We start from the raw sequence: 288,358 nt of genomic DNA, 5'->3' as shown, positions 1-288,358 counted from the left end.
CTTGAACACCTGAACTCTAGTCCTATTTCTTCACTAACCAGCAACATGACTTTAGATTAGTCATTAAAAGGGAAATATTGCTCTACATCACTCCTGAGCTTTCCCTCAGTTCTTGAGTACTATGATGTTAGACAGTTTTGATTCAAAGTATGAGGCTCTGCAAACCACATCTTAAAAAAAAAAAATGTTATTGAGTCCTTTTGTGTGCGCATGCCCTGCGTTGTTGGATGGCGATGGTGATGATCACGACTGTGGACAGGGATATCCTATTTTGCCAGTTCCTTATTTAGTGCTTATTGAAAAGCTGTAGAAATCTTGTCATGGGACCAAGCAAACATACTTCTTTTTTCTGTGCTTAGCATTCTTTGTTCTATTTCCCTTTGTTTTTGAATTTTGTATTGTTTCGGTTCAGCTTCCTAATGGCCCTTTGTCAGCAAAATAAATCTTCCAAGTTGTAATAATGCACACATTGATAGGAGAGTAGAATCATAACAAACTGCATGAGATGACAAGTGAAGAGCAAATCATTTCATCCTAGAGGAGAGCTGCCCTTGAACCTGCTGAATGACACTGGCATCCTTCAGCAAAATGTGCAGTGCTTTCTACAACTCTTCTTTTCATAGCTGGTGGTTCGACTGGCAACACAAAATACTAAGTCTTTGTTTGATCTTCCTGTTCTTCTGAACTCCGGTCAAACTATCCCGAGTTTGGCGAACTATCTTGTAAGTTCCTAGCATGTTTAAAAGTAAACTTTCCAGCTTGTCTAAATGGATCATGAAAACAGGATATTTCAATAGATGTTCATTTGCTTTCTTACTCGTTGCCAGAAAATACATGGCTGTTGCAAGAAGTATTTATTTACAGGAAGCTTGATTTATATTATCTCACCCCTCCGCTATTAAATTAAATGGGTGTAACTCATTGTTGGATTCCAGGGCCTTCCCCTGCGGCCCTGGGGGATTGGTGAGCGAGCAGCGAGAAAGAGCAGCAGGAAATAAGGGTTTGGAAGCGCTCTCCTCATCACAAATATGTGTCTTCAATATTTAGTTGTTGTGGCAGGAAAACGGCAACAAATACATGAACTGTAAACCATCTGGCTTGAAATATGTTCAAATATGAATGTTCATCTTGAAACATGAAATCTATGGAATTCTGGCATCCACTTTGACTTCTGAGAGATGAACAGCTTGGGTATGCAAAGAAGGGATTTCTGGACTAGCCTCTCAAACTCGAAATTCTCCGGAACTCAGAATGAGACGCTTCACTGCCTCGCGAGGGAAACTTCCCTCGCACTTTCCCACTTGAAGAAACTGCACGGGCTGCTTGAACATCCCGCACCTGTGTCTTGTACAGAACTGTCTTGACATGTGAAGAAGCAGAGAAACGAACGTGATTCTGTCCTGATTATGTAACGCTGCGTTCCCGTGCTCGCTGGACACATTATAGAACATGGAAAGCATGATCATTCCAGCTTCCACCAGACCCCTACACCAAAAAGTTAAAACTAGCCAAACAGGAGACTTAGTTGGGGGGAAGACATGGTGGGTTGGTCACTCTGGTCCTTGATGAGGTGACAGAGCCAGTGCCCTGCAGAAGGAACTCGCAGAATGACCTTGAGCCGGCTCTTAGGTGACTTGCTAAATATAAAGTCATGTGTTGCAAGTACATGTGAGCGTGGGGAAGATGGAGGCAGGAGAATGGGAAGGGAATGGGGCACGGAAGCCCTTTAGGCCAAGCAGTCCAGCCGGGAGTGAGCACAGGAAGGGGGTGGAGGCAGGAGTATGTTTTGCACACCCTTTCGTGTTTTGTGAGCTTATTCGAGTGACCCTTCCAGAGACACTGCCACTCAAAATATTTTCCTCCTTCTCTTCTCCACACTATTTAACTTTTGACAAAGCCCACCTCAATCCACTTCTGCAGAGAATTCTCCCCAGAGTAAATCCCTCAGCTAGACGGCTCTGGGCTTCAGGCGCCCCCAGGAGTACACCTGCCCTCCAGGAGTCTCTGTAGCTGTTGCCCAGGTACTTGCCGCCTCCCTTCTGCTTTGTAAGCGTCTAACACCCACTGTGCCCAGCACGGGTGATGCCTGCAGTGGTCTCAGCGAAAATTCACTTGAAAATATAAAAATTGGATAAATAAGAGAATTATACCACAGGTGGGGAAAAAAGCATGAACTGGATAATGTAAACTAGGTTTATGATACAAGCCATTTCTATTTTATTCATTTTTTAAAATATATTTTATTGATTTTTTACAGAGAGGAAGGGAGAGGGATAGATAGTCAGAAACATCAATGAGAGAGAAACATCGATCAGTTGCCTCCTGCACAACCCCTACTGGGGATGTGCCCGCAACCAAGGTACAGGCTCTTGACCAGAATCAAACCTGGGACCTTTCAGTCTGCAGGCTGACGCTCTATCCACTGAGCCAAACTGGTTAGGCTATTTTATTCATTTTTAAAAATACTTTTAATTGATTTTTGAGAGAGAGAAAGGGAAAGATATATATACAGAGGAACATCGATGAGAGAGAAACATTGATGAGAGAGAAACATCAATTGGCTGCCTCCTGCATGCCCCTTACTAAGGATCAAGCCTGAAATCTGGGCGTGTGCCCTGGCCAGGAATGGAACTGGTGACCTCCAGTTTCCTGGGTTGACACTCAACTACTGATCCACACAGGCCGGGCCTGATACAAGCCATTTTTAAATGATATTGCTAGAGCACAATGTTTCCTGAAATAAAAATATGATATACGTAATTCAGCAAAGGTAGGGTACTGGTGACATGCTTAATTAAATTTTACTGGCAAATCAGATATATTTTAATGCATGGACTTCCTTACCTTTTGTCTTTTATTCTGATTTTCTTTTTAAAAATAGAATTTATCCGACATGACTTATCTAATATAAATGCATAGTTATCACAACAAATGCTCCTCAAGATAACCAGGAAGAATTTGAGATTATATGTTTGTATTTTTTTCTTTTTTTATTCATCTCTTTTCAATGTAATACTTAGATATATATAAATGTTTTTAGGAAAATGAAAAAACAACATTTAATGCTTAGAAGAGGGAAATTTGGCAACATTATTTTTATACTCTAGGAACTCTGCTATATCCTTAGGGAACTTAGATCTTAGTATGCAGCAGCCAGTGCTGCGAGATGATCAATCTTGCCCTTGAGGATCAAACTGTTTCTTTGTTGGGGCAACTGTTTAATGAAGAAACTAAAAAGAACTAAAAATATAATAGAGCAAATCCAATCCAGGACTATGTTGTAGACCAAACTTTTTGATTCGAGGGCCACAATGGGTTCTTAAACTGGACCGGAGGGCCGGAACAAAAGCATGGATGGAGTGTTTGTGTGAACTAATATAAATTCAAAGTAAACATCATTACATAAAAGGCTACGGTCTTTTTTTTTTTTAGTTTTATTCATTTCAAACGGGCCGCGGCTGTTGTAGACAATGCAGAGTTTGTGTTCGTATCTACAAGCAACTAGCCTTTCTTTGTAAACATCTTTGTTCTGTTTCCCTCCCACTTTTTCCTTATAGAAAGTTTGTTATTGGTGACCTTTACAAGGGAAAAGCCCACATCATCTTTTGTGTGTTTTCTGGAAGAGCTAACTGCGTATATCCATTTAATTACAAAGACTCCCTACCTTGGAAACAAACAATGCAAATTTCACTTCATTTGTTCTGAGAAATAAAATGTATTTGCAATGAAAATAATCAGGTGAGACTAGATCAAATTCTGAGCATTTATATCACTTTAGTAGATTTCGCACATCTACCTCTCTTTTTAGGTGCAATCGTATTAGCTTGGCCTAATTCAAATAGTCTTGATTTAAACTCTGATCTGTACAGACTCCTTCATTGAAGTACAAACTGAGGCAGACATTTGAGGCACGGTCGGCACTCCTGAGCGATACCAGGGGAACTAAGAATAACGAGAGGGATCACAATGTCTCATTTAGCAAAAACAGAGCTTCTGGGAAGGAGCCCAGAGGCTGAACTGAGTTGACCTTGGGGGTGTGATATGATATAATACCTTGAGTCTCATAAAGTCTGTTTCCAATGTTGTAAACCAACCAGTGGAGTTATCGAATTATTTCTAAATGTGAAAATAAAAATGTTGAGAAGAAAAGGTATGTCCATCAGTTGCTTAAAACCATTGAGCTCTGAATGAATCTGAATGTAATTTGAAGTTTACAATTTTTATGAATGAACTAAATAACATTGGAAAGGTCTACAAAAATAAAACCCAGGAAGAAAAATGCTGAATTAAGTCATGACTTATGCTTTCATAATACAATAATGATGCATTCTTATGCATTATAAGTGAACAATAGCTCTATTTTAATACAATGTACCTTTACATATTCAAAAGAGGAATGAACACATTTTAGAAATAAGAATGAAGCATGCAAACATATGTTCTTAAAACTAATCCTTCCAATTTTTTTCACCACAAGAAATATCCTCAGAAATTAACAACAACAAAAATGACCACACATTATTATTCATCAATGTATACCTCTCATTTGTAACACTGTGTGAAAAGTACAGAAGGCTAGAAAATTCTAACTCTTCCTCACACTCACTGAATCTAAAATAGACACGATAGTATAAAATTCTAGGTGTATTCTATCTGAATTAATTTTATAACCCAACTGAATAAGGCCTCTAAGATATGTAAATCCTAAACACTTGAGAAATAACAAGTCATTTCATCATGGAAGATTATTGGTTTAAGGAAATGACTATGAAAGCTTCACATCTTTATAATACTCACTGTTAAAGAAGCAACTGAAGATATTTCACTAAATGCACTCTAACCTCAGGTTAATGCTGCCAAAATATCTCTACTTTTATATATTTCTAGAGGGGGAATTCCTTTAGAAAGATGTATTTTTCTAAAGGGAAGAAAATTTGCTAACTTTTTATTGGCAACTCTAAGACTTCAGCTAAAGAGGCATCATCTCATGTGTGAGCGTGTTGATGAGGGTCTGGGGGTATGTGTGTCTGTTAGGAGAACTGGAGATGACGGAGAAACAAGAAGGGCTTCATGGGAGGTAGATATAATCAGCCCCATTAAACAAATGTGGAAACTGCGGCTCAAAAGAGGTAGTAACACAGTCAGGGCTAGTTGACAAATAGAAAGCTCACCTATTCATCAAAATGTTTAACTTGCGATACCAAAGTTCAGGATGGTTAGAACTATGGGGGGTTTTGAATGGAATCTGTTCTAATTGAGTATGGTGAGATGGTAGACATGGAGACATCTGCCTTGAAATAAGAGCATGTTACCTATATGTGGGGAGCCAATATAGGATTAAGCCTCAGGCTGACCTGTTGGCAAAGTCACAAACAAGTCCCAGCTTCGAGGGCACAGTCCTCTTAGCATAATTAGGCTTGACCTTATGATGCTCCCTAGATCTTACCTGGGAAGCTAATGGGCCAAGGGAAGTGCAACAAGAACAAAAACAAGTGAAACTCACAAGAACAGTGTAACTTCGGTAACCACTACCTTGTTTACCTCTGACTATAAAAATAAAGGCTCAGCTTGTCTCAGGATCTTTCTCTGTGGCCTTAGCCAGGCACAGGAAGATCCACGGAGACTAAAGAGAGCAAGAGAGTTCTGAACGCTCTCTCAGTGTAAAACATTCTTCACGGACTCCGTCCACACCTTTGGGAACCCCTGGACCCCTGGGGCTGGCCCCTGGCACCTGTAGTTCCCAAAAGGAGGGGGCACCTGGGGAAGCACCAGTCAGTCAGGAGGCAGAAGAAGACAGAAGAGCCTTTATTGTGGTGTTTGCGGAAAAGAATGAGCAAGGCTGGGTGGGCAAGCTGAAGAAGCTTAGGACTAAATAGTTTGGAGAATTTCAATAGACTCTGGGCTGGAGGGATGGTTCTTAGTTCTCTGGTACGTGGCCCTGGGGTGAAATAGGGCAGAGAGAATGTTGAATTGGTGTGTGAGAGCTTGATGAAGGAGGTGATTGGGGCCATGAGCTCTGGATTGGTTTGTTTGCCTATCAAAGATGTGTTCCCAGGCAAGTCATTTGCTATCACAGGAATTAGCTTATCCTGGGAAGGACAGGCTCTGCCCAGTGTTAGCAAGGCTCCCAAGATGTTAAAGACATTTTTTAATATAGAAAATAAAAAACATGATTCATAAACTAGAATAACTTGATTTTTATATAATTCATTGGCATTATGTGGCAATAGCAAACTTAATCACATATAACCCATATTTATTTGAAATTAATCAACTAAATTAATTGCTATTAAATATGTCCAATTTATAGGAGTGAAATTAATATTTGTATATTAAGTATGTTTGATGCACAAATCCACATATTAATACTTCCTAAAGTGCAGCATAAGGTAGTGTTTAAAAATGAAGATGCTCAGGTCAGAGAGAACTGAATTCAAGTCCCAACTGCTTCTACTACAAGATTTCATTGGGTCTGTTTCCATATTTGTATAATGGGCTCTATGATACCTATTTCATATACTTAATGTATGATTTAATTGGACAATTCTCAAAAAGCTCTTAACCTACTACCTGTATTATTTATTTAAAGTTTAGGATTATTATTACTGGTCAAATTATTATTACTCCTACCAGGTTTTTTCAATTTTTTATTTTTTTAGGACAACTAAAAAGATTCACCATATGAAGACACAGAAAGCTTAGGCAATCATTCAAATGATTCAAATATCCTCCTGTTTTCATCTTCAATGTCTGAAATTTTTAAATAAAATACTTAGGCCAGGACTAGCCAGAAAATTGCTTCTATTGAGACAACTTCACTTACCAGAGTTGTCATAGTCATTGCATTTAACAACTTTGACATATGAAATCAGAGCATGGCCAGGTTCATACACAGCTACTCCTGGGATCAGGGTATTCTCATTTACCTCATGGGTGCACCAAGTGGGATTAGGAAAATTGGATTTATTTCATTAAGCCCACAGAAATCATCTATTTCATTCTTTCTAGTCACACTTTCAGGTTTATGAGAGTTCTCCTGTATGTGATTTTTTAAAACGATCTTTTCCTTTTTCTTCACAATCTTCCAAAAGAGTGCTCTATTCATATTTATTTACACACCATTCTCTATCTTTTAAAAGAGCTTACTTTTTAAGGGGAGGATAGGAAATAAAGAAGAGAAAATAAACGAAGTAGAGGAAGCTCCTGTGGAGTGTTTTGCTGCATCTAACCTTCGGCAGTTAGGTTATTTCTCAGATTTACATAAAGACTTATTATCATCTTGACTGCAATCATGTAGAAAATGAGTGGGGTATAAAGCACATGAGGATAATTTAATAAAATGAGCTTTCTTTGCGTAGGAGATCTTTGAAGAAAGGAATCATTAGACAGAGACTTGCCTTATATTCATCCAGGTCATGAGGCGTGTCAGCTCGGTGATGTGCCTTTGGCATGAAGTCCTTAATTAGGAATTCCTTGAGAGCTGCTCCCAGTAGGTGCTTCCTAAGACAAAAAGACAAAATAATTCAGCAGAGGAGCCTTGACTAAGGAGGTAACTCAGGTGAATGAAAGGAATAATTTGCCAACAGCAAAAAAGAGCGAAGCTGCGTGATGGAGTGCTGGGTTTTGAATGAGAGTCTCTCTGTCATGTTAGTCGTAAGTGTCATTTCTGCTGTTCAACTTCAAACGTATATATTGAGTCGTCTTTGATTTTTAGAATAACGTGTATAGGGATGCTGAATGGCTTCAAGTATTACTCTGGTTAAAAGAATAAAACTTGTTAGAAAACATTTAGTAGATATATTTAATGTAGCCTTGCAGAATCATGTAAAGTTGTTTTCCGATTGAGTTTATTTTTAATTATTTTTAAAGTCAAGTAGCTTGTCTTTGCATAATGTATGAGTGCTTCTCTAAATCAGATGAAGTCTTTGAATTAGACTCTGAAATTGGAATTTTTCTGGAGGACTCTCTGAGTTGTCTTTAAACAGTTCCTCCTTCTCCTTGATAGCGTTGATTTAAAACGTTACAGAGCAATGCTGATTAGGAAGGCTTTGTACTTTCATAAAATTCCTTAAAGAATACACATACATGTTTAAGATATTTTTTATTAAGGTAATGATTTCTTACCAATATAATTACTGTTAAAAACTAACCTATAAAATAATTATATGGATTCATTCTGATTAATATTATTTCACTTGAACTGAACCCCAAGAAGAACCCCAAGTGATTATGAAAAGGAAAAAAAAGATTGAGGATCGTATCGGTTTGCTCTCTTTTCCTCCTACTCCAGCTCTCTTGGTTGGGAGTTAATTCATATCTGTTTTTCGACACATTCCGCTGGTATGAAGAGGAAGAGTCTTTCTTTTACACACGAGTTATTCTGGGGGTGAGTAGAGTTGGTGACTACACATTATCATTTTAGAAAACAAAATGCATCCCGTTTTCCCAGCTTCCTTGTTTTCACTGCTTCTTTCTCTCATATCTTTACATATGGACAGTCGACACTGGCGTGGGCAAGAGCATCTGCAGTCTGCCTGAATTTTAACTGCATGCTAATTCTATTACCCGTCAGTCGGAACCTTATTTCATTCATAAGAGGAGCAAGTACTGTAAGTACTAAAGTATTTGAAATAATTTTAGTGGTTATGACTAACAGAAGTGCCCTTGGACACAGAGATGTGGTTTATTGTGAAAGTCCCAATTATCTTGTTTAGATTCAGGTTTGTTTCTTTGTAAGAGAACACAATGGCCAAAACTGAAAATCAGAAACTGGTCCATCTGACTTGACTTTTGTTTGTGCCATTGACTCCCTGCATGACATTGGGCCAGCGCTCGACCTCTCCCTGATACGTTTGCTCCATCTGAAAAGTAGGGCTAATAAAATTGAGCTCATTCATTGACACAGAAGTATTATAACAGCTTGAACTATTACCATTCCTGACTGAAAGGAGACAAATATGCAACTGAGCCAAATATCACTACAGAAACATCTGAGTTCTCAACACCAGAAAGCACAATCACAGCACACAGATTTTACTGTGAATACTTTAACCCCTACCGGACATAATGGAACATTTCCCAATTATATTGATTTCACTGTGCTGGGTACTTAACTGAGGCTCATGCTAAACAGAGCAACACACTGCACAGAAAGATGACCTTAAAAAACCTGTAATAGACAGAAATTTTTATATATGCATACTCATCATAAATTTATGAGTATTTAGATGTAGGTGATAGTAGTGCCTTTCTTTGTGTAATAAGGGGTAATTTATAAACTACCCAACCACATCAATGACAATGGTGGGTATCATCTTCATTTTCTAAATAAGCTGAGCATGAATATGAGCAGGTTTATTGTAGAGTTTTGACTTATCGCCAGGGTACTACTAACACAGTCATTTTTATTGAGTTGAAATTTTAGGAAGCCAATAATAACCATTTGGCTTTGCCTGTTTGACTAATGAATGTCCACTGTGTTTGTGTCACATTGCCCCCACCTTCAGTATTTAGAAGCAGAGTGTGGTCCTCTCTTTATTTCTCATGACACTGTCATCACTATGGTATTTCCCAAAGCAAGACTTTGATTTCTGTTATCCTAGTGCTGCCGAGGAACGTGGAGAAGGCAATTAGACAAAAACCTCAAATTCCACAAACTGGTCGCCTATGGGATAGCCGTTAATGCAAGTAAGTGCTTATTATTAATTGACTGATGGATTTTACAATGTCTAATGTTTAACTTTAGAGCTTTGTTTATTTCCTCTCACCACAGGCTCGCCCTGAGGTAAAAGGAATCTTTGCCTTCCATCTAGACAAATGGGTTTTTTAATTTCTAATTTACACTCATGCAATTTTCTCTACCAAGCCTTCTGTTTCTCCGGAGAAAGTTTATGAAACTTCATTTTTATTTGTGAATAATTGAGCTTGGTGTTAATACAATGATAAATGCCTATTTGACTATTGAATACTTTGTGATTCAATATAATTCACATCAGAAATAAAATTGGCCTATATTCAAAATTTTACTCACAGCCATAAGAAGGTGCCTATCAAATGGTATCAGGGGCAGTAAAAAGAAAACAGAAAAGCAAGATCCTGTGAACAGGTTCTGAATAGTGCTGAGCTAGTGAATATAAAAGGATCTTGAAAAGATGTGAAGCTTTATAGGCATATAAAGTGTTATTGTTATTTCTTGAATTGGAAAACAAGAGAAAGGCACTAGAAATTAATATCCAAGGCCAAGGTTAAACTCTGGGGAGAAAGACAAGTGTGTGTGTGTTGGGGGGAAGAGGTAGTAACCAACAAGCTTGTGGTTTTGTTGGACAAAAATTACGTTGAAATAAAAAGCTATCTGAGCGATAAAGACTTATGATTCAGGACTGTTTCCCTCGAACTAATTTAACTATAAAATGTTTTCCTCATTTGCTTTTATCCTCTCATGCATAAATAATAGCAGAGTAAAAAGAACACTCAAAACAAATGTGGATTTAATTAAGCAACAAGACATGACAGACGGTGCCCGAGTGCCAATTAGCACAACTTGGGGTGTGTGGCAAGATATGTGGGGAGTTTTCCCCATCGATGTCTTCAACACCAGATTAAACCAACCCAGGCAATGTTTGCAAAAGGTCTTTGTAGTTTGTTAAGAAGTAAGAGTAAAAGGACATCACGTTCTAGAGGAAACCAGCTAAGGGGTAGAGGGCAAAGGGCAAGGCTAATTCACTTTTGTGTTCCAAGGCCTAAGGACTATACATAGGTGCCAATGACCATTGATGAATGACTGAATGCATGAAGGAGCGAAGACTCAGGGAAGGTTTCAGCTCAGAAATAGTCTTTCCCAGGCCTTGAAAATGATCCAAAATTAGAACAAGGGCCCCTGAGAGTACTGAGTTCCCTGTCCTGGCTGGTGTCCAAGTGGATTCAGGATTGCTCCTTAGAAGGCTCTTGGGAGAAGGAATTCAAGAGATTTCTAAGTTTTAATAAAATCTTAAGTTCTTTAATTCCTGCATTAAAAGAGGAGCTAAGACACAGTAACATGGCAGGAAGGATGTTATCACTATGCAGTCACTGAAAGGCAGAATCAAACTCCAAGAGAAAGTTACAAAGATACTATAAGCAGAAAGAACAACAACCAACAAAACAAACAACAAGAAAACAACCCACAGCATCAAAACACATCAGAAAAGAAGGCAGAGAGCAAGGGAAAATGTGTTATGAAATAGTTTTAAACCTTTGAGCACGTAAATTTCTTTATATGTAATCATATATCAACAGCACAAATGCATAAGCAGTGTGTATCAAATGTCTCCCAAGTGCAATATATTCCAGTGGGCGCCATAGCCTTCTCAAACTGGGGTGGTCAGTACTGTTTTCAGAATGGAGTATGACTCAGTGGGGGCAGCAGTCAGCTAGAATCAAGTTATCCTATACCCCTGTAGCAGGAGATCGGTTGTGTGGTCTCAGAGAAGGCCCCTCCTTCCCTCTGTGGAATTAACAGAACACTGATACAATCTCCCCATCCCTAGAAATGTGCAGCCGAGCTAGCTGTCAGGAGTGGACCGGTTGGAAACCTACTGACTACAAGGTCATTCACTTATGGTAGTTGCAGAGAGAATGAAATCCAAGGTTAGCGTGGTGGGCAGGCTCCCTCGTCAAGCCCTGCCTTCTAGTCCAGTCTCATCTCTCCCCACACTCCCTTGCTTGTCCTCCTCGGTGTACCCAGCTACTGGCAGTTCCTACGTGTCTGTGCTTTGCTCTTGCTTTCCCGTGTCTGAAATGCTCTTCCTCTCCTTCCTCACTGGGTGAGATGTCACTTCATCCAGGACCCCTTGCCTGGTCTGCCTCCCCCTGACCCACCAGGGCTGGGCTGTCCACCCCCCTCCCCTGGTTGGTGGCCATAGTCACACCTCTTCCAGCAAGAGAACTTTCTCAGACTCTGATTTACCCCAGGGCCTGAGACTGTGCCATATGCATCCTTGCTCATAATAGAATCTCAACAAATTTGGCCACATCTGAGGATGAGTAGGCGTCGACCAGCAGGCAGAAGAGATGGACGGAACTAGTGGGAAGGTACAAGACATGACAGGAGTCCTTGGGAGAACTCAGAGCAGTTTAGGGCGCAGAAAACAGAGTGTGGGCAGGGAAAAAATTCAAATGATGCCAACTGTCCAAGATAACAAACCTTTGATGCCCAAAGATTTAAGGAAAAAACTATTTCAGAACACATTTTCCCTTGTTCTTGGCTTTCTTTTCTGATGTGTTTTGACGCTGTGGGGGTTTTCTGGTTGTTGTTGTTCCTTCTGTTTATAGAATCTTTGTAACTTTCTCTTAAGAGTCCCATCCTGGTGCCACAAGAAAAATAAGGTGCTATTCTTCCTCCTTTCCCTCACAAACCCCTGGAGAGAACCAGCCCCCTGGCACTTGAACCCCCACTGCTCCGCCACTCCTCTTCTGCCACCGCCATGGCAACCAGCGGGCTGCAGGGGTTTCCGATCGTAGCAAAGGCAGGAGGGTGGGGAGAGGTGGCTCGGCTTCTCCCAAACCCTGGCAAAGCAATGCTCACATTTCACAGTAACTCAGAAAGGCAGCTGGCAACAGCGCTTTTAGAGAAAACAAGAAAAAAAACGCAGCCTGGTTTCACGGATGTGCGGCTGCTTTTCACATTGTGTCCTTGTGCTGTGCCCGCCTGGGAGCCGCGGGAAGCGTCCTGGGCCGTGCTTATTCTACTGGCATCGCCCATTAGGCTGCTCTTCAAACAGCCCACCGGCTTCAGCGAGGTGTGTAACCTGGGCAGAGGCACGTCCGGGCCGACGCCTGCGTGCCAGCCTCTGATTTCTCATCCGCTCCCCTAGAAGTTGAGCTGCAGACTTTAATTGGTCACATCATTAAAGGCTGTAATTAGAGCCCGAGCCCGGTGGAAGCAGGCCGGGAGGAGGAGGGGGAGGCTAACAATGGTCTCTGTAATCAAGGGCATCACCGAAAACGCAGCAACAGGAACTCTTCTCCTTCTGGCTTCCTGCCTGCCTGCTTGCCTGCCTGTGATAAGACTGCCGGTGTTCTTCCGCCACCAATAGATCATTTCCCGGGACCCCTCAACCCCTGGTATACAAATCGTAGTTTCACAGCCTGTTCGTCCTTATTAATGCAGATCTTTCTGGACTCTCTGGTCCACGGGTCGACCTCAGAGGCCCTTCCAATTGGCTAGCAGTCCTTGCAGCATGAGCTTCCTGCAAGGGGACTGTAAACAGCGACCCAAGCAGTTCCCTCCAGCAAATTCTGCAACTTGCATCTGCTAGTTTCCAGGGGATGACAATTACCCAAGTGCAGCGCCCGATCAATTGCTAAAATTAGGTTGCAAAGCTCAGTAAACATATCAAGGACAGGTTGAGAGGCTTGAGCTCAGAATGAAGCAGGAGGGTGAGCTCGGAAGGAGGCAGGTACTGAGAAGAAAGATTTGGAGGCCTCAAGGTAGAGAAGGCCCTAACTCTCAGGACCCGCATCCCCAAAGAATTGGTACTAATCCAGGTCTGCTTCAGGCACTGGGAGCTCCAAGGAGACTCTCCCCCCCCAGCCCTGCCAAACATTAAATTTAATTTACAAATGAGTGGAATGCGCAGGGTGCCACAGTCAATATATGTTTCTGCAGAAATCAGACCACAGAGTCGAAAGTTTGGGGCCAGGTTCTCCCTGTTGGAGTGCAGCCAGGATTTGTCCCCGGGTCTTTATTTCTAATGGCTGCTTCATTAGGAGGTGACCAACTCAAAGATAACAGGAACTGACCGCCCCCCTTCCCAGATTCTCCCTCCACCGTGTTTCCTTTGATCTCCTGAAAAATTAAAGAAAGAAAGAAAGAAGCAAAAGGAACCTTCTCAGGGCAACTGGCTCTAATTGTAGCCTTTATGATATTTTTGCTTCACTCTTCAATAAAAGCTCCTTATCTGAACTCAAAAGTTCACACACCAATTAAATGTGCATTTGTAGTATGTCCAAGATCGCTGCTCTCTTTTAACTGTAAAAGTGCTTTGGTGAGAAAATAAAATTGTGGGAAGACCCCATAACAGCAGCTTTTAGCCTGGCTTTTGGGTGGGAAATGTTTATCTTGCGCTCTTCCAAGGGCTCAGCACAAAGTCCTGAGGAGCAGGAGGAGCCCACCTGTGCAGCTGGTGGCACTGGATTTGCCACAAGAACTTAAAATGCCTCTTTAAGCCAGTGTTGACTTTGAAAACATCTTAAAGCATGAGTGTCATGTTTGCATTATTTTATATTGGACTACAGATCCCTTTTAGATGATAAATGCTCCTGGTTAACGGCAGGCAGAGACAGAAAAGGCAGGCAGCTAGAAGGGAGCTCCCATAGCGTGTAGCTCAGCCCCATTCACCCATTCCACAGATGAGAAAACAGAAGCTGAGAAAGTCAAGTAACGAAGAGGTATCCTCTTTATTATTCTTTCTCCTACATAATGTCAAATCTAATAACGTGGTAGGATTCTGATGACTCCGGAGAAAGAAAAGTAAAGTCGCGTCACTCCTTGGCCACATACTTGAAGCCACTGTCCCTGTAAACTTAGGTGACTTGGTTATTCCTATTAAAATAACTAAAATGTATAAAGTGAAGAATCTGAAATATAATGTCTGAAAATGAACAAAATCAGCGTCTCTCCTGGTATCTATCAGGTCCCCATAGCCCTGGATTTGGTAACTGGGATATTCTCAATTCCAAGTCATGATCATAATAACATTAGGATCAGATTAAAGAGGAAATAACATGTTTAGACAAAGTAGACACAGGCAGTTTTCTCTCTGAGAATTACTGAGATACACAAAATAAGAGATTCTACATTTTATCTTCTACCTGTAAAAAAAAAAATGAAGAAAACCCAAGATGGAGGCAGCTAGAGCAAAGGAACATGAATTGTAAAGTACATGCAAAAAACTGGAAAGAATAGTTTTCAACCAATTCCCTCAGGAGCTACCTCTGGAAAAGCACCTTGGCTTCTCTTATTCTACCTCGTTCGTTTCTTCAGCTCTGTTATGGGAGATCTGGCAATAGCAATACACAAATAGTTCAGTATTTTTGCTCCCTCAGTAAGTATACTTAAATTTAGTTTTCACAGCATCAAATTCTCATGTGGAAATCCATCTAATAGAAAATAGATTGTGATCAACAACTCATTACACATAAGGCTGTTACAAAATGTAGACTATAAGACACGGAATTTATCCTGTACTCCCTTTCCAACGGTCACATGTAGATAAGGTAATGGGAAAGATATCACTTAATTTTATTTGAAGCTCAGGATCTATTTCTGCAAAATGGGAGCAGCTCCACTCTCTGCCTGGTGTGTTTTATTTAGTCCATGGAGGGAGAATAAAAGCGAGCTAAGAGCAGAGAAGTGAGGGCAGAAGGGTGGAGTGTGAAAGCAGCGTTTATACCCACCCACAATGACGGCTCCAAAGGTTGTGCTCACTCATAAGTCTTAGGAGCTATTTGATTCTAGATTAAAGAGACCAGTAAATATTTGAAGAGTTTAGCTAAGCTCAGGGGAGGTATTTGCTTTCAGTAAAAAGTAAGGTAAAACAATTATTGATTCATGAAAAAAGCCCATGATATAACTTAAAGATTAAAAAAAAAATGGGGCCCTGGAGTCAGGAAAACAGGGTTTAATCCCAGCTTTCATTAATAACTACAAGTTCCTTGATGTTTTGAATATTGGTCTGTAAAATGGGAATAAAACTAATACCTAAAGATTAAGAGATAATATGTTGAAAGCATTTATAACAGCGTTTAGAATATAAAAAGCATTCAATATACATTATCTATGGGAAACATTACTTGTTTTTTCAAACATGCAAGTAATGATCAGAAAATAGCTATTAGGAATACCGGACATGGTTCGTGTTTAACTTAGCAAGTAGTTCCTATTTTATACATGACTCATAGGAAGAGACTGCTGATATATAAGGTTTCTATCTTTGAAGATGCTGAGACTAAACAAGGCAGCCCCTTCATAGACACGGCTGGACATGTTGACGAATGGAACATAAGGAGTAAATACAGTCTCTTAGGTGCTAACCTCACAGAACCCATAAGGAGACAGACGATCAATATCACAAACTCGGAAACACTATCATGGGTTTTGCCTTCATCCGTGGGCCCCAACCAAAACAAAGGCTACCAAAAAATGTGCAAGTAATACACATCAGCACAGAAAACACTATTCCAACAATGTTGCATCTACAGGTAAACTCCCTGACCCTTTTCTCTCTACAATTTCACTGTCACTCAGGAAATCATTATTACATACATACTGGTGCTAAACAATGTGCCAGGTATTGAGGTTTCAAGCTGAACAAGTCTTTTTTTTTTTTAGGTTAACTGCTTTTATTTTTTTGAATTTTATTTTCAATTACAGCTTACATTTACTTTTATTTTGTATTAGTTTCACGTGTTCAGCGTAGTGGTTAGACAATGGTATACTTTACAAAGTGTCTCCCCCCTCAATATTTCCGTTACCCGCCTGGCATCATGCATAGTTATTCCAATATTATTGACTGCATTCCCTATGCTGTACGTTACATCCTTCACCCTTTTCACCCAGCCCCCCACCCCCCCACCCCCAACCCCCCACCCTCCGACCCCCACCAGCCCTCTGGCAACCATCAGTCTGTTCTCTGTGTCTATGAGTCTGTTTCAATTTTGTTTGGTTATTTTGAAGATGAACAAGTCTTGAAGCATCAATGTCCATCGGGAAGTGTGGATATAAATAAAAACTCATAACAATAATGTCTGGGAAATGTTATAGTCAGGGTATCAGTAGTGCCTGTGGAATTGAAGAATGCTTGCTTAAAAACAACTTTTGATCGAGTCTTAAAGCATGAGTAGAACTTTGCAAGGCAGAAAGGGAATGGCTCTGATAGAAGGAACTCGGGTGACAGAGAGGCTAAGTAGAAGATGATGTTTCTAAATATATTTCCTACAAGGACAAGAGAGACTAAAATGACGCCAATAGTCTCAAAAGTTGTTGCTGTTCCTTTTTCCCTAACTCCCCCACACCTCAACCCACAACCTGCAGCCATGGAGGGTCCCAGAATCCACCCACAACTTGTAGAGATTGAATAACAGTAGTAGCCTCCTCTAGTTTTCACCACAGGTACAGAAAGAAAAAGAAAAAAGAATGTATGTCAACTGGGTAATTATCTATGCCTGGAAATGAATTCTCATTTCACACTTGAATCTGATTCCAACAGTGGGTGTCAACTGGCCACCCAGCAGGGGTTCCATTTTCAGGAAAAGCATAAGGATGTACTTGTCTGTCTGTTGTGGCTGATGGCTGGCTTCCCCACAGAGTTCACAAGACAGAAAAAAAAGAGTAGCAGCACTGGGCACAGACTCCTCAGGCTGAGTGATGCCGTGTTCCTGGGTTCGTTGTCTTGATTTAGAATTTAGACACCATCAATTCCCAGAATTAGGAAGCTGAGTTTTCTTCTTAAGACACTATAGCAGTTGTTCTCAACCTTCCTAATGCCGCGACCCTTTAATACAGTTCCTCATGTTGTGGTGACCCCCAACCATAAAATTATTTTCGTTGCTACTTCATAACTAATTTTGCCACTGTTATGAATCGTAATGTAAATATCTGATATGCAGGATGTATTTTCATTGTTACAAATTGAACATAATTAAAGCATAGTGATTAATCACAAAAACAATATGTAATTATATATGTGTTTTCCGATGGTCTTCAGCGACCCCTGTGAAAGGGTTGTTCAACCCCCAAAGGGGGCGCGACCCACAGGTTGAGAACCGCTGCTCTATAGAGAGGGAGGAGGCTCCCAGTCAAGATGGCAGTGTAGGTAAATACGGTTCTTAGAACCTCCCACACCACATCAAACTTATAACTAAACTACAGAACAACCATCATTCAGTACCATCTGGAATCTAGCTGAACAGAAGTCCTATAACCAAGGATAAAAAGAAGCCACGTCAAGACTGCTAAGAAGGGCTGAGATGCAGGAGGAGCTGGTCCCACAACCAGGTGTGGTGGTTAAATCCTGGAAGAATATCTCAGCTGCAGTGGTCCCCCCGAAGAGCAAGGGGTCCCAGTCCCACAATAACCCCCACCCCCACCCCAGCCCAGAGTTCCACTGCTGGGAAGAGAAGTCCCCATAACTTCTGGTTGTTAAAACCAGCAAGGATGGTGGCTGATGGAGATGGAGGCTGCTGGTGTCCCAGGCATTCTCTTAAAGGGCTGGATGCATGACTTAATCACTCCCTCTGAGCTCCAGCACTGGGGCAGCAGCTCAAAGGGTGTCAGGGACATATGGAGAGAAGCGGAATTATCTGGCTTTGGGAAAAGTGTTGGAGGGGCAGCTTTTCCTCAGACAGAAGTGCTGGTAGAGCCGTTGTCCCTTTTCTGGGTCCTTGCTCCACAGAGCGGGCAGGTATGCACAGTATCTAAATCCCCACCAACCTAACATTGTTAGCCCCACCGCAATGATTCCGAGAACCAGTGCCACCCAACTTACAGGCATACCCAAGCTGTTTCCAGTGGCATTTATTTTGTTTGTTTGTTTGTTTTAAATATAAATGGCCTCTCTTGCCTCAAGCTTCAGATTTTCCTGGAATCTCTCAAATAAGCAGCATCTGGACTCAGCATGTCCCATACCTCTTGCTAAGTGGACCCAGGCCCCGCACTGGTAGCAACAGGCCTGGGTTTACAGCTCAGCCTCTCCCAGGCATCTCCAAACCCAGCACAAGTAGCAGCCATCTGCAGATCGCTCTGTAGCTCATGCCAGGTGGCCCCAGACAGGGCACAGGCAGTGGCTGACTTTGACCTGCACTTTCTGGGAGGCCTCAGAGCCAGTGCACCCAGTGGACAGCTTCAAATCAGTATTCTAGAATAATGCTTTCTGATTTCTTGGGAAAGAAGTTTTATTCAAAATTATGTTGTGATAACAATACCTCTTCCACTTCCAAAATGATCACGTGTTTATAATTAAATTATGGTGAATTGAGATTTATGTTTCTTTCTTAATCAGTATGAATGTGGAAAATCATACAATATATTTTAGAAAGTATTCAATTCACTCCATTTAAGACACTGGGTAAGACACATGTGTAGCTCACTCTGCCTTGGGATTATAAACACCACAGCAGAAAAGCTTGACCATGTAGACCTTGTGTTTCTAAGTAACGACAGAGGAGGAGACCACATGGCTCAAGGCCCATGTTGCCTCCTTGTCTGCAGCCATCCACATCGTGGCACATGCTTGCAACCTGGAGCACTACCACCAGGGTCAGTCAGTGGAGGCGGGGGGACTTCTGGCTGCACTTTCCAAACTGGGCGACACTTGCAATGAGAGCTACCTGAACCCCATCCGGACCTTCCGCACGGTGAGTTCTCGCACGCTGCCTACTTCTTCATCTGAAAAACGTGTCCTGCTCCCATCCCTTCTAAAATCAAGAACACTGTATTCTAAAAGCTTTTCATAAAAGAGCTCGAGAGAAGTTACTGCCAGATGTTAACATTAATTTCACTTTTTTAAAAAAAGTTATTTTCTTTCTGCCATAAATGTTTGCTAAGAGGTTATGAGTAAGGAGAAAAACTGATGCCACTTAATTTGTTTATAGCAAAGCGTAATAATAAATATGCCTAAACAGGAAATGCAGTAACCTGTTAAATCGCTAACCTTTAAAGTTTTAGATATTTTGTCACCGATGTTAGACTCATAAAGAATGTGAAGTGCCATATAAATCCAGGGATTATAAATTAGGTGTCTTCATTTTCAGTTCGCAAAGTGTGTTCTGGATCAGTTCTCCTGTATCATTTATTTTGGCACACGTGTGACTAGCTGGTTTGCCAAATCAGGTGCTAGGCAAAGTAGCTACTTTCATCATGAGGCCTGCGTGGCTAGTGAAATCATTCATGCTAAGTATATATGTCAGGGGTGGGCAAACTTTTTGACTTGAGGGCCACAATGGGTTCTTAAACTGGACCGGAGGGCCGGAACAAAAGCATGGATGGAGTGTTTGTGTGAACTAATATAAATTCAAAGTAAACATCATTACATAAAAGGGTACGGTCTTTTTTTTTTTTTTTTTCAGTTTTATTCATTTCAAACGGGCCAGATCCGGCCCACGGGCCATAGTTTGCCCAGGCTGATCTATGTGCACAGAGAGGCAGCACATGTGGGAAACAAAAAGAACACCAAACCTGTAGCCCCGGAAATCCACCTGGAGAGATTAAGACATTCCTCTCGCTTATTCTACCCCCTGCCTTTCTCCCTAGATCAGCGGTTCTCAACCTGTGGGTCACGACCCCTTTGGGAGTCGAACGACCCTTTCACAGGGGTCACTGAAGACCATCGGAAGAACACATATACAATTACATATTGTTCTTGTGATTAATCACTATGTTTTAATTATGTTCAATTTGTAAAATGAAAATACATCCTGCATATCAGATATTTACATTACGATTCATAACAGTAGCAAAATTAGTTATGAAGTAGCAACGAAAATAATTTTATGGTTGGGGGTCACCACAACATGAGGAACTGTATTAAAGGGTCGTGGCATTAGGAAGGCTGAGAACCACTGCCCTAGATGATCTAACCCTTTCGCCATGCACTACCATCTTGGAATACGCATCCAGAACATTCATCCAGTTTGAAAAAAATCTGTATTGCCCAAGAAGAGCCGCAAGACAATACAGTCCAGACATGGAAATCTCTCTCTTACCATCTGGGCCATTTGGCCCAGGCAGCCTTATTTGAAGAAGCAAAATTCAAAGTCTCTTTTTGGGGAAATTCTTCCATGTCATGTCCTCTAATTATCCCAAAGATAATTTCCAATATGAGTCTATCAGTCAAGTAGAGCTACATTTTTTAGCTGACAACAGTTAAAAGGACAAGTTTCAAAGTCATAAATCAAAACTAGTGATGCCCTCGGCCTGCGGGATGCCTTGGGGTACTCATTTGGGCCTAGGCGCTTATCTGGGCACCTACTGGGGTTAACTGTTTTCTCCACTAAGGCTCTGCAGAGTTCATTGCCACACAAGCCCAAGAATAAATCTCAACATTTTAAAGAGACCATTTAGTAAATAACATTTATTATAAATACTCTTAAAGCAATTTAGCAGCATGATTAAGCTACTTCCAATATAGTTATTTCAAAAAATATTACTAATAATCTACCATGGATGTACTGATTAAGTCCAGAAAACGCTCTAAGTTGGGGTATTTGGAGAAAGATGAGTATCAGTAACACAAAGTATATTTTACAGAGTATTTCTAAATTGATGCAGGGGGATCATTTTAGAGGATACATTGCAACTCAAACCAGTCTGTAAGGATGATGCAAGAAGAGGGACATAGGGATTTGCTTTAATAAGCAGAGGAAAGGTTTGCAATTAGCACATGATGTGGTGTAAATGGTTTTCTAAAATATGCGAATACACTTGGAAAACATCTTTTAAATGTTTTAGACTCACCCTTCCAATTTCATTTCCACCGTTTGCTCTATGAAGAAAAAAATAAACATCAGAGAAGTCCCCGTCCAAATTACCTAGCAACTCAAGGCAACCCAAATTAATGAGATTTTCCTGACAAAGGATACAGTGGGAGTTTATTAAGCTCACAGTCATCTCAACGACAGTAACACCATGTATGAATACTAATGACTTGACAAGAATATGGGAAACTCACAATAAAAAACAAAATGCTTTGTGATTTATAATCTAAAAGGCTATTGAACCACCCCCGGAACTCACAGGTCAGAAATTCTGCCTTTTGGTAGAGTATGCCGGATAAGAATAGCCGGATCTTTATTGATCACCTTGGATTTGCAGAGTCTTACGCCAAGCCTCCTGAGGTGGCATGAAAGAAATGCAAGTCATGGTCCTTCCAATTAAAAAGCAAACGCAAGGCATCGCTAACTACCAGAGGAGCAGGGGCTGCAGCTGCCTGACTCGGAGGCCTCCAAGGGACCTCGCAGAAAAGGCACCTCTTCATGTTAGGATGCAATTAAGCAAAGTGAGCCACATTTTTTACTTTAAAAATGAAAAACTTGAAACTCAGATTTATCTTGCAGTATTTGATCTTAAAATGTATTTTCAGATATTGCCCTAATTTCAGTTCAACCTAGTATCTTTGACCTGAAAATTGATTTATACAGATGAAAAGTGAAGTTAATGAAATGCATTTGATGAAATTTTCACAAAGCGAATGCCTGCCATCAGGTGGGGAGTGGCCAGGGAGAAGAAACTCCCTTCTTGAGTTGTATGGGGACCATCTTGAAGCTAATGCAGGGCGGGGTAAGAGTAGGTTGACAGTGTAAGTGTGTGAAGCAAGAGTTTATTCTTGTGTTACTATTTATTGTATTATTTTCCATATGAACAACTGTAAACCTACTTTTGCCCCACTCTGTATATGTGTCTGGTTAGAACGTTTGAGTTGCTCCTTGCTTGGACTTTCAAATATTGGCCCTCAAATGGAAAATCAGAAATAAGACATTGCTGTCCTGGCGCCTGCTTCTCTGCAGAACACCACCTCCGAGTTGCTAATGACGATCACAGGCATTTCTGGCCTGATGATCTCTCTGGCTTTCATCCTGATCATGACCTCTTCCACCGAGTTCATCAGACAGACCTCCTACGAGTTGTTCTGGTACACACACCACCTCTTCATCATCTTCTTCATCAGCCTGGCTATCCACGGGGCAGGGTAAGTCCGTGCTGTGCTCCATGTGTACGCTTCTATCTCTTAGAAAGTCCTTTGGGTGGAGGAACATGGCATGCAGGGGACTAAAGGACACAGATCACATGGAGAAGCACACTTTGTGTGGCACACTCACCGCGGCACCTTTTTCAGTAAAACTGAAAATCAGCGACATAGGCATTGAGGTGTTACATTTATTTTTCCTCGGTAACTCTGTTGGGAGTCTTGACATGCTCAAAAAATGCAGGAATTGTAATGAAGGTTGATGACAGTAGAGGCATGCTTCATCCAAAACCTATTCCCACAATCCAATGCGTGTGGCATTAGTCGGGATATGTATTTTTTGACACCCATATTTCACTTCTGCCTCCTCCCACGCCCCACACTGCATGTCCCTTCCATCTCAGCCTCCACTCCAGAGAGGGGGTCATACTTCTGCTGCTGTTGCTCCAATGCCTAAGAGCTCCCCCACTATCCATAGCCTGTCTGACACACGGACACAGTGGAAGGAAGAATTGCCCCTGGGGCATATAGTACCCGCCCAACTGCCGGCCCCTCTGCTGATCCTTAGGAACCTAGTCAACCAGCATTCGCATTGCTGTTGGCTGACTAAGGCATTCTAGTCTCTTCTAACTTTAAAATATCTGTAACCGGCTCCTCTGAGTGTGTGATCAATTCCTCTCCCTGACTATTCATCTTGAAGGGGGTGGGGGGTAGTCCCAAAGGTTTTCACCCCAAAGACTGTCCGTCCCTCATCAGATTCTTCTCCCAGTGCCGGTGTTAACCCTGCAGTGGATCTGAGAGACTTTTCATAACCCATGTGAGTCTAGAAGTCTCTTCACAAAAGTTATTCATGCACTGCCCCCATCCCACAGTCCCCATCCCACAGTCCCCATCCCACTGCCCCCCTCCCACTGCCCCCCTCCCACTGCCCCCATCCCACAGTTCCCATCCCAATGTCCCCCATCCCACCACCCCAGCGTTCACACCCTGGTGCATTGTCCAAGGACAAGAGGATTTCAATGGGCAGTGCTCCATTGAGATATTTTTTAATATCCAAATACCATTTCATAAGATGGCATTTTTAGTCATTTTAACTGAGTTGAAAGGCTTATTTTGGGATAAGGGCCTCATCTAATCTTCTCAGCTTGAAGTATTTTACAGCTACTGTTTACAGCAAAAAGTAATTTGCAAATTTCCAGTAAAGGAGGATTATTGGGATGTGTTAAAGCCCACTAATCTTCCTATTATGGGATGGCATAGATGAAGACATAACAAATTTTTAAAAATTTTAAAGACACGGCATTGGTGGACTGTCTTGAAGTTTCTTTAGATAATATAGGGAATGTTGCCTAGAGCCTGAGAATGAAGGTGTTAATATTACAGGTTCTTTTCCTCCGGCTCCCAGGTATTATCTCCCCTTCTTGTATCTGGGGAGATTCAGAGATAGTTTTGCTTGTCTAAGTCAAAGGGGTGTTATCAAGCTTGGATGACTTCCATTAGCAGATGGGGACAAAGGCCAAGAGGCGAGCTCTCCGGCCATTTCCAAGGGCATTGCTGCTCCCTCCCCCCATCCCTCTGATGCAAGGAGGCGCGTGGTGCTCCACAGGCCACCCAGGACACGAGCCTTGGTGATGCTCACCTTTCGCTGCCTGTGAGAAACATGTTTCTCACAAATAAACCGATGTACTTTATTCATGAGCACTTAGGAGCTGAGCAACTGCCAGATTTCCCAACCTCAGTGTCTTATGCTTCGCAGCCTGGGCACCCATGGGTACATCGAGGCACTTGTGCCAAAGCTCCTAGTCAAAGGTCAGTCAGCACTGCCTTTGTGGCAAATACAATACAGAAGGACTACAGGCCTCCATCCAGCCCTCTGTGCTAAGGCCGGTTTCTGTTCTCGCTCTCAAGTTTGACAATCTAGTCCTGAAGACGCACTTCACACTGGCCTACTTTGACCCTGTCAAGCACTAAGGGAAAAATATCATTATTCAAGGCACTTCCTCTGACTTCTTCACCTGAAAACGTCTAGGTGCTCAGAAACAAACCAAGAAGGGTAGAAGTTAAATAAACCGACAAAAGGCTCACACAGTACAAAGTTAGCCAATTAGCCCGAATCAGCAATCAGGATGAGATGGAACCTAATTAAATTCAACAGTCTACAAAAGGATGTGTTCAAACAATTTCCCTTCATTATAAATTCTCTAAAGCAGACACTTTCCACTTAACACAGGATCCCACAGAGGGCCACTTCTTTTCTGGGGTCTTCAAAGTTACTCAGAGCTTCTTAGGCTCCCATTTTTAAAGGTGCTGAGGGAAAGGAATGGATGATAACCCACTGCGAGACAGTGGAAGTGTGATTCTAGAGCCCACTGTGGAATATATAGGTGGCATCACAAGACTACACAAAATCAATATAACATGTTGGGGTTTTGTTTTGTTGTTTTGTTTTGTTTTTAATGGCAAGTCGGATTGTTCGAGGCCAAACTCCTGAGAGCCTCTTGCGACACAACGTCACCTTCTGTAGAGACCACTACGCTGAATGGCAGGCGGCTGCCCCGTGCCCCGTGCCTCAATTTTCTGGCAAGGAGCCTTCGGTAAGAATGAACCCAGGAGCTTTTAAAAAATAGCTGTCTCCATAGTTAAAAGAACTAGAGCTCTTTTATGCTTGAGAAAAGAACAGCCCATGTCACCACTAGACAAAGCCAAGTCTTCATTAAGTGTGCTAATGGAGAAATCGAGTTATGGATAATTTTAAAAAGAGGTTTACTGCCAAAAGCACTCTGTCGGATTTGATATGTGTTCTACTTACATTGAAATGGGGATGTCTCATTTGTGGGGATTCATAGCACCACAGCACAGTAAGGCCTCTGGGGGGATTAGAAAGACTTCTAATTCCGGTGTGCTTCCGTGGTTGAGCATCAGACCATGTACCAAGGGGTCGCTGATTCGATTCCTGGTTGGGGCACATGCCCAGGTTGTGGGCTCGATCCCCAGCAGGGGGCATGCAGGAGGCAGCCAACCAATAATTCTCTCTCATCATTGATGTTTCTATCTCTCTCTCCCTTTCCCTTCCTTACTCACTAAAAAAAAAAAATCAATAAAAACCTATTTAAAAAAAAGAAAACCACCTTTTGTTCTCAGCGAGCTCAGCTCCCTGTCCTTCTACTCCACTCTGAGAATAAATAGCATCACTTCTCAAACGAACATGATGCAACAACCAAATGAGAACATGTCCTCTTTCTAAGCTTGCCTCCCTTCTTTCTATTGCTTATGGGATAGAAAAAAATGGTGGTATTCATGCATTTACTTTCTGTTCTAATTAAGCTCCCACAACTGAAATAATGACCATAGGAGCCAAAGAGACTTTAATTAGAGTGGATGGTAGTGCCTGCAAGATTTCAGAAGTAATGTTTCCTGGTGTGCTGTAATCATTTTCTGTTGATGGCATAGGAACATAGAAATAATAATCCTATTTGGTCTTCTCGGGTATCTTAAAACAACACAAACCTTGGGATGGCTGGGTGATGTGAAAAAAAAAAAAAATGAAGCCCGGAGATTAAAACTTGAAGAAAATAAGTTTAAAAAAGAAAGTCATAAAAAATGGACTCGTAGTATTTAACACAATATAAATCGTGGGATTTAGGGAATTAAATCATCAACTTTGGAAGAATAAAACAATCAACTTTTTCTAAAATCCTCAAATACATTAAAGTAAGCACTGGATTTTAAGGTGAAAACTGCTGGGAAGAATGTTTCAAACAGAGCGAACTGGAATAGATGTGCCCATAAGACTGTGGTTCCTTTAATGGCCAATATAGATTGTCTCTGTCTTAAACTCAACTATCGGTAGCCAGTACCCAGCCTGCATATTAATGGGGAACATGAATGCCTCTCTAAAATTTCCAGCTCCAGCGTCTCCATAAAAAAATCAATATCTCCCCACACCTCATGAATACGGACCAGAGGCTGCTGCCGGCAGCAGCAGATGCCCGCATTAATTATCATTAAAAGGGAGAACTTACCCATCTCTCTCACTCGCCCCTGCTACACCTCCTTGCACACCCAAACTCATGTTGTCACTCTTTCCTATTATTTTTAATGGATCCTAATTCAAAGCGTGTGTGGGCTGTGCAATTACCGCTTGGCTGGGTGCGCAATATTCTCTCTGATGTCTTTGAGACGCTGAATCCAGAAGGCATCCCAAGGACAAGGAGGGACTCCTGCACTTCACGGCACCACATGCACCCTGTCTTTGTAGGACTTGCTCTTTGCCTCCCTTAACTCAGTGCATTTTCATGGTGCTTTTATCAATGGACTATTTCAATTCACCCTCAGCGGTGCACTATTCCCCACGTTACATCACCTCCTAGAAACTGAACTGACCAAAGGAACCAATTATACCTGGCAGTCCCTTCTCCCTGACTTGTCTCACTGCCCCTTTTATCTTGAAACTCAGACACCAGATTACACTCAGGCATAAAAGACTCTGGATTCTAGAATCGTTCATGCGATCCACTCTCAAAAGATACCTGGTCTCCCTTAGCCAAAGAAGCACCTTGTTGCACTGAACTATGGCATCAATCAGTAATAATAAATACCAATAATAAAGGCTGAAGCTTTTTAAATTACTAGGGGATGACAGCAATGCTACAGGGAAAGTTTTAACTGCTGCAGAGTCAATTCAGCAAACTTTCTCCAAGTGGCTGTTACACGTTTGGACTTGCACTCGATGCAGGATTCAGAGACGTGGTTCCTGCCCTGGAAATCTTATTGTTCATAAGCTCACACATAAAATAAACTCAGAGCCAGCATGTTCTCATTTTCTGGTAGGAATGAAAAACCAGAAGTGAAAGTGGAGGAAACAGGTTTCGTTGCTGCAGCTTTTAAATCAAAGTGGTTTTTATTTCTATCATAAAATACTCGCTGTACAGTGACTGTATTTTTGGAGAAGAAAAAATAAAGCTAAGAATCCACAAAATATGTTAGCATTTAAGAAACTTCGATAGTAAACAGTCGGGCCTCTTTACTTACTAGATGGAGAAATGGATGCCCAAGGAGCTTTAATGTCTTACCTACGGTCACAAAGGCATTGCCAACAAAGCCACATCAAGAAACCAGAGTTCCTAACTCCGTGGCCATGAACTTTCACCGCTATACCCTCCAGCATCCATTCTGAATCTCTGGCCTCCTACCACCCCTCACCTTGTCAGCTCTCCGTTGCTACCTATGAGTAAATGTCCCCAACATGATATTTATCTCTGTGAATAAAGCTAAAACATATAAGATCTTGGAGATTACCCAAAGTAATCACTTCTTCCAGCCCATTTTATGAAACAGAAAACTTGACCATAAAAAGGCTCAAGACTTGCCTGAAGGCATAGGGTTATGCGTGGTAACTACAACACCAGAAGCTGGGTCTTCTGATCTACCCCTCCACCTGCCCTTGTTGCTCTGTGCCTTGGCTCCCTTGGCCTCCCTCACCTTGTCTGCATTGGTCATTGCTATCAGGATAATCCTCTGAGATATCCTCTCCCTCACGCCCCAACTTCCAGCCGCTCCAGGACTAACTATCACAGCGGAACTAAATCGGGCTTTCTCCCCCTGAAGCAATTTGTTTACTAGAGTAGAGATAGAGCCGAGGATGAATAGCTTACATCCTCCTTCCTGAGGAGCCAGACGAAGAAAACTAATCCATTCCATCTTATCAACATGGAAAAATCAGAGACCGTGCCTGATTGGACACCCCCGAAACCAAGTCTGTGATGTCTAAAACTTTCCAGAATGTACATGGAAGATTATTCATAAACATCCATAGAGACCATGTGAATGTCTTTGCAGATCTCTAAATTTATCTAGAAAGAACTGTATTCTTGCTATTATTTCTGTATATATCCAGACCAATTCTCAAAGCATTTTTTGGTTCATTTGAGCATAAGCGACCGAAGGACTTGTTCCCTAGGTCCCTTTCCCATCTTTTCCTTTACTCTGCCCATCACCACGGCCTCGCTGACAGCGTAGGGGGACAAAGGGTCGTTCTCTCTGCTATTCTGAACACGTTGCTGAGTGCTATTGAGGCAGACAAGAATAGGTGGGTCAAATGGCTTTGTGTTGCCTGCATAAATCAAGCCTCTTTCAGGTAAATGAGAGGCTCGCAGGAAAAGCAGCGAAGGCTGATGTAGGTGAGAAGAGGGGCCATGCAAACACACCCAGAAATAAGTAAAAGAGAATTCACAACAACAAGAAAGATAACAGGAATAAAAATAATGCTGAAGTGCTTGTGACCTGTCAACAGTAAAGATGGAGCAGGACAGCAGGTAAGGGCCTAGGGAGTGGTGAAGACAGGGAGTCCATCGGTGACAGCTTCCTGGACATAGATAGTAAGAAGGTTGTGCTGGGTTTAGTGAACCAGGAAGGGAATTTAGGGAAATGGTAAAATGGGTGGAGTTACAGTCCTGGGTCTCTGTGATCTAGATCTGTCTCCCAGGCAACTCATACCCGTTCTGGTTCTTAATTCTACACCTGCAAAATTACACTAGACCTCCAAGAACCCTTAACATCCTGAAATGCAATGAATAAGTTTCTAATGTTTTATAAAACAAGTGTCAGTGCCTATGTCAGTGTTGGACAGGAAGAAGTGTGATGACATGGTCAATGCTGGAGGGGGCATTGGGGTCCTAGAAAGAGCACAGCCCAGGGGGCCAGGCACATTGGGGTTCACGTCTTACTGTGCATCTTATGGCCTCTGTGCCCCTGGACCATTTGATCTTGCTGAGCCTTCATTTCCACTTTACTTCTGTAAAATAGAGGCCGTACCATATTCCTAGGAGCTTGTTCGGTATAAGACCTAGGAGAAGCCTTCAAAATTTTAAAGTTCCTATTTGTTTCCTTTTAGGGAAAGAAAACACCTTATGTTGTCCCCAACCCCTGAGACAGGGATAGCCTGCTGGTCAAATGAGCACCAACCATGCAGTTTATACTCAGAAAAGGCCAACAGGGGATGGGCTTTAGTGAAAACAGGAATGCTCACTGTTACAGTGCTCACTGTTCCAGAGACCGTCACCATGGGAACTGTAACAGTGAGTTGAGGCTTTTGTTCTGGCTCTGTAAACATGGATTGAAAATACTAAGAAACTAACTTCCTGTTTTATTCCAGATCACATTGGCGGTGCGTGCATGTGTGGATGTATATGTGTGTGAGGGGTGGGGTACTTCTTCAGGCAGACCCCCAAGTTGTGATGCATTTTGGCCCCCTAAATTACTATTTGAAATGTTTTTATTTAATTTCCCATGTCCTATGTTGGCTCAGTAATGTAGCTTTATAAGCTTTTGACTTTGGCTGAGTTTGAGAGCATTTATGACCCTATCATATGGAACATAAACATCAATCTGCTTTCTTATTTCTTTGCAAATTCAATTATTTCTAATTACATAAAGGCATCATTGATCAAGTGAGCATAAAAACCAATACAGAAGAGTTTAATCTCTTAAATAAGCTTGTAGACTTCAAGGAATAATTGAATGTTCTAGTATTTAATACAAGGAGACATCTTTGTTGTTGACAACTGGCCCAAAGTTAAAGGAAACTGTCTAAACCCCATAATGTAACATATCGATTTGGTTCAAATTGAAGGTATTTGGATTCAATTTTCATTTCCTTTTCCTCTCTCTCTCTCTCTCTCTGCAGGCTTGGAAATGGGTTTTAGGCCCTGTGGTCCTGTATGCATGTGAAAGACTAATTAGGTTCTGGCGATTTCACCAAGAAGTTGTCATTACAAAGGTATGCATGTAGCTTTATGTCAGAATAAAAGCCTGCGTGTAGATGGAAATTTTTTATTAGCCCAAGTTTTTAATTTGCCATCTTTATTGCAGAACTGTCTGTAATTTAGAGGCTCATCTTCTGTGCTAATAATTGCTTGCCTCCTGCACATCCTTTTGTGTGACTAATTTAACCGAAGGCAGGGACCAGGGCTCCCGACTAGTGCACTGAATTCTGATAAAGGCTGTGGGGCAGCACACGAATTGGCTGTATTTCTCTCTATTTCAGTTTCTCTCCAGAGGGACTGAGCCTGCTTTATACTGGTCATGGCACCTTGAAGTATAATCACTTCCTTCACCACGTTGAGCCACAGATTCTGCAAACACACAAATGATACGCATGTGTGTTCAAGCCCATTCTCATTCCTACAATTACTGAACAGAAGATGGGGGAACAGTCGCTCTCAGGTTCAGAGAGGGGGGTGCTGAGGGCCTCAAAGTGGAGAGGAAGGACATAGGATGAGCTCTACCCTGGAGAATGAGTGGCACTTGCTCGGTGGTAGCATTTTCCAATCTTGCCAACCCTACCCATGGCTCACCAATGTCTACCTCGTGCAGGAGGAAGATATGAGCAGACAGACCAGGAATACATGGTCTAGGAGTCTGAAAAAGTACCAAATACTCTGCCCCCAGTTTTTTAAACGTCTAAGAGGAAAGTATCTGCTAACCAAGCCCATACCACTTTGCTAATACAGTATTACCAGAATACTATATCCCTTTAACTGTCTTCATGAGAGCAGAAGCCTAGAAATTGCTCCATATTTCTGTTTTAAGCTGTTGCTACATTGCTATTTTCAAGCTAAGCACCAAAGCCTACGAGGCTGTATCAAACGCTAGACAGTAAACGTCTAGAAATCTACTAAAGCTGTTACTGGGGAGACAGTTTCGCGGCAGAATCAGAACTGATATCAGTAGGGAGAAGTGAAACAGAACTAGTGATTAAAATGCGGCGAAATTCTCGTGTGTGTGGAAAAATATCGTCACAGAATCTGGACATGAGATTTTGTTCCCTTGTAACTCTTGCCGCAATAAAAGACCTGGGACCTGAAGAGATTTTTCAGAAAACCGATGGGAATCTAAAAAAGGGAAATCAGTTCCTTGCCTCTGATAAGCAGCAGGTTATAAATTTCTTAGAAACATGATAAGAGCTTTGCATGATGCTTCCTCTACTAAAACTCAGCGCAGGAAGGAGATAGATGACACGTGACTCAAACAAAAGGAACCCTTTCAGAGTGAGTTTGAAGAGGGTTTCCCACTCACAAGGAAGACAGACCAGGGATCATTCACAAAGGATTGAGAAGCGATTCAGATCCTTTAAAATAGAACCTACGTTTTTAAAACGTGGAGATAATTCTGTGACTACTTTCATGACTTGAAGCATAATGACGTGCAATACGTGATGTGCTCATGTATATTCTCTTGGGTCCGGTTAACTGTGCTCAGAAAGCGTGGCCATCTCAGACATAAAGTCACGTGCTGGACAGCACGTTGCACCTGGGTGCAGCTACCCAAGTTTCAGACATCACTGGGATGTGACTGAACTCCAATCTCACTGCACTTGCCAACCAAGACGTAAACATGATGACAGAGATGCTGGGAGGCTCATTACAAATGCTATAGGTAAACTATACTTCAGAAAAGCCGGTTTAAAAATGTAAAAACCCTTGGTGTGATGAAGGCTCTTCTTATGACTTGGTTTGAGTAGAAAGACCAACTCCCTTGTTCTACTCTAGGTGGTAAGCCATCCGTCTGGGGTCCTGGAACTTCACATGAAAAAGCGTCACTTCCACATGGCACCCGGGCAGTACGTCTTGATACAGTGCCCGTCCATATCCTGGCTGGAGTGGCACCCCTTCACCCTCACCTCCGCGCCCCAGGAGGACTTCTTCAGTGTGCACATCCGGGCAGCGGGAGACTGGACTGCAGCTCTGTGTCGGGCCTTTGGAGCTGAGGGCCAGGCCCCGAAGGAGCCCTGGAGCCTGCCAAGGTTGGCTCCCATTCCCTTTCTGTGTGTCAGGGGGAATATTTTTTAAATTAAGGTATTTTAGTGCATCAACATGCTACCAAATTTAGCAATATCTGTATTGCTAAATCTAATATCTAGATGGTAAGTTCGAGTCCATTTCTTAAATTTGAGAATCTATATGAAAACTACACTCATTAAGTTCTGGGGGAGTCAAGCGTATGGATTTCCAACTGCACAGCGGCTGGTGCCTCTAACCCTGCATTGATCAAGAGTCAACTGTAATTTAGAAGATTTCCGATAGAAGCAAGTATATTTCTTTAAAAAAGAGAAATGTTCAACAAAGGCAGGTGATGATTCAGGAAGAAGGAGAATTTTGCTTTCCCAGATCCAAACCATCACGTGGTGGATTATCCGCAGCCTGTGGTGAGTAAGACAGCCCTGTGAACTTTTTGCTGTTAGGCTGAGGTCTTTATATTTGTGAAGTTTGGGCTTCCTAAGAAGCATGCTTCATAGTCAGAACTGATCTGCCGGCTCCAGACACTGGAGAATAAGCTAACAATCCCAGATCGAGGCTCATAAAATGACACCATGATCTGACAGTCCAGTCTTTCCTCCAGGACCTCAGGAGGTCTAATGCAAGCAAATGATTTCATTTTGCTACAAGGAAGGACCACAAACTGGGTGGCTTAAAATAGAAATATCATTCTCTCACAGTTCTAGAGACTACAGTCCAAAATCTAGGTGTCTGCAGGGCCATCCTCCCTCTGAAACCTGGAGAGGAGAATCCTTCCTTGTGTCATGTCTTCCTAGCCTCTGGTGGGTTGACCAGCACTCCTTGTTTCCTTGGCTGCCCGCTGCAGCATTCCAGTCTCTGCCTCTGTTGTCACAGTGTTCTTCCCTCCTGTGACTGCATCTACGTGTTCCTATAACCTCTACTTATACACACACCAGTCATTGGAATAACGGCCCACCCGACTGTCTGGCCTCGTCTTCACCTGATTAATTGCAGCTACAGCAACCCTGTTTCCAAATAAGGTCACCTATCACCTGGGGTAGATGATGCAATCCAGAACATGACAGACTTCCCATGTAAATTACCACTCTGGCTCCTTCTAGAAAACAACGGCTTAATATTGATTCCCACTCTTACTGCAGGATTACCAGATAAGCACACAGAGCCTGTGTGTAGGGCCCCAGATAAACAGGGACACACACACACACACACACACAATGTTGAGAAAAACATTTTTTTAAAAATTGATATATCAAGAGATTCTCTCTCCTGCCATCCTCGGAGGGTGGTGAACACTGTAAAGACACCCCCAGAATGGAACTTCCTGGGGGCGGGATGTTGTCTGTTCTCTTCTGAATGGCCAGCACCTAGAACAGTTTCTGCCATATGGTGGGTGCAGAGTAAATATCTGATAAATGAATAAATGAGCTCCTGGACCCCCAATGGGTGCTTTAGCTCATTTAACTTAACAAGTATTTATAGGTGGCACAGCAGGCACTAGAATGAATTTGAAGCACAGAATCTAATCAGTGTATTGTCCCCTTCCCCCCTTCCCGTGGGGCACTGAGCTGTACCTGCACAGCACTGGACTTGGCTTGGTTTAACGAGTAGGAAGAGCCATAAGCTTTCCTTCCTAACATTAGCACTAAAGAGTAGTGCGATGCCACACCAGACCAGAGCTCCAAGTCAGATGGTAACACCTGACTCTTCCATGAAGACCTTTTGTTTTATCATGGAAAAGAAGCCATGTAATAGGATGCTAAGATTCAGAATGCAAAATAAATGCTTCATAGGGATAAAAGCAGGCACACACACACATACACACACCCCACCGGTCCCAGAGCAAGATCAGTACCTTCATCCTATTTGCTAGCCTGGTCTCTGCTCTGGGCATACAGATATTCAGTCTATTAACCAACCTTTCCCTTCACAGACGAGCTAGCATTTCAGCCAATCCCCCAACAATGGCTCCGAAGGTGTTTCTCAGAGGTCCATATGCTTTCTATCTGGGGAGGGCCTGACAATACCCTCCACACACACGTACCCCGAGGGCCCCAGGTTCCTGGGCTCCACCTCCTGCTCCCTGGGGGCATCAGCCCTTCTTGTTTCCCTCACACAACAAGCACACTCTCCCCACCTGGCCGCTGCCTCTCCTCCCACCTGGGATGCTCTTGCTCAGATCTGTGCTCCCTATTTCCCTCAAGCCTCTGCTCAAATGGCTCCTACTGAGCCCTTTCTTTCTTTCCCTCCTTGAGCCCAGCTGATGCTTGGTGTCACTTTGCTTGTGACCACCACCAGACACACTAAACATCTGCTTGTTTTTTGGGGGGGTGGTTGGTGTTTTTGTTTGTTTGTGGTTTTTATTAATCCTCCCCCAAGGATATTTTTCCATTGATTTTTAGAGAGAGTGGAAGAGAGAGGAAAGACAGAGAGAAATATCGATGTGAGAGAAACACATTGGCTGGTTGCCTCCTGCACAAGTCCTGACCAGGGTCCAGTCTGGGGAGGAGCCTGTAACCGAGGTACGTGACCTTGACCAGAATAGAACCCGGGATTCTTTTGTCTGCAGGCCGGCGTTCTATCCACTGAGCAAAACCAGCTAGGACGACATCTGCTTGTTTACATCTCCCTCCCCACACTAGAATGGACGTTCCATGAGTAAAGGCACCATATCTGTTTGGCTCACTTTGGTGCCCCCAGAGCTAGAAAAGGCCCTCACTCTTAGTTGCATCAATAAATATGTAGGGAATAAATAAAAACGTGTCATCATAAACAGTGCAGCTCCCTTTTATTTGTTCAATTCATTTGAACAAACATGTATGTGCCAGCACAAGTACTAGCAGTAAAACCAAAAAACCTAGAATTTGTTTATATCTTAACCCAGGAAGAATCAGCATTTTATTGGAGCTCCTTAAATGACTTTATCTCTCAAAGGTGTTTTGAATGAAATTAAACACGTTGGGGAGAGAACTGTAGGTTTTCACTGCTTTTGGATCCAGAAAGGATTTAAATCCAGCCCCAGGGAAACTGGCCAAGGAACCCAGAGCAGAAGCAAACCGAAGCAAAGAGCAGGGCCAAGAGCCTTTCTCTGAGCCCAGGAGAAAGGGGGAGCGCGTGAGCTCCTTTAGAAGACTTTCTCAGAGTTGATTCTGGAGTTTTCTGCAGTTTGACCTGCCTCCTGGAGCCAGGGCTCCAGCCTCAGACAGCCTGGGTTCAAAGCCAAACTGTATGTGTGGCCCTGAACTACCGCGCCTCAATCTCCCCGTCTTAAAATGAAGACGATAATAGCAGCACCTGAGGCTTTGTTTAGGATTAAATGTGACAGTCCCATAAAGACCTTAGCATGATGCATAAAAAAAAAAAGTTAGCTCCGAGTGGAAGGTGCAGGAGGGTGGGTGGGTGGGAGGTAATCAACCAAAGACCCTGAATGCATATATGCATAACCCATGGACACAGACAATAGGGTGGTGAAGGCCTGGGGCAGGGAGTGGGGGGTTGGCTGGAGGGGGTTAATGGGGAAATAAAGGGACATATGTAATACTTTCAACAATAAAGATTTTGTTTAAAGTTAGCTATTATTATTAGCAAAATAAGGAAGGTCACTTACCACAGAGATGACAGCAAAGGGGTGATTAGATAAGGAGAAGCATACGGATGAATAAACGTCTCGAGTTCAGAGAGACAAGACTAGCCCAGCCAGCGTGGCTCAGCGATTGAGCATCCACCTATGAACCAGGAGGTCAAGGTTCAATTCAGGGTCAGGGCACATGCCCAGATTGCAGGCTCAATCCCCAGTGTGGGCGTGCAGGAGGCAGCCAATCAATGATTCTCTCTCATCATTGATGTTAATCTCTCTCTTTCCCTCTCCCTGCCTCTCTGAAATCAATAAAAAGATACAGTTTTAAAAATAAATTGGGGGGAAAAAAAGAGGCGAGACTAGAGGTTGATGAGGTGAGTGGGGGGAGCTGCTAGCCATAAGCAACGGGGAACAGCCTATGTGGATGCTGGAAGGGCAAACTGCCTTTGAGGCTGCGTTGTTAGAAATTCTCTGAATCCCAATCAAAGAGGAAGCAGCTGAGCGAACTTGATAAACAGGAATTTGGGCAAAGGAAGCCATCTCTGGATCGTGAGAGGTCTTGAGAAATGAGGACATTTTGGTCCAAAAAGAATAATTAAAGTGTCATGATAGCTACCGTCAAGAATGTAAAGGCCTGAGGTGCAGGAAAGAGAAAAGACCTGATATGTGTGTGTCTCAAGAAGACAGGAGGAGCGCGTTGTCAGAAGATACTAGAGTGAGACGTGGAAAAAAACTCTCTCCTTAGAGCTGCCCCTGAATGGAGCCAGGTGCCCTGCAATTTACTCTCAGAAAATGTCAGCTGTCAGGGAGGTGGCAGGAGGGACGCCTATATTAGCAGGGAAGAGGGGCTGACTATTTCTTTTCCTGTCTCTTCTGACTTAGGTTCTCAATTCTAATTATGCAGAAATTTGTGTATTATCTATTTCTATGGATTATATGACACAATTCTTCTTTGGATTTAATTGTTATCTTTTCAAATCAGTGTCATATAAATCCCCAATATGACTAATTATAAAAGCAATTACCAATAGGACATGTTAATCCATGGATAGTTTCACCTTTTCTCTCTCAATTCCCCTTCTCTAATTATTTATGAAATAATCTGCAGTGGGCTGAGATACTAACCCTTTCCGGTTAGCGACCTTTTATTTTTATTCTTCCATTTCCATATATCCATATGTAATAAAGCCTTATTAATTAAGATTAACTTGGGGAGACTTCATTTGAATTATTAGGAGGTCTGGCAGGTGGAATATTTTTAAATAAACTCAATTGAACTTTCACGGCACATCCTAAGCCCAGTGGGCCAAACTGGGGTGCCTTCAACAGACACCCTTAGGGAGTGGTTATGAATAGCTTAGAACCCTTTTAATTAGCATATCTTTGTTCATATGTAAATGTGTGCTTTTGGAATAGTTGACTTTTTTTTTAATACATTCTGCTGACTGAAATCTTTTAAACATTCCCTTTACAATTTATTCAACAAACTGCTAGTGAACAACTGCATGCAGGTGTGAGGCACTGCGGTGCAGCAACAAGCAAAGGCTGACCCAAAACAATCATGCACGCACCCCCCCCAAAACAGGTGTAAAATTGCAACTGTGATGAGGGCTGCAGAGGAGGGTACATGTGCTGTGAATTATATAAAGGGGCTTCAACTAGTCTAAGGGGTCCATGAACCTTCCCCAGGGTAGTGATGATTGTGATGGGACTTAATGAAAGGGCAGCTATTAACCCAGGAAGGGGAGAACTTGGGGCAGGGTATTCCAAGTGATGACTTGGGTTATCATGTGCAAAGGGCCTGTGGCACAGTGGAGTACTGTTTGTTTTAGGAAATGACAGAACAGCCAGCGTGGAGAACTGGTTGTGAGAACTGGAGTGGAAGCCAGGGGCCAGTCCAGCCAGGACCATGTTAAAGACAATTATATTTATGCAGTGCATATGCTTTCTCCTTATCAAGACCAGTTTGCTAAGCAAGGACACACCTGTGCCACCCTGGCCTAATGGTTACAGAGGTTGAGTGTGCACAGGCTAAAACAACCTGTGTTAGAAATTGCACGTAACTGACAAATGATCTCAAAATGTCTTGTTGATTTCAAACAAATAGCTTCCATTACGCTGAAATTATATAAATAGATGGTACAAAGGTGTGAGACCGAATAAATAAAAACGGGGGAGAGAAATATATTAACGAAAGAACAGATAAACCATGGAAACCACCTGGAGGCCCTGCTTTGTTGCTCTGGTGGCAGCGAGGAGAATAGAAGGAAAGAAAGGCCCTGCCACCCGGCTTCATGATGCTTGGAGCCCAAACAAGCTTCTAAGACCTGGAAGAAGAGCCTGAGCTCCAACCGGGGAGTCTGGGCATTGCCCCTCCCTGAAGGGCACCTGGGCCGACTGTCTGGTCCCCCTACCCCCCACCCCCTCCCATGTGGCAGCCCCTATGCTCGCGCTGAGTCCCAGCTCCAGCAGGGCCTGCAGCACAAAGCCAGCTCCCCGCTCACACTGGCAAGCATGGCCCCTGGGGGCACAGGACCAGCTCCCCGCTCACACTGGCAAGCACGGCCCCTGGGGGCACAGGGCCAGCTCCCCGCTCACACTGGCAAGCACGGCCCCTGGGGGCACAGGGCCAGCTCCCCGCTCACACTGGCAAGCACGGCCCCTGGGGGCACAGCGCCAGCTCCCCGCTCACACTGGCAAGCACGGCCCCTGGGGGCACAGGGCCAGCTGCCCGCTCACACTGGCAAGCACGGCCCCTGGGGGCACAGGGCCACCTGCCCGCTCACACTGGCAAGCACGGCCCCTGGGAGCGCTGGGCGGGGAGGCCGGGCCCCTGAGCGCCGGGCTCTGACCCCGCGGGCGCTCTGCTTGCAGGCTGGCCGTGGACGGGCCCTTCGGGGCCGCGCTGACCGACGTGTTCCGCTACCCGGTGAGCGTGTGCGTGGCGGCGGGGATCGGGGTCACCCCCTTCGCCGCTGTCCTGAAGTCCCTGTGGTACAGATGCTGTGAGCCGCAACCCCCGCTGCCGCTGAGCAAGGTAGGGAAGCAAGCCCGTGCCCACCTTCCGCGGAGTCCAAGGCTCCACGCCCCGGTATCTATCATCTGCCGACTCTCGGGGAGGATTTTAATGAACTCGGAGGGATAAACTCGAGGATCCTTCGCTGTACTTATGTTCTTAAAAACCTCCATTTAGTATTGCATTGATGAGAAGGGTTTGTCTAATCTTGTTAAAGATGACAAGACATAAATTTTATTGCTTCATTGCCATTGCAGGCCATGTAATTGCTCATGTCAGTGAAATGCGGCCCGGCTGCAGATGGCTGTGTGACTGGGGCGCAGGGAGCGGCATTAACAGGCTGCCTTCTCTGGTCTCCTCAGCTTGATACTCCGGTTGCAGGGGTACCATTCAGTATCTTCCTCCCATGGAGTCCGGGTCTTAATAAGAAGCAAAAATGCTGTCATGGGGTGCATTGGCTTGCTTACTTGGAGTTGTCATCCATCCCCAAACCTCCCTTTGGCTGTTTCTTGTGTGTCCTCTGACTAGATGCTCATGATTGCCTTCCTCTCTCTGTGCTATCGGGAGACTCTGTCCCCTGTGTTAAGCCTCCCGGGACCAGCCGCAGACCCGAGAGCCCCGAAGAAAGGGATCCTTGCTAAGACAGAGTGGTGTCAGCTAGGAGGAGCCAGGAGGTCAGGCGAGCCTGGTTCTGGTCCTGGTCCTGATTCTGCTACCTCTTGTCTGGTTGACACTTGGGCTGCAGTGTCCTCATCTATCAAAGCCGGATGCTTGGTGAGATCAGCATGTCTCAGTGAGTGTCCTATGGAGCATTAGTCATATGCTGTGGTCCACTAAAGAACTTAAGAAATGCCTAGTATAGATGGCACCCTAGCAGTCACAGCATCCGCTAGCCTATTGAACACGCTCTGTAGAAAAGAACCTCATTCAGTTTGCTTCCCCCGCCCTCCCCAAGCGGATTCAGCCATGGGAGCTTTCTTCACCTGACATGAGTTAGGGACTATCACTCATTCCTAAGGCAACGCCAGGCCAGGACAGCGCTACAGCTGGGGCTTCCAATTAAGAAGTAAGAGCAAAATTAGCTATCATTTCAGGAACTTCCACATTTTCCCATTTGATCATTATAATCTTCCCAACAACCTTAATAAAGTAGATAATAAAAGACCTGTTTCCCAGATAAGGAACCTGAAGCATAGCAAGACAAAGGGACTTTCCTGAAAATACATGGATACGAAGGGGCAGGTTCAGGATGCAAACAGTCCATCTGGCTCTTTCCATGACATAACCAGCACATGGTAGACAAGCCTCCTGCCATCGCAGTGCGGGCAGACCGTGGGGTTCCTGGTCAGAGACTCCAGCTCAGCCTGGTTCCACTCTCACCGTAAGCATCACCTTGAGTGAGTCAGTGCATCTCTTTAAGCTGGATTTCCTGCTCCATTTATGGAGAAATAAGAGTCCATGCCCAACAAGAACATAAGCACAGAGAGCTGGTAAATATTAGAATGGGATTTTGAATCCAGGTCCTTCTTGTGCTGAAGCCCATCTTCTTTCCTCTATACAATCTATAATAATAAAAACGTAATATGCTAATTAGACCGGACGTCCTTCTGGACAACCTACCGGGCAAAGCCAAGGCAGTGGGAGCCGAGGCAGAGGGGACAGAGGCCTCCTGGCGGCTGCGGCAGGTGGGGGGGCCAAGGCAGAGGTGGCAGAGGCTCCTTGCATGAATTTCGTGCATCGGGCCTCTAGCAAATCTAATAAAGTGTCTTAGTCTGTTTGGGCTGCTAGCACAAAACACCATCACTGCGTGACTGTAACCAGCAGGCCCTTAGTTCTCTAGTTCTAGATGCTGGGAAGTCCAGGGTCAATGCACTGGCTCACCTGGTGTCTGACAAGAGCCTGCAGGCTTCTTGGTCTATAGACAGACGTCTCCTAGCTAGAATTGTCCTTATCCATGGCAGAAGGACACGGGAAGCTCTTTGGGGTCTTTTCTTTTAATCAACAGGAGTCACCTTTATTGGTTTGCAGTTTGTAACTCAATGAGGAGGAAAAAAGATACAGAGGTCTAGATTTATTATAAGGGCACTAATCCCATTCATGAGGGCTCCACCTATATGACCTAATTATCTCCTAAAGACACACCCTACTCTAAACACCATCATGTTTAGGATTGGTTCCAACATATAAATCCTGAATGGACACAAACATTCAGTCTATGGTACAAAGCAAGCAAAACAGCTACTGTTTTAAAATATATATTTATTGATTTCAGAGAGGAAAGGAGAGGGAAAGCGAGATAGAAACATCAATGATGAGAGAGAATCACTGATCCACTGCCTTTTGCACAGCCCTTGGCCAGAATCGAACCTGGGACCGACCCTTCAGTCCACAGGCCAACACTCTATCCACTGAGCCAAACCAGCCAGTCATAGCTGTTGTTTTATATATTTGGGTCCCACAGCAATGCTTTGTTAGGGTTGATGATCATTTTCAGTCCTCCTAATCTTTTTCTTTCCTCTTGCTGTCTACCAGGTGAAACACCCTTCGAGACGTGTCTCCTTGCTGCATGGTTTTCATTCCACTAAAACTTACATTTCATGTGACCTGATGATGATAGATTGTCTCACTTTCATTCACTTATTCACTCAATGAATATTTATTTATTTACCACCTAGTACAGCCGTGGGCAAACTATGGCCCGCAGGCCGTATCCGGCCCGTTTGAAACGAATAAAACAAACAAACAAAAGACCGTACCCTTTTATGTAATGATGTTTACTTTGAATTTATATTAGTTCACACAAACACTCCATCCATGCTTTTGTTCCGGCCCTCCGGTCCAGTTTAAGAACCCATTGTGGCCCTCGAGTCAAAAACTTTGCCCACCCCTGACCTAGTATATGCCAGGCCCTCTCATACTGATATGAAAAGCCCAGAATTCTCCTCACACCAGACTTACAATACCTCACCCTTCTCTTAACATCTACCTCTTTACCTCCTGCATGTTCAGGCAATATCTTATTTCCCATAGCTTCTTTAGTTATCACACACACACACACACACACACACACACACACACACACACACTACAAATTTTGAATAAATGAATGAGTGAATAAATGTCCATGTGCCCAAAAGAATAAACAAATGGCTTTTGTGCAATTCTCTATAAGAGTCTAGGTTACTAAGGTTAATTCATTTTTGTATTTAACCAGAAAGACTGTTTGTTCAGTAATTCTATAATAAAAATAATGCATCCAATTATTTTACTACAAATAGAATGGAATAAATCTTATAAAAACCCACAAAATCGTAAAGTCCATATAGGAACCCTCAAAATCTTAATACTGCCCCCTCTCTCAACATTCCATTGTTATTCCTGGGTGCTGTATGGGGTGTCTCAAGGCTGTTTCAATGGGAGGGTTAGGCAGTTAACACACAACTATAAAATGGGGACAATGGCCTTTATTCCAAACACAGCAATTGAAAATAAAAAGACAATCTTTTATATAACATAAAAACTGGGGGTAATATTGGGTCAAAACTCAACCGAAACTAAAGGTAGAAATAATAGTGTATGGGAGCTAAACACACAGAATCACAAACAACTTGAGGGTCTTAGCCTCCTAGCTTTGCACATGACAACAAAAGTCAGCATCTGTCCTTGGAGTGGAAGTGATTTGTCCAAAGTCACCCCGCTGACTAGCCACTGAGTCAGGGTGGGAGCACTACGTCATGAAAGTGAGATTCCATGCTATTGACAGTTTAGGCAGAAAATTACACTGAAGATCCACTTCCTTCAAATCTTCATGCATGAGAAACAGTTTAAGAAGTTTCTCTGTTTGTTTGTTTTTTCGTTTATCTTTATTGTTGGAAGTATTACAGATGTCCCCTTTTTTTCTCCATTGACCCCCTCCACCCAGCACCCAGGTCCTGCCCTCTCCCTAGGCCTTCCCCACTCTATTGTCTATTATAAGAAGTTTCTCTGTTTTAAAGCATGTTCATGTTTGTATGAGTGCGGCTATAAACATTAGGCTTATGTGACTAATGTTTGTCAGAGCCACCCACATGCTTTGAGATATAAATACTGCTTCTTCCAACTAACCTGTCAGCATCTATAGAATTTTTTAAAGTGCAGCAGAGCAGAGCAGTATATGCTTATCTAACAGCATCTTAACAATTATACATCTAGTTTCCAGACTGTTCTCTTCTGTAACAGGAAAGAGGAAAAATAGCATCTGGGTTCAGAGCTGGAATTTTAAGCCTGAATGGTGAACTAGAGTGGATTGTTCCTCCCCTGGTAAAACACCAGTTGGCACAAAGGCATACATGTTTTTGTAAAAAGCCTCATGTTGCAAGTCTAAAATTTTAAACAAATTGCACCAAACTTTTCTCTGTTGTTCCCACTGCAAACCATTTTTCTTCACCCTTTTCCTCTTCCACGTTATTCTAGTACACATCTAAGTAAGATGCAGAATAGCCAACAGCACACCTGCTGCTTCTTTCCAATCATGTGTAGCACTTCCTATTGGAAGTTAAAAATTTCTTCCTAACAGTCTCTTATTTTTTAAAAATATATTTTATTGATTTTTTTACAGAGAAGAAGGAAGAGGGATAGAGAGTTAGAAACATCGATCAGCTGCCTCCTACATGCCCCCCCCCCCCCCCATCTCACACACACACACACACTGGGAATGTGCCTACAACTAAGGTACATGCCCTTGACCGGAATCGAACCTGGGACCTTTCAGTCTGCAAGCTGAAGCTCTATCCACTGAGCCAAACCGGTTAGGGCTAGTCTCTTATTTTTTAAAGATAGTCAGGGAAGGTGGAGAGAAAGGGGGAGAGGTGGTTTGGAGGAGACTTCCCAAGAAAGCAGAACAATAAGTATAATAATGATGGTTTGCGGTGAAGAAAATGCAGAAACAGTGCACTCTATGAAAGGAATACTTTGAACCCAGGAGGAAAAGCCAACCTTCACTTAGCAGAAGGCAGACGAGATGATTGGTTGAGGAGTCTCTGATGCAACATGGTGGAAGCTGGGTGCTGAGGCGTATAAATGCCCCATCGCCATGGATGCCCTCCGGCTCCTGCCTAACGGATAAGATTAATTCTACATCACACTCAATTTGTGAAAAGAGCTTGAAAAAAATTAGGACAGTTTGCTTGTGCAAACTGTCAAAATGATGAATGAAACAGGTGTGTGCACGTGGGGAGGGCGTGGGAAGATTGCTGACATAAATATATTGGCTTCCACATTGTAGTTCGCCCCGATGTCACAGCTGTGTAGGCAGAATTGAGAGGAACCAGATGAGTGGGTTCATTTTCTTAACTGCATACGTAATCTTCACTCTATAATAGAATAGGTTATAGAAAAACAGAGGTAATCTAATTTCTTCATAAATGGTCTTTCTTCATCAGCTCTAGAATATACAACTGTGCTAATGGGTATTTATAGTGTGTCCCATGCAAAATGGCCTTTGGGTTCTTAACCTAATATAATAAACAGATAATTCAAATAAAAAGACAGCCTGGGCCAGTGGGAACAAGACGAAGAGGCCAAGAATGGCAAAAATCCATACTCTACTTAAATATATTAATGGAACTAAGGCAGGCCTGCTCTCTTTTCTAATGAATGAAAAATGCATTTAATTGAATCCGTTTAGTTTGAGAAATCATTTACTTTCACTTTCCCTCACGGAGCTGTGGCTACTCCTGGAATTGATCATGTCTCCTGGACACGTGGAGGGTTGTAATATCTGAACGGGGAGCATGAGGCCCTGTTTGCCCCTCCAGAGACACGCATTCTTCTCGTCTTTCACCAGATGGGATCCAGAGACTTCAGTCATCCATCAGACCTCACCGTTGCCTTATGGGGAGGTGACCAGTATTAATATTTCTAATATCTTGGTTTATTAACCATATAAAACTACAGTGGCCTTGTAAAAGATTCAAATAAAATACTCAAATAGTCAAGAATCTTCCTTCATTAGTCTTCCTCCCCAAACTAACCAGAACCAACACCTTGCTCTCCAGCGGGTGCACCATTAAGTGCATCTTATTCCGTTCCTTTTCCATTCATCTGCATGAACATACTCATCGATGCACATATGCAGGGTGTGGTTTTATTTTTGCAGGGTAGGGAGTGAGAGAGAGAGTCAGAGGTGTGTTTTTTGTTTTCATTCTAACATGGCTTGGAGCACATTCAGTGTCATTACCTGCTGATTGACTTTATTTTATTTAACGCCTTCACTGTATTCTGCAGTAAGGGTATCTCACAATTTTGTCACCATTCTATTATTAATGACATTTTGGTTGTCTAACAGTTATTATTAACTCTAAGTGGGACAGAACAAGGCATAAACAAGGTCATTCCTTGGTCACAGGGCAAACCAGCAGGATAGTCATGAAATAGTTAACATTAAGGATAATGGCTAAAAAAAAAAGTCTTAAGGACTAAACATGATTGTTACACTGTGTTCTCAGTCTTATCATTGTCAACTAGAAAAACAATTTGTAAATATATTTCTTTAAAACTGGACGCAGAAACCACATTAAGGAAGCTTCTCAATAAGACGAAATAGTTACTTCAAACTTTGCTATTGTGCTCATCCAGGATGACCTTGGCACCAACAACAACAACAAGGAAATTAAGACCAGGACAATCACCGCTCCCATTTGTTAAGTACCGTATTGTGCTTTCTACGTATCAGTCACGGTCTTCATCTTTTCAGAGAGAAAAGTTTTCTCTTTGGAAAATGGTCATGATTCCCTCAATGAAAAGTCTCCACCACCCTGTTGGCTTGATGCTTCTGTCAGTTCTGTCATTTCAGACAGTGTGACTTGGTTAGCTCAGGCTGCTGTACCCAAAATGCCATAGACTGGCTGACATAAACAACAAACGTGTATCTCTCACAGTGTTGGAAGTTGGAAGTCCAAGATCACGGCAGCAGTATGACTGGGCTCTAGTGAGAAATCTCTTCCTTGCTTGCAGATGGCCACCTTTCCATGTACCCTCACATGTCCTTCTTAGAAGGACACTAATCCCATTATTGGGGGCTCCACCCTCATGTCCTCATCTACATGTAACCACTTCTCAAAGGCTCACCTCCAGATACCATCCCATTGGGTTTCGACATGTGAATTTGAGAGGGACACCAACATTCAGTCCCTCACAATGGGGAGCAAAGAGTGCTGCCCAGGAGAAGGCAAAGCCACATTGCAACTCCATGGTGGGTGGAGGTATTGACCAAGGTCAAGGGCAACTCTGGCACCTATGCAACTCCTCCGTGTGGTTTCCGCACACATGGAGGACGGGAATGATTCCTGTTTGGAAGGAAAGCTAAGATGGCAAGATGGGGCATTTTTCAAGTAAGAATGATTGGGACTGGATTTGAAATTGACAGGTTTAAAAAAATGTTTTGGTTTGTTATTCCTATATGAATGTCTTTTAAGCATGTCCCTTAAAGAGTGGAATAACAGAAAATGAGTGAGTGAAGTTTGTTCCATACCAGCTGTCAACATTAATGTTCTTAGATAAAGCAACCTTCAGAGGGCAGGAGGAGGGGGAGGTGCGTAGGTGAGAACGGCATTGAATTCAGTAGTTTTCCTATTTCCATGGGTAGCAAAGCAAGATAAAGGGAGAGTTAAGGTTTGCAAAGAATAATTTAGACTGGGCATTGCACCAAGTGGAAAGAAAGAAGAATACTCTCAAAGCCGTATTCATCACCCACAGAGTATAGAGCCAGCCTCCTGCCTCCATCCTCTCATCTTTGCCCCCACCCCGACCCTACACCCACAGCTCCGTCTATTCTCAACACAGCAGCCAGGATGATCCTGCCCTCCTGGACCTTCCTCAGATCAGGCACCTGCCATGCTCTCCCATCTCACTCCAGCCATCCCGTCCTCCTGGCTCTGCCCTGACAGGTCCCACCCAGGGTCCCTTCATGCCTTGTTCCCTCCATCGGTGAGTCCCTCCCCTAACTATTCCACTCCCTTGCCTCTTCTACATCTTTCCTCAAGTGTCCCCTTCCCTTGGCCATTTGACTTCATATCGCAGCCCTTTCCAGCCTGTTTATGTTTCTCCATTGCATTTACCACTGGCTGACATATTCTATAGTTTATGTCTTAATGCATGGTCTTACTTCTCCCTCTAAAAATGCAAACTCCATGAGGACAGCAAATTTTTGTGTCTTTGGTTTGCCCTTATAGTTCCAGAGCCAACACAGTATTGCCATAGAGTAAGCATTGAATACATGTTTGTCGAGTCAACCAGTGAGTGGATGAACGCAATCACTGTCCTTGTGGGGGTTCTTGGGGCATCCGCCTAAAGGAACCATTGGCTCAGTTTCAAGCTGAGAAGAGACAGGCACTCCTTTTGGGGGTTAGCACGCGTAGAGATTACCATTCGTCCTGGAATTAATATTCAAAATGCCCTTCCAAGTGGCAGCTGTCCAACAAATATATAAGCCCTAATTCTTAAGAGGAGAGGTCTTATCATCACTAGCTTCTGCTCTTCCTGACTGTTAATATTTAAACTCCCTCCCAAACCTGGAGAAAAAGGCAAGATGGTTGGTTAGCCTTGAAATATATTCTGTGATTTTCTTTCCTCGCGAATTTTACCTGTTAATTAACTCTCATCTATAACTTCCATTATAGGATGGTGAGCTTGCAGGCTGGTTGGTGAGGGGGAAGGGAGAACTCTCACAATTGGAGGAGATATTTCCTGGTGGAGCTCGAGCCCAGCCCCCTGGTAGACTGTTAAGCAGTAGAGATGTGTCTGGTTGGGGAGGGGTTGCAGGAAACAGAGGTGGGCAACAGGAGGTAGGAGTGTGAGAAAAATCAGGAGAATTAATAGATCTATCTCCTGTGGTTTCTCCTAGAGACAATTATCTAAAGCTCAAAGCACAAAAACGAAGCCTGTATTTTTAACAAACGCAAACTACTTCTTGTCACATGCCATTTGCTAATCACAGAGAGGTGTTATTTTTTTTTTAATGTTCCTAGGTATAATTTTATTACAGCAGTTGGCACACAACCATAGCCACCACCCACCCACCAGCCTCCTTGGACAATGGCATGTCTGGCTGAGGGGAAACTCCTGGCCTACAATTTCCATAATCTGCGCCCTCCGGAGGCCATGCTGGTGGAGTGGATTAGTGCACAAGCCTTTGGGGTCTCCGGAGAAGAGAGTTCAAATCCCCAGCTTAGGTCATAAGTACAGATGAAGGGCTGGGCTGACAGTTTATCCGCCTTTGGGAGCAGTGAAAGGCACAGCTAGTTATGATTATTAACCTCGTTCAAAAGCAGCACAGCCAGGAATGTGGTGAATTGATTTTCATCCAGCGAAACTGGCAACAGCCAACAGGCTCCTGACTCTCAATTCACTCTGGGCTTTTTGAAACGCTCTGTGAATTTTTTCAAAAGAAATCACAGTGTGACTGTTCACTGGCAGAGGGAAGCATGTTATTTTGCAGAAGTGCCCATTTGGGCTCAAATAATTTAATGGAGATAAAGTAGTCTGCGATTATCAGCACATTGTGGAAAGAGGGACAAATCCGTTCTCGCCTCTTCTCTCGGCAGGTGTATTTCTATTGGATTTGCCGGGATTCCAGAGCTTTTGAGTGGTTTGCTGATCTCTTACTCTCGCTGGAAACACGCATGAGCGAGCAAGGGAAAACTCACCTTCTGAGTTATCACATATTTCTCACAGGCTGGGATGAAAACCAGGTATTGATAAGACCGAGAATAAGCAATATTATCTGTCATAGAGCAAAGAGAAGAGGAACAATGTCAATAATGAGCTATATAGATTTCTGGTAGCAGAAAACTTTAAGAATTATGTTTTCGTGTTTAAAAAGTAAAGAAGAATAAAATAAAACCAAACTAGAAAGAGCTATTCAAATCGTAGCAATGAAACAACCCACAGTTAATATTCTGAGGAATGGAAAAGAAGATAGGAAAAGAGGGTGGTCAGTGGAAGACAACCCCAACTTTGAAAATCCAAGAAAAATTATGTCACTGAAAGTGGCATTTGTCATTTTAGTGACATCAAGTGAATATTATTGGCTGTATTGTCGAGTTGAGCTCCTAATTGGTTCTGGTTCTATGCTTTTGAAGTTAAGCAGAAAAAAAATTCCCTGGTGTTTATATTCAACATTTTATATTGTAAAGTATGTGAGCTTCTGCAGAAAATAATCATTACGAGTACACGACTTATCTAGAGGGGTTTGTTTCTTAAGGCGTACTTAGCAATTGTGTGCATGCATGTGAAATCACCAAAGATCAAGATCATCTTCTGCCGTGACAGGCGTTCTGCAGTGTATTGTGCTAGAAATAGTAAGGTTGAATTTACCAAAAATAATGTCTAGCCAAATATTGCACTACAGGAGTATAGCAGTGTTACAGATATTGAATCATAATTATTAGATTTTAAATCATTGTTTAACTCCTCAAGCATGGCAGATACAGTGATGTGATGACTAGGTTATGAAGTGAATGTTCTCATGGGCACTTCTGTAGCAGCTTCTATGGATACTTCGCTTCGGAAAGTATATGTGAGCCCAGGCGACCTGTGTTAATCACTCAGTTCATGCGTGAATGCACTCTTGTCAGCTAGTGAGCTCTCGCTCTCTTTCTCTCTCTCCCCCCCCCCCCCCATTTGGTGAAGTATAGACATAGCCTTTGTCTTTTGCTCCCTAGTACCCTGCTTTGCTCTTCTGCTTCTAACATGAATTGCTCTAAGTGTCCACCTAGGAGGCCCCAGCATGCGGGAGACGGGGCTCTGTTTGATTGTGTGACAATGCAACTTTGTCCCATCCCACTCTGCCCCTTCCAAAAGTGTGCCATAACATATACTTTTTTTCTGAGTACAAGTAAATTAAAATAATGTTCTTAAATTTTTGCCATGACATGTTGGAAATATTTGAGATGCTCAAATTCCAGGAATAAAATAATTGCTGCAATCTGTTGGTAAGAACCCAAGAGGCTGTTTTAGAAATAGCCAATTGTTAAACTGAATTCAACAACCTCAAAGTGGCAGAATGACAAGCACAGAAGGGACAGATGGAAAAGGTGTTACGAAGGGCAGATAACAGGGTTTGGAGATTAATTGAGCATTGGGTGGAGAAATATGGAACAAATACAGTTCCAAAAGCTCAAACATCAGTGATTGGCAGCTCAATGATACCACTACAAGTAGGAAAAGGCCCTTTTTTTTCTATTAAATGATGCCCAAACTTAAAGTACTAGTCAGTTCTTTAAGTCCCTTCCTGACCTGATGGCAACCCACCTGTTCTCTCCCACGCTCATCATTTTCCTCTGGTGCTGGGGCCACCAAGCCATGTGTGGTCTCCTGTCATGCTGTCAACTTCTTGTCTTCCCGTATTTGTCCCCTTTCCCTGACATGTCCCCTCTCCCTGACATGCCCCTCCCTGCTGCCCACTGCGCAGAATCATTCTTCAAAGCCCAGTCCCCTGTAAAGCCTTCCCCAGTTCTCTTGGTCAAAAGGGCTTCCCTGAGCAATTTGTTGGCTTCACCAGAGCGCTTGTTTCCGTCTCTAGGACAGAGGACTGTGGCCTGACTCCTAGTTATGCACCCCTAGTGAGCTGCTCCCCTTGAATGACCAGTTCCTCCTAAAACAGAGACCTTCCCTCTTTGTTCTTTGTACCTCGCACTCAGCACACACTGCCCGCTCATGGGATCACTCGCCTACTGAAGTCGTGAATCATTTGGGAAGATTCGTTTTTAGCTGTTTTGATCATTTTCAAGGAACAAAGAATTCTTCACTAACATATGTTAGGGGAGCTCGAGATGCAGAGGAGGGCTCAGGAAGAAAGTCTGGATTCATCTTTGTAGATGATGCTAATCGGGGCCTTGGAAATGGAAGCTCTTTGGGGTGTAATGGCCCCCAAGAGGTGCAGGGAGCTGAGACTAGAGGCAGCTGCTTTTTGAGACAGGACAATATGATAGGAAAACAAAACTTATTTTTTTCTCCCTTGAATCAAAAGAAAAGCCAGAGAGAAGTAGAAGAAATGGGATCCTACAATGCAAACCGAATCAGGAGGAAGCAGTGTTTGGCCACTCAAGGAGAATCAGGCCTGAGTTGGCCTGATTTTATCAAAAGTAAATGGGCTCTGCCGTCTTCTTTGCCCACAGCAGAAACCAGCTCACTATATGGCGCCCATCAATCCTGTTAAGCAAGAGGGCTGTGCGGATGTCAAACTGCCACGCTAACCTGGAGGCTGATATGACTTTGACTTTGGCTCCAGTTCTGATAACAGGGCTTCTGCCCATTTCCAAGGCTCAACCCTCGCCCACCACCTCAGCTCTTATTCCTGGACTCGTCTTGACCTTCATGCTTCACTCTCTGTCATGATAAACCTGCCCTCCTCACCATTTTTCTCTCTCCTGGAGCCCTATTGCCAAACCCACTTCGAATAGCTACCAGAGGTCAGGATGTGCCTGGTGGCAACTTCCTGCAGCCTAGATTCCACCATGGTCAGCCATTGACCGGCCTGTTAGGGCACCACCAATATGTTCTGCTCAGCCTCCCTCTTCCTACCCCTGGCTGATTTCCAGACTGATAAGAAGCCCAGCCAGGGAAGTCAGGTGCACAGCAGGAACCTAGGGCAAGAGTTGGGCCTAGCAGGGTTGTTAGCCGAACTGGTCAGGAACAGGAAACGTTAAGATGTGAGCAACCAAAGGGAAGAAACACATGAGTTTAAGAGCTGTGGACGGGTCTAAAGGATGAGCACGGGCAGCACAAATCCCAGAAGGTAAAAAGCAAGGAAGCTACCAGAATTCAACACCAAAGAAAGCGTCACTAGGCACTGCTATGCCCAGGCTTTCCCCATGGACCAGCCGTTACCTGAAGCCTGGGTGCAATCATAGTATTTGAAGGCAAACAGCTGGGCACACAGCTCCAGCGGCGCCCCTTGCTCTGTTTGGCCACCATGTCCAGTCTGCCAGACTCACGCCCTCCCGGCACTTGAACCCAGACAGTGCACGTCACACCCTCTCAGCCCAGTGGGCAGATCTGATTGTACGGTCCTTTTCCTGGAAGTTTCCTGTCACTTTCATCTGCCAGTGCCCCTCTCAGATCCCCAAGGTTTAGCATTAAGTAAATGGAGACAGAGGTACTGATTAATTTCTTTTTAAAGTTTGGCAGGAAAAAAGTAGCTCAACGTTTGCTTTCCCTTAACCAAATTTCCTCTATTATTCTCATTTTTTAGAGAAAAATCTTCCTTCCTGACTCATGTTACTGTACATCTACTATGTGGGAGGGGCCTTGTACCAATAAATCTACAAATGAGCACAATTACTTTATCTTTTATTTAGAAGCAGAGTCCTATTTTTTTTTCCTAAATGTCATCTGATACCACAATTTTTATTGTAGGTTATTCACATTGCTTTACACTGGGATGAAAATACTGACGTGATTACAGGACTAAAGCAGAAAACCTTCTACGGAAGACCTAACTGGAACAACGAGTTCAGGCAGATAGCCTACAATCACCCCAGGTAAGGCCCTCTCCCTCTGCCTGCTGGGAGCCTCCCTGGAGAAGTACAAGTTGCTGCTGAAATGGACAGCTCTGGGGCACGCTGGCTCATCTGCAGCTGGCTCATCTGCAGCAGTGGGCATCTTGTTTAGAGATAAAACATTGGCCTTAGAAAAGGTGGTCATGGGATATTTCAGGAACCACCATGTCGGTTTGACTGGCTTATAGCACCTGATGATTAGCGATTATGTTGATCCCTTTCACACTTCAACTCAATGACAGTATTTCTGAAACTACCTATGTCCTCTTTGGTGTACGTAGTTGATCTCTAATACCCAACGGGAGAATTCACTGACATCCAACTGTAAACTCCACCCAGCACGTCCAACAAAGCAGACAAGATGTTATAAGACCAAGCAGGGATTTCTCATGGTGGGTAAAGACCCAGGATATGGAGCCCAATGCCTGGGTGCAAATCCTGGCTCTGCTATTGCCACGGGTTCACTTGGACAGGTTACTCATTCTGCCACTGACTCAGTCCCCTTCTCTGTGAACTTCAGGCAATAATAGTGCTTACCTCATAGGCTTCCATGAGGATGAAATGCATGAATATGTACAAAGAGCCTACAATAGACTTTGAATTCAGAAAATGTTGGCTGTCCCCTACACCTGCAGCCCAGCCTCCTCTGAGCCCTGAAGGTCGCCACCTTTCATCTCACGCCCATCAGGTACTTCTCCAAAGGCACAGACTGGACCATTTTATCTGCAGTTTCCTTAAAAAGAGTATGTAGGTTAGAAAAGAAAAAATTATAAGTAGAAAACTAACAAAAAGTTACAAGCTCATATGTTACAGCCACAACCAGGTTTTTTGTTGTTGCTATTTTCTCCTTTTGGAAAAATATATATATAGATTCATCCTATACTGAGTTTTCAATGATCATGGAATGAATGTTCCCACTTGGCAGGCTGATGAGGAAGACACATCTTGGTTGTAAGTTCTTATAGAGAGGACCCTTCTTTATTGTGATTGCCCCTTAGTGACATCTCATATTATATTTGTTTATTTTTGTTGCACATGAAGTTTGCAGCCCAGTGGGAAAGGCCTTTCAAGCCAAATTATTTCATTATCTCCCTTCCTTCAGAAGGTGTAAACCAGAAACAACAGCATCAAGAGACAAAGAGTAAAAGTGAGTTTGCACAAACTCTGCCCCAAACAATTGTTGCGTGGTGCTGAGAAGTGAGCGTGCCTGGTTTTGCAGGGAGTGAGGACTGGAGAACAGTGTGAAGGTGGGAAACAACATTGCCCTGGTGAAGAGTGTGTACAATCCTTTTCGGAAGCCATCATCAAAAGTTTAGTACATGAATGTCTTTACAGCCCCGCTGAATTTTTTCAGCACTCATAGTTTTCGGTGTGAACTCTCTTCTTGATGGATGACTTCACTCTTCCAGAGTAGAACAGACCACAAGGTTTAGATGTCACTGAATCAAATCTCTACAGCTCACTTCCTCGCCCAAATTTTAAAAACAGCGTATTTGTGATAGCCTTAGACTTTAGAACACCCCAACTTGTTATATAGCTTCAACTATCTATGTCATTAATATTAGACACATGTTGTCAGAGAACAATAATCATTATATCCCTGAGTGCCAGCTCCATGGGAAGACAAGTCCCCAATAAAGAGCTTAGCACCACCCTTCCAAAAGACTTTTCAAATGACCTCCTTAAAATAATTTTGTTTTCAGCTGTGCAATAGAAGATTTATGTTTAATGAAGCTTTTAATGAAGAAATCTCGGAAAGAGAATGCCAATAAAATCTAATTTTTAAACAAGAAAATTTAATATGGAGAAGTATTTCAATATCCTGGCCTTTGTCCAGATATAAATGAAATACACAATCCAATTATGGTTCTACACAAAGGACAAAGTAACATTAATTTTCTTCAAGATGGTTATTAAAGAGATAAACAGCATGTTTTCCCCTGATTATGTCAAGGATATGTTTGTTCCCAAGACTACTTGGCTAGTCTTACAAGACAGGTCTGTCTTGTCATTAGCTCATATCTTTTGGCAAAGATGGGTCAGAAAGAATTGGTGGGTTTGTTAGTGGACTCAAAAAAGGTTCTTTGTTCTTGAGGGCCTTTGAAGTGGGCTCCCAACCATTTCTATTCATCAGCATGAAGCTGGGGATTCTTAGGGCTTACTGTCTTAAAAACATTTACCTGTTTGCTCAAAGCTAGAGATTGCTCTTGTTCTAAAAAGAAGGAGTTAAAAGAATAAAGGGAAGAAGGGCAAAAATATTTTTATAGAACATGAAAAACAGCACCAAAGCTTGAAGAGAAGCAGATCAAAGAGAACAGCGCAAGCTATAGAGGAACCAGAAAATTGCAAAACTAATAGTAATAGAAAAGCAAATTGATGGGCATCGAAATGAATAGAAATAAGGAAAGGGGGGGGGGAATTAAAAAGATCAAAGTCTGAAAGTTGAAAATGGGAAAGTGTATTCTATTGTTTTCATTTGCAATTAATTTTCATAATTATATCAGCTGTATATTCAACAACATAATACGTTCTAAAGGATCAACCAACAGTAAGTGGTTGTATAAAAACTGAGTCTTTGATTGACATGATTGACATGCATGTGACAACTGGTATACTGCTTGTTAGACAAGCACAGAAAAGTGCTCTAAAAACAATGAAAATTATGCTCTCAGTTAGAATTCAGTAAGTTAATTAAACACATGCATTGATGGCTACCTTATGAATCTATAAAAATGTGTACCTTAAAAATATGGAAGTTGTATTTCATTTTTTGTAAGCATTTTCAATATGTTCCCAAGCTTTAGACAAATAGAAAATCAGAAAATCATTACCAGGAAGGTCTACAGAATGAAAATAAATATATTTTTGTCACACCCAGCTACTTTTTTGATAAACACATATTGTGCATATACTCAACCTTTTGGATATATGGATCAATTGTTTTTAATTAATTGAATAAAGTGATTTTCCATAGGACTTCAATCTTTAATCTTATACTTCACATAATATTTATGGTTTGCCATTTGCAACTTATCTACTAATAACTTCACCATGCCTTACAGGCACGAAACTTTATATAATTAATTACCATAAAAACGTCATAACTTCAATAGAAGTGCTTCTTTCATCTGGAAGTAAACAGTAAAGAATAAAAGAGGAGTACAAGCATTTGTTAGAAAAGTTCAACCCAACCCAGTGATGAGGAAAGGTGATTGGGAGCTTCTAATCCAAATTGCAAGAATGTATCTTAGACCACCCATTGCTTTCAGAAATGTAAAAATACCTTTGTGCTAAAGTGAGTAAATGTGTCCGTCTGGAACCACAATTGCTTCTGTGCACACCCTCCACGTCCCATTGGTACGTGTATATGTGCAAAGTGTTTTTAAATGATATTTTAAAGAAATGTAACACTCTGATTATGGCATGCAAGGCCCTCTAAGAGGAATACTAAACATTCATTATAGACCTAGAATGTTCAGAATGTTCAAACAAATAGACTTCAAAGGAAATCCCACACATGACAAGTTATAGCTTCATGAGAAAAACTAATGCCATCCTAAACTTATGACTGGACTATTGTTTGCATATGTAGATAGAATCTTCGCACCAGAGGATACCAGCCCTTCATTTATAATCAAGTGAAGATTCCATGAAAATTACTGGCATTACTCCATTTGTGGAAGGTGGGATTAGGGGAGTGGGTGAGCCAAGGTAGATTTATCATCGCTCTGCAAAGTTTCTTTGGGGATATTTCCTTTCAAATCATGAGATAAGGCAAAAAGATTAGGATATATATATATATATTCTTATCAAAGAGGGGGAGGCGACAGGATTGGCAGAAAAATGGGTCTACCATTTCCAAGGATCCAATGCTACAAGTCAACTATTTTCATTGACATCCTCAAGGACAGCAACTGTTTCTGTGCCCCTCAGAGCCAAGCACAGTGGCCAACTGTTACTGGATGAGCAAAAGGGGCAGTAGGAAGGGTGAAGAAGCCGGGACAAGAGTCCTCACTCTAGCCAGAGAAGGTGGGGTTGGTGGGAAGAGGGTGGGAGTGCCACAGCAGTGAGGAAACTGCCAGAGCCGCCTGTGGGTTCTTACCAACAACCGAGGAATTAGGGTGCAGAGAGAAGTAACAGGGCAGGCTGCTACCCATCCATCGGGAGATGGCTTAAAATAAGAAACTGGCCAACACGATGATCATCTGTGGTTACGAGAAAGAAGGTATCTTACAAAAGAGAATTATGCGGTGACTCATTTGGAGGCATTTGTAATGAAAAACATCCTCTGGGAAAGATTCCCCCAAAGTCGTGCCCATTGTCTGATACTCAGTTTGTAGCTCTCATTGTCTTCCTTCTCAGCCTTCATAAATTCACAGGAAGCTTCTGTATATCGATTTTATTTGCAGAAAGCACTCAGGGTATAAAGTAATTTGATTTTTTTTAAAATGGGGTTTAGGGTCTGCCCCTACAGGGTTATAACTTACCAAGCATAAAAGCCAACACATAAAAACAAACATACAATTTAAAGAGACAAGGGCTCAAGGCAGCAGGAGCTGAGAATCCAGGAAGATGGTGGAGTGACTCCCGGGCACACCCATCTCCCATATATCTGCTGGCCGGAAATCGCCCAGTGGGTGACATTTCCAGTGCCTTTCATGCATGGCATTGCTGAATCGGTTTTTGAAAACTGCATCTACCCCACAGAGAAAAGATGATAGTTATTTAGCAAATAAGAGAGGAGAAAGAGGATTTTCTTTATAGTGTATCCGAGTTAAATACAATGCTGTAATGTTAACCGTCTTCGCAGCTTGTGTAAAATTTGTCCTTTTCTCATCAAAGTCAGCAGCTCCGGCTGATCAATGCCACAACGTCCCCAGTCCAGCTCCTGCGTGTGCAAGCTCGGCAGGCTGTACACAGACAACGCCTCGTGTGTTTATATTTCTTTTACAGAGAATCTGCTCTTTTTCCTTCTAAGCAATCATGGGTGATTAAATTTTATAGAAGAATTTTTTTCTTGACCAACCCCATTAGGGTTCTGTTGCACTTGTCCATTGCCTCGTAAAGGAGGGGGGGAAATACAGCCACATCCGTGTCTTAACCGCTGTGGGCGGATGCTGGGCTCTGTGAGTCGCAGTTTGCATTTGTGACAAGAAATCTCCATCTTGGAAATCACAAATGCTGAGGCGGGTAAAGGAATGCCCCGGGTGGGGACAGGAATGCACAGTTTGCGGAAGGACTGGTCTTTCTGCCTTAATGGAAGGTAGACAATAAATGGCTTTTGTGAGACTTAGCTGTGCCGAGGAATAGCCACAACTTCAAAAGAGACCGGGTGGCTGTGAACTGCGGGGACAACAGCGGTCCACCTGGCCGCCAGCAATCAGAATCCTTTGAAATGGAGTCTTCCAGGCAGAGCATCAAAGGGCGGTCTCAGCTTCTGCGCGCGTGGCCGCGGCTGCAAATGAAAGGGCGATCTGAGCCTGGTGGGAATGGGAGGGTGGCGATCTCTTTGGTGACACCTACGCTAATGGAAAAATATCACCACCCACCACAGCATCTTTGAACCTAGATGCAAGGCTACCTCTGGGCATCAGACACAGAGCCACGCTGTGACTGCTCACTGGCCCATCTGTCATTCAAAAGGTTTCAGTCCAGAACTCAAAAATCCTGGTGACAGAGTGTTGGCCCGGGAAGTCCCTAATCATCTCCGGGTTAACGGCGCACTTCGTGTCTTCTGTGCGGCTTTGGAGAGCAGGCGGACACTGTGTGGGCCACAGCCTGAGCTGTTTGTGAGCGCTCACTACGTACCAAGCATGGGGCAGAAAGCTGTACCGTGTGTCTAACCCTCACAGGGGTCCTAGGAGCTCGGGGCGATAGTTCTCCCATTTTATAGGGAAGGAAATAGAGCTTTGAGGAGGCACTTAATGAGCCCAAAGTTGATCAGCAATAAAATGGTGGGACCAAGAGCACGCCTAATTACTGCCTTCTATTACACTTGCTTCAAGAAGTCACAAACTCATATTTTTTCAGTAAGAAATAGTTCCTGAAAAAAGTACTTTCTCGAATGTAGCCGTGGGACTGATGCCTTTAAAAATGAGACTTATACAGTTTAAACATACCGTCATTTACAAATGAATCCACTTAGTATGTTTCTTTGAAGATAGAGTTTGAAATGTAATTGAACCATCAATTTCTGCCATGGATATTATGGTGCTGGAACACATCATTTAATGCGGATGTGATACAGGGCAGAGAACCCTGTTAATACATGAGCTAAGTAGAATGAGGCTATAGAAGTGCTTCCTAACAAAAACTAAGTATGAAAAGCAAGAGGTGGTGTGGTGGGCAGAGCCCGGCATAGGAAGAATTCCTCTAAGGCAGTGCTTCTCAAAGTCTGGCCCACACACCATGTGCCTCGGGGTCACCTGGGGGCCTTGCTAAAAATGTGCTCCTTCACCTCAAGACTGGGAACCTACTTTTTAACAAGCGGCCTAGATAATTTTATGCACCACAAAGTAGAACTGTTGATGTAGACTAAAGTAACTAATTAAAATATGTCAGAGGTTGGAAAAATGCTGTAAGGAATAGCACAACGCAAGACAAGAGGAAACATGGTCTCTCTAAGTCCACAGCCCTCCCATCTTCCAGACATAACCCAAGTTCTTTCACTGATGGTGTTGTTTATACGTCAGCGAGGTTGGCAGTAGCGACGACTAGGGATTTGAGCATCCCTGGGACCGTCACTATATGCAAAAATAGCTCTTCAGCACAGTTTTCTGAAATGCCGCGATTACACATGACAACTTTTGGGTGGCCACATTTTCAGCAATGTCTTTCTCCTTTCTGACCCTTCTCTTTGGCCTTCTTTGAAAACTAAAGTAATTCCAGCAGGAGAAATAAACTAGGTTGTTATGACTTAGTATAAATTGTATTATCTATCTATATATAAAAAAAAAAGAGGTTTGAACAGCATCTGAGTAATAACGAATACTTTTTAGATCTCTTTGAATGAATTATCATACTTAACTTTCCATAAAACATACAATGTAGCCATTACTATCTTTGTTTTGGAGCCTGGGGTCCAGCGTCTTGCCCGAGACCACACAGGTGGTAACCGTTAACTCATTCATTCAATTAAGAAGCATTTATTAATTGTCTACCATATGCCAGGCACTATTCTGGGTGGTGGGATTGCAGTAAAGATGAGAAACACAGACCGGGTTTCTGCTCTGAAGGAGCTTACATGCTACCATCCAAAAAGATGTCAATCAAAGTTACTCCGCCAAAAATCCAGGCCCTATCACCTCTGTACTGAAAATCCCTCCCCAGTCATCATGACCTTACCAGCCTCAATCTTCTTTGCTTCACCTACCTGTGTGACTTAGGGCATAACAGAACCCTGAGGACCTTTGGGAGACCACGGCGATGAAATAGGAAAAGAGAATCTGAGAAAAAAGGAAGTGCGTGGAGAAAAATCAATAAGTAAAGTCGCAACCACAACCACACCCCAGCTTTTGTAATTCTGTCTCGGCTTCTGGCCGGCCTTGACCTGTGTGACCTTTATTTCCTCTCTCACCCCTCCTGCAGCAGCAGCATTGGCGTGTTCTTCTGTGGGCCCAAGGCTCTCTCAAAGACCCTTCAAAGGATGTGCCGCCTATATTCATCAGCAGACCCCAGAGGGGTCCATTTTTATTACAACAAAGAAAGCTTCTAGACTTGGGAGATAAAAAGCGACTGCAGTCAAGCCAGTGTGGCTCACTGATTGAGTGTCAACCAATGAACCAGGAGATCACGGTTTGATTTCCAGTCAGGGCACATGCCCGGGTTGTGTCCTCGATCCCCAGTGGGGGTGTGTGTAGGAGGCAACCAATCAATGATTCTTCTCATCATTGATGTTTCTATTTCTTCTTCCCTCTCACTTCCTCTCTGAACTATATATATATATATATATATATATATATATATATATATATAGATATAGATATAGATATAGATATAGATATAGATATAGATATATAGATATATATATAGCTACAATCATATAGGTCATGGGTTGGGAAACCTTTCCTGTTAAGTGCCAAATATAATTATGATTTTAAGCTCTGTGGGTTATGGTCTCAGTCATAACTATTCAACTCTGCCACTGCAATGTACCAAAGTAGCCATAAACAATACGCCAATGAGTGGATGTGGGTGGGTACCATTAAAACTTCATCTATGGACACTGACATATAATTTTATATCATTTTCGTATATCACGAAATATTCTTTTTTCGTTTTCAATGACTTAAAAATGTAAGAGACATTCTTAGCCTTGGACTATCCAAAGCAGATTGTGGGCCAGTGGGTAGTTTGCTGGCCACTGATACAGAGAATCTTTCCCAAACGTGTTTTCATGCTTAATGGGCCGTCCATCGTGGAGACCAGCATGACAGTTTGGGTCACAGTCTTTGGTGGAACCATTCAAATTTCCATCACTCTGATGGCAGAGACATCTGCCTTAGTCCAGACCTGGTCTTTTCTGCTTAAACTTAAGCTCCTCTGTGCTTTTTTTTTCATCCCTATAGAGCTGAGAAATCATCAATGAGGGTTATCTTTTACAAAAAGCCATTATACATTTGAAAACAACAATAAAATCATCCCTTCCCCAAACCTTCTCTAGTCCAAACAATACTGGATTCTTAACCTTGCAGCCTAGTATATATATGGTAGCCCTTCAATCATTCTTGTTGCTCTTCTTTAAATTCATTTCCATTTCTTCACATCCTTCTAAAAGGAGCTGACTCAGATGGGCATAATATTCTGATAAGAGCATGACCAGGATTGAGCAGAGTGATTTTTTAGATCTGGTGTCCCATATGCTTTTCAGTACAACTAAACTCTGTTTGTCTCTCCTTTTCTCTTTCTTCTTTTCCTCCTTTCTTATTTCTTTCTCACCTTCTTTTGACAAATACTTTTTATCACTATAACACAGTGGTTCTCAACCTTCCTAATGCCGCGACACTTTAATACTGTTCCTCATGTTGTGGTGACCCCCAACCATAAAATTATTTTTGTTGCTACTTCATAACTATAATTTTGCTACTGTTATGAATCGTAATGTAAATATCTGATATGCAGGATGTATTTTCATTGTTACAAATTGAACATAATTAAAGCATAGTGATTAATCACAAAAACAATATGTAATTATATGTGTTTTCCAATGGTCTTAGGCGACCCCTGTGAAAGGGTCGTTCGACCCCCAAAGGGGTTGCGACCCACAGGTTGAGAACCGCTGCATAACATTTTGATCTATGATCACTTTGACACTTATATTCCAACTCACCTTCCATCTCACAAACATATTGGAATTTTGTTTTAAATTCTATACTCCCATTGAGCTATTCTTTCCTTATCATGCAATTGTTTTCCCCCAAAAGTGTTCCCAATGTGTTCTTCATATCTTATAGCTTTCTCTACTGATACTGGCTAATTTTTTAGAATTTTTCTTTCTAATATTTCAAGATTGTTTTGAAGTTTACAATCAGAGACTAATACTAGTATTTAGCTTAGTAATGTCTACAGATTTAATTAGTGATATCTAAAAACCTTTCTTTAGATTTTTAATCATGTTATTAAACTCATATAATTCCACCACTAATTCTTGCAACTGCCTTGACTATGAGCTTCTAATTTGGAACAGGTTAGTAATAGCTAGCCATTGAGAACACCACCCCATATTTTCTTAGCTTATGAAAAGCATGCCATATACAGTAGAAAAAAAAACATTTATTGAAATTAAAATAGGTAGTATTTTATAAATGGTTCTTATGCTTAATGATATCATTCTGTCATAAAAAAAGAATTAAATTGGTCTGATTTGTTTTTATAAAGTCAGACAGCCAGTTAAGCTCTTTTAGAGATTTCTAAATTATAAAATGATTATTTCTTTTACTTTATCCTAAGATATTGACATTAATTCTATGATTTTTAAATATGCTTTAGGAGAAAAGTTGGGTATATTCCCTGATGTCTCAAAATTATTACTAGTAACTCTACATTGAAATTTCTCAGTCTCTTTAAATATTGCTCAAAGATATCATTCAAACTCAACTAATTTCAAAATACCCAAGTCTTTCTGTATATTTATTTTCCCATTTAAGTTTGATTCAGCCTTTACAACTAGAACTTTCAGCAGTCAAATGTATATACTAAATCTTTACTATTGCAGGAAAATTTAATCTATTAAAATATTTTCTCTTAATTATATTCAATTTTATTTTTCTTTCCCTTTATTCTTGAAAATAAAATGTACTCTATATTCAACTAATTTTGTGTAATATATTAGAGTATACTTGTCCTTAAACAAAGAATTCAAGCTCTATACATTTCTCTCAATTTTGTTCTAAAATTGTTCTAAAAAATAAAGTCTCTTTTTAAAAAGAAACAAATTTTGCTGCTTTTTAAAATATCTCTATTTTTTAGTTGCAAACTTTAGGCTACTTCCCTACTTACTATGTAGAGTCTGATCTATCCAGATAGAAAAATATAACAAAAATCATAAGAATATCTGCAGCCTTCTAAGTTACTTTCTCTCAGTTCTCCCTCTCAAACCAAAGAGAAGAAAAGCTGTGTTAAGAATTACCAAATAGCCCTAACCAGTTTGGCTCAGTGGCTAGGGCATTGGCCTGCGGACTGAAAGGTCCCAGGTTCGATTCCGGCCAAGGGCATGTACCTTGGTTGAGGGCACATCCCCAGTAGGGAGTGTGCAGGAGGCAGCTGGTTGATGTTTCTCTCTCATCGATGTTTCTAACTCTCTATCCCTCTCCCTTCCTCTCTGTAAAAAATCAATAAAATATATTTTAAAAAAATTTTTAAAAAAAGAATTATCAAATACCTTCAAATTATTATAAAAATTCCTAATTGATCTTAAAGATAACAGCTGAATAATACTCTAGTCTCAATTTACTGACTCGTTTAAGAAGTCCCCTAGCTAAGGACAGGACTCCCACCATTACATTTTTCTGTGACAGTCTCATGCCACACCTTCCAAATCCCTAACCAACTTACCTCAAACTTCAGATCTCGTTTTTTAAATGTTTAGAAGTGTAAGAACAGCATCAGACCATATAAGGTCTTAATAAATAATCCCAATAATATATATGAATTTTTTAAAAAGAAAATTATAAAACTCTATCAACCATATCTCCCCCACACTAACATGAACAGAGGTGCTATTCCTTCGCTTCTCCTGTACCCCACCCTGAGACTGTGAGATGGAGACCTGCCAATCATTCCTGCCTAACACTAAACAAATGTCTACATAGTTAGAGAGAGTTTGGCGGTGGATGGAGTGGTGGTGGGGGATTGGGGGGTGTGATTACAGAGAGAAGATTGCTGAAGAAAAGGATTCATAAATTTGTGTCTGAAGTCCTGGGCAAATTCCCAAGAGGCCACTGTGTGAAACCAACCAAAATCAACACAGCCAGTGATTAGAGAATTGAACTCTGATGAGGAATACCTCCACATTTCAGATTGGCCTCTGGGTATGTACAAGTGGGGTGTATCAGAATATCATTGCAAAGGCTTTGAAGACTAAATTGATATTGGAACCACAAACCACAAAAGTGGGCCAGGAAGTGTGTTCTGAACCTAAACCTGTCAACTGCCAACGAAAATAGAAGATCTAAATAAAGAACCATAATGTCATAACATTATATTCAAAATGTATAGGATACAGTCCAAATTTTTTTTTGTCATGCAAAGAACTAGGAACATCTCAACTCAAATAAAAAAAGAAAATCAACAAATGCCAATATCAAGATGGCACGAATGTTGGAATTCTCTAACAAGGATTTTAAAGCAGCTATCCTAAAAATGTTTCAACAGACAACTGCGATCACTCGTGAAACAAATGGAAAAATAGTCTCAGCAAAGAAATAGAAGATATAAAAAGAACAATTGCAAGTTTTAGAACTTAAAATTATAAGAAATGGGAGAAAAACTCACTAGATGGGTGTGTGGTAGGTATAATCCTGGCCTAAAGATCTCCACATCCTAATCCCTGAAACTTTTGAATATGTGGGATTATTTGGCAAAGAGAACTTAAGGTTCCAGATGAAATTGTGGTTGTTTTGACATGATTCTCTTTGAGATGGAACGATCATCCTAAATTTTTCTGGGTGGGCCCAATGTTTTCACAGAGATGTAACAAGTAGGAGATGGAGGTAGAAGAGTCCGTCAAAGTCAGAGAAGACAAGATGACAATAGGGGTTGGAATGGTATGATGAATAACTTGAAGATGAAAGGGGCCATGAGACAAGGAATGTGGGCAACCTCCAAAGTGGAAAGGGCAAGGAAATGGATTCTGCCCTAAACTCTTCAAAAGGGAACCCAGTCCTGCCAACACCTGAGTTTTAGTCCAGTGATATTCATCTTGGAGTTTGACTTAAAAATACATATGACAAAATTTGTGTTGTTTCAAGCTGCAAAATTTTTAGTAATTTGTTAGAGCAGTAATGAATAACTAATACAGATACCATATCAATTCTCTTCAAAAGAATCCATAGATTCAAAATCAATTCAGCCCAGCTGGCGTGGCTCAGTGGTTGAACATCAACATATGAACCAGGAGGTCAGGGTTTGATTCCCAGTCAGGGCACATGCCCGGGTTGTGGGCTCTATCCCCAGTGTGGGGCATGCAGGAGGCAACCAATCAATGATTCTCATCATTGAAGTTCCTCTCTCTCTCTCCCTCTCCTTTCCACTCTGAAGTCAATACAAATATATATATATATATATATATATATATATATATATATATATTTTAAATCATTTCAATCAGATTCTGAAAAGGTTTTTTATGAAACTTGACAGGCTATTTTTAAAAGTGTATTTAGAAGAATGTAGAGATAAAAAATAACCAAGGCAAAATAAAAGAACAAGAACTGTCATACTTTTTCCATAAACATATGGCCTCTGTCATGACTATTGCTTTGATTTTGTTTATTATTCAATTATTTAGAAACATAAAAAGTCATTCTTAGCTCAAGGGGTGTATTAAAACAGACTACCGATAGATTTGGCCCATGAGCCATAGTTTGCCAATCTCAGAATTGAAACATGAATAAGCCTCACAATCACACTAAGAAAAAAAAAGTTATAGATGAATACATGTAGTGTGGAACTACTCAAATAAGACTATAAAATATGCAAAATACTATTTATTCATACACACACATATAATCACATGCATACAAGTATACAGAAATGTTCAGAGATTAAATTACAAGCCCCAAATTCAGAACACTGGTTATTTCTGATAAGAGGAATGAGAGTAAGGACACAGGTGCTCTCAGTGATATTTATTTCTTAAACTGAATTTTTAAATTTGTATTACAGATGCTGCAATTTTGTATGCACCTGATATAGTTCACAATATGAAACCATTCTTGGTAGATTTTTGCTCTGAGAGGCAAGGGACGGTTCCTCAAGTTAGCATGGGACAAAGAGATCTTCCTCAGTGGGTGGTGCTTTCCAAGTTCATCCTAGCAGAGGGCTCTCCATACCCACCCCATACATTTTGGACACCTGGTTTTCTGGAACCAGGAAGAGCAGGTCCAATTTGTCATTGTGTCTGTGACTAGGAAGCCTGGCTTGTCTCCCAATGACTAGAGGTTTTTCAGAAGTTATGGCCACTCCTGCCATCCCTCAACGCACCATCACCTGTCTCAGTCACTTTGGGGTTCAGGCTTTTAGGACTATGCACCAAGACCCTGCAGTCCACCATGATGTCCTTTCCTAGTGCTCGGTACCTTTGGCCACACCCCTACTCCACTGAGTTCTAGGAATCTCCTCTCCCCTTTAACTCATGTATTGCTTCAAACTTTGGGGTATGGTAGGAATCCAGTATAGACAGAAAACCGGAGAAGGGGTCTGGCATAGACATTCTGAACTACAGCAGGTTGAGGGCCGGGATGGGGCTAGGGCACACAGCAGCTGGGCACGCGGGACAAAGGAGAGGACCTGGTCAGGCAAGAGTGGACATTAGGACTTCCAAGAAGGACAGGCACATCCCAGGAAGGAAAGCGGACCCGGGAAATCCGGGGTGGGCAGCATGTTGGATTGAGAGTGGCCAGTGTCATCAACAGGAAGCTTCAAGAATCAGGGTATCAGGGTACAAGCTGCAGGCCTGGGTGTCAGAGGCAGAGATCCCCGGACTCATTTGAGGATAGCCGGGCAGTGAGAACCAAGACAGAGGGCACAGGGGCCCAGGGACATCACGGGACTCTTGGGTCTGGGAAGCCTGCATATTACATCCCACGGGGTGAAAGGATCGCGCTATTTCAGGGCCGTCCATCTGCTGTCTGAATTGGTGCAGGAGCCAGGGCAGAGCTAACTGAGCCTGTGATGAATGGGCAGGCCTGGCCCAGGCCCTGCGATCTGGGGAAGGTCCCAGGGAGGGAAAGAGGATCCGCCTCTGTTTATGCGTGTCTATTCCCGTGTCTATTCCCGACTCTCCCTCCTGTCCCTACCTGGGCGTTAATTATTTGCACTCACATCCGCAGCACATTTTTCAGATTCACTGCTGGTACAAAGAAAGCGACACAAAATGAAGTTGTGTTATTGTCTTTTTTAAACGGTGCATCTTTGTTGGAAAACTGCTGAAGTTTTTGAACTGTCTCCCCATCGGGCATGATGAATGTGGTACATGCGGTGTGTGTGTGGGGGGGGAAGGGGGGTGCGGCAGAGGGAGCGGAATCCATGTCTGCGGCAGGCTACCTGCAGGCATCTATCTTTGCTCCCCCCCCCCCTACCCCACTCCCACCCCGTGCATGCTCTGAGCCTGAGGGTAAGCTGCCACTTTATTTTTTTTCTTTTGTAACAAATTAAGCTTCATTGTGTGTGTGTGTGTGTGTGTGTGTGTAGAATCTGGAAGGGACTGGGCAGTCTGCGGCCTCCCACACCAGCTGCCACGGCAGGAAGGAGAGGGGTGACAGCTTCCAGCAGACCCGGAATGACTGTTCTAACGGGCTGCGGCCGAGGTAACGAGCAGGAAGAAACTGGCTGCCAGGAAAGGCAGGCTCCGCTCCCCCTGGCCTCCTGCGACACGATGTAGCATTTAGCTTCTGGCTTCCTGCAGCGTCTCTTCCCTGCTCTGATTTATTCCCACCTTTGCAAGTCGCGGGGGTCTTTGCAGGAGAGGCCTTGGGCGCTGTTATCGTTCACTGAGGAGCAAGGCTGCGATCCCCACGAGGAGCATCTCCCACGAGTGGGCGTGAGGAATCAAAGGAAAGGAAGAAAGAGGGAGCGAGCGCAGGCGTGTGGGTGTGACGCTGGGAGGGGATGATATTTACCTGGATTGAAAACTCTTCTGTGATGAGCATCGTTTAGATGAGAACGGGCCGCAGAACTCGGGCTCCTGGCCGGGCCGGGGGAGCTGCGGGGCACGCAGCGCGGAGAAGGGCGGAGCGGCCGCGGGGACTATGTTCCTGTGTTTGTACACGAGGGCAGGATGCTCCGCCGGAGGGGATGGAAAGTATCTTCGCTGGTTTGCTCGGTCAGCCTCTTTAGCTGAAAACGCCTGGAGGTATGGAACAGTAACAGTGGCGAATGAAAGAGCCACGCGGGCTTGTGTGGAAGTCACATATCCAGCTGCAGCCGGGAAAGACTCGCCAAACCCTGGCAGCCTCAGCACAGTGCCTGCTGGGGCCCGAACTGCGATTCTGCTTTCCTGCTCCTTGAACACGAGTTATGCCCGCAGCTGCCCTGTTGGGTGAATGCTGCATAAGACAGCGGGGCTGTCTGCAAGGAGCTTATAGTTCAGTTGGGCAACAAAACACACACACACACACACATCATTAAATATGCAAGGCAGGACATTCACATGAGTTGCTGAAATGAATTAGATGCTAAGGACAATATTGGAAGAATTTAGCCACTCTCCAAAATTTAAATTTATAATTATATGTATATATTTTATGTACATGATAAAAAATGTTTACTTTTTTCCCCCAACACAGTTAGGAAGTTTCCTTATTTCTACGATTTTCTCCATGTCAAAGCTACACTGTGGACCACAAAACTGAACGGAAGCATTTGTCTTCACATCCCGCCCACTGTGGATGCGCCCCAAGTGGTTCCGCTGTGGATTCCAGGTGTCATGGACTCCTCCGTGCATGGTGTGGACTGTTAGTGCCGGACGCTGAGTACAGTGTAGAGGAGGTCTGAGAAAACAGTCAGGTCCGAGCTGGACTCTGCGCTAGGACAATGCCCAAGGTTTCACCTCTTCTCACATCTGATTCATGGGAAGTTCAACAACAGCAGGGCTCTTGTCTTGTCATCAACATTGTATCCTCCCACCCAGGGGGCTGGGCAGATAGAACAGATACTAGCAGACCTGCTCAGTCAATATCTGTTGAACGAATTTGTGAATGAGCGAATCTGTACAGCAAATCTGTGACGCCTGTTATTATCATCACCCCATCTTACTGATGGGGCCCTTAGACCCGCGGACTGAACTAGATGCACATGGTCACACAACAAATACAGAGTCACCTGTATTCTAAACTAATGAGGTCTAACTTCCAAGACCAGGTTCTTCCCACATTAAATTGTTTCTGAAAGGCAGAGGAGGCGGCCCACGCCTGCCCTCAAAGGGCTTAGCAACCAACAGGGAAATGGTGCTGAGCATGAAGAGACAAGCGCTAACAGCCCAAGGGGGGCTGCGATTAAAAGCAAAGAGAATGGGCGCAGTGAGCACTGGAGCATCTGACCCTCCCGAGCCCTCCTTACGCTCACCCCATCCAGCACCCCGTCTCCTGTCTCTGGCTGTGGCCCCTGCCCCTCTCACTCCCGCATCCACATCACCAAGGGGAAGGAAAGGAACAACTAACACACTTGGTTTTGTCTAACCATGTTTTTCCAGCTCAGCGTAACCTAAGCAAAAGAATATAAACAAATACGCAGGCAGGTGTCTATAGGGGAGGCCAGGGAAAAGATGAATGTCAGTAGGCAGCGTCATAGACAAAGAGGTCAAAACCGAAGGAAGGACCACTGTACGTTTTCAGCAGAACCGCTGGTGTCCAGCAGCTGCCACATGTGCCAGATGTTGACCTCCACCAGCAAAATGGATCTGCTCTATGCGACATACTGTTTAATATTAAAATAAACCATTTAAATCAGATTTCTTAACGCAACCATCTCATCTCTATCAACAGCGACACCAAATCCAAAATCTGAGTGAAATCTCATGAGAATTCTACAAAAATGCCTAGATTTCTTTTTCTTTGGAAAAAGAACAACAGTCAACAGACCCTTGGTCTGAAAACCCAGAAGAAAGTGGGATTGCTCTCCTTGAATAGTGGTTACTCTGATGAAAGTGGTTTTGGATCCATTTTGAACGTAGGACCTGAAACAGCATCCACTGACTCTCATAAAACCATCACTGGAAACGGTGTCCAGGAACCCAGGATGATATAATTCTCCAACTGAAACTTCTGTACATACAGCGTTGTGGTTAATTCTGGGACCTACCCCTTATCCCCTTTGGGAAGTCTGCCTTTCTGGGCCTCCGATCCTTCATGCACAGAGTCAAGGCAGTCATTCTCAGCTCTTCGAGGTCCTGGCAGACAACATCGTTTCATCATCACTGGAAAGAAAGACATTAAATAATTAAGCGATTATAACCTACAACGTTACTTCACATGAAAGTTCATGGCTCTGGAAATCGCATCTCTGTCTGCCAATTGTCATGCTACCAGGGCGCATCATTGTTCCCAATATACAGTCCGCTATAGAGCGTCAGAAAGTCGAAGACAAGGAGAGTCCTGGCGGCCAACTACATCAAATACTTTGTTTTCGGTTGAAGAGGTCCAGACTGGCTTAACTCAGTTAAGGTATATAACTAGAATGAAAATTCACATTTTTAAAATCTTACTTCAATGTTATTTTCATCACACCAAATAAAAATATCTAAATAATGAGAACATAAATAGATCTCTATTTGGAATCCAACTGCTAAGAGATACCCCGTCACTTGCCCTAACCAAACTTCTCTAAGAGGAGGGATGCTACTAAAGGCAGAGAAATCGGGTTTGTTAGTAGATTGGGTAACTGACTCACAAAGAGACAGTGGTGGCCATGATCCGTGTCCTGAATGGCCTTTCAAAACACCTATAGTGACCTTTATGAAATAGGCTGCTGGTATTGAGGAGGATAAATGATGAACAATTACAGGGACTCCATTTGAATCATGTCTGGGTCAAATTTCAATTGCAAGGCAAGAAACCTCAGTACAACCTCCCAAAGTAAGGTAGATTCTATAAAGAATTTTAAGGATGAACAGATTTCCAGAGCCTGAATATGTAGACAAGATAACGGCATAAAGAAGACATTCACAGATTACCAAGAACCAAGATATTTTTTGGTAAGTGGAGTCTATATAGGAAAATGTAGTTTGAGGTAACATAGCACCAGATAGTTAAGGATAGTTTTCAAGTTTCAGAAGATTTTAAATCAGGGAATGGGGAGGAAGATAGATACAAACACAGTGTTTGAGATATCCAAGATTCAAATAAAGCAATCAGGGAGGAAGTGGAGAATACATCTGAAGAACTTGAGGATAATGAAATAAGGATGCCCTCATCTAAGAACAAATGGAGGGGAGAAGTGATGAAGGCCCAGTCCAGCATGCATGACCGCTTCAAATACACATTAAAGACTTACAGCCCCGTGGCCAGATGGGAACACTTGGCAATCGTGAGGACTGTGATATAATTAACATGGAATGGACCAGAGAGGCTTGCTGCCAAGCCAAAACTCTGCATAGGAAGGATATGGTGCAGGCGCACAGGAGGGGATGGAAAGAAATTGAGGAACTCTATGGGGAAAAGAAAATCCAATAGAATCACTGGGGGGTAGAAATGCCATAGACCAGTTCTCCCTACCAGTGGGGGATACGTGCCAAAACCTCCAGTGGAGGCCCGACACCAGGGATTGTACCCAACCCTATGTCTACTGTGTTTTTTCCCTGCATACACATACCTATGATACAGTGTAATCTATGAATTAGGCACAGCACAAGATTAACAACAACAACAATAAAATAGAACCATTTTAACAATATACTGTAATGAAAGTTAGGTAAATGTGGTCTCTCTCTGTCAAAATATCTGATAACTGACAAAGGGTGGGTAGCATACACACGTGGAGCCACTGGCCAAAGGGCTGGTGCACGTCCTGCCCCAATGGGGTGGGTCGTGGGAGATTTCATAACGCTACTACTTATGAAATGTTTATTTTTGGAATACTTCACTTAATATTTTCGGACCACAGTTGACAGTGGGTAACTGAAACTGAAAGTAAAACCATGGACAGGGGAGGACTCCTGTACTTAAATATCAAGATAAGCGGTTAGCCTATTTCAGTATAACCTGCAAGCAAAGTGAAGTTTTAAAAAACAAAAAAACAAAAAATGATACTATTTGAGAAGACACCATATTAAAAATCAATGTGCCCAAGTAGAAAAATATAAGGACTATCATACATAGCAGAACAAATGCAAATTTAAATGATTTAGATGCTAATTTTAAAAAAAATTGTAAGCTTAAAAAAATTGGGGAACGTTTCTGAGGGACTAATCCTAATATTAAAATCTGTGTTAGAATCATGGGAGGCAGAAAGATGGCAAGAGAATCGATGAGGCCAACTGATGGATGATCACAATATGAAAAGTGCAGGCAGGTCTGAAAAGGAGGTTGCGGAATGAATCAGTTTATAAAGGAAGGCATTACCAACAATCTCACTCCTAAATTAACTTTTGAAGCAGATCAGTCACAGGTACAAAATCAAATAGCAATAAATAAACAATATGTTCTTGGCTGGATCAAGAATGATTTTTTTTTAAATATATTTTTTATTGATTTTTTTTACAGAGAGGAAGGGAGAGGGATAGAGAGTTAGAAACATCGATGAGAGAGAAGCATCGATCAGCCGCCTTCTGCACACTCCCCACTGAGGATGTGCCCGCAACCAGGGCACATGCCCTTGATTGGAATCGAACCCGGGACCCTCGAGTCCGCAGGCCAACACTCCATCCACTGAGCCAAACCGGTCAGGGCAAGAATGCATTTTTGTCATGATTTTCTTTCCCAAACTTGAATGATCACTAGGAATAAATGGGCTCTCCCCAAGAGGTTAGAAGAAACGCCAGTGGGAATTTTGGATCCACTGAAATCTGTGTAGACAGATCAATTCAATGGATGCCTCCGAAGTGCCTGTCACACTGCTAATGTGACAGGCACCGAGGAGGAAGGACCAGAGGATATGATTGCCTATATGTTTCTAAATAGAATAATCTCTTGTCAGAAAGGCAAGAGAGCTTGTGCGCCTCCCTAATACTGGGAAAGAGAATCCACTTGATGTCCTCCCTTTCAATACTCAGTGACACTCGGGAAAGATTCCATTTTTAAAAACTATGTGCATTTAATAACATGTGTAACTACAAAAGCAGTATCTATTCTTATAGGAAATGTGGAAAACAGAGAAGCAAAATGAATAAAATTAAAATCATCCACAATCTAGATCACAGAGATGTTCACTGTTAATATTTTGCTGAATATCATTTGGGATCAAACACAGAAGTTAATTAACTGTTTTATCTTGGAAAAGAACTGACGCTGGCTCAAAAACAAAATGAGAGAGAGAGAGAGAGAAGGATAAATATTTTTTAAAATGGTTCCAGCTCACAAATGGATGCTAAGATGTAACAAGAGACTGTTTACAATAAAATCCTCAGGTTTGCCCATGACACTAAGTTCTTTTTAATAATGAAATATCATGCCATTATGCAGAGGAAACTGTGAAAATTTCACAAGTCTGCATATGGGAGCAGAAAACTGGCAGATGAAATTCCTCATAGGCAAGTGTAAGAGAACACATTCAGGGGCCGTAAGACCAATTATTCTGGAAAAAGTGATGGAACCCGGGGTTTCAGTCACCATCTAGGCCAGTGATGGCGAACCTTTTGAGCTCGGCGTGTCAGCATTTTGAAAAACCCTAACTTAACTCTGGCGCCGTGTCACATATAGAAATTTTTTGATATTTGCAACCGTAGTAAGACAAAGACTTCTATTTTTGATATTTATTTTATATATTTAAATGCCATTTAACAAAGAAAAATCAACCAAAAAAATGAGTTCGCGTGTCACCTCTGACACGCGTGTCATAGGTTCGCCATCACTGATCTAGGACATGGAGCATGCCATCATTATAGCTGCAACTTAAAGACAATGTCCTTAAATGATGCAGAAGCCAATATTCTCATTCTGTTCTCTAAAATAATCTTATATCCACAGCTCTGTGCTTTGACAAGTCTGCCTTAATAAGGGCCCAAATAATTCAAAGAAAAGATCAAAGAGGTCAAAGAAGTAAACACACGCGCCTATTAGAATCCGTGTTAATAACCGCATTCTCCAAACTGTAAAATCTAATTGTGATAGCTGAAATCTAAATGAGATGAAGTCTATGTAATTGAGTGGTATTTCTAGGTTTGATGAGGTTATTTAACAAGGGATACACAAGACTTTGGAAGGTCTATAAACCCCTCAAAATGGCATGCATGTTTTTCCATATCTGCATATAAATAGATGTATAAATAAAACTATATATGTTTGTAATACATATATTTCTTCTGTTGATTCTGTTGAGCAAATGCATAGTTATCATCATATACTTACAGGATTCATAGCCCCAAAAGTTCAAGAACTAGTTGTCTAGATGTGAAGATTGTGGATTTGGACACTAATTTTTGGGAGCGGACTTTGAAACTTGAAAGAGAAAGTGTTAAGACAAATTAAGTTGTATTTACCCACGGAAAACAAGTATGTGGAGCTCCTTTCCCTGGGAAGCGCTATGGAATAAGGAGACATTTTTAGGGAATATTTGAGGAAGCTCTCTAAGCTTATGTATGATATTGGGGCTCCTTGGGACAAAGACTGATGTCTGCTTTGTTCACTCTTCTATCCCCAGTGCTTGGAACAGACCTGGCACATTAGTAGGCACTCAGTAAATACTTGTTGTGCACTCAGGGGCTGGATGGGTTTGGGTGGCATGAGCAGAGGCAGTGGCTGCTGGAATGCCAGGTGCGTCTCTGGTGGCATTTCTGATCTTCACAAGGGTGAGGCTGTTTCCTCCTCTGCCTCCCACAGCCTCATCTGATTTTCTTGCTTGGCCATCTACCACTTTGAAGGCATCCAGATTGTGGAGAACATGCGCCATGCCAGCAAAGAATTATGCTAATTTGGCCTTGGAGGGACACAGGGGGGGGAAAAAACAACCTAAAAATAAAATATCAAAGCAATAAAAAGCTTATAAGAGTTTATGAACATAAAACATGTACCACTGTTAAATGGAATACTGTCAAGCAGATTAATTAGTTAACATTTGGAAAGTGCACTGAAGATGAAAATTGCCAAATAAGGTCTTTGTATAGTGAACCAGTTTCTCACTTGTTATAATGGGGTGGCATGAGAGACAGGTCCACAAATAACTGAGACAACGGGCATGGCCAAGAGGCTATAGAGGGCCCCGAGGAGGCTGAGTCCAGCGGAGCCCTTCCCTAGGGTTTCCGTAGAGCGTGCTTCCCGAGTGTCTGTGAGCTTACAGCTGCGGGACCATGGCGCTAACGTTCTCTGCTTCTGTTTGCCAATTCCTCCCACCCTCTTGGGCTTGAAGTCCGCTACAGGTAGGTCCCTTATAGGGTTCCTCTTAGGACCAACTGAAGACTTCATAAATAGCCTTGTTAGCTAATTCCAACCTTAACTTAGATTTTGTTGAAATGGGGCTTTAGCCCTACCCCATGGGTAGATTATATTTTAATGATGTTAAAATAGTGAGCTATCCAAATATTCTTGAAACCCAGCATGATAAGAACCAGAGCTCAGTACCAAGGGCTGCCGCTCTCTTGTGCAATCAGAACAGATATGCTCCCTGGAAGAAGAGTCAGTGAAGGGAGACTCTCGAATCAGAAATTGTCTAGACTCAGTAGGCAGTAGCATCTGAAATCAAACTCTTTCAGTAGGATTTGTCTCTGAAAGAAAAAATATTTGTTCCACCTGTTTGATAGAGTTTTACGTGTCTATACAGCATTTTTATTTGGGCCAGCATTTGTTTTGATTTGATTAAATTTTAAGGTTCTTCCTACTTCCAAAAGGACTGAGGAAGCTTATAGATTAAAACAAAGCACAGAAAAACTAAAGAACTTAGGGATAAGTAGGACAGATAAAGGATTCCTATGCTGGAATTCCTAAGACACAGTATAGTTTAGTAGAAAAAAGTATAGAAACTAAAGTTTACAAATCCTGGGCTCCAGCCATAACTCTGTCCCCAAAGAACTGTACAGTCTTGTGCAGTCTTTATTCCATTGGCAAAACAAAGTCTGGAAGTTTAAAAAATAGTATTCCGGCATCAGTATGTCAGACAAAATGGAGTGGGTGAGATTGTAAAAGGAACCGTTAAAAGGGGAAAGTGTAACCCAATTGCAGGGGTATTGGCAGTAGAAATTGAAAGAGAAAAAGGAGAAAAGAAGCTTTTCACAGAACTTGGAAATCGACTAGATATGAGAATGAGCAAGAATGACTCCAAGTTGACTTCGAGCCTTTGTGGCTGGGAACGTGCTCCTGCCGTGAATAGGAACAAGAGAAATGTTCCTAGGAGAGGGAGGGAGGCCGGACTGAGGAGGACAAACTCAGTCTTGTCCTGTGGAGTTTGAGATGACGGAAACCATCCAAGTGAAATATCTCAGAGTTGTGTCTGGGGTGAGCTGGACCGGAGGAGGGAGATAAAAACTGAAGTCAGATGAGGACACTTGGGAAATAAATGTAAGAGGCAGAGGAGCCCTGAGAGACCTGGGGTTGACTATTCAGGTAGACTTAGCGCAATGCTTTCCAATCCAAAGGCTGGACAGATGGGGGTGCGATGAATTATTAACCGTGTTCTCCAAGAATGAGGAATGAAAGGGAAAAGGGGTAGGGAGGTTGGGCGACAAACACTGCCTTCCTGGGGGGAGCCCTGAGGAAGTACTAACCATGTCCCTCTGGAGCCCAGAGGGGGCGGTCTAGGACCAGGGCACTCCGTGTGGTTCCCAGGCCCCAGGACACACACTAATCCTCGCTCCACCTCCGCTGCCTCATTCCCCCAGTGGAGATGACCACCCTGCCTCATTCAATGTGCTGGGGACAAAATGAGGTGCAGGTACTTTGAAAAGTGGAAAAGTGATAGATAAAACTATAGAGTTGTCTTGAGTGTTGTTAAGAAAAAGATAAACCACTCTGTGCATCTGGGGTGAAAGGGTATTATCGCATGAAGGCTGAGTGGGGCTCATGGCTGCACGTCAGCCTCAATGATGCTCTGATTCCTGGGCTGAGGGAAGCAGGGCAGTTTCTCCAACTCAACACCCCCCATGTGGCTATTGTCCTGCAATGTCTGGCCTTTCCTAACAATAGCTAAAAAAAAAAGTAAAAGGTTCCAAATTGTTCTTCCCCTTAAAGTACTAAGTAGAAATAAAAGAACTGAAAAAAAGGAAGAAGGAAATCTCACACACACACACACACACACACACACACACACACAAAGATGAAGGCATATTGGACAATTTGAAGAATGAGGAAAGAGGATAAGAAGTGGAAAGAGGAAAAGATCAGAGAGAAAAAGATTTATCGAGAAGAAGAAAAGAGAGAGAAGCTGGGAGCAGATACAGGCCAACTTGAAAAGAAGTGGTAGAATGTGTTTAAAAAAAAAAAACTGACTTCACTGAGCGTGGGAATAAAAAGCAATGTCAAATAAAAGGCAAAAGAAAAAAGCACCAAAATGAAAGAGCTATTAGAAAGGGAAAAATGTCATGTAGAGATGAAAGAGATTTTTAAAACTGGGGTAAAAAAAAAATCCTCCAAGCCTTTCTATTTAGTTAGTCAGGGAAGAATACACGAGGACAGGGAGATAAGAAAGGGAATGACAAATAGTCATATAAGAAATTAATTGATACTAAAGAAGAGAACGTGGGAAAAAGGAGACAAATTATTTTGGCAAAGGAAAAACTCTCATAAAGACATTTTCAGTAATAAATTAGGTTAAAAGCCTTGTTGGAAACATCATTGTCAATAAAAAGTGATTTACGGAACTCACTTTGAACACAGGTAGGGAGAACACAGAGCCCCTTTAAAGAGAAACTAGGACAAATCAGAAAACAAAACTAGTTAACCTAGAGTAAAAAACCAAAAAACTCCAGGGCACAAAAATCAGCCTTTTGTCCTGCCACATGACACAGAGAAGGCATTCTTTCTAAAAATATTTGTGGAATGAATGAATGGATGAATGAATGAATGGATGAATCTATATATATAAAAGGCTAATATGCAAAGTGTCCCCATAGGAGTTTGACTGTGAGATGGGGCGTTCTATCGCTCGCTATAACGTGCACTGACCACCAGGGAGCGGCGGGGAAGGAAGGAAGGAAGGCCCCAGCCCAGCAGCCATGGAAGGGAGGCCCCGACTAGCAGCCAGAAGGCCCCAGCCAGGCCTAGGGACCCTATCCTTTCACGAATTCATTCACCGAGCCTCTAGTGAATAAATAAATCTATGGAGCTCCAGGAGCCTCCTATATGTCTATGGAGCCTAATGACATGAAAACATTCTCTGTTGCCCAATGTTATACCCAACTCCATTGTAGAAACTCCCCTTCCTCCTCTTGTTATGCCAGAAGAAATACTAAAATCCCTGTGATTGTATTCTACACACCAGGAGTCATCCCAGCCCCTTTTCCCATTAGTAGTGAAGAAGGGAAATAATGGGTTTTCCACTTTCAAAGCATATTTTAAAATACCTTGCTTTACCTTGGGCAAGTTGAGTGAGGCACAGCATCACCTTTAATTGAAATCAACATTAAGAAGTCTAGAGGTCATGGTAATGATCCCAGAAAAAAAGAGAACAATAGCGGTCATGGGGGTAAGGATGGCTAAAGAGTAAGGTCCCCTGGCACCTGATTAAGAACTGCTGTGGATGGGAACAATTTAGCTTCATTCAGGGTGCCTTTGAAGAAGTGAGATGTTAGCTGGGTTTTAAAATTTGGAAAAAATAGAGCTTCAGGATCTCAGTCTAGGGAATGGAATACGCGCGTACATACACACACACACACACACACACGCACGCACACACACACACAAAATACACTACACTTGGAACAGCCAAAACCAACATTGAGAATTCCAGTGGCATTTAAATGGCCCGGAACAAGGACCTCAAAACTCCCTCCATTTCCTTCAATTGTTTTTGTAATAGAATCGACTTCCTACCTATTAAACCTCATTAGTAAATTTAAGGCATTTTTTTCTTTAAAGGGTACCACTTTTTTAAGACAAATACTGTGACAAACCTAAGGAGACACTAAGCAACGATTTAAAATAATTAAATGTCTATCAATTTCAGGCTTGAAGATAGATAACTACAAAAAGTCATTTCAGAATAGAGTTGGCATTGTAGAAAATGGTACTAAGGCCTGGGGAATTTTCCATCAGCTTCCTGAGAGGCTAAGAAGTACGGCCAAGCTCCCGAAGAGCAAATCAGAGATAGATGAATATATTTTGATGTCAACCCAGGGACTTTCAAAGTTGCATATTAAGTATGACACATTTAAATAAATGCATTTAAAATCATGTCATAGTAAGCCATGTTTCATTTCAAATTGTCAAGAAACCCATTAGATTAATGTAGATTTGTCCATTTTAAACTTATAATATTTAACTTGGAAACATATTTTAAGTAGGAATTTAAGGAGTCACTTATATTAGTGGAATTAATTATCGAAGGCTGCCATGAATATTGCCACATTTCTTCTCTATTTGAGAATAACTGGATTTTCTTTCATGTCTGCTTCTTTCAGATTTGAAGTAATCAGGTGTTGAGAGAGCTTGTGGGATATTATCACTACGCTTAACTTTAAAAATTCAAAATATTAATATCAGTTTCTAAAGTGAATACAATTATTTAATTTATGTAATGTAACTCATTATTTTCTTAGCTTTTGCTACTAGAAATAGATATTATTATTCTCTTCAATTGAGCAGAGTTTAAACACAGACTAATATAAATCAAGGTCACAGAATCAGAAATTAAGATGGAATTAGAAGGAACCTTGAATCATCAGAAGCACTTAATAAATACATGTCAATTTGAAAATTTTACCAATAATAAAATAACAGGATTTTGAAAAAAAACAGTCCCAGTTATATGTGAATCCTTCCTAATCACTGGCTCTTAATTTCTATTTTTTTCCTTCTCTTAAACCCAGCTTTATTGAGATGTAAATGGCATAAAATTGTGTAACTTTAAGGTATATAACATATTGATTTGATTCACTTATCTGTTGCAACATGATTGCTACTATAGTGGGAGCTAACACCTCCACCATTATATTCTTTATTTTTGCGGGGGGGGGGGGATGATAATTTTATATATATATATATATATATATATATATTTTAAAATTTATCTTTATCGTTGAAAGTATTACAGCTGTCCCCTTTTTTTACCCCATTGACCCCCTCCACCCAGCTCCCACCTCCCTACCCCCAGGCCTTCACCACACTATTGTCTGTGTCCATGGGTTATGTATACATGCATATAAATTCTTTGGTTAATCTCTTCCCATCACCCCACCCCTTCCCTCAGAGATTCACCGGTCTGTTCCATACTTCCATGTCTCTGGATCAATTTTGTTCATAGATGTTCAAAGTTTTTTATTTTTGTTTTTGTTTTTGCTTTTTTTTTTCAGCACATACAAGACAAGAGGAACTGAGCAATAACAGGGTCATGAGTCAGAATAAACGTTTGCTGTTGAATTCATTGCCAGAAATCACTTTTGAATGGCCATGGGCTCCTTGAGGAGCCTCTTAATGAGGCCTCGGAGGAAAAAAGATTAGAAGATGACCATAAAAAAGTGATACTGCAAACGGAATACATTAGGCTGACATGGACCGGACACACTGACCTACTGACCATCCCGAAAGGTCCCTGAACAAAGTGGCCCTTTTCTCATCAAATTTTAAGAGCATCATGTAATGTCACATAGAAAGGACTTGTCAAAAGAGGTCTGGGTTATATTGGACCACCACGGGGTCAAGTGAAGCTTGCCCCAGAACCTCTGAGCTCTTTCCTGCCTCGCTCACTTGCTCATTCATTCAGCCAATGTAGCATGCGGTTATGGACACTCAAGTGAATTTGTTAGGCAATACTGAAGCCTTCGTGAGCATCCTATCCTCTTTTTTTTCCTCATTAGAACAGAAATAAGTAAGTTGGAACATTCATTCCATACTGGGCAGCCCAGCTTTTTTTTTTTTTTAAATGTTATGTTATTTTTTGGCCTCGTTGGCCACGTAGTGATTGGAACGTCCTGACAGATGTGGAAGCATGATTCAAGACTCAACTGGGGGCAACTTTCCCAAAAAATAATTGAAGACGGTGCTCAAGCCTTGCATATACAGAGACACCTGCTAGATTTGCATAGCCCAAGCTTGCAGGAAGCTTTAATCAATCATCTTCTGTGTCTAGAATTAGCCAACCTGAAAACCATTACTTATTTCACCAGAAGAAATTTTGTTTTCCATTGCTGCTAGATTAGATGCATCCTGTATCTCATTCGCCTCCCTTCACCAGCGAAGTTTATGCCTAACTATATAGATCAAGATCCCAGTTTATAAGCAATATTGGCTTATTTTTAAATCTCCCAAAAGGTTACTTCTGTCACTTCTTTTGCCAATATGCATAAAAATTTTATCTTCTGTCACACAGATCTTCATTTCTATTTATTGACTGTTCCTTACTGTGCCAGGTGCTCAGAAACTAGTAAACAAAAGGAGAAAACAAATGCTGATTAACTAATTATAAAGAGTGTGTAATTACAAATCACAGTGACTATGCAGAGTGCAGCATGAAAGGATAAAACAGGAGAAGCTGACATAGTTGCCGGAATGTGGTGGTGGTGGGTCAAGAAAGAAGCAATATTTTAGCTGACATTTGAATAAATAGACATGAATCCAGCAGAGGCTGCCAAGGAAGGATCAAGATGGAGAGGAGAGCCTGGCAGGCGTGGCTCAGTGGTTGAGTGTCAACATATGAACCAGGAGGTCACAGTTTGATTCCCAGTCAGGGCACATGCCTGGCTTGCAGGCTCGATCCCTAGTGTGGGGCATACAGGAAGCAGCTGATCAATGATTCTCTCTCATCATTGGTGTTTCTCTCTCTCTCTCCCTCTCCCTTCCTCTCTGAAATCAATAAAAATATATATTTTTTAAAAAGATGGAAAGGAGAAAGTTTCAGACAAAGAAGAAGAAAAACATGTGCAAAGTCCTTAGGGCGAGAGAGAGAGACTTCTCATTCGAGAACTGAAAGGCTAAAGAGACTGTATCACAGAAGAGTGGCCAGGTTGAGTGAGATGAGGCTGGGGGAGCTGGGCCCAAAACATGTGAGGCTTTGCAGACCTCATGTGGAGCTTGATCTTCAAGAGCTATTTGAAGCCAGTCAAAGGTTTCCAGAGTCACATTTAAAAAGTTCCCCTGGGTACAGGGTAAGAAATGTGCTAGGGTGAGGAGGCCTTGTAGTCGACCTGCGGTAGATGACGGTCGGGATACCTGTGAGACGGAGCCGGGGTCCACATTCTAGGACCATTGAGGAGGCAAATCCATAGGCCATGGCTTTATTAAATGAGCACATGAGTGTATTCGTCCTCAAAACAGCATTTATTTATTCTTTCCACTTACTGTACTAACTAAATTTTAGAAAAATTCTTTATACAAATGGTAATTTAAAGAAGAGAATTTACAAAGCTCCACCCAATATTAATGTTTTACAAAAAAAAAAAGAAAGAAAAAGAAACGAGCTCTTATATCTTATGGACCTTATTTCAGATTCACTAAACAGCCTTACATTCAGTTATTTTTTTCTCTAAATATCGGTGCAAGAATTTCTAATTTACTTCTTACTTATATTCATAGGTACATGTTCATAGCCTTCCATTTAACCCCAAACTGCAGGTGACTAAACTATTTTCTCTAGAACTAGCCCTTGTGAAGGTAATAGATGTCACTTTAAAAATAACTTTTAGCAAAGAAAGAATGGTTACGCAATGGTCAACAAGCTTCCTTAGTAGGGCTTTGGGAGCCTTTGATGTGATGAAATGCATTATAAATTTCCAGAGAGGCAGATGTAGCCCCTCCCGACGTGTCCATGGGATGTTTTCCACAGAGCACCTCAGGGGACCCGCCTTCCATAGATCCTTTGGGTGAAGGAGCCGCGTACATATTGGCTGAGCTCCTCCAACAGGGTTTTGCATACAAAGGTCTTTATAATTTGTTCAGTGAATGAAGATATGCAGCGGTTCTCAACCTGTGGGTCGCGAACAATGAAAATACACCCTGTATATCAGATATTTACATTGCGATTCATAACAGTAGCAACATTACAGTGATGAAGTAGCAACGAAAATAATTTTATGGTTGGGGGTCACCACAACATGAGGACCTGTATTAAAGGGCCGCGGCATTAGGAAGATTGAGAACCACTGAGAGGAAGCGTTGCAAACTCTAACACCAAGTCTCTGAGATAAGAGCGGGTTGGCAAATGCCCCAGGCCTCAAAGGGATAGACTCACTGCTCAGCTTCCAGCCGACTTGGCCACATGAAATATTCCTGTTGTTGTTGTTGTTATTGTTGTGTGTGTGTGTTTGTGTGTGTGTGTGGGGGGGGGTTGATGTGTGTTTGTTTTGGAGAAGCCAAAAATCTATATTCCTATATAATTTTTAATATTTTTAGTGCCACGGGTCAACCAGAACAGATAGGCTACCAGTTTTCAACCTCAGAGGTATTCCAATACAGGTCACATCTCACCATGTTAAGGAAAATTACAATGATTGGGGGAGCAGCTCTAGGAAAGCCCCAAGAATCTTCCTGCGAAATCCATAAAAGCTTTCCTGCCTTTTAAGGAACCCACACTGTCCATTTACGGGAAATTAACTCATTCATTGCCTGGAGGCACCATCAGTGGCCCGGAAATAGATAATTTACCAAATAATGGTGTCAGACCTTGAAAGAAATAATTATTTCATCCAGATAAGCACATTTTCTCCCTGTGCAGGAAAGATCGGGTCATTCGGGAATGGAGAGCAATAGAAAAGCAATCCCATGTGAGAAAGCACATTATTTTACACCAGAGGCAACACTTGATATAGCAACACAATCAGATCAGAGTTTAATTACAGACGGGATTGTTTGTCTGTTTTGCTAACAGAAGAAATGTCACTGCTTAAAAGACAGTCAATTTAGTTATTAAAAAACTGATTCATCATCTTATTGGATACCCAACCCCAATGGTTTTCCTTTCTTGCTTAGAATATTTATCCATTTCAATATTAGATACAGGAAAATGTACACTTATCAGGTTGATATATTTTAAATTGAATTACAACTACCCATGCGTGTGCTTGTGTGCGTGGGCACGCGAACACACATACACGCACACACACATGCATGTGCACACACATCATACATACAGGGTTAGGCTTTCTGTGTTTTGTTTTCTTTTGTGCTATTGCTATAGTGGTGCTTTATTACTTATTCTTTGCTTAAAATTCTATTTGTATATCTTTTTCCTTTTTTATAATTTAAAAGTCCAGACTGAATAGTGGGGAAAATTATGGTGGTAACGTTTCTATTTCGTAAAAATCAATCCCATTTTTAAATGAAGTGTTAACTTGAAAAAATGAGATTTTTTACTGCTAATAGAGCCATATATAAACTAACACCTCTCTAAGCTGGAGATAACTTGTTTCATGACCTCAACAATCTAAAACACACGCAAGCAAATGAAATTGAACTAACGAGTGCACGAGAGACAAAACAGATAAGAACAACAAGGAATAATGCCACCAGCTCAAGCAGTCAGGGCAGGTTTCCTTTAAGTCATTTTTAAACACTTTTAGAAACATAATCTCATTTGGTCCTCTTAACAACATTAGAAGAAAGAAAGGGTTGGAATAGTTCCCCCATTTTTCAGGATTACCATATTAAATTTCATCTGCATCAAGACAATGATGGGGGCACTATGAATGATGCCAGGACAACAGACGGGAAGTGGCAGGATCCCAGGTGAACCGGAACATACAGTCACCGTAGATATGGCTCAAGCACTGGCGCCCTTCCGTCGGCAAGCCCTCAGGCCTTCTCTCAGAGCTTATCTGCTCAATAGGATTGCTGTATGTGTCACTTCCAGATCAGATTTACAAAGAAGAATATGTTCAATGAAAAGATCTTGATGCTCTCACAACCTTCGAAATAACCTGTGTTCCTAAATAAGTTGGGGGGTTTTCTTTTTTCACTAAAGTACTGGTTAATTAGCATCTTGACTTTTTAAAAAAAAAAACACAAAACATGCCTATCAGCGTCAATATACTGCAGGTTATATACTCTGCCACTTGTGCTCTGTGCTGAGTGGGACTGCAGATTCCTACTGTAAAATACAGGCAATTTCATTGATAAAAATAACTGATAATAACTAATGTTAATTTAGCACTAACAATATACAAAGTAAATATTAAGTTGACATAAATTAGAGATTACTACATAACAGCCTGGTAATTGCATTAGAGGGCTTGTTTATTTGTTGCTATGGAAATTTCATAATTAACTGTTATTAAAATTATTGACTTGTTACATATCTATTATTTTTAAATTTGATTTTCTAATTAGCGTGATTAAAAATTCAAATTGTATATTATAGTATGTTGAATACTTTGATTTATATTATTTATTTAGACTGATTTTATGTTTGTATAATTGTACTTGAAGAGAAATAGATACTACACTAACTTCAAAGAGATTTTTTTTACTTGAGAATGGCAACCTTTCTCTAATTCATGCGAAGGTGTCCTATAAGCCAGCAGCAGCCCTAATTCTTCCAACAACCTCAGGACGGAGAAGATACTGTCACGGCTTCCTCTTTACCGAGAGGAAAGGGAGGCTTAGAAATGTTGAACAATTTGCCCGATTCTGGTGAATGTTAAACCCTAACGCTTTGAGCCAAAGCCTTCCTGCTTGACTGCTGAACAGCGAGATTTGTGTCATTCTAGGTACCCCTCCCCCCAAAAGATCTCCCTTGCATTCCTGCCGCTGGACACGTCTCCTGCTGATGTCACCAACTCATTAGAAAACAAAGGTGATGATCACAGCGATGGATCGATCGATCGATCGCAATGGGAGCATTAGCAAGCTAGCAGTGCAGTTCCAGCAGTGGACTTCCAAACCCAGGTGCTTGTGGTGGGCAGGAAAAACAATTTTCCTTCTCCCCTCTGGTTTCTTCTGGCTGGTCTAATCGTCCCATTAATGGGAGGCAGATTAACGGGAGAAAATATCCACGTGTATCATGGGTGTACGGACAGGGGTTCCCTAAGAATAAGCAGCAGTTAAGGCTTACATGCCATCTTGAGCGAAGGAGAAGGTGGCTGGGGTTGTGTCTGATACAAACAGTAAGGCTCTTCATGTTGAAATGGAAAAGCAAATGTTTGGTAAGCAAGCAGGACAGAGAGGACTTGAATCAAACAGGCCTTGCTAGGTTCCTCCCTATCCATCACACTGGTTCACATTAGACTACAGTATTAACGATAACGGCTCCCTCTCTGAGCAGGTCTCTAAAATTCTTTTAGGTCCTTAGGAGGAAGTTCAAATGTGCTGTGTTTATTATTATTATTATTATTATTTTAATAACCAGCTTAAAATAATCACTATCTTTAAAAAGGCATATTTGGGCCCTAACTGGTTTGGCTCAGTGGATAGAGCCTCAGCTTGTGGACTCAAGGGTCCCAGGTTCGATTTAAGCAGATTTAGATTGAATATCTGCCTTTGCCACTTCCCGCAAACCCTTGATCCCCTCCAGTCTACACGTCTAGTCATTCACTTGTCCAAGCCAGGAGCCGTGGAATCAGCCTTCACGCCTGCCTTTCCCTGTCCTCTCCCCACCCATCACCAAGACCTGTGCACTTGACTTTCCAAATACGTCGCCACCAATGTGTTTTCCTCTCCATCTCTGCCATGCTCACCTGGTGTCTCCACCATCTCACACAAGAATCGTTTGCCACCCGCTTACCCAGGTTCCTTTCTACACTCTTGCTCTTCCCCTCACTTCATCCAGACTGACTTTGCACCGGATCAAGGCATGCATTTACTTAAAACCCTTGCTCACCTATTGTTCCTAAGTATTAAATTCTACCCTGGCTTATAAGGTCCTACAAGATCAGGCCCCACCTCCTTCTCCAGTCGTCTTCTCCCCTTCACTCCCCTCTCCTCTTCTGCATAGTAGACCTGCTTTCAGATTCTCAAATACTCCCAGCTCCCTCCTACACGAAGGCCTTTTCCTGTGATGCTCACATTGACCTACTTAACATCCATTAATCTTTTAAAACTCAGCTTAAACATCAGAGCGTCTAGGTGAGGTCAAGCTTCCTGACCTTGGCCTTCCCCCATGTCTGCCCCATCCCTGCTGGCCTGGGATCAGATCAGGTCACAGAGTGCTAGCTGCTCCCACATTGTACCTCTGCACTTCTTTCACAGACTTCATCACAGGTTGTAATTATATGTTGACGTATAGTTATTACTTGATTAATGTCTGTCTTCCCCAGTGGACTGTAGGTAAAAACAGGAAGAGAGCATGTCTATTTTGCTCACCATTTGGATCTCTATACTTAGCACAAAGCGGAGGTCACTAAATTCCTCTTAATGGCCAAAAGATCTATGTGGCTTGTCCTAACCGGCTTGGCTCAGTGGATAGAGCCTCAGCTTGTGGACTCAGGGTCCCAGGTTCGATTCCGGTCAAGGGCATGTACATGTACCTGGGTTGCGGGCACATCCCCAGTGGGGTGTGTGCAGGAGGCAGCTGATCGATGTTTCTCTCTCATCGATGTTTCTAACTCTCTATCCCTCTCCCTTCCTCTCTGTAAAAAATCAATAAAATATATATTAAAAAAAAGAACTATGTGGCTTTAGCAAATTACTGAAACTTTCTGAATCTCTCTTTCCTCAACTATAAAAATAAAAGGCTATTGACAAGACCTGCCTCAAAGGTCCTTGGGAGGCATGACTAAGGTCAGCATTGTGCAGCACTAAACAGTGGACATTCGATGCACGGCGGCCCTTCACACTATTATTTCCTACAAAGGCCATGGGCTATGGGAATTAGTTAGCATTTTCAAATTGCTTATCGTCCTATAAAAAGGGAAGATATTCACAAATAATTAAAACATGAGTTTACCAGCTTAGCCCATAGAAGGCCTGGCCTAAGGCAAAAATGTGAGTAGCCAACATTCAGGACACCTTATTGACACCTTCTCTCCCAGAGCCTCTAGGAGCCCCGCTGCTTGAACAAAAGACATCACGCGGAGGACTGCTGGGCACCCTCTCTCAGTGCAGTCCTTCCTCACTCCCCAAGGGTGACTACTCCTTCCTCCTCCACTCCCGTGTGTGTGTGTGTGTGTGTGTGTGTGTGTGTGTGTGTGTTTGGAAATAAAGTTCCTGAAGGCAAGAATTATTTGAAAAATCAATTGTTTTTTATTTCTATATCCCATTCAACCATATTAAGTACTCAATTAAGGTAGAATGAATGAATGAATGAATGAATGAATGAATGAATGAATAGGGAATAAAATCCTACACAAAACAGTGGATATGTAGGAAAGACAGGTATACGTAAGAGGAGCCAGGCTGCAGGGGGAGGTAGTACCCACGTCCAGAACGTGATTCTGAGAAGAGGGTTTTCGAAAGACAGACCAGAGGAAATGGAGCCTCCGCCAGGGGCACCTCTGGTCTGTTTGCCTTTCCCCACTTCATCATTTACCTGCAGCCCCCACCCCTGAGTCTGCTTTGACATGAGACCTTTAAATGTTTGGGGGGGGGAGGGAGGAAGATCACGGAACGGCTGTCTGACTTTTCATCTGCAAAATAGAGCTAATGACACTGACCTTCCTCCTAGAGCTATTGTGGGGGATAATTAATTAATAATCGCGGAATCCATTGAGAGTATAAAGTGCGACATAAATGCTAAGTATTATTTCCATACAGGCTCTGCTGGCTCCTCTAAAGTACAGTCTGGCCTCCGTGCCTTTGATTTGCTGTTATCACCTGAACTAGAGCAAACAATGCCTCCGTGTCATTAAGCAAATGCATAATGAATGCTATTCCTTGTGAAAGGTTACACAGCAATTTACCTTTCCTTCCCCCTTTGAATGGGGACATCCTCCTGTGAGAGGATTATGTAAACTAATGGCTAATGTATCAAAGGAAAGGGGAGAAAGGCAGCAGCCATGGCAACCAGAGCCAGCAGGCCCACGCTTGGCCTCCAGGAGACACGTGTGTCCACCTGGGAGGGAGGGTGAGGAGGAGCTGGGAGAAAAGGGCAGGGAAGGCAATGCCAGGCCTCGGCCCCTGCGCCCTCCTGCCACCACCTCCCACGATATGGTAGGAGATGGGATGTGCAATAGTTGGGAATGTGATGGCTTCATGCGGGCGTCCTTTCTCCATCCTTACCCTCTTCCTCCAGCCCCGGGGTGTCCCCTTCATGCTCACTGGTGCTTTATCGGGGAGACTGTTTTCCCTTGGAATGTAAACTTTTCTAGAGATAGGGGCTGGCAGCGCTGTGATCAGGGAGCCTTTATCCTCCTCCTCATTCCTACTGATGCCCCTTTATCTCCATAGAAACGGACCTCCACTCAAAGCCCTGCAGACACCAAGGCAGGCCATTAACTCCAGGAGCCATCATTCTAGAATCCTAAAGGTAAGCTAAACGGAGCCTGATGGAGACCACATTCTCCTATAAAAACGTGCAAAACTTGTCGATTGGTTCCTTTTCCTTAACATTAAAATATTGGAGCAGGAATACAATTCCCTTACGTGTTTCTTTTAGATTTGACAAAAGAAGTAACGCATCGATTTGGTTTAGATTTTGCAGGCTTAGACCTTTATGACTTAGTACAGTTTTTAGGTATTCGGTTCTTCTACAAGTTAAATCTTTAAATGTCTGCGTTAACTTTTAAACCATGTGTTTCAAAAACTATATAAATTTACCATGTACTCCTCTCCCTATATTCCTTTAAATAATACCCAGACACAATTCTCATCTATCCCTCCATGTTTTACTGCCGTGATGATAGGGATTTTATGTCTCTTATTTGGCATTGCTGTTCATTGTCATTCCTCCATAAATCTGGGGGTTTTGCTGACCTGATTTTATTTCAGTATCCTTTCGAAAAATCTTTCCTCACTAGGCTTAGTTAATTCAAACATTGGCACTACTGGTAGACGCTATAAACTCTTAACATGGAACAAGATCGCCACCCAGTGGCCACGCTGGGCTTTACTTCTGTGCATCCTCCCAGATTTCTCTCGCGCGATCTCTCTCTCTCTCTCTCTCTCTCTCTCTCTCTCTCTCTCTCACACACACACACACACACACACACACACACACACACACACACTTTTCCCATTGGATTATATCCAGCAGAGATGTCCTTAAAGAACATTTAACATTTTTCAGATGAGAAAACCGAAGGTCAAAAAGGTTAATTTCTTTGGTCAAGCCCATAATGCTACAGTAAGACCCATGCTTCATGACATGCTACAACCTTAATTTTTTTTCAATCACAGTACCTCAGAGCTGGAAATGGCGTTCAAGGTCAATCAACCCAAGGCTTCTATCAAAAATGAGGAAACTGAGGCACAAAAAAATGGAAATGGCTTCTCAAGGCTCACAGAGTTGATTGGCATAGCATGGCTTAGCCCGGCATGTATTCCCCTACTAGACCAATCTCATTTAAATGGTTTCTGTCTCTCCCTTAAATGATCAGAATTCCCGTCTTGAACAGGTGACCACAGTGTCTGAGAATAAAGGGGCCCAGTGTTTCCTTCCTCACACTAGGCCCACCGCATACGCGCCGTCAGAAAGGCAAAATGCACTCTCATGTCTGAACTGCTGCTTGTTGGCATACACAAAAATGTTTCCCCCCTTTTTCTATACTTAGGAGGAAATGAATTTAAGTAAAGGGAATTAGACATTCTAACTGTGCTCTCGTTCAGCTTAGAGAAAATACTTATCTCCAGCTCAAGACGTCTAGGACTTTCCCTGGCACATGGGGATGATGCCACGCTGTATTTCAACCCCTGTCCTCTAACTACAAGGTCATCTTAAAGTGAGAAAGGTCTGTCACATTGAAGATCCCTCATCATCACTCTGAATATCTTTGAGTTTCTAAATTCCCAGGTGGAGCGGGGTCACAGAGCAGCAGGTACACGTTCTTGCCCACCCGTATCCTGCGTCCTCCCGAGTCCACCGGCAGCCCTGGTTCCTGGCATGTGGGCAGTCTCCAGCCTCCCCTGCCGTCTTCCCTTCCGAGGGCCTTGGGAGCGTCCCCAGCTTCTGGCGGGAAAACTCTGAGTTGAGTTCCACAAAGTTTTTCAAAAGGTCCTCAATGGGACTGAGGCGTAGTTGTCCCAGAACCCTAACGTTACATTACTCTCGAACCACATTTAATTGGCTCTCTTCCTTTTCCCATTTCCTCATTTGTACTTCCTGGGATCGCCTCCCACGTAAACCACCATCTACATCCTTGTCTAGGGACGAGTCTGAGGTGACGTAAGCTACAAGGCGCACATTGTGAAGAAGCCCTTGCCTGGCCGTGGGGGTGTGACCCGTCCTCTGATCACAGTGCCTCCCCCCAGGGTGCTCAGTCTGGCCCTTACTGCTGTCCATGGCAGACTGACCATTGGAGCTTCAGACCCTTCCCTCCAACCAGCCTCTTCCAAGGCCCTGGGAGGAGCCCGGAAATGTACTCACAGGGTTGTAAGTTTTTGTAAAATTTGCTAAAGTCAGACACGTTCGCCACAGTTAAAACCATGGTCTTTTTCCAGGTGGTATTCTAGTGGTACAGAACATTTTGGGAATCTGGTGAAGGGGAAATGGAGTTAGAAAAATTTAATTGAAATTTGGAGGGATGTTTTAGAACACTTCAGAATTAGACTCCAGATCTGTGTAAATATGGAGTGTCCTTTATGCTGTCTTTAAATTTTATGTATTTAAAGAACTGAGAGGAAAATATTAGATTAAAAAAGTAATGGGGTAAGAAACAAAAGCAATAGAAGGATATATAGAGCAATAAAATCAATAGAAATTTATTTCTATACCAAGATGTGAATTGCAACTAAAAAATTCATCATATCAAATGCAGTAATTTATAAAGAAGAATAAATAAATTGAGTAGAAGTAATGAATAGGCTTATGGATTGTTTGATCATGCAATTCATAAAGAGGAGTGAATCATAAGAATACTTTGGGAAAAATTAAGTGTCTTGATTATGTGACACAAATACTGACATCAATTAATATAATATAAACTCATAATGCATCACTACAAAAAGGACACCTATGACAAACTGGTTATCAATTCAAAATTAAACACTGCACAAGAAACTTGGAATGCCCAAAAAGAAAAAAAAACAATTAATACAGGTTTTCTAAATCTGACAGCAAGCCTAACAACGAATATGACATAAACAAAAATGATTAGGGAAGATGCAAGGGATATTTCTAAACTATCAAAAATAGGGGAGAACCAAGATGGCGGCATAGGTTAACGCCGGAGTTTGCTGCCTTGAACAACTACTTCAAAAGTGAAACTAAAAGACAGAACGGACATCACCCAAAACCACTGGAACGCTGGCTGAATGGAAGTCCTACAACTAGGAGGAAAGAGAAACGCATACGGACACTCAGAGGAGGCGCAGTGCTGAAGTCAAATTCTGAGGTGCGGAGTGCGCGCGCGGAGCGGGCTGGCGGCGGAGGGCGCGGTTGGCGTTTTCAATCGGGAGGGAGTCGCAGACTCTGAGCTCCAGATCCGGGCGAGTCTTTAGGGACCCAGACTCAAACGGGAGAAGCCGGATTGTCTGGCTTCGGTCAGAGCGAGTGCAGCTTTCTCTCCGAGCTTTGCAGCGGGTGCTGGGACTCAGAGAGGCAGAGCCCCTGGGGACAGGACTGAGAGCCGCCATCACTGCTCTCTCCGGCCCACCCTGTTGATCCTGTGCGACCCGCCCTGCCCAAACCCTGCACAGAGGCATTTGCCGGATAGCCTCAGGCAAAGGCTAGATTAGCACCTCCCTAGAGGACAGAAGTGCTCTCACTGCTGACACAGCTGATTCTCATAGCCACTTGGCCTGGAGGTCAAACCCTCCCTGGAATTAGCTACAAGATTTAACTATAAGACTGCGCACAAAGACCACTAGGGGGTGCACCAAGGAAGCATAACAAAATGCGGAGACAAAGAAACAGGACAAAATTGTCAATGGAAGATCTAGAGTTCAGAACCACACTTTTAAGGTCTCTCAAGAACTGTTTAGAAGCCGCCGATAAACTTAATGAGATCTACAAGAAAACTAATGAGACCCTCGATGTTATATTGGGGAATCAACTAGAAATTAAGCATACACTGACTGAAATAAAGAATATTATACAGACTCCCGACAGCAGAACAGAGGAGCGCAAGAATCAAGTCAATGATTTGAAATGCGAGGAAGCAAAAAACACCCAACCGGAAAAGCAAAATGAAAAAAGAATCCAAAAATGCGAGGATAGTGTAAGGAGCCTCTGGGACAGCTTCAGGCGTACCAACATCAGAATTATAGGGGTGCCAGAAGATGAGAGAGAGCAAGATATTAAAAACCTATTTGAAGAAATAATGACAGAAAACTTCCCTCACCTGGTGAAAGAAATGGACTTACAGGTCCAAGAAGCGCGGAGAACCCCAAACAAAAGGAATCCAAAGAGGACCACACCAAGACACATCATAATTAAAATGCCAAGAGCAAAAGATAAAGAGAGAATCTTAAAAACAGCAAGAGAAAGAAACTCAGTTACCTACAAGGGAATACCCATACGACTGTCAGCTGATTTCTCAACAGAAACTTTGCAGGCCAGAAGGGAGTGGCAAGAAATATTCAAAGTGATGAATACCAAGAACCTACAACCAAGATTACTTTATCCAGCAAAGCTATCATTCAGAACTGAAGGTCAGATAAAGAGCTTCACAGATAAGGAAAAGCTAAAGGAGTTCATCACCACCAAATCAGGATTATATGAAATGCTGAAAGGTATCCTTTAAGAAGAGGAAGAGGAAGAAAAAGGTAAAGATACAAATTATGAACAACAAATATGCATCTATCAACAAGTGAATCTAAGAATCAAGTGAATAAATAATCTGATGAACAGAATGAACTGGTGATTATAATAGAATCAGGGACATAGAAAGGGAATGGACTGACTATTCTTGGGGGGGAAAGGGGTGTGGGAGATGCGGGAAGAGACTGGACAAAAATCGTGCACCTATGGATGAGGACAGTGGGTGGGGAGTGAGGGCGGAGGGTGGGGCGGGAACTGGGAGGAGGGGAGGTATGGGGGGAAAAAAGAGGAACAAATGTAATAATCTGAACAATAAAGATTTAATTAAAAAAAAATAAAAATAAAAAAAAAATAAAATAAAAGCCAAATTGTAATCAATCATGGAAGTGTGAAAACTAAGCTATCTTTCTATTCTCTCTATGGAAAAATTTATAAATATTATCACATGAAGAGGCAACCAAAGAGTTTGCTTCCCTGAAATGTAGGGGAAAATTATCAAAGAAGTCTAAAAATAGTTAATCAGTAAAAATGTTATGTTACTTTTCTGTATGTTGTGATGTTTGTCACATCTTGTGATTTTTTTTCCTTATTCCAAATAAATATTGACTTTCATATCTATGTATCATAATTTGTATTCCTTTTGTTAAAGAGCCTCTGGGCTTCTGAGCCATCTCTTCCTAAGAATTCCACTAACAGTAAAGGGAACAAGATCTATGATTAATATAATGAGGTTATGTGATATCATGAACATACTACTGTATAAATTAACTAGTGTAGCTATTGTAGCCCTGAGCCAGCACTCCATTCCCCTCCCATAGTCCCTCCCAGTCATAGGACCCCCTTAGCAAACTGTTTTAAAGACAGTCTAAGACTATAGGATTTCAGTCATAACATCTCCTGTGTATACATTTCACTGCACAATGTCACATTCTATAATAACCATTTAATGTTTTATGTTTTGTACTGACACTGGATTCGGTATAAATAGTTGTGACTTACTAGAATTATTCATTAGAGTCACCCACCCTTCCTCACCCTCCTCCCCAAAAAGAACAACGGAGGTGTTGAGCTCTAACCAGTGTGGCTCAGTGGATAGAGCGTCGGCCTGCGGACTCAAGGGTCCCGGGTTCGAGTCCGGTCAAGGGCATGTACCTGGGTTGCGGGCACATCCCCAGCAGGGAGTGTGCAGGAGGCAGCTGGTCGATGTTTCTCTCTCATCGATGTTTCTAACTCTCTATCCCTCTCCCTTCTTCTCTGTAAAAAATCAATAAAATATATTTTTTTTAAAAAAGGGGGAGGTGTTGAATAGGCTAAAATAAACACAGCTTTTAAAACGGGTAACACTAAGATCAAATCACACATTTGTTTTAAGGTGCAACCCTTGTGGTTCTATCCTTAGGATAATTCTCTGGTGTTCAGATTGTCAAGGCCTCTAAATAATGAAGCGAAAGAACAGCGTTAATATGCAACAGCCACGCTCAATAAAAATCTGCAGAAGGAAAAGTCATCTTTCATCAGAGCCACAGAATAACAAATTGGCAGGCAATCCTCTGAGCTCACTTTGTCATATGTCACAACAACATTAGGGGAGCTACATCCTAACAGTTATTTGATTTCAGCAGCATCGGGGTATTAACAATTCATATGTTGATTCTATAGAACTAGATATCTATCTGCTAGACAAGTGTGTTCTGACGGGAAAGGAGAAGCGTAAGAGAATAAACACTGACAAAATACTCGCAATGTGTTGGCCACTACATGTGATCCATTATGATCCATTATGAGCACTACCTCCTGTGGTATAATGATACAGAATGTTTTGTCACATGTTCATATTGCACACGTTTTGTAATGCTGTAAGGTATTCATCAGTCACGTTACAGTTTAAACAACAACAACACTGTATTAGTTTTCTGTGGCTGCCGTAACGAACTGCCACAAACATGTTGGCTCAAAATAATACCAGTTTATCTGACGGCCCTGTTGTTCAGAAGTCGGAAGTAGGTCTCGCTGTGCTGGAGCCAGCCCAGCTGTGTGTCTCCTGGAGGCTTTCGGGGAGGACCCATTTTCTCGCCTTTTCCATCTTCGAGGCTCTGCACACTGTGGAGGTTTCACACTCGGGGCTCTTGACCGCCCTCTTCTCTATCTTCAAAGCCAGCAGCAAAGGGCGGCATCTTCTCACGCTGCCCTCCCTCTGAGTCTCTCTTCCAGTTCCTTCTTCCACTTTGAAGGCCCCTTGTCATGACGCTGGGCTCACTCGGGTAATCCAGGATCATCTCCCTGTCTTGAATGCAGCGAACGTCCACCTGCGAGCTCAGTTCCCTTTGCCATGTAACCTCACATGCTCACGTTCGCCAGCTGAAGAAAAGAACGGGAGGGGTGCTTTTAGGCAGCAAAAACTCCATGTGCAAGGAAGAGAGGAAGCAAGAAGAACTTGGCATGTTTGAGGACCAAAGAAGCCCAGCGTGGCTGTGGTTCCCTGGAAAGGGGGACCTAAATGAGGCTGGAGACGGGCAGGGGTCAGATTAGGCTTTTTAAGGCCATAGCAAGGAATTGGATTTTTATTTCAACTGCAGTGGGAGGCCCTGGAGGGTTGTAGGCAGACGAGTAAAGTGACTGAATTTACGTTTTTAAGATCACTTTTCCGCTGAGGATAAATGGATTGTAGAGCGAGACGTTTAAAGGCTTTCGTAGGAATGTATGTGAAAGATGCTGGTGATGCAAATGGGGACTGGAAGTCAAGTTGGGACATCAGGAGTTGATGGTGGCCCTGGCCGGTTTGGCTCTGAGGATAGAGCATCGGCCTGCGGACCGAAGGGTCCAGGGTTCAGTTCTGGTCATGGGCATGTACCTCGGTTGCAGGCTTCTCCCTGGGCCCTGGTCGGGGCTTGTGCAGGAGGCAACCAATCAGTGTTTCTCTCACATCAATGTTTCTCTCTGTCTTTCCCTCTCTCTAAAAATCAATAAAAAAATATCCTCGGGTGAGGATTAAAAAAAAAAAATAAGAGTTGATGATGTCAATGGGCTGTGGATGTGGAGGGGAAGGAGAGACTGACTCAGGTTTCTGGAGTCGCCTTATGGGGAAGTTTGTGGGGAGACAACGTTTCATGAAGAAGAGTAAGCATTCTATTCGAACGTGCTAAGTTTTAGACATTGCGAGGTATCCCAGTGGCTCACAAAACAGGCAGTTACATACGCAGGCTTGGAGCTGGAAATGTACGTTTAAGACGCGTCAATATAAAGGTGGCATTAAGTCCATGAAAATTAATGAGACCGCTTAGGAAGAAACAGGGGAAAGAGAGCAGAGGAGCTTGGATTGAACCTTGAGAAATCACACCCTGGAGAGTTTGGGTGGGGGAGGAGAAGTCGGCGTATGAGGAAGAGAAAGCCATGGGCTATGGTCAAGGTTGAAAGAACAGGACTTGAAAAAGAGGCTAACTGCCAGTCCACACAGCCCGGAGCTGCGGTGGGAGATGCTGCAGTCAGACTGCCCGGGGTTCGGGCTCCTTCTCTGTGAGTCGAGTTGTGTGAAACATGGGCATCAACTTCTCAGCGCTTCAGTGTCTTTGTTAGTAAAGGAGGCAATGTGTGCAGATGTACAAGTTAGCATGGGCTGGTCTCCTAGAATTCAGCATGCTACTACAATCACTCACGTTAAATGAGGAGAGAATAGAGGTGTCCCCTGGATTTGGAAACATGGAGATCCTTGGGGCGTTTGACGACAGCCGTTTTAGAAGTGAGGGTGGAGTGAGCTGAAGGAAGTGAGACTGTCAGAACGGCAGGTTTACCGGACTTTGGATGGGGTTGACTCTACAGAGGGGCTGGAAATGGGGCAGGAGCTGCAGAGGCCTGTTGATGCCAATGACACATGTAGGTGCGCTCTTTTTATTCCTCACTCCTCCCAAGATCGCTTCCTTTTCTTCAAAAGCTGTAGTGGGAGGGTTCACGGTAGCTTGGCCTTCCCCTCCCCGATGAGCGTCCACTCTGATCCCTGAAGCCAACACTAAGCCTAGACTCTCATCTTAGGTGAAGAAAGGAAGCTGCCAGCCTAAACTTTTGACCAGGATGTCGGACTGATCCTAGACCCCAAACCGGAGTGACATCGCTCTCTCTGGGAAATAATAAGCTGCTGGTTCCAGGTCATCGAACCCAGTCGCTGGGATTCATGGGGGCTGAATGCTGGTTTGAACTGAACGGTGGAGAAGAGCGAGGAGAGTGCTGATTTGGGATGACTCAGGGAAGTGGGAGTCTAATAGGGTAGAGGAATAGGTACGTGCAGCAGTCGGAGGGCCCGGGGCTCCAGGTGGGGCAAAAGGGAGCTGAGAGGGTGCCAACAACCTCCTCCTCAAGGTCGCGGAAGCCGCCCCATCCTCCTTCACCGGCCCCTTCTCAGTTGGAGGAATAGGCAGCCAGTTGCTATGTATTAACATCAACTCACTGACTTGTCTGGAAAACTGTGTACACAGGAGCCCTGCGGGGACTGAGGTAGAGAGGAGCGAAGATCGGGGACCTAGAACAGAGAAAGAGGGATAGATGCGGCCTTATCTAGCAGTCCGCCCATGATCCTTCTGCTAGGGCGGGGTGGGGGGCTGTCACCATGATGTCCAAGGAGACCCATCTACTTGTTGAACCCAGAGCCTCCCATTCACAGATTTAAACGCACGGAAAAGCCTTAAACGCAAGTGTGTTCATAGTTTTATTTATTCTTAACCTTTTTTTCCAATTAAATGTTGAGACAAACGTATACACTATTAACATAAAAAGGCTAATTTATTTTTACAATGCCCTTTGAAGGCGCTGACTTTTTCTCCATTCACAAACGATTTGCTTTGCTCTGTAGGAAAAACCCAAGTTGACTCATCCTGAGTAGAAAGGGCTGCCCATCCTCATCACCCCATTAGGATCCTGACAATAATTCACCGATCTCCGGGGATAATCAGTAGGCTTTCAAATAGCGCCTGGGCCAGTGAGAAACACTATATTTAAAGAATCGTTATAACTGTTCCATGGTTCCCTCAGGCAATTAACCTGTGCTGCTGGCCATAAATTGCCTGGCTTCTGTCCCCACAGAATAAGTATTTGGTCTGTCTGCTCAGAATTATCGTGCACTTTCTTCTTCCCTCCAGGTAGGCCACTCCTTTGTGAACGGTGGGCATCAAACAGCCATTAAAAAGGACTACATGTGTGTAAAATGCAGCTCTTAATATTTCTCTGGAGCATTGAGTCATATTATACAGAATTATAAAATACTATCAGAAAAGGGCACTTTACATATCATAATAGTCATTTTGTAAAGTTCAATTTGGCAATTCTAAGCCACATTTAATTTTCTCCGAAAATTCCCAGGTGGCAGGAAAATATGGCTCTTTGTGGCTTTCCTGTCTCTTTCAGGGAACGGGTGAAATGACAACCTTTTAGAAGTAGCACTTTCTCTATAAGTAGGCACTAAATTACTTATACCAAATGAAGCCACATATTCATTTACATTAAAATAAATGCTAAAATAATAATAAGTAATTTTCCTATATAACCATTCTGGGATTTGTGCAAATTAGAATTGTGCATTCTACCTTAGTATCACTTAGGATCACTTGTAATTCTTCATCTTCACTGATAGGTGGAGCTAGTAATTTCTGTATTAATTATAATATTTTAGCATATTAAAATCTATATCTAGATGAAGCAGACACTTCAAAGCTTCAAAACTGATGAAACTGCATACTTCTCTTTTCAGGGATAAAACCATTTGCATTAATATGTGAAATACACTATTAACGCACCCCCTGCTGATCGCATGTGCTTTGTAGGGAGTAATGCATAATTTTCTGAAAATGAAAAGACTGAGAATCAGATATTTATGATGATAAAAACTAGATCTCAAGAACTATAAAAACTTGGAAGATTCTCCTAAGATGGAATTTTTTTATTCAGTTCAACAATTATTTAACACATACCAGAGGTACAATATAGTCAGAAGATCTGAGTTTGAGATTCGACTGCACCCTCACTGGCCCTGTAGCAGTGCTCACTGAATATCTCTGTAAACCTCCATGAGGGATTCAAATGAGAATAAAGGGAAGTAACATGGGAAACTGCTTTGTCTATAGGTCATAACCTCGCAAATGTTGACTATTTAAGATGGCATGGTATAAGACAATGATTCTCATATTTAGACCTGGGGGCACGTTCTTGGGAATCCACATTCTCCATGGAAATGTGTTTTTTGTTCTTTTTAAAATTTTGTTTAGTTTTTACGCTGGTGTTAATCTTTTAAGGAGTTCATGTGGGCACATTCTGAGCCATCTGAACTTTCTCCTGATTGTTGCTATGCAACCTGTGTATTAAGGATGACATTCGTGCCAAGTAATTCCACTTCAGTTGTTTCCACCCTAATGAAAATAGACCCAAGCAGACTTATAATGTGGCTTCTATGTTCCTTTAAGAGAAAGGCAAGAGACAATGGCAAGCATTCTGCACAAAGATTTGGTGTTAGTTTGGATCCAGAAAACCGATAAGAAAATTCAATCATTACATGGCACATTGGTACTGAACTTTTTTTTTTTTTAAATTTCAGAGAGGGAGGGAGAAAGAGATAGAAACATCGATGATGAGAGGGACTCATAGATCGACTGCCTCCTGCATGCCCCACACTGGGGATCAAGCCCGAAACCCAGGCATGACGGGGAATCGAACCGTCACCTCCTGGTTCATAGGTCTACGCTCAACCACTGAGCAACACCAGCTGGACAGTACTGAACTATTTTACAAAAGAATCCTGCCAATCAGCATAAAGAGCAGTGATTTAACATTGTGTATCATTTGTGTTGGTTTGTAGCTTTGCATATACTGTTGTAATGTATCCCACGAATCACAGAAGGACACCTCAAGAAGTTGAATTAAAGAGTCACATTTGCCCTAACTGGTTTGGCTCAGTGGATAGAGCATTGGCCTACGGACTGAAGGGTCCCAGGTTCGATTCCGGTCAAGGGCATGTACCTGGGTTGTGGGCACATCCCTAGCAGGGAGTGTGCAGGAGGCAGCTGATTGATGTTTCTCTCATCGATGTTTGTAACTCTCTATCCCTCTCCCTTCCTCTCTGTAAAAAATCAATAAAGTATATTAAAAAAAAAAAGAGTCACATTTATTGCAAATCCGGGACTATGAGGGGACATTTCGCTCTCCCAAATCTCATAGTGATAAGATGGCTGCAACACCAGATTTATATAGGCAAAAATCACAAAGCTATTGATTACATCCCAGGGTTTGGAATGAGGACCCTGGTTTGCACAAAGCAGTTACAGAAGCGAGATTGAGCTGATTAGTTAGTTATCTACAAAGATTAATTATAGTTTTGGGTCTTTGGACCACTGAGTTGACAGAAACACATTATTTAGAGCCCTCGGGTCTTGGGATAATTGTGCTGTCCTGGTTCCCCGGTACAGAGGAATTTGCTTTCTAAAACCAGTAAGATCACAATCAATGGGATATTCACATTACAATCAATAAGGCATTCAATCGAATGGGATGATTTATACAATTCAGAAAATCAAAGCAACTTTTCTATTGTTAAAGCAAATAAGTACAAAAGCCAAACAGCAGGGTTAATGTTAAACTATAGTTTCTACCTGAGATGATTGCTACCATCCTTCAATACTTATTTTGTTTAAGTTAGTCCCATGGAAACTTTAAACTTACAGTTTACTCAGATTTATATCATAGATTTATATAACATTATAAAATTAACATATATTGCTTAAATAATTAACTTAAAATTTTAATAATTGAGGTGTGTGGCCCATGAGATCAGAACTCAGAAAAGAAAAAAAAACAGGTTAAATCTTCTCTCTGTATTTTGCTGTGCATCCTGGAAAGTCAAATGCCCTCAGCTCTATCTCTTCACAGTCAAATAAGGATAATCATCCAATCTTCAGAGGACCATGGTGAGGACTGAAGGAAACAATGACTATCACTGCAAGTGAATGCCTTCTCAGGTATAGTATGCTTTGGTTACAGTGAGGGCTCTGAATCAAGAGTTTAGCCAGGGGTGGGCAAATTTTTTGACTTGAGGGCCACAATGGGTTCTTAAACTGGACCGGAGGGCCGGAACAAAAGCATGGATGGAGTGTTTGTGTGAACTAATATAAATTCAAAGTAAATATCATTACATAAAAGGGTACGGTCTTTTTTTTTTTAGTTTTATTCATTTCAAATGGGCTGGATTCGGCCCGCCGGCCGTAGTTTGCCCACGGCTGGTTTAGGCCCTTGCCTACATTTCTATGCCACCTTGGGCAAATCACCTTACCTCTATGGGAGTCATATCCCAATTTCCTAAAGCTAGGAGGTGTGTCAGATTATCTCATAGTTCCTCCTAAAATAGCTATAACAGAAGGTGGTTGGGTTTTCCATGTCATATCCATAGTTACTTGGTTGCCCATTAGCTTTATTTTAAACTTACTACTCTGAGAAGTAAAATAAAAAAATTAAAATTCACTTGTGATCGATGCAGCAACTTGCAAAAAGGATTAGAAAAGCTAAATTACCCTATCTATCAGACAGATTTGATATTTCTTTGCTTTGTTGTTTTCTCTGGTATAATGGAGAGACAGAACTCATATTTGAGCCTTTTTTCTGTAGCCTTGTAGGCAAATCAAATGACCTCTCTACACTGCCTGCACTGCTTACAAAGCAGGCTCTGGACACAGACTTGTGGATTCAAATCCTGAGTCCACCACTTGTTAGCTGTGCAGCAGCCTAGGGCAAAACGTTATGTTCTGTGACACTTACTGAAGTAATAGCTGTAAAGCACTCAGGCTGGGACTTTGGGAAAAGCTCTGTGAATGTTGGCTATTATTAGTATCATTATGTCCCTTCCCTTTCGTCCTTGGCTTTCCGGTTCTGCGAGCAGAGGCTGGATACTTGAAGCGTGAAGGGGCAATAAGAAAACTGGGGAAAGTAAACAAGGAGTGGCAACCAAGACTTGATGCAAAGCAGACTAATACCAAGAGCAGCCGTCATGCAAGTCGGGAAGCTTAGATTGGATCTGGGTCCCACAATTTTCTGATTTTGTACATTTCATTAAGTTATGACCTGAGTTTTTGTTTCCTCTGCTCTAAACTCAGGCTAGTAATTCTTATTCTACTTACTTCAGTGTAAAAGTTCAAAAACAAATATTCACTATACACAAAAACACTTCCTAAAGTCTCATACAAGGAAGTTTTTCTCTTTGATGTATACATTTTTTTTTCCTGATATATAGCTCTTCTTTTATTTTTTTAATTGATTTAAGGTATTACATATGGGGGGGGGGGGAAGAGCTGATTCTACTTCTCACCTAGCAAACCGTGCTGAGTTTTTTAAACCCTCTGGGCGCATGCACCTGCTGGGTGATTATAGAAGCAACAGCCGCCCTGGATTGCAGGTTTACCATATGCCACGCATTGCGCGAGGTTCTGAGCGACCTCTTTCGTTTAGTGCTCACAATTTTAAGGCAGACATTCTGTCCACTTAACAGATGGAAAAACTAAGGCTGAGACAAGTTAGAAACCTGCCATCCGCCCTGTGGTGCAGAGGTCCTATAAACATCTAACCATAAGGCAGAGTTGTTGTCTTTTAATATATTTTTTATTGATTTCAGAGAGAAAGAGGGGGAGAGAGAAAAACATCAATGATGAGAATCATCCATTGGCTGCCTCCTACACGACCCCCTACGGGGGTCCTGGGGATCAAGTCCACAACCCCGTGCCCTTGACCAGAATCCAACGCGGGACCGACACGCTACCCACTGAGCCGAACCGGCTAGAGAGTTGTTAGCAACCAACAGTTTTATCTCTAATCACCAGCTTCCCCGCAACTATTAGGAACGTCCATCTACGTCCAGTCAGCCCAGGCAGCTTGCTGAGCTCCACGCATCCGCGCATCCCCTCCGCGTCCCTGCCAACGCCCCGCCCACCCCGGAGAGGCGGAAAACAGCGGACCCCTACCTGCACCGCCTTTAGCTGCACACTGCGCCTGCGCGCTGAGAGCGCCCGGATTTCCTGTCCGCGCTCCAGTTCCGCCCGGATACTGCCGACCAATGAGGTGAGCCCGGAGGCGGGCCAAAGTCCTGCAGGCTCCTCCCCCGCCGGGAGCGTCCGGAGCCGCGGGGGAAGGTCCGCGTGAGGCTCTGACGGCCCCGCGGAGGCGCATGGCGGCCTCCGGTGCGCTCGGCACTTTCCGTCTCCCGCCGTTGCCCACGATTCGAGAAATCATTAAGTTGTTCAAACTGCAAGCGGCGAAGCAGCTCTCCCAGAACTTCCTCCTGGACTTGAGGCTGACAGGTGGATGGCTGCCCCCGCCGTGGGGGCGCGGGGCGCGGGTGTCCGGGGTCAGGCCCAGGCGTACACGCGGTCCGCAGTCAGGCCCTTCCTCCACTTGCTGCTAAAAGACCCCGCGCCCCGCAGACGCGAGCAACGCGTTGTGGCCTCGGACCCCCGCGCTCGGGCGTTTGCGGGCTCTGCGGGCGGGCGGGCGACGCAGCCCCGAGGGGAGCAGGGGCGGTGCCGGGGCAGGCGGGTGTGGGCGGTGGAAATCGGCTGTGTTGACACTGAAATGGGCTGCACGTGCCGGCTAGGTTACCTTTCCGCGCGAAGTTACCCGAGTTTAGATTTGTGCAGGGTTAGTTTTTTTGTGTGTTTTTTTTTATTTTTATTTTTTACCAGTAACTTGTCGCAAAAGAGTGTCAAACGTTTACTTGTTGCATCTAAGAAGTCCCCGAGGGCGCAAGGACTCCTTGGGGAATGCATAGAGAACAAGCCCTGCAGGTGCTGGAGCCGGAAGTCTAGTGAAAAGGGCCAGCTCTGCCCGCGAGGGGCTGGGGTTTTAGTAAGTTTATGTCCCGCTCCCGCTGCGCAGTGCGAGTCAGCCGTGCGGCGCACAGTTGCATGCGCTGTGCACGTGTGCACATTCGTTTAGCCACCACCATTTCCTAGGGATGTTCCCTCCCAAAGGACGAGGCTGCAGGGACCGATGACACGTGTCCGCTGGTGTCACTGTCGGAGCACATTCCGTTTTTGAGGTTTTGATACTCTCTTTGGCCCCTCTTCAGAAGCCGAAAAGATCAGTGCATCCCACCCAAAAAGTTCTTTTTCAGTTCAATCAAGTACCGTCCACAAAGTACAACTAAGAAGTTCTATTTCTTGGGCTTGGAGCCTTTATTCTGCCACACGTAAATAGGACTTGGGGTAAAATACTTTAATTCTGCTTCAGTTTTTTAATCCGTTGATTGAAGGAAGGTCCTACAATAAATAAGACCCACCGCTACAGTTATTTGGCTCTGGCAGTAACCAGCATCAGCCTTTTCTGCCAGGCATTAGCCACATTCTAGGTATAAAGCACCCTTCTCAGGACCGAAAGTGTAGGTCTTTATTATTTTTAAAAGATTTCTTCATTTGTCTTTTCTCATTGAGCCTTTTATTCTCCCCCGGGAGTAAATTCCAGAATCTAGATACTCTCCTCTCTTCTATGGGAACCCAAATGAAGGGACATTAAGGTACTCGTCTGAGGTGAGAAGCTCAGTGGGAGCAGAGAAGACTGAACCCAGGCCTAGTGACTCGCCTGTGCCTCTGTGATGGCATTTGTACTTGAAGAAGGCACTGCCCTGCCAGCTGCCGCTGCTCTCCACTTTTAAGAGAGAGAATATTAATTCACTCCATCATGCCTGTGCTCAATGGATCGCCTCTGTTCCCTCTGGGAGGCAGTGGTCCGCACCGGAGCCAGGATCGGCTTTGAAATTTACCCCTGAGCTGGAGCCCCCTGCTCTTCCCCGTGGTTTCTAGATGACCTTGTTCAGATACAACAGGCGAGGGAGATGAAAAGCGCAGAGGAGTTGAAGTGGGACAGTGAGGATTTGTGGTGAGAAAGCATAGGAAGCACCTGTGCCAGACAGACGGCCAGCGGGTGCTGAGCCCCGCCTGCACCTGTAATAGACAAAGCTGTTTTGCGATGGATGAGAGCCTTTCTCGCTCTAAGCCTACAGAGGTCAGTTCTCAATAACAGACGCAAAAATGGGACTACTAGACGGTATCCCGGAACACTGCCAGGAAGCGCTGGTTGTTTTCAGTGGCTACATTGCCGACACTGCGAGGCGGCCCACTTGCTTGGGTTTTAGTAGCTCAGTCAGTAAGACCAGCCGGTTGTGTTTCAGAGTGATAATTAGTTGCATTGAATCCCCAGTAATCTGCTTTTCCATGATTTCTTAAGGTCGGCTAACTTAGAGAAGTAGATTAATATTTTAAAATGTTAACTTTTCCGTATCAACTCGAATGTTGGCAAAGCTTGAAAACCTCCACTGCTAAATTTAACTTCTAACTGAAAACGACCAAGAACCCCAATTTCTGCAAGTCTTAGGATCTAGGAACTTGTTGCCAGTGCCCTATTGTCCAGCAACCAGAGATCTGGAGGTGAAAATGGAGACTGCCCGCACTTTTTGCTTCTGGATCTTAAAACAGCAACATTGAAAATTCTAATGTGAAACTAGTCTTGTCCATTCCAATGTCCGATGCTCAACAGGTGTTAAGTGGTACATGCTTAACCAGCCCATTCTTCTAGGAAATGATTGGTTTGGAGGAGGAACACGGTAATCCTATTCTTTGTTAAAGGACTGGTACTTCTCAACTGTGACGAGATAGAATGATGAATGGCCACTGTGTGTGGGTTGAGGTTGAGAGTTAAATAATTGGCATTAATATTGTATAAAAAGGATTAGTTGATGAAGTAGTGGCTGATAAGAATTTGTATTGATTATTTTTTTAATGCCATACATTAAAATTTGCCAAGATAATCAAGATAACTGAGACTTTCTTTTCTCCAGATAAAATTGTGAGGAAAGCTGGCAATCTGACGAATGCGTATGTGTACGAAGTAGGCCCCGGGCCAGGGGGAATCACCAGATCCATTCTCAATGCCGGCATTGCTGAGCTTCTGGTGGTGGAGAAGGACAGTCGCTTCCTTCCTGGACTGCAGGTGAGATGCTTAGTGTCTTTTTAAAAACCCAATTGAAATCTTTAGGCCAAGACTTAAGCCCCACCGTCCCTGAGGATTCGATCGGTTACAGTCCCCAGGCTCCATCCCAGAGATTTGATTCGTTGTCCGGAGGCCGAGAAGGCTGCATATCTAACGCATCCTCACGTGGTCCGTTGACCAGGATCGAATGAACCTGCTATTATAAAAACACGAAACAAACTCACTGTTCTGTGTCACCTTTCTAAAAATCTAGTATCTGCGGGCGTTATGGCCCATCCCTGGAAAAATAAATAAGGATAAGTAATGGTAAAAATGACTCAGCATGACCTCTGAGAGCTTCATTTAGTTCAGAAAATTATCTCTACAAGCAGAAGATGGAGAAGACATTGGCTTAACTGAGAGACTAATAGTGAAGCTCTTAGGCATTCATAGAAGAGCATTTTTAAAGTGAAGGGATGGGGTAGTACCACTTTGTGCATAGATTCAAGATGAGGTGTGAATGAAGTGATACGTGCATCTTCAAAACAGTCTTCAAAACAGTCCGTACTGTTACTGCATGAGAATTACTTGAAGGAACTAGGCACTTTTCAGCTAGACAGGAGAAGCCTTGAGTGAGGGAATTCAAAGCCGCCTATCAAGGTTGGCGGGAGAGGATAAACTTGTTTTGATCTTTTCAAGGAAAGAATTAAAACAAATAGGTGGGAAGTGAAGAAAGCAGGTGCAGATTTAAAATTAAAAGGGCCAGATAGCTCGGTTGGAGCATTGTCCCATGTACCAAAAAAGGTCGCAGGTTTAATTCCTGCTCAGGGCACATACCTAGGTTGTATATTCCATCCCTGGTCAGGTATTTTCTCTCTCCCTCTCCCTGGCCCCCTCCTGCATCTCTCTGTCCCTTCCTATCTCTCTAAAAATCAGTAGAGACATAGTCTCAGGTGAGGATTAAAAAAAATAGTAAGAAGAAGGGACATACATTTTAAAAACGTTGGCAAACAGTGATCTTTTTTAAAAAATATATTTTACAGAGAGGAAGGGAGAGGGATAGAGAGTTAGAAACATTGATGAGAGAGAAACATCGATCAGCTGCCTCCTGCACACCCCAACCGGGGATGTGCCCGAAACCAAGGTACATGGAATGGAACCTGGGACCCTTCAGTCTGCAGGCTGATGCTCTATCCACTGAGCCAATCCTGTTAGGGCCAGTGATCGGGACACTTAATGATTGAAGGGCCTTTGATTCCCCCAAACTAAAACTTTAAAGAGCCTTTAGCAGTTTATTAAAGGTGAGTCCAATAGAATAGTCAAATTACCTGCATGATTATTTTCATACCAGAGGAACAGTTGGTTTTAAATTAGCGCACTCTAATACTTACGTGTATGTGTATCAGTGGGAAAATATTTAATTTCTGCCAGAACACTCTGAGAAAATTTATTTGAAAATCTAGGGCTGTATGTGCATGCATCTGATTTTTAAAAGAAACAGTGATTTTTTTTCTTACTATTTTGCTATTTCCCGATATTTACTTGGATCTAATTTTGCCAGTCTTTATTGACAGAATTGTTTTCAGACTTATAAGTTCATTTGTGGATATTATGTGGTACATATTCCCTGATCACATGTGGAATTTAATATTGAATTTTTGCTTTGAGCTGCTTTCTTATTTTAAGAACTGTATCTCAATTGGAAGTGGAAGTGGGGATATTATTTTAGGTGAGATCATAAGATGAGAAAAAGAAACTGAACAGCACTACATAATCTCTCAGGCTTAATCATCTAGCCCTTTTTGGACATAGGGAATACTCCTCTGATATTTGGCTCTTAAAGAGACTTCTTAACCCTCAATCTCACCCAATATTACATGCAGTTCTTTCTCATTGGGCAGGGAGGTGAATCACATTTCTGTCCGTCCCCATCTTAATTCACATATTCTCTCTGATTTCAACTAAAGATCTTCGAAGACAGGCTTTACAAAAACAACTGCACCCTTTTTATCTCAGCTGTGCTCCCCACAAGTCCCCGCACTCCTAACCCACCTTGCTTTATTGTCTCATTAGCTTTGCCGTCATCTGACACTATCTCTGTGTTCTTAAGTGTTTGCTGTTTCTTGCTGCATCTCTACCATGTGTGAGTGAGTGCCCGGCACATAGCGGGTGCTCAGTAATGCCTCACTCAGGAAATAAGAAGGTTGACTATCTGTGTATATATCCGATTAACTGACTAAGTGTGTCGTTTAACAGTGAAAGTGAATAATTGTGTAGCATTCATTATCAAAAAGTTTTCTGCCCTTTTTCTAAATATAAGTAGGTTAATTTCAAGGTAAATTACTTTGCAAAAAATGTATATTTGACTTATATGTTGCTGTAGAAGAAGCATGATTCGTGGTGCCTTGTGTGCAGGAAGGGAGTTTGCCTTAAAAAGAAATGTTGGATACTAAAATATCAAATAGACTTCTTTTTCCTGTAAAGAATGTTTCAATATGTAAAACCACTTTCCTTTAGAAGTACTAAATTAATCATAAAACCGAGTGAGTACAAGCAGGAGGAGAGCGATCTATTTTAAGGATTCCATTTTAGTGACTTCTAAGCTAATAGAATTACTTTTTAAAGAAATTGTAATAATTTATAAAATGTCTTCCAGTTGAAAGTATGTCATTTGTAGCTTAATTCAATTCTTATAATATTATCAAGAGGCAGCTTAGAGGAAAGAACATGGTGATTATGTAGGTCTCAGTATCCACATGTTGTAAAGGAGGAAAACATCTCTAATCTGTGAAAGCATTATAGGACAGTTGTATGGTGAAGAACTCAGACTCGAGTGTCAGATTCTCTGGGTTCAACCTCAGGCTCTACCATTTACTAGTTGTGTGACCTTGGTGGGTACCTAAATCTCTGTCACTTTGCCCATAGGACTGTTGTGAGAATTAAATGAATACTTCATATTTAGTAAGCATTTAGTGAAAATTTTTATATAATTAATCAATTAAATGATTAACCTCATGCTTTATACACCCCTGTTAATTAAGGATTGATCAGGAGGTGCTGATCTAGAAAGAGGTATAGGAGAAAAGTCATGTTATTTCTTTGGACTAAAAAAATCCTCAGTGCTGTGTAAACAGTGGGGCTTAGAATTTCTCCTACATTTTCTTCCAGGTTATTATATAGTTACAGCGCTTTGTTTGGTATTTTGGTGCTTTATTGAAGGTGTGTGGTATATGTCTTGACATATCCCAGTGTATCTTTAAGTGTTAGCATACAAACCTACAGTAGTCTACTTGCTTCTCTCCTTTGAATGCTCATTGTCATACTTCCCCATATGTTACACAGTTCACCATACAATGTGATTTTTCTTTTAAAAGTCAATTCTGTGTTAAAGAGATTACTATTCTGTGTGTATTTCCATCTAGTATCATTTTCCTATTACCAGAAAGATTTTCTTTAACATTTCATATAGTGTAAATCTGTTTGTAGTATATCTATCGGCATTTATATGTCTGAAAAGTGTTTTGTTTTGTCTTCATTTTTTGAAACACATCCTGGCAGCATCCTTTCACTACTCGTAAGGTTTTGTTCCCCTGTCTTCATATGTTGCTTCTAACAAGAAATCTGTCATCCTTATCTTTGCTCCTCTGTCTTTTTTCCTCTGGCCTTTATATTTTTCTCTTTATCTGTTTTGAGCAGTTTCATCATGATGTGCCTTGGTGTCATTTTCTTCATGTTTCTTGTTCGTGGGGTTCGTTGAGCTTCTTGGATCTGCAGGTTTTCCTGTGTTCTCTGATGTCCAATGTCTGCATATTGTTGTTTCAACTGTTTTGGTTTATTTAAGGCAAAAGAGTGTATTTGCTCCCTTACAGTCCATCTTGTCCAGGGTAAGCAGTTCCTTTAAATTAAAGGCTTATTTTGTGGAATTTTGGAAATAGGAAGGCAGTGGTTATTGTTAGTATTATCTCTGGGTTTTATAACAGGTAAACAGAGTGATTATTTCTACTTGACAAAGTGGAAAGTTCACAAAATGGAGACTCAAATAGGCTGGTGTTCAAATCTCAGGTGTATCACTAGCTTTGTGACCTCGAGCTTATTGTTGAACCTTTTTTAGCTTCAGCTTTTTCATCTGGGAATAATAGCTACCTTGGGTGGTTATTGCAAAAGTAGACAGGAATTTATGTAAAGAGCCTGGTATATATTGCAGTAGCCAATCAGTGGTTGCTGTTATAATTACTCCCCTTCTCGTCATCTTATACAGGGACATAAAATATAATATAGTCATCCTGGCAGAAGGAGCTGTTTTTAATCAGAGATGATAAAATGTTGAAATTCTTTCATCTCTACCAAACTTTTAAAAGGGAAGACTGCTTGACGTTCTGCTATGAGATGATTATATATTTTGTACATGTAACTTACTTGATGTAGCTATAGCCATATTAATCATAACGTAGACAAAAACAACAAGTAAACCAAAGATAGCTTACAGCAGAGTGATTTCCTGGTCCACTGCGCCTCAGGTTAAAGGTATAGAGGTCAGTGCTCGAAGCAGACCCTCTGACAACAGCAAGAAGTAGCCGTTATTACTGTGGCAGAACAGCTATAAAAAGCAAATATAAAAACGGGGGGAAAGCACAGTCATAAGGGTCATAACCATTGGGGCCATTGCTCTACAGGCAGAAGTGAAGAAGCCATCAAGAAAAGGGTGACATTGGGTTCAGTGTACTTGCCTTAAAGAAGAGAATTGTGCCATAATTTATAAAGATTTCCATGTATGTCTTTTTAAGAAATATTAACACTTAAAGGAGTAAACGCTCGTTGAATAGAAAACGTAGGAAGTCAAACATCTAATTCCTTCATGAGGCTGAGTAAATGAGCTTCTACTATAAGTATTCTGGTCCTGTTTAAAAAGCAAAGCAAACTGACCTTTGGAAATCATGCTGTAATCTTCACCCTCAAAAAGTCTATTGTAGCGTCTTGAATTTTTTTTAAATGTCATTTGTCTTTTCTATGTATTCTATATAAGAATAAAAATTGTATTTTCTCCTGTCATATCCTCTATTATAGTTTTTTTTTTATTCTCATATAGTTTGCCTGACAGTTAGCCCAGCCCTATTTCACAGCATGGGGGTTCTCACTGTGTCAGGAAGAAGGCCATGGTGCTGAGCTGTGACCAGTGCTTAGCCCACCGGGCAGTGTTGGCTGCCAGAGGCCCCTCACCAAGAGAGGGTGGCATAAAACGTGCAAGATGGCTATTTGATACAGTTTTTTATTCTCAAGGAATTTATCATTGTACGCAAGTTCCAAGAATTACATAAATTCTTTCATCATCAAATTAGATCACCAACTAAGTACCTCGGTGGGCCATAGCCACTCCCTGCCGGAAGTGTGCACAAGACCTTGGCTCGTCAGAGGAGAGGTTTTTAGTGGCCACACGCAGAATACTTCTGCCTTTGTTTCCTCCTTTTAGAAAAGGCGCTCTGCTCTCCATTGTGTGCCACGTCCCCCTTACAAAACCTAACACCAGGAAAACCGTTTTCTCTCCTGCAGACTTGGTATAATTACTTCCCTAGAGAGTCAGAATTCTGTAATTCAGTAAGTTGGTCATGAGAGCTAACATCTCTAGGATTTAAAGAGTCCTTTCACTCTAAGCCAAGCGTGTCAAATTTGCACCCTGTTGTGCAGCCCACAACAAATATTTTTGCGGCCCAGCCAATATAACGGTATGTAAGAAATGTTTTAATAAAAGTTGTAACTTAATTTTTACAATATCCTGTTTTACATAACTAGAGGTCGGTGCACTGGTGGGGAAGGGGGTGGGAGGGGAGGGTCCCTCAGCCCGGCCTGCACCCTCTCACAGTCCGAGAGTTGGGGATGTCCTACTGATGGCCTAAGCCGCTATCTGATCTGGCCTCCCTCTGCAGGAGGCAACTGGTCCGGCAATCAGGGGACGGTGCTGGCCCCTCCCATCGCCCTTCCTGTGCCACTGGTTGCTGCCCCTCCACCCCCCATCGCCATTCCCTCCCTCTGCCCCCCGGGCACACTCCTTGGCTGGCCTAGCACCGCCTGATTGCCAGCCCCCCCCCCCCCCCCCCCGCCTAGTGGTCATTCCACAGTTCAGTTTGCATATTACACTTTTATTATATAGCATTATTAATAACGAACTACAGCGTTCCCTAATGACTGATTATTATAATTGTGCTGCACTCATTTCCCTTACATGCCTTATGCGCAGGTGCACCATTACTCTCCACTAATACCAGCAGCAAATATTTTAGCAGCCGAATGCCATGTTATTAGTCTTGGACTGACTTGTTTGGTGTGCCCAACAGGAAATGTTTCACTTTCTGAGAACAAGAAAAATAGGTTTACTTGCGTTATGCTTATTAATTTGTGCAGTTGTTCAGTGTCTGGTAAGTTAATGTTCAAGAAAAAAATACTAATTTTTATTAAAATGATCTGTTATTTTATGTTAACGATTCCTCATTTATTTCAGCCCTTTATATTCAGCATTGTCTCTATTGAAATAAACCTACACGTTTCTATGAAAATTGAAGCTTTTGGGTTTTTTTTGCGGCCCACATAAACTTAAACCTTGCTTATTTGGCCCGTGTTAGCTTTGAGTTTGACATGCTTGCTCCAAGCTTCTCATTGGAAGAATTTAGGATTGAAAACTAGATGGAACAACTTGAGGATGTCTGTAAAGGTACGCACTTGGCTGTAAGCAAGTGCCTGCACTCAGTCCGCTGTGCCTGGAGCGTATGCAGAGGTAAGACCTCTGGAGTTCTGAAGTGTAAGGCACCATTGAGGGGCTATGACTGATCTTTCCCACTCCTCCATCATTTCCAAACATTATGATAATGAAACAGTCTTCTCTCGAAGTAGTTAGTTAGAAAGTCTGTCATGGCTGACTATCATCAGGTGTGTGCCAGGCTATTGTCTAGAGCAGCGGTTGGCAAACTGCGGCCCCTTGAGTGTGATTCTTCCACAAAATACCACGTGCGGGCACACATGTACGGGGCGATTGAAACTTCGTGGCCACACTCAAGGGACCAAAGAGCCGCATGTGGCTCGCGAGCCGCAGTTTGCCAACCACTGGTCTAGAGTCATACCATTTCAGTTTGTGAGCTTTCTCCCCCATAGACCCTTCACATAAAGCTGTGAACGCCAGCATTCATCACTTCTGCAGTAGGGAGTGAGAAAGAGGAAGAGCAGGCTACCAAGTAGTCATGGGGGAGGTAGACCTTGTGAAGAATGGAAGGGTTTGGGTTGTCATTGAAGGAGACTTCAGCCTGAAGGGAAATCAAAACATACCTGATAGAATGCAACATTGAACCTAGGAAAGGAAGGTAAACGTGTTACGTCAGCTTCTGGTATGCAGCTGAGTGTGTCAGTGTGGAAAATGAACATTTCAAACATGGTTGAGTTATCAGAGCATGTAAATTAATGTCAAGGAGCCTAGTTTGCATTGTTTTGTTTTGTCTGAGTCTTAATTACTAATTACTTAACTACTTTCTATATATTGACGTTGTGAAACGTAGGCTTTTAGTTCTGCCTCTTTGTTTTTGGTATGCTAATTTGTTTTGTTTTAATTATGTGAAGCACAATTATAGAAAAATTCTAATGTTCTTCACTGTGACAGTAAATGCTATCATTAAATACACAGTTTTTGTCAGTAAGAGCCTGTTCCATAGAGAGCTATCTCCTTTTTTATTTATAGTATATTGAGGTTATTACGTTTTCTAAGATTTAGTGTCTGGTAATCATCAAATTAAATTTTAACAAATTGTGATTTAAAATAATCCATATATATTTTAATATCAGAGGTGCACATCATTTTTGCTGAAGTGCCATGGCTAAATATATTAAACTAGTTGATTCCCAAACTTGAAATGTTTAGCTTCTTACCAATATAGGCAATTCAGTCTGTATTTCTGAAACATTACTTGTGTAATTCTGTCTGTTATCAGTGAAATAGGTCTTTGCCAGCGAATTGACCTTACAAATTTATGGAACCCCAAATCTCGCAGGCTAGGCAAGGAAGTTTCCAGTGTCACAAAAAACGGAATGCCATCTGGTCACCCACTTATCAAGTACCTCAGAAGTACTCACTGTGCTGTTGTAGCTGCAGGGGACCTTGCGGTAGATAAGAAACAGGTGCGCCCTAGCTGGTTTGGCTCAGTGGATAGAGCATCCGCCTTTGCACTGGAGGTTCCCGGGCTCCATTCCAGTCAAGGGCACATGATCTCTATTCGGGGGCGTGCAGGAGGCAGCCGATCAGTGATTCTCTGTCATCATTGATGTTTCTGTCTCGCTCTCTCCCTTCCTCTCTGAAATCAATAAAAATATATTTAAAAAAAAAAGAAAGAAAGAAACAGGTGCTGCCCTTCCGGAGCATGCATTGTTACAGGGGAAGAACCTGCAGACACACAATTGTGATACAGGGTGATCTAAGCTACAGAGAAGCATGTGCAAGGCACAGTTTTGGCCCAGAGGTGGTCCGCGCCTTCTCACTGGCTTTGGTGATGCTTCTTTCATCCTTCCTGTCAGTTGCCTGGGCTAGGCAAGGAGAGAGTTAGGAGAAAATTAGCTTGGCTTGAGCTAGAGAAGCAAGACCAAGGGGTGCTCAAGGCCAGAGTTCCCTGAATTGGGGCTGAGGTTCTCTGAGCTCCCTGAGCTGAGACTTAATGTGGAAGAGGATCACCTCTTCCTTCGTAATCCACTTCAGCGATGTTTGTTCTCATTGACTATGTTCATTCCTGCATTTTAAACTTTGTAAGCTCAGGGGCTGCATCTGGTTTTATTTACCAAGAACTTTAAGAATCAAGTTTTGTGTTGGATACAGAGGCACTTAACGTGATACGAACTTACAGATGGCTTAGCTGTAAGGCAGCAAAATCTCAGACATCTCTCATAGCAATAGTTTACCAATATATTTTCTAGGACAAAGGAAACTAAGGAAATAAACAAATAGGACTACATCAAAATAAAAAGCTTCTGCACAGCAAAAGAAACCATCAACAAAATAACAAGAGAGCCCACTGCATGGGAGAACATATTTGCCAATGATACATCCAATAAGGGGTTACCCTCCAAAATTTACAGGGAACTCATACAACTTAACAAAAAAAGACAAAAATTCAATAAAAAACTGGGCAAAGGACCTAAATAGACATTTCTCCAAAATGGACATACAGAAAGCCAAGAAACATATGAAAACATGCTCTAAGTCACTAATCAGCCAAGAGATGCAGATCAAAATGACAGTGAGGTACTACCTCATACCTGTCAGAATGGCTACCATCAACAAATCAACAAGTGCTGGCAAGGATGTGTTATAAGCTGCTAGTGGGAATGCAGACTGGTGCAGCCACTGTGGAAAACAGTATAGAGTTTCCTCAAAAATTTAAAAATGGAACTCCCATTTGACCCAGTGATCACACTTTTAGGAATATATCATAAGAAATCAGAAACACCAATCAGAAAGGATATATACACCCCTATGTTCATAGCAGCACAATTTACAACAGCTAAGATTTGGAAACAGCTCAAGTGTCCATGAGCAAATGAGTGGATACAAAAGCTGTGGTACATCTACACCAGTGATGGCAAACCTATGACACGCATGTCAGAGGTGACAGGCGAACTCATTTTTTTGGTTGATTTTTGTTTGTTAAATGACATTTAAATATATAAAATAAATATCAAAAATATAAACCTTTGTTTTACTATGGTTGCAAATATCAAAAAATTTCTATATGTGACACGTCACCAGAGTTAAGTTAGGGTTTTCTAAATGCTGTCACGCCAAGCTCAAAAGGTTCGCCATCACTGATCTACACAGTGGAATACTATGCAGCTGTAAAAAAGAAAGAACTCTTGCCATTTGCAATAGCCTGGAGGGACCTGGGGAGTTTTATGCTAAGTGAAATAAGCCAGTCAGAGAAAGACAAGTATCACATGATCTCACTCATATGTGGAATCTAGTGAACAAAATAGATCAAGAGACATAGAAGCATGGAACAGACTGTCGAATTTCAGAGAGAAGGCAGGGGAGGGTGGGTGAGTGGAAAGAGATCAACCAGAGAACTTGTATGCATTATGCATTATGCATAACCCATGGACACAGGCAATAGGGTGGTGAAGGCCTGGGGTGAGAGGTGGGGCTGGGCTAGAGGAGGTCGGTGGGGGAGTAAAAGGGACATATGTAATACTTGAAACAATAAAGATTTTTAAAAAATATATTACAAATGCTTTCTAACTTAAAAACTTACAGATAGGAGTTGAGTTTTTGCTAAATCTATACAGAAATACAAGTCATTCTGAGAGTCAAAATTTCGTTACTAGATGTTAAATGGTAAGCTGTTTTTATACTCTAATCTGTTGCCGTCCCGTCATTGATACGTTAAAAGTGAGATGCCACGTAGTTTATTGCAGTTGATACGAGGAACTTGAGTTCAGTAACAGTCACGCTTAGTCTTTGGCCTTCAGATCGATTTAATAATGCATAGATTTGAAGTAAAAAAATAGTTCCAGTATTTGACAAAGTGTATGAGCTCCTTTTTATTGACCTTTCTGAACTAGATGCTTTCTGATGCAGCACCGGGGAAACTGAGGATTGTCCATGGAGATGTGTTGACATTTAAGGTCGAAAGGGCTTTTCCAGAAAGTCTTAAACGACAGTGGGAGGATGGTAAGTGACTTTGGATTGTTGTTCTTGTTGTTATTTATGGTAGAAATACTTACATTATTATATATTACAAATGTTCTTATATATTTATATTAAAAATTATCCAAACACAATTAATAGGTAATATGTATTGTAATTTATTCTGCTTTTCTACTTTCTTCCAAAATATAAAATCTATTACTTTCTTAATTCTTATTTATTTGTCCCATTTTTCAAATGTTTTGGGTTCTATTTAAATAAACGTGTCATATTTATGATAGCACATGAGATGGACCATAAGGTGTTACTTTTTCCAAATGGTAAAAAAGGAAGGGTTTCAGTGAACCAAGCCACACCCAGCCTTTCTTTTACCTTCGTTTCGATTGTGCTCACACTCAGTGACCAACCAAGGCACTCCTCGTTCACGGCACTGTTTACTGAGATCCTCTGTGCTCCAGCGCTTCTGGTTTTTGCCTTTAAAACCCCGTAGAACACAGGAAGGGTCGATTTTGGTCCCCCCCCACCCCCCCATCTAGCGGCCAGGCTCCTGCAGTGCTTGGTGCTGGCCCTCTCCGCCTTCCGACGCCCCCTGCTCTTCTCAGCACCTGCCTGCGCCTGCCCCACCGCCGTGACCTCCCCAGTGTCCCCCGCCTGTGACAGTTCTCCTGGTTCCTCTGACTGTTACTGACTCTCTTCTGGAAGGTGGCTGCTCCTGCCTTCCCTGAGGCCATGCCCTCTGATTCCCCTTTACATCGCTGTGAGCTGTCTCTACCTCCTTTGCTGGTGGTTATTTTTTCTCCCTCCTCTCACCTGTTTCTGAGCTCTTTCTCCTCGGGCGTCTCCTGCTACAGATCCATCCGGATGACCCCTCCCTGGCGGACACCTGTGTGTCGCAGGCACTTGCAGGCTGTGTCCGCTTCCGGGCACCCGACCCTCCGCAGGTTCCTTGGGCCCACAGGCACCTTGACCTCTTCATGTCCAAAGCAGATTCTTTTACCTCACAGCAGTTCTTATTGTATCTTTTTCTGAAGCCAAAAATCTGAGGACTTTCACTGACTGACTGAATGCGAATTAGGTAGAATTTTTTTCCTTAATAATTCAAAGCTGATTGTGGGGGCAAAAAACAAAAAAAAAAACATTGCTTTTGAAGAATAAATGGTATGGAATATACTCAACCATAATTTTTCATATATTTTTATTTGATGCTATTAGTATTTAGTTTGACTTTTACGCTTAATTAAAATTATATTCAAACTATATTGATGAAATCATTTCAAGTTGGTTTTTCTCCTGCCAACCAGATCCTCCAAATGTACATATTATTGGAAATCTGCCTTTTAATGTGTCAACTCCACTCATAATCAAGTGGCTTGAAAATGTTTCTCAGAGAGAGGGGCCTTTTGCTTACGGCAGAACCCAGATGACGTTGACTTTCCAAAAGGAAGTGGCGGAGGTAAGTTTTAATTTTTTTCTGGCTATTTTACCACGTGATCAAATTCCAAGTTCAGCATTTGTATGTCAGACTGTGTTTTCTAAAGCTGATACTCCATTACACACACACACAGAAAAACCCTACAACAGCACAACCAAAAGTTAAGCATGTGGTGGCGGCGGCAGATGTCACTGCTGTCAGCTCTCCGTGCAGAGTAGGAATGACATGCTGGCTGCTGAGAAGGCGGTACGGTGAGTAAAGGAAACAGCCCCCGCTCAGCTAAAGAAAGGCGGGACCTGTGCGATGCAGTGATGCACTAACACATAGGGGTTGGCATGTGACGTGTTATCACTGATTTGTTGACCTGAATACGATGACAGCTGAAGAAGGTTATAATCAACATGGAGCTGAGAAAGGGAAGAGGGTCGGTGGCTCACTACTCAGTATGTAGACTTTCACTTAACTCCCTGCCTTGGCCATGCCTGCATGCCCACAGCAGTTGTGTTCCAAGTTCACCCTCTAGAAAGTAAACCTACAAGGTAGGCGAGGGGATCTGCAGACTGTCCATATTTTTAAAAAGCTGTCTTCTGACATATAAATACAAAAGAGTATTTCATGTATATGTATGGCTTAACAAAAAGATCACCTGAGTCCCCATCGCCCAAGTCAGCTTAGTAATGAAGTTGCCATCATCTTTGACACTCTCTTGGATGCCTCATTCTGACTTTACCTCCTATCTTTCACCTACTGCAAAGGTAGTCAATACTGTGGATTTGGGACTTATTATTCTCTGCAAGTTTATCCCATGTATCCTCTTTACCCTGATTCATTCATATTACTGTTATATAGTATCTACACTAATAAAAGAGAAACATGCAAATTGGTGTCACTCTGCTATGTCCACCAGCCAATCAGATGAGTATGCTAATTAACCCAACAAAGATGGTGGTTAATTTGCATATGCAGGCATGGAGCAAAGATGGAAGGCTCCAGCCGGACTGAAGACTGAAGAGGCTTGGCTTCTCCGCTGTGGCCGGACCAAAGGCCTGGGTCCCGGGTGCCGGAGGAAACCCGGTGCCGGCGGCCAGGGGAAGGAAGGCCTATTGCACGAATCTTCATGCAATGGGCTTCTAGTATTATATATACTACTACGACTGTGTCATAATTTACCTGTCCATTCTCCTGTTTGGAGACCCTGTATAGTTTCAGTATTTTGTTATTACAAGCAAAACTGTCATGAACATCTATATATATATATGTCAGGCAGAGCACATAGCACATAGAAATGCTGGATTGGAAGGTCTACAAATTCTTACTCTTGCTAGATAATGCTAAATTGTTTTCAAAAGTCACTGAGCCTGTTTGTATTCCCACTGGTTCATTTGCTCTGTATCCTTGCCAGTACATGCTTTTGCCTAATTTGAACTTTTTTGGTTATCTGGGGGAATGGTGTGTCATTGTGGTTTATTCTGTCTTTGCTGGTTCTTAATGATTTTTACATGTTTATTGGCCTTCTGGGTAAGCTCTTTTTTGTGAAGTACATGCCTTTTACTGAGTTTTCTGTCGGGTTGCTTGTCTTTTTCTCATTGATTTGGAGGAGTTCTGACATATTCCCCTTACTAGTCCTTTATTAGTTAAATGTGTTGCAGATCTTCTTCGCTGTGGCATGTTATTTTTTTTTTACAGTGTCTTGAAGGACTGACATTCATAATTTTAAATTTATGGTTAGTGCTGTTTGTGTCTTGTTGAAGAAATTATTTTATAGCCTGAAGTCATGAAGATATTTGTCTATGTTACCTTCTAGAAGCTTTGGGGTTGATTGTTGTGGATGGTTGAAGTAGAAAGTAATTTTAGTACTGTTATCCTATGAGCCCAGTGAACCTAGCACCGTTTACTGAAAAGTCGCCCTCACTGACCTTTAACCTGTGGCATAATGACAGAAGCCTGTGTAAGCCCTGGTCTGATTGGAGCCACAGAAGAAAGGTGGTGTGAAATCTCGGGACGGAAGGCCCACTACTAGAGAGGAGGGAATCTTCAGTCCACATCACAGCAGATCAGAAATTTCATAAAGTATCTGTCATGTTTGCATATAATGAACATTGAGGAGACTTGAGGATTGAATTAGTGATGAATAAACAAGACACTAAATACAGTAGAGATTGAAGCAAATAAAATATATCATTATTGGAAAGAGAAGTAAAAAATATTTAGAAATATATTGTTGTTTATATAACACCTCAAAACGTAGTTAAGTTCCAGGGATCACGTGGAGAAATTGACCTGTAAGAATGGGTAAGGCATTTTGGGAAAGAAGAGTGCTGAGAGACTTGCCTATGGAGTGTCACAATGTCTGTGAGACTCTGATAATCATCATAATCAAAGCACCAGCATGAGACAGACCAAGGCGAGGTTAGAGGGCCCAGAATCAGGCAGCTTAGTATAGGATAACAATCAGATTATACATCAGCAGAGAATGATATAATTTAGCAAATGCATGTGTATTTGGTTAACTCTTAGGAAAAACATTAGTAATTTGCCATATGTAAAAAATTAATTCCAATTGCTGTGCCTTCAAATTCACCACACAGCAGCCATTAATCTGAGGCTAACTAAGTCAGGACCTTTCTGAGAAATCTGCCCAGTGCCCTGCGGATTCAAGGCCTCTCCACTTCAGCTGTTGGGGATGCAAACTATTTCCAGTGCTTTGTGAATTCCTTTAGTCCTGCTTTCCGATGGTATTTTCTCCAGCCTCCCACCTTGAGGAGTTAGTTACCCTCAAGCACTCACAGATCTGTGCTCAGCCTAAGACTTGAAGAGCATTATCTCAGGAGCTCTCCCTCACTTCCTTCCTCTCTCTCTCCTAGTCTCCACCCTGTGTGTGGTCCCGGATATCCAGCCTGTCTGCTCATGTCATGGAGATCTCTGGGCTCTGTGTGTTCCTCCTCCCCGTGCTGCAGCCCGAGAATGGCCGAGACTGAGAGACTTTGCCTTAGAGCATTTGGCCATAAAATCCATCACAAAGATGTACATAAGACCTTTGTGTGTCTGTTAGGAGCTCCAAGGTGACGTCCCCACTTCCTAAGGTCTTCATCACTTCCTGCTCTTAAAGCTGTTAAGTCTCTTCTGTTGGTTGGTTTGAATTGAGGCCATGCTAATAGTTTTCTGTGTTGGTTTTCTCAACCTTTGGATTTGTCCTTGGATATTTTTTCTCAGCTGACATGATTATTATGGTATTTCTGCTCTTGAATAACACAATTGAGATGCAAAATACCATGTACTTTAATTCTTTGGGGAGAAAGAGCAAAGGAACAGAGGCCTAAGAGGTGGAGTGATGATTTCAGTGACTCAGTGTCAGTTGTGGTTATTAATAATAGTGCTGCTCCAACTTCATATGCAATTATTTTTTTAACAAAGAAAGTTGATTTTGGTTAAATTTTAGTATGAATATTGAAAAGCCTTTATAGTGAGTCTATAATTTAAGAAATGCTTTAGAAGTACGGGCAACGCTGGTCCTCTGACTGATTTTGGCATTCTGCAAGTCAGAGTTTCAGTGGGAGAATATAATAGCATCATTTTCTTATATGCCCTCTCTTTGCTCTGGACAAATTTGTATTTTGAAAATTTGTATTTTACCCCAGAAAGCACTTTTAAACATTTGCTTGCCTTGGTTTGGTGAGTTACAAAACAAATGAGCATGTCCTCTTCTTTCTCTTTAAGACTGCAAGGTCTGAATGTATGAATTCAGCCCACACACATTAAGGGACATTTAGACACTATAAAGCTACAGCTCGTAAAATAGAATCAGACTCTGTAGCAATAAATGATACCTTAACAAATCTCACCTAACCTCGTTTTATAGATGATGAAACCAAAGCTCCAAGCAATTTAATGTTTTCCGAAAGGTCATGAGCCCATTACAGGGAAAGCTGAACTTGAACACAGGTCACCTGTTTCCTGCTGAAGTCATGATGTTCAACTTTTCCACGTGGCTGGACCTCTGATCCTTTCCTTCCGGGTCCAGCATCCGCCTCTTCATCTCCTCCCATCTCCAGGGGACCCTGGCTGGTTAATGGTCACATCCGCAGCAGGAGGGAGTCACCTCTTCATTAATTACGTCGTTCTCTCTGTCCCTGATGTGTGGTAGTTTCACTTCTCAAGTATAAGCCAATTTTTTCTCCTTGTACTTAAAATTTTTTTAGATGAATAAGGGAAAAAAATAATACTGTCCTTGTGAATTCTTTGACCCTTTTTTTTTTCTTAGACTCAGAATGCTTTTAAAAGCTCAAAGGTTAGGTATTTCCTTTTAGTGAAAAATTAGCTGGTTTGGTTTCCTGGCCTTTTGCTGTTGCAATCATCTGTCTTCTAATGGAGTTTGGATTTTCATAGCTTTACCTGTAATACATACACCACAGAAATACCAAATCGTGTTCCAGCAGTTGATTGACCATTTAACTCTTACATTAGCTTTTACCGAGCCCTTTGCCGAGCTCTTTGGTCAGTGGCTTGAATTTTTCCTGTACGTGTGCTGCTTTCTTCTAAATTGAGCCATGTGGTTCCCAAAGTTTTGTCTCCACACCACAGCTGCATTGGCTGCAAAGGTTGGGTGGGTCACGTTATGGGTCAGGACAGCCCCTCCCCTGGCAGGAGAGGACACACGGCACTCAAATGTGTCTCCATATCCAGTTAGCTTCCCCTCTGTGCCTCACTGGTTGCTTTTTGGTTAAAGTGACTTTTAAATCTCTGAATTCATCTGTGGAAACATACATTTCAGATGTAAAGTGACAAATTGGAGGAAAATCCAGGATGAAATAATACTTTTTAAAATCTGGGCATTTCTTTTGGCTTACGTATATTCTAATTTGGTGATTATGTTCATGGTAGATTTTAGTTTTATACAACTGCTTTGAATTGTGCCAGTTTGCACAGTGTATTTTCAATGAATTTTTTCCCAGAGGTAAAAATTAAGCTCTCTTTTTTGACCATTTGAGCTTACTTTTTGACTTAAATCTGTACTTCCATTTTTTGTCTCTATTTTTTATATTGGCTGAGAATATATGTATACTTTTTGGTTTCACATTTTAGTCAGGAAGAGTTTATTTTGTCAGATATACTGTAGTATGTCATCACTTGCCATAAACTCAACTTCCCAGTAATCTCAACTGTCTAAATACAGACAAGAGCCAGAAATTTTAAAATAAAAAGGGATGAGATGAGGAGTGGCTTCTGAATAACAAAACAGATGCTACAAAGCCTACAGTTAACTTAGCCCATAGGAAGTTTTCTCAGCATCTCAGATTGAAACCTATTTTTATTCTTGCTTAAGGCAAAATATAAGCCAAATTGTGCTGTTTTCATGCGCACAGCAGGTTAGAAGCGGCGAAGTAAAAGGGGCTGTTAGAGTCGGCATGGGACAGTGAAGCGGGAAAGGGAAAGCCCCGCAGTGAACACAACTCTACAAGCACGGCTGTTCCGCAGTGAGGCTCCCGCCCTCGCCCCTGGCCCAGGACTGCCTTACGTGACCTGTGTCTCAGGAGAGCTGGAGCATGGCCAGGGCAGTGACGGCGAACCTTCTGAGCTCGGCGTGTCAGCATTTTGAAAAACCCTAACTTAACTCTGGTGCCGTGTCACAGATAGAGATGTTTTGATATTTGCAACCATAGTAAAACAAAGGTTTATATTTTTGATATTTATTTTATGTATTTAAATGCCATTTAACAAAGAAAAATCAACCAAAAAAAATGAGTTCGCGCGTCACCTCTGACACGCGTGTCATAGGTTCGCCATCACTGGTCTAGTGAGCTCTCAGAGCCCAGAGAAGCAGGATGCATTTTAGAAAGAGAAGTATACCTAATTTTTTTTTTAATCCTCACCCGAAGACATGTTTTTATTGATTAATTTTAGAGAGAGGAAGGAGGGAGAAAGAGAGAAGCATCGATGTGAGAGACAAACATTGATCACTTGCCTCCCAAACACGCCTCAACTGAGGATCGAATCCAGTCTAGGTATGTGTCCTGACTGGGACTCGAACCCCCAGCCCTTCGGTGCACAGGACGACGCTTCTACAGCTGAGCCACCTGTGCCTAATATTTTTTTCCCAAGACTCAGCTTTGTCCAGTCATAACATATCACCATTTTTCCTATTTTTTTTTTCTAAGAAATAATGTAGATATGTTTAGAGCCTTCTTCTATTTCCTTTCTTTTCCTTTTATGAGTTATACTTTGTTAAAATTTCTATTCATCATTCCTGTGCATGTTTTTTTCTTGCACTGCAGATACACACACACACACACACACACACACTCAGAAGTAATCTTTTGAATTTTTTATATACATATTTTCTTCACTTAATTATTTTTTACTCTATTTTGGGAGCTATCTTGGTAATCATTGCTGTTCATTTTAACTGTTATTTAATAGTTTACTGTTGTCGAAATTACCACAATGTACTTACACAGTCACCTGCGATGGCCCTTTGTCTTTCCGCTTTTTTTACTGTTACCTATAATGCTGCAGTGAACATTCATTCTTACACACATCTCCTGTGTAACTGTGGACACTGTTCTCTGGGGTAAAGTCCTGACGGTAAACCTAAAGGATCATGGGGGTTGACTTGACCAGCTTTTCTATGCATGTTACCGAATTATGGTCCAAAGTGCTTACCAGTTTCCCTCCCACAGGCAGGGTGAGAGTTCCTGTTGCTCCAGATACTCGCCGGCACTAAATTCGCCCAGGTTCTCTTTTGTGTCATTTAAATTTCGTTCATTTTGTGGATATGAAATTTTATCTCATTGTAGCTTTACTGTGCATGTTCCTAATGTGCTATGTGGTTGAGCATAGTTCACGGGTCCTTTGAGTTACTCTTACATTTCCTGTTAGTGTTTATGTTTTGATTATGATCGACTGGGTTAGTTATTTGCTTAAGTTCCGTTTTGTCTTTCCTAGAGACTTGCAGCCAATACGGGGAGCAAGCAGCGCAGTCGCCTGTCTGTGATGGCCCAGTACCTCTGCCGCGTTCAGCACGTCTTCACAATTCCAGGCCGGGCGTTTGTTCCCAAACCGGAAGTGAGTTTCTGTTGCTTTCCATACTATACCAGAACTAGGATTTAAATGGTATCCATTGCTCTTCTGAGGATGTGTCAGAGGAAATGATCTCTAGGATCTCATCTTATGTGCAAACTGTGCCAGAAGTTTTCCTTTACCTCTCCTGAATCAGAACCATAAAAACCACAATGTGAATCAAAATCACAATTTTCACTCCAGTTTCTCTCCCCTTATTTAGAATGACCAAATGCCCACTGGATATTTATCCATGTTGCCCTGGTCATGGTGGTATTATTATTGTTATCCTTTTTTACACTTCAAATTATTTCAGTATGGAAGGTAAGGTATATGGTCATCCAATCCTCAAAAAAAGAAATCAGTATTTTTGTGTGATTTCTATTAGAGAATACTAGCTAAAGTTACATCAACCTTACTTACCGTGAATGTTTTTTCCACTTTTTGGAGAGACCTTAGTGTGGTAATATTACTTGCATGAAAAGGCTTATTTTATGAGAGTTCAAAACACTCCTGTATGTATTTAGGAAGAAAATATTCCAAAAATAAATAGAAATTATTTTTGAAGTATTTATACACTTATATAGAGTACTAGAGGCCTGATGCACGAAATTCATGCAAGGGGCTCTGCCCTCATAGCTTTGGCCGGTCCTTGCAGCGTCGGCAGGCCCTTGCAGCCCCTCACAGCCTTGGCCGGCCCTCACAGCCTCGGCCGGCCCTCACAGCCCCTCACAGCCCCTCACAGCCTTGGCTGGACCTCACAGCCCCAGCTTCATCCAGGAGGTTGTCCGGACAGTTGTCCGGAAGGTCATCCAGACAGTCGTTCTGTTGTTTGGTCTAGTTAGCATATGAGCTCTTTATTATATAGGATATAAAGTAAACTTTTAGTATAGGACTATTGGATATGTAGACTGCATATAAAGCCATTAAGCAAAATGAAAGAACCATATAGGTGTCAAAGCAATCCTATCCCATTAATCTGCATTAAAATATTCTTTCTTTAGGAGTATTTTTAAAATATTTGTTTAGAAAATATGTTGACCATTCAGAAGGAACGCATACTTTAAAGTCATTTAAACTTCTATTTCAGTGATTACCTTTCTAATCCATACATGAAGGAGTGCCTTTTCATTGATCTGTTCCATTAATAGCTGATGACATTGTAGGAGAAGAGAATGATGATCTACCGAGTAAAATAGGCATAAAATATTTTAGTCTCTACTTCTGTATGAACAAATGAACATTTTTTACTCACATAAAAGGTATTCTTCCCATCCCTGAATTATTTATATGCGAAGAAATGTTCTTTTCCCCCATTTACCATTATCTTGTGAGCAGTGACTGAGCTTGAATTAACAGGTTATTAAGGAACAACCATTGCAATGTTTTTTTTTTTGCATATCAAAAATTCAGTTTTTATTTTCTTGTTAAAATATTTGAAATACTCAAGATAATTTAACTTATACTTTTAAAAGCATTCTTTATACTTTAAAAATTACTTGCACATCGCATTAACTCATTTAAACAGCTCGATGATGAGAGAACAACGATGTTTTTGTTAATGTGGGTCAAGCTTGAGAATGAAATAACAACTTAAAAATAGCCTTTGTCATCCAAATACTAACCAGTGAGAGAGTAGAGGAGATGGGGTGAGTTGTGGCTGGATGACTTCATCTGGAGAAGCCTCTAGCTGCAGCAGGCAAGGGCCTTCTGGAGCCTGTTCAGACAAACTACTGTCATCACTCGCTTTACTTACTGTCCAAAGCCCCAGAGGGTGGAGTTTGGTCTGGTTTTGCTTTGCTGTGGTAGTCTTTCCCAGTGTTCTTCCGTTAGTTCCGCCTCATCTTTGAATGTCACCTTGTCGGTTCTCACAGATGTATGTAGATACTTTTCTAAAATGAAAAAAGGGACAGGGAGTTCCCAGTAGATGGAGAGTTGGGGTGACTGCTTGGGCGACGTCTGAAAGAGGTGGACAGCTCTTCTGTCCCTAATGTGCCACCGTGCCGTGCCACTGGGAAACAGAAGCAAGTTCCTGTGAGTCGCCACCCAGACAGTAAACGCAGACTGTCCCTGGATTCACACCAGGCCAGGTGCTTCTCACGCTTGGCAATTTAATTCTTCTATAAAACCCAGTTAAGTACCAATTCAGAAAATGTATCAACAGGTTATCTTAAAAAGGAAGAAAAGCTATCAATTAATTGCCTTATTAATATAATCAGTCTCTCTTCAAATTATAAAGTTTTAGATAACCCATGAAAACAGGTGAAGAACAATCTTAAAAAACAGGTATAGTTGTACATGGGAGTTTGTTGGCATTTTAAATAACCTTGCCAATTTTAAAGTATTTAAAATCTTTGTGGAGAAAGTTAAGCATAATCCTGGTGTGTGTGTGTGTGTGTGTGTGTGTGTGTGTGTGTGTGTGTGTATGTATATATAAATATCTAAAATAAAGACAAAAGTCCCAGCAGGCATCTAAAATTCCATGTGGGTTACACATTGCTTTACACATAGTCCTTCAGGTTGTAAGCTGAGCTGCCCTCCGGCTTGGCAGTGGGGGTGTGCTGCTGCTTGGGTGGCGGGAGCCACGCCTCTGGGTCCTTTTTCAGGCAGAAAATCGTGCCAGAGATCAACAGCAGCAAGGCCGCGATGAATCCGATGTAGACGGCTCCTCCAGGCTCGTGCTTGTTGCTCTCTGGAACTGTCAGATCCAGAAAGTTGGCGACGATCTCCTTTGTGTACCACACTGTGGGTATTAAACCAGAGATCCCCGCAGACATGAGGCAGAGGCCTCCAGCAAGGGAAGCGTGGCTCTTGCTTTCTCTGTCCCCTCCTAAGCGAATGCATTGCATCCCCACCGTGGAAGTGCAGATCCCCGAAACAGCCAGGACGCAGGCCAGGATCATGGTGGCGCGCGCAGCCTGCACGTGGGTGGGGAGGGTCAGAACGGAGAACTTGAGGGTGCAGCTGAACATGCCGGTGCTGTAGCACGTGCAGTCCATCCACAGCCCTTGGAGCTGGACAATGGCCGTGATGACGTTGGAGCCCGTGTCCATCGTCACCATCCAGTTGGGCAGCAGGGTGGCAGCCAGCACTCCAGAGACCCCACAGAAGGCCAGGACGAAAGCAAGGAGCTGGAGACACATTGAGGCCATGACGTTAGCGTCAGCTGTCCACCTAGAAAATCCTGGTGCTTAATTATGATGGCTCTCCGTCAAATTGAAGATTCTGTGCAGCGGAGGAGCAAGTGCAAAGGCTGGGGAAAGAAGGCAAATCGGGGTTGAGGGAGAGAAAGAGCGAAGAGAAAGGCTCTGTGTGCAGTGGAGCCGAGTGCCCGGGCCCCGCAGTGGACGTGGAGGCGGCTGCTCGGGAAAGGCTCCCCGGGCCTTCAGAGGCTCCACCTCCTGGGTGACCGGGTGGCTGTGCTGGGTGTATGGCGGGAAGCAAAGAGCTGTCCACCTGGTTCTTTTTAAAACTTCAGCTGTGCTGCCCTAACCGGTTTGGCTCAGCGGATAGGGCGTCGGCCTGGGGACTCAAGGGTCCCAGGTTCAATTCCAGTCAAGGGCATGTACCTTGGTTGCGGGCACATCCCCAGTAGGGGGCATGCATGAGGCAGCTAATAGATGTTTCTCTCTCATCAATGTTTCTAACTATCCCTCTCCCCTCCTGTCTGTAAAAAATCAATAAAATATATTTTAAAAAAAACTTCAGCTGTGCTGAAGTCTGCCAAGTGGGCATGCACCTGGTTCCAAGAGGTAGGTATACCACATTCCAGCTGTAAGATCTGGCAAGGAATTTTAATTGCATTTTAGGTTTTTAAAACTTATTTTAAGTTAAAATATTCTATAGATAATAAGAAAAGAATAGTTTAAACTAACCCCTTAATATATATTAATGGATATTTTAGAAAAGTTTTAAGTATGCAAAAGATGGCTTTTTAAACAAGTATTTATTAAGCGCCCACCAAGTACCTCCACATGACCCAGGGGAGTTGTGGAAGGAGGAGAGGAAAGTAGTGGAAAGAAGTCCGTCACCTGCACAATTATCCCTGAGCTCCAGTTAATAAACATTTGCAAAATCCTTACCGAGGGTGGCACTTCTTCCACTTCAGGTACAAGGTACTCAGAAGCGGACCAGTGACGCTACTACCGGCACAATTAAGCTACTGTGCTTGCTGCGAGAACGTGAGACCCGTGCTACTTGGGACCAGAATCCTTTCCTGACCCACATGCAGCAGTCTGCTGCAAAACCGGTTCTTCCAACCGCTCCCCAGTAGGGACGTCGAGTCTCCAAAGTACTCAGCAGAAATAACCACGTCGTTACTGGTCTGTGACAGGATACCAAAAATAATGTAGCACTTCATTCTTTCCAAGGGAAAAGCTAGCACTTCGTGGCTTGGCTGTTTCAATCTGGCAGCACTACTGCCTTCTTTGAGAAATGTAATGGCTTCTGAAATACAGCAATTACATCCTGAACAGTGTGTTCTATCATGAGTCATATATGTTTGACAAAAGGCAGTGTGTATGGGTCAAATCTTGGCTTTCCAGAACCTCTCTGAGCCTCAGTCTCCTCTTCTGGAAAATGGGAGGATTATACGAGGACCTATGTCATGGAGTTAAAACATGTCAGTGCATTTTAAGGACTTAGAGCAATATCTACCCCCATGGCAAGTACACAATAAATTATAATTGTCAGTGTTATTAGTATTTTTATTTTTGTTTCTATCTGACAAGTAAATGTCATGATATTTATTTTATATCATGGCAGTTTCTTTTCTCTCGTCCTTCCTTAAGCTGATTGTATTCACTGGCATAGAATCTTAGAGCTGAAAGAAACTGTAGATATAATCTTGTACATCATCATTTTTTCAGATTAGCCTATTTAGGAGGTAAATTACCCAGTGCCACCCAGGTCTCAGCAGCAGGTGGTCAATATCCAGATCTTCCCCTCTTCCCACCTCCCTGCAGCCTGGACGTTTTTCCCGCTACCCCAGTACCTCTGTGAAATCCACCCCTGGAGCTTCCTGTGGGAAGCTGGGAAAACTGCTACATCTGAAGGCACGGCGCACCTTTAAATATCAACTTCACTCCCTTTCCCACCAAAAATTAAAAAAGCAAAACAAAAAAAGACTCCAGAGGCATCAGTTGGGCAAATGGCTTAGCTTTGGAGACTAAGTCTGGACTTTTCTGTCGTTCTAACATTGATTCTCTAAGGAGTTAAATCCAGAGCTAGCTGAATCCATTTCTCTGTTCATAATGTTAAAACGTGAAATGTACAATTTTAGGAGAGGATTTCCCCTACATTTTGAATTCTTAAGAATCAGACTTACTGTAGGGATCAGAGTGCCTAGGTTTGCCTGCGATCATCCAGTTTCTTTCTTTACATACTAAGACCAAAATAGGACACAAGTAAAAGTTCCTAAGACAACACTGAAGCCCATGTTTAGTTTATAATAGCTGTTTTCAGGTTTGGGCTTGGAGCGCCAGCCAGCTCACAAAATTACTGACTTGTCCGGGCCATGTTCAGCTGGGACTCTGAAGAGCGAGACTGCTGCTCACATTCTCTGAGCGTCTCTTCTGTCTTTTTACTTTGGTTGAGCAACCTGTGTGTGTTGATCAGTCTATGCTCAGCTCCCCAATTATAGCCCTTTTTTTCTCATTAGCCAATACATTTATGAATCTCAGTGTACTTCAGACTCGCAGACAGCTTGTTCGTCTTCATTAGCAAGTACTGGCAGTGATAAATTACAGACAGCAGAATCCGCATACACATATGACGCGCGTGCAGTGAGCACAGCGCGCGCTACTGGTGAGTACTGGACTTTGAATGCTTTCTTCTGCCTACAGAATGTATGCAAACAGCATGTGTTCTCCGAAAAGCAGGTCGCTGTTCTGCTGCTTTTGTAACAGTCCACTGGCATCTTTGCTAGAGCACCATGAAACCGTGTGTTTTTTTCCTTTCCGGCCACAAGCACGATGCTGTCTGTGGCCTGTTCTCTCAGATTTCTGTCGGGCAGAGAAGAAAGGCATACTTTGTTTCCATGGTGGTGGCGGAGGAGAAATACTGTGACAGTAAGCAAATGGCTCCAAGGACCGAGCTAACTCTCTCCTGGTTCCAAGCACAGTGCGTACAGAGCGGAACCGGGGGATGTTCTATTTGAACCATCCACCAAAATAATGTCTGGAGTAGATGTGACTAAAGAGTAAAATGAGTTTTAACAAGATTTACTTATATCAAAAGTAATATTTAAGAACAGATTTGCAACTTAAAATTCAAACTAAGTGGTACTTAAAGAGCTATATTTAGGCCGCTAAGCTTTTAAAAGCTTCCCTTTTCCATACCTTTTGTCCGTAGCCTTCAGTGTTTTAATTCCCTTCGGTCGTTGTCTTCGAATGAACCCCGGTGAGGTTTGATGGAGAGACACCACTTACAAGAGGCTCGCTTTACTGCTTCTGAATATTAGTGCTAGAGCTCCAACAAGCTAACTTGCAAATAGCAAATAAAGAGCAACACAGAAATCTGAGGGGGGAAAACTGCTGATGGTGCCGGAAGATAAATACCAGGTTCTCCATCTCATTTTTTGAGCTGTGGGAGAATTAAGAAAGGAGAGGCGGGGAAGGGAGGGAGTTGTTGTTCCAACAGTGTTTTTTCAAAACCTGAAAGCTAAAAATGCTTTTGTGTCACTGGCTACAGAGGAGGAATTATTTGGGTGCTCACACAAAGACTTTTCTTTAATGTTATGTTTTAGTCCACGGTTATAATTTATTTTTGAATTTTTGTCTATGTTGGGAGATACAGTTTATTATTTGATGTCCCCAATTATATTAAAGAATATGGTCTGAAATATTTTTAACTAGATTGTGCTTTACAAATGATAGCAGAGACTATCTTTTTATTCTGGTGCTTGTGACTTGTCTGAAATCAGGTTTCACAAAATTAGTAACTTTCAAAAGACAGTTTTAAAATAGCGATATCTAATTCTGCTCACAGGAACAGCATGCTGTTCCTGCTGCATCGGGAGCAGTCCCGGTCCCGTCAGGGCCTTGGCTAGTTCGGCCCCCTGCCGTCATTGTTGGCCCACCCGCCTGTGCTGAGGCTGACACGGAGGTGGAGGGACCCCCTGCCCTTGTTGCTGCCCGCCAGCGTAATGCAGCTGGGGATAAACGGCCTCAGCATGCTTTCATGTACCTTACTATTTTCAAACATTTTTATTATGCTTCTGCCTTGATACTTATCCAATATGAACTGCCTGTTTTAAAATGGTGAACTTCTGGAATGCAGATATCTTTTATTAACTGTAGACCTTTAATCAGGCAGAATTTCTTATATAAGAAAGGATCTGGGAAGTCGAGGTATATGGAGAAATATAGTTCATCGGCATTATTATCTCTTTCTAATGTGGACAGAATTAAAGAGGATGAAACTCTAAGTCCAGATACTTCCCTAGGTGAATCAAGTGTGTCTTCTCTTCAGTTTATGTCTCTTCCCCGGCCTCCAAGTTGTCATCCAGTTGTGGGTGTGACATCACTGGTGACATCTCCGACCTGCCACAGACAAGACCGAGCCCCTGACCTTCCCACACCAGGTCCTCAGTTTCTCCACGTCCGTTAGTGGCAAATTCATCCTTCCATGTGGCACTTCCTGGATCTTAAAACCAACCTTGCTTCCATATCCAGCTGCCACTCAACCAACAAATGGTTGTTTCTAAGTTTTCAGATTCATCAGGCAGCCTACCACCTCCGAGCCCCTCTCCTGGTTGAAGACCTCACAGGGCGAGGCTCCGTGTCTGCCTCCCTCGCGCTGTTCGCCGTGGGCCAGGAAGGTGCTGGCTTAGAGAAGGGGTACAATAAGTACCGAAGGAAAGGTTCCAGAAACTGATTTTGAGTGTATAAAATAACATCAACTGAACTGTACACTACCTTTGCATGAACAAAAGTATAATTCTGTCCTTTCCAAATGACACTAATTTTCAGTGATTTTGCAGCTCTCTTGTTTTATAATCTTGATATAATAGTATCTGTCATTCAGATAAGCAGCTTCCTGTCTGCTGGATACTGTTTGAGGCACCAGGTTATTTAATTTTCAAGACAAGCCTGTGAGATGACAAGAGTCCTCACTTTACAGATGAGAAAAGTAAGCTCCAGAGAAGTTAAGTGACAACTAAGGTTGTAAAATGAGTGAATAGCAGCAGACACATGGCAGGTGGGAGTCAGGCCCAGAATATTGTGAAATTTGAAGTCCTTCTGCACTCATGGCATTGCCCTGCCTCCACTTGGAACAGAATGTACTTCCAAGTCTTGGTAAATATAAGGAGTTGCTTCTTTCTGGGGTGGTCGGCATTAAGCTGTGGGACACATGAGCCCGGCCATCTCTGCAGCGGACATGGAAAGTTCACCTCTCACTCCTGCGAGTGGCTGCAGAGTAGCTGGCCAGTGGCACGGCAGTCTGTTTTCTCCTTTAAAATGTTTGCAGTTTTCTGTTTTTAAGAAAAAATTACAAGTGCTTGCCGTAGTGCTTGCTTCTCTTAGTGATAATCTGGATATTGAGAAAAGCTTTGCTTTGCTTTCTGAAAGAATCGGTAATTTACCTGAATATTTGAGAGAGAATGGCAAGAACTGACCTGTGCTGCTCACCGGCCCACCTGAGCCTCAGCTACCTGTAGAAGAGCCGGAGGCCAGCCCCTGGCCCGTGGCTCTGATCCCACTGGTCTGGGATGATGCCCAGTCATTGTACATTTAAAATGCTGCCCACTTAATCCCAGTGAAAAGTTGGGGTTCAGATTTCAAAACAACCAGTCCTTTTTGTAATTTCTGTTCAACCTTGAAAATATGATAGTTCAGCATAAGTTTAAAATTTTCCTGTTACAGCCCCACAAATGTAAAGTGATTGACTTAATCTTAAAGTAATGTTTGTCTTGTCTTCTGACCCAGTCTTAGGAAATTAACAGTATCAGCAATGAACACAGTTAGTCCATTGTTTCCCCTATCTTTATGGTCATTTTAGTTTTAATATAATGTATTAGATCAGTGTGAAGACTTCTTAACTTAAAATCAGCAGTTTGTAGATAAGGTGATAATAGTGAAAATGAAGATGAATCATCTTGGGTTTTTGTGTGTCCTCAAATGTCTAACAAGGCGTCTAGTTTCTGATGATGCCTGTAGCAAGTCGCATACAGGTTTCTGCTTATAGCTTGTACTTCCATTTGCTCTATTATCGATTACCTTCTTTCTACAACATTTTACTCCTGTTCGCCTTCATGAGAAGGATTGGAGGGCTTGTTTCCTAAGCCTTCATCACGCTGTTTTAGAATAATGAGACTGTCTTTGGATTGTGGTGACATTGGCAGATCGATCTAATCTCATAAGTATGTATTAGTTGCGGCCTTACCATTGTATTCTCTTTGTACATTATTTTGAAGAACAGGACATTTTTTAAAAAAAAACACGGTCATTTATTGGTCTGAGATGGTGGGCTGAATGCGTCTAGTTTGGGTCCGGCTTTCAGTCACTGCCCCTCCTCCACTTCCTCCTTCCCTGGGACCCTCTCTCTTTACCCAGCCTGGTTCCTGCCTCTTGGCCCAGGCCACTCCAGAGTCATAGGTGGTCCACCCGAACCATTGTAGTGGATCTGAGAGGCAGATATTTAAATTCACTCTAAATTCCTTAGTGAATTCCTTAATTTTATTAAGTCAGGAACCAGGCCATACCTAGACTGGTGCACTGAGAGACTGAGTTTGGAAAAGGGCTGGCAACATTAAACAGCAATTTGTAAGTGCATCTGTTCCCTGTGTACTGACTTCCTTTTTGCAATCAAATCCTTTAATAGACTTAAAATCCAGGAAGAAAAAAATCCAGTTGTCATTTTAAATAAGAATCCAATTATAAGTAAAAAGCATTTTTGTATCTGTTACCATAGTTACCAAGTGGCTTTCCTGTAGTTTCAGAGAAAATGGGCTCCTTCATTAAAGTAATTCTGATGCTTGCTGTGGGGGCGGGGCTAGAGGAGAGGTGGCCAGGGTGGTAATGATTTCCCACAGCAGCGGGACGCATTACTGGGAGAGCCCTTTGCACAGTGAGTCTTACAGGGTCCCCCACTAAGTGTAACTATATTTGATTATGAATGGACTTTTTTTTTAAAGTTACAATATACTGTTAGCCAATTGGGTACCAAATTCAAACTTTAGAAATCTGCTAGTTTACATGGAGTGCTTGCTATATTTGCGCAGGATTTTAAAATGTTATTTGAAATGTTAGGCATGTTCTGTATTTGCAAGTACCAACTGTATCTCAGAGGAACAAAATCAGGCAAATAAAGATGAGGCCAAGTGTCTAAACCCAGGGGAGCTGGGAGTGGTGGGGTCTGTTCTGGAAGGAGAACACATCTATCCCTGTACTTGTGTGTTTGTCTTCATAGTATCTGAACATTAGCGTTTTAATAGTTCGTGGTGTAGGTTAGGTGGGGCTTACATTTACCGCCTATTTTGCTGAAAGAGTCTTTTCTCTGGAAACTGGCAGGCGTGGGATGACACCTGGTGACTAGGTTTCCTTTCAGAAGGGCCTGTGGGTAACTAGGAAGAATTGGATTGAGAGGAGGGAGGGAGTTGAGTCACGGAGGGCGGCCTAAGGAGAGGTAGGACCGAGTGCCAGGGAGCGGCATGGAGAGTTAGAGTGATGGGGTGGGGAAAGTCTAGAGAATGATCTAGAACAGCCGTGGGCAAACTACGGCCTGCGGGCCACCGGCCCGTTTGAAATGAATAAAACTAAAAAAAAAAAAAAAAAAGACTGTACCCTTTTATGTAATGATGTTCACTTTGAATTTATATTAGTTCACACAAACACTCCATCCGTGCTTTTGTTCCGGCCCTCCGGTCCAGTTTGAGAACCCATTGTGGCCCTCGAGTCAAAAAGTTTGCCCACCCCTGATCTAGAACCTTCCCAAGCAGTTGGGCTCACTTCCCTGCCCCAGAGGAGCGGGAGGAAAGAGCAGAAGAGCAGGTGTGACATTTCCAGATCATAGTGTGGCTTGGGCTGCTGCTCCCACTCTCCCGGCCGGAGATTCTGCTTTTCCCTCCCACGGAAATGCTCTCTTTTCTCCCCAACCTGCGGTAGCACTCCTGTTTACATAATCAGGGGTGGGGAACCTTTTTTCTGCCAAGGTTAGAAACCTGCCATTTGGAAATTTATAACATCATTTGCTTAATATAATTCACTTAATATAAACTTACGTTGCTATGGGAAAAGCTCCTAGATTTAGCTCCTAGATTTATTGAATGTGGAGTCCTACCAGCAGTTGCCTTGGCAGGGCAGAGCTAATGATTTCTTGGGCCTCATGCGGCCCTCGGGCCAGACGTTCCCCACCCCTGCCCTAAACCCTAAAGCCACCTGCCACCTCCACAATGCCTTGTCCTCTTCAGCCCCCGCCCCCCTTCCGTATTGATCGCAAACCTCTCTGAGACCCCTGGATGCTGTGCTGTGGTATTTGTGTGAAGCTCTAAGGAGAGTCTTGGCCTTTTCCTCAGAGCACTAGGTTTCCTGAAGGACGTACCTGTTACTAGACGTAGTGAAATGGAATAAGCAACATAGAGAACCCAGCTTGAAAAGTATTAAATTTAGTAAGAACATGTAACATTGTCTGCTGATGTCCCTGTGGAGTGGAGTGACTGCTGTTCCACCGAAGGGGCACGCTCGTCACTAAAAAGTCCGCAGACTGGTGGACATTTAGGGGACACCTTCAGTGTGGAGACCTTCTCTGGCAGTTTTCACTCAACCGCTCAGAACCACCCTTCTCCAGCCACAGCATCCGACTGTCAAAGTCTTCACGGTGCAGCTGTGGCCCATCGAAAACATCGGGGGCGGAGGCAGTGACCGCTCAGGAGGGAAGGCCGAGATCAGCTTGCCAGGGGGCAGCTCACACCACAACCCCCCCCCCCCCCCCGCAGGACAAACAGGCTGGCTCCACCAAAAACCCATCCAGGCCGCCTCATGCTGGGCACATCTTCATTTTTATTGTCCAAAGAGTCTCCTCCACCCTAAAAACAAAAACATAGTGCCCGGCCCTCCCATAATACAGGCCGGTGTTAAGGAGTTTTGTAGCTACTAGATCCTTTAGCAGCAAGGCCGCCTAAGAGAACAAGATAACCCCTTTTGAATTTAAAAAACAGAATCCCCTTTGAAAGGCAGTGGTACAACCGCATGTCATCAACTGCTGTACTTCCTTAGCCTTTGTAGAGTCTGGGTGATGTTCTAGGTAGCAAATTTAACAAATCCTTAGAGATTACACTTCCACAGATTGTGAACAGAATTCCCATTTCCTAGGTCATGGTCTCTTGTCAGCATTTTTGTGCATGGCTCACATTTCTCCCTTTGTACTTTCGATATTTTTTCTTTGTTATTTTGAATGTATTTGTGTGAATCACAGTGAGTCCATTTGTAGAATAAGTCACGCTGTAAGTCTTATCAGATCTGCCTGAAAAGTTTCATTTTCTGATAAATAATCTCTACAGCTGGTCACAGCTGGACACAGAAGCAGCGACATTTTTGGTGGTTCCCTTTTTTGTTTGGACCCTGCCTCTGCCTCCAGGGGCATTAGAGTTGGTATCAGAAAGCCATGCGGCTGTGCAGACGACACTCATGACTTCCGTCCAGCTGATTCACGGTGTCTGTGCCGAGTAAGTGGTGTCAGTGGATTCCCTTTCTGGGGAGTTTGATGCTGAGTGGGCCTCGGGGGGCCCCATCTTACGGTCGGGACGGCTGCTGCGGCGTGTGCTTCACTCGTTTGGAAGCTAAGGGAAGTCCTGCAGTGTCGCCTGTTCTCTGCCCACTGGCTTTGGTGATGGTTTGGATTGACCCTAAAGGCCACTGTAAAACTGCATTTCAAAATTAAGTAATTACCAAGCACAGGTCTAATGGGTGTCATTACAGAACTGATGCAACCACCTGATTTCAGCTCACATGCAAATGTAGCATCCTGCCTGCCTAGAGAAGGTGAAACTGAGGTCCATGTAGGAACGCCTTTCTCCTGCATTTTACAAAGATCAGTTGCTTGTAATGTTACATGTGCAGCAAAGTGATGCGTGTTCGCTTATTACCTTGAAGGTGGACGTGGGCGTGGTGCACTTCACGCCCCTGACGCAGCCCAAGATAGAGCAGCCCTTCAAGCTGGTGGAAAAAGTCGTTCAGCACGTGTTTCAGTTCCGGAGGAAATACTGCCATCGAGGGCTTGGGTAAGAGCCCTTTCTCTTCCCTTCATTAGCACACCTTATAAAATCCTCCGTCACTGTTTAAAGATTCAGAACTGGGTTTTTATAATTCTTCAAGCTGTCTGTAAATAGTACTCTCAATTCAAATCCTGTGATGCACAGACCTTTGCCGCTGAGGAAAACAGAAACCTTGATTCAGCCTCAGATGCCACTGACAGGTTTGGTTTAGTTTGATCTTAAGTACAACCTAAAACTGATCGTCACGTTGTTTGTAATGACCCTGTACTGGGAAGGTCATGATCTCTCTATCAGCACTTAGGCCACCGGAGCTGTCCACTCAACATTTCTGACACTAAATGTGTGGGTGTTTTTGTTTTTTAAGTATAGTTGGCATTCAATATTATGTTAGTTTCAGGTGAACAACATAATGGCTGGACATTATATTACCTTACACTGTGATCACACAGTAAGTCTAGTAGCCATCTGTTACCAGGCACAGTTGTTACTATACTATTGATGGTATTTGCTGTGCTGCACACTGCTTCCCTGTGGCTTATTTACCTCAGATCTGCAACTCTGCATCTCTTATTCTCCTTCACCTTTTACCCATCCTCCCACCACCTTCCCCTCTGGCAGCCACCAGTTTATCTGTGTCTGTTTTTGTTTTGTTAGATTCCACATATAAGTGATATCAAATGGTATTTGTCTTTTTCGGACTGACTTATTTCACTTAGCATAATACCCTCTAGGGCCATCCAGGCTGGTGCAAGCAGTAAGATATCATTCTTTTTTATGGCTGAGTAATATTTCATTATATATCTTTTTCATCTATTCACCTATCAATGGACACCTAAGTTGTTTCCAAATCTTGGCTATTGTAAATAATGCTGAAATGAACAGGGATGGGGGTGCATATATCTTTTCAAATTAATGTTGTTGTTTTATTTGGCTAATTACCCAGAAGTAGAATTGCTTGAACAGTTTTCTTTTTAATTTTTTTGAGGAACCTCCATACTGTTTTCCGTAGTGGCTGCACCAAGTTGCAATACTACAAACAGTGCACAAGGCTTCCTTTTTCTGCAACCGCGCCAATACTTGTTGTTTGACTTGTTGATAATAGCCATTCTGTCCATTGTGAGACGATATTGTGGTTTTAGTTTGCATTTCCCTAATGACTCGTGATATCAAGCCAGAATGGTATCATGAAGTCTGCACGCAAGCCCATTTCTATTTAGCGCAGAGCCTCTGCCTTTGTCCCGCCGTGCTTACCCGCCCTGCATGCGGGCTCAGACCTCTCTCCCAAGTCCTTTGAGATGAGCCCTGCAGAGCCCTCAGACTCGAGGAAAGAAAGTAAAATCCAGGGGAAGCTTCACAGTATTTCAGCGTCAGTTTTGTTACGCATTTTAAAACCGTGATCTCGGTTAGATGAAATATAAACTGTGTACCTCACATCAGTTTTAAAGATGCTTCAACATATCTTAAAGAGGGGACATAACAATTTGCATTTTCACATCAACTGTTTTCTAACTTTACCAAGAAAGTTCATTCTTTTGGGGTGAATGTCCCAAAAACTATGTTCAAATGATAGAGAATCAGAACTAATGATGTATCCCACAACAATAAACAACTTGCATATTAAAAATTGAGGCAAATGAAACTTACATTCCTCTCTAAGAATGCAACTGAACAGATGTTACTTTAAACTCACCTTAAAGATGCAGGTATTGATTGAGCTTCAAAAACATGTTCCCCTGAGGGCACACCTTGCAGGTCAGGCTACCTCTGCCTTCGCGCAGTGGTCCTGCTGCCTGGAGGTAGAGCTGAAGTTCCCTGCCGGCGCCACCAACGCTCCGCTGTCTCTTGCCCTCTCAGAACCAGGGCATGACCAAAGGAGGGTAGAAGGAAGCATTGTGATCTGCAGAATTGCTAAAGTAAAACTCTGATTTTTCTCTCTCTCAGAATGTTATTCCCGGAAGCCCAGCGCTTGGAACGCACTGGGCGGCTGTTACAGTTGGCAGATGTGGACCCGACTCTTCGCCCCTGCCAGCTCTCTGTCTCCCATTTTAAGAGCCTCTGTGACGTGTACCGGAGAATGTGTGATGAAGACCCACACCTCTTCGCTTATAATTTCAGAGAAGAGCTCAAGAGAAACAAACGCGCCGGTCAGGAAAGAGAGGCTGACAGGGAGAGTCGCAGTCTATAGCTGCACTTCGGGGGCTAGCAGCTTACCCGGCGTGGACTTTCACCAGGTCGAGCGTCTCACACGTGTACTCTGACTTCTACAGAATGACAAAAATACCAATTGCCAGGTGTGACTTTCTTCCCGTTTACTGTACAGGTTGGTAGAAAAAAATAAATATAATCAAGTTACAGTACAAGCTTTCTTTTAATATATATATATATATGCATAGATATGACATGTTTAGTATAAACAGCATCTATTATTACAACCTTACAAAAATGAAATTTCTGCACATTGTGCCCCTAACCCACATTAAAATAACTTAAATCTGCTTTAAATAAAGCAAAAACTAACAGCTCAAAGTAAATGCCCAGAGGATGGAGAAAAAAGACCTTTTTTAAAAGCTATTAATCACAACTTCCCCTCCTTTTCCCACATAAATTAAAATAATTAGACTGCAGTTTTAAGGATTCTGTCATTTTGACACCTGCTCAAAAGGGATATAAACTAAGTATTTTACAGATTCTGACCAGTTTAATCTAGTTTTCTGGTTCACAATAAATTAAAATAACTTAAATCTTTACAACTATTCTGTGGGAAAATGTATACTGCCCAAAACCCAATAAGGAATAGTTTAGTGTTTCTGCAGTTTCCACTTTCCCGCCAGTTTAAAAGCGAAACGAGCACTTTAGTCCGCATCCGATTGAGGCTGTACTAGGAGTCGCCGTGGCTCTCCGTCTCATAAAAGCACTGCTCGTTGACCACCGACGTCAAGCTCTGGACGCTGAATTCTCGCTCGAGCACGGAGGTGAGGTCGAGGTTGGCATTTGCAGGTTGGCTGTCAAGGGACTGGTGACGCGCCTGCGCCTTTAGCGGAGTTCCCCTCGCCCTTTTGGTGCTGTTGGCTTTGCGTTTAATGGCACAGAAGTGTCCCCGGACCAGTTTGGGCTGCTCCCCTCGTGGCTCGCCGGCCGAGCCCGGCAGCTGCTCCGCGGGGGGAGCCTCCGGGTCCTCAGAGATCCTCAGTCTCTGGAACTGAATCTCTATGTCTTTGGTGGGGCTGCCCTGCCTCAGGGTCTGATGGTAGTCCTCATCCTCGTCGCTCAGAATGTCACTCTCTTTGATGAGATTGTCTGGAAAATCTGTCAGGCCCATGTGGGGGTGTTTCGGGGTGTCCTGCCCGCCCCCCGCCGGGTGGCAGCCACTGCTCTGCGTGCTGCTGCTCAGGCTGCAGTCGTCGGAGTCCAGCGAGCTGCTCTTGCCCGGCTCGCCCGGCCACTCGCTGCTGGAGGAATTCCTGAGGACTTTCAGGGACCTGCATGAAGCTGGGAGGACAAGAGCACACATCCCCTTGTGACAGAGGAACAGGTACCAGATGGGGTTTTTGCATGTAAGCTACACGATTTAACATCTTAATTACTGAAGATCTGATCATCTCACGTCAGTTACCAAGCATCCTGGGACTTGGGCAAAAATCCACGTAGATACTGCAGGTATGGAAATTTTATCTGAAACTTGACGTGGGGGGGGGATTTAGTATTTTTGGATGACCAGTTATCAGAGCTCAATTATTTAGAAAGAAAAATAAGCTACAAACTACGATAAGTGCTAGGATTCCTACTTTTCCAGTGGGTACACTGAAATGTTAGTTACAAAACCTAGGTTCCTTTCCTTCACTAACTTACTTTGTCATTTGATAACCAAGACTACCCCGTATTTCTGTGTCTACCATCTCACCTTATTTCCCTGCTGCTTCACTAAAAGTAGACAAATCTTCTCTCATGAGAACTGTCTCTGCTGGAATTTCTAACCAACTTTTGGAGATTTCATGTGAATAATTATTCGTGTGTGTGTATTTCATTTCTCAGGCTGGAGGAGGAAGGGAGCTCTAGTTGTGTTTCTGCAGACAACAGCATATTTTTGATGGCCATGGCTTATTTTGGTAAAAAAAAAAAAAAGGGAAATATACAGTAAATTTGAAGAAGTCACACTGTGACCCAAAAGGAAAGAGACGTACATTTTATAAGAGTAAAAACAAGATCAAAGATCAAAACAAAATAGTTACTATAGAAAGAATATTCTACAAGTTTCAGCTGAAATTTTAAAAACAGGCAGAAAGTTGAGAGCAGTATGATTTACCTGCTGCTCTAATAGGGTAAGAATGAGGATTTAGGTTTCTGATCTTAAGGGATTAAGTACTGACTTTCTAGATGCCTGCACTGTTCTGAGCACCAGAAATACTGCGGTGAGCAGTTCAGTCCCTGGACTCCTGTACCTCTCCGTAGAAGAAGCAGATAAGATGGTAAGTGTAGCCGTGTCAGTGGTGGTAAGAGGGGGTTTGGGGTTGGGATGGTCATCTATATATATAAAAGGCGAAGTGACCGTCCATCTGACCAACAGCCAGTACATATGACGCACACTGGCTATTTAAAAATAAATGTTGACTCGCCCACGTGCGATACATATAAAGCTCTCACTGGCGCCATAATCGAAGCTGAGGTATTAACAGGATCTTCAGAAGGAGCGGTCATTCTGATTCCAAGAAATGATTTGTCCCCGTCTGACACTGGCCCCCATTTACATTAATTCGAAGACAGTTTCCGGTGATGCCGGCATTTGTGATGACTATTAATAAATCATAAATCACAAGGACAAACTCTAGACAGAGTAGGAATATTCCTACCTGAACCCGTTTTCACACATGGTCAGTTATATGTTGCTTTTTCTCCAGTTCAAAGAGTGTGTGACGTTAAAGTTGTAAATACTTCATCACAAGGGAAATTAGTCAAGCACTCTGGAAGGGTTTTTACTCTTAATGTGATGTACAGGGAGATATTAGAATAAGTTTAATCAATTTATCAGTCGTTTTTATATCATGTCTTTGCTGTTATATCATGTTGTTTATTAATTTATATATTTTCATATACATTTTACTAATTTTCTTTCATCTCTGACACTTCTATTTTAGAGAAAGGGTGAATAGCGATATTAAAATATTTCTTCTAATTACTTTCAGTGTTCACGAATCCGTGCACCGGGCCACTAGTATTTTATAAAAGGAGGCGTGGGAGCAAGAGGCGGGTTCAGGTTTCTTAAGAGGAAACAAAGTTGCCACTGCCATCTCCCCACCCTCCCGCCCCCATGTATTTGGGTGTCTGGTAATTTACAGAGTGATGAAATACCCCGTATTACAAGAGCATGTCTCCTTTTAGAGAAGCTCAGGGGTTTCATGAATACACAGGAGGCTAGCCAAGTTCTCACCTAATTTGGCTGAAACGGGAATGCGGTTCTTGAGGGGTACCAGGCGATCCTTGCAGGCTTTCTCCAGGGGGAACTCACTCTTTATGTGCCGCCTGAAGTTCTCCCTCAGGATCGAGCGAATCACCTTGACGATGTTGGTTTTGCTTTCACTGTCACTGGGGGGTGGGGATGGAGAGAAGCAAGAGCGTTAGTGTCCAGTGTCATTGTGCTCCGGTCCCGGTCCCCTCGTCCTGCTGTGGCACGTTACCGCGCTCGGGACAGACTGACAGCACTCACCAACCTCCTTGTGCCTTGGTCTCCTCACAAAGGAATGAGAACAGAGTTTGTGAGGCACTAGGATTTGGGTATTTTTCGTTTGTTTTGTTTTTTGTTAATCCTCACCCAAAGATATTTTTCCATTGATTTTTAGGGAGAATGGAAGAGTGAGGGAAAGACAGGGAAGCATTGATGTGTTTCTCACATCGATTGGTTGCCTCCTGCCCAAGCCCAGACTGGAGCCCAAGCCTGCACCCAAGGCATGTGCCCTTAACCAGAATCGAACCCGGAACCCTTTGGTCCTTAGGTGGACACTCTATCCACTGAGCCAAACCAGCTAGAGCGGATTTGGGTAGGTTTTTATTCAGTGTGTTCTATACCAGGGCCACTGCTGCCCTGTGGGAAGTGTGGTGTGGGCTGTGATCCTGAAGCCACCAAAATTCAGGGGGCATGGAAAGGAACCCTTGTTAAGAGCTCCCCACTCCGTCTCATTGCCGCGGCCTCACTCGGGGGCTGAGGCCTACCTGCAGCACAGCTGGAAGGTGGTTTCCGGCCGTCCCTCTGTTTCTGACTTGGTGTGGATCAGCTCCCAGATGGAAGTGTTTTCCGTCCCTGAGTAAAGGGCAGAGAGTTGAGTACACCTGCCAGAGAGCCTGTTCAGAACCTGTGAGCTCCTAACACTCATCATGTAGTCACGTCTCAAAATGTCAGCTGTTCCGACCTGACGCTCATGATTCATTCTATGTCTGACTTCCGCCAGTACTTACAAAAAGTGAAATACTTTTTCGTTACTTTTTACATTTCCTGCTGAAGTTTTCAGTCCATTTTAGTGCTCCCTCCCTACCCTGGGTTCCATTTCTCTGGGGAAGAGGTTACACGGGTCCTGTTCTCCACCCGCTCTGTGGAAGGACAGTGAGGAGGAGGCGCTCAGGTGTTGGAGGTGAGAGGCTGGCCAGGAGTTCAGTCACGTGCTGGGAAGCGTCAGCACTCCCACAGACATGACACAGGGACCTGAGCGGCCTGTGCGCCTGACCCCGCGGGTCCTTCCCGTCACCAGGGGCCATGTCAGCAGAACACGGTTATTCTGGAAGGATCCCTCCGTGTTTTACAGGTGGAAGGTTTTTTCTTGTTTTTACATCATCTGTGCTGCTGCTTAACCGTAAAGAATTTTCTGGTGTATCGAAACTTGTAAAAATTTAAGTTGGGGGACCTTTGTTCCTTTAACAAATGTGGGTATATCAAGGATATGAGGTTCAAAAGTGTTGATAGTGAAAATAAGGTAATGGTGGAGAAAGGTGTTTGGCTGAGAAGAGCCACCCATCAGTCCTTCCTTCCTTCCTTCAGAAGTCTCTGAGGAAACATCCTCATTTTCCTGCTATACAACATCAAATCTTACCTATATTTCACCCCACAATCCAAGTCAGCCTCCTAATGTGTTTTGGCATTTGTGCTACAGGAGACAGTTACCTGCTGCGTTCCCCAGTCTGACTTGAAGTGCAGATATGGGGATCAACCAGCGAAATTTAAACGGGTCCAAGTCAGCAGAGCTGTGTGCAGGCCGGGAGTTCGAGGGCTGTAATAGGAAAGTCCCCAGTAAAGTGTCAGAGCCCACTCTCGCCCAGGGGCAGGCGTGCACAGTGTGGTCGCCGTAGCCTCCCCCCACCCCGGTGCCAGGCTCCTTGCAGTGTGAGTGCTCAGGCTGCAGGGATGAGTCAGCTCAGACTGCTCCCAGTGCTCAAGGGCTCACAGCTGGCGGGGATAGGGCAGCGTCATGGTTTGGGGGGTTTCCAAGCAAGAATGACAAGCCTTCAGTATCTTCACATTATCACTGATGGGGAGCTGATGGCTTAATAGTATCCACAGCTGGTTTTGTTTTGTTTGTTTAAGTCAAGGTAAGGGTCATCTGAAAACAAACCAAAGACTCTCATGTGTATGGAGGAAACCTGGGCCATTTTCAGGGACATACAAGCTGATTTTCTGTGCAGGCCCCGCATGGGTATTTGTCTTTTAAAACAGAATCATTTTGAGAAGAAGAAATACCTTGAGTATCGGACTCAGTCATTACTGGGTAATAAGTAATGGCAGTTGGTGATGCCTGGGTTCTTAGCTGGCTTCTCAGTGCAACATTAATAAGAAAATACAGCCATGAAATGGTAGCTTTAATTAAAACTCATTCTTGTCTTACCAATTTCTTTTTCAGTTTGCAGTTTTCTTTATAAACCAATATGACAGCTCTCTTAAAAACTAAAGAAAAGAAAAGAGAAAGTCTTCCATTATTTTCTACAAACTTCAAGATTGGACTAGAGCTGAGTATTTCAATGAACAAAAAGCTCTTCAGACTCAGAAGCTCCGGGATCTCAGGATGCCAGCCCATGAGTGACTGCATGGCACTTCCTTCTGTCATGTTTGAGTTGTGCAGATGTGCCTGCTTATTTAAGAGCTATTGTCTGAAGTAGATGCTGTCATTTAAAAAAAAAAAATCTCATTTTGTTTTATTGAAGCCTGAGGACATGGGGCTCATCTCAGGGAGAACGCACGTCTACGCTCATCGTGCCAGTGCTCAGTGAGAATAAGACATTGTGAAGTGCAGCAAACCATTAAGATGGCAGGGTTCAGAATAGCCTCGGAGCTCTGTTCCTGTGACACTCAGCCGAGCAGCAGGCGGGACAAGATCATGGGTATGCAGAGCGATGGAGTTTTAAGTAGTAAAGTAAAAAACTCACTGGAAATTGGAGGGTTTAGCGAGTTCTTCATTATTGCCAGCCTCCTAGTTTACTTACCAAATACTGTGAGCTCAAGGTCCTTTCTGGCTTTGCCCAGAGACAGAAACGGATTCAGCCAGGCCACGGGCGAGTGCAGCAGAAGCTCCCCCATGGAAAGTTCCGTTACCTGGAAAACAGGGGCAGGGGTGGAAACCACCGTAGGTGCATGTTGGAGAGTGAATCACATAGGTGTGGTCATGGCTAACATGCAAGTACATTCTGTTTGATTTTTAAGATCCCTGTACACTTGGGGCCTTAAATAGTGGAAGTGTTGATAACAGGAGCAGCCACACAATTTAGCTATGCCTACATCAAACTGTTTGAAAGTGACACATGTGAAGGCATTCGCTCCAATGCACATATTCCCTGTGGCTGAGATGCCTCTGACCACAGTGACAAGGTTCCTCCTCAGTGCCTGTGTTCGCCTTGCCCGCGGACCTAGCACAGGTACCGTCTCTAAGCCATCGAGGACACTTGGCCTGCTAGTAGAAAGTACCTGTTGAAACTGGCTGTAATGAACAATTAAACTCCAGCTGTTTTCTCTTCCTGTCCTTTTCTACTTAAAATACATTGCTCCTTATATATAGACTTGAAAAGCTCAAGATTCTAAATTTAGTAATCAGCTGGAAAAAATATATAGAAATTGTCAAATTCTACTTAAACTACCTTTATAAGAAAGGAGGTAGCCCCCAATATTTCATGCTGAAAAAATAAAAGAGAACAGGCCCTATTCTCTCCACGTGCTGGCTCCCACTTCCTCTGTCCATCCAGCTCTCGCTCTGCATGTCAGCATCACCTCTGGGGTGTCCTGACCTCATGCCCACAAGTTAGGAAGAGCTCAGGGACCTCTCTTGTTGTCTTTGGTACATAACATAAGGTTGCATTTTTAAACCAATGTAATTAATTTGTTACATTTATACCTAAATTGTGTGGCTGGGTTATTATGAGCATTAAGATCAAAATGAGAACCTGAGGCATTTTCTCCTCCAAGAAAGCCCTAACGGGGGCCTAGTGTGAAGGTCACCCGTAGACCCAGGGGGCAGGTGCACGAAGCCTCGGAACGCAGAAGTCCCACTGACCTCCCTCTCTGTTCCGCTCTGCTCCGCTACCAGCTGGTCAAACACGGTCCCGTAATCCTCATAAATCTTCTGCATCTCATTGATGTGGCTCGCTACCTTCTCCATGGCTTTCAGTGCTTCTGCAAAACAAGGAATCATATTTATTTTATAATGTTTGTCTCCAATCCTATCCGACAGCAGTAATGAAAATGCTCAAGATTCATGCCAGGATTCGAAGCCAGTTCTCACAGCAATACTAGCAGGTTTGACTCAAACAGCCCATTATAATCTAGTCATTATAATGAACAGAATCATCTTCCAACTCAAATTCTCTTTGAAATGAGGCAGGAAGTAAAAAAGTAAGGAAGTAAAAAGCATCAACAATAACAATAGCTACCCTTTATGGAGCACTTGCTATTTATCATGCACTCTGATAGGCAATTGATGTGAATCATTTCATTTAATCTCTACAATAACTTGATGACTCTAGGAACTGTAATCTGTCCCACTTTACAGATGAGAAAACTGCAGTGCAGAAAGAAGGGTTAAGTATACAGCCAGACTTCCACAGGGCACCTGAAGATTCTGCCTCTCCTACACCAGTTACTGGAATGTGATCCATAACCGTTTTTAACTAGGACTTAATGTCTCTGTAAATGCTTAATTGCCAGAGAAATTGTCAGCACTTGTGTGTGGTGCTTATTTGTAACTTCTTACACCGGCCTGTGGAGGGACAAGATGTTTTTGCCAAAGTTCAAAAGCAAAATTTCAGGTCACCTCATACAGCGTGGAGGGAGTTGTGGAAGGCAGTATTCTTAGCAATCCTTTTAAAGATCTTGATGTGAAATGAACTTAACATACAGTATTTGGAACACTAATCGTAATTTGTATCATTTACTTGTACAATTTAATTTTCATACAAAAATACTTTGTCCTTGGTACTTATGATATAAAAGTATGCTTGTCATAGTAAAAGAGCCAGTTTAATTTACACTCTTTTCAGTGTTTATTATTCAGTGATAGTAACATGTAGTAAGTTTTTCCATCTCCACGGGTTTATTACATGCAGCTTAGCTGTCCTCCTGGTTCTGATATGCGGAGAATGACCCCCGTTTCTCTCTAATCCAGCAGTCTCCTCGGGATTCTCTGCTTGCTATCAAACTGAGGGGCTCTGTATACCGGACAGACTGTATCTCAGGCCGATGATTTGCAGGGTGACAATAGAAGACACATCGGCATCCACATTGAAGCATAATCTGTCCTTAGGCGTTTGGTTTCTGAGTCGGGCTCTGCTCAGAGATTTCCACAAGGTGGCGCCTCACCCAGCATATTCCATCAGCAGCCCTGTGAGCAGCAGCCGCCACAGAACTTCACCGAGATGGAAAGGAGGCCTGGTTTTCAGTTCTCATAGTTGTTTGCTAACCCAGTGACCTGAATTAACCCATTTCACACCACTGGACTTATACCTTTTTAAAAAAATGAAAATGGAATCATCCCTTCAGATGAGCTTGGGGCTACTCCAATGAGATCATTTTGCCAAATGTTTTGTCCATCTGAAGGGATGGTCACATATCTAACTTTTCCCACATAGTAAAACTAAGGTTAACAGTCGTAGTGCTGAGAAATGTCTTCTAATACACAGGGGGGCGGCACTGGCCGGCCCAGCCAGCTGCTGTCCTCACCTGTCAGGTGGTAGTGCTCCTCACTGTCGTGGTCCGTCAGGGACACCAGCTCCCTGAGCAGCAGGGGGTACTTGAGCACCCTCTGCACGGGCTTGATGAGGTAGGACTCCAGCGTGGACGAGTGCTGCTTGGTGGGGTTCCGGGCATCCAGGAAGGCCTTGAAGGCGTTGTCCGTTTTGGCTGCAAGCACATGGATGGAAGACTCTTAGCACAGCGGGATGGTGCACTTCTACTTCGTTCAGTTTTTATGCAGTTAAAGATCATGCACATCTACAGTCCCAAAGCCACTCCTGAGTAAGCCCCCAGTGCGTCGGGGTCAGGCACCCAGCTGTCAGCCTGGACTCAGCATCACAGCCTGACAGATCCCGCGGGCAAAGGGAGCTTACTCACTATCAGCATAGCACAGTCCACACACCAAAGGGTACACTGGCCCATGAGAGACTGTCATAGGAACCTAACGAGTGAGGTCAAACAATCCTAAAGCCACAACACAATGTTATCCATACTCCCCCAAAGATTCATACAGCAAAATAAACCAGTACTTTTTCCAGTCCTAGCACAAATGGTTACCTATTGCATTATTCATAACGCAGTATCTTTTTTTCCTTTAAAATAAGTTGATATGCCCTGCAGCCTTCACCTCTCCAGCTCTGAGCAATCTAAACCTCCCACCAGAGGTGCGGTGAGAACTGCCTTTCTGTTGTGTATCCAGTGTCGTGAAGGGTGTGCTCGAGAATCCGAGGGCATTTAGTTTCGATAGCATCAGTGGATACACCGACTACTGCTTTGGATCCCACCTGCAGGCACTGGTTGACCAGCTATTTGGAATTCAGCCAATTTGAATGAAGATCTACCCTTCTCTGGAGTTTTGTTACAAAGGCAAAGTCTACACCTTTTAGGAGATGCAGTGGATGGTGAGACGGCCCTTCTTCATGATGGAGGAATCAAGCAGACCATTGGTGCGCTGGGAGGAAATCCCAGTGGAGTCAGGTCTTTGTGTGAAGAACCAGAGAAGACAGATCTTGGCTGGATCTGGTTAATGTGAAGCACTCCGGCCTCCCTTTTAAACCTGAGCCTGTTCCAGGACAGGTTGAAGTTCTGGATCTACACCAAGTGGCCGAGCTGAGTCATGGAGCTGGTTAAACACTCAGTGTCAGGAAAATCCCTAAAGGTTTTGAGAAAGAAGCACTGACCAGCAAACTCTGGGTCCTCTCAGACAATGCCATTAAGAAGCATTTGATGACAGAGAGGAAAGGCTTGGAACTTAGCTTGGCTGCCAATACCCTGTTGGCACAATTAACAGAGTTCAAATATAGAGCCCTTCTCAAACATAGGCCTCTGTCATGGAGGGGCGCTCTGATTCACTGGCTTCTAGAGGTGGCAAATCACAATGAGAACGGTCACAGGAGGCCATCCTTAATTCGAGAGAAGGCATTCAAATGCTGGGGGAGCCATTTTTATCCTGAAAATTTATGACATTATCACAGTTCAAACTTCAGTAGGTTCATATTCCAAGTACACTTGAAAGCCTGGTGACCTTTCCTGGAGACAGTTCAGATGAACCTAAATAAGATTACATGTGTTTCCATAAGCTGTTCTCCGCTGCAGGAGCTGAGCATAGCGGACTCCTGAGGACCTGCCTTTGTTTGGTGTTCTCCTCGAGGACTGCATTACTACTGCTCACAGCCTTGAGCTTGAAGTCCTGTGTCTGCATCACTGATGGCTCCTCCTCTTGTCTCTGCTCCCAGCAGTGAGGATTCCAAAGAATGGGGGAGGGAGACATCTGAGACTCTAACCTCACACCTAGAGAGGTCTGCGGTGACTGAAAGAAGCCCTCGGTACTAGAAGAGCCTCGTTCAGCATCCCTGGTTTAGGGATTACAGGAATAAGTAGAACTTCAAGTTTATGATACAAGACGGTGACTGCAGCACAAAGACGCCCTCCAATACCTCCACACCAAAGAAGGTCACTGTCATCATCAAATGTGTGAATACACTTTCCCGGCAGGACAGACTGGCCTGCCCACTCTATGTGCTGGCCGTGTGCCCACCAGCTGACCCATTGCAGTTCAGAACCCAGAGCTCAGGCATCTGTCAGCCCCACAGAGTAATGGTTGTTGTTGGCTAAAGGAAAGAGCGATGAGGGTGAACTACCCAGTCTACTTGGACTTAAAAAAGTAAAAGTCTTCAGTTGAAGCCAATAAGATCAAGTGAGATGATAAAAGTGTGGAGAGATGAAAGGTACTTCATTGGCAGGATGTGAGCTGTAACCGTGTGAGTTTTCCCCCAGTTCTACCAAAGAAGCATTCATTTTACTCAGCTCACTTCTTGTGAGCTTGATGGTGGTGTTTCACAGTGATTTCTTGGGCTTAAGAATAAGATTAACAAGAAGGAAGAAAATGCTGTACGTTTTCTACCCCCATCCAGGGGCTCATGTTTCCAAGTTTTTAGATCAAGGAATTTGGTGAAAAATAATTTAGATGTACTTTCACAGCAAAGTGACACGTGGCAAAGCAACATCTCTGCTCTCAGGACTTTAACCAATAGATTGGAAAAAAAAATGTTACCAGTTTTAAGATCAAGAATGGAACATGATCTCTTAAAATTGCACTTATTCCTCCTTGTTAGGTACAACTTTATTCTTTGTTAACAACCAAATATATAAAAAACACAGCTTCAAAAGTTAGGAGTAACTTACCTCGCTCTAGAACCTTCTGTACTTTAATGTGATTAGCACAGAATCCACTGTACAGCTTGAAGTGGTCGGCGTAGTAAAGGAAAGAGCCTCCCAGGGAAAACAGTAATTTCTAGAAAGGGATGGAGAAGTCCGTCAGACATGGGTTAGTGGGTGTCTGTGGCATCTGACTGCTCTGGTGTCTCCGGGGCCCTGTCTTTCAGATACTAACACACTCAGGCCTCGAGCAGGCGCCCGCTGGACTGGAATAAGCCGGGACTGCCCCGAGCGCAGCACAGCCAGGCGCTCCCCTAGCAGAGCTGCAGTTTGAAAACTTTCCGGTGGAGGAGCCCATTGGCAGGGTGTGCAATCGAAGGACACGAGAAAGTTCTACAAAAACACCTCTGACAAAGGGGGATGTACCAGCAAATGGGCTGAGAGGCGCGTTAATGAAGCCGGTTCTACCCAGAGGCATGATGCCCTCTGCGCCTTCCCTGCAGGGGCTTCTTGCCAGCCGCTGGCGCTCATGTTGGAAATGGGGCTCCCTCCGTAGGAGAGAAGGTCAGAACACTTTACCACGTGGATGAGGAATCGGGCAGCGAGTGCTCCGGGGTCAGAGGCCATCGCCTGCACACCCTTTAGGTGGCTTGAGTGAAGGTGTGGATATGGTCTGCACCCAGGCGCCTGGCACAGAAATCATGCTGTGCAGATTTCCAACCACCTGAGCACAGACTCCAGGACAAAGCTGTGTCTACTGTCACCACGTGCCCGGGGGAAACTGTGATGAAGGCACTAAGTTTATCCCATCGATAGTCCAGTCCAGCAGATCCTTCCTCAAGGGGGATTCTGCGCTGTCCCACCACTCTCTGCTTTAAACTGCCGTCCAAAACACTTACCCTAAACTGCGAGGGGGTTTCAAGTAGGTTAAAGTCAGACGACGCTGAAATGCCATCCTCCAGCGTCTCCAGAAACACCTTCTGAAATTCAAGCATCTCGGGCAAACTTCCGAAGAGCGACTCCATCTATGTGAAGACGGGAGTGGAAGAGGGTGTTAGCAACAGGTCTAGACCCACTCTGACGCTCCGCGGCCCGACAGGTCAGTCACTCGCCAACAGCAGGCAGAAGTGCATCCTTTATAGAATATGGCACCTTCATTATGGGGGCACTTTATACACAGAATGTGCAGCGCTTGTCCCCATAATTCTAAAATAAGTTTTTAAGTGGATGTAAAATTTTTTGAATTCAAACTGGGGGGGAAATGAAAGAAAGTAGGAAGGAAGTAATTCCTGTGATTTAACCTTAAAATGTCATACATGGAAAAGTAATTTTTGGCCACAACTTCTCTACACAAAGGACAGTCCTGCATTTGTGCTATATACACTTTGCTTCACGCCAGAGGCCACGGCCACAGCTTTGGAGGAGGCCACGCTGGGGTTTCTCTGAAGACTCTGAAGTCTTGGACGTTTGGGGACCAGTAGATAGAATCTCCTAGGACAGTGATGGTGAACTTTTGAGCTCGGCGTGTCAGCATTTTGTAAAACCCTAACTTAATTCTGGTGCCATGTCACATACAGAAATTTTTTGATCTTTGCAACCATAGTAAAACAAAGACTTATATTTTCGATATTTATTTTATATATTTAAGTGCTATTTAACAAAGAAAAATCAACCAAAAAAATGAGTTCGCGTGTCATAGGTTCGCCATCACTGTCCTAGGAGATCCACTGAAGGGCAGAGAGACTGGTCAGTGGTTAAGGAACAGAGGGAAGGTGATTATTTACCTCATCTTGGGTAAGAAAAGTCTCATTTTGAAGTGGCTCCAAGTATAATTCAAAGAGGCAGCTCAGATCCTGAAAGACAGAAGAGTCTTTGGCACTTACGTCTCTAAAATACCCACGAGTTACCAGCAACCCGGCCACAGCTTCCGACTCCCATTAGGAACGATGAAGTTTGTGTCTTGTTGAAATTCTCGACCCTAAAAGTGGCCATTATTGCTCATCTTGACCCTAAAAGTGGTCACTGCTGCTCACTGGGTTCAGAGGTTAAAACCACAACCCATTCCGCAGCTGGAGACGTGAGCAGTTACTGAGTCACAGCCCAGGGAACACACACAGGTTGAAATTTCCAAGTCGCATGCAGAGATCCAGGTTAGATGAAAGAGCGAGTAAAACTCCACGTTAAATGTCAGCAGCAAAAAGAAATTAAAACATGAAGATGTGTGTGAATCACAAGAGACGGTGGGTGCTGGTTATTTGGTCAGAGTGACCGGCTGTTGTCATGCCCCGTGCCAGCCGATGCTGCCCGGGGGACTGCCACACGAGGGCAGGTCTGCGCTGACCGCGGGGCCAAAGACTGCGACACCCAGGCCCAGAGAGGACAAAATGCAGTTCACCCATCACATTCATCTCCGCTCTCCCGGCATCAGGAAGCAACGGCCCTCCCAGTGCGCGTGGCCTGACAGTAAAAAGCAACAGCGGCGATAAAAAGGGCCTTGGGCTCCTGGTGAGAGCTCATGACCGGCCTCGAGCTGTCAGAGGGCTCTGCGGCCTCAAACACGGTGCCCGGGGCTGTGGGGAGGGTCACCATGGCTCCCAGGAGGATGCAGAATCTTGTCTGGACTCCCTGGATTTTCACCTCACTTCCCCCCCCCCCTCAGATGTGGGACAAGACGTAACGGGAAATGAAATGAAAACGTCATCTCTATAGCTTTCCTTTCTCCCCTATGGGACCAACGGAAGGGGTTTGGGTCATTCTCCTGAGCTCTCTGAATAGGGCCTTTGGTAAAGTCCAGACAAAACGACAGTGACATTGGTGAAAGGCGAAGCTCAGTTCGTCAGGAGAAAGGTGACAGCCGTGTGTGTGCATACCGAGGTGTAACTCGGGGCTTGCACGTCAAAGCTGCCACAAGGGCACACCTGTCTCAGAGCCCAGAGGAGGGAGAAGGAGGGCCCACCCAGGCCATTCCGGTGGACTGGGCTGGGCCAGGCCTGCATGCTCAGCCCGCCGCCTCTGCCATGCTGCCCTCAGCAATCAGCCAACCAAGTGCGCGCAATATAGTTCCAAAGCTTCGGCAAATACTTCAAGCAAAAGAACTGCCTTCCCCGGCCCCTGTATCCTTCATGTTTCTCCAACACTAACTAGGGGCTTCCGAGGCAAACAAGCGAGTTCTCTGGGCTCTGAAGAGGCTCAGCAAAGCCCCCTCGGCCGTGTGGGAACGCCCGTGATGAGGGGACATCGTGGTGGGACCTGTCAGGCGGCGGCGGGCCCGTCTCAGAGGTCGCCTGTAAACCAGCTGTGCCTCATTCCTCATCACCTAAAGCAGTGGTTCTCAACCTTCCTAACGCCGAGACCCTTTAATACAGTTCCTCATGTTGTGGTGACCCCAAATTTCATTGTTATAAATTGAACATAATTAAAGCATAGTGATTAATCACAAAAACAATATAATTATATATGTGTTTTCCAATGGTCTTAGGCGACCCCTGTGAAAGGGTCGTTCGACCCCCAAAGGGGTCACCACCCACAGGTTGAGAACTGCTGACCTAAAGTGATCTCCGTCCCCGGTACTAAGCCGGCAGACTCCTTTCCACAGATCTCACAAACTGGAACATCTGTTTCCATAGTGAAAGCTACCTTGGTAACAAATGAGCCGAGATCTAATTTTTTCCGAGTCCTCAAAGCATTTCCACCCTCTCCCCCTTCCCTCCCTCCTCTGCAGCAATTCACTACTTCCAGTGCATGGTGGGGTCCTGACGGCGTCACCCGGGGACCCCTGCCGCCATACCATTGGTCACCACAGACCAGAAGAGAGAGGACGGCATGCTCTGCCCCGCCTTTACCTTCACATAGGACTTCTCTGTGTCCATCAACTCCTGGATGACTTTTCGGAGGCGATCCGCGTCCGACAGGTGGCGGGCCAGTGGCCTCGGAGGTGGGTCCTGACCCTCCCGCGGTCCTTCCATGCTGGTGGCCGGGGTGGCGTTAAAACTCCTACACAGCGCAGCGATCTGTTCGGCACTCTGCGAGGGGACAAGAGTGGGAAATGTACAGGAGACTGTCCGCTACTATCCACTGCCCACCAAGGACACAGCCAGTGTCTCCATCCCCGCCTGGGAAGCTCATGGGCAGATGGTTGTGTCCGCCGCAAACCACTCTATCACTTAAGATGCCGGCAGGGAAGGTCTGAGCTGGCACCGTTCAGTATCCACCTAATGCTTTGTCATTGTCGCGGGCTGGTGAGTAGGTGCATCTTTAGTACGAAAGCTAGAGAAGGAGGCATAGGCTCACTCTCTGCAATACTATTGAGGTTGCTCTAAGATCAGCGGTTCTCAACCTGTGGGTCCCGACCCCTTTGGTGGTCAAATGACCCTTTCACAGGGGTCGCCTAAGACCATCGGAAAACACATATATAATTACATATTGTTTTTGTGATTAATCACTATGCTTTAATTATGTTCAATTTGTAACAATGAAATTGGGGGTCACCACACCATGAGGAACTGTATTAAAGGGTCGCGGCATCAGGAAGGTTGACAACCACTGCTCTAAGATCATGTCCCGGCTCACTACGGGCACAATATGAGCCCCATTTGGTCCACTCTGTCCCCTCAATGGCCGGCCTGACACAGCTCAGTCTCCCATGTAAAACATGGGAATGAGCCAAGAATCTAACTGTGGCGCGTTAGATTTAGACTTAGCACATTTAGGATGCTTCGATGGACTTGGGTTCTGCCCTCAAACCTAACCATTAGCTCTGCAGTCTTGCACCAAGTTGCAAAGTGTAAAGGTTGAGCTGTTGTAGAAGCTAGAAAGGAGAGTAGAGACAGATTTACAGGAAGGTAAGGTCCCTAACCTGAAAGGGTCAGAACCCCCGGGGCACAGACAGGGAGCAGGTGACAGGCAAGCCTGGGAGACCTGGGTGAACGGGCTCTGGGAAACCTCAGAGGGGCCAAGAGCCAGACCCAGGGGCTGGGGAAGCCAAAGTCTCATTCCAAGTAGCAGGAACAGAATCTCAGATTGAGAGGCAGGAAGGAGCAGGGATGTCCAGGGACTAACAACCTTCCATGCACGGTCCTAGTTAGACTCACACACAGTGCAATCAGGCCTTCCCCGGGAGAACCCACTGTATGCTCCTGCCCTCGGCTGGCGGTATAAAATTCCCAAAGGTCTCCTACCTGCCTCCACAGAGCCTGGAGCACCATCAGATTACATTTAAAATGCCTATTTATCTTTCCATTCTACCCGGCCCAGCTTAGCACCCGCCAGGCTGTGAGCCGGCAAGGGCAGGCCACGCCTTTCCCTGTCATTGCCCCCCCAGAGCCCAGCTCAGAGGCTGGTTGACAGTAAGCGTTCTGTCACCTCTGTTGCCCTGAAAATATTATTGACTAACAAAGCAGCTGAGTCCCAATGTAAATAACTAATATCCATCTATCGCGGCAACTTTCTGTCCCTCAACTAAAACCCTCTGGTTTCAATGGCTTCGCGCCTGATCTCTGTCACTCTGTCTAAACCACGGCTCGCGAGCCACAGGCGGCACTTTAGCCCCTTGAGTGTGGCTCTTCCACAAAATACCATGTGTGGGTGCGCACATACAGTGAGATTGAAACTTCGTGGTTGTTATTTTGTGCAAGAGCCACACTCAAGGGGCCAAAGAGCCGCCTGTGGCTCGCGAGCCGCGGTTTGCCGAGCCACAGTTTGCTGACCACTGGTCTAGGGCAAGAAGCTGAACATGTCCAGCGTCTCCTAATACACACTGAATTCATCCTCTTTGCTTGGATATTTCAGAGCATGAATATCCTCCACAAGCACGCTGGTCACCCTCAGTGGGCGGTGAGTGCTTGTTATCCGAGCTGCCCCCGAGAAGCTACAGGGCCTCGAAGAGAAAGCAGGGTGCTCCTGCCCTCCCTTCTCTCCCTCTGACCTACCCTCCCCCCATCACAGCGTCTTCAACGGATGGAAATCTACCTCAGCAATAAAACTCAACACTGATCCGGGCTAGTCTTTCAGTCAATTGCACGGGTACGGGTTGAGGGCTTGCTCAGTCTCCAAAGAAACAGAAGGCTGTTTCTGCAAGAGGCTTGCCAAGGCAGCCGGGAAACGAACACAAGCTCGTGTGGAACAGAGGAGAAAGGTCACACACCTCAACGAACGGAAGCGTCACTCTGGAAGGAGCCGCCTGGGAAGGCTCCAGTGGGGAAGTGGGTTGTAACTTGGTCATGAAGGAGCATGTTCCAAGGAAGGACCACAGGATAAGCCACGGGTGCAGTGGGAGTGAGGCCCCCGCAGGTGTCAGCGATGAGAGCTCCCAGGCCCTGGGGCTCTTTAAATAGAACTGCTTCTCTTGTTTTCATACTAGTCTTGGTACAAAAGTCAGACCAACCAGAAACAGGCACTTAGCCTCCAGCTAGACAAATAAACACATATAATAGAATTTATTCCCCAAAAGCTCCACGTGTAAGTATGAATGATTCTCCTTGGTACACACATGATCCACTAAGTTTTGTCCTCGGCTGTGAACACAAGCACATTTCTGCTAACACCTGTCAGAACACATTCATTCTGGGTAAACTGTCCAAGGACAAGAAAACAGATGTGGGTCGTAAGGCTCCAATCAAGGCAACTTGATCTATCAAAATGTCTCGTGTAAAACAATGAAATCTTCTGATTCATTATTGAAGAAACGCCGACACTTCAGTCGTGCCCTGAGAGCTGAGTGACACAGAGCAAACGCCAAAGAGGGCAGAGCAGCCCAAGGGGCTTCCTTCTCTCCCGGGACATGAGCATCCTAACGGAGCACCAGGGGATGTAACAACCCCCCCCCCCCCCAATCCTGTCCTCCTCCTCTCCAGTGGCTGTCAACCCTGGCCGCCACATACTGGCTTTGTTTGGGAACTTAAAAATACACCTGCCCAAACCAACTGAACCAGAATCTCTAGGGCCCCAGGTATGGGCATTTGAAAGAAGTTTCCCAAGTGATGATCACATGTAGCCAAGTGAGAACAACTGGTATACCCATCACCATGGCGAACACTGCTTGGTTTCGCCAGCGTGGTGCTGCCTCCAGCCAGATCACCCTGTCCCAGGGTCTGCACGGAAGGATGGTCAGGTAAAGGTGTGTGGACTGAGCTCATGAGATAGGCAGAAGCAGACAGAACCATACCTATGATCCTGAGTTTGGGTCTGGTGCTCTACTAAACAATCCAAGATGATGATACTCAGACTCTAAAACTCACTTATTTGAAATCTCTGTACTGGTATTTCTGCACCACAATCTCAGACAACATAATTCTGCAGTCCTGAAAAAGTTTCCAGTTCTATAGAATCTATATTAAACTCACATATATTGTATAAAATAAGATCTGACAAAGTGCACCATAAGTGAAATGGCAGCTGGTGAGATGACAGCTTTGCCTTGCTGGGATGTCAAAATTCACACCTAACAATGCAGTGTTAAAATAACGAAATCTTAAAAATAAAGTCTCTTGCCGTTTTAGAAAATCAGAATTCATTTTTCAAACACTTCTGGTAAGATGAACTTGAAGAGGGAATGTTTAGGCGAGATTTTCATGGCCAGTGTTCTTTCTAAGGTACCACAGTGAAGTGCTCAGGTGCGACCCAGCCTCCTCGCCCCAAACAGGTGGGCTGTTGCCCACAGGCGCTGTGAGGATTATTTGGGGTCAAAAGGAGACCGGGCCCTAAAAGGAGTGGCTGTAAATGTGGTTTGAGATGGCTCCTGAAAGGCTCACCTGGCTGTTTCAGTCCTCCGTTCTCAGTGACGGCTACAAACACTGGCCTGCTGAAGGTGGAATTCGGGGTGTCTCTGATAAGCAATTGCTAGGAATAGTGACTTTCGGCTGAGATATTTGTACACGTATGTGTGCGGATGGGGTGAAAAGCACAGACATGATGCAGAAGCCCCGAGTTCTGGCCCTTCACGGACTCATTTCTGAGTCAGTTTCCTTGATGAAAAAGCAGTAGGGCTTATTCCAAGAAGTCACCCCTCAGTCACCACCTGGGGCAGGAGGAAAGGGAGCGGGCACTTGTTGAGTGCCTGCTTTCGGCCGGACAGGTGGGAGGGGGAGCTGACATTTAATTCCTGCCCAGACTGTACAGATGAGGGGCGAGGAGGCATCGGCAGGACCCTGATGGCACAAGACCCATCTAGCTCTCTGCAGGGCCGACCCCTGCCAGGATCTGGCAGAACATGGGGCAAAGCCAGCCTGGCTCCCCTCTTTCCCCTCAACTGGCTAAGACCATTATCTCTCCCCTCTCCTTTCCCAGGATCTGGACCCGCCCAGAGAGTTCCCTGCCGAAAAAGCCCTCCTGGAGTCCTTTAAAACCTCCGGCTCCCCATCCCTGGGGGCTGGCGTCATTTGGGGGTTCGGCCCATCTGGGTTCCAGATGACGTAATGCATTTATAATTCTTTACCACTTTCGGCCTCGCGCGTACCTCCTTCGGCGACCCTAGCACATGCATCATCCATTTCGGGACGCTGCCCGAGGTCCATAGCCTCCCCGTGAAACACCAGTGCCGCCAGCAGCCTGGGCCCACTCCTCCCGGCTCGGGCCGCTCCTCCCGGCTTGGGCCTCCCCTGTGAAGCGGGGCTCACCGACCGGGGCCTGGAGAGGATCAGGGAGCAACGCGTGCAGAGCCTCCGCACGGCGCCAGGCCCGGCGTGACAGTGATAATTTGCACAGGGAGTTCAGTTTTCCAAGTTCTGTTATTTTTAGAAGTGCAGAAGAATACATCTCCAAGTTCCCTGAAGGAGAGGCCAGAACAATCCAATTTCATTTATTCAGCAGTTTTTTCATTCGGCGCCTGCTCTAGGCGGGGCTCGGTGCTCGGTGCTAAGAAGCAAAAGATGGAGACCCCAACCTCACACGGGCAGGGAGGTGACAAGGACAGAGGACAGGAAGTGGAGCGCACAGTATCTCAGCCACACGTGTCAGGGCTCCAGGGAGAACAAAGGGGGCGGAGGGGGTGGAGGGCCAGCAGGCTGGGCTGCAGCTGAATGGGGGGCAGAGAAGGAGAAGGCGAACCCTGTGCAAAGGCCGCGGGAGGGCGGCGGTGGCCAGGGGACATCTAGAGGGAAGGCAGCCTCGGCAGGCAGAGGGCACTGCTGTGGGTGGCAGGCGTGTGCCGAGCGGGCAATCCTGTGTGCCAGTGGCACAGCCCAAGAAGGCTGGGCAGAGCTGTGTGCCGGGAGGGGGGACCTGTGCCTGTGGCTCCCAGACCACAGGCCCCTCTTCGGAGGGAGCCGCTGAGCCGGAACCAGCGTGGATGAGGCCTGCTGCCTGCCTTCTGCTCGGTGCTTTATTTAACTCGAGTTTGGTGAGAATTCGGGAATGAATGAGACATGCTCTCCCTGCCAAGGATGTGTCAGGGCCAGGACAGCGTTCCACAGACCCAGGCATCTTTCCCATACAATGTTGGATGTTTCCATGTCATTCTTATGTAATTTACACAAAACAGCTCGTCCTGTCTACGTATCCAGTGCCAGGGCCTGCATTTTCTCTTCCATTTTTCACCCAGAGAAAAAGACACGGCTTACCTGCCCATCCAGGGAGATGGGCATGGGCCAGAATCTTCCCGACTTCTGAATGCAGAAGCATGGCATAGAGACCAATGACCCCACCTGCCACACACAGGTCAGGGAAGGGTGGAGCCTGAGAGCAGGGCCAAAGCCAGGCTGCCACGTGTTGATGCAGATAAAGTTTTATTAGCACTCGGCCGTGCTCATTCACCCGCCAGCTGTCCACGCTGCCTCCACATTGAAATGCAGAGCTGAGTGGCTGCCAGAGCCTCATGTATTTACAGGAAAAGTTCACCAACCCCTGACAGAGATGTACCCAGAACAAAAAAGATTCTCCTTTGAAATGAAGTCTGAATTAAAATTCAGAATAATCTATACAACCTTATTCTGAAATTTTTTCCGTGAGTAAAATATAAATTTAAAAATGACTTTTATATCTTTTCCCAAAGACTACAGATGACATCTGACTTCACATAAGGCATCAGCCCTTTGGTGCAGCACGCTTTCCGCTGTGCCAACAACAAAGCAAACACACCTGCAGCTCACCCGGCTCGGATCCAGGCCTCAGAAAAACGACTCTTACATTCTCTAACAGTTTTCACTGGTGTTGCTTTTGGATGATTCCGTTTGCTTTTCCTGTGACGTGGGCACGGAGACCTATATTTAAATTCTTTCTGTGATTACCTATATCGTTGCACATTCATCCTAAATGTTCATCTGGATAAGGACGCCTCTAAGCCAGCGTCTTCCGGCTCGCTGTTGGTGGAAAGCATATGTAGCTATGATGCTTCTTATCTACCTCACTCCCCTCCACCCACTTTCCATCCACAGGCATTTATGTCGGGTCTCAGCTTCGTTGTTATTCTCTTCCTTCCATTTTTTCTAACCAGCTTTTCTTCTGAGAATCACATCACTTCGTTTGAACTTGTGTGTTGACAATTACGCTCCCTTTAATGGTGAACGTTTCCATTTAACACGAGCGTTCTGGTTGGTTTCCATGCTTACTGCCGGTTTTCTTACACACAGCATTTCTATTCAAGAGTTATGTCTTTGACTTGATTCTTGGCCACTGATGCCATATTATTGAACTGTTTGGTTTGTTTTTTCAGGAAAGGTCTTTAATGTTACATAGTCTTAGAATGTTCTAGGAGTTGAGATTATTTTTCTGTCTTTGTCACTGTACTTCAGCAATTTTCAACCGGTGTGCCACAAGTATTTTTAAAACATGCATTATCTGACTATTTAATCAGGGGCACTAACCTCTTTTCCCTTAGACTGTCAAATAAAAAAATGACAACCAATACAACAATAGCCATCCACTGTGAATGAATCAGAATTACACCTATTTTTTTGGTCAGATCGGCAAAACACATATTTTTGGTGTGCCACATAATTTTAGTAATTAGTTTGTATAAGCCATGAGATGAAAAAGGTTGAAAATCACTGCTTTATTTGAAGAGAAAATGTGTCAATAACACCAATTCTAATCAAATTCTTGACAGACTGTCACTAGAGCTTGGACAAATTTGTTAGCCACCAACTTTCTGGGCAGGACTCTGCTGTAGACTGAGGACGTTACAGTTGAACCCTGAGAGGGGGACCCGTGCTAACAGCTCAGGTCCATGTTGACCCGGACCTGTCTGCCCCACTACCTGCGCCCAGACTGCCCCCGGCTGACTCCTCCTTCCTTTCCTGTGTGGTGGTAACAGGTGGGCTCCCGGGTCCCTAACCTAGAAAACCAACAGCAGGGCAACACCTGGTTCAGGGCAGGGCAGACCAAGGACTCAGCTCCCAGAGCAGATCTAAGAGGCTCAGGAAACCATTCCAGCTCCTTGTTAACATTACTTGGCGTCTTAGATCATCAGCTTCTGGGTTGTAGTAGAGCTGTGTCCCCGGCTGGCTCCGTCTGGTTGGCTTGGTCCGTCTTCCTTTGGATCTTAAGCCTTGGGTCTCCCAACCCTCACAGATGGGCTCCACTGGGACACAGACTGATGCCGTCTGTCTGTCTTTGCTCTTAATGTAACTCTGCCATTGTCCAAGCAGTCTTTCTATTGGGTCACCACTGACATACTGTTGCCATATAATAGCTTTCTCTTAGGAGATACTTTTGGATAGATTAGAAATATATACAAATATTTTGGAAATATTGGGAAATAGCAAGACAGACACTATTAGGACACTTACTGCTGGACTTGTTTTTTAACCCAATATTTCTGATGTTGAATGGTGCATTTTTTCTTGCAATGTTCCTCCCAAAAAGAGAGAGAGCAGGAAAAGCAGCAAAGAATAGCAAAGCAAGAGTACGAAAAGTTCACTTAGGAAGACACTTTCACCCCCTTGGGGAGGGGGTCATTTTTATTATTTGGGGTCTTTGTAAATGTAATTCTGCAAGAATGGAGCTCCAGTGGGGAAGCCTATCTTGGAAAAAAAAAAATCTTTAAAAAAATAAAGCACCAGACATAACAAAGTACTTTCAAATCTCACCTGAGATTACTGGCTCTCTATCTGGGAAACGCATCTATATAAAGCCACCTTATCAAGGCCTCCGTGGGCCACAGAGGGGAGGACCAGAGGAGGGCCGGACACAGCCGGCCCCGTCCCGATGCCTCAGTCCCTGCGCATCTGCTTATCCTTTATCCTGTGACTGAATGAAGGGGGTGGAATCTAGAGAATTCCAAGGCCAGCTCAAAGCAGCCTGAAGCGTAGGAAGAGGACCCCTACGTGAAGCAATGCTGTGGTTTCTCAGCAAAGCCCGGCCAGAAGTGGAAGCAATTGCACATCGCAGCACTTCCTCCTCTGACATCTGTGTTCTGCAAACCCAGGAGAATTCAGGTGGCAGCACAGAGTTAGAGTGCGAAGGAAGGTGAACCACAGAGGAGAAGGGACGCGCGGGAAGCGGAACAAGCAAACTGAGGGAGGAGGAGGAGGAGAGGCCGAGACAAAAGAATGAAAAGGAGAAAAAAAAAACAGAATTCGGGGAGGGGGCTTGAAGCACATACCTTCCGTCTTCTCCTGCCTCCCATGTGAGTGACACACACATTCCTGGTGGCCCTGTTCTTCATGCTGTTACCAAGGACAGCAGGAGACCACGCTGCAAAACTAACCTCCAGCCTCTCCTCTCAGCAGGTAGAGGCTGGGATCTGAGGCCGTGCGCGCGCCCACGTGTGCCCGTGTGACGGCTCGTGGGCAGCTTCCCCACGGCCTGTCCTCCCTCGGCCGCCTCGCCCCTGCACAGAGTGGCACGCAGGTCTACTCTGAGCCGAGACCAGAGAGGAAATTGCAATATGACGCAGAACAATCCTCCACAACTTTTTTTTTAAAGTCAAAGCAGCCACACTGTGGGGCTGGGACTGTATTAAAAAGTGAGACTCCGGCCCAGCTGGTGTGGCTCACTGGTTGAGCATTGACCTATGAACCAGGAGGTCAGGGTTCGATTCCCAGTCAGGGCACATGCCCGGGTTGCAGACTCCATCCCCAGTGGGGGGTGTGCAGGAGGCAGCCGATCGATGATTCTCTCATCATCGATGTTTCTATCTCTCTCTCCTCCTCTTCCTTCCTCTCTGAAATCAATTTTTAAAAAATGCATTTTTTAAGAAGTGAGACTCCGCTCTGAGTAATGAAAGGCATAAAACACAAAACACTGAGACTTGAATACACCTTCATGTACCCAGTTTCCCTCTGACGACGGTCTCTAAGTGCACAAAATCCGTGAAGGCCTCACATGACAGTGTCAGCCGCGTGGCCAGGGCGAGCCCTGAGGGTGCCTTCCTGAGATTAGCTGAGTGAAAATGAATGAACAAGCAGCGGAACACGAGCTGCACCAGCCCCCGGTCTTGGTAAAATAGCAAAGATAAGAGAAAAGATTAATGGCGCCCAACAGTGGCCAACCACAACCAGAATGTGGCTGTGCCTGCTGTTCCTTCAAGACAGACAGCAGTGAGCAGCCACAAGGGGCAGCGTTTGCTGATGGGCGGTGGCCAGGTGAGGGCCCTGGACTGAGGTCTAAGCCAGCCCCTGGCTGCCCGACAGCTGTCAATTTGACCTAAGGGAGCTCTATAACATTTTCTTTGCAATAAAAATTTAAATTCATGCCCCACCCCCTCCCAAATCACTTTTTTTTTTTTATTACTAATTACAGAAAATAAAATTTTTCACAATGCTAAAATACCAGTGTTATGATTGGTGCTCAACAATCCAGGGATGTCCAACCACCATCATTAATACTGTCCCTTCTGGTCTCAACCTAATATTTATTTGCCACTTAAGGGGGGGCGGGGGGGGGAGGCGGGGGTTGCTATTTATTTAACACTCCTCCATGTCTCTTAGCACGTTAAAGAAAAAACGCATATTAGAAAAGCATTAATAGCCAACCCCCCAGCCTGATCCCCAGCCCAGCCGGGCGGTTCCATCTCCACATGACTTCCTCCTTTCTTCTTCCTGCTGGGATTCCGAAGATGACTCTTTCCCCAGAAGAACAGGATGAAAAGGGAAAGTGTGGAGAAGAGTGAGAAGCAGGGGCCAGAGGAAGGCAGGAAGGAAGGGGGAGGTGGAGAAGGAAGGAGGGAAGAAAGAGCTAGAAGGGCACCAGCGCCGTGAGCGGGAGAGCCAGTTACCCAGGCGAAAAGGAAGAAAGGGACTCAGTGACCGAATCCTTCCCGCTTCAGTGTGAGTCGGGGGGACCGTCCCCACCCGAAGAGGACGGGGGAGGGGTGCGGCTGCCCCGGCCTCCACAGCAGAGGCCCTGTAGCCCGCCTTCCACACCAGTCCCCAGGCTCCCTGCCGCCACTGCCCGAACACACGTGTATTTGATATTAGCACAGAACACGCAAGCCTGCGCCACCATCTGCGTAACATCACAGATCGTGTGGTCCCGGCGCCTGAGCCCTCCCCGGTGTCTGTGTGTGGGCCCAGTCAGCCCGCACGCTGCCAGTGGCCACAGCCCCTCCCACTGGTCAGTGTGCTCTGTCCAGGGGCACACCCGGCCTAACCTAAACCCCGAGGACCCTGCCCTGCAGCCACGGTTGGGAGGAAGCGGGGAGAGGTCACCACCAGCAAGATCCCCTAAGAGTCCCTCCCGCTGTCCATCCTCCTTCCCCCGGACACAGAGCGCTCTCCCTTCCCCCGGACACAGAGCGCTCTCCCTTCCCACGCTGCTGGCCACGCGGCCATGGTGCAGGGCAGCCACGGCGCAGGGCAGCCACGGCGCAGGGCATCCACGGCCCAGGGCATCCACGGCGCAGGGCATCCACGGCGCAGGGCATCCACGGCGCAGGGCATCCACGGCGCAGGGCATCCACGGCGCAGGGCATCCACGGCGCAGGGCAGCCACGGCGCAGGGCATCCACGGCCCAGGGCATCCACGGCGCAGGGCATCCACGGCGCAGGGCATCCACGGCGCAGGGCATCCACGGCGCAGGGCATCCACGGCGCAGGGCATCCACGGCGCAGGGCATCCACGGCCCAGGGCATCCACGGCGCAGGGCGCTCACCTCTGGGTTCACCCCAAGCTACTGCTGGGCTCACAGTTGGGCCTCCCCACACCTGCACTGGGAGCTGGTTTTCTCTCCTCCCTTCTGGTTCTCACTGGCACTGGGGGTGGAGGCAGGCCCCGGTGAGCAGAGGGGAAAGTGTCCAGACACGTGTGTCTATGTGAGGCACATGGGGAAGGGGCGACTTTTAGCCTCATAAGCCCTTATATTTGTGCTTCTAGTCATTTCTCATTCCACCTGCGAGTCAGTGGTCCTTAGCAACAGAGAGAGACAGGACTCTGTGTGCCTCACTGTAGCGATGCTCCCTCCGGCCACACCCAGCAGAGCTGGCGTCTCCCCACGCGTCAGCCCTGAGGATCCAGGACAGACCAGGAAGAGCAGGACTAGCACCCCGAAGCTCAGAAAATGGGAAATTAAGAACAAATCCACTGACCACAAAGATCAGATGGCCTTTCAGACACCAATGCAAACTAAGCCGGGCACTGGCCGCGTCCCAGCCCGGCACCCCGTCCCTGCACCCAGTCCCTCCAAAGGGAACCGCGGGGCCAGAAAAGGAGAACAACGCACTCAGGTGCCGGGGGCAGCAGCTCAGCTGGGATCCAGCCTGCGTCCTTGGCGCCCGCCGAGGTCCAAAGGCAGGAAGTCTGCAAGACCCGCAACGTGTCTCAGCCTCCCCAGCCCTCTCCTGCCACAGGGGAAGGCACACCTAATGCACACTAGCTTCACTCAGTCCCTAAGAGCAGCCTGCACGAGGTCAGCGATTCACAGCGCAGGGCTGGGAACCCACGCTAGAAGGCGGGCAGGCTTTGTCTTCGTGCAGACGACACCGAGCAAGAGGACTCAATGGCCAAGGTTGCCAGTCGTTTTCATCTCTCGGGACAGCTCAGCAGGGTCTGCCCACGGACACTAACCTCAAGAAGATTAGGAGGTGCCCTGGCCGGTTTGGCTCAGTGGCTAGAGCATCGGCCTGTGAACTGAAGGGTCCCGGGTTTGATTCCCATCAAGGGCACATACCTCAGTTGCAGGCTAGATCCCTGGCCCCAGTTGGGGCGTGTGCCCAACCGATGTTTCTCTGTCTCTCCCCATCCCTTCCACTCTCTTTAAAAATCAATGTTAAAATATAGTCAGGTGAGGATTAACAATCACAAGACTAGCAGGCAGCTGAGAGGGTGGAGGCAGGCCCCGATGTGCAGAGGGGAAGCGTTCAGACACGTGTCTGTGTGAGGCACATGGGGAAGGGGGGACTTTTAGCCTCATAAGCCCTTCTTTTTGTGCTTCTAGTCACACCCGATCCTCTGACCAACACGGGGCTGGTGGTATTGCCATTTTTATTTATCGCTGAGGATGCAGAAGCTTAGAGGAGTTGGGGACCTTGTCCCAAGTCACACAGGGAACACCTGGTGGACCAGGACATGGGTTCAGGTTTCCAACCAGCAAGTCAAGAGTTCTTTCCATAACACCCGTGCCTACAAGCAAAAGCTGCCTGCAACTCAACCCGAGGAAACGGTTCTCACGGCCGGAGGGTGTCAGACCCCAGGTCGTTTTCCAGGGACAATGGGTTTGCTCTGAGGGTGCTTTCTCGGTTCACTCACCTGGGGATTGTGTCAGAGAACGTGCGTTCAAAGATGCCATGTTTAGTGTAGCAGCCACATAGAAAGGCCAATACTTACAAGTAAATTATATCTTAACAAAAACATCTTACAGCCGAACAGAGCTTGAAATAATGCAAGGTGTATTGCATCAAAGAAAGGTGTATAGCTCCAGAATGCTGCAGGGAACAATGCCCAATAATCTTTTTTCTTTCTCTTTAGCTTCTTAGCTATGTGAGCTCTTAAAAGCCATTCACGGGAAACAGAAACACGCCAAAGGTTAAGCTAAGGGGGTGAGCAGGCATTAACTCTTAAATGCAAGTGATGCTTGTGCTTTGCACTAAAGCATAACCATGCGGGCAGGACCCTTTATTCTACTTGAAAAAGTCATCGGGACAAAATGCATCTTCAACCTGGTTCAGTAGCAAAGAGCACAACACGCAGTGATCACGCTGAGCATCTCCAGCTTCCGATGCTCTCTGTTCCATCAACACACGCCCACAAACTACGAAAATAATCACTGCCAGAGCCACCCGAGGTGCTTACATAAAATCCCTCTAAAAAGCCGAAGAATGTTTCATCGGGCGTAGCTCAGTGGAAAGGCTGCTTACCTTGTGGTAAACGGCTCAGGTTTGTGGCTTTTCTTCCACGGCATCAAGCCCCATGCGACTGTGCGCTGCGCTCCCAGGAAATTTCACAAAAAGCCTAGCATCGTTTCCAGCCCCCGGATGGCTCCTCTCTCCTGTCCAACGCATTCTACAGAGTCAGTATTTGACATGTCCCCGGGATTTCCTGCTATCTTCATATTTTAAGCGGACAGAGAGATTTCCGAGATCAATTTAAAGAGCTGTGCCTCCTTGGAAGGAGGAAAGAGACGGTGACAGCCCCACCAAGTAACTAGTAGCCAAAGAAACTGTCTCCTCCTTAGGTATCTACAGAGCTGGCGGGGCACTGCCAGACGCCCTTCTGGAAAGAAAGGCTCACCTTCTCGGCTGCATCACAGCCTTCAGGCATTGCAGAGTGAATCAACTTTCCAGACGCAGAAAAGAACACCATGCAAGCACGCCCCCCGGGGTCCGCACGCACCCCCGTTCACTTACCCACTGGGCACCCACAGGGAGAATTCAGACACCTGCTCCCTCGGGGAGAAACGGTTCCCTCTCCAGGCGGCTGCTGGGAAGTGAGTGAGACAGGGTTCTCCACCCGTCCTCTCATCCCCAGGCAATGAAAAAAACCCAAATGTGCTTCCAAGTCACAGTCGCGAGGACGTCCTAGCGCCGCCACGCTCTTCCTCCAGGCAGCGCCGGGGCTGTGGGAGGCGCACCCCCCGCCTCCGGGTCCCCCCCTAATGCCGGGAGCCTGCCGGCTCCGGGAGGGCCCCAGGTGAGGGCACAGGTGGTGGGGACAGAAGCCAGGGCCACATCTCGGCAGCCAGCTCGGAGAGCAGAGGACAGCGTGTCTGTGGGGACTGCTGCACACGCCCCAAGTTTTCAGAAACGAACCAGAAACTCCCTCAATCCCCTCGCCGAAAAAGAAATTGCTTATTCCTTTCAGACTCCAAACAGTAGTGCGAGCTAATTGCTAACAACACTGGGAGAAAGCCACCTCCCCCACCCCCCACCCGGGAGAGGCTGACGGGGAGCACAAAGAGCCGTGACAGTAATGGGTGCCCTCGGAGAGAGCAGGCAATCAATTAAGAACCATTTGCCGACATTGTGGGGCTGTCAAAGCCCCGCTCCCAGCTGTACCCATCCGGCCAGGCTGCCTGGGATTTTCAAGGGAAATGCTTCCTTATTCTCAAGTCTACATTTCTGTGAGGGAAATACCCCAAACAGCCCGGGTCAAGCAGGGCCTAATGGGAAAAGAAGGTCATGACCCGAGTAGGTCTGAAGGGCCAGAGCGGGAAGCCGGGGACACGGAGGCAGGTCTTCCTGCGGGGTGACCACCTCCTGTGGGCATCGTGAGACCATCACCAGGCAGCGCCGGGGCGACCCAGAAAGACCCACGCCCGGCACACACCGGGCACGCAGGACAAAGCTCCCAAATCACCATTTGGGAAACAGAAAAGGACTGCTTTCAGATATAACCTGACATCACAGCATGCTAATAATAATAATAATATCAGAGCAATTCAATTCAATTCAAAATGGTCTTTTCCCTATTATCCATCACACTTGCTACTTAGGATGACCACTCACTCTTTTTTTCCTTTTTTCCTAAGTGACATGGCTGCCTGGCATGTCACTAGGATTTGTCTAATGCACTGAAATGCACTGGCTTAGACTGACAGGTATCTTCAAATTTGAAAAAGGTGAGGTAACTGCTCTAGACGTGAGAGGGATTTGACAGTGAAAGCCTAACATGCTAACATTCTCTCTCACTGTTTTTCAGGATGTTCTTTGGTTTTACTTGCTCCCTCCTTGAGCCATTTTAACGATGAAAATTAAAGCTCAGATCGCCCCGGTTTCCAGCTCAACCGCAGCTTTCACTCCTCAATTTCTAAGGGATGCTCCAATGTTCATTTTGTAACAGTTTTGTTTTGTTATGATAGATATTGTGAAGAAGAGCTGGAAACGGCCTTAACATGGTAATTGGCATATTTATTTTATTGACTCTTCAAATAAAATCTGGAGAGAATTTCACATAACTTGCACCAATTAAAACAGAGAGGAGGTCATTGTCCCTACAGTGTTATGTGATTTCCCCAGGTTGCCCCATTGGGCGGGCCCACAGGCACACTGACCTTAAAGAGACAGACCAGCTTCTGAGTGTTTCAGAAGTATTTGCTTTTTATAAAATATTTAAGAGAAAGCAATCAAAACACATTTGTTTGATGCTCTAGTGCAGCCGTGGGCAAACTACGGCCCGCGGGCCGGATCCGGTCTGTTTGAAATGAATAAAACTAAAAAAAAAAAAAGACCGTACCCTTTTATGTAATGATGTTTACTTTGAATTTATAGTAGTTCACACAAACACTCCATCCATGCTTTTGTTCTGGCCCTCCGGTCCAGTTTAAGAACCCATTGTGGCCCTCGAGTCAAAAAGTTTGCCCACCCCTACTCTAGTGTCTATTATCTCAAAACAGAAAAGAGATGAAAACAAGCTACAATACTGGATTTCCAAAAGTAAGTAACTCACCAGAGATAGAACAGAGTAGTAAGACTAAAAATGCTGATGACTTCAGCTTAGCAAGAGAGACTGCGTCCTGGGGGTATGACCAGACCAGGGAAGGCAGCTGAGTATTTGCTTTGTATGAGGAATTGGAAAGAGAAGGGGGGTTTGGAGGTGGACAGGGAAATGGGGGATGCGTACAGGTGAAAAGAAAGGGACTGGCTGATCAGAGGAGAGGCTGCCGGGCTCTAACCTGGCCCACCTTCTTACAGTGACTGTCACCAGTCACCAGAGTGTGCCACATGGCCACTCACCCAGGGGCGGGCTCCTGGTAGTGCTAGTCTAAACCCATCGGGGTTGTGGTCCTACTAGAAGTTTTATTTAAACAGCGGCCATTGCTTATATTCCATCCATTCTTATTTTGCATTTAAGACAAAAGGAATGTAAATGCAGGTATAATTTCAAATTCAGTTAAAACTAGACTGTGCATTAAAAGTGACGGTGTCAGACCATTTCTGAAAGGACAGCTAAGAACAGTTAAAAAATGTAGGAAAAGCATGGACTCTAACAAGTGTGGGTACAGAGAACCTGGATGCTGGGACTTTGCTGGTGGGAATGGAAAATAGTGTGGCACTGGGGAAAACTGTGGGGCTAATCCTGAAAAGGCTGAAGATGGAATTACCGTATGACCTGCAATTCCGCTCCTAGAAGCATACCCAGAAGAACTGAATACACAAATTCAAACAGATATTTGTATGCCAATGTTCATCAAAGCATTACTCACAATAGCCAAATGGTGGAAACAACCCAGATGCCCACCAACAGGTGAATGGATAAACAAATGCGGTATAGTCACACAATGGAATATTATTCAGCCATAAAAAGGAGGGAAGTTCTGACACTACAACATGGATGAACCTTGAAAGCATTATGCTAAGGGAAATAATCCCGAAACAAAAGGACAAATATCGTATGATTACTCAAAAACGAGGCACCTAGAATTGGCAAATGGGACAGAAAGGATACAGAGGTTCCCAGGGGCTGGGGTGCCGGGTTGAATGCGGAGGCATTGTCTAATGGGTAAAAAGTTTGTTTGTCATGATGAACAAGTTATGGAAATGGTAACACTTGCACAATATTGTGAATTTACTAACACCACTGTAGTGAACACTTTACAAATTGTTAAGATGGCAAATTTTACTGTGGAGAGCGGCTACCGCGTTTGGACAGGTTCAAGCCTCAGACTAGTAAGAGGGCATGGTCCTCTAGTGGCAAAGCAACGTGCAGGTCCCAGCTTGGAGGGCAGAGCCTTCCCAGTACAATTATAGCCAAAGGTTATGGTTGTAAGCTTGAGCTTATGGTCCGAGCCTGTGGTCCCAGGTGGCTCAGTGATGTAGGCTGCAGGAGGTGCAGCAAGTGCTGTCAAAACAAAGCTTGATAGAATCCTCAGGTGCATGTAATTAAGTAGATTCGAAACTCTCGAGAACATTGTAAACATCTTGACCACGCCCTTGTTTTGCCTCGTGGGATCTGACTATAAAATAAAGACTCAGCTTGCAGGCTGTGTCCCTGTCTCTCCATCTGAGAACAGTGTCCCACCTGGCCCCAGCTATATTCTCTTGTCTGTTTTCTTTAATCCTTTACCGCCCACCCTCAGGTTCACCGCTGACCATGCTGGACGTGGTTCATTTTACGTCATATATTTTACCACAACAAAATGACAACATTCAAAATATAATTGATCTTTGCCGCCCCCGCTGCCCCCCGCCCCCCTGAAAAAAAAGGTAGGAAAGAATAGAATAGTAATTTAACATGACTTTCAGAACACCCAAGCTTATGTTTCCTGTCAAAACTGCCCTCATGTGGCGATGGCCATGTTGGGGCTCTGTGGGACCCTCCCAGAAGCTTGAAGGTAGGTCTGGCTGCAGGCAATGTTTCCTGTCAGTGCTTCATTTCAAATATATATGGGAACTATCTTCTTTAAGGAGAATGTTTGTAACAACTGCTGGACCTAAGGGTGGGGTAACTCCATCTTCTTTTTCCCACCTCGGGGTCCTTGTGTGAGATTTGGGACAGCATCTTACCCTGAACGTCTGTTCCATCTTCTCCCTGTGGGAAGCCTGGTCCAGTGTGCCATCTGTCTGACTCCTCTTCAGGCCAGTGGTGATGTCGGGGACATTGCTGAAATCTGTTGGAAAGTGACAAACACATCTGTGAGTTTGGCCACCCGCACGGAATAGCCATGACTGGCCTAAAGGCTCAGATAGTGAAAGAAGGAAAGAAAAAATAACTAACAACCTAGAAGGCAGACCACAGCGCTCCTTATGACACTGAAATTACAATTCACACATAGCTGGTCTGAAACAGCACTAACTGAAGAAGCAACATTTGTCTGTTTTGGTCAAAGATCAATGACCAATCCAAACTACGGCTTAAACACCTTGTCACTCTCATCATTTGTGTGCAAACTGTACTTCACTGAACTCTGATCCTACGTAATTTATTTGGACCAAAAATCAAAAGCAGTGGCCACTGTTGGCACTTGCCTATTTTTGGCTGAGGGCCAATCACCAGGGATGTCTTGGAACACCAAGGATGCAATATCATAGATTCTTATTACAACCCACAACGTGCTCATTTGCAAGTATAATTCTTCTTTTTCTGGCATCAACAAATTTCATCCTAAATTGAAAGTCCCAAGAGGAAGAGGAAGCTTTGTTAACTTCCAGGGGAAGGATTAAGACATAGCATAAAAGGTTAAGTAGAGAGCATGTGTTTTTCCAACCTACAACTCTACCGTTACATGCATGCCACCTCAACAGTTCTCCCCAGAGGTTCTCAAAATGACACATTCAAGACGGAAAGGCATGCCTCTGTCAGAATATAACACAGATTTCCATTCTAACTCTGGTATTTGGGAGACTGTCCCCTCAAGTAGGTGAAGCCAGGTGGTTTTGGATCGCAGTCGGCCACAACAGGAAGTGATCAGGCCTGTCTGAGTTGATGGAGGCTGAAAAACCAGGGACAGACATTGGCCAACTCTTCAGCCTGGCGAGGGCAGGGACCATGGCCCGTGGGAGAACTTCAGAAGCTGTGGGAGCCCGAGGAGGTTGATGGAACTCACGGGTAGAGAGACGGTCCACACACGCAGAGCACAGGACCAAGTGGCAGAATCGAACCTGCCGTGCTGCTGCCTGCGCCTTGCGGGCGAACCGCTCCAGCATGTCCAGTACCGAGTGCGGGACGCAGGCCGCACACGGATGCACTGATGTGTGGGGATTTCCACAGCACCTGCCAATGTCAGGTGTGTGCTAGGAGGTGGCCAAAGACCACGGAGACCTGAAGGCCTCACCAGTGCCTCGGGCAGAAGGAGCTGGGAGCCTGCACAAACCAGATGATGCTGGGAAATAACATGGTGATGGAGAAAGCAGGTGCCCTGTGAATTCTGAGTCTTTGGAACCTAAGTGCTGAAAACCCCCTTTTTACCTCTGACAAAGGCAGGATGTTTACCAGGTAACAGACATCTGCTGTCCTTCCTGTCAAAACCCGGCCCACCCAGGAAGAAGGGCTTCACTGGGAAACACTGGGGCTCCCCCGTGGGCCCTCTCTGAGGCTCAGCTTGACAGGATGCATCACGGGAACCACCTCCCCGTGAGGCTGGAGGCTCTGGGACCCAAGAGGAGGCGGCAGCGCGAGGTGGTTCCACCACCCACTGCCACGGAGGCTGAGGGCATCTGGGCATAGCCCGTCTCCGTGGTGACCGACTCCTTTCCCAGCCCGCCAGCAATGACCGAGGCCAAGGAGCTGAGCCTGAGGTGCCCAGGGCTGTGGGTCCCAGCTCCCGAAGCCTCCGAGTTCACCGGGACCTCTACCCCGCGAGGAGGATGTGTCCTCAGCACTTTCCAGGGGAGAAATGAGAACAAAGTAAGTTCTGGGAGAACAGCAAGTGTCTTTAAGAATCGGGGGGCCGGTAACCGTGGAATGCTCATGTGGCAAGCTGCTTTAGACAGGCACGACCTCCTGTCCTGTGTGCAGCCCCCACTCTGCTCCACCCACATCCCAGGCGCCAGCTGGGCCGGCGGGGAGACAGCCTCCCTCCCAGCCAAACACCGGCTTCCCCTGGGGGAGCCTCTGGAGCGCGGGTTCCCCGGGACACGGGTGAGGGCGCTTGATCCGCAGGTCACAATAAGCATGTGCTTCCCCCCCGCCCCAAGGTCACGCTCCACGACAGACGTCCAGGCTGGCTCCGGGAGTCTGCAGCCAGCCTGATTGTAAATAATGAAAAAAACTGTAAAATCAAGTCAAGGCATCTATTTCTATCCAGAAAATACGCCCTTTTGTCTTTCTCATCTTATTCCTGGGGAAGTGAACAATTTGGGGTCCAGCAAGAGCTTCTGCTCAGCAGCTCGGCGCCTCCATGTGGACCAGCTCGTTCAATTACTTATTCCCTCCTCAGAGGGTACTGAGCGCCCGGGGCCGCCCCCCCCCCCTCCCCGGGCCGCCTCTCCCCGCCCCCCCCCCCACTCCCCAAGGCCAGGTGAAACCAGGCGCCAAAAACCACATTTTGGAGAGTGACGACACGCCAGGCGGCTGCCCGGGAGGGTGGCTGTCTCCCGCACTCCTACGCACCCTGCAGCGCCCCGGGAAACAGGAGGCTTCGGGTATGAGACGCCTCACAATGCAGCGCCTTCCTGCTCTTTGCCACTACAGCGCCCACGCTTGTCCCTCGCGGCCAGGCAGCCTGCAGCCCCAATTCCTTTACAATTAAAGGGCAAAACCTGTGTTCAAGTAACATCCTGGGTTTCAACTTAAAAATAGAAACACCGGGAAATGCTGCAGCTAAGGTTGCCTCGCCCACACCGCGCATAATGTGAACTCAAAGTTTACATCTCCATCTCTTCCAAAGCCAGCCTCGCCCCGTGAGCACACGGGAGTGGGGGCTCTGCCACTCACCCCTCCCACCACACCCCATGGCATGGGCACGGGAGCACCAGCTGGAGGGGTCACTGGGATGTGCACGAGGGGGAAGTCTTTGGGACAGGGGGGCACTGGATGGAGGGCCCGGGAGAGGGCTCGGCCATGGTGGTGTCTGCTGGCCTCCTGCCTGCTGCTCACTCCTGGGCCCTCACTCCGCTCCGCAGGCAGCGCCACTGTTTGCCTCCTCCTGCTGATGCGACCCTTCGATCCCAGTCTCTCTGGCTGCCTCCGCCTACACACCAGGTAGCCAGGGAGAAGCAAGCTCTTCCCAGGCCCCAGGCACCACCCAGGTGGCTGCTGGGAGGACACCAGGCAGCTTGGTCACAAGGAGGGAGCTGACCTGCGGAGCACAGGCAGCTGGTCCCCTGAAAAGAAGGTTGGGAACCCCTACTATCGTCCCAGAATGGCTCCTGGGGACACACAGACAGCAACGATAGGAGGAACTGAGCTGAAATCTCAAGAAGACCCAAAACAAGAAGCCGAAAGAACATCTGTTTTCCCCCCTGCGGTCCAATAAGACTCTTTGTGGGGAATCAATGATGGTAGTCAGAGCGTCAGGGAAACTGTGTCAGCTTGGGACTGAGGATTCCTTTGAAGTAAGAAGACGGCAGCGAGGATGGAGATGATGTTTAAGCGATGCTTTTCGTGCTTCAGAGCATGCACGCAGCACAGTCATTCCCAGTGGGATCCAAAGCCCCCTCTTTGATAATACTTTATTGTCCTGAAGTACAATTCATCTTAATATAATCCACCTCCATGCACACCTTCACTAAAAGCAATAATAGCAACACAAAAAGAAAAAGGAATGAAGAATAATTTCAACAATTGTGATTTGGGTAAATCGAAGTCGCCAGTGTAAGGATTCAGCATTTTGTAGGTGCAAAATGATGATTTTTTCCATTCTCCAAGCTTCACCCACTATTATAAAATCCTCACAGGCAGTTTATCATGGCCCCAAGAGCACACTGAGCAATGAGTTCATTTGCACAGAAGAGCTTAAAATGGCCCGACTTTTAAATTAAAATTTGCAAACTTTGTATAACAATAATTAGTTTTAATTAACTCAGATTGCCCTGAATTTTTCTCATGCTTTTACTTAAAAAAAAACACGCAGTGGTTTGTGAGGTTTTCATTAATCACACTTGCTGTGCTCTGTCATACAGGCAAATACTACTCTTCACCAGTCAGCGAGACAAAATGAAAATACAACCAATTAAAGAAAATAATAGAAACAGGTGGACTATTCGGCAAGAGGAAAAAAAAATAACTTGGAGTTGACTACATGCGAAAGCTAGTCAATTCCAAAACTATCCCATTCACAAAGAGACCACCCTAATTATTAGGTGCTACTGACATAAACGTTAACCTACATTTCTGAAGAAAACTGGGATCGACATTTCCTTATTGTTACATTACTCTTGTGTCAAAGAAATTCAAGGCGGCAGCTTGAATGTCATTGTCAAAGCTTGCAGAGAACTAAATTCCATCATAGGATAAATACCATGCCAGGAAAATGTAAATTTCATAAATCTCCCATGTCCACTGAACCTGCGGTCACAGCCAATCGGTGATGTTCTTGACAAGGCAATATCTCTGATGATGAATACAGAGAAGTAAATACCATAGTAAATGTTTCTTAATAGCAGGCTGCCACGATTTGATTCAATTATCTTGCGCTAAACACCCTCAGAGTCTGCAAGGATACGCAGAGGCACAGGAATATGGCAGGCAAATTCAGGGTCGGAACATGCTGCAGGCCACCTCCATGTTAACTGCCACCTCGGGGAGGGAGAGGCCTTCTCAGAAGTGGGGAGCAGGGAGATGGCTGAGCCCCCATTCTCCTTGTCTGGCCGGGCTATGCCTGTGACAGAGGCACGCGCTTAGCCCACAGAAAGAGGGTGTCATCGGGGTCTTGATGAAACCTACAAGGTCAATGGTAAAAGGGATCTCCAGCCAAAGTTTCGATTCTGCCAGAGCTGATTCCCGCCACAGCTGGGAGGACCCCCCAGACGCCACACTTAATTACAATCAGGGGCACGTGACAGACACCACGATATTTCAGACACATAAAGAACGTTAATCAAGTCAAGTTTAAGTTCCAAACCCTTACAAACTTCTTGGAGTTGGAGTTCTATTCAAGCCTAGAAAAGACCTAAAAAAAAAGTACACAAGATTTCTATGCTGTAGGAGAAAGAAAACTTGAGTAACACCCCCTTTCAGGAAGTGCCATTGTCCTGTGGGATTTTAAAAGGTCAAATAGAATATTCAGCCATGAGGAGGAATGAGGTACTGGCTCATGCTTCCACACTGATGAACCCAGAAAACATTAAGCTAAATGAAAGAAGCCATCCCGGCCGGTGTAGCTCAGTGGCCGAGTGTCAACCCATGAACCAGACGGTCACTGGTTCGATTCCGGGTCAGGGCACATGCCTGGGTTGCAAACTGGATCCCCAGTAGGCAGCCAATCAATGATTCTCTCATCATGGATGTTTTGATCTCCCTCCACTCTCCCTTCCTCTCTGAAATCAATAATATATATATTAGATATATAATATATATACTTAAAAGAAAAAAAGAAGCCAGATGCAAAAGACTATATGGTGTGGTTCCCTATCCACATATGAAATATCCAGATTAGGTGCATCCACAGGAACAGACAGGAGAGTAGCGGCTGTCAGAGCCCGGGGGCTGGGGGGATTCGGGTGACCGCTGATGAGTACTGAGGTGATGAAATGTTCTGCAATTAGAGAGCGGTGATGGTTTCGCACCTTTGTGAATATACTAAAACCCATTGAATTGTACACTTTAATGAATGTGACGGCATGTGAATTATCCTCAGGTGTTTTTTAAAGATAAGAATGTTAATGTAGATTTTACAGGAGAGAAATGAGAGTTACAGTGAAACTCCACCACCAGTGGATTCCAAAGGACCAAGTGACACACAATATATGGTCACGTTACCTCAAGGTTAATGAAAGTCTGTGTGAATGATATTAAAAAGGCACTTGAACAAAGATAGTGAAACTACTACTAAACTCCGACCTTTCCCTGAACGGAGAAAACCCCACTTGATCACGAGGCCGCGGTTTCTGCTCGCGCCCCAGCCCTCGATGGGAACCTGGATAAGACTGGGCCTTCATCGATCTAGTTACGCCTGAATCTATTTCACTGCAGAGAACATCATCATTGGATTTTACTCTCAGTGTGTTAATACTGAACTTTTTAAAAGAAAAAGAAATAAAGTGGTTAAAATCCAGACATGTTCCCCTACGCAAAGGGAAAAACAAGAAGACAACAGTTCTCGCCCTCTCTACAATCACCACGACCTTGTCCAAGTGACGAGCAACTTCACGTGGCTTGGTTTACCCAGCTGTGAAAGTCACCATGACCTGTCCACATGCCTTGGTTTACCCAGCTGTGAAAGTCACCATGACCTGTCCACATGCCTTGGTTTACCCAGCTGTGAAAGTCACCATGACCTTGTCCACATGCCTTGGTTTACCCAGCTGTGAAAGTCACCATGACCTGTCCACATGCCTTGGTTTACCCATCTGTGAAAGTCACCATGACCTGTCCACATGCCTTGGTTTACCCATCTGTGAAAGTCACCATGACCTTGTCCACATGCCTTGGTTTACCCAGCTGTGAAAGTCACCATGACCTGTCCACATGCCTTGGTTTACCCAGCTGTGAAAGTCACCATGACCTTGTCCACATGCCTTGGTTTACCCAGCTGTGAAAGTCACCATGACCTTGTCCACATGCCTTGGTTTACCCAGCTGTGAAAGTCACCATGACCTGTCCACATGCCTTGGTTTACCCAGCTGTGAAAGTCACCATGACCTGTCCACATGCCTTGGTTTACCCAGCTGTGAAAGTCACCATGACCTTGTCCACATGCCTTGGTTTACCCAGCTGTGAAAGTCACCATGACCTTGTCCACATGCCATGGTTTACCCAGCTGTGAAAGTCACCATGACCTTGTCCACATGCCTTGGTTTACCCAGCTTTGAAAGTCACCATGACCTGTCCACATGCCTTGGTTTACCCAGCTGTGAAAGTCAAATGATAATAACACCTCCGGCCTGCCAGGGTGGTGTAGGGGTAATTCGTGGTTTTAAGGCTCGCTGTGATCTTTAGGTTTGACACAGCCTGCTATTATTACGAAGCCTTAACTAACTCTCTGCAGGGCAGTCAAGACCTGGTTCTATTTAAAGGGGCCAGGAGATTTGTCACAAAACGGAAAGCTCCCTCCATTGCTGTTTCCCTTCACAGACTATTGTAAGAAATACACATCCCTATAGTCATCAAATTGTTGCTTTAATCATATTAAATAACTAAACTTGAGAGAAAGGAAAAATGCTTAACTGTCTTGCCCAATCCTTCATCTTAAGAGTTAAGGAAAAAGAAGTTCAAGGAACTTGTTCAAGGTCAAGCATGAGGCCCAGAATCCAGGTCGCCTTCCTCCAGATCCACAGACGTTCATTACGTCACAACGCAGCACACAGAACTCAACACCCATCTCACATCAGCGCTGCCCTACGCTGGTGATGCAGAAATTACTGCTCTTTTTTAGCTGTCGTTTGGGTTTGCCGGCCACAATACCCCGTGCCATGGGCACTGATCAGCCATGAAGGCTGCAGAGCAGCACGGATGAGGATGTGAACTGGGCTCCATGTTCTCCCAGGACACAGCCAGATGCTGGGTCTATGGTTTCAGCCCAGCAGTGTCAGGGGCCACCCAGCGTCCCCACAGGCGTGCAAGTCCCAGCACAATTCCCTTGTGGCCAGAGTTATAAAGAAGGGATCTGGGAAGCTCCAAGGATTCTTTTAACCCCCCGCGCCCCCAGTCCCCTCTCAGGAACATCACCTTAACATCCAGTTAAGAGACGCCTAACAACCTTCCCTCCATTCAGTTGGTATTTGAGTGACTTGCCTGCAATTCGCCAAGAGCTGTGTCAGCTGCTGTGTCTTATGCACCTTTGTACTCTTCAGGTCCCTGATTTTCAAGGGGTTTTCAACCTAGTAGATCAATTATGACAAACACACAGAGTGATACTCCCAGGCACTGAGTCCTAGCTTCTGGATCCGGTACACAAACAAAAGGTTTTGAGTTCGAAAGAGGAAGAACGCAAGATCACCCCAAGGTGACATGCAGGCAGCCCTACTTCTGGAATGCAGCCCTAACAGAGAGGTATGGAAATTGAGTTTATAGGTTCTGTGAAGACTTCTATTCCCAGAGATCTAAGCAAATTATAAAATTTCTACTTGCACCTCATCTTTTAAACACACCTGACACCTCTGAATCATCTCCTCCTCCTCCGCATGAACACGTGTTGACCTGTTGAAGATCAGAGACCATCCACACGGTGGCCATTCTCACGGAGCTGGCTGGGCGCACCTGACCCCAGGCATTTACAGGTCACAGGTATTAAGCTTATGAAACCTAGGCCTCTTATCAGCATCGCCAGCCCCCTTTTCTCCCCCAGCCTTTTTTATAAAATAACCGTAATTTTGCCAATACTACCATGCAAAGATGCCCAAACTTCTCAGAAGCATGATGTGCCAATTTGTCAACTGAAACATGAGTCGGAATTAGATCCACAATAACCAGAATTGGAAAGGCGAGTGTAGAGAAGTTGAGAATCGCATGTCTTTCTGTTTAGACGCTTCCCAGTGCTTCCCTGGGAATTCCAGGTTCCGGGGGGAGCCCGCTGGGAGACTTGAGAAGGAAGGGCACTCTGTAAACGGTGCCACGTGGTCCAAGGTCACCCGCCCTCCAGGGGCAGCCGTCAGGGCTCCTTGAGGAAGTCACAAAATAATTTCACTAACAATTTCCAATGTCTCTTTCCAAATACTAGTACGTTTGCCCAGAGCTACTGACAAGTAACAAAATTGGGTCATTTGAACTTTGTCATCTTCTCCCATAACATGTGAAAGACGTTAATGGCCCAAAAGCAAAAAGGGATAACAGATCAAAGGCTTTATGTGGGAATGGACACTTTATAAATGGCTAATCAGAGCTGAGCCCTGAGGGATCAGAAATAAATGTATAAGATGCCACAAATCATAACTGAAAGGTCTGAGATGAGAGCAATTGATTTGCTGTATTAGTGTTTTAAACATGATTGATTTCTTCTATAAACAAACATGTTTTGGCCTTACACTTAGTGGAAATCTTTAGAATAGGCAATTTGTCATTCAGATCCCCTCTCTTTCCCTTTACGTTGTTAATTTTGATGGATTTTTGCATAAGCCTTTTAAAAACCATTTTGGAAGCAGGTGGAATATTCATTATACAGCTAGGAGCTTAACACGGTGTTCCAGAACGAACTCAGGGTCCCCCGCAGAGCTGCCCCCGGACAGCCTCCCCTTGTAGAAGGCAACTCCATCCTCCGGTTGCTCAGCCAAACCAGGGAGCCGTCCTTGCCTCCTGTCTCCTCACACCCACACTGACCTCTGAGCAAGTCCTGAAGCGCTGCCTCCACCGAGAGCAAAGCCAGCATCGCCTCTCGCCCGGATCCCCGCTGCAAACGCCTGTCCCACCCCTGGCCTCCTGCAGTCTCTTCTCAACCGTGACGCGTTCAAAACACTGGTCAGCTCCTGCCACTGCTCTGCTCAATGCACAGGAGGGCCCTGCTTGTCCTCAGAGGAAAGGTCAGACTTTTCACCTCGAAAGCCCTCCCTACTCATCCCTCACCGGTCCTCTCGGGTCTCCTCTCCAGGCACCTGTACCATTTGCTGAGCCTTAAACTTGCCACTTACGTCTCTGTCTCAGGGCACTTGTCACAGTGCCCTCTGCCTGGGAAGCTTTGCTTCCTTGTCCACATGGCCCATCCTCACCTCCTCCGCTGCCTCATCCTCACTGGCAACCACTGGTGCCCCTTCCACAGCGGCAAGCTGCCCGTCTCTACTCTGCGTGATCTATCCCCTGTGCACCTGCAGCTCAGGTCAAATGCTCTGGCTCTGACTTGTCTCTTCCAGAAACGTCTCTCTGATTCTCACAGCTCCCTGCTGGCCCCTGTTGCTCTAAGTCAACAGGAAAATCAGTGGAATACTACCTCCAGGCTGGATCTTTTCTTCTTTGTATTGGAAAGTATTGTTTGCAAATCATGAATTATTATTTACAAGCGTTTCACTGTTCCCACTCACTATAAACATCGAGAAAATGATATCTACTTCACCTTCATGTGCCTGCAACATTTAACAACATGCAATTGTGTGCCTTGTTAAATTAATCAAGTGAATAAATAAATGAATGAGAATGAGACAAAGGAAACCAAATGCCCCAACAATGCTAAATTTTACTAAGGGAATGGGGGTCCAAGGACCGTCATTCCCTCCACTGCAAACAGAAGCCATGCTCATGTCCATGGAGGAGAGTGAAAACTATAAGAAACTCAGAATTCTGAGGCCCAAGATCCCTGTGTTCTGGTAAAACCAGTATTTCCCAATCGGATTTTTAAAAAGATTTTTAAATACACCAGCCATCTTTAGGAACTCTAATTATGTTTTTACATCTGGGCCTCTGGGGTGTCAGCCAGACAGACGCAGTCAGAGCAGCTTTATGCTCAAGCAGCGCATTCTCTGAGCTCAGGGTTGTTAGTCATCCTACACCCGGCGATGGGCGGCAAAATGCCCTCGCTCTCATAAACAGGAAATAAGGGGGTTGGCCACATCAGAGCCGGCTCTGTAATTCTTCCCCTGGTGCAAAGGTGTATAATGGACACATACATTCGCAGCAGCAATTCATTCCAAAGAGCAAATTTGCATCTAAGTGGCTTCTGGTAGCTGGAGACTCCACACTACTCATACCTCAATTTGGAAAGGGAGTGATTCAAAGTGGGGCGAGGGATTAAAAAAAGAACCCCAGGCTGCAATTACCTCCTCATCTGGTAAGCATCTGCTGAGTTGATGGTGTCTAAATGGCAGAAGGAACATAGCGGCCTTTTCTAGTTTGTCTCCTGTTAAATAAATCCCCGCCCTTAACAATGCAGGATTAATAGCTGTTGATAGATGGAAAATACATTAATGCCACAGCAAGTTCAGTGCTTACATAAGGACTTTGTTCAGGAACTGCATGCCCAATGAAAGTCTTAAAAGCTGTTGGAATTTTTCAAACGATGGCATATATTACAGAAGGGATTTTCCTACTTAAATCACAAAAACATCATTAATAGGAACCCAGTATAAACAGGGCTGGCACGGCCAATCTCTTCAATGGTGGCTTTGTTGGCTTAAAAATAACAGCGGGCTCTTGGGGGAATTCCAGTGGTAAAATTAATTCTCTCTATAAAAAGTCTTTACAGATGATATTTCCGCTCAAGTCAAAGACAGCCCATGGACATTTCCTCTCTTTCTACGGTGGATCACGAAGACAGAAATTCAAACCCTGGACCACGAGAATCAAAGGGCCATTCATGTCCAAGGAAACAAAGGAACCTAATATTGAACGCTCGTCAATTCCCTATGTATTTCTTGTCTGTTCCGCTCTTCACAGAGCATCATGGGAGTATCATAGCAAAGCCACTCTTCACAGAGCATCATGGGAGTATCACTGCAAAGCCACTCTTCATAGAGCATCATGGGAGTATCATAGCAAAGCCACTCTTCACAGAGCATCATGGGAGTATCACTGCAAAGCCACTCTTCACAGAGCATCATGGGAGTATCATAGCAAAGCCACTCTTCACAGAGCATCATGGGAGTATCATAGCAAAACCACTCTTCACAGAGCATCATGGGAGTATCATAGCAAAGCCACTCTTCACAGAGCATCATGGGAGTATCATAGCAAAGCCACTCTTCACAGAGCATCATGGGAGTATCATAGCAAAGCCACTCTTCACAGAGCATCATGGGAGTATCATAGCAAAGCCACTCTTCACAGAGCATCATGGGAGTATCACTGCAAAGCCACTCTTCACAGAGCATCATGGGAGTATCATAGCAAAGCCACTCTTCACAGAGCATCATGGGAGTATCACTGCAAAGCCACTCTTCATAGAGCATCATGGGAGTATCATAGCAAAGCCACTCTTCACAGAGCATCATGGGAGTATCATAGCAAAGCCACTCTTCATAGAGCATCATGGGAGTATCATAGCAAAGCCACTCTTCACAGAGCATCATGGGAGTATCACTGCAAAGCCACTCTTCACAGAGCATCATGGGAGTATCACAGCAAGGCCGGTGACTGCCGAAAGGTCTTTGCTCCTCCGTGCCCTCAGCATGCCGATGGGAGAGTGTGTCCGGATGAACAAGACGTGAGCTAACAAGTCAAGTGGCTGCCTCCCGAGCACACGCAGGAGGGCAGTATTGGAAGTTTGGGGCAAATCACTCCTGATTCAGAGAATAGCAACACATAAGCGCAACAGCTGTGCTTTACCGAAAACCTGACACATGTCATCTCATTTAATCTTCACCGCCTTGGCACAGACGTGTTCAGAAAATGCCCCGGTTCAGACCAGTGCGAGCGCGCGCTGCTTAACATCAAATGGGGCTCAGTTCCAGGGGCCACCTGAAGAATTGTCCCAGGAGGGGACAGGCTGCTGGGGTGCACTCACCCATGCTCAGGCCTCTCTGCTTGAGGGCTGCCCCCAAAGTCGCACAACCTGGAAAGGTCAAGCCAGGACCCGAACCCAGGTCGGACTGCCTGCTCGTCACCACACCCCCCCTCTTGGTGTCGACAGGCCTCTCATGTAATCGCGGTATTAGGTACAAATGAGAGACTCGCCCTTATGTCTCTGTTTGTCTTCCATTTTCCCATCTACTTACCCCTGACTTCCCTTTCCCCTAACCTTCAAAATGCACAGACTTCCCTCCGAGATGTTCACTCACCGTATTTCACTTCCTTCACGAGCTATGCAACTGCTTCAAAAAGAAAGCAAGCCATCCGTGTGTGCGGAGGGTCTGGCTGCCTGGTTTCCGCCCAAGCCATTGCCACGGACCAGTAGGGGCCAGACAGTCTCCGCCGGGCAGGAGGGGCTGCGTGCGCTCTGGGGAGGATGAGTCACCCCACGGAGCACCAGTCTGGCCGGGAACCGGGAGCCCGGGGAGGGAGGGAGGGGCGTGAGGGTGCGGCACCGCAGCTGCGTGGGGACCTGCGGGAAGAGCAGCGTGGACCAGCACCGCCACGCTCGGAGCAGCTAAGCCGTGTGCACCCACAGACACGCGCTCCTCAGGCAAGCCATCAAGGTTGAGGACATCAGATGGCTCCCGAGGATGCGTCATGCCATCCTACCTACCTGCTTTATTCTGCTGCCTTGGGGGGGAAACAACAAGCTTAATGGACTTACTTGGTCCTTACTATTTAAAAACAGGTAAATTTACTGGTTTTGCTGCTCTCTATAGAAACTCATTCCCGCAAGCACCAAAGTGCAATGATGGCAGTGAATCTTCATGATGATAAAACACATAGAGAAATAACAGGCAGGGAATGCATCCCTCGAGAATAATGAGTCCAGAGAGGGGACATGCGCGTGTGCTCCGGGGGACACGGGGCCTATCACGCAGCCGGGGAAGCTGAAGGACGGCCCTCACGGAGCCAAGCAATGAGTGAGTTCCGGCATAATTTCTGTCTTATGACACTCGCTTTTATACGCCCATAGTTGGCACTGAAACTGGAGTGAAGCCTCGAGAGGAGCAGAAAGCACTGTATACCCCACTGAATCTCAAATCTCACAATCTGACTTTTTTATTCCAAAACTGGCCTAATGAACTTGCTTTATAACTAATGCTAGCCTAACAACGTCTCGTTTGTGGTTTTCATTCATTTTTGGTAACCATGCAGTGATTTCAATGGGAAATCCTCTATCGTTGTTATCAAGTATAAAAATTACATCCTGCGCCTCCTGGATAGATAAAGACGCTCGGACCCTCCGGGAGCACAGCGGGAGCCGCGGTCTGCAGGGTCAGCTGCAGCCCCTCATTCGCTGACTGCGCTGTGTGAGACCTGCATGAGGACAAGCTCAGAAGTTCAAACCTTCCCACGACTGCCTCGTATGGAAATTTTACCTTCAGAAAAATAAACTGGCAAACAGTGTGTCACTTTTAGGCCTAAACAAACTTTTTCGTTCATGGCCTCCATTACAGGCGTGCAGTTTACTGAGAAAGTAGTACTTAACAGAAGAGGTAAAGAACGGAACTGCATCGGCTCTTCTAAGAACCCAATAGATCACCGCGAAATGGCTTTGCCTTGGATTCAGCTGAACAGAAAAATCAACCTTGGTATTTCTGTTGGCTTTTGTCCGCCTCAATCACAAAGCAATTACAATGCCAAGTGTCACGCGTGGCTGGTAAACAATGCTGCAATTTTAAAGAATGCTACTTTGTGCAAAATTATATTCTATTTTCATGACAAGTGTTATGATTACTGATATGCAGGGAATTTTGGCCAAATCTACTTGGTTGGCATTTGTGTTCTTTTCCTAATACCATGAGAATACACTTTTTGAACAGCTTAAATCATCTAAGTTTGCAGCAAAAGGAACAGCCTACAAGGTTTAGCTGTGGATACCGGCGGTTAAGCGGAGGAGAGGCCAACGCTCACCATTGGCCGTGTCCTTTTTAAAGGTGTCCAGGAACTCCTCCAGAAGCTGGGACTGGTTAGGAGGGGGGAGCGGGCCCTTCTGGTCCCTGGAGAAGAGGTCACTGTCCGACCAGGAAGTGCACAGGGTTCCCTTGGTGCCTGGCGGCCGAGCGATCAGCGTGAGCCCCACGCTCTTCTCAGAGAACAGGGCCTCCATCTGCTTCAGGTCAAGGTCGGACACAGCTTCCCCATTCAAGGTCATGATCTCGTTGCCCTTCCTCAGCCCTGAGAGGACGGGGAAACAGAGGAAGAGGAGAGAGAGAGATTACTCAGAGGAAAGATTTCAAGATGAAAGAACGCTGCAAACACTGACTGTGTGCTCCCAGGGGCTGTTGTTCAGTTGCTACCTTCAAAGAAAGTGCCAAAATGTATTTGGATGCCACTGATAACAAATCCCCGCTCTCTCACGGCTGGGATCAGACGGAGTAGTTTGAAAGGGAAACGATCTGAGAGCCATTTAAATGAACTGTCCTCCTTATTTCTCTGCTGTGAAGTGCCCTGGGAAATTACACTTGTTTTACCTGTGTCTGTCTGCCTGTCTGGCTCTCACATTTTCCTCTGTCCGTCTGTGTGATACGCATGTATGTGCTCTCTGTGTATGTACAGGGTGTCTGTCCCCCAAAAATGTATACACGGTTTAACAGCTGATTCTATGACTTTTTCAAAATGAAAGGTATTTTAATACACACTGCCAAAGTGTACACACTCGTATGCCTATGTATTTGCAATGGAACTACTAGGTGTACTTTCTTTAAAATTCTAGGGAAAACCACTTTCTGGCACAACTGTAAGAAGGAACTTGCACTATCGAGACTGCATTGCACGGGTCTGAGTGGGTTGGAAGGTGCCGCACGGACCTTCTCCATAGGCCAGGCCGTCGGGGAGGACGTCGCTGATGAAGATCCGGCTGAGATGCTGGTGCTCGTCCACCTGGGCGGTCACGGCAAACCCTGCGGACAAACACGAAAGGGAAACACAAGCCTCAGCTCATCTCCCCGATCAACTTCCTAGCTCAGCAGCGTCTTCTCCAACGTCTATTCTCACTAGCACAGCATAGCAGAGGGTCTAAGTCACAACTACTGTGAAAGCACAAATAGCTAGCAGGATCAGAAAAAGAGGGACGTGTCAGATCTAAAGGTTTAATAAACACAAATACAAGCTTATTGAAAATAGGGGCCATCCATACACGCATGTTCACAGAAGCGTGACTGACACCAGGCAAAAAGCCAAAGCAACCCGCGTGTCCATCCACAGACTAATGGATACACTGTGGTACGTCCATGCCATGGGACCTGACTCACACTTCCAAAAGGAAGGACACTCTGATACGTGCTATCACATGGACACACCTGGAGGACATTATACTGTGAAAATAAGCCAGGCTCAAAGGAACTAGTAACTGCCGGAGGTACCCAAAGTGGTCAAATGTGAAGAGACAGAAAGTATGATGGGGGCTGCCAGGGGCTGGGGGAGGGAGAAGGGGAGTTACTCTTTAATTGGTACAGAGTTCCAGTTTTGCAGGATAAAAACAGTCCTGCAGATGGATGGTGGTGATGGTTGCACAACAATGTGAATGGACACTGAACTGTCATTGTTAACCATTCTAAGAAATGATTAAGATGGCAAACGTTATGTGTATTTCACCACAATTTTAAATTTTTAATGTTAAGAACAAAAACTACTCTTATTGAAACAAGCCAAATTCAGTTCAATGAAAAAAATACTTGTTAAGAAATAACTGTATATACCAGTATATGAGGCTAGGCATCTTAAGGAGGTAGGAAAATACTGGATGGATAGAGTGCTGGCCCTCAATGTGGAAACCTGTAAACAAGCCTTGGCCATGGAGACTGCCCTGCTCTCTGACTCCACGGATGGGAGCACTTGTTGGCGTGTCCGGTCCCCTAGCACTGGGAGTCTCTGAGGTTCCCGTTTGCTCCTCACTCAGTCCTTCAGTCATTCAAGTACAAAGGAGTCACAAAGAGTGACGTGGGGAGTAGAGTGAAGGCCAACACACGCACAGACGAAGCGTTACGAGGGCTTTCAAGGAAACACCAACGTAACATTTGGTCCAACAGATTACGGAAAATAAGAAACAAAGACCAAATCATAAAAAGGAAATTTTAACGTAATAAACAGTGAGTAGAATTTGATCAGCTTGAGTCATTTTAAGAAAGATGGGTATATTGATAATACATTTAACAAAATAAGAAATAGTCTTTCTATTGATGATTAACTAATTATTGAGTTCCTATGATAAAAGACAGAAAGAAAGACAGAAATGAACTTTATACATGAGCATAGTCTATAGAGAGCTCAAAACCAGCTTAAATACAGATAAACAGAAAGGCAAGAATTACACATTTCAAAGTGATTTGGGGAGTATTGACCCTGAGTTGTTAAACTGAGGCTAAAGCAATCCAATAGGCTTCTTCAGGAAACTTAGACCTTCCGTTAGTTCTTGAAGGACAGGTCTGATTTACACCCCCAGGGAGGCATGAGGAGGGGTCAGGAAGGGTTGCACTCCTGGCAGGTGAAAGTGAGCTGGGAGCAAGATGCTGGGATGAAAAGAGCTGTCACATGATCCTGAGCTGATCAGCCTAGAACAGCACCTGGCACACAAATTCATTAAAGTGCTATCCCCACCATTTCCAATTTCTCATCAACTTTCCCATTTAGTCCTTTCAATTACTTTGGCCTCTTACCCAAGTATCAATACCTATCTTTTCAGCCTGCTAATATAAGTAAAAATGAAGAAGATAAAGCAAGTTCAGAAACTACTATCATAATTTCTGAAAATGAAAATTTAAGGAAAAAAAAATTAGGTCTTAAGGTACCCTGGCAAACTAGGACAGAATAGTAAGGGCGTCGCTATGCTCACCAAAGTCAGACACACTCCCCGTCTTCGTGAGCTGCACGTCATAAACATTCAGCGGAAAGACTTCTATTTCATCATAAACCTACGAAAGGTGCAAACAACAAGGCCAGGGATCTGATGTCATGGAATCTTGGAAATGGGTCTCGACTGTTTCCGAACTAGATGCCAAATTTAAACAGGAACCACCCCCTTACCCCCTCCAAATTACTGATTTTTTAAATTAAGAGGCCCTGGATGTGGCTCCGACTTCTGGTCCTACGGCTGACTCCCGCTCACCTGTTCTTGCAGGTATTCATAGGGGGCAGGAATGCAGTACTCGATGTTTTCATCTACCAGTTTTCGAAGCTGTAGGCCATAGTGGCTGGGTTCCACCTGCCTCATCTGCAAGGAAAAGGACAATTACTCAGGTTGTAAATATTCTTTCTAAATTCATCCCTGCTCATTAAAAATCCAAGTGGAAATATCTAAAAGATGAAATGTCATATGGAAGTTGCTGAGTTTAAACCATATATAAGAGCTTGAATTTAAAAATGGCAAGAACAGAATTATTTTCAAAGTTTTCTCTAAATGATACTGTTTACCACTAAAAGCAAGAGATATATTTTTAAGAGGTTCTAGTCCCAGATGTCTGACAATAGAATATACAGGGATGGGAAAAGTAGGGCTATAGTTGTGAGTATGTGAAACATTGGGCTTATTCTTATTTATTATTTGCTATTTATTTATTATATATTTGTACTACAGCTATAAACCTACTTTTGCCCAGTCCTGCAACGTACTATTTCAGCACATGCTATATCTTTACATATTGGTTGTACCTAACTTTAAGTTGTTTCCTACTACTAAAGCAGAGAAATTAGTGAAATGTGAAAAATCTCATATTCTACAGACTTCAGAATTAGGAATTTCCTACTCTAAAATTTTTTTAAAAGGAAAATATGTACCCACACACACATTGGTGGCATTATTGCTATAAAACAACATTGTTGACTGACTAAAAAAACCTTACATAATGGAGGAAAAGAAAATTCATATTCATGAGTAACATATGTAAATGTCTGGTATACTAAGGCTTCAATCAAAGTGACAAGGGAGGGCTGAAATGAAGGATCATCTACATCTATTAAGTGTGCATGGCAAAGAGTTACCAAGCTCTGCATGCCTTTTTTACCTTTTCATATAGCTGATTGTACTTTCTCTGAAAACTTAAAAATATTTAAGCTCTCCTCTGCCCCCTGGTGGTCTAAAAACATCTAACCTGATGGTGCTGAGTCTGTTTTTGACTCAGTGACTGATCATAAGCTACCTTTTCAGTAATAAAGCCCGATTTGAATAATGGATAAAACATCTCGTAACAGTCTGCATGAAACCACCGCGAACGGTATCAGGTTACTTGTTTAATCCGGTGAAACTTGGTAAAAATACTTAGGATCAAATCAAACTCCTTCCAAGATTAGGGCACCGTCTCCAAGTAACTTAAATCGCAACAGCCTTCAGATGCACTCTCTACAGAAAGGGACTTGGACAATCTCAGTGACTAGCTTGGGTTCTTCACGAAGATGAGGGGCCCTGCCCTAGCAAGCCTGACTTCTGATGGACAGGAGAATGCTCATAAATACGTCCATTAATAAGTTACTATTTCCCTGGTGTAGAAAGGGAGGCCTGAAAACCACACAGACTCAGAAGGCATAGGGAGGCGACGTTAATGATTCTTTTTCTTCAGAATTACATCTCTGCAGCGAAACCCATTACCTTGCATGCCAACGTCAAAATGTCTTCCACCCTGTGGTCCGGCTTGATCACCACGGTAACGCCTGGACTGTCCTGGAAGTGAATGTAGGTCTGGGCTTCCCATGGGTGGTCGCGGGGAGCACCATCCACTGCTGAGCTGCACATGTGCAGAAGTTCATCGACCTGTTGTCAGATTCCAAAAGGAAATGCAGACTGACTTGATTTTTTAAAATGAGGGAAACTACTGAAATCATATCCCCTTCATTTACGGCATTATTTTATCATAAACCTTCCACACTCCTTCCACCTCTGGCTTCTCTTGACCCTCTGGGGCTGCCAGACAAGCTGTTCTTCCTTCTTCGTTTAACCCACAGGGAACTGATAGAGGCCAGTGGAAGTCAACTGACTCCTTGGCCCGTGTTCTGGCCACTACACGCTCTGCCTCTTAACTGCCTCTAAGCCACGATCCCCGTGAATTTCGCTGCACTCTCACCCGCGGCCTCAGATGCCCGCCCGCATCCTGCCCCTGAGCTGCACTTAAGCCAAGCACGCTTTTCTTCTCCCTAACTTCTACTCGCTTCTAAAAATCAGCCCTCCATCCTGGGGAACGCTTTTTCTGTCCTTCAGCTGCTCCACATCTGCATGTCCTTTTAGAAATCAGCCCCCAACATCAGCCTTTTCCGAACAAGCTGAGTTTCCTAAACTTCGTCACCACAGCCATTCAATGACCTCGTGCTAACCTGCACTCCCAACGTTTATAAAGAAAACTAGTGAACATTTAGCAAGTAAATCAGAAATGCTTTCCTCTGACCAGGTTACATGGGTCCGGTGGTGAAGCAGAGACCTGAGGCCTGGGAGACCCGACTCTCCAGCCACAAACGCCCGACCAGCACGCGGGGACCCGGGACAGGACACGCCCCTGGCTGGGCCTGTGTCCGACGCCGTGAAAGCAGGTGTTATTCATATGGTTGCAGCAGGTTATTAACTAACAATACAGATGCGTGAGCAAAGGAGACCATCTGTGTGCAAACACCTTACACGGCAGGAACCTGGCATACGGATTCAATGCTACACAGAACTCTATCCCCCTCATCACACATCAAGTTCTTATCGATGGATGATTTGACTTTTTAAAAAAAAGTCAAAGATCCTCCTAGGTAGGAGTTAAAAACAAAAATAGATATATTAAAGAAATTAAAAAAAAAAACAGGTTCAGGCAAGCAAGGGAAGACCTATCTTTCTGTGCCGTCGTTTTTATTTTATTTTTATTTATTTATTTTTATTGATTTTTATTGATTTCAGAGAAGAAGGGAAAGAGAGAGAGAGAGAAACACCAATGGTGAGAGAGAATCACTGATCAGCTGCCTCCTGCACACCCCCCACTGGGGATTGAGTCCATAACCCAGGCATCGGACCCTTGACCAGAATCGAACCCGGGACCTTTTCAGTCCACAGGCCGACACTCTATCCACTGAGCCAAACCGGCAAGGGCTGTGCCGTTGTTTTTAAATGTGCTGATCATCGCTGAGAGGCATTTCTGGACCTGCCATGGATCTGCCACATTCTGTACACTTTCCCGGACAGATGACGACAGCCCAGGATGAACATGAACCTCACGTGGCAAAACAAAAGGAAAAAAGAGACAGAGGAGCAGATGCCGGGAGCCAAGGGCGGGAGAAGCAGCACGGACACCACGCTCTCCTGAAAGGTCCCTATCTCACAGGACCGCGTCCACTCCTCTGGGAAAACCTCCCAGCTCCTTCTGGTCATCTGAGCAGTGAGCTGTGGTTTCACCCAGGTGAGGCAGCAACCAGCAGGTACTGCTTAAAGGCGCAGACCCAACCTTGCAGACCAGGCTTACGCAGAATCCAACCAAAACCCCAGCAGGGGTCACTGTGGAGTAAGAAACCACACTACAGAGATCAGTCCTGATTCCTGCCGCAAAGCTGTTTCATCTGGCACTTTGGGGACAGAACAGGAAAAATGTGACTGAGGACAGACGGTGGGAGAGGACATAAGAAATGCAAACCCACAACTATCCCTCCTGGCCCCACCCCCCGCTGTCCATCAGAGGCCGGCACTCAGGGCCGATGCAATCAGCGTTGACCTGCTGTCAGTCACTCACGATTCAGAGCCCTCTAACAGGTGAGGAAAATGAGGCTGGGAAAACTCTAGAACTTTGCCCAAGCGCACACAGGAGCTATGACTGTGGGATTGTGGGGATCTGAACCTGAGAACCTGGCTTCAGTGTGTGCTCACCACCATGACACTAGATGGAAATATCAGCTCGGCAGTCACCTCCCCTCAGAAAGGATGCCACCTGCCTGCCCCAGCTCCTTTCTGTTATGCAGGACACACGCCCGCCATTCATTCCCCACCCAGGAGTGAAGCCACGTTCGCCTCCGGATTCTCGTTCAGGCCCATTTCCCACAGCGGCATTGCTGACACCATGTATAGCCTTCACCCTCGTTTCAAATGCTACCCATTCCCCGCCCCCCCAAGTCCACGTAGTTCGATGAGCTTCTGGCCGGTGTCGCTGGCCACAGCTGCTCGGGCGCCCCCAGGTGCCAGGATGACTGACATAACAGCAGAGCCTCCGGTCTCCTTCCGCCCTAACACAGTGCGTCCTGCACCCAGGACACACCCAACACGTGGGTGCTGACTTGGAAACACCCAGAACTTCAGTCACACAGGCTTGCAAAGTAAAAGCTGTCCATTTCCCGTATCTTATTCAAATCTGTTCTTACAGTGTCAACTTCTAAATCTTCCCTAAAAAAGTCAAGAGGAGAAATTAACAGATTATTGCCAGGGAAGAAGCCCTGGACAAGAGAACAGTGTGCAGGGAGATGCAGAGATGGAAGGGAGGACAAAAGAAATATGCATTTTATACTCAATGAATCAGGGCTCTGTGCCCACAGCAGCTCTGAGGAATCTCCTCCTGAGTCCACCCTCGACCTAAGGTGGCGTGGACGGCAGAAGAGAAGGCGCCCAACACGGCCAGGAGGGACTCAGACTCTCTCAAGAGACACCTCCATGAAAACAGACGTATAATTTTTTCTGTGTATAACACACACACACATCCCAGAGTGTATGCAATTACAGAGGTAAAACGTGCTTATGCAAGGGAAGCATCGAGACTGTGGCGCCGATTCATTCATTTGAACTAGAAAAAGAAAAGACTGTTTGATTTAAGCTCTCCTAGGCTGTGACAGGTTTTGCCCATTTGGACAGAAAACTAGATTGATTCCCTCAAGGGACAATGCCATCCAGGCTGGGAATACACACGCTTTATATTCAACCAGCCGGAGAGAACATTCTCCCACATTCTTTGAAAGAACAGGAGCTGTTGAAGAGCAGCGCCTCAAACGGAGCCATCTGGAAAACCCTCCTCCCGGTTTAATCCTTACCCGCACCCCCAGCCCATGATTGGCTCCCATGTCAAGACTGGTGCAAACCCAGCCTGCCTCCTCCCCTCCCTCCCCCTCCCCCTCAGAATTAACCTCCAATTAGCCCATCCCAGGTTCCAGCTCCCGCAGAAGACAGACGGAGACGGTGAAAACACACAGACAACCTGGGTCAAATCCCAGCCTTGCCTGGGCTGGTGATCTGTCTCCGGCTTCAGGATCTTCCCCTGTAAAGGATGCTAAAACATCAGCCGCGTGGGAGGTGGGGGGCTGGTGTGAGCAATGGGATTTGAAGGTACATCGACTATACCTCTTTTTTTAAAAAAAAATATGTTTTTATTTATTTTAGAGAGAGAGGAAAGGAGAGGGATAGAGAGACAGAAACATCAATGAGAGAGAAACTTCACTGACTGGCTGCCTCCTGCATGCCCCTGACCGGGGATCAAGCCAGCAACCTCAGCATGTGCCCTGACCGGGAATCGAACCGGTGACCTCTGGGTTCCTGGTTGATGCTCAACCAACTGAGCCACACAGGCAAGGCCGAAGGGTCCAACCTTGTGAAAGAACTTTTTAAAGTCCAGTCTGGATGGTGGCATTACATTGAAATAGATTTAACCACCGTGATTCTGTGATGGTCACTACGAAGACCTGGGTGAGAGCCTCCCTGCGGACCGTGGTGAGGACTGAAGCTCAGACCACCCACCGTGCGGTCCAGCTCTGGCCGGCCGGCCACGAACCCGGAGCCACACAGCTGAGCTGCCCTCTGGCTCTGCAGACCAGCTGGTTAAGGTTGACAAACCACTCAGCCGCCCTGGTAGGGCAGCTCCCACGAAAGTATTTACTGTGCTTTTTCCAGGGATGGGCCGGGAAGCTCACGTCTGCTCAGCGAGCCTGGAGGAGGGGAACGGAAGCTCCAAGCTCCACATGTTCTCACAGCAGATGCTCCCGGATCAAATGGCCCGTAATTACCACTTGGCTCACTGAAGGGAAATGAGTAGCAAATCAGAGCCTGCCTGTCACAAATGGGCCCACGCCACCAGGGCTGCTGATAAAGGGACGTCCATTAGCAAGTGAGATGGGGGGGCGGGGGGGGGAGGCCTCACAGGTCTGGGTGTTCTCAACAGCAGCAAAATGTCACAGGAGAAAGTGTTCATTCCTTCTTGGGCTGACACCCAAACATCAATGTCTGTTTTTCTATCTATCTATCTATCTATCTATCTATCTATCTATCTATCTATCTTCCTTCTCTTTCTTTTCTTTCCTTCCTTCCACCCTTCCATCCATCTGTATATATATGTATGTATTATAGGGTCCCATACTAATATTCTACTTAAACAAATACTAGGTTATAGTTCAGAGTACATGGTTTCGTTCATATTTTCCACTTTGAAGACCCACAGTAGCATTTCCCCCCGTTTGGAGCTAATGACTAATGCGACAATACTTCATTCACTCGCTGCCACAGACCGTTGGGACGCCCAGAGCCAGTTTTCCAGGAGCTCGCCGAGGCCCAGGGCTGTGTCTGCCGTGAAACTCCCGGACGGGCTGCCAGTCCTGAGCCTCTTGGGGGACTGTTGTCACCATCTCCATAACAAACTCCTCCCTGCAAACCCTAAGGCTCACTATTACTCACCAGGAAGCACCTATAAGGTTGCACTTGGGGCTGGCCAGGCCGGCCCCTAAAAAAGGCTCAGCTAGGACTGACTGGCTTGACTCCAACCTTAACAGATTTCAAGTCAGGGTGACTCACCGCTGAACTGTGACACGGGCACCACCGAGGGTGGAATATCTAAAAACGCCCCGGCCCCTCCTCCCACCGCTCAGGAATGACTGCCTTTCTGTTACACTAACGAGCACAATATGCTGACTGTATACAAATAGCTGGTTTGGGAAAGTTATAAACATCCCCCAAGAGTGGCCAGCGGAGGAAAACTCCTGAGGTGTAATATTCATTATTCAACCAGCTGCAGGCAGATTTCTAAGTCCCAAGGATCTATAAGAACAAATGCCCTTAATTCAATCTGCAACTCGATTAAACCTGGTTATCGGAGTCTGCAGTGCCGAAGCAGAAATACGCCCTGAAAACAGCCCTCTAAGTCAAAGGAATTTCCTCAGCGTCCCTATACTGGAAGCAATGCTTGGTTAAAATAAATGGGCGTAGCTGTTTAAATACATATGCTTTGTAAAACAGAGGCACAATAATACCTCCCTCTTGCCCATTAGAGCACCGTGGGACTGGCCAAGGAAATCACAGAAGGTTTCTTGGTAATCTGAGCCCAATTTAAACAATTGATTCTAATCATTAATGGCTATGTTGGCAAAATTTATTTTTAGGTCCAACAGAAGTCCTGCTCATAGGAAGTGCTCTGATGATTCAACTTCCTAACGTTCACAAACCTGTTAAGCATCATCAAATAAATAGCTCTATAAAAGTCAGAAAATTGCCCAAAATTGTTTGGCTCAGTGGATAGAGCGTCGGCCTGCGGACTGAAGGGTCCCAGGTTCAATTCTGGTCAAGGGCATGTACCTTGGATGCAGGCACCTCCCCAGTAGGGAGTGTGCAGGAGGCAGCTGAATCGATGTTTCTCTCTCATCGATGTTTCTGGCTCTCTCTCCCTCTCCCTTCCTCGCTGTAAAAAATCAATAAAATATATTTAAAAAAATAAAATAAAAGTCAGAAAATAAAGCTCCATAAAATGTGACCCTCGCTTCCACATGATATGGAAAGCGGAGTCAGAGTAATAACAAACTGTCAAACATCAAAACAAGACCCTCTTCGGACATCATCTTGCACTTTCCCTGTTCCCTTAGATCAGTGGTCGGCAAACTGCGGCTCGCGAGCCACATGCAGCTCTTTGGTCCCTTGAGTGTGGCTCTTCCACAACATACCGACTTCTGCGCATGGGCCACAAAGTTTCAATCGCACTGTACATGTGCGCCCGCACATGGTATTTTGTGGAAGAGCCACACTCAAGGGGCCAAAGAGCCGCGTGTGGCTCGCGAGCCGCAGTTTGCCAACCACTGCCTTAAGTCATCATAGGATAACTCATCTGTCCGAGAGTCTCTGGAGAAACAGCAATCCTAAAACATGTCAGTCAGCAGCATGAAGCCAGGTCGTGCACCGGGCTCAGTGTTAGAAAAAGCTTCAGCGAGGAGCTCTCAGAATGTCCTGAAAACAATTCAGTGCACGTGGCCGCAACTCAACACTGAGTGCTCAAGCTATTTGTTACTTGATAAGATGTGCAAACAGCCGCCCTTCCTCAAGGAAATTCAGTGGCAGCAACAGGCTGGTGTGTCAGGGCTTTGGATGCAGGATGGCCAAGTCCCGACCCCGCGGCTGCGGGTGAACAGGGGGAAGGAAGCCCCTAACCCGCCCAGGCCTCAGGCTCCTCGTCTGAGAAATGTAATGGCAAAGGGCCTACTTCAGTGATGGTGAACCTATGACACGCGTGTCAGAGGTAACACGTGAACTCATTTTTTTGGTTGATTTTTCTTTGCTAAGTGGCATTTAAATATATAAAATAAATATCAAAAATATAAGTCTTTGTTTGACTATGGTTGCAAATATCAAAAAATTTCTATATGTGACAGGGCACCAGAGTTAAGTTAGGGTTTTCAAAATGCTGACACGCCGAGCTCAAAAGGTTCGCCATCACTGGCCTACTTCGTCCGGGTCACAAGGAAGCCAGGTGTCTGCACGATCCATCGAATAGTAGCTGCAGTTACTCTGATCACTAATCACACACATTTATTTTAATATAAAATCTATAGGAAACATAAATATTAGTACGAAAGGCAATGAAAATGGGGATTCTTTTCTGATTCTTCTTCTTGTGTTACCAAGCACCCCAGGAGTGAGCAAGGGGCGCCAAAAGGAAAGTGAGCAACTTGTGTGTTTCATTTGGGGGGAAAGTGCAGGCTAAGGCTGCATTCCTTTGAACTAACTCTGATCCTATTGTTAACGGACAGTGAGCTTTTATGATTTGCAGACGTGAGGGGGGGACCCAGGGTTTGCAGCAGTGTGTGGGTGGGGGGGAGGGGTGAAGGGAGGACCCAGGATTTGCAGCAGTGTGTGTGGGGAGGGAGAGGGGAACCAGGATGTCCCAGGAGGCCTGTGGTCACTGGGAGTGGAGGCACTTGCCTGCGTTAGGGAGGGCCTCTTCTCCTTGCCTCTTCTTGCCAGAGTGTCCAGCCCTTTCAGAGAAGAAAACAGGCCCTTCTTGCTTCTCCCTCGCTGGGTCAGCGAGAGCGTCCGCTTGCGGAAAGCCGAGTCGTCTCGAGAACACACCTGATTCAGAACAGTTTAGAGCCTGGAGGGTGGTATCGGGGTGACGGAACCAAGCCCGGCCTGACAGCGCCCGCTGCCTGCTTTACAGGCTCTGACCGCCCCTTCGGAAGCTGCGGCGTGGTTGGCGTGGCCGATGGGCACCCACCACAGAGCATAACCTACTGGTTAGATGGCCCTGACCACCTTCAGATCCCTCCACGGGGGCAGCAGGGGGAAGACACCCACAGACCCCTCCCAGGCTGAGCGAGGACCCACAGACCCCACCCACAGGTGCGGCTTCAGGAAGCCCCGGAATATAACCTTCAACCAGCCCTTTAATTCACCCAGTGCGGCCACCCCCGGGCACCCGCCCTCCTGACCATCCTGGAGGGACAGGGGAAAAGCAGATGTGGATGTGAACGCTCAGCAACCGTCTCCCAGGAGCTGGGAGCTGGGTCCCAGGAGCAGCAGCGGAGCCAGGATGCTGCCCACCCTCCACCCCCAGCGCTCGCCACGGGCCCTGCTGGGTCACTGGGCGCGGTCCCAGCGGAGCTGAGGGCCAGGAGCCAGAAAAGGGGAGCGCCCTCCGTCCCCCGGGCACTCACCAGTGCGTGGAAAGAGGAGACGGACAGGATGCCCAGCCGGCCCAGGGCCAGCTTGGAGGGGCGGCTGGCGGCGGCCAGCAGGCTCTTGGGGTTGGGCAGCTCCCCGCCTTGCAGGCTGGCCAGGTAGCAGCGCATCCGGAACAGATCCATGTGGAACCTCTCCAGGTTCTGCTCCCACTGCTGAATCTGGGGGGGCAAGAACAGAGCAATTTAAAGAAGTGAAAATGTGATCCCTGTCACATACTGTGGCCTGGCTGAAATGAGCCCTCCACCCTCCCCCGGCTCACCCCTCTGCCAAAACACAGCCAGCAGGTCAGACAGCACAGCATTGCGACGGGGGTCCCCATGGTGCCTTGCCCAAGGGGCACGACTTCTGGAGACACCTGACCTAGGTAGAGGCACAATAGGAAGTCAGCTTTCCCACTGTGTGCCATTCCCTCACGTTTACAGATGCACTGATGGATCACACATGGATGCTGGACGTGTGTGTGTGTGTGTGTGTCGGGGGGGGGGCATGGCTTTACATTTCTGCACATTCTGAGTAAGTAACTCAAGATAGTAAGAAGCAAATGCACTTTAGTTGGGATCAGGACTAGTAAAGCGATCAGGCACAGGGAAAAGATATTCCCAGCCCGTCTCACACCTGTCTTCTCGAGCTGATTCCTGAAAATCCACAATTATAAGCGCACTATTCTGTCTTCTAATAAAATGCTGCTGTTTATTAAAGCTTCTCCTTTATTCATACAACTCCATGTGAACCAGTTTCTGAGATACTTTCTAGGGCTTCTGTTGGGGGTGGAGGCATAAGAGAAGGAAAACCAATGAGCCCCTGGATACCAGGAGATAAAGAAGCCCATGCCATCCACAGTGGGTGAAAAGAAATAGATACATAAAATAAAATAAAATCCAGGTCTATGCCAATCACTATAGATCAAGGACGATGACAATCTCTCACACTGTCACTGAATTCTGCACTTTACAAAGTGTTTTTAAAGGCATCACTTAATGTACTTATGTGACTGCACATCAAAGTGCAACTGGGAGGTGAAGACAGTGCCATCTTAAACAGGGAATCATAACGTTTTGTCAGAAACACTGTGATAATCTCCACCCAAAACGTGGGACAAAATGGAGGTGAATTCACGGGAAGAGCATGGATTCAGAGGCTTGGGTTTGTTGGAGGGAAGACAGGGCTGGCAGACCCCAACCGCTTAAAGCAGATCTTACAAAGCTCAAGAAGTGTGCCGAAGTTCAAAACATGGGTATCCCAGTCACTACTGTACATTGTAGAGGCGACTTTTAAATTGAAATTAGAAAATACAAATGAGATGGGACCTGAGGACCGCTCTGTTTCAACAATGCTTCCTGTCCTCCTCCTGACTGGGCCGTTGCGATGGTTCATTCTGTGGGTCAATCTGACTGGGCCAAGGAGTGTCCGGCTGTGGGGTCAAACACTATTCTGGGTGCTTCTTTGAGGATGCGCGTGGATGAGATTAACTTTAAATGGGTAGACTGAAAAGCAGACTGCCCTTTCTAATGTGGGTGGGCCTCATCGAATCAGGTAAAGGCCCGAATAGAACAAAAAGGCTGAACCCCTCTCCTCCACCCCGACCCCCCTATACTCCCCCCCAGCCACCGTAAGGGAGAATTCCTCCTGCCTAAAGGCCTTCCAACTGAGATGTTAGTTTTTTCTGCCTTTGGACTTGAACTGAATCACTGGCTCTTCCTGCCCCTTGAGCCTGCCAGTCTTGGGCTGGAGCCAGCTCTCCGGGGTCTCCGGTTGCTGACTCGCTCTGCAGATCTTGGGACTTGCCCACCTCCATAATCACACGGGTCTATCCTTTCTAATAAGTCTCTTTATATTTTTCCATATGTCCTATTGGTTCCATTTCTCTGGAGAACCCTGACTAATGCAGCCTTTATCCCCATAGATCTCTGAGGCAAAGCAAGCCATCATTAGTCACACATCTAGTCCATACCTCAAGACAGTAATTACCTGGTTGTTTTAAGGCCATGGCTTTTTATAGAGAGAATCAGTCATGGAGGTTAAATGAGGATTTGTGGTTGGATAAGAACAATAAAATATTTGACTTTTTCCCCATAGAGTCACCAAACTGGTAGGGAAGGACTTGGGGGAATATGCAGGTGGAAGTACAGTCAGACATGGAGTCAGAGGCTGGGGTTACGGGGAGGGAAGAGGACAGCAGAAAGACTGGACTCATGGGGGGAAAGGTGACTCACGTAATACTTTAAACAATAAAGAATTTAAATAAATAAAGTTTACATGAAGAGGAAAAAAAAGATTAAACAAAGGAAAAAAGAGAGACAGACTGGACGCACAAGCTCAGAACAGATCTTGTAACACTGAGAAAGTCTGGCAACATAGGCAATGAGGCTGCCGGGGGAGTAGGAGTACCCCACCTTTTCATCTCAGCACAGGAGGCTGAGGCCCAGGAGGGAAGTGACTTGCCCAGGATCACATTATAAGCTGCCCTTCCAGACCAGCAAGGCTCACAGCTGCTGCCGAGTGAACAATAGGTAGGGAGGAGCCTCTACCATGTATTCACAACTCAGCTGGGTCCCAGGTCTCCTCACTCCCAAGGCAGCTATCTGTGTCCTACCCAAGAACTACTTCAGCAACTTGTATTTAAATTTCTATCCAATTACCAACTGTTTCCCTCCCCACAGCCCGAGTGTTCTACATACAGGATGTAAGACCATCTACGCTCTCACGTGGGGGCCCTATGCATAGCGAACATTTTGCATTTCAATTTCCTACCAGCCACGTGCAAGTTCAGCCCAAATTTAAAGTAATGTTATGTTTTATAATTATGCCTCAAAAGATGAGGTAAAGGAGGAGATGGAGATATATTTTTTAAAGGGAGAAATAGAAGACAATTTTGTAGCTACCTATCCATACACTACCTTAGGAAAATGCAATCATCATCACTAAAACAGTAATGTTATCTGACATCACATTTTTCAGAGAAGTTCTGGAGATTTTTTTTCCTAACATCATCTAAAATTAAAATGCCCCAAATCAAGTCTCCTATACAAAGGCTGTTTTTTTTTTCCATTTTTCAAAATTCCTGAAAAACTGATAATTGCCCCTCGATATTTCTTCATTTTTAAAATAAATCTCAGGACATGAAAATAAAAACTCAACTTCTTTGAAGAGTAAGCTTCCATTTCTTTCTTTTTAAAATAAATTTTTATTTATTGATTTCAGAGAGGAAGGAAGGGGCGGGGGGAGAAACATCAATGAGGAGAGAGAATCATCGATCAGCCGCCTCCTGCACACCCCACACTGGGGTTAGAGCCCACAACCCGGGTATGTGCTCTGACTGGGAATTGAACCACGACCTCCTGGTTCATAGGTCAACGCTCAACCACTGACCCACACCGGCCGGGCAAGCTTTCATTTCTTTTAATCATCCATGCACAAAACAAAACAAAAGAATGAAGAAAACTTGCTCTAAGGAGGTTTCCATTGTCTTTCATTTTAAATGGAAAAATTAACAATATTAAGGAGGGAAACTCCCATTTTTAAGCACTTTCACAGATATAATGTACACGCTTCCTCTTTATTGCTAACATAGCTGTATTCACTTACTGAGCACTGGAAAGTGGGAGGGGGAGGAGATGGAGTCCAAGGCCGAACACACCAGATGAATAATGACACAGAAAAAGATGACCAGCACAGGCAGGCCACACCCAGCACTCCTCACACAGTATTTCCTACCACTTAGTCATCTGATCGCAGTGCTTGGTCATTCGTCCACCACCAGGCTTGTCCTGAAAGACGAATGTTCTTCCCTTTTGACAGAAGAAGCTGAAAAGCTCCATGTTCCAAGCACCAAAACCTACCTTCACAGAGAAACCCACGCAGTAACGCAGACCACACTGAGGCTAACTAGTGTTAGAACAACCAGCTACGGTTGTTTTGTTTTGCCTTTCAGGTATAATTCACATGCCAGGAATTCAGTTTTATGATAAATACACTTCCCATCAAGTTGAGCTGAATATTCCAAGTTGCGAAAACAAGTAAATTAAGGATTGCTTTCTCTTTTATATAAAACCAGCCATTGCCTGGTTAATTAGCAAGTAAAACATAATCTGACTCACAAAAGTCTTTCTGAGAGAGGCAAGAGAGCCCTTTGGTTAGAAGCGCAGACCTGTGTGACATTAGGAAACGTACTTAATCTCTCTCGGGGTCTATTACTCATCCTTCAAATGGGTGGTGCACACAAACTTGACCCCATGGAGTTCCTGTGAAAACATACATGATCATGGCCCAAGGAGATGTTAGCTGGGGAAGGAAGGAAGGAAGGAAGGAAGGAAGGAAGGAAGGAAGGCAGGCCGGCCGGCCTGGGGGAAAGAGGCTGAGAGCTGGAGAGGAGCAGGGTGGCGAGTGGGGTGGGGACCATGGCAGAGAAGGACTCAAAGTGGGCAGAAGAGGAAGGAAGACACAGGTGCATTCGCTGATGAACTCGAGTGAAGTCCCAGGGGGACAGGCTCAGAAAGCGACAGATCCTTCAGGGCTGGGGGATGTCCGGCCCTCGGGCCACGTAAGGCCTGCAAAAGCATTTGGTCTGGCCCTGCCAAGGCACTGGGGTGAGTTACAGTAAGTAAATGTTTGACCAAATAAATAGCAGGCTAATTTTTAAGTTGCTAATTTTGTATGGCCCTCGAATGGTGTTATAATTATCCAAATGGCCCTTGGCAGAAAAAAGGTTCCCCACCCCTGCTTTAGGCGGTCATACTTCATACGAGGAGCAACCTTATGCACAAGGAGGTAATTATAGAACAGTGTGCTGAGCAGTGATAGAGACGCCAAGACTTACGGGAGAGCAGAAGGGGGCCCTGATGGAGAGGGTGGGAGGGGAGGCAAGGGCAGCTCCTTGTACCCCGTCCCTCTGACGGCAAGGGGTCCGGGGGTGGAGGACAGTCTGCATGCAGGGGTGTGGCTCACGTGGGTCTTCTCTGCCTGAGGCAAAACCCAAAGAAGAAGTGGAAGTTTGGTGTTTGTAAGATGAAGGTGGAGGTGGGGAGAGGTTACCAGGGACTGTATTTTGTAAGCAATGGGGAGCCACTAAAAGATTTTTAAACATAGTCATCCCATGATCAGATTCGCTTTTAGATGCAAAAAGCACTCTGGCCTTGTGTGTAGGATGCATCAGAGGAAGGGCAATCCTGGCAGCGTCCGCGGTGGTACAGAGAAGACAGACGGGAGGCGGGCCTAGTCACCCTCCATCTCTCCCCCTGCAACCCCCGCACATCATGTGCCTGAACAGTCACAGGCCAGGGGCACCGCATGGTTTCAGAGCGCCCTGCCTGCGCTCGGGCTGGCCCTTGGCCTGGAATGCCCGTCTCCATTCCTCTTCTGATGAACTCCGTCTCATTTTTTAAGAAGCAATTCAGGCATGCCTCCACCAGGAAGTCCTCCATGACTACACAGGAGGCTACACTTCCAGTTTGTCTTCCGAACACTCTGGAATATCATTTGCCCTGAATTCATTACATGATGTTGAAATTCCATGCTCAGCTCTCTATTACCCTGCTCATCTGAGAGCACCTTGATGGTTAAGGCAGCATCTCCTCTGAGTCCCTAGTCTGTGCGCATTTGCCTGGCCCAGACTTGCACCCACAGAACTAAACTGAATGCTAATCTCCTGCCCCAAATCCTTCCGCCACCTCCACGCTGCCTCCTGAGTGAGGCCCACGCTTTGGCCTGTCTCCCTCACAACCCTTCACAGCCTCTCCGTCACTTACTCTCCAAGTTGCTTGCCCCCACCACACGCCATTATGTATTGTATTTCCCTCCGGCTCTGTTCCCTTCCCCAGCTTCCAATTGTCCAAATTCAATCCGTCCTCTGTCATTTTAAAACCTGAAGTAAACATCTGAGATGAAGCCCACGTTTCACAAACCCAGAGCCCTCCCAAGCCCACCAACCAAGAGTGTGCGCCCCCCTGCACCGCCCCCGTTCTAACCGCCCCTCGCTCTCGGTCCAGTGACCCACGGGGAGTGAGAAAGGCGCAGAGCTAATCAGGGGTGGGGGGGAGGATGGGGGAAGCCGCCTGGGAGGAAGCCACGACCGCCTAAGGGTGGTGAGGTTTTGTCCCTGTTTACTTGTTGAAAATAATAAACAGAAGGGGGGAAAAAAGTTCTAACTGGACTTAATTTACAGCTCTTCCTGCCTCCCAACTTCAAAAGGAAGCCGACATGTGGCCTGGCCGCGTGGCCGGCTCCACACGGGATACGCTCAAATGAAAGTTGCGTCCCTCTGCCCCACCCAGACCCCAGAGGCCCCGGGGCCAGACCATAAGATGGGTGTCTTAAAGCACAGCATCCGGCACACAACGGGACGAAGTGCAGCCGCTATTGTTGTCCGTGTCTTTTTATTTGGACAAGCCACTGGCCGTGATCTTGTCCACCCCAGTTCTTCCAACCAGACCTGTCGCAGAGACTTCATCTTGCATGATGTAATGTGCCCTGTAGGTTCAGCTATTATTAAGCTATGAGTGACTTTTTTTTTCTTCTGAGATTCTTGAGGTCTCTGGGGGAAAGCTCTACATGAATAAAACAATATTTTCTTTCATGTAAAATAAAGTTCAGATTTTAAAATCAGTGGATAAAGCACGGCTCTTGTAAAGACGTTTTCCAAAGGTAGTTTCGAGAAAACGACACTTATGGGATATGTGAGAGATCACGTTCTTATTGGCCTTGCTTTGTAAATACCTTTGCCTTTGTAGCTTCACAGAACGTTCTCCACAGACCATCTCATAAAAGTAACTGTAAGCACTGCTGGCCCCCTTCACATTTCATACACCTCGTGTCTGCAAGTCGAGGGCACAGAGCATCTGGCACACCAGGCAAGGCCAGTGGGTGCAGAAAGGGAGTTCATGTTGCCCGCTGCAAAGCCCTCTGGGAAAACACCCTGACACACTGCCACTCCGGTGAGGAGGAGATTTCAGGTGGGATTTCTGAAGGTCAATCTCAATGATTTCTCCCCAAAATTCACAAGCCTCACTAGCATGAGATGGGAGTGTGTGCATGGGAGGGGAGAGGAAAACGGGACGGGGGAGGGGAGCACTGAAATGAAAAACTGGTAGTTTTTGTGCTTAAAGCCCTGGGAGGGACGATTCTGCCGAAGGATGCAGAACGGGCCACAAGCAAGAATTGCCCTAACTCTTTAAAACAGTTTCTCCTCGGGCACCCCACCGCCCAGACCTTGGGTCTGCGTGGGCATTCATGTGAGAGTCACCCCTCACATCCCACTCAGAGAATGACCCCAACGGTGACATCACAAAATAAGTATTTACCAACTGTGGGCAAGGGAATAAAGTTCCATTTAATGAAAATATTAAATTTCTAAAAATGCTGGCTTGGACTTCATAGGGCCATAAAGAGGAAAAGCGGAGGAGGAGGAGGGAGGAGACGAGCCAGGAGCCATTCCGTGGCACTAAATTTCCCTTTCGCTCCCTAGACCTAAACCTGTGACGATACATAAAGTCTCAAAAACTCCAGGCTGGGCATCCCACCAGAGGACTCCCGTGTGGCTTCAAGGTTCAGGTGTGGAGAGCCTGTAAGAGTTAAAGCCACACTTCCCCACCCCCCACACACACACTCCAGTCGCCACGAGAGCTCTGAGTGGGCGCCCTGAGCCGTCTGAGGCACAGGACCACGGAGCACAGAGCTGTCACTGACACTCGTCCGTGTGTTAGGTTGTCTGAGCAAACAAAAACAAACGCTAAGAAGCTGCTTCTCCTCCTCCGAAAGGCAAAGAGCACAAACTCCACCTGTTTCATTGTCACACGCGTGTGAAATCAGAGCAGCGAAGGCGTTTTCCTTAGCACGTCAGCTGCAATGGAAACAACGCTGGTTTCTGGAACCCACAGATGCAGGAATCTTACCTCTCAGCCTCTAGGGCAGCGGTTCTCAACCTGTGGGTCGCAACCCCTTTGGGGGTCGAACGACCCTTTCACTGGGGTCGCCTAAGACCATCGGAAAACACATATATAATTACATATTGTTTTTGTGGTTAATCACGAGGTTTTCATTATGTTCAATTTGTAACAATGAAAATACATCCTGCATATCAGATATTTACATGACGATTCATAACAGTAGCAAAATTACAGTTATGAAGTAGCAACGAAAATAATTTTATGGTTGGGGGTCACCACAACATGAGGAACTGTATTAAAGGGTCGAAGCATTAGGAAGGTTGAGAACCACTGCTCTAGGGTTTTATTCTACAGAGTTTGTTCTGAAAGTGACAGTGTCTGAGAGACTCAGAGAGGCAAGGGGAGCTGCTCAATATTAGGAAAAAAGATTTTGGCACAAAATATCGCATGAGATGTGCACAGCAGCCAAAGGCTGGAAAGCACATCCCACCACCCACGCCACAGACACGCAGCCACCAGGTGCTGGGATGAGAAGCCTGGACAGCTGCTCTCGGGAGACAGGGAAGGCCGCTGCCCGCCGAGTGTGCTGTGCGTGGCCGAGCCAGGGGAGGGCCGTCCGGGGCAGCAGCCGTACCTGGTTCTCTATGGCTTTCCTGTTCTTGGGGTCGCTGACCACGGACAGCTGCAGCTCAGCCATCTTCTTCATCTTGCTGTCCATGTCTATCTTCTGCGCCAGGTTTCTGGTCTGGTTCTTCAGCAGCCGCACCGTGTCCTCCTTGCCGCGCTTCTTTGCAAAGAGGGATGCGCACGCCGAGTGGATGGCGGTGACCCAGTTTTCCAGATCGGTCTGGCTAGTGGCCTACACGCAGGAGGGTAAATAAGTAAAATAAAAATAAACACTCTTTAGAATTGTTTTAGTGCAAAGTGCTCTCCACAGTGGCAGGCTGGGCTTTGATGTATAACCCCTAAGGGGTACGTACCTTCACTCCCTAAAACTGTCTAATTTCGAAAACACACACAACCACTCAACTCGGGTTCACAGCTCCCCTGATTCCAGGGGGCCTGGGAGAACATGGGGAGCAGAGCAGAAATAATCCTGCCCGGCCCATGTGGCTCCGTTGGCTGAGCATCAGCCATGAACCTGGAGGTCACAGTTCGATTCCCGGTCAGGGCACATGCCTGGGTTGCAGGCTCCATCCGCAATGTGGGGCACGCAAGAGGCAGCCGATCAGTGATTCTCATCATTGATGTTTCTCTCTCTCTCTCCCTCTCCCTTCTTCTCTCTGAAATCGATTTAAAAACATATATATATATATGATCCTGCAGCCCCAACATGTGGGAAGATGAGCTAGAATCAAGCTGTAAGCCTAGGGCGGGGGAGTAATAAGAAAGCCAGGTATGGCCACCCAGTGTTGCATTGTGCTGCTCTCTCAAGATGGCTTATGCTCATAATTTTAATAGAATGAGAAAATAGTAGGACTAAAATATTAAAATTTGAAACCAGGATATGAAATTTCATGTCTACAGTATGGACTCAATTATGAAAAATGTCAGTGAAAGAATGTTTTTTTTCCTCTACTCTCAGAACCTTCGGACACAAAGACAATGATGCTGTCACATGAGGGTTATATTTCATTCAAAAGCAATAAAGAAAGTCTGAATAGAGCAGGATGGGTGGAGGCGCGTGGCTCTCAGCAGGCGGAGAGCACTTTCAGTTCCCGACGTGCAGAAATAGCCACACGCATCCCAGCTCCAGGGAAGATCCCCAGTGACCTCCAGCTCATACACTTGGACCTGCTGCGACAATTTCTTAATTCCTCATTTTGCCTGAATCACAAAATGAAATACCCATTTCACACTTGCCCCTAAGGAGACCATGTAGACTTAATCTGATGTATTTACCTTCCTGGCCATTTAGATCAACATTAATTCATTACTTTGCTTTAAAGATCATAGAACAGTGGTTCTCAACCTTCCTAATGCCACTACCCTTTCATACAGTTCATGTTGTGGTGACCCCCAATTTCATTGTTACAAATTGAACATAATTAAAGCATAGTGATTAATCACAAAACAATATGTGATTATATATGTGTTTTCCGACAGTCTTAGGCAAACCCTGTGAAAGGGTCGTGCGACCCCCAAAGGGGTTGTGACCCACAGGTTGAGAACCGCTGTCATAGAAGGTTTAAGCGACTTTTCTGTTAAGAGGAGGGAAATCAAATCTCGGGGCCCTGACGCTGGCCAGTTCAGAGACCAAGGCATTTACCTGGTACAGGTGCTGGGAAATTCTGTTTCAGAGAACCCTTCACAAAATCCTAGACGCCCACAGCCAGCAAGAAAATGCTGTTGTCCTGCAGGGCTGCTGGGGCCCAGGACCAAGTTCAGCAGAGACCTGAACCTGTGAGTTCTCCATGACCCTCCGGCCAGAGGTAACCCACAGCCCACACGGTGTGGACAGGCATCACCGGGGGTGGGCTGGGAGGCTCTGGAGAAACACGCTTCCCTTCTCGCTATCACCCCACCTTTTGTGAGTTCACTAACAACAACAGCAATCACAGTTAGATAACAACACTAGTCCCTAGTACTTACACACACACAGTATATCAGTTACCCCTAAGGCGACCCTAGCAGCTATGATTATTCTACCGGTGGGAGGGTCCAGAGCTCACAGAAGTTGGGTGAGTGCCCCAGCGACCGAGCCAGGACTCACACCTAAGCCCCCAGTCCCAGGGTGTGGTGCCACCATTCTCTGTGACTTCTCATTTGCTAGAAAGTTGCCAAAAGTCCCAGCAGCAGATCACCTGAACCTTGACGTCCCTACCACCACTCCCCCCGGGAGATGAGACCTCAGAGCATCTGGCTGGGAGCAAGTCCTGAACAGCTGCTTCTCCCACTTCCACTGGGTCCTTAGCAAGAACCTCAGCCTCTCCTGTGTGCACTCCCTCGACTTCATCTAAGAAGCCTCCACTCGCCCGGCCCAGCGTGGCTCAGTGGTTGAGCGCTGACCTGTGAACCAGGAGGTTATGGTTCAAATCCCGGTCGGGGCACATGCCTGGGTTGTGAGCTCCATCCCCAGCGTGGGGCATGCATGATTCCCTCTCAGCATTGTTGTTCGTATCTCTCTCTCCCTCTCCCTCCCTCTCTGAAATCAATAATATATATATATATATATATATATATATATATATATATATATATATATATATATATAAATGATTTTTTTAAGCCTCCACTCTGGGAATTTCGGACCTCACACCCACGAGATCACCGGCTGTTCCCGGACAGGGATGGAGACCTTGCTTTGGATGAAGAACACCCCGTGGGCACCAGGAAATGCTCGCTGTGTGAGTGACTGACCGGCCCCGGGGCTGACGCTCGGGCTAAGCCCCAACCCAAAGCCTAACTGAGCTGTTCTCTCGTTCTGTCCCTCCCGCCCTCAGGGTACGCGCGTCGTCTGGGGCCTGCGCGCAGGAAGCTCGGCGGTACCTGGAACAGGTAGACGTCTCCGAAGGAGTTGCTGAGGCAGAACACGTTCTCCTTCTTGGGGTGCTCGGGGACGGCCTGCACGATGCTGTCCTCCGCAAACAGGGCGCAGCGGGGCGCGCTGCTCTGGTCCAGGGAGTTCTTCCCGTAGGTCTCGTAGAACAGCAGCGTGCAGCCTGTGGGGAGAAGCAACCCGGGCCTGTCACACGGTCCCAGGACCCAAGGAAGCCAGGAGAAGGCATGTATCTAAAACAAGCAAACCTGCATGCAGCCACTGTGTCATACAAAAGAAAATGCTGCTCTCCAAAGTGTGCCCGGGTGCATTAGCATGAACTGCTGAAAATGAGGGGTGTCTGTTCGTGCCATGTTGGTAAGAGCGATCCTATGCATGAATTGCCATTTGCTGCTGCTTACTCCCGCCAGGAACGCCTCTCGGAATCCACACGTACTGGCTCACCGGGCCCCACAGCGGCCCGGAGGGCAGGCGCGCTCATTAGCCCATTTCACAGATGGGACAGCTGAGACGACACCACCCGTGCAGGTTCCACAGCTGGACCCACACCCTCTGGCCCCAGAGGCCTCACTCTTACCCACAACACCGCATTCGAGAGAGCTCAATGCAGGAGGCCGGAGAAACTCCCATATTCGTTAACTTCCGGAGCTTGCACACTTACAGTATGCGGTCACGTGAAACCCAGTGAGCCTGGGAACCCGACCACTTATGTGAACATACCAGTTTATTCTCCAAATGCCACGTAAAACAAAATTAGTGTATTCTTTTATCTCACAGCGATAGGAACTACTACTATCATCGTACCATTTTAGACTGAGAGAAAAGAGAAAGTATTTACCCCCTGAATTTTCAAAGATTACTCCAAAAATGCTGCTGCATAAGCCTGCAAGTATAGAGCTTCTCCCAACAGGCTCACAAAGTGCTGTAGGCAGAGGTTATTAAAGGTCTGTTTTGATAATTAGATAGAATGTCCTATAATTATTATAATTATCATTTAAAAACAATTTCACTCTTCCCAGTTTCATGTCTTCCTTTAAAAACAAGTCTCAGAGGGAAGGCAGGGAGAGACTAAGAGAACTTATAGGTATGTGTGCACAGCCCATGGACAAGGCAATAGTTTAGTGAAGGCCTGGGGGAAGGGTGGCGGGGAGTGGAGGGGATCAATGGGGGAGTGTGTGGAGGTGGGGGGAGAAGAGGGCATCTGTAATACTTCCAACAATAAAGATAAATTAAAAAAACAAAAAAACAAAAACACAAATCCTAACATTTATATCATGCGGCACAGAAGGCAGGAGAGAAAGACGCCGCCCCTCGCTCCGCCCTCAGAAACAGCGCACTGTCTCCCTCCCTGTGCTTTATGGTTTCTAGAAGCACCGAGCAACTCTCTCCCCACAAACAAAACTCTAAGCGAGGCCCTCAGAGCGAGGGGAGGCAGCACGAGGTTTACGGGCAGAGCTGCTTCTGCGGGGCTGAGCGTCTCTCCCTCCAGCCACCGAATCACGTGGAGTCTTTCTGCCAGGGGCCGGTACTGCCGCTGCGTACCCAGCGCCATGCATGACCTTGGGACCAGGAATCGGGGCAAAGGCGACAGAGCAACACCAGCCCAAATTCTTTCCAAGGGTGAAGGCTGGACTTGCCCGCTTCCCTCTCATTGTGCTCCTGGCGGCCGTGGTCTGAGTCAGTGGGTCCAGAGGAAATGAACACAACCCTGGGCAGATGCCAGGGTGTTGCCCAACCCCCCGCCCCATGGCCGACAGAATGCAGCTCTCACGTGGCAGCGCGGGACCAAAACTGGACGTTTCGCGTCAGAGCCAGGCCGGGTGTAAACCAGTTTGCGGAGCGCTGTTGCTGCGGAATTTAAAGCCCAGGAAAGCAATCGCAGGTCTGTTACATCGGGTTGACCCAGCCTGGGTCTCTGATGCCGGGGGCCTCGGCTGACGGAAGGGGCTGCAGCCTATCAGGCCTGGCACCCCCAGGGTCATGGCTGTCAGGCCCCGCCCAGTCCCTGCCAGGAGCTGGTGGTGACCTGGGGAGTGGACAGTGGAAGTGCCTGTCACAGTAGCACAAAGAGAAAACAGACTGGAACAGCAGCCGTCGGACAAGAGATGTCCTGTTAGTAGAACGATCACCAGCGAAGGAGAGCCATGAGTCTCTGTTCTCCGCCAAACCCACCTTTTTGTTGACGTCCTTTGAACCCACACTCATCCCTCCATTCCTTGTCCTGTCGAGGGGCAGAGCTGCCGGCACCCTAAAATCCCTTTCGGCCCCCCCTGCTGACATCAGCCCGCTGTTGTGTATCCCGAGGGTCGCTTTAGTGACCTTGGCAACTGTTCCGCCCAGGAAGCCCCGTGAACCCCATGAAAATCCACTCATTGGAAAAGACAGGATTATCTTTGTTAAGAATGTGTCACACCCTGCGAGCCCTAAAACACAGCTGTGCCCTTAGCATCCCTATCATTCGATGCAGGTAGGTAACCAGGTGGTTTGCTAACAGGTTCTCTCTCCAGAATGCTGTTTCCAATTTCTTTACACAGATACTTCCAGGATAATTTTAAAATTCTGCCTCAATGGACACATGTGCGTATAGACACATATATATGTTTTTAACCAAGATTAAACCAAACGGCTAAGTCCAAACATTACAACTTGGATTCTAAGCCAACAACGCCAAAGTCAACACACTGAGTTCCCAGGGGAGAGAGGTGTGGAAAGCCAGTGGGGAGGGCCATGCGGGGGAAATGTCTCTATCGCATGCCTCTCCTTGGCTGCAGCGGGAAGGGAGCTTGGTAACATTTACTGACAGAGCACCCTTCACCCGTGGGTCTTGACGTGTTTTACAAGAAGCACGAGACGGCAGGGCCCAGGCTGACTGCAGATCTCGTTCATAATCATCCGAGATGACTGGGGACCGTCCCACCCCTGGAGTCGGCAGCCGGGGGTCCCGGTGTGGCTTACAGAATGGAAAACAAGAACCCTGAGACGCGCTCTTCCATCCTCCAGGGATGAGGGCCTGGGCGCCCCCGGACCCTCCAACGGCTGGCTCCGTGCAGGTGCCAGAGCAGGGACGCAGGAAGGCAGGAGTTTTTCACTTTTGTGTTTTGTTTCTTTCTTTTTACGTGAAATTCAGAACCAACTTGTCTTCCATCTATTAGACCTGTCCTGACCTCTGGTGAACCAGGTTAAATTCCATGTCTCTCCCACAAGACTGCTGTTCACTCTCAGCTCACTTCTTATTTCCTTCCGGCTAAAGAGTCCCGGATCCTTACGTCACCCTCCCTAAGGCATGGCTCTCCATCCTCCTGATGTCACCTATGGCCCTGCTTCTCACAGAATATGTACACACACACACACCCCACACACACACCACACACACCATCACACACACACCCCACACATACCCCCCATCACACTCACACTCACACACACACACACACACACACACACCATCACGCCATCACACGCCACTGCCGCCGCCATCACCCTAGGTCATACAGGGGGTGGGTGTGAAAGCTATAAGATGCCAGGGAACAACTTCCCAAAGCATCCATTTTAATCAACAAATTTTACATTAACAAAAAAAATAGGTACAGCCAGGCGGCCACTGGTGTGGCTCAGAGATTGAGCATCAACCTATGAACCGGGAGGTCATGGTTCGATTCCATGACAGGGCCCATGCCCGGGTTGCGGGTTCATTCCCCAACAGACACTCATGCCATGGACGGCCTGCACATCAAACCCCAAATCGTCTTCACTTGTCACGCTTAGCGGCCACATCTCCCTATCGTGTCCTCGGGGAGTTATTTGGTTATTAAACCTTAAAGCATAGCTTCTCCCTGCAGCATTATTTCTTGCCGGATTCAACCCATTATTCTAACTTTCCAAATCCCGTCCGTCATTCGGGTGAGAGCCTGCTTCCCCGGATGCCAAACCCAGGAGAGGCCTGTGCCTCCCTCAGCCGCACGCTGTCCCGGGACCCGAACCCGGAGCGCAGAGGACAGCAATCTGTAGGATGCTGGGCTTGGGTTTGATCAACTTCCCGTTTGCTGGGGAAGAGTTATTTAAAAAGGGAACGCCCTCCCGGTGCACCTGTCTCAGAGGCGCGTATGGGTCATGATGCAATCACGTCAGCACCCCAAGGCTGGGGGCCGGAGGGCTCAGCGTTTCTAAATAGGAGCAAACAAAGCAGAAAGCTAGCAAGGGGGCACAGTGGGGGCTCCAGCCTTTCACACACACTGTCTGGGATGTGATCCCCAGTTCTGCTTTCTCCCGAGATGAGGAAGGGCGTCAGCCCAGTGATGAGGTTGGACTCTGAACACTACACTCCGTTCCTCTGAAGAAGTCACAGGACAACCGTGCAGAAACGCCAGGGGCTGCGCGGCTGCTCTTCCTGCTCCCATCTGTGTAAGTCAGCACTGCGCCCCTGAGAGCCTTGCTCCCCCTGGGCATCTACCTCCCTTCAAGTCCATGCGCCATCCACGTGCCCACGCCAAGCAAGGCGACCCTAAGGTCCGAACAGCAATGCTTGGGAGAAACTTCTCCCAGATTCTTGTACAGTAAGAACCAAGCATTTGGTTTTCTACAGTATCAATGCGACTCTCTTCCTTCAGAAAGGTGGGAGGACACAAATCCAATAACCCAGAGGAAATCCTACTTCTACAAGCCGCACACCTCCTTGGGGTTCTGAACACGTGCCCAATAGGAAAATCAGGATCTGCACTCCAAACAACTAAACTACATTTGCTTGCTTATTTGGGGTATTTTCTTTCCTCCAGATGCAGGAAAGGTATTTTAAAAAGGTACAGAAATGCCTACAAAATAATAAGCAAAAACAATTAAATTCAATCATGGGTTAGGTGGAATCACAAATGTGAATATTCAGTAAGCCATATCTCACAGGTTTGCGAAAGTGTTTGTAGCCTGGGCCAGTGTGGCTCAGTTGGTTGGGCTTCATCCTGTGCGCCAAAGGGCCGGTTCGATTCCCAGTCAGGATATATGCCCAGGTTTTGGGCTTAATCCCTGGTAGGGGACTTGCAGCAGGCAGAGGATCCATGTCCCCTTTAACATCAATGTTTCTCTCTCTCTCTCTCTCTCTCTCTCTCTCTCTCTCTCTCTAAGAGAGAGAGAGAGAGAGAGAGAGAGAGAGAGAGAGAGAGAGAGAGAGAGACACTGTAGTAAAGCATGCAGGGAGATCCTATGCCAATTCCCTTCGCATGAGCTCAGGTGGGCGCGGGGCCCCGGGCGCCCCCAGGAAAGCGCAGAGCGGAGGGAGGATCCCAGAGCCCGCGGCCCAGGGCGCACTCACCTTTCAGTGTCACCCAGTACTGCTTCCACTTCCTCCGGGCCACCAGCTCCAGCTTCTTCTCCTTCTGCAGGGTGACCAGGGGCTTGAAGAAGAGCCAGCCGGCTTTGCGGACCACCCCCTGCTCCTTCTCGAAGAGCAGGTCCAGCTGCTCCAAGGAGCTCAGGGACTCGCTGCTGGACTCGGCCGTCTCCGTGGACGTGTCTACGTTCTCCGTGTTGGTCCTGCTGATTTCCAACTCTCGCATGAAATTTTCATAAATGTTCTGCCGGAGGGGGTCGCTGCCAATCGCGTGAGCGGACTCGCTTCTCTGGGCCAGGCGCTGCGCGGAGCCCCCCGCCCACAGCGAGGCGGGCGCCTGGAAAGGCCCCGGGGCCTCTGCATGCAGGCCGTCCGAGCGGCTGTCGAAGAAGTCACTGCCCTCCTTGGACCTCGGCTCCTGGGAGCAACCAGACGACCCCGATCAGAAGTTACGTCCCTCCAAAGAGTCCCCCCACCACACGGCACACGTGGGATACTGTGGGTCGCTGGTGGTGTTGCCACTGAGTAAGATGCTTTTCGCAAAAGTGCATCATTAATCACGTCTCTAAACCAGAAAGAACTGTGGGAATAGTGCTGCCCAGCCCAGTTTATAGCCGGTGGAGTCAATGCTTCAACAGGGAAACAGAAATACCACTGACTCTCCTCCATGTAACCTACGCTTAGCTTCAAGAAATTAATGAGTGTACTTAAAACACATGAGTGAAGATTTCTAGCCTGATGTTTCTTTGCTAACTGTGAATCGGAGTCTTAGAGGCGAAAATTCATGTCTATGCAGTCTATTTGTTTTTTCCCTGGATCCTTTTAAAGGTAAATTAGAAAATCCTAGTTCCAGGGTCAAGGGGGCAGGGACATGGGACTCAAGCTTCTAGGCACAAACCTGTCCGCAAGGTAAACACGGCCTCCAGCTTCCGGCCACCTGTCCCGCTCTAGAGTTGGGGTCTCTGGCATCTTATTTTCCCACTGAAACCATGCTCCTGAGATTCCTGATCCACAGAAGGTATACAGTGGAGCCATGCCCCCTTCCTTCATAATTAATATTGTGTACCTGATTTGGGAATTTCTTTCATGAAAAGAATTTACTATGCATTCATTCTCATCTTATTACTTGAACATCTGTTTTATTCGAGGCCAGGGGTGGGGAACCTTTGTCCTGCCAAGAGCTACTTGGATATTTATAACATCATTCTCAGGCCATACAAAATTATCAACTTAAAAGTTAGCCTGCTGTATTTGGTCAAACATTTAATTAACTCCCCCCTCATGCCTGGCAGGGTCACACCAAATGATTTCGTGGGCCTTACATGTCCCTCCGGCCGGACGTCCCCCAGCCCTGTTCTAGGCACTGGGCATGCTGAAGACATGATTCTTGGCCTTCATATGTATTTCAACACAAAATCAGAGGCAGGCAACTCTAACTAAATTTAAATTTTTATAATAACTGCTACCCCTACGAGGACTCTGTGCACTGGATACTGAACGGGCCGAGCACAGAGCTGAAACCATGAAGATTTCCTCTTACATCTAGATTACAAGTCTAGTCATTCAGGAAAAATACCTTCCATACAGCCCATTCATTGGTAAATAGCAGGGAGGTGAGCTTAAATTATGACTCAAAAGATACTGACATTCCAAACTGGGAGCTTGGTTAAGGTCGCTCTGCTGAGAGATGCTAACCACACTCACCGACTCGGCTGCTAGGGGCCTTTCAATGTTGCTTCCTTATCCATTAGAATAAAAATGAAAGAAAACTGCATCAAGGGCCATGCGCTGTTGGCCTTATTTTGAATACTGCAATGTGAGAAGGGGTTTTATTTTCCGGAATTCCACCCAGACAGCAAGTGGCAAAGTAGCAATTCCTTGCTATCTTTTGTAGGAAAATCATCAGCTCTGAAGAGTGCTTCCAAATACCCAGGGACAATAAACAGCTGACCCCGAACACGGCTATTACTAATGAAAATACTGTTTTCCGTGTGTGTTTACACAGTGTCCCAAAGCCACGTTTATTTATACATGGATACTTATGCAAGAACAGAGCAAATAAGCCAGCTGCGGTGAGTCATTTAGGAAACTTTCAAAATAGTTTGATTTAAAAAAAAAAAACTGTCACTTGTTATTCTTCAAAATCTCTTAGGAAGTGAAGCAACGCTTCGCATGTAGCATTAACACGATTTCAGCAATGAGCGGGACTCTGACTCAGAGCCCCAAACACGGGGCTGCCTCGGATACCCAGCAAGAACCACAGTGGGGTGTTCAGAAGAAGCAAAACCCCGTCAGAAAGGCACTTTCATGCCAAACTTCAACACGACCTACAAACACGCGTGGCGTTTTTCTAATGAGAGACTTCAAGCGGTGGTGCTAACTTTGAAATGTTCAAAGGTAGCAAAGACAAAAGTTTCTCCCTGAGAAATGGGAAAAGATGACATTTTAGTATGTGTAACTGATTCTTATACACAGACATGAACTTCCCCGGTCTCTAATAAATTTCTAAATCCATCCATCTAGAATCCTAATAGCCAGTGACTAGTGTTCAGCAAATAGGAATGAATGCATGAATGTCCCTAAATAGGCTGGCTCTCTGGTTGTGTTTTGGGTGTGACACTAACATGCCACGTGACAGAGGTGCACTAAGCAGACTGATTTCCTTTCCCCCAACCAGATCATCACAAACGAGGACACTGTAGCTTGACAACCAGAGCACTCCAACAGAGAATAGAGACTCCAGATGTCTCTTGGTGCCCTGGGAGCTAAGGGAAAACTCCGGTCACCACCCCTCACTTTCTAGGAAAGAGTGCCAACGTCACCTTGTCATGGTGTGCGTGCACTTTCCTTCATTGCGGGGTACGGACCGCCAGTCCTCTACAGAAGCTCCTGGGGGCTCTGCAGTCATGCGGCCCATACAGACGCTGGTCCTCCCCAGGGCACATGGAAGGACCATTTCCTCCTCCCGGCCTCCCTCCCTCCAACTTAGGCACGGCCACCTGACATGCTTTAGCCGGTAAATGTGAACAGTGTAGAGGAGAGACACGCTCTACGCAAATCAGAGACGTGGGCTCGCTGGCTCAATGCCAGTGTCAATTAGGGTCACGGCAGATGACAACTGAACATAAGTCGGCAGGCGTGGCCCAGTGGTTAAGCGTGGACCTATGAACCAGGAGGTCGCCCTTGGATTCCCTGTCAAGGAGCATGCCCGGGGTTGCGGGCTCCATCCCCAGCAGGGGGCGGGCAAGAGGCAGCTGATCAATGATTCTCTCTCACCATTGATGTTTCTTTCTCTCCCCCGCCCCGCTTCCTCTCTGAAATCAATAAAAAAAAATTTTTTTTTAAAAAAAATAAAAGAAAATGCAAATCTGAAGCAAAGGGGGGAAAAAACCCACACCTGCAAACAAGATGGCAGGTCTTGGGCTCCCTGCTCCCTGAGGCCTCCGGACCGGTGGTGCGGCGCCTTCTGCAAACACACCCATTTCCCAGAGAGGAAAGCAGAGGCCGCCTCCGGGCGCTGCACGGGGAGCTCACTGACCTGCAGCTTCCGTTTCTTCCTGGAGAGGCTCCCTGTCCAGTCGCTGATGCGGCGCATCCTGGCCTTCAGGGTGTCCTTCTTCGCCGCGTCCTCCTCCGCCAGGGCCTTGGACTTCCTGCAGGGCAGCGTGAAGGACGCGTACTGGCCGGGGTCCCCGCGCCCCACGCGGGACAGCACGTCCATGTCGGAGGCGAAGGACACGCGATGGCTGAGGCTGGCGGGGGCGCCCAAGTCCTCATCGGAGAGGCGGGCCCCGCACGGGCTGCCCAGGGCGGCCCCCGGGCAGAGCTCCCGCAGCGAGGACAGGGACGCGCTCGGGTGGAAAGGCTGCGGCGTGTCCCCGGGCGCGAAGCCCGCGTGGAGGCTGGGGGCGGGCGAGGCGGCGGCGGCGAAGGGGCCCTCGGCCTCGCTGCTGCCCTCCGCGTGGCCCCAGGGGGAGTCGTACCAGGACGACTCGGAGCTCAGGGAGCTGCCCTTGCTGGAGCGCGGGCGCGAGTGGGAGTGGGCGGGCGAGGGGCGCGGGCTGGGCGGCGAGGGCGCGCGGGGGCCCGGGCTGGGCGAGTAGCGCAGCAGCCGCACCGGCCCGCCCGCCGCCTCGGCCTCGGGGGGCGCCGGGGGGCGGCCGGCCCCGCTGTGGAACTCCACCCGCAGGCACCCGTCCAGCTTCCCCAGCGTCCTGATGAGCACCCGCGGGCTGCGCTGGTCCTCCCCGGGCGGCGTGGAGGCCAGGCTGTCGTTGCCCGCGTAGCAGTTGAGCAGGTGGCCATGGCGGTCCTTGGAGGCCGCGCGGCTCTCCGCCGGCTCCTGCCCCGCGTAGTGGAACCCGTTCTCGGTGGCGAAGGCGGCGTGGGCGCCCAGGAAGTCGCCCCCGGGGCCGATGGCCCGGGGCTTGGAGTGGGCGCCGCCTTTGGAGGCTTTGCCGGCGGATGGCCCCCCGAGCCTGGAGGCGTAAGGCTGGTTACTCTTGAAGTGAGAAAGGCAGCTTCGGGCCAGGGACCTGGACTTGTACCCCGCGCTGCCTGCGTGGGCCCATCCGTGCAAGGACTTGTCGTCTTTGGCGTGGATGCTGCGGATTTTCAGAGAGCAAGGCTTCTGCTTAGCACCAGTGATCGCATGGCTATGGTTTTTAGATCCTTGAAATGTGTACTGGCTCTCGGAGTTCCCCATTTTCACCTGGATGAAGAACAGGGGCATCAGTGAGAGCCAGGACCTAAATCGCATTCCGTACGACGGAGCTCTCTAACATCAGGAAAATGATCTTCATGTTGCAAAGGAACCAAGCAACTTCTCTCTGCCCGACACAACGCCGAAAGCAGGGACGAGACTTACCTACCGGAATCGGTTCTCCACACCGTGCAAGCAAGCCATTAGCCAGGTGGATGATACAGCATTTTTGTGTGCTGGTTACTTGAAACACATAATGTGCCCTATGAGGTCAATTCAGAAATTGAACTGGCATAAAAATTAGTTGAAGGCAGAGCTACCTTTAGGCTGGCTATTACAAGGTTTTGAATCAATAATTCTTAAAGAAAAAAAAATAGGGAAAAGTATCTTTCCTCTATCAGTCCAAATACAGTGATTTTTAATGGCCAGAGAGATATATTTTCATTCTACATAACATTGCTTACAATATAAGAGAGCACTGCTAAAAAAACTACCACATTTATAGCATAACTCCGGCTTTCCTATGTCACACAGAATAGAAATGTCACAAGGAAGGACTAGAATTCCTCAACAGCTAGGCTGAGATGAAAAAGGGGCGGGGGGGGGGGGGGCGGGGGGATAAAAGTTCTCCTTTGGGGCAGAAAAACGTTTTAGTAAAACGAATCTCTAGAGCTTTTATAAAGTCTTTAAGAGTCCTCGCCTTAGAACACGAGGAGAGAAAAAAGTTTGAATATGGCTTGTATCTCAAAAAATTGTTAGATTCTTTCAATTCCCTTTAAAACCTCAAAACCCTCAATGAGTCTACTAGTGTCGCCAGCTCAAAGTGAAATTTGACCCAAACTTTCCCCACTCAGTGTTAGTAAAGCTGGAGTTGAGGCTTCCAGTTATGTTTCCAAACACATTTAGTAGGATTTTAATTCTTTTATATCTAAAAGGTACAGCCACAAAATCAAAGTCACACGGACTGACCAAATAATGAAACCTTCACTTCTATACCTTAGTCATAGTCATGCAACTTTGCCATGACCCACAAGTCAGGTGAGCTGGATTTACCTGCAGTCTAGTTTGTGCTCTGGGGGAGATCAATGGTCAGTTGGCTTTATGAGGTCCTGGGAGCAAGGCAGCATGGTTAAGAAGTGAGTCCACGAAATGACCCTGAAAAACAGACAATATGAGAAGCTCTGTCAAGCATTTTACATCAAGTGGCCCCAAAAAAATAAAAACAAGGATTTCATGTAACTTATCTGGAGAAACAACTGCTGGGTCCAAAATCACTGTCAAAATAATAAATGAAGCGTCTGTGAACTGCCTGACTCATCGGGCTGTTTGGGAGATGTAAAGGAAGCCAGGACGGCCCATCCAACCTTGTAAAGGCCATTAACTCAACACGCAGCCTGAAGTCAAATGCATGCCTTTGTTTCAGGGGTGAGCAGGTGAAAGTGCCGGAGTGAGTCATGGCTCATCTGTCACCACCACTAGGAAAACAACTCTCAGACTCACCACACCGACAGCATTGCGGGAGCATCATCCTGATGTGACAAGAAAGTTCATTGTTCTCTATTGGACCAAGTAGCAAAAACAAAACCCAGAGTGCTGAAACACAGCGAAGCAGTCCTTGGCTAGAATAACTGAAGTTACAGAAGTTGACCTCATGAATGAGATGAACAGTTTTCCTCAAGCATATGTTTGGGCCTCACTGCACAAGGGGCAGGCAGCCCGCCTTCGGGGGGGGGGGGCGGGGGGAGACAGGCCAGGGGTGCTGCCATCTGGCAGTGATCACTGCTGGGGCACAAAGCCTTGATTTTCTCTGCAGACATAGAAAGCATTGCTATGAGGTTTCAACAGTGAATTGTTTTTCTTTAAAGAAAATAAAAGTATGAACAACCCTATACATCAACAAACTGGACAATCTGAAAGAAATGGAAAAATTCTTAGAAACAAACATACAACTTACCAAGACCTACTCTGGAAGAAATGGAAAATCTGAATAGACCAATTACTAGAAAGGAGATTGAATCAGTAATAATAAAAAAAAAATCTTCCAACAAATACAAGCCCAGGACCAGATGGCTTCACTAGTGAATTTTACCAAACACTGAAAAAGAATGAACACCAATCCTTTCCAAACTCTTCCCAAAAAAATCAAAAAGAAGAGAATATTCCCAAACTCATTTTACAAGGCCAACATTACCCCGTGATCAAAACCAGAAAAGGGCACTCCTATAAAGGAAAACTAGAGGCCAATATCCCTGATGAATACAGATGCAAAAACCCTCAATAAAACACTAGCCAACCAAACTTGACAGCACACTGAAAGGATCGTACACCATAACCAAGTGGGATTTATCCCTGGGATGCAAGGATGGTTCAATGTACACAAATCAATCAATGTACTGCATTGCATTATAAGAATGAAAGAAAAGAATCATCTAATCACCTCAATAGACACAGAGAAGGCATTTGACAAAATTCAACATCCATTCATGATAAAAACTCTTAATTAATTAGGCATAGAAGGAATATACCTCAACATAATAAAGGCCGTATATGACGATAAGCCCGCGGCTAGCGTCATACTCAACACTGACCAGTTGAAAGCGTTTCCTCTAAGATCAGGAACCTTGCATGTTAGAAGGTCGATTTGGGTACGGACTAAGCAGGAACCACTCCCAAGTGGGTCTGCCTGAAAGATCAGTGTTCAGACCCACAGGGAAATGTCTCGGTGATTAACACAGTGCTGCCTGGAGAACAGGAAAAGGGGGTGACAGAGGACAAGAGCATGTGCATGTTAGGTACCAGTAATGCTGACCAGCTGTTCCCTGTCTCCCCTCAACCGTGCAGAAGGAAAACAGCCTCTAATTGTGGCAAGAAGGATGCCTCCAATATTCGTGAGGAATGTACTGACGGGAAGGGTGATCTCCCAGGGAAACTACGGGATTGTTGTCCCTGAGGAGTTTGGCAAGTGGGACACATACTATCTGTCATGCTTCGGCTGTGATTTCTGTCTAGAAGCAAGACCATGAATAGGTCAGATTTCAGCACCCCTGACAGGGAATTTGATGGTATTCAAGTTAAAATTCTTTTTGTTGATAGGGGGCTGAAAAGATTGAAACAATTGACTTCCTATGAACTTTTTTTTTTTTTTAAGAAATACTTAACAGCCCCCCATGTCTTTAAATAGAAGAAATATATACACATTAGGTACACCAACCTGCAACAATAGTACAGATCAGGTATACTTAACATGCCATGAGGCCCACAATAGTTTAAGTCACTCTGGAATAAATAATTACATGGCGCTAAGACTGTGTGTACTTGGCAAAAACCGTATGCTGTTTACACACTTTTTATAATTATTTTTAAGTTACTGAATAATTATAAAATATTCAGATATTTAAAAACTGACCACAAACCTCGTGAGCCTAAAAAGAAATCCCTGTCTTTCATTTTCTGAATTCCCTTCCAACCCCCATTCATGGGACTATGTTGTGCAGCTTTTTAAGCTAAAATCCTAAACAAGAATGGAAGACTTTTTTTTCTTTTTTTAAAATGTGATCAGTTACCCACCCAGGAAACGTACAGCAATAGGGAGGAATTTCGCAAATACATCCTCACAACCCCACTAGCAGCTGTGACTTACTGGGTCCCACAGCAAATCACCTTTCAGGAGGACATTCAAGATTTACCTTTTCTTCATGTCCTTTAGCTCGCCTTGAGCTGATGCACCCGGTTCCTAGTCTCCACTTTCGGGGAGCGTTGAGTTTAGAACAAAGGAAACTAAAGTCCTCCAGTCCTGCCTTGTCCCAAGCCCTGGGCCAGCTGTGCAGATGGAGCAACTACAGGGGAACAAGAGGAACCCCTGCTGGGCCAGATGGTGCGGCCGGGGAGGGCCAGGACTCACTGGGGACAGCAGAGCAGAGGCCTGGGGACACTGCACAAAAGCAGACCTACGACCGAGCGAGGCAGCTAGGGAAGCTCGAGATGTACATCCTGAGACACCAACAAAGCTTCTAACCTCACTCCAGAGCGAGTTTATACTGAAGTAGGAGCCTGATCATTGTCCAAGGCAAACATTTCAGATAGCGATAAGCGCTAAGGAGGAGATAAGAACAGGCGGACCATCGTCAACCATAACAATATCTACCAGGCTCCCCTCACTGTCGGGTGGGAGGTTGGGGCGGGGGGCCTTCAATCATTAAGGAGACAAGTCTCAGAAGCCTCGCCTGGTTTGTGTCAGAGAACTCGGGCTTCGGACCTGCTTCCAGGTCTCAGATAGCATGTGAGAGCTTGGGGAAAGTACTTCTACTTTCTGAATCTCATTGTCTATATTTGCAATTTGAGGATGAAAATATCTGCCCTACCTACCTTGCAGATTGAGAATCAACTGTGAGAATAACAAAACAAACAAAAAAAACAATCTGTGAAATGCAACACAAATTTGCAGTAGTGTTATACATTTTTAACTACAAATTTCACTGTATGTACTATAATAGTACATACAGACCTTATAATAGTCTGCTGTTTCAGATATTTTATTAACTATTACACTAATTATTACATATGTTTATACATAACATATATAACCTACTTTTGCCCCACTGTGTGTGTGTGTGTGTGTGTGTGTGTGTGTGTGTGTTTGGGACTTTCCAAGTTCCAGTGTTAGCATCTGTGATTTTGATCAATTCCCCCAAATTATTACAGCCAGATAAAACTAGCTAACTTCTCCGACATCTGTCACATGCCAACAAAAACAATGACACAGCCATGTACCTGTATTATTAGATTCTCATGCTATAAAATGTAAAAAAATCAAGGAACAACTGGCATTACCTTAACGCAGTCATTCTCAGTGTTGGCGATCTTGGCCCCCAGGGGTAACTGGCATTATCTGCGGACATTTTCGGTTGTCACACTGGGATCATGCTACTGGCATCTCATGGGGAGAGTTCAGGGATGCTGTAACCCATAGGACAACCTCCACAACAAATAATCCTTTGGCCCCATACGTCCATACTATCAAGGCTGAGAACCCTGCCTTCCGGTTATATTGCCTGTCTCATTAAAAACACTAAAGTACAGAGCAAATATGCCGAAAACTCTAAAACAAAAGCATTCAAGTCAAGGATCCAACTTCTACCTCTATAAATACTACCCATGCCTGCTTTCCTCAAATGCCTCAATGAACTGCACCCAGAATCACAAACTGAATACCAAGACTTGAAGGAGCTCATTTCTACACCTAAGGAGACTGGAGGCCAATTTGTATGAAGAGGCAGGTGAAAGGAACATCTGTGCCCCACAGGAAGGTGCTTAGGGCGGGTGATCCTTATACATAAAGTGGGCAGGGCGCTAGCTGCTGCCCAGGCCTGCACAGCGGGCACACAGCGTGGAGGCCACTGGCTCTACTGCAGTTCAGCAGGACCACTCCCAAGTGCTTGTTCACAGATGAGCGGGTAAGACAATGAGCAGCAAGGAATGCCCAGGGGCAGGCGCGAGGCAGGCATGGCTGGCATTCAGAGGGGAAGTCATAAATTCCACGGAGACAACAGCCCCGCTTTCTGCACAGTCACCACCTCCGGGAGCCACCTCATCACAGGCGGGGGCTCAGCCTCACACCTGGTTCAGAAGGAGTGCTGACAGCTGCAGCATGGCTTACAGAAGTGCTCCTCACACCCTGGGTCATGAAATTCACGTAATGACTTGATGCCAGCATTTTTAAGTGAACAGAACAGAATAAAAACAGAAGAGCAGAGAATACAATAAAATGGAAAATTCTAGTAAATGAGACTAAATTGTTCTATGACACTAAATTCTTACGTGTGTGTGGCATTTGCCTGTATACTGGCTGTGAAGTAGAAGTGCATATCTTGAGTGAGGGTCCTAAGCAGAGTTTGAAAGACAATGACTTCAATCACAAGTGGCGGTTTTGCCAGAATGGCGCACCCTGTCCAATAAGGCCCAAGGACAACCGAAGTCTAGAGAGTCCGGAAACATTTGAAAAATCACTGCCCAAGGCAAACACTTGAGCCGGACACGCAAGAACGGCCATCATGGAGGTCAGTTCCGGCCCCTCAGGTTAGGCCCAAGGTCCTCACCCTTCGCATTCTACCGCTGAAGAGAGGCTTTCCCTGGACAGTCACGTTATTCCTAGGAAAGTTAAACATGACCCTCCCCTCCCCCCCCCTCCCCCCAAAGAAGCTAACGGAACAACTGAGTGGCGAAGGATGTGTGGGATTCCGCTGGATGAAGAAAGGAAAGGGCACTCCAGGGAACAGGGAAGGGCACCCCTGAAGACACGGCACCATGACCGCTTGCTGAGTCCATAAATGACTGAGTCAGCAAGTGAACTAAATGGGGAGAGTCCCCCCAGCCCCAGCACCCCTCTATTCAGGAATGTGATAAGGGCAGCAGGGCCTGAGCTCAGGGGTCAGGGACAAAGTTTAGAGAGATGAGCGGAAGGGGAGGGGAAGGGGAGTGAGGGAGAGAAGGCTGGGGAGACCTGGACAGTCATTTGCCCGTGACCCCTCCCCCCTCCTCTACCCTACTATCCTCAGAAGCACCACAGTGGACACCACGCCCTAGGGACCCTCTGGGATGCCATGCGGGAAGGAATGCACAGTGGGCACCAGCTCAAAGATCAGTGTGGGAGCCGCGTTGGCAAAGGAGGAAAATGTTCTTAGTGTTGGCAGAAACTTGGGAAAGTGAAGTGAAATGCTAGTAACAGTTCCACTCACCAGCTCAACATGAGTTTTTGGAAACGCTCCTCTACCATCTCCCTGGGTGCTGGGCACTAGGAGAAAGCAACAGGGCGGGAGACCGGACCCGTCCCTGCAGGGCGGGTCCCGTGTGCAGGCAGGGAGCGCCTAGGAGCGGAAAGCATTTGTAGAATCAACAGGCCGTTTAGGACAACTTCACTGGGACGGGGTTTATGGGAGAGCGGTGAGACAGCGATCCCACAAATATTACTGGTATGTTTTTGGAATGTCAGTGAGTGGAGAGGCCCAGCTAAACTGAGCTGTCAGAGAAACTAAAAATATTTGGGGGATTTTTTTAAAAAAAAACCTTCCTTTCAATCAAAATTACAGAGTTAATATAGGCTAGGATTTTTAAACCCTGGTTAAAGATAAAACGTTTTTCTTTTAGAAATGATCGAAGTGCCTTCATTTCACACATGATATCCACCCTCTTTCGAGCGTTTTTGAGATATATCCCATGGTCAGTCCCACTCTGCCTTTTCTCCCAGGTCTCCTTCCAGGCTCATCCACAGTGTGGTCCGTGTCCTGGTCTCTACCAACCATGAACTGCTTTGACTGCCAGAACCAACAAACTGCTGGATTTACAGTGACTGGCATGACTTTTTAATAAGCTTTTTGGGTAACTTTTATGGACGTGAGATTCAAAATGGTTAGCATGACTTTTAAACAACCTCCCTGTTTTTCATGTTTGTGAACATGAGCCATTCCACAAAAAGTGAGTCTAGGCATGGATGGGGTGGCACTTCCCGAGGGACTCCCCCCCCCCAAAAAAAAACGCTCACAGTGGGAAACATCTCCCAGGGACACTTGGGGTGCCCTCGCGAAGGATCACAGGCTGTAGCCACAGGCCTCTCCTCCGCTCAGAGGCCTGTCCACCCGTCAGCCACGTGCTTCCGAAGCAGGCTCCGCACTCCTAAACCTCAGTCACATTCTGTGACCAGAATGCACCACGGTAATTGTACCAAGTTATTCCTGGCAAAATGTCTCTTCATTATACACTGTTCCGTTTAAGTTACAAAATGAACAGGCTTGCACCGCACATATCGCCCCTCATTTTAAATAGGCGCTTTCTTCACCCCCACACACGTGTACTTTTCGGCGTGGCTGGTAGTCCGGTCTGAGAGTTCAGTTCTATATGTGTATGTCTTCAGGCTACACTAGAAGTTGTCTTGGGCCTGCGTTTAAAAGCAAGCCAATTACTGCTGAGTTTTTTTTCTAAATTATATTATTCACAACAAACCTGGTAAGATTTTAGCTGGAAACTTTACAGAAACTTTCAGAAAAAAAATGAAAAAACATTAGTAGGTATAGTTTAAATTCCATAATTTACAGGAATTTAAAAAAAAAATTGAAACCTAATAATTCTGAGCTGCTGCTGTGGGCCAGGGCTGCCCGGGCACAATTACTCCAGCAGCTCCCATAGTCATCTCTGTTTTATGGGAAAGAAAACTTGAACCAAGATCACTAGGGGCAAAGGTCAGAGTCATACCTGGATTTTTTTAGTATGACTTTTACATATGCATTGCATCAAAATAGTTTTACAGTTATCTGTGCTTTTTAACCTGAAATTACTCCATATGCTTTTTAAAAGTCTAACAACTTTCAGGCTCCTCTTTAGAATGGATGTGATCTATGCCCCTTTCACATAAAAAGCATTGAATAAAGTCTTTTCCTAGAGGTATCCCTAGGATGGAGAGATGAGAATGAAATCACCTGAAATCTTAAGTGAACTGAGGAGCATAAAAATTAAAATGTATTTTTTTCTATTGCTTTACAAAGAACATTGCACAAATGAGAATTTTGTTTTCTTGATAGTTTAAGCTTCAGGCCATTATCCTAAATATCAATGATAACTTAGAATACACCTCCTAAAGACTGTGGGGGTAGGCCAGGGGACCAAGGTCATGTGGGTGGGGATGCTCAGGTCACAGAATAACCAAGGGGCATCTTTCTGAAGCTTCAATTTCATTTAATGCTAAGTAATTTAAAAATCGCTTCCCTAATAAATACATATCTATCATAAATTATATAATTTACCTTTTTAAAGGTAAAATATAGGAGTTCAATGATATTGAGCATGTATAATAGGTCGCTTTGGCAGCATCATCAGGTGTCCTGGGTAGCTACACTTGCACTAATTAATGCAATACATGCTTTAGTGATCAACTATTCTGTGCTACTCACTGTTCCAGGCCTGGGGAGACAGCAATAAATAGACCCCCCCAAAAAAATCCCTGATCTCATGGAGCTTATATTATAGTGGGGAGAGATAACAAATAAAAAAGGAACATAAGTATGTTATATATATTAGAGGGATAAGTACTTTAGCAACAGAGCAGAGAAGGAAAGGGGGAAATCTATAATAATAAAAGCATAATATGCTAATTAGTCCGGACGTCCTTTCAGATGATCTTCCTGACAAAGCCGGGGCTGCAAGGGAAGCCTGGGTCTCGGGTGCCAGAGGGAAGTCGGTGCCGGCAGCTAGGGGGAAGGAAGGCCTACTTTTTTTAAAAAAAATATATATTTTATTGATTTTTTACAGAGAGGAAGGGAGAGGGATAGAGAGCTAGAAACATCGATGAGAGAGAAACATCAATCAGCTGCCTCTTGCATACCCCTGACTGGGGATATGCCCGCAACCAAGGTACATGCCCTTGGCCGGAATCGAACCCGAGACCCTTCAGTCCGCAGGCTGACGCTCTATCCACTGAGCCAAACCGGTCAGGGCGGAAGGCCTACTCTTGCACGAATTTCATGCATCGGGCCGCTGGTAGGTAATATGAGGGGAGGGTGCTGTCATTTAGAAAGGAAAATACAGGAAGGCCTCCCTGAATGGTGACTTTTAAGCAGGAACTTGCAGGAGGGAAGACCCTGTAGATGTTGGGGAAAGAGCATTGGAAACTGACGAGAGAAAGTACAAGTGCCCAGAGAGGTGGGACAGGCAGAAGGCCAGTGTGGTTGGAGCAGCAGGGGTCAGAGAGGGGACAGGGAGCCAGAGAATACAGCGCAAAGGGACATTTTAGGGACTTTGGCTTTCACAATGAGACTGAAAGTCATGATTAGAGGGCTTTGCTTCGAGAGGGCTGATCATGGGGCATATTCTGTGGCTGCCCTGAGGATCTGGGCTGTGGGCAGCAAAGTGCGAGCCCTGAGGCCTGCTAGGCTAATTCAGGTGAGAGATGATGTGGGTCGGAGTCAGGTGGGAGCATAGGAAATGGTCTGAGTCAGACAGAGTTGAAGAGAGAGCCAATGGGATTGGATGGATGGGAGGAAGGGGTGATGAGCCAGGGAGATGGTAAGATTTTGAGTGTAAGCCATGTGCGAATGGGGAAGGCAAAGTAGAGCAGGTTTGGGAGGGAGGCAAGGAGTTCGTTTCTGCATATGTCAGAGTTGGTTTCTGCATATGTCTGTTGGACGTTAAGGTGGCCACGCTGAGTGGAAAGTCGGATATAAGAGCCTAGAGTTCCAGAAAGCGGTGGGTCTTAGGTACAGACTTGCTAACATGCTTGTGAAGATGGTATTTAAACATACACAGATGAGCTCCCCAAGGGAATAGTAAACACAGGAAAGAGAAGAGGTGCAAAGAGGCCCTGCAGCACCCCAACATGTAGAGGCCAAGGAAATAATGAGAAACAGACGAGGAAACAGAAGGAGCAGGCGGCAAATCAAATTAAAAGGAAACCAAGAGAACACGTTGTCCTCAAAGCCAATTGGGGGGGAGGGGGAGTCATTTTAGGGAGAAAATCGTCAACAAGAGTCAAATCGCAGAGGGTGACTGCTCTTGGACGAGGGCATGAGGAGGACTCCTCCAAGAGCAGTCACCCTCTGCGGTTTGGTTCAAAGAGCAAGGACTGAGAAGAGAGCCCCGGAGGGAGGTGAGCCGTGAACTTGACCAGAGCAGAGTGGGGTGGAGACAGCCGGGTTGGAGTGAGTTTGAGGATGAGGTCCATGAAACCGAAGGGACTGGCAAAGACAACATGCTCCAGAGTTTTGCTGCAAAGGGGAACAACAGAATCAGAGGATAGCTAGAAGGATAAAGAAACGTGTGTTTCTTTGATGTTGGTTGTTGTCGTCATGTATGTGAACCTTTAGGAAAAATCCCTGCATGCGAGTGGGTCGCTTGGAAATAAACTGTGATGTGGCAGTGGGGACAGGGGCAGCTGCTGGTGTTGTCCTTAAGTAGCCAAAGGGAATGACTCTCATGCCCACAAGGAGGACTCATCCAGGAGCAGTCGCCTGTACGTTAGAGGAACATGAGAAGGACATCTGAGAAGAGCTAACTATACTAGTATACACCTGTGGTAGGGCACTAGAGAGTGTCAGCTCCAGTGAGGAAGTCTTTGGTAAATTGCTTATCCCTGTGTCTTCTTAGAATTTCCATTTTTCCCCTGTAAGTCACATGTGAAAATAAAAACGTAAGTGAAGGTTTTTGCTAGGTTCCAGTTATCTCTGGGGTCCTGTAATTGTTGTTTTGTATTTAATTTGGGTGGCTGTTTTTGACCTGTTGGTGGCCCATCCTATCAATTTTCAATAAATTATGCATAGACACATATGTGAGTGTGCGTGTGCGTCCCATGAATTTACATCCACTTGTCATGAGGTTCTTTCCCCTCTGCTACCTCTTCAGATCCCGGGTTCCCTGGTTCGTGGCTGTTACTGTATAATGTTCCTCTCACTTATCTCTCAGATGCCTTTTTCTGCTTTCCGGGAGTGGCTACGGAAGACTTGAAAGCAAATCTATTTTCATTCTCGCCATTCAGAGTTTCCTTTCCCTGGCTTTCATAGTATGGATTTTTCTCTTTCGCAGCTGCACACTCCATACCTCTTCAGCCCTCTTCACATCTGTTTTAGAAACCCCGCTCTACCAATTCTGCAGCCATGGAGACGTGCCACGGTCAAGTCCCACACAGCATAGGGATCATTTTCACTTTCCCATGCTGTCCTAAAGATACCCGGGATTCTGAAGCCTTTATTTAAGTCCTAGGAACGCCCTGGCTCCACGTCCTCCTGACACTATCAGTAGCTCCCACCGCATCCCTTTCCTAGAGGCAGAGAACTCCTGTACCTGTAAAGTTTATTGTTCCGAAAGCTCCTTCCATGACCTTGGCCCTGAAAGCTAAAGCCCACCTGCTGTGTTGTCATTGCTGCTGTTGTTCCCTCCCATAGCCTATGTCTCACCAGGAGGCTGGGAACTGCCAGACACTAACAACCTTCGACTGGAATGGGATCCTGAGAAAACCGCCTCCGCTAAGGCTGAAACCAGAACTGATTGGCAGGTGAGGTCTCATCAAGGCTGCTCATCACCAGCGGCTGGAGTCCTCCGTCAAGGGGAGTGAGGGCCACCAACCGAGTGCACAGCTTTGAACTTCACTAGGATCCCAGAAAAACAAAAGCCTTTGTGTTGTCTCTGATTGGAGGTTTACTTCTGTCTGGCTTGGTAAGTAGGCAGGTAAGCAGAGGCAAGAAAGGAGGGAGGGAGGAAGGGGAGGTGGGGGGGAAGGAACGACAAAATGGAGAGATACCTGTGTACGTACAGATATAGGTACATATGCACACACAGACAGACATATGTACACACATACACGTCTATGGTAATTTACGAAGATATCTGAGGATGTGCCAAAGTATTTGCAACGAAGGAAACAGGGGGTGTTATGGAAGGACTAACAGGAAACCTGGGATCTCGCTCCAGATCCGCAACCGACCATCTCCGGAACGCTGGGCAAGCCGCTTCCGTTCTGTCCTTCTTCCGTTTTCCCATTTGAGAAACTGTCTAAGGCCCGTTTTCGGTTCCACCATACTAAGGCCGATACGTAGCTGAAATCGGGTATAGTCATGCTCCTGGGATGCCAACGTTAAAGCCTCCATTTTAGACACGACTGAGCCATCGAAAGACACTCACCCACCATTATTAGAAACTCAAACTGTTACAACGCAATGCTTAGTACTTTTGTGTGTCAACAGTCAGAAATTCAGGTTTATCTGCCTCTGTTTTATTACTTTTTCCTGTCTCTAATATTTTTTTTCAAACCCATACCTTACACTCTTTTATAAGCCATTTTTACCTTGGCTCTTATGAGCATACACTTAATAGCAAATGAAAAATATCCATTATCAATGAAATTATCCTGAATGTCCAAAAGACTTATTTTAAAGGTTCCATAAAAAGGACATAGTTATTTTTTTTTAATTGAACAGTTGAGCTAAGCGATCTCACGAACGTGGTTTATTGTCTCTGAGTCTCACAAAGTGGGCCAGACCCGCAGGCACATGGGGACCGAGCCCCGCGTCTCAGACAGTGAAGGCCTGTGGGCTTCCCTTTCCAGCTCCCCCTGTGCTCCTCCCACGCCCACTCGCTGTCTTCGGTAGAGGAGGTGGTGGAGACCCCGGCTAACCTTCAATCTCTGCAAAGGGAATATGGCTCTTCTCAAACACAATCTTGGACCACCAGGACAGAACCATCTGTTTTACTTAGTGGTTAAGTGGGGGCCACTTTGCAGGCGCAATCTCTTGGCAAGGAGCCCGGCCCTTATCTCGCACACCCAGGCGCCCTCGGACAGGCCTGGGCTATGGAGGGGGCTTTCCAAGTCACTCCCGCCACCCTGAACTATCAGACAGGTGTTATCTATTTGCATTCACAACACTCTTCACAGTCCGGTCCGTGCGGATTGGAGTCATGGGCTCTTCCCCAGACCTCAGGCTCTGCCCAGGAACTCTGGTCAAAATCAAAGCCGGTGACAGGCGTCAATGTGGCTCGAGAAGAAGGCTGGTGACGCTTGCTCTGAACCTGCTCTAGACGGTTGCAGGCTGTGTCTCAGCAGAACATTCTAGATCCAACAAAAGCACTAAATAAGCCCAATGGGCGTGGCTCAGTGGTTGAGCATCAACCTATGAACCAGGAGGTAACAGTTCGATTCCCCGTCAGGGACATGCCCAGGTTGCGGGCTCAATCCCCAGTGTGGGGCGTGCAGGAGGGAGCCGATCAATGATTCTCTCTCATCACTGATGTTTCTATCTTTCTCTCCCTCTCCCTTCCTCTCTGAAATCAATATACACTGAGTGGCCAGATTATTATGGCTGGCCAGATTATTATGACCACCCCATCAGTACTTCATTGACACTTCCAAAAGTGACTATTGAAAACTTCCTAAGCAAACACTCTCAAGGTTTTATTATTATTATTATTATTATTTGCATAACTAATTCACTTCATTGTACTGATTGTATATGTGTGTGTGTGTGTGTGTATGTATATATATTTTTTAAAGTACTAAATAAAATGTTACCAATGTGTCTGCTCATTCTAAGCTCCCTGGACAGCACTGGCCATTCCTCCACCCCTAGCTGACACTTCTGTAAAGGAAATGAAGGAACCAGTGGTGCACAATGTCCCCACGCAGGGGACACGGCCGGGAGCCCGCCGCCCCCCTGAGCTGACTCACAGCCCCATTGCGCCATGAGCGAGCTGAGGACGCCGGGCCGCAGGGAAACGCTCTGGCTTGGTAGGAGAAACTCCAGCAGCTGTGCAGCTGGGCCCTTACTTTCCAGAAATTCTATAAATAATCCTCCAAGCTACAACGACTTCAATAGAGCTTCCTATTTCTGTCTCTCCACCTACCAATTTTCGGAGAATTACATGCTTGGCCAAATGAACGTAAAGCTGAGGCAGCCGCATGGGGGCCGGCTTCCTGGGTCCTGGCCGGGAGGCTCCGTGCTGGGACAGATGCCTAATGAATGAGCCGTCTGGGAGGGATGAGGGGTGACTCAGTCACTCTGCTTACACAGGTACCCCCACCCCCGACACACACACACACACACTCGGATCACAGGGGATTCCACTTCTTTTTTCACAAAGTTCAAGACAAAAGTTAAGGACAAACTTGAAGAAACAGTGAACCTCAAATTACAAGTCTGAAAAGTAACTCGTCGAGGAGCTCTCTCAACTCAAAGCGAAGGCTATCCAACATCCAGGAAACGCCAAAACACAAACCCTGCCACATCTTAACTTCCTTGTGCGTCCGGTAAAGATAAGGTAACAGTCATTAATGCCTTCACCTGATCATTCTGAGAGCTGGCCCTTTCTCGAGATCTCAGCAAAAATACATCCACACAACATGTACCACCCGCTCTGGGGGAGTTCATTAGTAGAATGAGGTGGGCAACGGCAATGCACCACTTTAGGCGTCATACAGACACCCCACTTTCAAGGTGCCATTCCCCCAGGCACAGCAGCGTGTGCAGCCGACGAACAAAATCATGCAAAACATAGGAAAGTGAGTGCACGATGAGCTACCGCCCAAAAGAACATGTCAAGGAACATGTAAAAGTCCGCCTCGACTCCAAAAAGCGGGGAAATAAACTCTGTAGCCTTACCTTCTTCAAAAGGGGTGGCTGCAGCCAGCGCTTGTCAGGCTCTGTCAGGGAGAAGCGCGAGCTGCGGAGCCCGGGGCCCCGTCCACAGCCCCAGCCCTCTCCCCCGCCTGCCCATGGCCAGGCAGGAAGCGGCGTCTGACATCCAACGCGCAGCCGTTACAGCTAAAAGCGGATCCTGTGCGAGGCTGCCTGCATTTCTGTCTGCCAGCTACACGCCCTCACCGTGCTCAGTTTTTTCCATTGGTGGGAGAGTATGATGCAGCCTTAACCAGAAAGTGGTTTTCCATGGGCTGCCCGGAGCGCGTGGCCAGCACAGCCTGGGGCGGCCCTCGCTGCCGCCTGGCTGGCCCATGACTGGGCTGCTGTTGGAGGCTCATTCCAGAAGGCCCACCGACGTCCCAGAGGAGCGCGCGCCGGGGCTGATGAATAAAGGGTCACTCTCTCGGAGGGAGCTTTTTTTTTTTTTTTTTTTTTAAGCCTCTTTAGCAGGAAGAAGGCACACCTACCATCCTTGTGTTTAAAAACGGGAATAAACATTCAGTCTCCAAAACCACAGCCGGAATGCAAGGGTCATAAAACCCTGCCTCCACAGCAGCCCTTCCAATTCATTTGTGATTTGCACAATATCGAGTGTGCGCTTACTCCAGGCTCCGTGCGTGCAGGGTCCTTTCATCTGTGGGCTGGCGGAGCTGCGGTGCCCGGCCGGCTCTGCCGTCCTCGTCTCCCAGCGGGGCTCTGGTTTATCACAGACAGGCACGAAGCGGCCTTTCACACGGTGACAGGCCGGAGGGGCAAGTGGTCTTTAAGTTCTGCTGCATTTTTGGATGAAAGACTTTCAATGTCACGTAGACATGAAAGATCATTTTATATTAATTATTGGGGAGAGGGTGCTGAATGGAAAAAAAGAATTCTATCTCCATAGTTGTTAAAGTTTTGAAATTATATTCTATAGAAGAAAACCGTGTAAGCAGAAGTTTTCAAGTTGTCCTGGATAAACATGTGACAATGTTTTAAGGCAATATTTTCATTATTTGTAAAATGTGAATGGATCTGCATATGCAACAGGCAAGATTTCTGCTGAATATTAATGATCAGATTCTACTTTAGACATATAAGCTTTTAATTCCTTATCTTCATGAAAATGAATCATTACACACACACACACACACACACACGTTTTCTCATCCAGTTTCTATATAGTTAATATATGCTTGAAGCTATGTTTTCTAATCTTAATTGGCAAATAGTAAGACCATCCGTCTACTAGTTATAAAAATTAATCTGAGCTCCACAAAAAATTTAGTGTGAGCACAGAACCAAGGAATTTTTAGTCCTGGTGGAGTAGACTTGCAAAACACTGCCTAACCCAACCCCCTCACTTCTTTATGGATAAGTAACCAGAGACCTTCAGGGACTTGCTCAAGGTCACACAGCTGGTCAGCAGCAGGCAGCAGAGCCAGGACATGCCACCCAAGCAACCACAAGCCCCGGGACTGAAGTCAGAAGGTTGCCACGGAAGCCAAGTCACATAACAGAAAACATGGGAATTCCCAATATGTTCACTTAGGGTGTGTGTGTGTGTGTGTGTCTAAAATATACTCTGGGTAAACACGGAAGAAGCAAGAATGCTTGAGTCATTGGAGCTCCTGTTCCTTTAGATCTAGCAACATCACTTCTGTTATTAACAAAAAAAGTAAAATGAACTATCAGCCAGCAGGTAACAAGCATCTCTCTTCCATAGAACCTTGAGACAAGAACTACTCCTTGATATGAAGGGAGGAGAGGATTTATGTCCGAAGGAAGAAGGAAATTTAAAGAGATATGCTTCTAAGGTTAAAAAAAGTTATCAGAAGAACAATTCACTGCATGGACATATTTGCAGGCCCCTGTTCTATTCCTGCTTCTAGATTTAAGACCATTCTGACCTTTTGATACATGTTATTCACCCACCGCTGTATGCCAGAATGGCCTGTGATTTGAATTATCTCTAGCATCCCTCAGACACTACCAATGGGTTTGCATTGTCTCGTTCCATTTTATATCACCGAGGCCACCCAAATAACTTAAGTTCTATGAGTCCATAAAGTCACGAGAGGTTTCCAACTATGTAAGATTTTTCAAGTTCTTTAGACTTTGCCCAACTACTCTCAATTTAGTACTCCATCCTAAAATTACAAAAATCAGCATACTTCCAAATCACAAAACCAGACTTTATCTAATGCTTCATTCCGAAATAATAATACAGGTCATATGTGTTAACATCTAAAATTAAGTTCCTGGGCAGAGACCTTCGAGAATTATGTAAATTATTACTTAAGAAATATCCTGTCGTCCTCAAACACACAATGCAAAATGGCACGAGTAAAAGCAAATAGAGCAAAATGTTAGCAATTATAGAATTCAAGTGGCAAGTTTATTGCTCACGGTACAAGTTTCTCAACCTTTTTATATTTTTGCAAATTTTCTTAATAAAGGGTTTGGGGGGAAAGACATATGTAACACACACACACACACACACACACACACACAGAGGCAACCTGATAGAAACGAAGTGTAGAAAAGTGGTTGCCAGGGGCTGGAGGGTGGGCAACACAGGGACAGGTTGGTAAAGGGTATAAACTTTCAGCTACGAGATTAATACATTCTGAGGCTCCAGTGTGAAACATGGTGGCTACAGCTGACAAACTGCATTACATAATTAAAATCTGCTAAGAAAGTAGAACTTTACTGTTCTCATGTATATATGTATGTGTATATACATATATATATGTGTGTGTGTGTGTATATATATATATATATATATATATATATATAACATACATAGAGAAATATAAAAGCTCCATGATGTACACTTAAATGTCTTACAATTTTATATGTCAATTATACTTAGTAAAGCTAAAAACCTTTCAAAACATCATGTTTACTACATGCCTAGTCAAGACTAAGCAAAACCTGTGGCTAGCCTAGTTGTAACCAGGGACATGAGTATCTCGCACTCCGCTATCACAAATCATAATAAAAAAAATAGGCACAGGGCGTAGTGGGAATACCGCAGGCTTCAGAACCAGCTGACCTGGCTTAGCACTGCGTCTTCCAATAACTTAGACGCCTTCTGAACCCCATCCCCTTCACCGTAAAATGGGGTTGATAACAATCACGCCCATTTCAAATAAAAATATAAAGATGTACCAATCTATAAACAGTTATAAGAAAAACTGACATTAAAAATACAATTGCTGATATAATACGAGCAGTCAGAAATAACGGCTTTGCTTAAAACTCAGGAAACTCGACTCCTTCCCAAATTTTTCACTTTTTAAGTCAAACACACAAATTTACAGGGGGAAAAAATGTCCCATGAAACCTCATTCTTTATTGAGTCGATTCTAAGGACTTCATTTGGTAAAAATAAATGAATATAAAACAGCAATAACAAATAAAGGTTAAAATAGAAATTACATTTATCCCAACAGGATTCCAAAAGATTAAATACGCTCACAAATATAAACATCACTTTGATGAAATTACACAACTGAGCAATACACGCCCGGGGGGAGAACTTCAGTCTCTTTCTGTTGGAAAAGCAATGCCTTAACGTAGGCGCAAGAAACATGGAACTTGAGAGCTCTGCCATTGAAAAATGTTCTAGAATCTAGATGAAGGCAATGCTAGAAAAAAATGAAGCAAGAGAAATATTCCTGTGAAATTCCTAAAATCCACAGAGATACGACTTGGGGGATAACTTTTCTCCCATTTCAACAGAAGGCACAGACCTGGCAAGTCTGTTTCTGAAACCAAATGCTTCCAAACCAGCCCAGAGAACACAGTGAGAGCACATGGCTGGCCTCCGCACCTCAAACTGCCCGGGTTTGGGGGTTTTACCTCCAGAGTGCATGGCTGAAACCCACACACATGTGCAACTGACACGTGCAATTCATGTGCCCCAGTCATGTTCCCAGGGGCCAGCACATCAGCTCAGGGCCCAGGCGTTAGAGCGCCTCTGCCCTGGCCTCAGACCCTGCCATGTGGCGTTGGACAAGTCACTTAACTTCTCAGGTTCTTAATCTGTAAAATGGGAATAATCTACCTGCCTCACAGGGTTGCTGTAAGAATTAAGTAAAGTAACACATGTAGATTGTTTAACACAAGGCCTGCCTGCAAATGTAAACTCCATAAAGCAGGGATCTTGTTTAAAGTATTTACTGGTAAGCCTTCTACTTTAAGCAGTACCTGGCACATGGCGAATGCCCAATAAATACCCCGTGGGTGGTGAGTGAGTGAGTGAGTGGGTGAGTGGGTGGGTGGGTGAGTGGGTGGGTGGGTGAGTGGGTGAGTGAGTGGGTGAGTGAGTGGGTGGGTGAGTGGGTGGGTGAGTGGGTGGGTGGGTGGGTAAGTGAGTGGGTGGGTAGGTGGGTGAGTGGGTGGGTGGGTGAGTGAGTGGGTGGGTGAGTGAGTGGGTGGGTGAGTGGGTGGGTGGGTGAGTGGGTGAGTGGGTGGGTGGGTGGGTGAGTGAGTGGGTGGGTGAGTGGGTGGGTGGGTGGGTGGGTGAGTGAGTGGGTGGGTGAGTGGGTGGGTGAGTGGGTGGGTGGGTGGGTGAGTGAGTGAGTGGGTGAGTGGGTGGGTGGGTGAGTGGGTGAGTGAGTGGGTAGGTGGGTGGGTGGGTGGGTGAGTGAGTGGGTGGGTGAGTGAGTGGGTAGGTGGGTGGGTGGGTGGGTGAGTGAGAGGTGGCAGTGACGCTGGCAGAGGTGGTGCCGTGAAAGGAAGGACAGCGCCTGTTGTGGTCGATATCTAGTGACAGAGCCTCTTCATCCCCTTTGTTTACAACAAGCCTCCACGTGTTATCTATGCCTCCACGTGTTATCTATGCCAACTGAGCAAAACTTTCAGTTTCTGCTTAAAATTCCAGTTGTTCTCTCATTCAAACTGCTTGGCCTCTAGAAAATGCCGGAACAGCCCATGGCCAAGCATCTTGAATATCAACAGCAACTTTAACAGAATTCAAAATGCAACCCTAGCATGGTATGCACTGCTTTAAAGCCACAGAAAATCTAAATTTCATCACACTTTTCCTAAGCATCTCAAAGTCATCAAATGTACAAAAACTTTTAATGAAAATGAGGGATTCTATGGCATAAATATTTATAAAGTCCGAGTGGTACCTTGCATTACATAACAAGCAGCCCCCAATAATTTAACCAAATGACCAGTTCATTCCTTTTGCAAGAATGAGCAAATATTAAATGACATAAAAATTAAGATTTAAAAGTTTTCCTTTAAAGAAACTTTTATTCAGGAGGTCATTATATCCCAATTAAGTACATTTTGACAATTTACAATTATTGACAGTGTATAAAATCCTAAATTCTGAAATTAAATAGAATGGTTTATAATAAGTAAAGGTAATATTTTATATAAACAATAAAATTCATATTAAAAATCATGCTACCAAAAATAAAACTACAAAATGAGCTTCAGCTAAGGTAAAATGAAAATTTGCAGTAGAAAAATATCATTTAGGGAATATGCTTATAAAATTCTGGCTTATAAATACTAGCCACGAGGCACATCTGTTTCGAGCATGTTGGAAGGGTTATATGAACGTTTAAGGAAGTCCAAGTCACCTGCTCAGAGCGAAATGTAATTAAAAGGGGTTATAGTCAGCCTCTCAGTCCACTCACAACATTTTCTTTTTATAGACTGAAGTGAAACTGCTTAAGCTGAAAGGTTCCTAATCAGTTTAATTCCTAGAATAATTAGATCTGAGATTTCGAAAGAGACGGGGGAGGTCATCTATCTGGCCCAATCTTGCTTCTAATTTGAGACCCTCCCACAGCAGCCTGACAGATGGGCCGCTCTGGTCCACTAAAGACATGGGGTGACGGGAAGCTCAGGGCCGCATTAGGGAGCGCATTCCGCTGTTAGCCAACTGATAGATGAGAACTCCTTCAAATCAGGGACTTCCAATGAGCCATCCTAAAATCGCTCCGCTAATTAGGTCCAGTGTTTCCATCGTTATCAACACACACCCCTCTCCTCTCCTCCAGCCAATCACCCTACGAACAGCGGAAGTCAGCTTTCCCGGTTCCTCCCACCTCCCTCCCTCCCTCCCTCCCTCCCTCCCAGTTTATCTTCACCATGAAGGCAGGACCCTTGTAAAACAGAATAAACAAACAAAAGCACATTATATTAGTAATATGAATTTTATCATGTGTAGAAAACATTACCTTTACTTATTAGAAACCACTCTATGTAATTTCAGAATTTAGGATTGTATACACTGTCAGTAATTGTAAATTGTCAAAATGTACTTACCTGGGATATAATGACCGACTGAATAAAAGTTCCTTTAAAGGAAAACTTTTATTAAGAACGTTTTAAATCTTAAGTCAAATGCACACGAGAGAGTCCCAAGACTTGAGTCTGTGCCTCTGCAGGCGAAAAGCACGCTCTCCGGCGAATCCCACCCGGAGTGCATGAGGTGACACACCCTCATCTGCTTGGTGCCAGAAAGTCTGGGGAGCGTGGGGGTCCCCTGGAGAAGGTGGAGTGCAGCCTCGTTCCAGAGTGCACATGCGTGTGCAAATCACACACTGCCCCCAGGCCACGGAGCCAGGAGACCCAACAATTGATCTTAGGGAAGGAGAGGGATTTTGCTGCTGAAAGAAAATGGCCTGAAATAAAAGCAAAAGAACTGTGTCTGAACATGGAGAGAAAATGTTACTGTGCAGAGGGGGCCAGTCACACAGCTCCGGGCTGCTGGAAGCGTGTGAGCGCGCAGGCCTGAGGGCTGTAGTCTTAAGAAACAGAACCCATTTGCTTGCCAATTAAATGTGCGCACGCATTCTTCCGCACACAACACACTCTCTGTTCCGTTTTTCTTGAAATATGAGACTCTGCAAAAATATCTTTAGTTTTTCCACGACTAATACAGAAGTAGAGGCAACTTTTTCGGTTTTCTCCTAATTCTCCTGTAAGGAAAACAAATTAGGTAAATGAAAAAACTCGGTGTTGGGGGCTCTGCGTGACTATCCACAGGGGCTGGCAGCCCCCCGGCTCCCCCTGGGGATGCAGAATTTTTAAGAAACACTGAAAATAGCGCTTTTATGTAACACTTGCCATTATTAAAGGCAGACTTGTTTTAAGGATATTTAAATTATCCCCAGAGCCATCCAGAAGCCCACCAGCTTGCACAACTTCTGATGCCAACAATAACGCAGGAAAGTTTTAAATCCTGAAAAATATTTTAAAAGAAATCACGAATCTGGAGTATCTCCTCCGGTGTGAGCAAGTTTCTCACCGTGTGACACTGAGCATCTCGCGCAGTAGCTTCATTTAGCGGTTAAACTCATTACATATTTAGACACAAAATGCCCGCGGGGCCAGACGCGGGTGGGCTGTGGGGCGACGCGAGCACACGGCGGACCATTGGCCCGCGATTGTGGGACGTCTGCTCCAGCGAAGGCGACAGGCAGAGCAATACACAAGGGAGGGGCAGGGGCAGGCCCGTGGCGGAGAACGGGGATCCAGTGGCGTGGGGGCAGGTGGCTGTGGAGCCCGTCCTCGGGGGCAGCCCCTGGGGCCGAGCGGCAAGGACAGGAAGCAGCCGGGAAGGGCGGCCGCGCGGCTGCCTGGGGAGCTTGTGCGAGTCTCCGTGTCGGCAAAGGCAGCGTGAACTGCAGACACCGCACACACTGCCAGGCCGGCACCTGCAACCGGTCCGATCACTGCCTTGCAAACTGGTCGGCGTTCCTGCTTCAGCACCGAACCTGCATCACCAGCAGGTCCACTCCCAACCCGGCCCGGCCAGCCCCAAGCAGCCTCAACAGCCTCGGGGCACCTGCTTTTCCTCGGTGGGTGCCCAGCATCCGCGTCTCCTGAGCGTCCCTGAGCCCACGGCTCCAGCCAGAATGACACTCTCTCGCGTGCGCTCTTCGGCAGGCGCTGCTAGTGGGTTTGGAGTTCAAGTGCGGGCTCTGTTGGTACTGGGCACGTAGGGAGACAGAAGTGAGGAAGGACTTCCGGCCAAGGCTCCCAGAGGGGAGGGCATGCAGCCTTCCGCACAGGGAGGATCGCCAGCCCCGTCCCATTGAAGTGCATTTGGAATAAGCCACTGAGACGCGGCAGCCCCTTCCCTGCCTCAGCTACCGGCACCTGAGCAGCGCACTGCGCTTGCCCCCTCATACAAAGAGCAGTGAGCAGAGGTGCATGGGAAGCAGACACAGAGGACGCACAGACTGACATGTGTTAAGGCCTTGGAGATGCCCAAGTGCTGGAACTTACCCCTGGAGGCGTGTGGGTGACACTATGGACCCATTCATTCACCCAGCTTCATTCACCCAGAATGCGCTGGCTGAAGAGGTGTCTTCGTGACTCAAAGCCCTGGCAACAGAAAACAAAAACACAGATGGGGTGAGAAACAGTGTCTCAGAATTAGAATTTTGTAATGAAAGTTCAATTTCTCGGCATTCTGCCATGTCTTGTGTTTGATACAAAAAGGGAGCATCAAAAAGAAAAATCAAGGGTTAAGTCATTAGCGCTAGCAGCGGTTCTCAACCTGTGGGTCGCGACCCCTTTGGCGGTCAAATGACCCTTTCACAGGGGTTGCCTAAGACCATCCTGCATATCAGATATTTACATTACGATTCATCACAGTAGCAACATGACAGTTATGAAGTAGCAACGAAAATAATTTTATGGTTGGGTCACAACATGAGGAGCTGTATTTAAAGGGCCAGAAGGTTAAGAACCACTGCCGGCTAGAGGAAATCTGAGGGCCTTCCCACATACTAACCGGACAGTAGATTTACTGCTTCATCCAATAACTTCATATGACCAAGCCATTTTGTAGATAGATACATGGAGGGAGGGAGAGAGGGAGGAAGAAGAAGGACAGGAGATGGATGGACAGACAGACAGACAGACATCCTTACTCTCATCAATCCACTAGTCCAGAGGTGGGGTAGAGCAGTGAATAAGAAAATCTCTGTTCTCACTGAGCTTCATTCAAATGGGAGAAAGCAGTGGCAACAAATCTATAATAATAAGAGCATAATATGCACAGCTGAACAACCTTCCGGATGTCATTCTGGACATCATTCTGGACGAAGCCGCTGCGGTGGGGGCAGAGGCAGAGGGGGTTAGGGGTGATGAGGCAGGCAGGTAGGGGGGTTAGGGGTGATGAGGCAGGCAGGTAGGGGAGTTAGGGGTGATGAGGCAGGCAGGTAGAGTGGTTAGGGGCAATCAGGCAGGCAGGCAGGCAAGCAGTTAGGAGCCAGCAGTCCTAAATTGCAAGAGGGTGCATGCCAGGCTGAGGGACACCCCACCTCCCGTGCACGAATTTCATGCACCAGATCTCTAGTAGGTAAATAAGCAAATAAGAAAAACATCCTACAGTGATACCTGTGATGCAGGGTCAGGAAGATGAGACAGTGACAAGTGGCCAAGTTAAATGGGAAGCTCAGGAAATGTTCTCGAGGTGACCACTAGGCTGAGATCTGACTGCTCTTTCGAAGTTGGGGTCATGGTCCCTAACACATGGACCACTGATCCCTTGGCAGAGGGACCAGCCAGAACCCTAGTAAGAGCCGGAGTTCATGGATAGTTTCCATGGACTGTGGGGCAGAGTTCAAATGCAAGTAGGTGAGGTCAAGTGTCAGAGTTTTGTTACTTATTAAGCAGGAGGTTTCTGGGTCCTCTCTGATTGTGGAGAGCAGTACCTCTTCCTCTGTTTGACATGATGTCTAGTGATACATTAACATTCATGGCCCCATTAGCCAGCACACCAGAATTGTTCCAAATATTAGATTGCTTTCAGGGAGTAAGGCTTGCCTTTCTGTAAGACAGTGGTTCTCAACCTTGGCTGCACATTAGAATCACCTGGGAATCTTTTTAAAATCCTGATTTCTGGGCCTCATCCTCAGGAAATTCTGTTTCTTTGTGACTAATGTTGTGGCCCCACCCCATAACAAAAAAACAGAATTTCCGGAGGATGAGGCCCAGAAATCAGGATTTTCAAAAGATTCCCAGGTGATTCCAATGTGCAGCCAAGGTTGAGAACCACTGCTGTAAGACCTTCTTTCCCCTCTGCTATGTACACAAGATACTACACCATGGCAACAATCGTGTGCTGTGGGTCACAGTCCTTGGTAAAGAATGCAGACTTTGGAGCCACAAGATCGAGGTTCAACCCCCAGTTTCCCCATTAGCACCTGAGTGAGCCCAGCCTGGTGGTTTAAACTGTCTGAGCCTCCGGTTTCTTCAACTATAAAATGGAACGGATCTTGGCTACTTTTCTTGCTCATTCTCAAGTATTTAGTAGGTAATGCACATAAAGTAATGAAGTGTTCATGAAATGTTCAAAGTAGCAATATATTACTTTCATTGTAAATAGCCACTATTGGGAAATGTTTATCACAATGACTCATGCTATCGAAATATACCTATAAAAGTAGGCACAGTAGAGATAATTTCATTTATAGGATCATAGACTAACCTTTAAAAACCAACCCAACTCCTTGTCACTACAGGTGAGAATTTAAAGCTTAAAGAGGAAAACTGATTTGCCCAAGGCGATATAATTGGTTCAGAGAGCATTTTAAAATATATAGTTGGTCAAAAATGCTTGCCTTATAAGGGAAATCCTATACAGGCAAAAATTTTGAATTCACTTTGTAATTAAACCATCACGGACAAGAAAATATGTTTAAATGGTAAAAATGGAAACTGGAACAAGTTTCAGTGGACCCTCCCTAAATACTTTATACAGACCATTTTTAAAAGCCAAGATTGTCATATTTTGCTAATGGTATTTTACTGACCAAGAAACTATGAAATATCAGATCCGCCACATTTTAATTTTTCCAATGAGAATAACAGATATTGCGGCTCCTGCACCTGTGACACGACAGAACTTTCTATACATTAATTCTGAATCTCTGCCAGTTCATGAGTGTGACAGCTTCTTATTCCCCGTGCCTTTGCACATGCTGTTCCCTGCTAGGAATGCCTCCCTGAAGAACTCCTAATGGCCCCTCCACACCCAGCTTACGTGTCTCCTCTCCGGTAAAGTCTTCCCTGATCCCCTACCTTCCTCCCGCCAACACATGAAGTGTTAACCTCTCTTTCACCCCACCACGCTACCTCCTAGAGCAGTGGTTCTCAATCTTCTGGCCCTTTAAATACAGCTCCTCACGTTGTGACCCAACCATAAAATTATTTTCGCTGCTACTTCAAAACTGTAATGTTGCTGTTATGAATCGTAATGTAAATATCTGATGGTCTTAGGCGACCCCTGTGAAAGGGTTGTTCGACCGCCAAAGGGGTCGCAACCCACAGGTTGAGAACTGTTGTCCTAGACTAGAGGCAACTGCACTGGAGCGATTGCTTTTTCCCTTATCTGTCTCCTTAATAGACGTTAACGACTGTGAAAGTCTCGGGCTCATCTGACTAATCTTTGGTTTCCTGATGTCTCGCCTTACACATGGGTGCTTAATCGATGTATGATGAACGGACTGACGGAAGGACTGATGCATCAGATTGCTAACACGACATGATTTAATTTTAGACTAGCCTGCTTTTCCATCACGAGACATATTACAAGTAACACCATAACTTATAGCACAGGAAAAGGGGAAGTTACAGCCTAACTCTGGGACAGTTAATGTGATGTGCCAACCTGGCTAGGCTATGGTGCTTAATTGGTCAAATACCAGTCTAGATGTTGCTGTGAAGATAAGTTTACGATGCTAAAGGTTCTGCCCCCACGCCTTCCCTAAGAGCTGGATGTAATCGGACCTCCAGCTACCTCTCAGCTCACAGGAAGGCCATGCCCAGGGGACGCTGCATCGATCAATCGAGAAGCCTGCTGTCCAGCCCTGGGCCAGGTTCACAGGGCTCAATGCTTACAACACGTGGACCGCCGGGTGACGGTCAGAGCCGGCAGCACCCAGCGCAGCCACCAACAAAGTCAAGGAGAAGCTGCTGGGGAAGAGAGCGCAGCTTAACTGACCCCAGGCCTTCTAATATGCTCCCCTGCCCCAGCCAGGGAAACGCGTGCATCTCTCACTGAGAAATTTCTCTCCCACTGTCACGCCTTCTTCCATTTAAACCCCTTTGTCGCCCCATCTCCCTGAATAAAACCCCATTGTAAAGTTTCTGGGTTTCCTTTAGCCTTGCTATCAGCTGCACAGCTCGGTGTCTGTGGGAAAACAATACAGTCGGTGGGAGGTGTCCCAGGAGCCAGAAGGGACCAGCAGAAATTCGGCTCTGCCTCCTTTAACCCTCGTGTGACCGGGTCTGCGCCACAGGGCTGAGCACCCAGGGCCCGCTCACAGGGACGTTCATGGTCTCAGCCTCTCGCCCGGGGATGCAGACACAATGGACAAGCCGCTCCGCGACCCACCGCGGGGCTCCGGGGACGGCTGCTCCCTACCTGCTGTTCAGCACAGCTCTCCCGCCTCTCCTGAGGCACCAGCACCCGGGGAGCTCTGGAACCAGATGCTGCCGCAACAAAGGAGACTATAGAACGTGAGCCAGTCGCGATAGGAGGACTAATTACAATGAGAATAGGAAGTTTCAGTCTGTCCTCCCGGACGGCAGCCGTGTGTACGCGGAGCGCGGCGCTCACTGCTCCCTGCGCACCGGGCACAGCGAGGCCCTTGTTGTCGCTGAGACGGCGCGTGGGAAACGCACCCACAAACAGCCAACGGGCAGCGGAACAGGACAGGGGCATCCCTCTGGGCCCCTGTACTCCCCAGGCTGGCTTCTGTCTAGAGTACGTCTTCCCGAGGATTCCCACCAAGTTCAAGTATCCGGGGGCAACACTCAAGATGCAAACGTCAGCGCAGGATAGCCTGCGAGCACATTCACTCAGTTAATTACATGCAAGGCAACAAGTGTCTGTTGGACATCTACTGTGTTCAAGGCACTATGCTAAGTGTTGGGAATAGGCCAGTGGCCGAGAGCCCGCTAACGCCTCACACAGGCTGTAAAGCCGTCGGTCACAACGCCCTGTGGAGCGGATGTGGGCCAGCGGGTAGGATGCTCACAGGAGTGGCCCGGAGCCCAGTCTTCAAGTAAGACCCAGCATAGTGAGCGTAACGTGCACATCTCAAAATTCCCTTCTATTCGGTGTCCCAGGTAGAGCAGGTGGATCCTCCTCCACTAGGATCCTAGGGATGTTTTAAGCATGTCTACATATCCTTTACATGCTCCTGTGGAGGAGGGTGGGCTGTCGACGCTCCCTCCCCCATGAACCTGCTTCCCGTGACCCTACAGGATGTCCGCCGCCAGGTCAGAGAAGGCCGCGAATTCACATGTCATTCTTGGGGCACTTGACCTGGAGCCCTGAGGCAGCACACATGAGGCATCACATGGGTGTCCTTGATCCCTATGTCTGCCTGACACCTGTTGCCATCCCTCCCAGTACATGAGAAGACACTAACAATCCCATCCCATCCCTCCCAAGACAAAAGCAATCATGCAGCATCGGTGTCTTAAAGCCTCCACGGAGCTGTGGCTGCCACGCTGAGGGATGACCCGCCTCCAGTTGATTGACAGAACTCACTGAGTGGCTGGAGGTGGGCGGAGGGGGGGAGGGGCAACTTTCTTCATTAGAGAATCTGCAATACAATAGTTCCTTACCATGTCCAAAACCACCGCACCCGTGCACCGGGAATCACCTGCGTTCAGCATCAGGGGAGGTCGCACCCCTCACAACACGGTACTAGGCCCACAGAACCCAGGTGAGCCACGCAAGCACCTCCCGCATGAGAAACTCGAAACCGTGCGGGGCCAGGAGACACTGTCCTGCCACCTCCACTTCCTCTTCCAGCCCCATCAACACTCCTCCCATCCTCACACCCAGCATCTGTTCCAAGAGGGAAGAGGAGGGAGAAGAAAGGAAGCAGACTCATAAGCAAACATCACAAGATGCCTGGAGCTGGGAGGAAGGGATTGAAGGGAGCAGGGCCTCAGCATACAACTCCAAGGCTAACTGCTGAAAAGTGGCATGTTATGGAAAAGAAAGTGTGGGGGTTTTCCAGGGAATTCGTTTATAACGACAGCGTAACCATTCCATTGTCACACCAGAGCAGACTGGGATCGAGAAAGATGGCCCAGAAATGACACCCCCCAGAGCATCCCTGGGGGTCGGGGAGCAGCCCCACCCGGGTGAGTTCAGACAAGGATGGCATGCCATCAGGCTGGGCAGAGCAGGACGGCCTGGCTGGTGGACCAGGCCTGGAGGGATGATCCCATTGGGAAGTGAGGAACCAGGGAGGCTGTGCATTCTTGTAAGGACAGAGAAACCAGGGAGCCTGAGACCCACAGACAACATGGAGAAACATCAAGTGTGAAGGTCACAGTGTGCAGCGAGTGTAAAGAGAGAAGCCGATCAGGACACCCCCCGACGGAGGCCCCCCCCAAGTCGAGCCTGTCACTTGTATCTTGGTCATTAGAAGATGACCTTGAAAGCAGAAGTCACAAGCCAGCAGTCAATGAGCCCCTCCCACCAGCACCAGTTCTGCACCATCCATTACCACTGAATGAGGGTTCATTGTAAAGTCGTTTTTAATGATGAAAAGTAACTGGAAATCCTAAACTGTCTTTACAAAACAGAAAATTGCTCTTTCATGAGAATGTCGAGGCACCTCGTGAGGCGTCAAGACCCACCTTGGCTCTACCCCTTGGGGATCCCACACTCTGGGTCATTTATCCACCTCCCTAAACCCATTTCCCTCCATGCCAAATGGACATGACCCATTCCTACCTCCCGACTGCTGTGAAAATAAAACAAGGACATATCTTGGAATTACCTGGCACAGGGCCAGGGCCAACTTAATAAATGTTAAATAATAAACGTTAGTTCTCTCTTCTTGTGCTGGCTTCTGGGATCCCTGATCTGAAATGCAGGTTTTCTTCCACAGTGAGCAGCACTAATACAAACTCTGAATTGTTTTTATTTTATTTTTATTTTTTAAAATATATTTTTATTGGTTTCAGAGAGGAAGGGAAAGAGAGAGAGCAACACCAATGATGAGAGAGATCGTTGATTGGCTGCCTCCTGCACGCCCCCTACTGGGGATTAAGCCTGCAACCCGGGCATGTGCCCTGACCAGGAATCGAACTTTGATCTCCTGGGTCATGGGTCTACGCTCAACCACTGAGACATGCCAGCCGGGCCCCACCCTGCATGTTAAATAGCACTGGGATTAGTTCTGAAGACAGAAAGTACATCAATCACATTTGAGGAACTAAGCCTCCTAGTCCCTCAAGAAGATCTTAATAAAGATTCAACAAAAAGACTTCTTGATAATAATAATTTGAAAAATATGTTAAATAAGCTTATCATTACATTCAATCCATTAGATGAGATTATTATGCTTAAACCTTAAACGGATATTTTTAAGTCACAGCACCTTAACTTTCTGGCAAAGGACTAATTTTGAAGTAAATTAACTGATACGGAGAGGCGCCCGTGACTAAGTTTGTCCTGTGGGTAGAATCCTTGTATCCAGATCAGCAAGTCAATGCTGATAGCAGCTACTCATCTGGCAGGAATGACTATGTCGGCCCTGGGAGCACATGGCGCCATCAGCACAGAACTGTGCCTGCGGCGAGTCTTTGTTCAGATCACAACATCATGCCCTGGTTTTGGTTTGGATTTACCAACAAGCTGCTCTGGGAAAGGCACCCTCGGGTCTCCTCCTCAGTCTGCGCTTTCCACCTCCCAGCCTCAAAGGGATTTTGTGGGGATCCCTGGTGTCTGAGAGGCCTTTTATCTCAGGGGATGAAAGGTGCTAATGAGTAGGTGTGGGGGCAGCCCTCCCACTCAGCCGCGGCAGAGCCCTTCTTCTAAGGGTGTCCACTGCAGGTAGGAAACCGTGGCGTTTGAAGTGGGAATTAGACTCGTAATTATGGGGAGCCGGGCAGCTCCCTGCTGAGCAGAGAACAGAGCCCTGCGATTCTCATTTCTCCTCACAGGCCCTGGCGGGCGTGACCTTGGACCTCCCTCTCTGGCTCTGCAAATCCAAGTGGAGCCCAGAGCCCCTGTGAGAAGAAGCAGGGCCCCCAATCAGAGGAAATCAAACTGAAGTGGACATGTTTGTACAATATCGCCATTGTAGAAAGCAGGGCTTGGCCACCGTCTTGGCCCTTAGTCCATCGGACACAGGAAAAGTAGCCGGGACAAGGAGAAATGAGTGACAGCGCAATCTACCACGCGGGCTTCGGTCCTTTGATTCCCAAGTTTTAACAGCAGGTTTTCGGCATGAGAAAGAGCAACTTATAAGTGGAACCTAAAATAAGACTGATTTAGTTCCTTACAGGAAATATGAATTTTAATCACGCTGACTGTAGACCATTGTTCCTCCAGGAACATTCTTCTTTCACCATAAAACCTAAAATAAGAAAGGCTCCCTGTGCAACTTCCTGGCCCGCTGTCCGCCCCTGGGCTCCCGCACTGCCCACCGCCCCCCTGAGGACTCCTCCGCTCCAGGCTCAGTCCTCATCCCTTCACCTTTGACATGCTCCTCCCGGGGGACTTCCTGACCGTCACTGTCGCCAGTGGCCACCAAGCCTCCATCTCCAGCTTACATGGATCTTCTCAGCTCCAGACCCACTCACCAACGTACTGAATGAGCCACTTCAAAATCGAGATGCCCCCGACCGAAGCTATTTCCAAGCCCACTCTGCCCCCAAATATCCTGGGCTGGGTACCCAGCCTGGGATGATGGCCTTTCCTTCTGGCCGCTCTCGCGAGATGGAAACCTGCCAATTATCCCACGCTCGTCTCGCCTTCCCCTCTCCTTGACACACAGGTTTCATCCAGTGAGTCCTCCGGGTCCTATTCGCTCAGCACCTGCTTCCCATGCGCCTCACTCTCCTTCCCTGCCCTGCCCTGTCTGACCCCAAGCACTGACCCGACTTCTGCCTCGCGTTCCCTCCTGAAGTATTTCCAGTCCTTCTCCACCCACAAATCTCCTCTGCGCACACAGCCCGAGGAAAATGTGAAACGCCAAGCAGATCCAGTTTGAAACCTTTCCTATTACCTGTCCCTTAGAACTAAAAATCTCAAACATGTTTTCATGGCATGCACACCTCCACTGACCCTTCCAGCTCCGCGCCCTCCAGCCACCAATGCAAACTCCTTGCCGCCCACAGCGCACCCTCGCCTCCTCTCAGCTTTAACAGCTTTCAACTTTCTCCTCGTTCTCAAAACCAATGCGCTTAGTTCCTCTGAGATGTCTTCCCGAAAGCCCCATTAGAGGGATAATAAATCTTAATTACAGATACATCACTGTGCCTTGTACAAAGAAATCTGTAGGGGCCCGGCAGGCGTGGCTCAGTGTTTGAGCATCAAACAGGGGTGGGCAAACTTTTTGACTCGAGGGCCACAATGGGTTCTTAAACTGGGCCGGAGGGCCGGAACAAAAGCATGGATGGAGTGTTTGTGTGAACTAATATAAATTCAAAGTAAACATCATCACATAAGAGGGTACGGTCTTTTATTTCAATAGTTTTATTCATTTCAAACGGGCCGGATCCAGCCCGCGGGCCGTAGTTTGCCCACGGCTGAACTAGGAGATCAGGGTTCGATTCCCAGTCAGGACACATGCCCAGGTTGCGGGCTCCATCCCCAGGAGGGGGCATGCAGGAGGCAGCTGATCCACGATTCTCTCTCACCACTGATGTATGTTTCTTTCTCTCTCTCTCTCTCTCTCTCTCTCTCTCTCTCTCTCTCTCTCTCTCTCTCCCCCTTTCTCTCGGAAATCAATAAAAATAATATTTTAAAACAAAACAAACAAAAACAAATAAATCTGTAGGGTACTTACCACACTGAGTAGAAATTCTTTGCTCACATGCCCACCTGCCTCCCTGGGCACAAACTCTGTTCTCTGAGTCTGTCTTCAGCATTCCTAACGCAGGGCACGGTCAAGACTGTCTGAGCAATGAGTGCTTGGGCAGTCAGTGACTTCGTAAGCAAACACAATTCTGGAATATAGCAGTCCAAATGCTGAACAAACCCATTCTAAAATGCTCTCCCACTCTCTTCCTATCATCCATAGTCCAGAGTTATTTCAGGTTCCAGTGCCTCCATTCCTTGATGAAGATTCCACAGAGACAGGCCCCACAGATGTCTGGAAAGCCAGTACACACCTACTCCATCTCTCTAATGCATAAGCTCCCCTTAAAAAATTATTTCTTGTACATACGAAGCCCAGTAGTGAAGACAGATAAATAAAGGCACTTTCTTGGGAACTGAGTCTCCACCTCCCTCTCAAGGCACCGCCATCCGGACATAAATTTTCCTTTTAGAGAATGAGACGGCCTATTTGCCCTTGTTGTTAAGGCCCCTTGTCCGTGGGTATTTAGCATTTCCCTGCTTAACCCCCCGGCCGGCGGAGTCTGAACCGCCTGCGCGCACAGGACCGCACAGAGCTCAGTGCTGCCACGTCCCACGTGTAACACGATGTAAACAGACCACGGGGATCAGCAGAGCACGACCTGAACAAGTAAGAATCTGACAGACGCAAAACCAGCGACAGCGAGAGCCTTCCTGGTGACGCTCAGGGCGGGGGAGGACCGAGAGGACGAGAGTGGCCGCACAGTGAGAGGGGCCCAGGTGACGGGGGGGGCGACACCAGGGCGAGCGGCTATTCGGTGCAGCTGGGGTCTCCAAAGTTCCATGCTGCCCAGTCCAAGGACAGCCTCGGGCCTCCCAGACCCGCAGCTAAACCTGGCCTCCGATTTACCAACAGGGGCGGGTTCCCACCGGGGACGCGGCCACAGGGGCTGAGCCACCTGCTGGGAGCAGGACAGGATCCCGCCCAGACTTCGCACCAGTCGCTGTGCCAAAAAGAAGCTGCAGAAAGTTTCTCCTTCGCACTGCGCCCTGATTTTGATTCGAATATAAACTCACACTTGAAAGCATAAAAGGAAGTTATGCTTTAAAAAAAGGGGGGTGGGGGTCTTTTCATTTAAAAATACGGTCACTGGGGACAAGAAGAAAGGAAAGGGCCCGATTTCCACAGGCTTGTTTGTAGCAGAACTTGCATTGCTTGGACGTAAACAGAACTAGAAAGAAACGCTTCCATAGTGTGTGTATATGAAAAATAATAACTTTGCCGGTACCCTACTGCGGAGAGGAGAGGGGAGGGCAGAGGAGAAGGGAGAGAGAGAGAAGGGGGAGGGGATGAAAGGGAAGAGAGGAGAGGAAGATGGGGTGAGGGGAGGGAAGGGAAGGGAGGGAAGATGAAATGAGAGGATGACTTCCACAACAGCAGCAACTGGAGCTGGGGAGAGAGAGATGCCCCGCGAGAAGGATGCTCATTTCAGTGCTCGCACACGAGTTATTCATCGCACCAGCCGTGGATGGGATTATGTAAATCGGTGTTAATGTTCCAAGCCTGTCAAGCCGCCACCTGGAGTTACTCAAAAGCATGTCGCCCCATTGAGAAGCAAGGACTGGGCCGCAGGAATAAATTCCGGGGAGGGCTTCCCGGCCACGCCTGCCAGCTCTTACGCGGCCTTTGGTCCTGGGCCAACCCAGGACTTCTGAGGAGGTCAGGGAGTCAAGCTCCGGCCCAAGATATAGCCCCAGCGCACAGTGAAGACACAGGCAAGCCAGACACATCAGCGCATCAGGACTTCAGGCTTTTAGCAACGTTGATGAGACCGTATGCTTTCCTACAAGTTGTACACGTTTCAGGTCCTGGCGCTGCCAAAGCCAGACCACACGCTTCGGGCCCCGCTCCTCGAAGTATGGTCCAGTGGCTCCCATTCTATTCTTCTAACACCAGCAGCACCCACATTCCTACCGCATTCGAGAGGAAATCGGGGTAACTACTAACCGGCACACAGGCAAAGGAGCTCAGAGGAGTTTACGGGAAACTGGTGGACTGTTAATAAAACCCTGCAACAAGACGGTAGGCTACTGCTCACTCACACTTACCAAGACTAAAGAGCCAGTGACCGAAGCCGCAGGGTATCTAGCCCGTGTGCACGAGCATCTGCCGGGCTATCATCTCTACCATCCGTCCCAAGATTCTCTCTACAGTCTTCTGTGGCAGGATTTGAGATGAATGCTTGGCCATATTAATTCAGCCATTAGCTATAATAATGAAAGCGTAACATGCTAATTAGACCAGATGACCTTCCGGAGGAAGCCGGGGCTGTGAGGGAAGCCCGTGCCAGCAGCTGGGGGGAGGAAGGCCTACTCTTTCGGGCATCGGGCCTCTAGCTTCTACATAATTCCTGGTCTTTCTATGTATTACTTTGCCCAAGGTGCCCCATCTTCCACGTGCATGCACGCACACACATCCACATCCACACACACACACACACACACACACACACACAGCTATTTTAATTCAGTTATAACATGCATGCAATAAAGTACACAAGTCATAACTACATAGTTCCATAACTTTCTACATAGCATGTACTCACGGAGCTATCACCCAGATCAAGACATATTGCAGGAAATATACACAGAATTTCTGGTGTCCATGCACATGTGCACCACTCCCTCTCACACACACAGACACACACACACACACACACTTCATCCTCAGGGTAAAGCTGCAGCATAAACAAACAGGAAAGAGGGCGGCCACAATATGATCAACTGCGAAAACGCTGCATTTTAGTTGACGGTGGACAAAGTGAAGTTTTTAAAGTCCCATTTACGATTTGACACAGAGATCTTGTTACTGCATTTCTAGGTCTTGAGTCACTATCCCTTTTATTAAGTCATGTTGCCTGGCCACTAAATCTGAACCAGTTATTTTCTCTTAGAAAATGGTGCAAGGCACGGACTGGAAGAAAATATTTGCAAATCACATACCCAATAAAGGGCTTTGATATATCCAAAGTATATGTAAAAATTGTTGAAACTCAACAATGAGAAAATAAACGACCCAGCTTCTCAAATGGGCCAAAGATCTGAACAGACACTTCAAAGAAGATATATGGATGGCCAACAAGCGCATGAAAAGAGACTCAACATTATTAGTCATTAGGGAAATGCAAATTAAAACCAGGAGGAGATATCACTGTACACTATTAGAATGGCTACATTAAAAACCATAAGCTGATAATACCAAAAGCTGATGAGGATGGTGAGGAGATGAGTAACAGGTGGGGATGGAAAACGATTCAGCCACTTTAGAAAACAGTTTCACAGTCTCTTATAAAGTTAAACATACACTTACCATACAACCCAACACGCCTACTGTTAGGTATCTATCCACTCACTTATGCTCACAGAAAAACCTGTATGCAGAGGTCTACTCACAATCACCAAAAATTGGAAACAATCAAGATGTCCTTCAATGATCACATGATTAACAAAACAGTGCTATATCCATACAAAGAAATACTCAACAATAAAAAAAAAGAATCTATGATTCACCCAATAAACCAGATGAATCTTACATGCATTTTTCCAAGTGAAAGAAGCCAGACCCCCCTCCCCCACCCCCACCCCCCCACCCCCCGCAAAAAAAAAGAAGAAGGCTATAGATTTTATAACCCCATTTATATGACATTCTGGAAAAGGCAAAATTGCCAGGGGTGGGGGACCACACAGAACATTTTGGGATGACAGAACTGTTCAGTAAGGCACTGTGGTGGTGGGTACCTGACTCTATGCATTTGTCAAAACCTACAAAACTGAACAACACAAAGAGTGAATTTAATTGTTATGCAATTTTTTTTTTTAATCAACCAGGTGTGAAGTGATCTCAGGTTGGAACACAGACTGTAAGAAAGACATGTCACTACATTACACATGGATGGGTGGAAACAAGAGCTGATCTAAATAACTTTAAAACCCAGGACTCTAACTATAAGCTAATGACCAAAAAAAGTACATAAAAACTGTACTGTGGTTGCAAATCTATTGCTCTCATTAGCACAAGCTGGCAATTCTGAGACCACTTCACAAATACACTAGGATTGAACAAACTTGTAAATAAATTGCAGATGATGGGAGCCAAGATTTCACTGTCAGAAAAAGAAGCTACAAAGAGAAAGGGAAGCAGGAGTGAACCTAGAGGTGCTGGAGAATATATACCCAGGTAATAAGCTCAGAAATACAGATATGTCTGTAGAGTCTGAGACATCAGTATGAACGCACGTTTATTTTAAGGCAGAGAGAGAGAGAGAAAGAAGAGCACATCCACGTATACAGATGTGTGCATACATGGATTAGTACATACACAAATGTTTCCTCGCTCTGTTTTCTGGGAGTGCCTGGAGAGGCAGCACACTCCATAGCAATGAACACACCCAGCACCCAGATCTTGGCTTCTAAATACCATTTTCAACTAAAAGAAACCAGGGCTCCTTGGAGGAATGGCTGATTCTGGAGCTGGGCCAGGGGAACACAGAAGCTGAACCGGGCTCATCTTGTAGCGACAGAATGCCAATCCTTTTTTATTAATGCCAAGGGCTAATAAGCCTTTTACTCCAAGGCTCTCCATAGCTCCTGGCAGGTGATTAGGACTCCGTAAATGTTTGCTAAATAAATGAATTAATTAATCATTAGCATCGACAGTTACCCAATAGCTACTCACGTATTATCAGCTTTTATCCTAAAAGGTTTTACAGGCGATACCTGCTTCTAAGGTAACTTTAACAATATTCTAATGCTCAAGCCCCCACCTCAGAAATTCTGATATAATTGGTGTGTAATATGGCAAGTTAGCCATAATCTACTTAGGAACAGAAAAGATGCATTAAAATATATGTACATAGAAGTAACAACATCCCAGTAGCAATAAGAACACCTAGCACCCAGATCTTGGTTTCTAATATCAAGGAATCATGGCTCCTTGGAGAAATGGCCGATTCCAGGATGGAGGCAGGAAGAACCCACCAGGCTAGGGGTGGGGTGGGGGGGTATGCCAAAGGAATATAAGAGCCAATGAAAGGGCTCCCAGTGGCCAGAGCTGGAATCATTTGGATGACAAAATAGTGTTGGATTATAACCTAAGTATAAAATAAATATCCATGAATCTATATTGACATAAGTAAATTATTGAATAAGTAAATATGGGAGAATAGGCAAATCTCCCATGCAGAATTATAACTAATGAATGTAGATTCCTCTTCTTCAAGGAGGTAGAGCCTGACTCCCACCCCTTAAGTGACTTTCTTCCAAAGAGTCTAGTATGGAAAGAGAAGGACAAAAAGAGTAACTTTACGGTGGGGAGAGCTGACACGCACGACCTCAAGCCAGGTAGGTGGTCAAGGTACACTTCAGCAGTGATCCCTCAGACTGAGAGTTCATACCCTTGATACCATGAGAACAATGGCACTCTACCTCTGTGATGCTCCTCCCAAACACTCAGTAGCTCAACCTTATCAAAACTGAGGTCCCCCGCCAGTTTTGCTCAGTGGTTAGAGTGTCAGCCCTAGGACTGAAGGGTCACAGGTTCGATTCTGGTCAAGGGCACATACCTCAGTTGCAGGGTCATCGATACAGGAGGCAATGAATCGACATGTCTCTCTCACATTGATGTTCCTCTCTCTCTGTCTCCCCTCCCCTCCCCTCCACTCTCTCTAAAAACCAATGGAAAAAATGTCCTTGGGTGAGGATTAACAACAACAATAAAAAAGACTGAAGGACACTGTACACAATGCCTGAGCAGTACTCCTCACAGCTGTCAAGGTAATCAAAAACAAGAAAATTGTGAAAAACGGTCAGAGCTCAAAAGGGGCTAAGGAGACGTGATGTGAGTGTATTGTGGTGTCACGGGTGGGATCCTAGAACAGAAAAAGGACATTCAGGAAAAACAGCGGCAATCTGAGTAGAGTCAGGGCTACAGTGAATGCTCACATATCAGTACTGACTCATTAGTTGTAACAAAAGTTTTATAAGATGGGAAATCTGGTGTGGGTTACACGGGAACCTTATCCTGCCCGTGCAATAATTCTATATACCTAAAACTACTCAATAAAAAATGTGTTAAATGAAAAAGAAAGTTGGCCAACAGACAGAATGGACCATGGCCTTGTCATCAGTCAGAGTGTAAAGAAATCGATGAAGCGTCATGAAAAATTTCAGAAAAGAACAGGACTTGGGTTTGGGAAACAGGAAGGTGTTAACAAAGACTGATTCCCAAGACCCAAGGAAGGAACAAGGAGACCCATTAGTACCAGTTAGACAGGAGCAAGCATAGAGCCTACAGAAAAAAATAGTGAAAAGACAGTCTGAACAAACTGTGAAATAAAAAGACACTGGAAGGAAAGAGTTAATTTAGAATGGATTTTGCTGGCTACCGATGCTGAATTCTTTAGCAAACACTTCTCTCTCTAACATGTTCATTCTTTAACATCCCCAAATTTTCCGTCTCCATATGCAAAAGATCTTTTCAAGTTAAGTATGTGTATTAAGAGAGAATGGGCAAGAAAAATCTCATATATAAAAATCAAAAGCTGCCCAGCTGGTATAACTCAGTGGTTGAGCATCAACCCATGAACCAGGAGGTCATGGTTTCAATTCCCAGTCAGAGCACATGCCCGATTACTGCTTGATCCCGAGTAGGGAGCGTGAAGGAGGCAGCCAATCAATGATTCTATCTCATCACTGATGTTTCTATCTCGTTCCCTCTCTCTTCCTCTCTTTGAAATCAATGAAAACATATTTTTTAAAAATAAATAAAAAGCTGTTTCAGATATCAGAAGATAGACTCCCCCCCCTCCAACCTCGCGACAAGAAGTCAGTTGCGACTTTGTTTTTATCATTGGAGATAAGTATAACATGTTATTCAAATATATTCATTCAATCCTATATAACCTTGCTTCCAAAAACTGATCTCTCGGGGACTTCATGGGTAAGCAGCACGTCCTTGCTAGTTTTCTTTGGAAAATTTCTGCACGGAAATATGCTAATATTTCTGATGCATGAGAGAACTTGGAATTGTGACGCTACAGTTAAAGTATGAGAGTTTGACTTTAGCATGAGCCACAAAAGGAAAAAGCCAAAGTTTGGAAAATACACACAGCCCGGAAAGGCACACTGTTTCCTCGTTCGAATAAAATATGTTCTGGGGTGGCCAGTGTTCCAGACGAATCTCTTCTAATGGGAAACACACCCAAACAATGACTCCCCAAGCGAAGGAAGCGGCCCCCCACTGCAATCCCACAGCCAACAATCCCGTTCCAGAGCTTCCTGCAGTTACAAAATGTTCTCCCCCACCTCACACATAAAACTACGAAAAATAACACTCAAAAGTATTTCCTCAGCGTGTACAGAGACCACAGCAATTAAACCCATGTCTGTAAATAAATTACAGAAGTCAAGATGGACACCCTGCCTTCTCCTCTGCAAATGTCCTGACGGCTTACAGGAACACCCTGAGGTTTTCTGAAGTTTTCCGAAAAGGCATTTTACAACAAATACACAATCTTAACTATGTTGTTGGCTAATACCACAACAGATCCTTTATGTCACAATTCCAATATTATCCTATACAAGAGGCCCAATGCACGAAATTCGTGCAAGAGTAAGCCTTCCTTCCCCGGGCTGCTGGCACCAGCTTCCCTCTGGCACCCGGGACCCAGGCTTCCCTTGCAGAGGGAGGCCCCACCCACCTGCTGCAGCCTGCCAGTCGGTGGCATGGGCCTCCCTCTGTGAGGCAATCCTGGGGCGATGGCCGGGCCCCCGACCAATCACATCACACCCGCCTTGGCTGGCCTGGCACCAGTGGGTATCATAGCATGGTCCTGGATGGTCATCCGGATGGTTGTCTGGGTGGCCATTTGAATATTACGCTTTTATTATATAGGATAATAAAAGCCTAATATGCTAAGTGTCCAGTTGACTGGTCAGTCATTCAACGAATCAAAGTGTAATATGCTAATGATATGCTAAGGTCACTCAACCACTCGCTATCATGTGCACTGACGACCAGGGGGCAGAGGCTCCAACTGGCAGGTTAGCTTGCTGCTGGGGTCCGGCCAATTGGGACTGAGCGAGACTGGCTAGACACGCCTTGGAGCCATCCTGCGGTCCCTCCTCAGCCCCAATCCTGCACTAGTGGGGTCCCTCAGCCTGGCCTGTGCTCTCTCGCAATCCGGGACCCCTCGGGGATGTCAAAGAGCTTGTTTCAGCCCGATCCCGTAGGGCAGGCAGAGGGATCCCACTGGTGCACGAATTCATACTTTGGGCCTCTAGTCTATATATATAAAAGCCAAGTGACCAGAACGACCGGAATGACTGGTCACTATGATGCACACTGCAGCTGGCCAACCAGCTCGATTGGGGGCGGGGCTGGCCAGCCAACCTCCTGCGGCCCCTCTTCCTGGCTGGCCCAGCCCCGATTCACCCCAATCGGGGCAAGCCAGCCAGACATCGCCCGTGCATGAATTCGTGCACTGGGCACCTAGTATTTTATCAATACTGTTCTTACATTGAATAGAAATCCCTTATACACCTATCATACTTCTAGTAGGCCACTACCAAAACATTTCCCAATTTCCTTTTTTCTCCTTCATCTAACTTCTATTTCTGAGATTGTCTCTAAGCATGATTTAGCACCAAGTGACAACATAGCTTTACCTAATCTGCTCTTAACTGTCTACTGTGTTTTCAGTTGCATTGAGTACAATGTATTTCTACAAGTTTTATTTGGCTCCTTTTCAAATTTTTCTATTCTCATTTCATAGTGTGCTACTGATTTTATTTCTAACCTGAATTAGTTCTAAACACTTATTTCATAATTTCTCTCTGACTTTTTATATTAATTTCTTAGAGTATTACTGTTTTTTTTTCTGCCTTTTCAGAGTAGTTTTTACTTCATGTTGTTTTTAATTTATGACCATGAGCTCATCTTCAGAGAAAATTGTTTTTCTGTATAAAACTCACATTGTTTCTGCTGGTTGTCCCTATGATTTCACCTGCCCACGGCCAGTTTTCAAGTTTATTATGAACTGCTTCCTCCATACTTTCAATGAGAAATGAATGTCCTTTGTCTCTAAGTCATTGAGAAAGATGAGAATAAATTTTCATCTTTAAATGCTGTCAAACTTGTTAGTGCTTTACTAATGACAAAATATATAGTATGTTTTTGTAGGAAATACTTTGAAATAGTTTCAAGCCTACATAAAAATTGCAAGTATAGCCCTGACCGGTTTGGCTCAGTGGATAGAGCGTCGGCCTGCGGACTGAAGGATCCCAGGTTCGATTCCGGTCAAGGGCATGTACCTTGGTTGCGGGCACATCCCCAGTATGGGGTGTGAAGGCAGCTGATCGATGTTTCTCTCTCATCGATGTTTCTAACTCTCTATCCCTCTCCCTTCCTCTCTGTAAAAAAATCAATAAAACATATTTTTTAAAAAACTGCAAGTATAGCTTAAAGAACTCCGGCCCAGCCAGTGTGGCTCAGTGGTTGAGTGTCGACCAATGAGTCAGAAAGTCACAGTTCGATTCCTGGGCAGGGCAATGGATGATTCTCTCTCATCATTGATGTTTCTATCTCTCTCTCCCTCTCCCTTCCTCTCTTAAATTAATAAAATATATTTTTAAAAAATTAATTAATAAAATAAAGAACTCCTCCATGCCCCTAATCTGGAGGTCCAGTGTCTCCAAACGCCATCACATTAGCACATTTGCTTCCTCTCTTTTTCTCTCTTCATATAAGTGCTTCAGAGTCATATCTTGATTACAATACTGTATTCTTATCATCTGAATGTTCTAAATTTAAATAATGTTTAAGTACTTTGTATGTCCAATGTTACAATAACACATTTTTATTCTATTATACCATAAAAGGAATAGAAGATTGGGATAAACCTGCAGTAAAATTAGGATATGTTCTGGGTTTTGTTTTTAGAAGTAAATTTCATTCATTTATATACACATTCATTCAACAAATACTTAATAAATCCACAAATGCTAATAAACATGATTCTAGTAGATGTTAAGTGGATAGTCAACAAAATAAACATGGTCTAAGCAATTATGGAATTTATAGAATATTTTTCTAAGATTTAATTCTATCATAAAATTCATAGGTAATAAAATCATGGGGAATAAAAATATTCCTATGGTGCATATCATATTATCAATTTCTGAATCTTTCAAAATTCAGTATTTGTTAAGCATAATCAGGAGATAATTAGAATATTAACAATTTCTATGAATAATTAATAGCTCAAGTAACTTGTATATCATTTCAAATAGCATGGTAATATTAAGTATTATTTTGTGCCTGAAATATAAATCAATCACTGGTATTATTAATTTAATGGTACAAGTAAAAGTAAAATCACCATAAGGTGTTAAATTATATTCTGGATTTCTTTGCATTTTAATTCATTGTGTACAGGAGTGCTAAATAGTCAAGCACATTCTTCTCCCATCCCCTCCTGCCCTCTCCCCAACACACTCCCTCCCCACACAGACCACAGGTAACATTTTTCAAAGTAACTCTACTTCCCACGGTGGCAACTGCTGAGTGAGCTGTGCAAGCTCCACCTTCAAACAGAACAGGATGGGAGACATTGTCACCTCCACCTCAATGCTTGCTAAGGTGGTTGAAAGAGGTGAGCTTTCAGAACTCACTTGCTAGAAAAGAACCCTTGATGACAAGAGAGCATGTTCGGCCAGAGCCATGTGGCCAGTAGAACACACGGCTTTCGTAGGAAGAATGTGCCCTGGACCAGGTGGACTGGGTGTGCATTCTGGCCTCCTCATTACTCACAGCGCCTTTCTGCCCTTGAGCAAGTCACCCAGGTTATTTCCTTCCCTAAGTAAAGCAAATGCGGAGAATAGGACCCAGCTCGAATTGTTCAAAGGATTAAAAACAACAAACGAGCACACAGCAAGGTCACTGGCACCCATGGGGAGACGCCTCCGTGGGCTCTACTTCCTGGGACGGGCCATCTGCAGCGCTCCCCCCCCAGCCCCCGCCACCTGACCTTTGTCCAGTGGGGACTTCTGGCCAGACTTTGTCTCTGACATCCAGACTCTCCAGTCACCTTATTCTCAACTGGAGACCATTTGCTTCCGTTGCAGAGGGCAAGCAGTGAGCTGAAGAGGTATTGCTGCTAAAACTATCCTACGCCACTCAGCTTTTACCCAAAGAAAACAATCGTCCTGGTGTGTTTCCTCTTATGATATACAGGGCGGGGCAAAAGGAGCTTTACAGCTGTTCATACGGAAAATAATACAATAATTAATAAACAATAATACAATAAACTGTGTTTCACATACTCACCACTGTAAGCCTCCTTTTGCCGCACGCTGTGTATATTTAAAACACGTTTTTCCCTATAACTACCACATTCCTTTTCTAACACGCCAGGTTTTATTTTAAAGAACAGCATCTTACTTGCCCTGAAGTTATTCTAATTTCCTTTCCAACCAAACATCTATACCATTTTTTTTTAAATGAATGCTCTTTTTAAATGACTACTATTATTTCAAATTGGAGCTATTCTGATAAGTACGCCGATTGTAAAAGTGGGCTTAGGCTGGTAAAACGTACACTCCCAGGAAAGTCAGCTGCTCATGCAACAGACATGCCAAGACTTCACTGCAGGTAAAGCCAGACGAACTTTCCAGCCCCCGCCAAAGCTAACAATTATTACAGCACTAATGACCATCGCTAATGAGCAAGCTTGGCAGCTAAACAGGCAAAAATTAGGAAAACACCGAGACTAAACAAAACCATATTCCATTATCTAATTTTTTTTAAAAAGACTCAGCAACGTCCAGGCACAAAGTGAACCAGCTGCAGAAGGAGACCTGTGAGCGCACACCCCAGGCCCCGAACCCTCCCAGGGGAAGGGGACCCACCACTCTCCACGCGGAATCTCTGCGGGTCCAGGTGACCACAGCCCTGGCCCCAAGGCCGCCGGTGCGTTCGCGGCCAGGTCAGAGCAAGAGGCAGCGTCTGCGTCTGCGCTCCAACGAGAAGCCACGTTCCCTCGGGAGTGGATGGGGGATTTCACGATCTCTCTGTTCAAGCATGCCCCGAGTTTATTTGTTTGTTGCGCCATTTACCGCGCTATAAAAATATTCCGGAACGTTTCAGCCAAAACTCTCCCATAGTCCCTATGCTGCCTTCCCAAAGACGGCCAGGCCTTCCGAGTGACCCCACCAGCTCCAGCCCCCTCGTCCCACCCCGTCACCCCGACACCGGGCTGTCTGCCGGCTCTCCCCACTAAGTGGGGCCACAGCTATGAACCAGGCAGTGAGCTCCCATCAGACACTCCATCTGCTGGCACCTTGACCCTGGACTTCCAGCTTCCAGAACTGTGAGAAATAAACGTTTATTGCTGAGCTACCCAATCTATGGCATTCTGGGATAGCAGCCCAAACGGATTAAGACAGAGATATAATTTAAAGTATGCTTCATACTTATTGCTACATATTAGTATTTCAGCTGATAGTCACTGGACCGTATCACAACCATCGATTTTTTATAATCCTCCAAAACCAAGCCGGGCTCCTGAGTACACAAGGCATGCGTCCCCCGGGCCAGGGGTGGGGAACCTTTTTCCTGCCAAGGGCCATTTGGATATTTATAACTTCACTCAAGGGCCATACAAAATTATCAACTTAAAAGTTATCCTGCTGTATTTGGTCAAACACTTAATTAACTCACCCCTCATGCCTGGGCAGGGCCACACCAATGATTTTGCGGGCCTTACATGTCCCTCCGGCCGGACATTCCCCACCCCTGCTGTAGGCTAAGCATCTCATCCAATGTTTCCTGTATCTAGACTCAGCTGTCAGGGTTTGGAATGAGAACAATAACGAGAGACCAAAGGCTGTCAGACGACCTCGGGCCAACTGCCTGCTTGGCACTAACCAGTGGACTGGCCTGGAAGAAACACTGGGCTTCAGATTCTCCTGGAAACTGCGGGAGATGGACTAGGCCCGTGGGAGCCCCTGGCTGCCGGGCAGAATCACCTGGGGGTTCCTGAACCCTAGGGGGCCTGGCCCCAACCCCAGCGGCGCTGACTGGCTGGCCTGGGATGAGACTCAGGGAAACTCATGCTGAACTCCCCAGAGGACTCCATGTGGAGCCAGGGCTGAGAACCACTGGATGACAGTCTCTCTAAAAGCCCCTCGAGCTCCATGGAAGACCGCAGAGGGCGGGAAGGGCAGTCAGCAGGAACGGATTTTAAATCCACTCCCCTGCCCCTTCCCATCCATGTGACTCGGAGTAAGTCTCTTCTCCTGAGTCTGGCCTTCCTCGCTTGTAAATGGAGATAATACTGCTTCCCCCCACAATGTTGGTTACCAGGCAGAAATAAAACAATGCCGGTGAGGAACCTGGATACCGCCACAGGCACCTAGTGGGCGATCACAAATGCATTTGTTACTATTACAGTCCTCTAATTCAAGTAACTAAAGAAGTGAGCTCAAAAGGGCAGTGAGAGCCTTAAGGTCCCTGCTAAAACAGGCTGGTTAGCCAATGGGATCCCGCTAAGGAGGCAGCTGCTAAGGGCTGAGCTGGGGTGTCACGCATACACTGTGCCCAGCCCTGGAAGGGTGGGCAGGGGAGGGCAGGCGGCTGAAACAGGCCTGGGGGCCGAGGTGGGGGGGAGGGCAACCTGCCTACAGTAGGGCCAGTACCCACGCCCACCAGGAGGCCGCAGGGAAAGGCTTTCCTCTCCCCACATGAACAAGCTGTAGATAAAACGTCTGGGGGAAGGAGACTAAAGCTGCTAACACTGGCGTCTGGCCAGTCTGCCAGGGCGAGGAAACAAATTCCAATACAAAACCATTTCAGCCGCGACGGTCCATTTATTTGTTCATTTGTTTGGAAGCAGGCTGGTGCCAGCAGGCCCCTGACTTTCCTTTCATGCTAAAAATAAAACTCTCCAAAATGACCTAATTGGGACTAGCATCGCCCTGGCGATGTGAATGCCTCGGATGGCGAAGGAAGGAGTACGGAGAAGCACATTTTAAAACAAACCTAATTGTTCACATTTTAACTGAAGTGGTTTAAGAATTTAGACTAAAGAGTGTTTATCTACCAAGTATCCGCCAGAAATGAAGTTTGTGAATTTTCAGCACTCGTTGGAAAACAGTGATGAGCAAATCAGTGCTGTCACATGAACGTGCAAACTAGTGCTTATCTGGCATTATTCTTTTCAAAAACTCTTCCTTCTTTTACTAAACGCACTCAGAAAGTCGGAACGATAAATAATTCCTCCCTGGGTTACTCCTTCTCTACCTACATCATGTCTTCCCACCACACCCCTCTTCTTTGGGGACGGACCACGCCCAGAATAATTTGGCTAAACTCAAACCTATGGAAATGCCCGCCACACGTCAAGGAGCCGATTTTGAACTCATGCTCATTTCATCTTTCCAGCGTCTAAATAAGCAGAGGAGCCCTCACTGCACCACAAACATGCACAAGTTTTATAAAGTTTCCCTTAAATCTCTGGAAAAAACTGCAACAAAATGCCCGGCTGGCGTGGCTCAGTGGTTGAGTGTCGACCTGTGAACCAAGAGGCCACAGCTTGGTTCCCGGTCAGGGCACATACCTGGGTTGTGGGGTTGCGGGCTCGATTCCCAGTGGGGGGCGTGCAGGAGGCAGCCAATCAACGATTCTCTCTCATCATTGATGTTTCTCTCTCTCCCTCTTCCTTTCTCTCTGACATCAATAAAAATCAATTTTTAAAAAACCAACAAAACACCTGAATTTTTTCCAGTCATTTTCTCTTATGCAACAGCCCAGAAATAGTATAAAAGCCCCACTTGACGGATAACGAGGTTTAACTGATAAGGGACCTTGTCTTTCGCCTTTCTTTTTTTTTTTAAATATATTTTATTGATTTTTTACAGAGAGGAAGGGAGAGAGATAGAGAGTTAGAAACATCAATGACAGAGAAACATCGATCAGCTGCCTCCTGCACATCTCCAACTGGGGATATGCCCGCAACCCAGGTACATGCCCTTGACCGGAATCAAACCTGGGACCTTTCAGTCCGCAGGCCGACGCTCTATCCACTGAGCCAAACCAGTTTCGGCTTTCACCTTTCATTTGGGACTCAAATTCTGTCTTTGCCCAAGAAGTGACAATGAATTCGACAAATACATCCCAGTGCCCACTTGGCGTTCAACAATGAACAATGTGGACACTGAAATGTACATCTGGAAGGAAGGGGTCTGCCGAGGGAAAAGTCTGAATGGCCAGGCCCTGACCACCCCAGGCAGGACAAGTGCTAGCCAGCTCCCTAGTTACAATGACTCCACTGCAAAAACACCAACAGACCTGTGGCACACTCTGGTTTTTGGGGGTTTTTTGCCTTCATTTTCATGATATGCAGTAAATACTTTTTGTTTTTTGTTTTTTACTTCTGAAAGCTCCATTTCTCCTACCAAAAAGAATAAAAAGAATAAATTATGCTATGATCGAAGGTAAAATAAAACAAGAACCAGATCCCGCCGTGGCTTCCTCTGCGTGTGTTACGCCTCATTAAATGTCTTCTTGCCTGACATTCAGCAAGTCGCTTCCAATGAGTCCATCTGGTCACTCAGCCTTCTGAGGACAAGGGCTCCCTAACCGCTCCGTTACAGGCCTGCGTGGCACCGAGGAATTCCCTAGGTAATGAGAGTATCCTAACCTCTGATTGATGAGGGATTTATCTAAGCAGGGAAACAAATATGAAGACTAATCAGAGAGGGCCAAGAGGGGGAGACGAGAAAGTGACCACCAGACAAAGAAGTAAGGTTATGCATTTTCTTTGACACAAGAAACACCTCAAGGTCATAATTATCATGGAAATGTTACACAATTCCTCCAAAAAATGCCTCTAAAATTTTATAATGCAACAGTCTAGGCGAGAAATTCAAAGCTAATTGGTTTTGGTCAAAGGCCATTTCGTACTGCTACCTTACAGCACACATTATTGTCAAACTGGAGCTTGAAAAAATGGCTTCGTACAACATGGATGAGAGTGAGTTTGAACTGCACAAACCGTTTTCCATGCCTCGGGGCTTCCGAGCTCCTGTCAGTCTTCAGACCGTAACACACTTTTCCAAAGCTCTGCTTCTGAGACGAGCTCGGAGGGTCGGCAGCCCACCACAGGAGGCCCCGGCTCCCTGCGGCTCCTCGTGTTGGAACAGACACGTTACAGTAAATGAGAGAAGCTGAAGCTTCGGGCTCCTTCTAAAACCCTGGGAAGAGTTCATGGACGTGGTGACGTGTGCAGCAGTCACTCCTGAGCAGCGCCCAGCCCAGGGGAGCCTGCCGGAGGGCCTGCACGTGTGGTCCCGTTACAAATACGATGCTCACCAAACTAATCGACCACAAATTCTCTGAATCAAATCTCTAAATATTTGCTGAGTGCATGCCACGAGCCCATTACCTTACTGTGCTAGGTACTTTAGAATACGACAGTGACTTATGCCATCTGCTCTGAAGAAGCTTATATTTCTGACTGGAAGATAATACGTATAGTACATATATTGCAGATTATGTAAAATAGTTTATGTATATTACATAATAGGTTATATAGTATACTAGTATGTAAACTAGAAGATACGGTATTTACATAATGGATTATATTATACACTAGAGGCGTGGTGAATGAAATTCATGCAAGGTGGGGTGGGGCAGGGGGGTGAGGTTCCTCAGCCCAGCCTGCACCCTCTCGCAATCCAGGACCCCTGTGGGATCGGGCCTAAACCGGCAGTTGGACATCCCTCTCCCAATCTGGGACCACTGGCCTAACCACTGGCCTGCCTGCCGCTGGCTCCTAAACTCTGGCCTGCCTGCCTGATTGCCCCTAACCACTCTGCCTCCCTGCCTCATCACCTCTAACCATTTGACTGCCTGCCTGATCGTCTCTAACTGCTTGCCTGCCTGCCTGCCTGATTGCCCCTAACTGCTTGCCTGCCTGCCTGCCTGATGGCCCCTAACCACTCTGCCTGCCTGATTGCCCCTAACTGCTCGCCTGCCTGCCTGATCACTATCCGCCTCTGCCTCGGCTCCTGCCGCTGTGGCTTCACCTGGAAGGGACGTCTGGAATGTCGCCCAGAAGGTCATTCAGCTGTTTGGTCTAATTAGCATGTTATGCTTTTACTATTATAGATGTTAAATTATATGGAATAGATTATATTAATAAGATTACATATATGATTGACATTTATATTAATACATTATATATTCTAGATAGATACTAGAGAATTATATATGGTATATATAACAAAGATCACGTATATTTTATGTAATATATTATATACATTATGTATAATAGGAGGTTTTATATATATCTTTGTAAATGAAATGCGTAAATGTATAATGTGACAGTGTGTGAAATGGTGTGACATGTGTGGTGAGCATGTGAGGAAAAGGGGGAGAAGCAACCTGCTGGCTCCATTGGCACCAGCTCGCCAGAGACGCACATCTGATAATCCATGCTCCAAACTGTCCATCAAAGTTAGTCACTTTTTCAAATACTTAACATGACAAATATAAAGTGCTCAGCAATCAAGTTAAGAGATAACTTACCAGTATTAGGCTAAAAAATGGTATAATGGTATAAAAAATGAAGGCTATAATCACAAGACAGTAAGAGGTTGGGAACATAGATTTTAATTTTAATCTTATTGGAGCCAAAGAGAAGGAAAAAAATCTTAAAAAAAAAAAAAAAGGTATACCCATATACTGCAATAACAGTATTTTTTAAAAGCATATCCACCTTTGAGCAAATCCCTGTCAAACCCCAGATTTAAATAAAATTACAAACCAGCACCCTCTTTACATCAGGATTGCTGGATACAGACGGATCTCCGACACAACTGAAATATGATTCTAATAGCCGGCAACCATGTCAGGTCCTCCCCACCCCCCCACCCCCCACTTGAAGCCTGAGATGACAGCAGCCTTGGCCAACAGGCTGACCGTAACTGAGAGTCACACCGAGAGCCAGAGGCACCCCGCTGAGCCGGACCCACATTCCTGACCCACAGAACCTGAGAGAGAATAAACTGCTGTTTTAAGACTCCGAGTGTTGGGGTAATTTGTTACACAGCAGTAGATAACACAGTCACACTTTTAAAATTTATCTTACACTGGATCCAGAAGAGAGGGCCCAACTAGAAGGGTATTAACTGGGCAGTAATGGGCATGTCTCAAAGGTAGTTGAAGGAAGGAGCACAGAGAAAATTCTCCATAGAAGAGGACCTGGGATGATACCTACAGGGGATGTCATCATTTGACAGTGGGAGGAGGGAGGAGGACCCAAAGGGGAGCAGGAAAGAATGGTGAGCAAAGAAAGAAATGAGCTCTGAGAAAGGGGCTGGTCCAGAAGCCAGTGGCAGAAGATGCCTCAAGGAGGAGACAAGAGACAGCGGTGCTCAAGGAGGCGGACAGGGCCGCTCTGAGGAAGATGCACGTGATGACTACCTCTCCAGCAACATCGCTTTTCCAGAGTATAATTCATATCTGGCACAGCTCTTACTGGTAAGTAAAAAGCTAAGCCTTTCCATTTTTAAACTTCCTGGTTATCCTCAAACCTGAAACACGTGCTGTGCTTCTGCTCTGGACTTCAGAACCAAAGGGCTATACCAAATATATGATTACAGAATACTGTATCATAATATAAAATGTGTGTCCTAAGCCATAGATATCACAGACCACAGATAATGTGACTCAAAAGCACAGGGCTATCTTTCATCTTGTTAACTGCTGCCTTGGCGAAAGAAGCCAGCCGCCCTAGGGGAGTTAAGCGTCCCACACCACTTAGCCATGGTTCCTGAAAGACCACAGATGTGGCCCCTTGGTAACAACACAGACCTGGTCTCTGTGGCTGCATTCACGTGGGGCGTGGGCAGGGCTACCATGGTTGTAGCAGTGAATACACATGTGCTCTAAATGGGACTCGCCTGCATTAGCCCACTCCCCGCCTGCATCGGCCCACTCCCCGCCTGCATTAGCCCACTCCCTGCCTGCATCGGCCCACTCCCCGCCTGCATTAGCCCACTCCCCGCTTGCATTAGCCCACTCCCTGCCTGCATCAGCCCACTCCCCGCCTGCATTAGCCCACTCCCCACCTGCATTAGCCCACTCCTCACTTGCATTAGCCTACTCCCCACCTACTTAGCCCACTCCCCGCCTGCATTAGCCCACTCCCCGCCTGCATTAGCCCACTCCTCACTTGCATTAGCCTACTCCCCACCTACTTAGCCCACTCCCCGCCTGCATTAGCCCACTCCCCGCCTGCATTAGCCCACTCCCCGCCTGCATTAGCCCACTCCTCACTTGCATTAGCCTACTCCCCACCTACTTAGCCCACTCCCCGCTTGCATTAGCCTACTCCCCACCTACTTAGCCCACTCCCCGCCTGCATTAGCCCACTCCCCGCCTGCATTAGCCCACTCCTCACTTGCATTAGCCCACTCCCCACCTACTTAGCCCACTCCCTGCCTGCATTAGCCCACTCCCCAGATCCAGGACGGGAACCAGGAGACCTGAGAACAAGGAAAATCAAAACCAGTTTGGCCAGATGTGAGCTCAGGATCCAACATATAACTGCCACACGTGCGAGAGCCCCGAGGCGGCCAACACAGGAAGCCTACGCGAGCTGTGGTCCCGGAATGTCCGACTACAACAGCCTCATGCGTGGCTGTCTTCAACGTACAGACATAAAATATGAGGGGAAATAATTCTTTTATTTGCCAAAAATTCCTCTGGTCTATAGACAGCCCCAGGGTTTAATTTAAAAGTCTCTTGCATACAGAAGAGGCGGCGAGCAGAGATGAAGAAAACAAGCCCTAATCATCCTCACAGGACCCTCCCAGAGCTCTTCTGGCAGCTGCCTCCACTCTCCATTTGATTTTGCTTGTAGGAACAAGGGTTTAATGGTTCATGGGGCAGATCACTATCAGCATCTGTATTTTTCAAACGTAAGCCCACTGAGCGGCCCATTCCATGCCCGACATGGCAAGGGGGAGGTGAGGGAGGGTTAGAACGTCATCTTTCCAAACTTTAACTCCTCTTCACACACAGGTTCGCACAGGCACGAGGCGCGGGTATGTACAAGGAGAAAACACACAGAAACATTGAGGAAAACATTTTGGCAAAAGGACTTAGACTGTTCAACTTAAACATCATTTCCCTTCGACATGAGCACAGCCTCTCGACTGAGTCACAGTTTTCCGCTCTCAGACCTTCTGCTCTCTCTGTCGCACAGCATACTCTACGTTCTATAATGTACATTCTATATTTTGAGAAGCTCTCTGTCTTCTCCAGTATTTTCAGGGGCTGTGAATTTTCCACCTCTATTACTAGCCCCTGGTCTCACTCCACCCCTTCAAAATACACATTAACTTTTCATAGATCCCTCAAATTAAACATACAAGAAAAGCAAGTGAGATCATTGAAATTGATAATGTTACACTTTAGCCCTTAATTCTATGACCCAGAAATCTCCCCGAGTGCAGTTAGTTCCCCTTGTTTTACCGGCAACTCTGCTGTTTATTTCCTTCTAAAAGGCCAGAGAGGCACAACCGCTTCCAGATGAACCACCTCTTCAGTTTCAAAAACAAACTCAGTTGTAATTGGAAACCACTAATAAAAAAATAAAAAGCTGGAGATAAAATATAGAATAAGGGAGAAACTATTTAAAACACAGAGTAGTTTCCCTATCAGATGGCAAAATACTCTATAAAATTACCATTTTAATAGTCTGCTCCTATTAAAAGCCCAGAAATATTTAAAGTCCAGACGCAGATAACAGTTACATGGAGACAGGATAGCTTACAGGTGGGCTGTGCAGCGAGTAGGGAGAGGATAGACGCTGTAACAACTGATGCTGGAACCGCCGAGCGCTTTTTCTTCCCAGCCCTGGCTCTGGGGGAGTTTCCGGATGGTAGAGCCAGCGGTTCCCGTCTCTCCTAAATCTCAGACGTTGCCAAAGCCAAAAGGTGTGTGTGAGCTGCTTACAGCCTCTCACCAAGTCCCCGGCCAGCGGTGAGCCCACACCTGAACCGAGCACAGCCACTGCCGTCCACCTTCACTTCGGGTTCTCACGGAGAGCCAGGCCCAGAGGCTGCCACCTGAGTCCGGGGGAGCCAGCCCTGGGAGCCCGCACCGATGCGCCACCACGGCCCGCAGCTCCGCGACACGGGCGTTGCCAAGGAGGCCTGTCCCCTTCAGAACATGCCGGTTAGCCACAGGGAAGTTTGCACAGAAAAGTCAGTTTAGCCTTAAAACATTCCACCCCCACGGCGAGAAAAACAAGTGAGAAACAACTCCAATCACAAAAGGATGCTTCCTCATGGAAACCTGAGGAAGAACTTGGGGTAAGTGAGTCAGAACTAATGCCCAGACCGTCTGTATTTGCTGAGGGACCTTTGTCATTTGAAATTCTGAGCATGTCCCCACGGGGGACACCGTTTAGCCGGTTGTGATGCGGCAGCTCACCCCAGTCTGCAATGTCCCTCTCCTCGGAGGGTCTTGTTCATCTAGTGCCTGAGCCAAAGCCATGTCGCATCTGCAGAAGACCCAGCTGCCGCCTGGATGTGAGCTGTTCTCCGTTTCCAGTTTCCACGCAGAAACCCAGCCTGTGATCACGGGAGGGCCCGCAGGCTGCCAGCCCCTGTGGGCAGGAGAGCGCGGTGAGGGCAGCCTGGCCTGTTCCTGGGGTGGAGAAACATGCAGACCAGTTAAGGCTGGGTGTTCTCGCTCTCAGAGCTGCCCGGGGGAGGCCGACGCCCAGCCGCTCCCAGCGAAGGTCCAGGACTTTCCCAAAGGCTCCACATGTTTCTGTCCTTCCTCTTTTTCTTTGGGGAAGTGGGTGGGAGAGGGGAGCGATTTGATCTGTGTATTGAAATCAGCTTTTAGATGTGATTGGCACAGTTGGCAGGTACTCGTCTAGCTTTGGTGGCCAAAGACATGCATAGTCTCAAGAACCTGAATTTTAACTTTAAAGGAAAACTAGGGCAATGCGTATGAGTCCATATTAAATGACAAATAACGTCCTGTAAACAACAAAACAGGCTCCAGGCGATGCTCAGTGACTGGAATGGCATTGAACAAAACATAGGCTGAGTTTCGGAGCCCTGCGCCCTTCCTGGTACATCTCTCAAGCCATCGATGAGCGCTCTCACAGGGCAGCTCTCCAATGCCAGCCTCCTATCGATGCCCATGGTGCTGATTTTGAAACATCCGCATTCCCGACGTGGCCGCTGCAGGACACAAAAGGGAAGGAAAGTTCGAGCCATTTGCTTAGGAAAATGAAATCCTGTCTTGGCTCCCCTATGAGTTCACTTTCTTTTTATAGCTTGGCTTTCAAACATAGTAATTGCTTTCTTCTTTTTTTTTTTTTTTTAAAGACATGGATTTACACCACATTTAATTTGAGTGTCTCTATATATAGGTCTTGGTCTACGATAATAGCAAATTCATAGGATCCCACCCCTGAAGACCTAAATGGAACAGCAATTTAGAAATAGAATCTTCTCCTTTAAAGCAAACATGCTGAAGTCATCAAAGATAACTTGTCCAGCAGCCACCAAAGACAATGCCTAATTCCAGTTTCATGGCCACTCTCAGGAAAAAAACAACACAATTTTCTCCAGGAAATTTGGGGGTCTGACAATTCCATGAGATTAAGTAAAATTATATCATGTTGTTTCATTTCTCTTAAAATCTCTTCGCTCTTATAGTTGCTGGTTCAGATATTGGTGCTTAGTTAGAAAATCAGATCCCCTAGACTGCTCTCAATTCTCAGGGAGCAGATGTGAAATTTATTCTACTCTCCAATTGCCAGGTGTACTGGTTAATAATGCGGATTTTGTAATCAAAGAAAACATGACAATTTCAAGAGAAACATCAAAAGTGCTTTATTCAAAGTAATGTCCATCACTAGCTACACATTTCCCCATCTTTCAGGTAATTGGTGGAGACCGTCCCAATAGAACTTTTCTTGTTTTGAGGCAAACCATTCAGAGACCCAATTTTCCACTTCTTCGTACATTTTGAAGTGCTGCTCAGAAAGCGCGTGTGCCATCGATCGGAACAAGTGGTCATCTGAAGGAGCAAGGTCTGGTGAACACGGCGGGTGGGTTCATACTTCCCAGGCAAGATCTTTTAACGTGTCTTTAACTGGTTTTGAAGTGTGTGATGGTGCACCATCATGAAGCAAAATTACCTTGCCCTGTCTTCTGGCCCATTCTGGTCGTTTCACGATCAAAGCGTGGTTCAAATGGATTATTTTTTGTCGGTAGCGATCAGTATTCATGGTTTCACCTGGTTTTAAAAGCTCATAATACACCACACCTTCCTGATCCCACCAAACGCAGAGCATTGTCTTCTGCCCCAAGCGATTTGGCCTTGCAGTTGATGTTGTTGGTTGACCTGGATCAGCCCATGATTCTGTGCATTTGGGATTCTCAACATAAATCCACTTTTCAGCACCAGTCACAATTCGATGCAAAAAGGTCTTTCTTTTGTGCTGATGAAGCAACATTTTACTGGTGACTTTTCGGTTTTCCATTTGTCTTTTGTTCAGTTGATGTGGCAGCCATTTTCCTTATTTAAAATCTTCCCCATTGCTTGTAAACGATCGGAAATTGTTTGCTGAGCAGCATTTACTCTTTCTGCAAGCTGTTTTTGAGTTTGACACGCATCTTCCTCCAATAACGCTGGTCACTGTTGGTCTCAGACTTTTCCGGTTGACCTGGACGTTCTTCGTCTTTCACACTGAAATCACCACTTTCAAAGCGTTTAAACCCGCGCTCACAGGGATCTTGAGATGGAGCACGTTCACCATAAGCTTCCCGAAGGATACGGTAACTTTCAGCAGCACTTTTCTTCAAAATAAAGTAATGAATTAAAACTTCCCGCAAATGCTCTTTTTTGGGCACGCAATTCGACATTTCTAAGCATAAAAATATCTTGATGTTAACACCTTCAGCAAATTTGGCATATGAAGTTTCGAAGCTCGCTGTCAAAACAACAAAATAGCATACATATCAAATCGCATGTATACCTACATGTGTGTAACTCCAGCTATTGGGAAAAAGCCGCATTAGTAACCGGTACACCTGGCACTTCTCTCTCACCAGAGCACCGTGCCAACGAGTCCTTTCCCCAGGATCACGGAGCTGTCGGTGACAGCACAGGGCAGTCCGCAGAGGAGTGCCTGGGAATCAGACTGGGTCCAAACCGGCTCTGCTGCTGAAGTCCTCACTCTCCCTGGCCCTGCGTCCCTCCCTGCGGGTCGGGAGGCAACCCGTTCTGGAGAAATGTGGTTACGTGAGATGTTGAGAAAGTGCCAGGGAGAGAGAGGCCTGGCACTGGCAGCTCCTGCAAGGCCAGTAAGATGCCCATATGGCTGACGAGGAGGCAGGGGCTGGAAACACTTGCTCCAGGGAAATGAATGTGCCAACACCCCGCAGCTCAGCAAGTGGCTCACGGAGCAGGGAGAGCGACCTAGGGCTTCAGCGAGGATGTCTGATGGACAAAAGCACAAAATTGTTCACGTTCAGAAGGGACTCCGCCTCCAAGGAAGCAGCGAGCCCTCGTTACTGCTGAGTGTGGGCACAAATCGGAACTTGGCCACAAGAGGCCTCCAAAGGGTGATGGGAGCACCCGCCTTTATCCAGCTCCAAAGCCTCTTCGTCTTTGCTCGGCCACTTAAGACCATTCACTCAGAGCTGGTCCCAGGCCAGGGTGCCACCCAGCAGCTCAGGGCGGCGAAAGCAGCAGGGAGCACGAGACGCAGCTCCATGCCCGCAGGCACGGGATCCCGGCCGCCGAGCGTGCCCACTTGGACAGAAGCATCTGGAAAGGACGGAGGTACGTTATGGAAAGGCAAACTCTCGGCTGTCAAGCTGCAAATGTTCCTAAGACTTGTTTTTGCGGCTAAACACACAGGCCCCTCGCCTGGCCCCTGCAGCACTGCGCCTCGGCAGGAGCTGGCACCTCGGCAGGAGCTGGCACCTCGGATTTTCCTTCATGGCTGCTACTCGGCTCAGACAGAGCCAGGTGCCAGGCCAGGCGGCACCTCCAGCTGCGATTCCCCTCGGCCCAGATTTTGCTCCAAAGTCCATTCCCCGAAGTGGTTGTAAGTAGGTCCAAGTCACAATCGGGCATCGTGAACAAAGAGGAAAGGATTGCAGATTTCAAAGTAAATGCACTTGCCAGGAAAAAGCAGGAGGCACGCCGGGTCCCTCCTTCCCTCTCAATGCCCTAGTTTGAAAACCACTTCTTCAAAACAGAAGCCGTAAAAGAGGAAACCTAAGATGAGCATGAAAACGAACTCACTTTCTACATATCCACAGCCGCACAGCCAAAGCCAAGCCCGGACACCACGCAGTATGTCCTCGTAAGCCTTACTAACAGCCATCGTCAGTTCTAACATTCACTGCCCGGAGCCTGTAATTACCTTGTAACCATCTCAACTACAGTAAGCTTTTACTTCTCCTAATTCAGGGGCTGCCTAAGACAGGGAAAATACTCAGGTAGTATTATATGACCAATTTAGATTTTAAAGTACATTCTGTTAAGACCAGTGGAAATGCAAATAGATCACCTATCCATTCACTGGACAAACGTGTCAGCTCCTCTTGGGGACAGAGCCCAGCACGCAGACATCACCAGAGGCCAAGGAAAAGCCATTCTTCCAGCTCTGGGTCCAAGGGGTCACAATCGAGTGAAGGCAATGCCTTCGAATCTTGCAGGAGGGAGATCAGAAAGGCTTGCAAGCAGATTTCAAGCACAGATAGGGACAGAAAACCTGTGACATTCCCCACAAAAGCTAAGAGTACATGATAAGAGTCAAGACAATCAGTGTCACAACCTGGCAGGCGTGGCTCAGTAGATGAGCATCGACCTCTGAACCAGGAGATCACGGTTCGATTCCCAGTCAGGGCACATGCCCAGTGGGCTTGATCACCAGTGTGGGGCGTGCAGGAGGCAGCTGATCAATTCTCTCTCATCATTGATGTTTCTCTCTCTCTCTCTCCCTCTCCCTTCCTCTCTGAAATAAGAATAAGAATAAGAATAAGTGTCACAGACAGGAGAAGAGTTTACAAACAGATAAGAGGTGGGTAAGTGAACGGAGACTGAGAAATATCCAGCAGAGAAAACTGCCCCAGCAAAGCCAAGGACAGTGCTACCAACAGAAACAAAATACGTTGAGAATACTAAAAAGAAGCAAGTAAAATTGGTTTTAACAATATATTTCAATCCAATATACCAAAGTTACTATCATTTTAACACACAAACAACATAAAGATGATTGAGAAGCGTGTTTCATGTCCTCTGCGTGCCTCGGGCCTGGTGTGTGCTGCACCACCAGCACGCCTGAGCTGCACCGGCCACGTGTGCCCGGTGGCTCCCGATGTGGACACACGGGTCTCGAGGCACATGGCTCAGAGTGGGGTTTTGAGGGCAGCGACTAAACCAATTCGGCCAAAGCAGAGACTTCAGGAGGAATCCCGAAGAGAGGGTTTAGACCAGACTTTTTGACTCGAGGGCCACAATGGGTTCTTAAACTGGACCGGAGGCTGGAACAAAAGCATGGATGGAGTGTTTGTGTGAACTAATACATGTTAACACTGCTGCTGGTGAAGGAGCGGAGGGGAGAGCAAGAGAACCCTCCGCTCTTTCGGCTCCGCGGGCCGGATAGAACAGCCAAACAGGCCGGATCCGGCCCGCAGGCCGTAGTTTGCCCACGGCTGGTTTAGACAGTCAGACTGGGTTTGGACATCACCTGTGCGAGGACGGAGGAAGCCAGGGATGCTGTAACACAGAGAGCATGAGGTAAGGTGAGGTCGTGCATCAAACAGGGAAGCTGCCGCTCCAAGAGCTCAGACTCCCAGGACGAGACCCCCTAATTCCATTCCATCCCGCTGCCTCCCTCGGGCCCCAGCCCCTCAGCCCTCCTCTGAGCGACCCTCTGACCCACCTGTGTCCCTCTATCAGCTGGACACTACTACGCCCAGTCATTCCCACCATGACCTCATTTCCAACCGAAAGCCTCTTGCCCCTTAATTTTCAAGGATGTCCCTTGGTCCCCACCGGAAGTCAATTCCAAAGTCCCTCTCTGCATCCCTGCTCCTGGACTGGCCAGTCCCTCTACAGATGACCTTTACCTGTTACCACTGGGGGAGGGGACCAGGAATTCCAGTTCTCTACCTTTCCCAGAGTCCACTGAGGTGTTCTTCTCTACCACCCCTTCCAGAGGATGTTCCCAACTTCTCACAGGGACCCAAGTCTGCAAAGCCACCCTACAGCCCCTGTGTCAGCCAACAGTCCTGCTCCCAAATTACTATTTTTTCAATAAATATATTTTGATTGATTTCAGAGAGGGAGAGATAAAAACATCAATGATGAAAGAGAATCATCTATTGGATGCCTCCTGCACGCCCCACAAGGGGGACTGAGCCTGCAACCCGGGCATGTGCCCTGACCGGGAATGGAACCGTGACCTCTTGGTTCATAGGTCAATGCTCAACCACTGAGCCACGCCGGCTGGGCCAGATTATTTTTAAATCACTGTCCCTCAATGTCCTTCCTCCAAACCTCAAAATCAAAATCATTCTCTCTCTTCACCAGGCCTTCCTGCTAGCCAGCCTCCGATGTTCCCATTGGCCAGGCCATCCTTGTACCCCAGGAGACCCAGCGGGACCACATGTCCACTCCCCACCCTGGGGCATCTTCCTTGGCATCTCCAACGCAGCTCTTCCCTCCTCTGCCTCCAAACCGCCTACTCTCTCCAGCCACAAGTTCATTTTCCTTTTTGGCCCCAAAGATTTTCCCTCAAGGTGTCCTCTGAAAAAGCAGCCCCTCCTGATCCCTACTTTGTCACCATGCCTGACAGCGAGACATCGGGCTTCCCCTCCCAGTTGCTCTCCTAACGGTTTCCAATCCAATGGACCCTTCTCCTTCATCTGCAACCAACGCAGAAAAGTTATAAGGAAGAAAACAGAATCAGCTACATCGCCTCACTCTGACATGCTGACCTGGAACATTCCAGGGGCCACCCTCCCCTGTGTGTGTGGCCTACCTTAGACATTTTGTAAGCAGATTTGTTCTGTATTTACCTGTCACCTGCCTCCTCCCTCAGCACCAATGTCTCCCACCTCCCCATGGCAGCATTCACAGAGATTGCTTTCATCACTTTATATTCTACAAAAACCAGATCCTGGCATACAGGGCTCTCTGCCTCCTCTTTTCTCGTGGGAATCCTTCCAAGTCAAGCAGAACAGCCATCCAAGGCACGATGCGCCCCGTTTTCTCCGACCAGGCCCATTGGGAACATCCACTTCGCTCGCAGCTCTTTGCCACTGCAAACAATGCTGCCATCAACATTCCTGCACAGACACCTCGCACAGCTGCCTGTACTTCCTGGGTAGAGGCCCGGGGACAGGTGTCGGGGCCAAAGGCGGTGTGCCTTTCACATCCTAACAGACAGTGGCTCCGCCTCCAGCCACGGGCAAGGCTGCCTTCTGAAACCTGTCCCTCACCTCCCACCTTTGGCGGCTCTCGGGAAATCAATCCCTTCTCCGACAGGCTTTCAGGAGCCACCACCTCTGTCTCCTTGTCCTTCATGTTTTACTTCCAAAGTTAAGCAGACGACCAAGCTGGGCCCCTGTCCTTCTCTCCCCTCTCATCGAATCCTCCTCTTTGATGGTGTCATTCTCCCGCAGGGTTAGTCCGCCCCTCCCGGGCCTGAAGCCACCTCCACAAACCCAGCCGAGACCTCTCTCTCGAGCTCCAGACCTCTGACTCCTCAGAGGACTTTTTTTTTAATATACATATATATTTTTTATTTCATAGAGGAAGGGAGAGGGACAGAGAGACAGAAACATCAACGATGAGAGAGAATCACTGATCAGATGCCTCCTGCACACTCCACATTGGGGACTGAGCCCACAAGCCAGGCATGTGCCCTGACTGGGAATCGAACCGTGACCTCCTGGTTCCTAGTTCGACGCTCAACCACTGAGCCACGCTGGCCAGGCCGGGCCATACTCTCCTCTTCCCTACACTTTGCCCCACATCCAGCCAGCTGCCAGCCTGGGCAGTTCATCCTCCACATCAGCTACCTCGCCACACTCTGACCCCTTGGGTGCAGGCTCCCCACTGATGACCAGGGCACCCAGGACACCGGCAGTGCCCTGCGCAGCCGCAGCCCCACGCACACCCCGACCCTGCAGCCCAACCCACCATCACCTCCTCGGGTACAGGCCCAGTGGGGTGCAAACATCGTAACCACACTTTCAAGACCTTCCCAGTTCTGTTCCAGCCTCCTTTCCAGCCTTTCAGCCACAACCCCCTCACCCTCCAAGCTCAGCAGGAACAAGGCTGGCTGCTTCGCACAAGGAAATGCCCCTCTGATGGGAAGGATGTGCGGAGAAGGAACAGAGGTGAAGGGGTGGGCACGGGAATGCCTCTTTCGCAGCTTTAAGAGGAAAAACACTGGCCAGAAGAATGCCTTTGTGTCTTAGCTTGAAGAAGAAAACTGTTTGGTAGAAGTAACGGGACACGTGAATGAATCATTTAATATAAACTTCTAAGAAACTACAACAGAATGTTCGCGGATATTCCAAAATGACCGAGAACTACACAGAAGACCAGGAAAGCCGTCCACCACAGCCAAGAGCACCCTCCATGTGCACACATAGTCACATCTGCTCCATGAGACAGTTTCCTGAACCGGATATTCCTCAATGGCTGGCATTAACGCGCAGCAAGAGAACCTGGTTACATTATAATAATAAAAAATCACCAGGGTGAGCCAAAACTCACTGAGTAAAACTGGAAGAGACAAAACTCGAAAACTCCTTGGTGCAATGCTTCCTCTTTAAAGTAGTAACTGGGAAAAAGAAACACCGCAAGTGACAACTTCATAAACACGGAGTTGATGCCTAGGAGTTAAACTTTGTCCTAATGGAGGTAATAAACGGATAAGCTCAGTGACCTCAAAGAGGCGCAATACCAGCTAGAGAGAGAAAGCCCACACCGAGGAAATGAGCGAGATAAGGGGTGAGGAAAGATGTTTTCAAGGGCAAAAAGTCAAAACAAGTGGGATATGAACATGAATAGCTGAGAGTAGTCGGAAGAGACTTCTGTACTGGGGTACGTGGAAAAGGCGCCCACATTCTTTGCGTCAAAGCAACCAGAGTAACAACCTGCTCCACTGAGTTGTTTAAAGAAGAAAAGAGCTGGCCTGACAGTATCTACCGAGCTCTGGCCCCGCAGGAACGGTCGGGTCCAAGTTCAAGCGTCCTTAGCACTTGGGGGAGATGGGGCGCTGCTCCAGACGGGGCTCCAGCCTCTTTGGATGGGAAGTGTCGACAGTCTGTCATCCATGCTGATGGCGGGACGGGAGTCACAGACAATCTAACCAGCTGCCAGCGCTGAGGGCTCTCCGCGGTCCCATCTGGCTGGTAAGACGCACGTGGGCGCTGCTCCCACCCCGTCTCCAGAAGGAACGGAGGGAGGATGTGAAGTCAGACAGACCGGGACCCAATCCCAGCTCTCGGCCTCACTAGCCTGGGCCACAGTGCGGGTTCCCAAGTCCCGTTCATGCCGTGGAGGGGCATTGACTTAGGGCGCTATGTGCAAGGCGGTGGCGGGGGGGGGGGGCGGGGGGGGAAGGGGGGGCGCGGGGGGGGGCAGTCCGTGCCGCAGCCACGCCCTCCTCTCTTCCCTGCAGCCCCCCCACCTCTCCCAACCAGAGTTCTCTGAAGCGAAAACTTCAGTGTAAAAGAGACAACACCCAACGCCAAATGGGAAATTTGGAGACTATCAAACGGAAAGAAGCACAGAGGTACTTTCTCACCTGCTTCCTGGGTTACCTAACCGCACACAGCTTCCCAGCACAGGCCTCCCAGCTGGCTGCTGCCCAAGCCCAGCAGGTGCCTGAGAAGCAGCAGATGCTCAGACAGGGGGCCTCCGGCCAGGACGGGGCAGCAGCAAGGTGTGCGGAGCATGAAGGGAAGTGAGAGGACCCGCAGAAGCCCCAGTGTGATGTCCACTCCAGGCAGGAAGGAGAAAGGGGGGGGAGAGGGGGGGGGAGGGGGGAGGGAGGGAGGGAGGGAGGGAGGGGGGAGGGAGGGAGGGGGGAGGGAGGGAGGGAGGGAGGGAGGGGGGAGGGGGGAGGGAGGGAGGGAGGGGGGAGGGAGGGAGGGGGGGAGGGGGGAGGGAGGGAGGGAAGGAGGGAGGGGAAGAGAGAAGTATTTCTACAATAGCATCACAAATTGTCCTGTGGTTAATTCTGCAAAATATCATTATGTATATTATAAAAACATGCTTTTGTTTTCAACACTCTCACCCACCCAGCACAAAGGTAGAAAAAGTATGTTTTTTGTAAGATCATATCCCATCCAAAGCTCAAAAGGGGGATAAAAGCACACCAAAATATGTAAGGATTCTGTTTCTCTTCCTGCTCGATGAACTTCGTTTTTCTCAGTGACCTCACAGTCAAGAACAGAATGAGAAATTCAGCCCCAAGGTGAAGAGTTGCACAGACTTGTGCTACAGTATAAAACGGAATTGAACAGTGTGTGTGTGTGTGTGTGTGTGTGTGTGTGTAGGGGGGGAGGGGGAAGTAGAGAG

General features: G+C 45.6%; 4 protein-coding genes across 5 annotated transcripts; 2 read left to right on the top strand and 2 right to left on the bottom strand.

Annotated features, from left to right (window-relative positions):
• Nucleotides 1–7,562: 7,562 nt before the first annotated feature.
• On the top strand, nucleotides 7,563–60,357 carry NOX3 (NADPH oxidase 3; the record flags this gene model as incomplete). Its single annotated transcript, XM_081093684.1, is given in 14 exon segments — nucleotides 7,563–7,595; nucleotides 7,597–7,653; nucleotides 8,291–8,386; nucleotides 8,499–8,609; nucleotides 9,603–9,687; nucleotides 19,247–19,392; nucleotides 22,540–22,721; nucleotides 25,183–25,312; nucleotides 30,403–30,495; nucleotides 32,267–32,520; nucleotides 38,964–39,126; nucleotides 48,687–48,833; nucleotides 52,501–52,625; nucleotides 60,231–60,357. Coding segments are annotated over 14 exon segments (1,749 nt in total).
• Nucleotides 60,358–104,016: 43,659 nt separating this feature from the next.
• Nucleotides 104,017–141,583, top strand: TFB1M (transcription factor B1, mitochondrial). Its single transcript, XM_081093682.1, has 7 exons — nucleotides 104,017–104,194; nucleotides 106,726–106,877; nucleotides 117,438–117,546; nucleotides 118,824–118,975; nucleotides 125,897–126,016; nucleotides 139,102–139,229; nucleotides 141,165–141,583. Exons 1-7 carry the CDS (start codon nucleotides 104,062–104,064, stop codon nucleotides 141,406–141,408), a joined length of 1,038 nt encoding a protein of 345 aa, XP_080949808.1. The 5' UTR covers nucleotides 104,017–104,061; the 3' UTR covers nucleotides 141,409–141,583.
• CLDN20 (claudin 20) lies at nucleotides 128,512–129,162 on the bottom strand (the record flags this gene model as incomplete). Its single annotated transcript, XM_081093683.1, has 1 exon — nucleotides 128,512–129,162. The coding sequence occupies one exon, from the start codon at nucleotides 129,160–129,162 to the stop codon at nucleotides 128,512–128,514; it is 651 nt and encodes a 216-aa protein (XP_080949809.1).
• Nucleotides 141,573–223,683, bottom strand: TIAM2 (TIAM Rac1 associated GEF 2; the record flags this gene model as incomplete). 2 transcript variants are annotated; one of them, XM_081093681.1, is made up of 24 exons in its annotated part: nucleotides 141,573–142,712; nucleotides 144,649–144,803; nucleotides 145,428–145,515; nucleotides 146,371–146,476; nucleotides 147,089–147,147; nucleotides 147,684–147,792; nucleotides 148,745–148,863; nucleotides 150,406–150,585; nucleotides 153,103–153,211; nucleotides 153,975–154,100; nucleotides 154,860–154,928; nucleotides 156,918–157,097; nucleotides 174,885–174,988; nucleotides 189,328–189,591; nucleotides 190,224–190,316; nucleotides 192,248–192,326; nucleotides 192,521–192,625; nucleotides 193,997–194,158; nucleotides 201,521–201,667; nucleotides 202,252–202,437; nucleotides 210,794–211,018; nucleotides 213,649–213,821; nucleotides 218,961–219,396; nucleotides 222,517–223,683. In XM_081093681.1, 24 exons carry the CDS (start codon nucleotides 223,681–223,683, stop codon nucleotides 142,102–142,104), a joined length of 5,052 nt encoding a protein of 1,683 aa, XP_080949807.1. In that variant the 3' UTR covers nucleotides 141,573–142,101. The 2 variants fall into 2 exon arrangements, with proteins under 2 accessions (XP_080949807.1, XP_080949806.1); XM_081093680.1 differs by lacking the exons at nucleotides 174,885–174,988; nucleotides 189,328–189,591; nucleotides 190,224–190,316; ... (7 more) ...; nucleotides 218,961–219,396; nucleotides 222,517–223,683 and adding an exon at nucleotides 170,790–170,994.
• Between the last annotated feature and the right edge of the window lie 64,675 nt (nucleotides 223,684–288,358).

The sequence above is a fragment of the Myotis nattereri genome (assembly GCF_964212035.1).
Source record: "Myotis nattereri genome assembly, chromosome: 6".
NCBI lineage: Eukaryota > Metazoa > Chordata > Mammalia > Chiroptera > Vespertilionidae > Myotis > Myotis nattereri.
This window is presented reverse-complemented; position numbering and strand designations above follow the sequence as displayed.

What these genes read in the sequence shown, in the direction of transcription:
- TFB1M (XM_081093682.1), top strand. Translation starts at nt 104,062, where the DNA reads ATGGCGGCCTCCGGTGCGCTCGGCACTTTCCGTCTCCCGCCGTTGCCC. An exon ending in GCTTCCTTCCTGGACTGCAG is followed by an intron (nt 106,878 to 117,437) that starts GTGAGATGCTTA and finishes TTTCTGAACTAG; the next exon opens with ATGCTTTCTGATGCAGCACC. An exon ending in CGTTTGTTCCCAAACCGGAA is followed by an intron (nt 126,017 to 139,101) that starts GTGAGTTTCTGT and finishes ATTACCTTGAAG; the next exon opens with GTGGACGTGGGCGTGGTGCA.